The 220,839-nt window shown below is 53.7% G+C and overlaps 3 protein-coding genes across 10 annotated transcripts; 2 read left to right on the top strand and 1 right to left on the bottom strand.

The window, feature by feature from the left end:
* The first annotated feature begins 21,720 nt into the window (after nucleotides 1-21,720).
* On the top strand, nucleotides 21,721-147,612 carry AGRN (agrin). 6 transcript variants are annotated; one of them, XM_074848120.1, is made up of 38 exons: nucleotides 21,722-22,240; nucleotides 29,745-30,006; nucleotides 69,247-69,267; nucleotides 83,002-83,049; nucleotides 101,358-101,573; nucleotides 102,820-103,044; nucleotides 105,594-105,818; nucleotides 105,966-106,172; nucleotides 111,898-112,119; nucleotides 113,647-113,841; nucleotides 115,022-115,222; nucleotides 116,802-116,947; nucleotides 117,117-117,222; nucleotides 117,562-117,675; nucleotides 119,545-119,709; nucleotides 120,216-120,359; nucleotides 120,717-120,841; nucleotides 121,466-121,571; nucleotides 121,768-122,151; nucleotides 122,308-122,442; nucleotides 123,901-124,028; nucleotides 126,389-126,503; nucleotides 126,839-126,958; nucleotides 127,626-127,982; nucleotides 129,142-129,334; nucleotides 129,991-130,206; nucleotides 130,433-130,662; nucleotides 131,127-131,261; nucleotides 131,427-131,523; nucleotides 131,938-132,102; nucleotides 133,037-133,148; nucleotides 134,186-134,197; nucleotides 136,044-136,160; nucleotides 136,448-136,637; nucleotides 137,364-137,451; nucleotides 141,995-142,219; nucleotides 142,836-142,939; nucleotides 144,589-147,612. In XM_074848120.1, the coding sequence occupies exons 1-38, from the start codon at nucleotides 22,013-22,015 to the stop codon at nucleotides 144,744-144,746; spliced, it is 6,237 nt and encodes a 2,078-aa protein (XP_074704221.1). In that variant the 5' UTR covers nucleotides 21,722-22,012; the 3' UTR covers nucleotides 144,747-147,612. The 6 variants fall into 6 exon arrangements, with proteins under 6 accessions (XP_074704225.1, XP_074704221.1, XP_074704224.1 ...); XM_074848124.1 differs by lacking the exon at nucleotides 131,938-132,102 and having other exon boundaries at nucleotides 21,721-22,240; XM_074848123.1 differs by lacking the exon at nucleotides 69,247-69,267.
* A 5,068-nt stretch (nucleotides 147,613-152,680) lies between these two features.
* Nucleotides 152,681-210,399, top strand: LOC141933458 (tyrosine-protein phosphatase non-receptor type 11-like). 2 transcript variants are annotated; one of them, XM_074848148.1, is made up of 16 exons: nucleotides 152,681-152,764; nucleotides 185,928-186,050; nucleotides 196,186-196,380; nucleotides 199,220-199,412; nucleotides 199,506-199,625; nucleotides 199,903-200,016; nucleotides 200,445-200,541; nucleotides 201,108-201,187; nucleotides 201,891-202,046; nucleotides 203,039-203,170; nucleotides 203,395-203,549; nucleotides 204,207-204,274; nucleotides 204,935-205,086; nucleotides 205,299-205,399; nucleotides 207,068-207,187; nucleotides 207,621-210,399. In XM_074848148.1, exons 1-15 carry the CDS (start codon nucleotides 152,751-152,753, stop codon nucleotides 207,150-207,152), a joined length of 1,785 nt encoding a protein of 594 aa, XP_074704249.1. In that variant the 5' UTR covers nucleotides 152,681-152,750; the 3' UTR covers nucleotides 207,153-207,187; nucleotides 207,621-210,399. The 2 variants fall into 2 exon arrangements, with proteins under 2 accessions (XP_074704249.1, XP_074704250.1); XM_074848149.1 differs by lacking the exon at nucleotides 199,506-199,625.
* On the bottom strand, nucleotides 210,231-215,394 carry RNF223 (ring finger protein 223). 2 transcript variants are annotated; one of them, XM_074848150.1, is made up of 2 exons: nucleotides 215,317-215,394; nucleotides 210,231-212,137 (listed from the first exon to the last, which is right to left on the bottom strand). In XM_074848150.1, the coding sequence occupies exon 2, from the start codon at nucleotides 212,097-212,099 to the stop codon at nucleotides 211,290-211,292; it is 810 nt and encodes a 269-aa protein (XP_074704251.1). In that variant the 5' UTR covers nucleotides 212,100-212,137; nucleotides 215,317-215,394; the 3' UTR covers nucleotides 210,231-211,289. The 2 variants fall into 2 exon arrangements, with proteins under 2 accessions (XP_074704251.1, XP_074704252.1); XM_074848151.1 differs by having other exon boundaries at nucleotides 215,042-215,373.
* Between the last annotated feature and the right edge of the window lie 5,445 nt (nucleotides 215,395-220,839).

The raw sequence follows: 220,839 nt of genomic DNA, 5'->3' as shown, positions 1-220,839 counted from the left end.
AGGAGTGTCCCTCCCCTCCAACCCCTCTTTAATTCCTTCTTCATCTTTCTTTACAGCTGGGGGAGTGAAGAGCAGAGCGTCGGGGCAGGGTGTCCCCCTCAGCCCAGCCTATTGTGAGTTTATGACACCTAGCCTTAGAAAAGCACATTTTTTAACCCAGCTGCCGCTATAACTTATTGCAATGCCTTGTTATAGCTTGGGAGCAGAGGGGGAGGGACAAGCGAGGAGGTCATGCAAAGGGTGCTGTGTGTCCCAGAAGGCACCCTCAAAAAAAAGGGGGAAAAAGATGCGGGCTCCCATCTCTTTGCTCTTCCCACAAGCGTGGTGTCTGAACGATGCGCTGGAGCATCCCAAGGCACGCGGGGACGGAGCGGTGAGACAGACACATTCCTTCATGCTGCCTCAAAGCATGTAGGTTCTTACACTCCGAAGGCAGGTTCAAACGCAGGCGGAGGAGGGGTACAACAGCTCCATGGAGCCAAGGTCCCTGTGTCAGTGCTGCTGCTGTTGGCGGGGCACTCACCCTCGCAGCCTGCAGCTGCACCCTCACGTGCAGAAGCAGGTAGACACCCAGTGCAAGAATTGCTGAGGAAAGCAAGCTCCATCCCAGGCAGGAGGAGGCTCACTGGGCACATTTTCCCCAGGCTCTTGCTGCTCGTTCCCAAGCTGTGAAGTAAAGCACTGGTGGGGTGTGGGGTCCCCCCATGCACATCCCGACCCCAGGGCTAAACTCCCTCCTTGCCCTGACGCCCCGTTCTGTGCCACACGTTCTTGCGGCAGGTAGGATGGAGGAAGCTGCCTTTTAAATCCTGCTCCAGAGCTCTTAGAAGTTGAAGCAAAGGCTTCTGCTGCCTCCTCATGTGCATCAAAGCTTTAACCTCCTGCCCCTCGGGGGCAGCGTGCCCCGGCAGATGGGTTGGTTGGCTGCACAGACAGACTGGCGGTGCCCTTGGGTCCCTCTGCTTGGGGGAAAGATGCCTGTCCTGCCCTTTGGCTGTTGCTTTGGTTGCTCCCAGGTGCTGCACCATGCTGCAAAAAGGGGAACTGGACACTGCCTCTGGCAGCAATACCCCCATGCCTCCTGCAACACATCTCCCACCCCCCAGAAGTGCTGCCGGGGATGGGGCACAAAGGGAGAGCAACTGTGTGGGGCCAGGGATGGATGTTCTGCCTTGTGACACTCCTGGGGCTGCTGGTGCTCAAAGGAGACAGTGAAGAAGCTGCTGTGACAGCGAGGTCGGGGCTGGTGCTGATGTGGCCCCAATAAAAGGCTCGGCAGAGGCTGGGGTCCCTGGGTGATTGGGACCTTCTCTCCATCCCCTGCCTACACCCCTTCTGCCCAGCTGTGCAGGACAAACGTCAGCGCTGACCTCCGAGGCTGGAGAGCCACCTCCCTTAAGCCCAGACACGCTTCTCTCCTTTATGGCCCTGGGGAAGATGATCCTCGAGGTGCCCGGGCACTGGACTGGGGGGTGCTGGCAGGGAGCAGCCAGCCCTGAGCGGGGAGAGGGATTGCTCCCCAGGGAAGGGCATCTGGGGGTGTTTGGCCTTTTTCCCAGCAATGGAGCCGCCCCTGCAGGGCAGTGCTCCCCTGCCCAGCCCCATCCCTTGCCACCTCCCTTTTTGTCCTTCCTCCCTTTTTGTTATTTAAGAAATGAATTTTAAAAAATGGAATCAGTTTTCCCTTTGGGGGGATTAGAGCCCCCAGCATTCAAGCTCCCAGCGCAGGAAACAGTGGCTTTTCTTCTGGTGCAACTTGGAAAGACATGGCTCTCTGTTCTCCCTGAAAGCCCCTCACACTGAATGACCCACAGGCCCTGAATGAAGTGCCTCTCAATTAAAAGTTTCCCATTGATGCCGTCTGAATGAGACCTTGCTGCGGAATTCACCCTGGCTGAATGGTCCGAGCCTTCATCAAATATTAAGGGGCCAATAGATTTCCCACAATATTTGTACACCTTCCTTTGTGGGGATTTTTCCCTCCATTGAACCAGAAACCGTTAACACATCCGCTCCTGACATGCCCCCTTCTGCTGCTCATTAGGGGCCGTGGCAGGGACGGCCGCTGCTGTGTGCCACCCCCAGGACGGGCCCGGGGAGGGCCAGCCAGCGGGGCAAAGGACTAGCCACCTGCTTGTATTCATCCTCTGGAGAGGCCAAGCTGAGCTTGAAATCCCATAGAGAAACGCAGGATGGAGAGAGACAGGAGCGGGCAGCCCTTCTCACCAACTCTCACCTTTGCCTGTCCGGAGCCCTGGGCAAAATCCCCCCCACCAGCCAGGGGTCACCTGGCCCGAGAGGGGACTATGGTGGCATCTCTCCTGGTGGTCCCAGGGCTAGCACAGGGAAAGGAGAGCCTCCCCTCCCGCTCCCCCTTCCCAGCACAAAGGGAAAGTGGTCTTAAGTCCGGGGCTCCCTTCTGCCCAGGGACAAAAGCTCTGGGACACTTTAACAGCACCGAGGGCCTCGCTGACAGCTCTGATTGTTAAAGCACTGTGGCAGCAAGGCTGCCCCCACCCCTATTAATGATGCTAATTAGAAACCATGCAGGGCAGCCTCTTGGGGGTGGGGGTGAGGAGAGAGGGGTGGGCTCTGCATAATTTATTCTCACTTAATCTCATTAAGGGGAAAAAGAGAGAGAAATGAGTGTGGGAATGCAGGGTGTGGGAGAAGTAGTGGTCTGGCCTTTTACAGCACTTCTTTTTGCCACAGGACTCGACAGAGCCAAGTACAGAATCACAAAATCATCTCGGTTGGAAAAGACCTTGAAGCTCCTCCAGCCCAACCATGAACCTCACACTGACCGTTCTCAGCTCCACCAGATCCCTCAGCGCTGGGTCAACCCGACTCTTCAACCCCTCCAGGGATGGGGACTCCCCCCCTGCCCTGGGCAGCCCATTCCAACGCCCAACAACCCCTTCTGCAAAGAAATCCTTCCTAAGAGCCAGTCCAAGTACCATCACTCCTGCTTTCCAGGTGGGGAAAAGAGTCACAGAGGAGGATAGCTGAGGTCATGCAGCAGGTCTGAGAGAGCTGGGAACTAAACCCAGGGTATCCACACTTCCTTCCACCTTCTCCCACTGTTTTCTCTTCCCACGTCAATTTGGAGAGTGGGATTGCCAGAGGGCTGGAGAGGTAAAGGTGTCACAGCCCCATTGAGCCAGGCATCAGGCAGGGGAGAGATAGGCCATGACCTGGCATCATGATCAGCACTGTTTAAGCTCAGTTGCTTCAGAAAGTGCTTGAAGAAAGCAGTGCTGTGCTGTTATCAGGTTATATCAGGCAGAAATTGGGAAGTGCCTGTCCTTGCAGCACCCCCCCGGGATCCTGCCCACGTGCTGGCAGGTCCTGCAGAGAGGCTCCACGCATGTGGAGAAGGTTGCCCTCGCCCAGCCTTTGTGGCCTGCTGGCTTGCAGCCTCAGACTGACACAGATGGGAATAACTCCTTGATTTTCCCCTCCTTGGGCTAAGCACTGTGTGACTGCAGTCAGAGAGAGCTCCTGCCCCGCCGTGCCTGCAGGCTGAGCGAGGGATACAACTTGAAGCATATCTAGGGGAAGGATTTGTGGTGCCTGGGGTCACTTCTCAGCACCCTCAAACTGGATGGGCTCTCATTAGCCCTTCTCTGAGCCTCACTGCTTTATTGTAGCTGCTGAGGAGTATTACAAAGCTATTGCACAGCCAACAGCATAATAATGTTCATATGTGGCTGCCCAGAGGGATGGGACCCTCACGAATCCCAGCAAAAGTCAGGGTAAGAGTAAAGCAAAATGAGGAAATGCAGTAATGTTTATTTTTGTCTTTGTTTTTCACCTTCTCTAAGAAACTTCCTTCTGCTCCTCAGCTCTGCCTGCCCAGAAGAGCTCCTTCTAAAGAAGAAACCAGAAGGGGGGAGACATAATGATGAGGCTCAGCGCTGGCCTCGCCGCTGCTTGCCAGCTCAAGCATGAAGGGCTTGTGGAAATGAAAGAGCTTTTTACAAGGGCTCCATGGGAACGTGACCTGGAGAAATCCGTGAGGAACAGGGAATGTAGGCTGTGTCCTGGCAAGATACAGCACGACCAGGTACGTGTCAGAGGGGTCTCGGGAATAACACCAGCCGGTGTCTGGATGCCACCGAGGTGTCAGCCCCATGAGGTCTCCCAGAGGAAGGGGAAGTGGATTTTGGGCAGATGGGGTGTTCAGGAGCGTCTCTTTGCACTGCCCCTGCTCTAGACCAGGGGTAGCTGTGTGCAGGCAGCGTGGGGCCTTTCCCACCCTGGGACCAGAGTGCAGGGCTTGTGCTCGCGCTTGGGGACATGGAGGGGTCTGGTTCTCCTGGGGGTGAGGCTGAAGGAAGGCGAGGATCTCAGTAATGTTCCTTGAATCTGCCTTCTGGGCTGTGGTGGGGGCTGTGAAACCCATATCCTGTTATCCTCTGGAGCAGAAAAAATTGCCATTCCTTCCCTCCACTGACCTGGAAATTGTTAACATGTTCCTGTGGCCCGTGGGTCAGCAGCAGCATTGCCTGGGTCGCCACGCTGCATTGTGCGGGGGGGAATTAGCCACCTGTTCCCCAGCCCTAATCCTGCACCCAGGGCAAGGGCGGCCCCGCTCCGCTGGCCTCTCGCACCCTCTGCTCCACAGGCACAAAAAGACCAGTTAACCTGGGAACCACCCGGATTGAAGATCAAGGGGAAGGGGGTCCCTTTGGACAGGGGAGAGGGGAGGGGGAGCGTTGCCTCGGGCAGGAGGGCCAGACCCGTTCAGCAGCTCGGTTTCCACCCAGAACTCACAAGCCCTTTGGCCCCACACATCCCTGTGGTGGATGGTGGATGCTGGGTGCTGAAGCCTGCTCCTCAACTTGCTTTACACCCACCTTTTACATCGTTCAGGGCTGCAAATGAGCTTCATTTGTACCTATTAGCAGCAACAAAGCGTGGCCTGAAGCCAGCCGCTTCCAGGTGGGGTTTGCCAGCGGGCAGTGCTCAGCACCAGGCAGTCTGTGCAACAGGAGCAGGGCGAGAATTCTCAGCTCCACCGAGCCAACGGCCGGAGGAAAGAGAGGAAGAGCACCACGGTAACTTAGAGATGGAACCAGACTGCAGGCCCAGGCTGTGTGTGTCCTTCACCATCAGCTTTCTTGGGGAGACAGCTGTTCCCTAATGAATGAGCAGAGGGGTGGGTGCTCTTAGGAGCCCTCAAACCTTCAGCAGGGCTCTGAGGGTCCTTTTCCTGGGACACTCCTGACACAAGATACGGCCAAGGCATATCTTCTGGTTGCAGGAGGACTGTGTCCTGAGTTCTGAGCTTTGGAAGGAGCGTTTTGGTTTGGCTTTAGGCAGAAAGAAGGGACAACATTCACACACACAGATTTCTGCCTGGGGGATTTCAGTGGAGATAGGTGGTGAGATCCCTTCAGTGGGGCCAAATCCTTTATCTGTAACAAAAGGAGGACCTGCACACTGGCTACAGGTTCCAGTAAGGACATCTCTTATTTACCTGAGCTGCCTGCCTCCAGCCTGCAGTACATGTTTCCCTTCTGTGCGGGTCTCAGCAGCCAGCCTGCCCACACGGTCACCAGGAGAGGCTTTAAGCACCTTCTGAACCTGAACCTTGGCAGCCCAAAGGACAAAGTGCAAAGGAAGGCGGATGGCTGAGTGGAAAACGGGCAGGTCCTTCATGTAATAAAATGGGCTGTGAATTCCCCACAGCCTGCTGCTGAGCACAGACGAGTGCCCATAGCCCGGCTCAGTAAGTCAAACAGTAGCACTGGCAGCGCTCTCCGACTGTTCCTGGACTGCCCTCTGCTCCCTGGAGAGCTCTGGAGCCATCCATATGGGGAGCATGTGCAACTTCCCATGCAGTGTGCTCTGCATATGTCTCAAGCACAGGGAGGGAATGGTTCCAAAGCCAAGGGACCCGAAAAAAAAAAAAAAAAAAACGGCAAAAATGAACGCCTGCGTTGAAAAAGCTTTATTCAGACCTCGTACTTCCACACTTCGATGCGTTACTCAGCCTAATGTTGGGCTATTTGATGCAGATGGGCTGAAGCTTTGAGGGATCAGATTTACAGTGTCTCAGAAAGACCCAAGGCTTTATAGAATGGACTTCCAGACTCCCACTGCGGGTGGAAGTTGTGAAGAAGGATGTCAGAGACGTCTGGGTATCCCCATCCCAGTGCTCTGTGGCCCCCTCAGCTGGAGATCCACAGGTGGGACAGACTGGCCGGGATCTCTTGTGTGAAGTCACTGCATTTTGGAGGCTCCTAGAAGCATCTGCTCATTCCTCCCATGCTACCGCACAGGCAAGAACGGACACAGGGCAGCGAGAACAGCCACCGGGATACAGGGACAGCCAAGAGAAGAGAATACACGACAACATCTGTGTGCGAGGGGCTGCCACAGCTGCCGCAGGGCCCATGAAAGCGCCCCGTGGCTCCATCTGGTTTGGGGACAATCCCGGTTCTTATGGAAACACATGGCTGACATCTGGGGAAACAGGAAACGGCGGCAAGCGTTGCCCCAGCAACGGCGTGTCCCTCCGTCTGGTCCCCCACCGGGAGAGCCATGGGATCGGCAGCTCACACCGCTCGGGGAATTCAAAGTACAAGACCAAGGCGACTGATTGATGGGTCGGGTTCAATGGGGAGGGATATGATTAATAAGTGTTATGGCCCCATTGTTCCTGCTGTGCGGCTGTCAGTGCTGGTTAGCTCTGATGGGCGCTTTGATGACTCTATGCCCATGAGTGAGCCACTGACTTGATGAATCTCAGCCAGCAGAATAATATTTGCTACGAACCCCTTCTGCCTCCCATGGACAATAGCGGGGCCAGCCCGCATTGTGCGGGGTGTGGGATCCGAGTTGGGTACGGAGGCCTGATTTTTCTCCAGCACGGCAGTTCGGCAGCACCCGCCTCTTCCCATCACATTACCCCCTTTACGGGATCGCGGTCCCTCGTCCTCGCTGGCAGCTGGCTGTGCCAGGGAAGGAGAGAAGGAGAAGAAATTGCAGTGCTTTCTTAGAAATGCAAACACAGGGACTTTCAGGCTGGAACGTCACCATGCTCTGGAACTGACAGCAAAGTACTTCTTTGTGCCAAACATTTGTGTTTTGCAAACCAATGTGTTTTCTTTAGGTGCTGTGCACCCCAGCAAGGGGCAGGCACATGCTATGACAGCGTCTTGTGAGCTGTGCGTCAATGAGCTCTGCTCCTGGCTCGCTCTGGGGACGCAGGACAGAACCTGTCCTGTGCCTTGACCACCCGCTCGGAGGTACTGGGCGCTCTCTGGGAGAGGAGAATGCCGCGGGTATATCCTGTCTCCCTGCTGATGACTGCTGCAACCTGCATCATCCTTGCCAAAAATGCCCTGTTCCAGCAGGAACCTTCTTCCCAGACCGCTGTCCTGCTGTTCAGGACAAAATGATTTCTGAATGCAGACCTCAGCCGCCTTCTCCTTCCTCTTCGAGCAGCACAAAGCAAACCTCCTCCCTCCGCGAAGCAGCAAGCAGGGCTGGGAGTGCAGCGGGAGGGGATGCTCAGCCAGAGCTGCCCCACCACGCTCTGCCCAGTATGGCTCATTGACTCCACCAGTTTGTCTCCTGCTGGCTGGCTGTCCTTCTGATGTTTCAATAAGGATGCTGCCGCAGAGCGTGAGCTAACGCTGGAGCTTCCCCCATGCAAAAAGGCAGCGAAGTTTGGCTTAGAACTGATTTTATTCAGCTTGAGGGAAAAAGTATAAACCCCTGTGCAGGGTGGGCATCCCCCCGAGGGGTTCTTAGGGGTTTATTATGAGCCCAGCAAAGAGCAGCCCCCCCCCACCACCCCTCCAGCTCCGGGCTGCCCGCCCCGGGCGCTGCTGCCGGCACCGCGGGCCGCTCGTGCCCCCTGCCGGTACCTTCCCGGTGCAGGCAGCGGGCAGGCAGCGCTCGACCCTCCGGCCAGGAGGGCTGCCCCGCTGCCCGCCCCCCGGTGCACCAGCCCGGTGGAGCCAGCCCCAGCCGTGCCCTCCTCGCCCCCCGGGGTGCAGCTCGGCGCGATCACCCCGCAGTTTCTCCGCAGCACCCCGGTTTATTAAAAACAGACACTTGGCTTTGCCTTGACCGTGCGCCGGTGGGTGTCCGGGTGCTCCGCGGGAGCCCGCAGGGAGAGCGTCGAAGAGGTGATGCTGAAGAGCAGCATCTCTGTCCAGAGAGCAGGTTCACACCGATCTCAGGGAGTCACAGGAGGGTTTGGAATTTGGGTGGTTTGGAATTTGGGGTTGGAATTTGAGTTTGGAATTTGGGGTTGGAATTTGAGTTTGGAATTTGGGGTTGGAATTTGGGTCGGAAAGGACCTTAAAGACCATCTAGTTCCAACCCCCCCTGCCATAGGCAGGGACACCTTCCACTAGATCTCCTACCGCGGGAAAGCCCGATCTGCTCGAGCAGCACTGCCCGAAACTGTCCTTTCCCAAACCTGCTCCTCCTTCCCCACTGGCCGGGCAGCCAGCCTGGGCGATGCCCAGCGTGGGCCAGGCACTGCAGTGTGCCCAGGTTTCCCCCCTCACATCCCCCCTGGGGCCCCGATGGCAGGATGCCTGTCCCATCCGTTGACACCAGGGCAAGGTGCCAGCCCAGAGCCCTTTGGGCCCAGCTCCTGCGGGATGCAGAGGTGTGGGCTACCATCTGTGCAGTGCTGCTGGCCCGCGGTGCATCACAGCTTTCATCCACGAGAGGCCACTTTCCTCTAGCGTTTGCTGCTGCAGCAAAAAAACCTTCCCCAGCCAGGGAAAGGCTGGGAAGAAGAACATGCGTTCACTTGGGCTTATGAGGAGAGGACAGCCCTTCCCAGGCTTGGGGCTGGATGTCTCTTGCAGTATGTGGCTGGCTGCGCTGTTCTGCCTAAATTCAGCTGCTTCCCAGCTTTTCTCCACTGCTTCAAGCAAACCAGACAGCAATTGGTAAGAAACTGCACAGGTGGTTTTGTTGGGGCAGTACATCCTGCCCGGCTTGCTTAGGTAACACCTTAGGCCTGGCTTGCAGGGCGCTGGAGAGAGCCAGGTGGGACCAAAGACGCAGCCTCGGGGTTGCATCCCACCTCGGATGCAGGTGATGCCTCTCGTCTCGTCTGTAGTGCCCAGGCAGCAGCAAGTCACACTTCCCACCGCAGGGATGAACCCACGGGAGGGCAACTCGGTCATCCCACCACCTTCAAACCCATAAACAACGTGGCTTTGCGCTTAGGGGGTGCCAAAGGGCAGAGGAGGGCTTTCAGCAGAGGACCACAAGCTGGAGTGGGAACACTTCAAAGCCACGGGGCCACCCATGGCCATCGGCTGCCTGGCAGGCTGCAGGGTCAGCTCTTGGCGAGGAGACAGGCTGGTTAATTGGAAAGGCAAACAGCCCCGGGCGCTGTGAGCTTTAGCTCACTCACAAAGGGATGCTCTGCACTGTCTCTCTTCCAGCCACGCAGCTGGATGGCAGCCCAGAAAGGCTGGCCCTAGCACAGGGCACTAGAGCTGGAAAAGCCACCTCCTGTCTGCAGGAAGGGACTGGGTGCTACGTGAGGGGCTGCGCCCTTCTCGCCCTGCAGCCAGAGCCACAGAGCAGTACAACCCCAGCCTTACTCCAACGTCTGGGTCTCCTCAGCCCAAAGCAAGATCAGGACAAGAATCACTCTGTGCACCCCGAGAACCCCTGCCTGCGGTGCTGGAGAAAGATCTGAGCCCCTCGTGCTCGCCGTGGGCTCTGCTCTCAGATGATCCCGGGGGGGGGTGGTCTGTGTGGGAAATCCTGCTCGGGAGCAGAAGGAGGTCAGGCTGGTGCTCACGTTGTGGTAGAGAGCAACACTCCTGCCCTCCTGGCTCCTCCTGGCTCCTCTCCTGAGTGTCCCCCTGTGCCGGCATGTTAATCACTCAGGACCTGATTTCCTCCTTTCTGCCACTGAGGCTGCACTGCAATAGCCAGTCAATAACTCAATCAGTGTGAGTAATATCTAAGTACTGCATCTTGGCGCTGTTATTGTTCCCCACTTGGTAAAGGTTTATGGCATTTCATTTCATAGAAGCTTTCCCGCTGCCAAAGCCTCAAGCCAGCCTTTTACTTTAGCTATATTAATTCTCCTGGGTCAGCCCTGCTTATATTGTGTTTTTAATTGAACATTCTTTTCCCGTCTCACTTTTGCAAATTCAGCCTTGATTTTCTTCCAGTTTTGCAAGGAAGGAAAAGAATGAATATGGCATTGGCTGACCCAGGGATAGCACTTGTGAGAGGGACCCACCTTCGGCAGAACCAGCTCCCCGGCCAGGAGAGGAATGAAGGGGAAGGTCCTGATGAAAACAAGTGGGAGAGAAGTGAGGGGGACTTCACTTGGAGCGAACTTTGTCTCCTCTGGTCCTCAGATCCCAGGATGCTGGAGTTACATCTGCTTTTTGTTACAGCAACCTGTCCTGCCTGGCCACAGCAGTCAGCAACACGTGTTCCTTCCAATCCCGGATCCAGGACCAGCGCTGGGAGCGGCTTCATTTTGAAGCATCTCCCTTGGCTTTGGCAGTGTCAGGCCCCACACTGATGGAAGGAAAGGGGAGAGAGAGATGCTGCTTTCAGACCCCACAGCTCTTCTTGTTCTTCCCTGCTGGCATGACTGGAGGGGCTGACATCGCCCAGACCATCTGAGCTGGGAGAAAAACAGCTCAGGAGGAAAGATCAGCTTGACTTCAAACTAGTTGTGACTGGAATGGTGCTCTGGCTTGAGGTGAAGCAGGTCTGGTAATAGCAGGACATCCGAGTGATGTGAGAGGATTTCTAACCTGTGAGGCTGTTTCTATACAGGGGCTAGCACCAGCAAGCCTGATTTGGCCATGCTTGCTATAATAAGCCTAAATACAATTAATGATAGTGCCTTGCCAGGGAGAAGTGGATGGGTTATGCCAGCCTCTCCCAGACTGAGGTCAGCCCCGCTATTGCCTCTCTTGTAGCTATCAGCATCCGTGAGGGAGACATCCCCTGCTTGCTGTGGAGATATCCGGGGCACTAAGGGTTTCCAAAAGTGGGTTTGAGCGACTGAATTATAAAACCAAAATAGAGTAAGTCGCTTGCAACAAATCCTGCTTGACTAGACTATAAGTAAGCCCTGGGCAAATCTCTGGTCCCAGACCTGAACTTTGATTTGAAGTACTAAACCAAGAGCAACAAGGCTGATTAGCTTCCCTTACCTCCCCCCACCAAAGCCTTTGGGCTTAAAACTTCTGGCTCTGGTCCATTTCTGCACTATTTTGGCATGTTTTACTTTAGTTTTACCTTATTGACCATCCAGTAAATAAGATGGGGTCAACCCCAGTTCTGACAGCTCTGCAATACAGCGTCTTCTTCCTAATGCTCTTTACAGCTCTGGAAGGGGGCGAGAAGAGCCGGGAGCCCTTCTTTTAGTGGGGGCAGAACTCCGACGGCGGCAGTCAGCTCGTCCGGCCCCAGACACAGAGCGGGTCTGTTTACCAGGGCCTCTTTCCTGCCCAAATCTCCAGCCTTGCCATCTTGCAGCAGGGCCCAGCCATCCCTGGCAGAGGCTGCGGTGCCGGGTCAGGAGTGTCCCCGGGTCCCAGCTGCCTGCCAGGGACCTCACCGCTGCCTGGCCTCCCGGGGTGTGAATGCACACACTGTCCGGGCTGCCTCCACTTGGCAGCCGATAGCATGGGTGCATTGATAGAGCCAGGACACGAGGAGCTGCTCGGTTTTAAGATCCTAGCACAGAGCTGTTCACCCTTGTAAATGGTCTGGCTCCTTAGCGAGGATTACGTGTCTGAACAAGCCCTCAGCTTGGGAGCAGCTGTTTTCCAGCTATTGCCTAACAAAGAAAACTTTTATGACTACAGGAAAAGAACAGGACTTGGTTTTTTTTTGGACCAGCCATCTGATTTGAGAGCAGCGTGGCTTAGGAACAACACCTCAGCCCACCGAGGGGCTGAGTCGCTCCTCACGTGTGTGGTTCCTCCCACCCTGCCGCAAGCACGGGCCAGGACCTGCCTTTTCTGCATCACCCCACATCGGAGGAGCTGACAGTGCCCACGGCAGGGGGGAACCCACCCGCGTGAACACAGAGTGCCTTCTGCTTTGGCATCGCGTGTGTTTGTCTCCCTGCCTGTTCTACCTGACGGAAAACATCACCAGGTTTTCCCACTGACCTGAACGCTGCACCAGCCTGCCCCTGCTGTTAAAGAGCTAAAATCCCAGCCTGCCTGGGGCTGCAAGATTGGGTTTGTCATCCTAGGGTCATTTCTTTCCCCTTGCACAGACTTTATCCTTTCCTCTTCCTTTCTGCTTTTTTAAAGAAACCAATTTCCCAAATGAAGTGCAATGGGGAGCAGACAGTCTGCAAGTGCCTGAGTCAGATGAGCCTAATGGATGAGGCGGCAATTCACTGAAGCACTTTGTTTAATTGAAAGGCTCTGCCTATGGCTGCCAAAGGGAGGCAGAATGTGGTTCCCCTGACAGGCCCTAAGTAGATGACACAATATATGGAGGCTCAGTCCCCAACCCTGCTGTGTTGGGCTCCTTGGCTCGCCTCCTGCTCCCTGCAGCAAGCTGAGTTGCCTTGGCAGGAAGGCGGTACATTGCCTGGAGTTTTTTTGCTGCAGTCCCATGGCCATGCATCCTCTAGACAGGCTCTTGCCCTGCCAGCCAGAGGGAGTTAGGTTAATGGTTGGACTGGATGATCTTCAAGGTCTTTTCCAACCGCGATGATTCTGTGAGTTGGCTGCAGCCCCCCTGGGTGCAGCAGCTTTTGCGGTGTGAGGAGGGTCTCCCTGCTGGGTGCTCTCCTCACCTCAGACTGGGTTAACAAAGGAGGTTGGAGGGCAAAGGCATCTTTCTGGTTGATGTTGCACCTCAGACTTCCTCTGTCATTTCGGGCCAGTGCTGCCTAGGCTGGTAAGAGCACATACGACTGTGCAGAAGCTGCTTCACGGTGCAGTTGTGAAGAGAAAGATGTTGCAGGGAGTTCAGCTCTCAAATCCTGCGGTATTGTGGGAGCAGCAGTTGCTCTGGCTAGGCTGGGATGCAGGGGTCTGCCAAAGCCAGGCGTGCGGGGTGGCGAGTCTCTACGGGTGCTGGGAGAGGCAGGATCTCTGCTGGGAGTGCCGTGTCCATCTATCACTCTTGCTCCAACCTGGTACATCACATGATGCTGACTCTCCCGTTTTGCTCAGGCGTGTGCAGATAATTTTTCTCTCCCTCTCTTGTCACTTTTTGATGACAACAGGCCTTTTATTTGGATTCAGCTCTTTGCGGTGCATCCAGCAGATTCGGGGAAAGGCGAAATCTGTAGAGTCCGTTCAGCGCCAGCTGGGCAGGGGCAGTCGGCGGGCAGGTTGCCTTCCTTCATCCTCTTCGACTGGGTTGCTGGGTACAGCAGGACCTTTGGCTGGCAATAGCTTGGCAATGCACTCCAGGTGCAGCTGGTCTTTGCCTGAGGACTCAAAGCCTGGGCTGCTACATTCCTGGGGAGGGATTCCACCAACAGCCTGCTCATCCCCTGGCCAGGAGGCAGCCAGCAGCCTCAGATCTCCCGTCTCCTGCTCCCTCTCCCTACATGACCTGCATTAAGTCAGGAGGTGTTAAGCTGGGCATGGGTTCCCACGGCACAGGGCCTGCCCCAGCACGCTCAGCCCGTGACCTGCAGACACAAATAAATATTTGATGGAGAAGGATGTCAAGGGAAGTTCGGGATCTTGCTCGATTGGAAAGTCTAGTGCAAGGTGGACTGAAGGAGGATTGCCTGCAGCGATGGGAGGGGGGGGGCTGCTTGGCAGCTCTGTCTTGGGTGCCCCCCTGCCTGCCCTGCCCACACCAGCCTGATGGGCCATCAGGACTCACACAAAGCTGCAGCCTCACCTAGACCCTTGCTGGGACAAGGGTCCTCGATGTTATCTCCAATTTACAAAGGCAAGACAAAGAAGGGCAGTGACTTGCCCAAGGGCTGGGTGGCCCTGCTCTGTCTCAGCAGCATCCGTTCACTTTGCCATGGAAGAGCAGGCAGCAAGAGGTTAATTCAGACCGAGTCCCTGCTCCATGTGTGTGTGCAGAATAATGAACGCAGGGGAGAGCATTTGGGAGATTCAATGCGAGGCAGCATCGCCCCAGTGTTGGCTTCTCTCAGCTTGGCACAAAAAGGATGAAATATTTCCTGGTCATTCTATGTGTGTGCACTAAGAAATTGATTTTCAGATAGAAGAAATCTTTTAAGAGTTGATAGTTTCAACGTTTCTTTTTCTCTTTTTTTTTCCCCCCTCTTTTTTTTTTTTTTTTTTTTTTTTTTTGCCCACGCTAATGGTAACAGCAGCAGCTGCGTTAACTGCTTTGGATAAAATTCAACACAAAAGCCTCTATCTCCCTGAGAGTCTGGTCCAATAAATCCTGCCTTTAACTATGAAATGCATTTAGGGGACTGTGAAACCACAAGCTGGGAGGGCTCGGTCCCTCCCTGCCGGCCTGTGGGCATTCCAGCCCGGCAGCCTCGCTGGGCACCACGCAGACCTTTTGTCAGAGGAGCCCAGTGGAGAGGAGCTGGGCAGCAGCCCCGACCCGCCAGCAGCTTTGCAGGGGTTGCCAAGGGCCCTCTAACCGAGTGCTAAAACCTTGGCTCCTCGCCCCTCTAAAAAGGAGGGGGAAACGAAAAAGCCCGATCCCTGCATGCCCTGAATCTTAATCTCTTCTCTTTCAGCTCCTGCCTCCCAGCACCCTCGATGTTTTCCATTAAAGAAGGGCTCCCCAAAGCTGGGTGTCTTCGTGGCATCTGCCAGCGCTGGGGATGCTGCTCAAGCCTGCGACAGGGCACCCGCCACTCCTGCAGCCCTCGGCACCCCGGGTGTGCAGCTGGGACTTACGGGGACGCCGAGGGCAGCGTGTTCCACGGGCCAGGGGATGTGATCGCTGCGAACTGAGACTGTCCTGGCTGCGGGAGCTCCTGCGTTCTTGTTATTTTAGAGGGTTTGTTGCAGAAGGAAAATGGGATATTTGTCCCAGACAAAATTTTGTGAAAGAACGGGGCTGGATTGTGTATTTCTTACAATAAAGATTGGGGCAAATTTAGCAGGGAGAGAGGGCTGATCTCAGAGATATTAACATCCTTCCAGTCACGTCGACATGGGGTAGCCATCTGAGGAAACCAGGTCTTAGTGGTTTAGGAGATCTAAACCCAAATAGCTGCCCCGGCTCTTGAGGACACACTGCGGCAACCCAGGGAGGCCCGTGGCACTAAGTGGGCAAGGTGAGAGCAGCGGCTGGCTATGTCCTGTCTCAGCTGGGCAAAAACCCCAGCCTCCCTTGTGTAAGAACATGTGTCTCTGGCGTCAAAAATGACCTGGTCTTTAAACCAGGAAAGGCTTTTTTGCGTTTCGCTCAGAATATTCTTCATCTCCCTATCGCTGTATCCCTGCCCCCCAGGTCAAATCCTGCCCCATAGCTCCTGCCAGCGCTGCCCTGGGCACTGTGCTGGTGCCACAGGGCAGCCCCGTGTCCAGGAGCCCAGCTCCGGGCTGGGCGCTGCCTCTGCATCACCACTGGAGCATTGGAGAGCTGAAATTTTTGCTTTACGGTAATGAAAAAAATGCTTTGGTTGCACTTTCTTTCCAGCTAATCCAATTTGTCTCCTTACTGCTTTCAAATGCCTTTTAAAGATTCCTAGCAATGTATTATAGAAATCCATTTGCTGAGATGCAGCAAAGAGGGGCATTTTTATTTTACAGTTATTAGCGAGTGACAAGGTAAGTAACTCGGAGAAGATTGATCACCCAACTAAGCATTTTTACTTTCTCAATTAATCCTGGCATGATTGTAATAAATCCAGGAGTGGGAGTAATTAGATGTGAACGGACCTCACTTCCTTTTGCTGCTGCGTGTCAGGGGTAATGGATAGAGACATCTTTCTCTTGGAAGTGGCCTAGGGAGACGTCCAGTTAGATGGGATTTCTGGAAAGAAAGATAGATGTCAGGGGCCAGTGTTCACTTTTTCCTCAATGGAGAACAGATTTATGCTATCAATCCACATTAAGAAGACTTCATGGCTACATAGAAATCCAGCAAGAGTAATTCAATTAGCCCCATGCACTTTTTAAGATGGGATTTGATAATGGAGGATCATTTGCCCTGAAGTTCACGCTGAATTTTCTTTCTGCTTCCTTCTTTTTTTTTTTTTTTTTTGATTAAGAGAGTCATTGTGGTTCACTGGATGCTTTTGCCTCCAAGCTGAGAGGTTGCTAGGTTAAATCCTAAACCATGCTGGAGGTTCACGGCCACTGAAAACACAGCAAGATGGTACCTGTATGTGCGTGCTCAGTGCTGACACCCCGTCCCTCTCACAATGCTAAACCGAGCCCACCTTCGCGAGCTTTAAGCCTGCCCCTTGTGCCAAGCGAGGGCACAGGGACTTGCTGCTCACTCAGAGGGAAAAATACCCACCTGCATGAGATCCCAGGGCTGGTTCCAGCGCGAGGGAAGACCGTGGCAGTCAGTGCCACAGCCAGCACATCTCCCCCCCAGGTCCTGTGTCCCTCAGGTCTGGGGGCCCTGGAGACCAGCTGCTGCTCTGATCTGCTGCGTATGGGCACAAACCATGTGCAACCACAGCCCTTCATCTCGTTGCTGTCGTAAACCAGGGTGTGGGCGTTGGATGTGTCCGGGCTGAATTCCTCGTAGCCTGTTGTTATTATACCGCAGTGCTCATAATACTCAGTGGTTTGGGTTTTTATGCTCTGTCTCCTGGAGCTGTGCGAATATGTGCAAATCTCAGCATACTTTCCTGATTTTAAAGTTGAAGGCTTAGGATCATGTTGTTGAGAAAAGCTGGGATCCCAGTAGCTCCTAAATCTTGGGGCAAAACTGACAAAAGGCTAGTTCTGAGTTTTTAACTTAGTACTAAGGCTGCCATCCTGGTCTGGGGAGGAAGAGACCGACTTCCTGAATTCACCTCTTGAATCTTACCCAGAGCATGTGGCAGATCCCCATTTTGTTCCTCACTTTCCCCCCATAACTAAGGGGAAAGGGCTGAGCAGGTTGCTGCCACTCACCTCTGCTGATGCGAGTGGCTCGTGTTCCCCACGGCTGCGTGGGGACAGGAGCTCACTGTGACACCCCTCATGATGCTGCCAGTGCCCATCGCAGCCAAAGCCAACATGCCGAGGGCTGCTGTGGCACGAAGCCCCTCTTGTGTGTGTCCTCTGACAGGGAGCTGCTCCCCAGCCCTCAGCCCTGCTCCCACTGAGATCTCATTAATAGATTTACTTATTTGAAAATCATTATACAGGCAGACAGCCTCATAGATGTAGGATCCCAGGGGCAACTTGTTAGCAGCTGCTCTGTAGCTACATCAAGAGATTTTCTGACAGTACACAAAAGCCATTTGACAATGTCAGAAACCACCGAGAGGGATTAACTTAAAAGAGAAAAGGGGAAAAAAAACGCATTAAAACATGTCTTGGAGCTTATCAGAGATGGAGAGCCTCAGAGCAGAAAAACCAGCCAGTGGGGCGTAGAGGCAACCAGGGAAGAAACCAGGGGCCAGCCCAAGCAGGAATGGGGACACTTTCTCACCCCTGGGGAAGTATTTCTGATTAACACTGGGGCTCTGTTTTGCTTTGTCAGGGTATTCACACAGGTCTTTTATTTGCTTTGAAGGCTTGGCCTAAAATCTTACAGGTTTCTTGCTATGACATGCGTGCCGTACCAGTGTGAATGAAGAGCTCTGCCCTCAGCCCCTCGCTGTACTGAGAGGTACGCAGACGGAGTTATTTACCCCGTGGTTACCGATACTTCGGCTGCTGTGACTTTCGGATACCTAACCTGATACACCTGAAAGGCTCTGCTCCCAGCAAGCACTGAGCACGTGCCCACAGACACCAGGGCCTCACCAAGGGAAGCAGCCAGAGAATGAAGGTATGACACTTGTGATAGCCTTGGCTGAGAGCTGTGATAACAAATATCTTGAAAGGGAAGTGCTTCGGGGTCAAATGGCAGAGAGATGCTGGCATGAAACTGCTGAGTGCAGCAGGAGTGTCTGTACAGTCATTTTGAGGAGGCAATAACTCGCAATAAATGAGAGACCTTTACAGACTTACTCAGCCCAACCTTAAAGAAGCTCATTTGCCTGTTCCATGAGTTGTTAAAATTGGAAAAATCTTCAAAGGATGGGAAAAAAATTACAGTCCTGTCGAAAATGTGACAGCTGCTACTGCTGGAGGGAAAAGCCCTGATCAGGCAAAGCCTTACCCAGGCAGTTAACTTCAGATGTGTAAGAAATGCCGTGAACATCGCTGAAGTTTGCTGAGGGCTGGGAGATAAACAGGTGTCTAAAGGTCAGCGCTGCTCAGCCATCCAGTGCTAGCAATGGTCTCACAACACCAGAGGGGTTTACAAAACCGCTGGCCGCCAAAACTATCTGATTGGAAGTATCACAGCGCTTGCTCCTCTCCTCTCCTCTCCTCTCCTCTCCTCTCCTCTCCTCTCCTCTCCTCTCCTCTCCTCTCCTCTCCTCTCCTCTCCTCTCCTCTCCTCTCCTCTCCTCTCCTCTCCTCTCCTCTCCTCTCCTCTCCTCTCCTCTCCTCTCCTCTCCTCTCCTCTCCTCTCCTCTCCTCTCCTCTCTCCTCTCCTCTCCTCTCCTCTCCTCTCCTCTCCTCTCCTCTCCTCTCCTCTCCTCTCCTCTCCTCTCCTCTCCTCTCCTCTCCTCTCCTCTCTCCCCTCCCCTCCCCTCCCCTCCCCTCCCCTCCCCTCCCCTCCCCTCCCCTCCCCTCCCCTCCTCTCCTTCTCCTTCTCCTTCTCCTTCTCCTTCTCCTTCTCCTTCTCCTTCTCCTTCTCCTTCTCCTTCTCCTTCTCCTTCTCCTTCTCCTTCTCCTTCTCCTTCTCCTTCTCCTTCTCCTTCTCCTTCTCCTCTCCCTCAACATTTTAGGCCCTTCCTGAAAGCAAATCATGGAAATGCCACCCAAACACGTGCAGAGGTGTCAGAAAGCAAACATTGCCGAAGCCCTTGTCACTTTTCCAAGATCTCTGGATTTTTCAGAGGCTGCTACTTCACTCATAAGCTTAGCTCACGGAAGTTTTTGCGAGCCCCAGGTTTACAATAGCTGTCTTGTAAAGAGCCTGGACAAACCCCAGTGATTTATGTATTTTTGTCAGTCACACAGTTTATTTATTTTGTGCACCGATTTGCCAAATAGTTTGTTTCAGTTTTCCCACAATACCATCAGTTTCTTGGCCAGTTTCTCCTCTTGTCAGCGTGAGGTTTCAGCACGGCGGTGGCGGAGCAGAGCGATATTCCGTGCGGGAACACGCTGCTCTGTGCCACGTCCCAGCGCACGTTGTCCCTAAAAGGGTGCTCGGAGTGACCACGCTCCGTCTCTCGCCTTTTGGTGCTCTTTTGACAAAGCCAACTGCCTTCTCCTTATGAATTTTATTAAACCTGCACACGGAAAGGAAAGCCGAGATCCTGGGGGGCTTGTGTGGCACCTCCACCAGAAAGCCTACAAGGCTGAGTAAATCCGCTCAAAGAACTGACCATATAGGGGCAAATACATCAGAAAAGCCTGTGAAATCCATTTTTCTCTTCACAGCTTTGAAAGCAGATGGCAGGGTGGGGCTTGAAGGAGAGAACTAACAAACAGAAAATAGTACAAACACAGCGTAAATAATTCTTCCCTTCTCCTCTCTGTAAAGTGTGGGAGCAGAATGTTGCAGCTGGTTTCTTCCACCTTGAACTGAGGTTGTTTCTCTGATTTACAGTTGAGCAGCGCTCGAGGAATACAATAAAAATTAGTAATTAAAATAGCAAAAATAATCTGCCAGGCACTGAAATATTTTTAGCTGATTGCTGGAGTTTATAATAGGAGCAATGTAATAATGGAGTCCTTTGTGCTAAGCCTCCGCTGTGGAACAGTGATGACTGCGGAGCCTGGACTCCGCGCTGCTCCTGGCTTGTGATGGAGTCTTCCCACCGCAGCTGAACGCTGCTCTCATGCTCCTCATCCAGAAACCACACACTTCAGTGAAGTTTTTCGGTTGGCACAGGCTGAAAACCTGACATTTTGTTTCCTGCTTTGGGTCCCTTTGCCCTGTGGCACCTTCTTCTGGGCAGGGCAGAGCACAGGGACTCGTTCCTTCCTGGGGTTTTTACAGCAGTGGTCCAGAAGACTGGCAGGGTTTGAAGAGTTAAGCCCCACCAGGTGAAGCCAGGTTTCCTGCAGACCTGAGTATGCTGTGGGCCACTTTTTTCTGAAAATTGTATCTCCAAAGTCCTCGCTGAGGTGATGAAATATCGCATGCTTTTGAATAGGCATCCTTCCTTCGGCGTTGAACTGGGACCTCAGTTTTATGGGGCAGAAGCTGAAGCTTTGAGCAGAAGAGAGTGTGGGGTTTTAGAAGAACAGGCCCAGGGTTGAGACCAAAGTCACTGTGGAAATGCCAAGTTTAACGCAGAGTATGTACAGGAGGCCTTGCCTGTAAAACCCACAGCAGTTTGCTATAGCTCCAGCCAGATTTATGCAATCGCTGGTATTTCATCCTCTTCAGGACAGAAGGTAGGCTTGGGCAGCATTTTGAACAGTCAGTAAGATTCATTTATTCCTATCTTGTAGTTAATTCCTGTTTATGTTCCAGGGGAGAGAAAAAGGATTGGCACATACACAATTGCAGGGACAAACAGCGCAAATAGCACAAACAGCGCTGCCTGAAAGAGGACAAACAGGGATGGATGGGCATCTGCAGAGCCTTACAATGCAGGATGCTGCTGGGTATTGAACCACGCTCATCAGAGAACGACACGGGCACGTCATGTCCTCTGCTGGCATCGTGGCATCGGCGCGGTGAAACTTCACCTCCTTGGCCCTGGGTCACCAACATGACTTGTTTAGGGCCATCAAGTAAAACAGCCTTGTAAAATGCCTCTGGGGAAAGGCTAATTTATGGAGAGGAGAAACAATATCCCTCCCCTGGTGCCACTTAACTTTTCATTTTATATTTGCAGTAATTGCACATGACATCTGGAAAAGCTGCCGTCCAGTCCCCGGGGGAAGCCAGGGCAGGAGGTCGCGGAGGTCCAGGGGCAGCCACAGCCATTCCACGGGAGGGTGGCTTTGCCGTGGCAAGCCCTGCGTGTCACCCCCCACCCCCAGTAACCGAGGAGACGGTGGGGGTGACTCGGTTTGTCTCGGGCTGGGCCCCTCCTGGGAGCCCTGTGGGTCAGGGCCAGCCCGCCCGTGCCTCAGTTTCCCCACAGGTGTAAAACGAAGCAGCCCTGGTGGCAGCTCCCCCCCTTCCCGATGCCAAGGGCGAGCTGGGGGCGGCAGACGGAGAAGTGGGGCTCCCCCCGGCCGCCCCCAGGAGCTCGCCGGGCTGCGGGGTAGAGGCGGGGGGAGCCCCGCAGCCCTGCGCATCCCCGCGAGTGCGGGCTCCAGGGTGGGGGACCCCGGGGCAGAGCCGGGGGAGGGGGGGGCGGGTAGAGCATCATCTGCCGCGCAGGGGGGGCGGGCTGCGGAGCCGGCTGCCTCTCGGCAGCGGTCCCTACACCTTTAAAAGTCTCCTCACGTTGGCGCGCTGATTATCCATTAACCTGATGCGAGCTCCCTTTCCTGGGGGTGGCGTCCTCGGCAGCTCCGCAATAAGAGCCGGCAGCAGGGCTGGCTCGCTCGCTCGCTCCCTCCCCTACCCCCGCTCCCTTCCTTATCAGCAATTCAGATTGCATGCAAATCTGCGGGCTTTCTTACAGGGGCAAGGCAGAGGACCGAGCGCTTCTCCCCGGCCGCGGCTTCGGGGGAGAGATATCTCCTCCTCCTCCTCCTCCTCCTCCTCCTCTTGGGATTTTCTTCCTTCTCCCCTCCCCTGCTCTCCCCTCCCCTCCCTGCCTCCCTCCCTCTCTCTCTTTCTTTCCTCCTTTTCACCTCCTCGAACAAAAGTAGCCCTTCTCTTCGCCGCCAGCCCTGCCTGCGAGCGGGGCCGCTTTGTCTGCCCGCACCGTCGGGGTGCCCGGGGCAGGCAGCGGGCCGGGCCGGGCCGCCGCGGCCGCCGGGCCATGGCGGGGGGAGCGGCGGGTGCCCGGGTGCTGCTGGCGCTGCTGGGCTTGGGGTTGGCGCTGGGAGGAGGAGGAGGAGGAGGAGGTGGAGGAGGAGGTGGAGGAGCAGCAGCGACGTGCCCCGAGCGGGAGCTGGAGCGGCGAGAGGAGGAGGCCAACGTGGTGCTCACGGGCACGGTGGAGGAGATCATGAACGTGGACCCCGTGCACCACACCTACTCCTGCAAGGTAAAATTTGGGGGGGGTGGGGGGGGTGGTGGATGCGGGGGGTGGCCCCCCGGGAAACTTTCAGCCCCCCAACAGGCGCCTGCTCAGGCGGGCGCATGTGGTTTTTATTGTACGCCGCTGCTGGAGCTTTGGTGGGTAATTATGTATTTTTAGACTGCGGAGGCTCTCCCCGCTGGAGCTCCCGCAGCTGGGGCGAGGGGAATCTCTCAAGGTTGCTTTTTATGGGCATTTCCCTCCTTGCCGGGATGCGGAGCCTGACTCCCAACTTTCTCTCTGGCAGAGTTTAGGCTGCCGGGGAAGGTGCTTCGGAGCCGCTTGCTGGCTCTGCCCGTAGCTCCCTGTTTACTTTAGCAGCATCTTGAGTTCCTCTAGCTCAAGCTATTGTTTAACTATGAATCTGGCCTCTGGCTATGTATTTGTTTTTTGTTTTTTTTTTTTTTTTTTTTCTCCCCCCAAGCCGAGAGACTGTAAAGTACTCAGCAACCTGAAATACCATCCTCCCGGTTGTCAGAAAACGTGCTGTACGGCTTAACCCTTCCCGGGGCAGGAACCTCACTCGCGAGGACATGCTGCTCCGTTGCTTTTTCCTCCTCTCCCCGGCCCCTTTTCAGCCCATCCTTACAAAGTACTGCGGTTCTTGCCTGTGGTTACTGCTAAGCAGGGCCTGGGGTGATGCGCAGCAGAGTGTTGATGGGAGAGGAAGGTTAACTTTTATTCCATGGCGTTGCCCTCTGTTCTGGAGCATCTCTCAGCCCAGTAAAGTAGTTGAACAGCTTCTGTCTGTCCAGCTGGTGCCCGCTGCTTCACGCTTGCTCCCACCGCTCTGCCCCTTGCGCTGCCGCACGGTACAATCTGTACCCTGGCTCCTGTAAATTAGATCACAGACCCTCCAGGCTAGTGCACAGACCGTGTGTTTGCAAAGTGTCTGGCACATCCTGGGCGCTACGTCGAAAATTAATAAGCTGCTGCCAGCAGCCGGTGTCCTGCGGCAGCTTGGGGCACATATGGCTGAATGGATGTGGGCCACCTGATGCTGGGCAAGGGTTGCCAGGCAAGTAGGCAGGAGGTGGTCCAGGGAGGCTAGTGATGAGGCAGAAATGCTCATCGAAGAAACGGATCCGTCTCCTCGCGCTGCGGACACACAGCAAGGTGTCTGGCTGGTGTAATATCCAGGCTTCATCTCGCTGCATCAGAGCAAGACTCTGGGCCAGGAAAATTGTTTTGCCTGGGCTCCTGTAAACCTGCTTGCTCAGCAGCTCTGCCTTTGCAAGGGTGCAATCAAGTCGGAGTAAGAGCAGCTAGGGAGCAAAGTGTGGGGAGGAAGCTGGTCTGTTGGTGGTGGCTGTGTTGGAAACACAGTTTTCCTTGCTCAGCTTGGGAGGAGAGCCTTCACCCGCCGTTCCCTGAGCCATCCCGAGCGATGCTGTGAGGGTTTGTGCTCCTTACGCTGGAGGTAACTGTGGGATTTTGCTTCTGCCAATGACCAGGGTCATAACAGCACCTGAAGGCCAGAACGTGCTCCAAAAGTACTTTTCCCTAGTCCTGGAGTCTTGTAAAAGAAAGTGAAACGAGAAAAACCTCTCCTACCCTGGCTGGAAGTGCCCAGCCCATCTCCTTGTGGCAGTGCTGCCGGCTCTCCGGGTCGTGCTGTGACATTTAGCAATTTTCTTAGAGCAGTGGTTCCTCAGTCCCTTTACCCACACATCCATCTCTTCTAATTTTTAATGGTATGTTCGTTGTGTGTTTGCAGGGGGAAAAAAGCTTTGAAATGGGACTTGGGGTGTCTTCAGGACCTGAAAGCAGATAAATCTCTCCTACCTTTGACTTCGCAGGGCGTAGGGCTCATGACTTGTGAATCTGTAGCTTTGCAGCAGCTGTTGGCCTGTTTCACTCCAAGAAGTCTCAAAGTACTGAAATTGCTGTGGCTTCTGCTCTGATGCTGGGTTGCAGGGTTTGACATACTTGTGGTTTGGTTTGGGTTTTATTTTATTTTATTTTTTTACCAAGCACCTGGATTCCAAAAGGACAGTTTGGACTTTAAACCTGACCGCTGGCTCCTGCTGCCCTCGCACCGACCCTGGTGCCTGCGGAGCTGGATTGAGCCAAGGTGCAGAAGGGATCTTGCTGGTGAGAAAACTCATGTCCACTTCCTCACTGTCATGCTCCGGTAACCATTCCTTAGGCCCTGGGGTTACCTCCAAATACCGCAGTTATCTCTTGTCAGGTTCTTCTTTATCTGAAGAGGAAAGGCAAGGGCCAAGTGTGTGGTAAGAGTTCCCTAGAGCCCACACCCAAAATAGCGAGTGTGCTGGGTGGTCTGCGAGGGAGCAGGCATGTGAAAATCTGCGAGTGCTGCCTTAGTGTATTGTTCTTCCTAGTTAAACTCTAAACCCTCCCAGCTGAAGCCTTTGATAGATGAAGATAAGCACATTACAACTCAGAAGAAATGCGAAATTAGTGTTAGATAAACACCCTGAAATAGCTACCAGCCATTCATTTGCTACTAGAGGAGATGAATAATAAGGAGAAACAGCCTGACAGAACTCCCAAAGTTGAAACTGGCTGATGTGCCGCTTCACCGAGGGGTTTGACTCGGGAACCGGGGTGCTCTGCTTGCTCCTCTGCACACGCCTGCGGTGCTGCTGTTCATCCTGTTCACAGCCTGTGTGTTGGCATTGTCCCTTCCTGCTTTTGAGCCCTCTGATGTGCCTTGTTCTGGTCTGACCTGGTATTTATGAAGGGAGCTCCTATTTATAGGTCAAATACAGGTTCTATATGTGCTATAGGAAGTGTGGAAAAGGATGTGGATCCTGTTCTGAACAATAGAGCCTGTATTTTGGGGGGGTAATGGCGGCTGTTCTCCAGCCAGGGTTGGATGTGGGAATTGCTGGGGGAGGTGGGTTTGGTGCTCTGCTCGCTCCTAGGGAAGGGGCAGCTGCCTTCTGCCAGGGAAAGGGGGAGAGGGACGGTGTGCAGTCAGGAGGGAAGAGTTTGGCAAAGCTGTGTGTGAAGCTGCGAGCGGAGCTGATGCTCACCAGCACCCTTCGTCTCTGAGAACTGCTGAAATCTGATGGTGACCCTCTTTACTTCTGACCGGAGTGACAGCTCTCTTCCTGGGGGGACTATGCTCCAACTTCTCACCTTTCTTTACAAGACCAAGGCTGGCATTTCTCGAAGCATCTTCCTGGCAGGAATTCTCTAGCACTGCATGTGCCTGTGCAGGTGGTCCCATTCCCTACAGTGGGATGGACCCCCATGGCATACTGGAAAATCCTTTTACTTTCTGGTTTTGTACTGCACTTAAAATATACCCTTGCAAGGATCTGCTTAAATAAAGTTTTCACTGTTCTTACTCTGCCTCCCTGTAGCTGCCAGGAGTCTTGTAAAACAGTCTTAATCCAGTGTTTTATGTGCTCGCTGGCAAAAGAGTGAATGAGTCTGCTATAGGGAAGGGGACCTCTTGGAACTAGGTTCCAGCCCAGTTTTTTCTCGCTCTCCCTCTTCTTCCCCAATCCTAGATGTAGCCAGTGAGTCACCAGTGACAAAGTCTTAATTGTGTGTGATGATGAATGGGATGCCCTACAGGTAATTGCTTGGTCTTTGGTGCCTCCACATCCATTCATTATAGAGGATAAGGGTGGGGAGAAAGCTGGTGGACTCTGATGTTGCTTGTGAATGCTGTGGCCTGGCTCTGAGGTGTGTGACTAGAACAGCCATGCTAATTAAATTACCATCTGCTTCAGGAGAGGGGGGTAGGCTTTAGCCTTTCCTCCCCCTTAGACCTAGCTGTGGAAATGCCCGACTGCAACCTTTCAGCACAAGCCCCAGGCTGTGCTTTCTGCCTGCCTAGTGTGTGTGTATATATATATATATTTTTTTTTCTTTTTGTCTCCTTTGCGTTCCTGGGTTTTTGCCCTGGTTGCTCCTGCACCTCACCTTGCAGCGAGCGCCTGCCCTGCGGGCTGCAGGCTGCTGCCGAAGGAAGAGGAGGTGGGGCTGGAGGAAGGTGTCTTAACTTGACTGTGGGGAGAAGCACAACCACAGGGAGTTGTGCTGCTGCGAAATGCTGGAGAAACAGCTGGTCCCGGGTGGGGAAGCGGGAGGCTTGCGCTGAAGCTGTGCAAGCTGTGCTCCTTCACACCCTGCCTCCTCGGCTCACCTGAGGTGCCACGTTCGCAGGTGGCCCCAGACTGGCTCTTTGAAGGGGGCTGCATGTGGTGGAGCAGATGTCTGTGTCCATACCGGGATTCCTGTAAGAACAGAGGGGAGGAAAGCTGCCTGTCACAGCTACCCTTCCTTGCCATCTGAAGCTCCCTCTGTTTGCTGGTTAACTGCCATCTCTCTCCAGAAGAAAGCTCATGCTGACAGGGCTGCGTACAACCCAGCAGTCAGCTTTTCAAGCAGGTTTCCTGGGCAGAAATAGGCTGTGCAGATGGCTTTGAAGGCATTGCTTTCTCGGCCCCTCTTCTTACCCACGCCCAGCAGCTTGGACTTGGACTCTACAAAGAGGGAGGGTAGCCTGCGTATAAGTTATTGCTTGTCCTTTGGTTGCTGTGGCATTGCTTAGCACTGGCCCAAGGGGAGCTGGCTCCCTTCGTGCTGGAAGACAAATGAGTGTGAGAGCGTGTGGGTACAACATCTCCAGCTAACCTCTCCGCGTCTGGTAGCAGCTAAGGCATGTGCAGCTTCCAAAGAGGAGCTGTCACCGTGGTGTTTATACCTGGGATGGTTTTTCATCTCGGGTATGCAGGAGAACAGGGCTCACCTCAGTAATACACCGGACCTGCTGGGCTGGGTGAGAGCTGAGACCCGTCAAGTCCTTCTCCAAGGCAGGCAAATGTAACACCTTCAGTAGAAGGTGTGTGAAGTAGGAACATCTGAGAATAAAATACACTCCTGAAATTTGTTCTTAACCATCAGTTGCACCTGTAGAGTACAGCAACACTGAATTCACTCCCTTTTTCTGCTTGGCAGGTGAATTTTGTGCTGAGCAGGAGGGTCTTGCCCCAGCCTGCTTGCTCCTGTGGCAGAGGGAATGGCCCCGCTCCCTTGCCCCAGCACCTGTAGCTGCCCACTCTTAGTTGTAGCAGGGACAGTGTGGGAATTCAGTTCAAGATCATTGTGGATCTTGAAGCCTCTTGATCTGAGTTAGTGCTGAGCTCACACCCTTGAAGTCCTGGAGTGGGGGCCTCAAAAAAGTTACAAGATTGATTAAAGGTCATGAGACTTGCATTCCTCCTAGCACCCAACATGTTTTTACCCTTTTCTTTGAACTTTGCAGTGTCAGATCTTTGTGTGTGTCTTCTGTAGTCACTGCGTAATGGGATGGAGGTATTTGGCAAAGAGTAAGAGTCTCTGTCTGGATGGTTTCAAAGCCCAGAGGGGAACACAATGCACTTGAAGGGCTGTGCAGGGCAGAGGCCAGTGAGCTGCAGTTGCAGATAACTACAAAAATGGTTCATTCTAGAGTGGGATGTCTGCTCTGTGCTTTCCTCCTCAACTGTAACAAGTGCCCCCTGCCACAACCCCCGTGTCAAGCATAGAAGCTGTAGTGTGAACAACTATCTGCCTCCCTGCCGAGGGTGGGAGAGACCTGTCTGCCCCCGGGCGCGTGAGCATCCTTTCTCTGCCCCTCGTGTTCCCTTCAGAATTGCACTGTTAAAGTAGGGAATTGCACTCGTGAAGTATGGTCGTGCCTGTTTCAGAGATGGGATCAAGAGCCCCCTTATCTCTGAGCCTCCACCTCCCTGCTTTGGTGCCTGGCCCGGTGTGCTGAAGTGCTCTTTGGGCGGTGAAGACGGCTGGGGAATGCAGGTGACGGGGGCTCGGGCTGCGGAAGGAGGGGAGACGCTGACAGGGAGCGTGATAAAGCACACGGAGCATGCCAGGCCAGGGGTGCCTGTGGTCACAGAAATACCCGTGCACTACAGCAGCCGCCCTTGCTCCTTGCTCTGGTGTCCCGTGTACACTAAAGATTAATTTTAGGGCTGCTTCTTCCCCCCTGTTTCCTTTGGGTGGTTTGCTGTGGAGAGCGTGGCACTGGAGAGAGGTTGGCTTGCAGTTTTTTCACCTTTTTTGGGCAGGGGGATGAGCCAGCAGTGAGGTCCAGGGAGACTGCCCTAGAGCTGCTGGCAGTGGAAGCGGGGAGAGAGGGACTCACTCTTGTGGCCAGGACTTATTTTCCTTTCTGAAGTTTGGATGGGTAAAGGGGAAATGGGCTTCTACTGCCAAACCCTCCATGTATTTTAGCAAATCCAGTCTGTTAATGCAAACGTTTTCTTTAGTCATTTATGGGAACATAAGTTGCCTTTGACATTTCTACATGGAATGTTATCTGCTCTGCCTTTGTCTTCCCAAGGTACCAGTGCCTTGTCAGAGCCAGAAGACTCCCTTCTCATTTACCCAACCCTCCTGCCTCCTCCTGCCCCTGTTTTGGGGCTCCCGTGCCACTGTTCAGAGCCTCCTCTGTGGATGGGCAATGCTCCCTTTAGCTGTGCAGCCTTCTCCCACTGGGGACTTCCAGCGATTTAATGTTCCCTTCAAAGCTTTTTGTAATTATTCAGAAGTGTTTTCTTCTCCTTTGATACATTTCACCGCTGAGATTTTCTTGCAAGTCAGGGTATCTCTGGGACAACTTGTACCAGCTGGAGTCTGTCACCTCGAATGATGCTGCCTGGGAGCAGAAGGGGAATTCCTCTGGCAAGGCTGAGACTTATGTGCTGCCCTTGATAGGGCTTGAATCATGTCCCTGACCCTGTGGCCTGTGTCTGCAGATGATGGGGCAGAAGGAAAGGGGCATCGCTACCCTCCACCAGCCTGCTTTGTGCCAGGGGCTTGCTGGGTGTTTGCACTTGGGGTGGGGAAGGTGAGTCCTCCCTGGGGTTGGTGATGAGAGGAGAGGGTCGTTTTGGTTTCGTGGGCCTCTGGGGAGGTGAGTCAAGGCAGCTCGTGGTAGGGTTTGGTGTAGGGCAGCTCTTCATCAGGCTGTTTCGAGCCTCCAACAGCAGTGACTGGGCTGGCGGCACACTTGGTAGCCAGCTCTGGGCCCAGCCAAAGCTGAGGGAGGAGAGGTGGGAAGGGAAGGCAAATCCTGCGCTCAGCACCAAAGGCAGAGTCCCAGCACGGAGGGGAAGGATGGGGCACGGGGGTTTCTGTCCCTTGCTGGAGAGCTGGCCTGGCTCAGAGGCCCCTTGTGACGTGAGGTCTGGCCCCTTCGCTCCCCACGAGGCTGTGTGGGGAAGGGGCCAGGAGTGCCGCGTTCCTGGGCTAGAGAGTTGGGTGCAGCTTTGGCAGAAAGAGTAGAATGTGCTTTAGTCTTTGTTGCCCACGCATTTTGTGCTTTTAGAGGGATGGCTAATGAAATCAGCTCTGCTGGAAGGCTTTGCCAGCCTGAACCACTCCTGTGCATCTTGTGACAACATGATAAAAATTAACCGGGCCAGAAAGTGCCAACTGTCTGTGGCTGTGAAATGGTCTCACGTGCTCTTTCTCCCTCTCGTTCAAGGTGAGAGTCTGGCGTTATCTGAAAGGCAAAGACATCGTCACTCACGAGATCCTCTTGGATGGTGGGAACAAAGTGGTTATCGGTGGCTTCGGGGACCCGTTAATCTGCGACAACCAAGTCTCGACTGGAGACACACGGATTTTCTTCGTCAACCCCGCCCCGCAGTACATGTGGCCGGCCCACCGCAATGAGCTGATGCTGAACTCCAGCCTCATGCGGATAACGCTGCGCAACTTGGAGGAGGTGGAGCACTGTGTGGAAGGTGAGGCTGGAGCGTGGGTGCCTGCCTTTCCCTGGGGTGCCCAGAGCCTGCAGACACAGCAGTGGCCAAGCCCTGGCTCTGTTGGCCACGCTGTGCTCTTAGCTTGTATATGATTGATTGGCAAATGATCTTGGTGGTGATGAGGCAGATCAATGCTGCTGTTCTACATGTGTCTGGGGTAGTCATACTGCTCTGTGGGCTCACTTGTTGTGGGGACAGTGCCTAGCATTGACCTTGTTGTCAAAGGCGATGGTTGCAACCAAGATAGAGCCAAGCAAAGTTCTTTTATTTTTGCTCCAGACCTGATGCAGGTTCTCAGTCCCCTCCTCAATGAGCCCAATGTAGTTGGGAGCATCCCCACTGCAAGTCCTGTCCTAACACAAGTATGTGGTGGGCACTGACCAGGGAATTTAGATTCCTCACACCTGAGTTAGATTTACCTGTAGGTTTAGGCCTAATAAATTAATGGGTTAAGCCTGTGGTGAAGGCCTGTCCTTCATGGTACTCACTTGGAGCTTCCTTGCCTGTTAAGTCAGCCTCGTGGGCTCCTGCAGGAATCCAAGGAGCCAGCTTAGTTCTGCTTGGAGGTAAAGCTTGCTTCCCCGAGGTATAACTAAGTCAGAACCAAGCCAAGCAGCTAAGTGGTTTTGGGTGGGGGGTATGAGGTGTGCTTCTGTATTGTCATGGTGAAGCCCTGTATGAGTTGCATGCTAATGTCTGGAGCCTTTGTGTCTGCTCCCAAAAGAGCTTGGATGAGGAGGGTTGTAATGCTGTGCTGAGTTACTGGTGCTGCTGTGGGTGTAACAACATAGCTGTTGGGAAGAGCTGCAGGGACAACAGCCCATATGTGCTCTTCAGTAGGGTCTTAGACCTCGAGGTGTGGAGATGTGCCTCTATGGTGAGCAGACTTGGAGAGAATTGATCTTTCTTCTGCTTGTTGCCCAACTACCTTGAAAACATACTTCTGTAATAACCCATTTGCTGGCTTCTCTCTTCCCCCTTTATGCTTGTCCTGTGTTCCAGCAAGAGCTCCGAGCTCATGGGGGAAAGCAGTGCCCCAAAAGCTCTTTGCTGGGGTCTGAGTATGTCCTGAGAGCAGATGAGTAAATAAGGGAAGGAATGCAGGAATTCTGCACAGACAACAAATAAACATGCGGATTGGCTCCCTCCTCCCCTTGGATGTGCAGAGGAGAGGCCATAACCCCTTTTTCCAGCTGTGAATGCTGACAGAAGTAAATGACCGAACTCTTGGGCTGGGAGGCTGGGAGAGAGCTAGTTCAGCAAAGTGGCTCGCAGGAGGCAGCCGTCTCGAGGGGTGTTTGTAAGCGGGAGGGACACTGGAGGTTTTCCACCTATATATATGTGTGTGTGTGTATTCCATATTGCACTTGAAAGGTATCAGTCCTGCTCCTTCCTTGCACCTAGTGGAGAGGGAGGGAGGGAGGAGAAAAAGACCATATGTGTGGTGGTTTTTGTTAAACCTGAGCAAACATTTGGAAGAATTCTGTCTTCACTAGCCTGCTGTGTTCTTTGGCATGCTCATTTTGCACACACTGGGTGTGAGCAGGGGTGGATGAGCTAGGTGGTTCCCATTTGTGGTGAAGGATGTTGTCCCCTAAGGCCCCTGCGAGATGATGAGAGATCTAGGCTTCCTCCTAATACTATAGATACAGTGTAGAATTGGGACCCGTTCCTGCTTTTGCCTTGAGTGGGGGAAGATTCAAACTTGTGTTATGTTGACGTAGTGCTCGTTCCAGCTGCTTGGTTCCAGGGGCTGGCTGTGTTTGGTGAGCTGCGCTGGGACCTGCTGCAGTTGGAGACATGTCCTAGCTGTGGACAGCTTTTTTTGCAGAGGTGGTGATGGGACTGTCGTTCCCAGTGTGCTGTACCCTGCAGCTGTACCCGTGTCCTGCTCCCAGGAGGGGAGAGGTGTGAGGTGACTGTAGGTGGATGTGTCCATCTGTAAGCGTGCCCTCTGCAGTACCATAGAAAAGATTTCCTTGGTGCTGCTCCCGTGCTGTTGTGCAAGGGAGTTGAAGGTGCCAAAGCTGGGCATGTCTAAACTCTCTCTCCCCATCCTGTGTGCTTAAACTTCAGGTCCATGGAGTTATAGGTGGGTTTATCTTTCCTCGCTGCTGTATTAACCTTTCCTGATGCCAGGGAGCAGATGATTCTTTCTGGGACTCCTCTCTCCAAAGATGCTGCATAGCTTGCTTCCTTTAATTAATTGGGTCCCTCTCCAGGATGCTGTTGGCACGCAGAGATAGGCTCAGCCTGCCTGACTGGTGGCTCAGGGACAGCAGGCTGGTGTAGGGAGAGTGGGGACTGGGGAGGGCTGGAAAACAGCCTGCGGACAACTTGCCATGTGTGGTGGACCCGATTTCTCCAAACTGGAGACCTGTCCAGACTGTGTTGCCGAGAAATGACCAAAACAAGGCAACCTTGAGTTACTAATATCTCAGGTAGGTCAAACTGTTGCTTGGGGGAGATGCAGTGATTCTTATTTTGGCATCTGGCTGACTTAGCAGCTCTTTCACTTGCCTTGATAAATCCACCTTTTTTGCCATAGCCAGTGAACTTCCTTTTCTTCTTCCCACATCTTGGAAGCCTGGTTGTTGTGTTAGTACCCTACATGCTGGGTGCTAGTAGGTTTACTGGAGAGAGCATGGAACAAACTGACCCCCAAAACTCTGGTATACCTCGAGCCCCACCCAAAGCTCAGGCTCTCCTGAGGCCTTTGAAAGTCCCTTTCGGCTTGCCCAATGTGGTTGCCTTGGTGGCTTCTGGGAGGCCGTGCAAAACCAGCCATGAGAACCTGCTCCTGCCACCCTGGGAACCATTTCTGAGCTCCGAGTCTGAGAATTTAGCTCCAGGACTTGTTTCCTTCCCATCAGCTCCCCACAGAAGGGTTCAAAGCAAAGCTGCCCAGAACACTGCTCCTTGCTGCACTTTGAGTTTAAAAACAAACTTTTGAGTGCTTTCGCAGAAAGAATTGGAAGAATGGTGGCAGCTGAGTAGAAAAACATGAATGTTTTGAGTATCTTCGTCTCCTGTCGTTCCGGCTTGGAAAAATCCTAGACATCAAAAATCTTTCCTGTCTAAGAGGGGAGTTCAAACCAGGGCATCTCTGTGAAACAGCTCAGGTTAGAGTAAAACCGGTGTGTTTTGATTACACTTAATTGTAGTAAAAATGCTTTGACCAGCTGTAGTCAAAATACAAGACTTCAGCTAAGCTCTGCAAACTGGCTCAGCACTGAGGGTGCCTGGAGGGAAGTTTTTTTGGTGCTGAACGGCAGAGGAGCAGCTCTGGGGCTTGCGCAGGAGGCTGCGACACAGGCTTGGACTGGGTCCGGGGCGAAGGAGGATGTTTGCTCTGGAGGGGAAGGCATGGAAAGGGAGCTGGCCCTGAGCAGCACTGGGTAGCACTGGGAGTAGACTTCCTCTTGTTCTTCACGACATCTGGATGAGGCTTCTTGGGGAAAGAATTAGCCTGGTAAGCCCCAGCCTGGCTGTATTTGTGCTGTGAAGGCTGGTACTGCACGAGGAGGGCTGGAGTCACTGTGCAGGTGCTGGAGCTCCCCAAGGCTCTCTGCTAGGTGCAGTGCTTTCCTCTCCTGGCTCGCCCCTGACAACACCATCAAGCACGCTCTTCTGGAGTTCAACAGCTGACTAATCCCTGAGAGATCTTTCCCCTGTGTGTGTGTCTCATATTTCACTTTGATCACAACTGCACTTGAAGAAAATCAAGATTTTTTGTGTATGGTATGGGAGGGGCTGTGTGACTCCATACTGAGCTGTCTGGGTGGAAGGAAGTTCAGATTAAACCTTTGTTAGGGCCTTGCTTAATGAGAGCCCAGAGCTTCTCTTAAATAGTGCCTTGCTTGTGGCATGATTTGCATTAACGCCAGTGCAATTGCCCCAGCTGAGACTGTTTTGCCAGCTTTGTAGATGTGTGTGGACTTTGAACCTCCTGGGAAAAGCCACGTACGTTGGCTTTACAAGTACAGTGCCCAGTGAAACCTGGTAGGGTTGGGTACAGTCAGCACAGGCTGTTGTAGCAGAAGGTCCAGCTGGTGGCTTGAGACCCTCGTCCCAGAGCAGCGTGTCCAATGCACCTTCAAGAAACTTGCTCTGTGCTTTAACCAGGGTGGTGTCACCTCAAGTGACATGGAAAATAGGGCCCATGGGGTTGTTAAGCCTTTTGGTAAGGATGGATCTGCCTGGCTTGGGGGCAGTGCTGGGGGTACTCTGCCTCCCTGATGGGAATTATTCCAGCAGTGAGAGCAAGGCTGAGGACTGACCCTCTATGTGTGCATGTAGTAGCCATGCCAGACTCTCTCTGGACTACCCGCTGGCTTCCCAGGCTGCTGAGAGTGGTCGTGGCTAGCGCTGAGGTTGTGCTTCCAGGGCGCTCGGTAGCTCCTCTGCTGCCTCCTCCAGCCCCGGCGCGGCTGCGGGCCCGGGGCTGCTCCCTGGGGGTGGGCAGCGAGGCGGGTGCGGGTTGTGCTGGGATGCTCCCCTTTGGGTGCTCTACCTTACCCAGCCTGGGAACTGGAGGGGGCCAGCGTGGTGTCTGGGGGTGCTGCTGGGAGAACAGCGTGCAGGCTTTTGAAACTCTTTTTCCTGATAGATGCCCATAGTAAAGTTAGCTGCTCTGGCTTGTGTTCAACACGCAGTGTGCTGCAGATGCTCCATATGTTGAAAAATGTCACTTAGCTCCTATTGAAATTCTGATTCTAGCCAGTCCAGAGCTGCTCTCTGACTTTTCATCTCTGTGGCAACCCTATTAATTACTCCCATGGAAGAATTGCATCCAGTCCTGCAGCTTCAGTTCTCCCCTGTTTTCTCCCATGTCTACTTGGGAGCAGGACTGCTTTGAAAGTATCTCCCTTTAAGTTATAATGTCCATTCTGTTTTGTCTTCTGCCTGTTCACTTTTATTCTGCCCTCTCTTTCTTTTTAGGTCTCTGCCTCCATAGAACTGAGACGTTTTGTTCTTGTAAACCAGCCCATGCAAAATTTTCTTTTCAGGCTCCTTACAGAGACTGTAAGGCATGCACAGTAGGCTCCTCTCAGCAAGGAAATTGCTGGCATGGGTTTGTGTTAGGTGATTCGGGCTGTGGTCACTTCCCATGCTCTGGTCTCTCTGCAGCCCTTCTCCACCCCTGCAACTATTTCTTTTTAATCCATCCCTGGCATTTCATTGTGCTTCAGAACAGGCGAGGGAGGGGGCTGGAAGAGGGTTAGTGTGTGGGTTTCTTCTTAAAGAAGGTTTTTCTTTCCTTCCCTCCTCTTCTTGGCTCTGTTTCGAATTGAAGATAATAAGAACAGCATCAACACCTCTGTCTCGAGAGGGTGAGAGAGTTAGCCAGCAGCTGTAAAATGTAGTAAACTGAGAGGAGAGAATCCAGCACTGAACACTCGTGGGGGCCCCTTCCTGCCTCCCCATCCCCGGGCTGGGGCAGCGTGTCAGCGACTGGCCCTGGGGAGAGCAGGGGCTGATCTGTGGGTGAGGTGCTGGTGTTTTGGGGGCGGATGGAGCCAAGGTACTGTGGCCGATGCTGCAGAAGCTGCCCTGGCCCTGCCGTGCTGGCTGGACCAGCGTTTACAGGAGGTGCTCTTGCCTCTAGTGTGGGGAGCCCTGTGCTTGGGCCAAGCCTAAGGGTCCATTTCCTCCCTCCCTTGCGTGGTAGTGATGCAAAACATCCCACGGGTTTATGGCAGTAGCTAAGAGTCGATTTGTTTAGCAAATTCCTATGGAATTTTAATCTGGTGTGGGAGGCTACTGGTCTGGGAAGGCTCCTTTGGCCCCACTTCCCACTCTGGCACATCCTGCTGCATTTCTCCACGGGATGGGCTGGGGCTTCTTGGTCAGCAGCAGTTATGACAAGTGCTGGGCCCTGGCCATGTGCTCTGGGTTCTGCTTTTCCTTTGTTTGCTCAGCTAATAAGTTAGAGGGGGACCGTGGCTTGCTGTGCTGCAGAGGGGAGCTGCTGCTTGCAGGCTCTGGCAGGCTCTGTGCCTCCTTCTGCCGTGTTTCCCAGCAGAACTGCTGGGTGCTGATTCAGGCTGGTACATCACCTCCTGGCTGGTGGGAATGCACAGGGAAGCAGAATTCTCCCTGTTTCAACCTTTTTGGACAGATGCAAGGTGGAAGAGAAGGGAAGGGACATGGAAATAGGAAAAGTATTGTGAGTTCCCATAGGGGAGCGGTGTGAAACATTTCTGTGTCCCGCTCTCGGTCTCTGCAGTGTCCTTTTGGTGCTTCCCGCTGCAGGATGCTTGCACAGCATCAGCCTTGCTCAGGGGCCGTGGCAAGAGCTGTGTTGCAGTGCTCCCAGGCAGGGGGATTGCTGCAGGGAGCTCCTCCATGGGCGTGTGAAACCTTTGGCGGCGGTGCTGGGGGCTGCAAGCAGGAGAGGAAATCCTGCTGTGAGGGTGGCTGCTCCGCCGGGGCGGCGGGGAGTGGGTGCCAGTGGAGTGACACTTCCTACTGGCAGGCATCACTGTTGCTGTTGACAAGGCTGGCTCTGAATCTCTCCCTCTGAGCATCTCCTAAACTGGGACTCTGGCATCTCCTTCATCCTCTTCGCATCCCCTGGCTTTGCAGAACTGTTTTTCGGGCTCCTTGATAACCTGTTGCTAGGCAGGACTCGGGTGCAGCTTTTCTGTCTCATTACCTCTCTCTGACACCCTCTGCCCCCATCCTGCAGCCACCATGTAAAATGGGGAGCTGTGTCCCTCCCTCCTTCCCTCTTACAGCTGGAGGAGAGGTTGGGAGCCTGTCCTACACCTGGGCCCATCCTGCTGATGGTGCAGTCTGTGGGGCCAGGCTTTGCAGACAGCCTGTGCTGTGTGAGCCTTTATACACGGGTTGGTTTTACAGAGTCACCAGGCCACAGATCTGTACCTTTAACAAAAGGTGTTGCTGTGCTATAAGTGCTTCTGTCTGAACCTTCCCTGTCACTTGTTTCCCTGTCTGCTCCGTATCTCTTTGCACAGCATCAAACATGGGAGGGAGCAGTCAGCCCTGTCACCCTGTATATGCTGGAAGTGTAAATTAAATGTACAGGTGTGGCTGCTTGGAGAATGCAGCCAGACAGTCACATGGATGAGTTCAGATGGTTTTAATGCGGTAACCAGTTTGCAGCCACCTAAGGACTGAGTGGCTCTGCCTTTCTGGCAGGGGCAGAACTCAACTCTCTGTTTCTCTGCTGCAAATTGCCAGCTCCTGCTACTCGAGGGAGGCAGAGCTCTCCCTTCGGTACACCCAGGGCTCGATGCTTGTCTCAGCTGAGAGTTGGGGCGTACAGGCACACGGCTCAGCCTGGGTACCCACAGAAGCTGTCCGAGCAGAAGGGAGATGGCTCAGTACTCATCTGGTTTCCAAACGAAGTCCGGGAGCTGGGTTCTGCTGACTGGGAGGACCGAGCTGACTTGCCCCAGCCTTCGAGCTGTCCAGGGCCATGGCAGGGCGATGGGCAGCACCGGCCAGACCAGCCTTTGCCCGTGAGCCCTGCGGGGCTCTGCCTGTCAGAGCTGCCAGGCGCCTGTGGGAACTGCCGGCACCCGCCCAGGCTTGCGCCGTGCTAATCCTTACCCAGGAGTAGGACTTCGGTCTGTTTATCTTATTAAACGCTCTGTAAAGATTCTGCATTCCTTCGGGATGACTTCCAGGAGCAGGAGAGCTCTTTGATGTGCTGTGTGGCTGGGGTAGGGACAGGAGGGTGGCCCCGTGCCCCAGGATGGGATGGATAACCTCCTCTCCTAGATAGGCTTTGGGTTGGAGGTGAACGGCGCTCTGCAAGCTGCTCCCTCCTTACAAAAGCTATTCTGGCAGTTCCTTTTTCTTTTTTTCCTTGAAAAACTGCTTCTCTTCCTGCATTTTCAGCTCCCTAGAATCATTTTCTTTGATTAGCAAAGGAAATGGGACTCTAGTGCTTTCAATAATTCATACCCAATTTGGTTAATTTTGGTCTGGCTGCAGCACAGACTACAAAGTGAATAAGAATGTGTGAGGTTTCAAACTGCTCTTTTTTTTTTTTTCTTATTTGCTACTAATTTTTACTGCCCTGGCTCTTCCTGTGTCCAGCAGCCACGTCAGTCTCTGTTAATCTTCCTGCTAAACCGCAGCAAGCTGAGCAGTGTGGCCGGGTGTGTGGTGCAGGCTGGGCTCTGTCCCAGTCCTGCCTTAAGCCCCTGTGAATTGCTGGTCTTCCTAAGCTTGTGCTCTCCCACCCAGTGTCTCGCCTACTTTCTCTTGTTGTTTGTATGGATGACCTCCATCACCGTTGCAGCTGAGGCCTCGAACTGGCCGATACCTCTGTGTGAGCTCTTGTGCCTTGCCCAGATCCCAGCCCTGTTATTTCCTCTTGCCTCCTCAGGTCCATATTGCAGCCTCACCTGAAAACCACTTTCTCTGGTTGGTAAATGTGCTGCCTGTTTGCGTTGCCTCACGCTAACACACAGCTCCTTTGTCCCATCCCAGAGGTAGTGCCAGGCAGCAGAGATCTCGTGGATCATGCAGCAGCCTGCTGGTAAAAAGTCTTTTGCAACACAAACTGCTGTAGCAGTGCCCGTTACCTCTGTCTCTGAGCAGCTGGTGGAGTAGGAGCCGTGGCTGGTGTTTGCCTGGTGTGCTGCAGAGGGGAGTCTGTATGTGTCATTCTTAGAAAAACCACTGCCTAGTTACTCTCCTCAAGCTGAGGCCACGTGGATTTAGTTGTTTCTTGGATTTAGGGGATTTCTGCCCTGAAAGAGGACTGGCACTGCTACTCACTCTTTATAGACTAGAGATGCTCTAAACAGCTGGGTTTTGCTTGTAGCCTTGCCTTGTAGCTTGTTTATTCCATTATCTCATCCTGGGCTGCCTTTTTAGGAGAAGGATATCAGGTTAAAATGGCCCTGCTGCCACTCTCCAGATTCATGAGACAAACCTTAACATCATCCATGACTGACTGCCTCTTCCTATCCTGTTTTTTTTTTTTTTCCCTGCATAGCAGTGGATGTTGGAAGAGCACTGCACACTCCCAAAGGATGTTGTGTCATCTTGATGGGCTGGAAGTGCATCTTCTGTCTAATATTAGACCACTGTGCTCTCTCTGTCTTGCAGGGATGCTAATTAGCTTAAGTGAACTGGAGGACTTGGCTGTGCCTCAGCATCTTTGATTTGTGGGTGATACTCAATTAAAACAAGGGGAACAAAAAGGCTGAGGGAGCTTTTTGCTGATCTCTGCACTTCTAAGTGCATTACCTCTCTTTGGGTATTTAGTCCTCAGTTCTGTGTTTTGGGTGAGCAGGGTGAGACCCACATGGAGACCAGCTCACAACTCTCTTCAGACACGCAGGAGTGCTTTGGGTTGGAATTGGTCTCATCCAAACTGCTCCTCCTGGGGAGAGAGGGAAGCACGGAGCCTCAGAATTTGTTGGAGAACAGTGTGAAGCAGTTATCTTTCCTTTAAAGACTTCAAAGCAATTTGCCCATGTTAACAAGCTGTTTAACTCCCCAAGGTGCTGTCTGCGTTTCTGCAGGCTGAGACAGGTATGGTAAGCAGGCAGCAATACAGTCCCAGTTTGCAGAGCAAACTGGTGACCAAGCAAGGAATGGGAGTCCCAGCTGGGTGGGTTGCTCACGGCTGCCAGCAGTAGAAGGGGAAAGCTCAGGATAACCAGGATTAACCCGCATCTTGGCTGTGAATGGATGGGGCAGACACTCAACACAGCCAGAATACCAGAGCTTTACGGATAGATAGCCAGGCTGCTGGCACCTAAAATGGGAGGAGAGCTGGTGATGGGGGAGATTCCCCGTGAGGGGCTGTTCAGGACCCTCACTGCCATAGCCCCGAGGCTCTGTGGACTCTCTCATGGTGTCTGTAGATTCCCTGGGACTCTCCCTGTTGCGACACTCCCCTGGATGCAACGTCGATGTGCTTTGAGTTTCTTCCTGCTGGCTTTTCCTTTGGCCTTCCAGGCTGCCCACAAGGCTTCATCAGTCTGTTCCGGACTCTGCCTGCAGCAACAGGGAGCGCAGCTGATCACACGTGCATGGTGCCGAGATGGTCTGCCTTGGCCTTTATTATACCTTGGCTTGTTCTTTTCTCTGCCTGTCTAAAATCCTAGCATCCCTGCTGGTCTGCAGGAGTAAGCGAAGAGGCATTGAAATTGGACTTCCTCGGCTCTTTAGCTAAGGAGAGTATGGCTAAAGCTAGTTCCTGTCTTCCTTCTAGCATAAATGCCACCAATGCAATTTATCCATTCCTCTGAAATACAGCTGCAGACTGGAAGGATGGCTTGTGCTGCAGAACCCACAGGCCAGGAGGGATGCTCAGCGTTTATTCATGACCATTTGCCACCGTTGTGTGTGCGCTGTGTGGTGTTGACCTAAAGGCCCCTCCTGAAGCTAAGTTTGTGTTCTGAAGACTAGTCTCTAAACCTCTTCCCAGCCTCTTGTGCTGTGGCAGTGTTTGTTGCAGATGGAGGATTGTAGCCAAAGCCTTTAGGCTGGCTGGGTGCATGTTAACTCCTACCACAACAGAAACTGCCAGGTGCTCAGCTCTGGTAACCAAAGGGTTGAGTAAGTTGTGGCCTTCCAGCACTTGCAGTACTTCTAAACCCCCAACCTGCAGAAGAGAAGTCACTGGAGGGTGGAGAGGTGGGGGGGAGGGCATAAAAATCAACCAATACATCACATGCCAACTCTAATTCATCTGCCAAATTGTGATTGTCTTGGCTCTGAAGCTGTTCTCCTTGGCCAAGAAGCATCATATCTCGCTCTGTTTCTGGGAAAAAACCAATGCTCTGGGGCCTTAGGTCAGTTCAGGCCTTCAAGTACTTTTGTAAAATCAAGGAATAACTGCAGTACAAAGGAAGCATCAGCCTCAAAGACGTGGTGGTGAGGGTGTAAAAGTGATCTGAATGTATCCTCTGACTGCATAAGGCAAGGTGGTTCCTGGCTTCTCACCTCAGTGGGCCACCCTCCCCAAACAACCTTTCCTGACTTGCACAGCCTGGGAGGCAGCTGGCAGCGATGGGTGTGGGCACTGAGAATGGAACTGGCCGGTTGGAGCTGCAAGGTGTTTCCAGCTCTGCGTTCTCTGTTAATGTGGTGAGATTCCTGGTTCCCGTGGAAGGCAAAAATCATCTGAGCTTGGGAAGAAAGGAGTGAAAAAGAGGTTAGAGTGTGTTTTGGGGGCTGGCCCTGGCCTCATCCTTTGGGCAACGCTTCCCGTGGGTACCAGTGGAGGCTGAGCAAGAAACCTCCGGGGAGGGAGCAAAGTGCCTGTGTGAGACGCGTCTCGCACCCCGAGAGCAGAGGCAGGCGGTGGGCAGGGGTGGTTTGAACCCTTTCCTAGGGTTTCCCTGTCTTGGAGGCTATTTCCCCATCCTTCTGAGCAGCCAGCCCGCGGGAGAGAGGTGCTTGGCTGGGTGCTGCTTGCTGGCAGTACCAACCCTCTGCCTTGCACCTTTCTGCCGATTAAACCTTAATCCGTTCTTGTGTTAACGGGCAGCGAGCGGCCGGGCGGGCGGCCAGGGGCGGCATTCCAGTCATAGCTCAGCCAGGTAGGCTGGCAGGAGAAGCGGGATCTGGGGAGCGAGGTGTGGGAGGAGCAGCCTGCCCTCAGGAAAGGGCTGGCGTGGGGAGCAGGGCGTTCCCAGTCGTGCTGGGACCATGGCCCAGGAGCACTGGTGGCACTGTGACCGCCCAGGGGTGCAGGCAGGGGTGCCAGCCTTCCCCGGCGTGGGTCGGGTGGTCTCATCCTGCTGATCCTCTCCTCTCTGGGTCCCTGCTCCTGCAGCCTTCATTCTCTTGGTGGCTGTTGTGGGCATGCACAGATTTTTAGATGTTAAAACGCGACTTCTGGGGAAAACCCAGCGCCTGGCATTATGCAGCAGACCAGAAAGGTCCTTGCGTTGAATTTGGGACCGATCCTGTAACTGCCTGGCTGTGCTGACGGGATGCTGCAGGCTGGCTACAGACCAGGGCAAGCATCTGGGGAGTCTGCTCTCCCCTCTGTGCCCTCCCAGAGGGAACTGCTCCTTCGCTGTCATCTTTTATAGAACTGGGATCCTCTTCAGTGTTTTCAGTGGTGTTTTTATCATGGTGGCTGAGGATCATTTTTCTTCTACATGAGGTGCAGGACTGCAGTGTGGCTCCATCTCTTCTGCAGTGATATTTTTCCAGGGGATTCATTCAGGCTGACCCATTGTCTGCTGCTTACTTCTCATTCTGTTGGTACTCGAAAACTTTACTAACAAACAGATCTATCAAGGCTACGGGGTCAGAATTGAGTTCTCTTCCTCAGTTATTACCCAAGCAAATCCTTTTGACTGGGCTGGGGGAGCCGTTCGTGTGGCTTGGGACTGGCAGAGCTTGGCCTGGGATAGGCTGTAGCTTCATTTGGGACAGTTGTGCTCCTGAGGAGTCAGCCTTTGAGAAAACAGGTTCTTTGTCTGTTTTATTTGTCCATCTCCTGCTTACAGCCAGTTTTGCTCTCAGCTTTCCTTGTTACACTGGGCTGTCTGTTTATGTAGTGATAAAATCCCTGAGCAAATTGTTTTAACTGATGCTGTTTATCTAAGAGATAAACTAGGATCAGTGGAAGCTCCTGGCAGTTGCATGGGGAAACTCTGTCATGAGGAGCCATTTGAGCTCTGTCTAGGTGAGCTTCTACTTCTTTCAGCACTGTTGCCTTAAATTTGTCCCAGACTTGGACTCGGTGCTCCTCTGTGTGTAAACTTGCAGAAATTCCCTTTTTCTTGCTGCCTTTGTCTTGTGACTGGAATACTTGTGCAGCAGAAGCATCCTGATAGATGCAGCGTTTTGGGGAAGAGGTGTTTGCTGCCAGCCTGTGCTGGGGTCGACTCTGCCTGGGCTGGTGCCTGGGGGTGCAGTAACTATGGGCTGTGTTTCTCAAGTGGCCTGCAGCCCCATACCCACCTTAACCCAACCTGGCTTCTCTGCGGGGAACAACCTGTTCTTCAGTTTTAATGGGTCATGAAAGCCTGGGGGCTGCCTTCCTTGGTAGAGCCAAGTAAGCCATGAAACAGAGCTCAGGTAGTTCTTACAGGGCATCTCCGCAGCAAGCAGAGCTCGGTATTTGGAAGTCTTGGAGGATGTGTAGCCAAGTGCATTGGATAAAAGGTGGATTTGGGTACAGGGGGGCTTCAGGCGCAGGATGTGTGCGGATAAGGGTGTCTGTGTGCTTTGTGTGTGCTGGTGCTCTGATCGCGGGGTGCTGGAGCCGCTGCTGTCGAGCAGCCCTCCACTCCGGGGCGGCTGGCCTTTCCGCAGATAAGTAGCCAGGTCACTTGTAGCTTTGTTTAATAGATGTGCTGAGGAGTGAGCTCTTCTGTGCAGGAAGCGTTTCCCACCCTCGGCACGTCTCCCTGCCCCCACGGGCCGCTGCATTCCTGGGCAGTGAGGTTGCCTGCAAACAATGGCACCGAGATGCATGTCCCTATACGGTGGCGGGTGACGTAACCCCGCTGAGGGAGAGACCCCTTCTCCATAGGTTGCCCTTTGTCTCTGGGGACCATTTCCCTCGCATTTGGTTAAGTCTCCATCTTGGGTGCCCGATTTCTGGATCCCCACAACCTTGGGAAGGGGGAGGGAATTCTCTGGTCACGCTCTATGGCTTCTTGCCACCACTCCTGGGGACACCGAGTGCACGGGGCTATGGGCCAGGGGAGGAGGGAGCCATGGGGCTGGAGTTGGGCCACCCGCTCTGCTGTGTCACCAGCAGGCCCTGGGTTTGGTGGCTCTGGGCACGAGGGTGCAGGGAGAGGAAAGATCCTAACAGAGGTTGCTCACTGTGAGGGCTTTCAGCCTTGCCTTCAAAAAGTAACATCCCTGTCTCCTGAACACTGCACATCTCCACAGCCCCTGCGCATCACTGTTGGCACGTCTCGGCGGGACCCTTCCCGTCTGCATGCTGGGGCCTCTTGGCTCTGGGCAAGCTTTCACTTAGAAAGGCCAGTGTGGAGGTGTGTGATGCCGATCGGTGTATAGGAGGTGAATTTTCTCCTGTGAAAGACTGGAGGGGTGGAAGAACTAGGCAGCAGGCTCAGAGGAAGGCCACTCTTACACGGAGACAAGTTAAACTAAAGAATTTGTTGCCAATGGATGGTGTAAGAGCCAGAAATATTAAGGGGCTGAAAAGGATTAGGCAAAATCACAATGGGTGGATCAATTGGTTTATTTGGCAGTTGTGTGAGTTAAGCCAGTTCTGGCTGAGGAAGTCCCTGAAAAGCCCATTTCCAGGTCATGGGTCGGTGTAGGGTATCAGCAAGCTTGCTCAGCCCTTGCTTGGCTCTGGCACTGTTCCGTTCATCAGCTGTCAGCAGGATATGAACCAGGGGGATCGTTGGTCCTGCCACAGTGGCCTCTCTTGCTCTAGTCTCTCTTCCAGCATCGTCACCGTAAGGCTTGGAAGAAGGTGGTGAGCTGCAGTGGCTGTCACATGCTGTCCCCAGGCACAGGGAGGGGGACGCAAAGCCAGGCTCTCACATGGGAGCTGCTGAGGCTTCGGTCCCCCCAGTGCTGCAACCCCAGGGCTCCCTCCTGGGGTGTCCCAGTGTTCCCCAGCCTGCGAGGAGCCTGCATGCCTGCCTGTGTGTGCATGCTCGGGCCCTCTCCCTTTGCAGGGCGGGCACACGGCTTCCTCAGCACAAGGCTGGGCAGGTCCTCTGCTGCAAAAACTTGCTTAAGAACCTGCCTCTTCCTCCAGACCCCTCCTGGCCTGCTTTCCCTTCAGTTGTTCCTGTCCTCTCCTGCATCGGTGGCCCCGCAGGCTGTAGGTTTTGGGGTGGGTAATTGCTTGGCCGTGTGGGCTGTGGGTAGTGCTCCATCCTCGGCGTTACCTCTCCCTGCTCTGCTCTGCGCTGCAGGTCAGGAGGAAGGAAGGAGGGAAGGGGGATGCAGCAGCATCCCAGTGAGCCCTGTTTGGGCCTGTGTCCCAGCTTGTGGTCGCAGTGCCCAGACAAGGGTGGCAATGCTGGCAGAACAGCCCTGCTCTCTCCCTGCCCCTTGGGGCAACTGGGACAAGACAAGGAGAGGGGGTTGAATCTCTTCTTCCTCCCTCTACAGTGCACAGAAAGGACAAATGTGTCATACTGCCTTGCCAGTGGCGAGCTGGAAGGGTGAGAGTGCTCTGCACCCCAGCTGGGAGGATTTGGCTTGAGGACCCTTCAATGTGTAGGGAAGGTTCAGCTCCTTCTGCAGCCTTTTTCCCCTTTCCCTGCCCAAGACCGCTCTCCCTCACGGTGTGTGTGTGTGTGCTCAGTTTGCATAACCTGTTCTGGCATGTGCCCTGGTCAGGTGGATTATGTTCGGCAGAGATCTGCCAGCCTGGAATGCCAGCTATGCATCCCCTGAGTGCCCCTGTATGCAGAGGCAGACACCTCTTTTAACCATGCCAGGAGCTTTCCTGCAGCACTGGAGAGAATTTGGGCAATGCCAGAGCTTGTCAAAGGATGCGAGAGGGGAGGCAGCATCTCTGCTGAGCTGGGGAAGGCGCCCAGCTGAAGAGCAGTGCTGGGTCTTGGTGGTTAGGGTGTGAGGCTGCTGGAAAGCAGCTGGCATCCCTGCCTTGCCGGGGGCTTCTTGTGTGAACTTGCTCGGGTGCTTCGAGGCTGGGAGCTATTCCTTTCCCTCCACAGGAGGTGTGGGGAGCTGCAGAGAAGCTGGAGATGCAGAGTGCCTGTGGAGCTCCAGCAAGGAAGGGCAGCACTGCTCTGGAATGACTGGGGAAACTGGGGGCAGTCCCTGCTGGGGAAGAGCTGGGCTCTGCCCTCCCAGGCGGCTGCTGCCGCTGGCTTAGCAGCTCATACCTGGAAATGAGGAGTGTGATGTCCTGCGTGCGCGTGCTTCCCGCAGAGTTCCCCTTCCCTCCCTCATCGGTTGTTGTCCACGTTAAAAAGGTTTTAATCTCTTTATGGAGAGAACTGCTGGTTATTTTCCACTGACACCCAGGCGGGTCTGTGCCAGGCACAGCGCTGCACTGTTCTCTGCAGGAAGCCAAGGGTGAAACTTCTAATCCTGTACAAAAAGCAGTTTTCCATTTGAGGCAATGCTGAACTAGTCTGCAAATCCATGTGCTTTCAGTCCTGCCCCAGAGCAGTGGGTTCCTGGCTCCTGCGTGGTACCAGGGGTGTAGTGGGCAGGAGGGAGCTAATTCCTGTGATGTTCTCATAGGCAGTGCAGTTATTCTTAGAGGGCTGGGCAGGTCCTACAATATTACCAGGGTTCCTGCAGTCCTGTTGCCAGGGTTTGTCAGTAACCCTGAGGGACTGAGGCGTATATTTAGCTCTCGAAACAAGCCCTGTTTCGCTCCCCGGTGGAATAGCATGGCTGGAGTTAGTCTCCTTGGAGGATGCTGAGGGAGTACTGCGTGCCCTTTTTTTCCTCATGAAAAGCAGAATTCTGCTCTACTTGGTCAAATCTCCTGCTCACAGTCCTGGCTTGTTGGCTGGGGCTGTGCTCCACTGCTTGCACCAAATCTTTTGGGTTGGGCGGTTCAAGTGCTTGCCTTTGCCTCTGGACTGTGCTGTCACTCGAGGCAGAAGAATTGCAAGGCCCAGATCAGCTGGCTATCTTAAGCTGAGCTCAGGTGGTCACTTGCTCCCAGACTTCTTTGGGGGCTCCTCTTGGGGCTGAAGAGCTGAATTTAGGAGGGTATCCATAGGTGCTCAGCATGTGAGTGGAGAGCTGGGATGAGGTGGGTGCTGATGGTAGAGGTCCTGCTGCTTCTGGCAGTGGAGGTTTTTGTCTGTTCATAACACTTGGGAGAACTGTTGCCTCATGCTGAGCAGGTGCTGCAAGGCTGAGCCCCCCGGGTACGTCTTGTGTGGCCAGACACGATACCGGGGGGCACGGTGTTCCTTGGAGCAGCGCTGTGTAACGCCGGTGTCCAGGCTGTGTTCACCGAGGCAGGTGAACAGTGAAGAGCAGACGTGGGGGGCAGAGGGATCTATGTGCTTCCTGAGCGAGCCCTGATGTTCCCAGGGATGTGCTGTGCCAGCTGGTCCCTCTCTTGTGTCTCAGTCGAACAGAGCCCTGGGCCCACTGCGGCAGGGCTGGCGGTGGTTTGCACAAAGCTCCTCCATCGAGCCTTGCCACATGACAGCCCTTCTTTCAGCTTTGTAAAAACATCCTTTTCTGCCAGTTTTACGTGTTTTAAATTATTGCATAGATGTGGTGGCAGAGGGCTCTGGTTGTGGCTTAGAATAGAGGTGGCACTGCCAGACTGCAAATGAGGCTTGTCACTCATTATTCCTTTCTTCCCTCCCTGCTGCCTTAAGCTGGGCTTTGCAGCAGCAAAGCCCCATGTGCTGGGCTCATCTGTGCCACGATTGAACTCTGGGGCTCTTTTCAGGGGGAAGAGGATGGTGAGAGGAAGTGGGGAGGGGGGTGGCCGTGGGGCCTGCTGGATCTGGGAAGAAAAGCAGCTTTGTGAGGCTGCCCTGCCCCATCAACCCAGAAAATGCCTGGCTGGAGTGTGGTGTTGATTCAAGCACCTTCCTCCCTTCGCTGTGCTGCCTGGGAGGGTGTCATGGTCTGGGCTGCTGAAAGATGGAGCCAAGCTTGTTAAGCTTCTCAGTGCTCTGGCTACAAAGATCTTTAAAATGTGGGGAAAATGGTTACAGAAATATGATGGGAAGTTTCTTCCTGGCATGGCCTGTCTGAATCAATGGTAGTAACTTACACAGAGCATCCTCCCTGTCCACCCCGATATGGAGAACAGCCTGTTCCCTTTTTCTGCTTAAAGCTGCTTCTACACTTGAAAGCAGTTGGTCACCTCTCCCCTCCAATGCCTTTCCTCTAGCTTGAGCAGCCATGGCTCTTTTGGCCTGTGCTACTCTGTGGTCAATCCTGGTTCCCAGGACCAAAATCCACATTAGCAATGGGTTGCTACTGTCTTTCAAATTGCGTTTTTTAACCTGCTTGCTCGTGTCTGAGCCTGTTGTGTTGACCAAGTGAATGATGAGCTGGATAACATCCAGCTGCAGGTACCTGGGAGAGGCTCTTGCTCTCTGGGCAGGCTGAGATAAGGCTGAGGGGAAGCTGCCTTGCCCAGAACCGCTACCCCTGAGCGTGTGTGCAGGGCGCAGCTTTGCCAGGATGGTTTTTCCTGGAGCCCTAACACAGGTTTTGGGCAGCCTGTACCACCCAGTCTGTGCTCTGCTGGTGTGATGTCTGTAAAAGGCAGCGTGTGCTGGGAGTGGAAAACAGCTGCCATTTAGTTATTCCATGGACCACATGCAGTCTGCCTTCCATGGAAATGAAATTCTTTCCCACTTTATCTACCGGATATATCCTGTTGTGAAGTTTGTTTGGTGTTTTTATCTCCTGTAGTCCATCTTTGGTTTGGAGCCGTTCAGTGGAACATCAAAGGCTGGATTTTTCCCACCCACTTACTCGGGGAAGTACGCAGCTGGCTGGGCAGGGGCAGCGCTGCCTTATGGTAGAGCAAGAGCCTCCATCAGAGCTTCGCTTCTACACGTGCTGAGGGACCTTGAGCAATAACCCAGGCCAGCCTTAAAGGTACTGACAGAGTCCTGGGCAAGCCTTCAAACCTGGGAATATGAGAGAGAAACTTCCGCCTCTAGAAGTGGTTCTAGTAAATAGAAAAAGGATGTCTGAGTTCAGACCCCATATCAAAGGGATCTGATGCTTTCACTGGTTTGTGAAAACTGAGCCCTTGAACTTCCCTGAGAAATTCTTGGCCCCTAGATCAAATTGCATGTCCTGGTGTCAGATCACACACAGACCCTGGTGGGGCAGAGGGCTGAGAGCTGTGGATGCCCGGGCATCCCTCGGGACCTGAGGCCACTTTTACCTGTAAAAAAAGATTGGAGCAGGTTCTTCAGGCCCAGGGCCACGGGGGCTGGCACTGCCGAGCCTTGCAAGGGCCACTCACCAGCGTGGGGAGAAGCTGGGGCTGGCCCCAGCAGTTGTGCAGCACTGGGCTGGAGAGCCCACGCGTGGCGGGGGTCTGGCGTTGCGTGGCTTCTGAAGTGCCACCTGGCAAGACCTGAGAGGGTCACAGAATCATCTCAGTTGGAAAAGCCCTTGAAGATCCTCCAGTCCAACCATGAACCTCACACTGACCGTTCCCAACTCCACCAGATCCCTCAGCGCTGGGTCAACCCGACTCTTCAACCCCTCCAGGGATGGGGACTCCCCCCCTGCCCTGGGCAGCCCATTCCAACGCCCAACAACCCCTTCTGCAAAGAAATCCTTCCTAAGAGCCAGTCTGACCCTGCCCTGGCGCAGCTTGAGGCCATTCCCTCTTGTCCTGGCGCTTGTTCCTTGGCTCAAGAGACTCATCCCCCCTCTCTGCACCCTCCTTTCAGGGAGTTGCAGAGGGCCATGAGGTCTCCCCTCAGCCTCCTCTTCTCCAGACTAAACCCCCCCAGTTCCCTCAGCCGCTCCCCATCAGACCTGTGCTCCAGACCCTGCACCAGCTCCGTTGCCCTTCTCTGGACACGCTCGAGTCATTCAATGGCCTTTTTGGAGTGAGGGGCCCAAAACTGAACCCACTCATCGAGGGGCGGCCTCACCAGTGCCGAGTACAGGGGTAAGGTCCCTTCCCTGTCCCTGCTGGCCACGCTATTTCTGATACAGCCAGGATATCATTGGCCTCCTTGGCCACCTGGGCACACTGCTGGCTCATGTTTGGGTCTTGCAGACCCGGGCTGGTCTGTCAGCTGGCCTCACCCCAGCTGTAAGGCAGCAGCTTTCCTATTGCTGGAGAGATGATGGGACTCTCTGGACTGAGCTGTTTGGAGCCAGGAGGCTCTGGGGCAGCGAATTGTGGCTGGCAGCACTGATGGGCTTGGATCCTTGTCTCTCCCCACCTCACCTGCGGGGAGACATTCTTCTTGTATCTGCACATCAGCCCTGTGCTGGCTGAGGTTCACCTGCCACTTTCTTGGTCTTTTCTGGGGGCAGAGATGAGATGTGCTCCCTACAGCAGCCCGGGCGACGTGGCTGGAGTCGTGGTGTCCTCTCTGCTTCCCTGCTGCGAGCTGGCTGCCCGTGCGCCCCGTTTCCAGGGGCTGTTAGCTGAGGTCCTCTGAGCTGGAGAGCAGCTCGGAAGGTTTTCCAGCTAGCTAATGCTGATACTGCTATTGTTATAAGCTTGTGACTAGTTAAAAACCAAACACCCTGCTACTAATGGCTTCCCACAGAAGCGAGAAGGGTGCTCTGTAGGAGCTGGCTGATGTGGCGCAGGGTAAACATGGACTTCCCAATCCTGCACTGCGTGGTTTTTCATTTCAGATGAACTTGTTTTTTCTCTTCTCAAGCCTGCTGCATTCTCATCCCCTGGGAAAGGAGCTGTCTTGCTTCCTCATCCTTCCCTGCAGGGTCCTGCCCCAGGTTCTGCTCTCGCTGGGGCTTTGACAGCTCGCTGCTTTGCAGGGCGTTTCTCTCCTCAGCAGGGCAGCTCCCAGGCCAGCTCATGTTCCAGGCTTTATTTGCTAACAAACTGCAGGAGGGATTTCTGAGCTGCCTTGGTGGGATGAAGGGTATCTCTTGAGCTAGCCTGTTATTTTAAAGCTGCCATTCCTTTTGCTAGTCTCATCGCAAAGGGAGTCTGCCCTGGGCACGCTCCAAGGGGTGATGTGCTGCAGACAGGCCCAGGTACCTGCTCTGCTCTCCCCAGGGTAACACCTTTTTTGCTCAGCAAAGGGGAGAGAAACAGCAGCTTCCTTGGTGCTTGGCCGTGCTGCGGCTCTCGCAGCTGTGCTCGCCGGAGAGGGCTGCAGCGGAACGGTGGATGTGCAGGTCTCAAGTGCTCTTTGGAGTAAAGTGCTAGGAGTGAGTCTGTTTTCAGCAGGGTTTCATAGCAGCGTGGGCAAATTGGTTTGGACAGAACACGACCCTTCCATTTGCAGGTGAAAGGGAAGCTGGTGGTAGACAGAAATAGCTCAGAGATTTGTTAGTGGCTGAAACTTTGGTTGCCTGGGAGCATCTCTGCTTTGGATTCAAGCTGAGGGGGCATATCTGCCAAATTCCTCCTAAACTCTGCCTTCATCCCAAGCTTCCTACTGACACCAGCTGATCTACTTCATGCTCTTCTGGCTCATGAGAACCCTTGCCTGCTGAGCTCAGAGCTGCTGGCTGGGACCCAGTTCCCAGGCACTGAAGCAGGAGGGAATCTAAAGAAACCCAGGCTGGAATTGTTTTTCTAGACTGATAATTTCTCCCAGACAGCTCTGTTAGACTCCTAGCCAGCTGGACTTGCACTTTCTTTGCCCAAGGGAGTCTTTTCTAGACTGTGCGAAGGCCTTGCAGGCTGGCTCCCTTGAGGCTGCGAGTGATGCTTTCAGCAACATCCTCAGCTCTGCTTGTGGCATCTGGATTTAAATGCCATGGAGCCAGAAAGGAGCAGGGCAGGACTGGTGGGAGAAGCTGGCTGTGACTTGAGGGTGCGTGGATGGTGATGTATAGCTTTACAATAGCTGGAAGCATCCTCAGGGGTACAGTTCTGGGAGCAGTCTTGCCAGTGGGAGGATAGGGTGTGTGGTGTTGCCTTCTGCGTTAAGTGTAGCTCCTTTGAGCTCATCTGAACTTGACATCATGCCCACCCATGTGCTACTGTCATGCTGAGTCCAGTGCAGGAACTGCAGGTCCGTCTGGATTTAGCCAGTCCTCGTTAGCTCCGTGGAGCATTGCCTTTGTGCTTCAGGCTGGGCTTTTGCAACCCTGCCTCTAGGAGAGCGATCAGAAGAGCGGAGGAAACAAAAGGAAAGAGATGCTTTAAGATGGCAGCTGGACCACTCCTGCTGGTGCAGGCCTGTGGGCAAGCTGCCTCTGAAGGCAGGAGGCTGTGTTTATGTCCCTGTGCTGCCTGCCCTTGCACCCAGAGGGGTGGTGGCTGTGCCTGAGTTGGTGGCCGTCACCTTGGCGAGCGTGCTGGCATTATCCCCATCCCACAGAGCCCGAACCCGCTCTCCAGGAGCATCACACTTGGCAATGGTGGCACTGGGAGCACTGGGCTCTTGTGTACCCAAAGGGAGCTGCCTGCTCTCTGCCTGCCAGCGGCTGCGTGTGCCGTGTTATGTTGCCTCTGCAGAAAGAGGAGTGTGTGAGAAGTGCTTTCTTCTTCCCCAAAGCGAGGATGTCCCCCCCACCTCCGCCCAGCCGAAGCGTGGGAACCCTTTGGTGAAGTGCTGCCCCGGAAATCGGTCCCCGGGGTGAGTTGGTGTCTTTCTGCCGAAAGGATGAAGGGAAGCAGCAGTGTGGGCTGGAGCCCCTGCCCTGTGAACCCGGCCAGTGAGCTTCCAGCCCCTAGAGACCCTCTGGCCATTGCATCTGTCACGATAAGAGAAAATACAGCTCCAGGGTTTCTGTTTCCCGAGCAGAGTCTGGTGGCTGGCTGGCTCCTTCGCACATATTCGGTGCCTTTTTCTCCGCTTTCCAGCGGGGGCTTTTCCTCCCCCGCCGCAGAGGTCTGCACTCTGACCCTGTGCATGCAGATCTGCAAGGACTCAGCTGCAGAGGATGGGCCCTTCCCGCACCGCTGCGGGTTTGTCTGTGCAGAGGGCTCGTGGGGGTGTAGATTTGGCCACCTCTAGCCTGGCGAGGCGGTGGCTCCTGTCACGGGGCAGGAGGGGGAGCGCACCAAGGGGTTAAGCTGCTATTATTATGCTTTTATGCAGCAGACCCCACTTGCCTCTCGCAGCTCCAGGTGCAGGAAGGGGAGATTTGGGAGCTCCCAGCTGGGAGCAGGCACTGTAGGAGGAGGGAGGATGCTGCTGTGGGAGGGCACTGGGGATGTGCACAGTGGCACCTTGCAGAGGGGCCTTGGGCACAGCCTGGCACAGTCAGAGCTTTGTGCAGGGAACGCCGGCTTGTCAGAGGGAGTTTTTCTTCCTCCTCCTCCCAGCCACCCTGCTCTGTGGCTTCTGTGACATAATGGGGCTCAAGGGAGGTGGGACCATGCTCGCTGGTCTCTGTGTGGCCCGTTGCTCACAGAGCAGTCGTGGCTCACACAAACACACGTCCCAGAGCCCTTGGCAGAAGCAGCTCCACTGCGCCTGGCCCGCGCGTGGCTCGTGATGGCATGTGCCTGGCTCTCCACACACCACGGTACCCATGGCATGGGACGTGAGGTAGTGTCACATCTGAGCGTACGTATATGTACCCTCCTGACTCCAGCCTGTGTGGCTGCAGCCCCGCAGCAGTTGGTGGGGCTGGGGATCTGCGCTGCCGTGTCTCTCTAAGCGCTACCCTCGCCGCCACGCTCCTCCGGCGCGACAGCCGGTGCTCTACCAGTGTGGCAGCGCGTATGTGAGGATAGAGTTGAAAGGAGCTGGCACTTGCTTGAAGCCTGCCTCAGATTAAAGGCTTTCCCTTCACAGTAAATCTTGCATGTCTTACATCTTAATGTGTTACATTCTTCGCCCCGGAGCGGGGCTGGAAACCGGCCACTGTAACACTGACCTGTTACAGGAATCATGCCCGCGTACGACGTGGGAGATCTGGGTGTCGTGCTGGGTGCTGCTCCCGCCTGGGGTGGGAACCAGTTGGCCTCGCTGTGTGGGAGTCTTGGCCGACGGGACGGGCGAAGTCACAGCCTAGACTGTGGAAAGCGGCGTGGTGAGGCTGTGGGGTCTGCGTGGCACTTCAGTGCCTGTAGGGGACAGATAATTGGCTCTGCTGGTTCATTTCAACTGCGTCTTCACTTGTATGTGCGGTTCAGGGGGTTGGTGGTTGTTTTAAATCCTAGAGCTAGCTCTGCATCTGCAGCTAATGGCAGTTTAACACCAGTTAACAGCCTTGCAGTTCAGACAGATGGTCTGACTACGCTCTGGGGGTGTCAAAATACAGGAATAATTGTTTACAGGCAGAAAACTGCCTACGTGGGAATCAACACCCAAAATTTGTTGGAATTTGTTCGGAAGGAGCCCGTGGCCTCAATCAATAAAGGATGTGTGCGGTGGGCTCCCTCCCGCCGAAAAGGGGCTGTCAGAGGAGCTTAAAAACGGGAGAATTGTAGGACTGGAGATGGGGGAGCTTTCACCTGGTGTCACGGGGCAAGCAGTGTGACCTGGGCAGGCTGGTGGGTGCTGTCCTGCGGCTCCCAAGCGCCTTTCCCCAGGGCAGCAAGTGTTTAGAGGACAAGATGCTTTGGGGTCGCAGCTCGCTCGTTCTGGCTCACTGCCTAAAGGCAGGATGGAGCGTGGACCCCCACCCTGGCAGGGGTGGTCCTGGGCCAGGCGGCAGGTGAAGAGCAGAGAGGTGGCTGCCGGGGCACGGTCACTCCTGCCCTGCCTTGGCGGAGCGTAGCAGGGCACATTCCTCTGCCCTGACTTCAAAGGTTGTTGCTGCATATACAGAGCCCAGCAGCCTTGGCAACCCTTGCTGGCCAGAGCGTTGGCAGCAGCTGTCTGCTGCTGTTCCCCGGCTCCGTTGGGCTCTCGCTGCCCTTTTGGCCTTCCCGCTTTGGGAGAGATGCCCGCTGCCTCGCTCCGGGAGCCAGGGTATGTGCTATGGGTACGTGACTCTGCTTTCTGCTGGCCTGCTGCTCCCAAACCCCTGCCGGGTGGTTTACGTTGGTATCATTTCTACCTGTTCTCTGAGGCTGTACTGTCCACCATGGTGATCTTAAGGGAATTTCGGAGCGTCTTTAAGCTGTGTTTTAGTCTCAGCACCCTTTTGGAGGGGTATCTCCTCATTCACCGAGGAGGGAAGCTGCAAAAATGACACCCTCAGCTTAGGACTTTATGTTAAAATGGAGTGAGATTGACCCAGTCCCGAGGGCATGCCCACTGCCAGGATGGGACATGGCTCCTGATCTAGATCACCTTTATGCCACGCCATAGCCCAGAGGGACTGACTGGGCGAGTGGGTGGGCTAGTCTGTGGGGCAGAGCACTAGCCAGCTCCCTGCTGCAGCACAGCATTTCAAGCTCCACGCCTGGGCAGTTGGAGCTGTAAGGAGAGAACAGCCGGGTCACCTTGTGGCTTGGCCCTTCGGTTAAACATGGGGCAACGTCTACTGGGGTCTTGCTTCCTGGGCTGTCTGGGTCCCAGGTCTTGCCTTTCTTCCAGGGACGGTTAATCCAGGTCTGCCCCCCTTGCTTCTGCAGGGAGGGTGTCTGCGGGCATCTTCTCAGCCAAGCAAAGCAGGGACGTGCTGCATCTTTATGGGAGGAGCAGACAAATAAGTGGTCACCTGAAAGAGATAGGGCACTTACCGGGGTTCATAACTTTATCAGGGCTGGGGCAGGATCTGTTGTCACTTCTCTGCAGTTAACACAAGGACTGTGTGTGTTCCTGTTGCTTTATTCGCCAGCCCTAGATGGGGAGGGGGTACTGCGTATGTCGGCAGCAAGCCGCTCTCTTCAATCGGGAGCAAACCTTTCTCGTGCCTACCACTTACATCCTTAGGTTACCTGAGGTGAGTCCCCTGTTGTCCCATGGTTTCTCCCCTGATTTAAGCAGAACAATATCCCTTTGTCTCCAGGGGATGGTGAGTGAGAGGTGTCTTAAGTGCTAGTGGAAGTGTTGGGACTTTTCCAGCCCTGGCTCCTTGCCTAGCTTTTTCTGAGCCATCCAGGTGACTTTAGCTCCATAACCCTGTCCTGAGTCTGGGAGCATTGCTGCAGCCCAATTAGGAGATTAAAACCTGCATTAGGAAATGAGGCTGATGCAGTGTGGGCCAGCAGTACTTTCTTGCTTTCGGGTCCTCCAGCTGATTGTGGTTCATGGGCTCCTTCAAGTCTCCTGAACTTTGTCCACCTGATCCCAGCCCTCAGAGGGGACTGCAGAAAAAGGCTCTTGTAATAGTTGTGCGTTCCCCTCGTGGAGCATTTCAGGTATATCCCTTGCAACAGGGGAGAAAAGGGGTCTGACTGTACAGAACAGATGTTGCAGAGGACAAGGTGATAATGGAATTGCCAGCAACAACCTTTGGAGGTCCTGCTAACCTTTGCCATACGAGCTAGGTGTGTGGGGTGATGCAAGGCAGATGGACCTGGGACCTCCAGGGCAGGAGAGTCTGCTCACTTGCTCACCTTTGTCTCTCCTCTCTGCCAAGATCCTGTGTAATACCCTGGCTGCTGCCCTGCAGAGTGCATGCCTTCGCCACAGAGAGGTCTGAGGCTTTGTGGCATTCTAGTATGAGGGGAGTTGCCAGGAGAGAAAATAAACTTGGTTGCTGCTTTCTTCCTCCCCATGCTCACTGCGTGTGCATCCTTCAACTGCTCCGTGCCCTGGGCTGTACCCTTGGCAATACCCCTCCATCCTGGCAGGGCTTGGATGTTTCTTTGGCAGATGGACCCTTTCCCCTTGAGGTGTGTCGCCCATTTCACACCGCACTGATGGTACCCAGCTGAGCTCCTCACCACCCTGCTTCTTCCCTGCCACCAATTACAATCTTTATGTGGGTTTTAGCAGGTAAATCCATCCTTGTCTGGTTGGCTCAAGCACTGCTCAGGCATTTCTCCTTCCTGGGGAAAGGCAAGTCCTCTTCTGCCACATAATCTGTCTGCTTCCCCCTTACTGAGTTTTGTTGTAGCACACAGGAGGTGCAGATACCCCCGGGACTTGGGATGCTGCACAGCCTCATTCTGTGGGGGTCAGGCCTGTTCCCTGAGCTGCTTGTCAGCAGCGTGGCAGGAACCAGGGACTCCACTGTCCTCTGTGCCACTGATAAGGCTTATCTGCCGTCTGCTGGAGTCCCTGCAGATCCACAGGGGTCAGGGTTTCTCCCTTGCTTTTATCCAGGCTGTTCTTCATGGGCCTTTGATCCGTACCCTTTATCTGGCTCAGAGTCGGGGTGGGTGAGGGATGATGCTTTGCAGGTCCACTGAGCAGTTGGCTGCTCTTGAGGGGCTGTAGGCTTCTGGGGGTGAGTGAGAGTGGGGTGGCGGACTTCTCGTGCAGGGGGTGAGGAGTCCCCCCTCCTCGCCCTGATTCTGGTGAGCTTTTCTCTGTGGCCAGCAGAACCAGCCTGCGCTGCCTGGGGAGGAGCAGGGCAGAGCGACTCTGCTTGGCAAGTCTGGGGGCAGAGTTTACTCTGGTCTGACCAACTGGTTTTTTGCCTTTTTTTTTATTTTTTTGCATGTGCTGTCCTCTCCCACGTGGATTCTGGATTATTCATTACTAGGTAAGAACAGCATTTATCTCCTTTCTTGGACTGAAAGTGGGGCAGGGGAGGCCAGGACACATTTGGTCATGACACACAAGGATGCCTTGTGTGATGGGAACTTACAGCTTCAAGGGAGCAGAGTATGTGTGTGTGGGAGGCTGATTACTTGGATCAGCCTGTTCCTGGACAGTCTAGCCCAGCCAGCAGTGAGCATGTGTGGGTGCCTGGAGGGCTTCTCGTCGTGGAGGGAGCTCTCCTGTGCAGGTGGCAGGGGTGAGCAGAGCACAGAGGGAGAGGGGACAAAAAGAGTTTGTCCCCTCTGCCCACTGCCACAAAAAAAAAAAGCCTCTGCCCCTTTTTCCTCCTTAGAGAAGTGGGAATAAAACTTCCATTTTGCAGAAGTGGGGTGGGCTGTGCATGAGTATCAACTGGTTCCTTAGGCAGTAGGCATCAGTGGCTGGGGGGAGTGATCGTGAAGATGGAGATAAGGATACCTGGAACGCTTCAAACTCGGGGCTGTCTTTCTCTGGTGTCTCTGACAGAGTTGGTAGTGACATTTTCCATCCCAGGAAAGGTGGTGGCTGGCTTCTCTTGATGCTCCTGCATCCCATACCAGACATCCCTTGTAGATGGATTGAACCTTCTTTTCGGTTCAGTTTTAAATCTTCTATATAAAAAAAATATCTTGGCCATCTCAGCCTCATGCTAGGACCATTAATTCTCTGTGATCACAGACAAGACCCCAGCCTGTCTTCCTGGCCCTTCTGCAGGCAAAAATGATGCAGAGCCTTTTGAGTTCTGCAGAAGTTCTGCAGGAGAGCATGTTGGGGCAGGCAAGAGAAAATACTGAGAGTTGTAGGACTCTGAAGCAGAAGGGAGCTGGTGCTGTCGGATACTGTCAGGCTTTTGCTTTATATCACCGGCAGTATGTTGGCTTAGAGAAGTTAGGGAGGAGGCAGTTTTTGATGAGGTTTATTTTGGTTTTTTCCTTGTTTTACCCCTAATGCTCTGGAGTGGGCAGCTACCAGTCCTTCACTGAACCTCACTGCCAGCTCTACTGGCCTCTGTTGCTGGCCCCAAGCTTGTTTGCTTGGAGTGACTGGCTGCTGCCTCTAATCCTGCTTTACCTGGCTGTGGGCTTTTGTGCCGTGCTGTCTTCCAGCCTGTTTCCTTTTGTGCTAATGGTCCCTTATAATAGCCCTGTTTGCTCACAGCATTTTGCAGCTAGAGACTGTTCTGCATCCTGGCATCTGTCTCTTAGATTCTGCTGTACCCTTAAATACATAATGTACCTGGAAAGGGCTATAAATCTCTCATGGTTTGCTATTCCTAGTCCAGAAGATCTCATGGCAGTGAGAGATGTCCAGCTGGTGCTCTCCTCCCAGCTGCTTCTGTGCTGGACCTGGCCTGTCTTGGTGGATCAGGGCGGAACTGCCCTGGGAAGTGGAGCGCTGCATCCTTGCCTTGTGTTCTGTCTTTTCCTGGGCTCCTGAGCCTGGACTCCTGCCGTAATCCTCAGTCTTGGCACTAACCGCTGGGCACAACGGCTGTAGTTTGGTCCTCATTACATTCTTTTGGAAGAGGGAACGTACTAGCCCTGAGAGCAAAGACCTCCTCTGCCCTGGCTCTCCTTGCGGCTGGAAGGGCAGTGGTTTTCCCTGTAAGGGTTACACAAGGAATGAGCACGTGGAGAGGTGAACACTCAGTGCTAGGAATGCTCCAAAAAGCTCCCAGCAGCAAGCATCAGTGCTGAAGTGCCAGCTTATTCCTTTACCAAGAGGAGAAAAGGGCCAGCTTATGCTTAAAAGGAAAGTGTGAGGTTAACAGGCAGTGCAAGTGCAACATTCTCGCTCCCTGATGATTTCCCTTCTGGAAACAAAACCCACATGGGCTTGGCTTTGGTAAAGATCAATAGGATTTACAGAGGCTGTTCAAAATCTTCAGGGTCAGTTGGTCAAGTGGGGTAAATTGGGAGAGCTTCAACGAAGGTTATAACACTTAATTGGTAACAGTGCCTCCAGTCTGGTGCTATGATTTAATGGGAAACCTGACCCTCTCTGCAGCCTCTGGAGCCCAGCCCTGCTGGGAGAGCAGCAGCCTGGGAACGGCCGACAGCCGCCGAGGGTGCTACTAAACAGCTCTCACAGAAAAGCTGAGTTTGATAGCCTTGGCATCATTTTAAAGGCTAGAGCTGGTGTTAGAGCTCTTATTTTTTTACTGGTCCTCCCCTCTTTCCCTCATGTGCGTTAGGTTATATGATGGCCCAACCAAGGGCCACCCCTCCCTGCATTGCAGATGCTCGGGGGAAGTGTATTTTAACCTTTTAAAGACAGCTTGGAGTCTTGCAATTTTAAAAATACATATTTCTAAAAACGTGAGCTGCTATGTAGTGCCCCACAAATCCCCCTCTCCCCTGCCTGCTGCTCCAGGGGCTGGCTTTGCTTGGGCGCTCCCCCCATGCTTCCAGCTGTGTCTTCCCGCAAGAGCCGTGTCTTCTTGGAGCACGGGGTGCTGAGAAGGACCATGGCCACCAGCATCGACCGTCCTGGAAGGGGCTGTGGTGGTGGTGCTGCCCTTGAGGCACGTGGCTGCCTACTGCTCTCTGCTAGAGGCTGGCTGACGCCGGAGGGTTTATTTGGATTCCTCTGGCTGGGAGATGCAAGACCTCAATCATTTAAGAAGTGCCGTGCCCACCAGTGAATACGTGGAGCAGAAACAGCAGAAAACCACACCTCACTAGTATGAGGAAGGGGCCAAAGGGGCTTCCTTGCTGGCTCTGTGCAGGAGCCCGTTACCGTGCTGTGCTCCTGCCGCGGGATGCTGGGACGCGAGGAAATGATGGAGCTTAAATGGGTTGAAAGAGGTAGGGTAAATGCAGGATTTGTGCTCAGGTGGGAGGGGGATTAGTAGGCTGATGACAGGGGGTGGTGAAGGATGTTATTTCAGGGTCTCCATTAAACAATTAAGAGGGAATTTTCTCTAGCCAGAGAAAACCGAGTTAAATACTGTGAACGGAGGCAGCTGCTTGTGCTGTCTGCCCTACATGGGACTCTGGCAATGACAATTCTCCAAAGGGAAAGAGAATGAATTTTAATGGAATCTTGAAAGACTTTAAATTTTCATGTTAACGTCAATTATTCAGGACAGTCGAAAAGCAACTTTAAAGCTTCGTAAAAAGAAAGAAAAAGAAGAGGCCAGTTTGATTTTTTTTTTTTTAAGATTAATTGATTTGCATTTTGTTCCACTGCAGTGAAACACGGACATTTTAAAGACGCCGGTGTTGGTTATTGCATCTGACAGCAGTGCTGAGGAGGAAGGGTATCAGGAAATGACTTATGTACTGCCTGGGGCATGGGAGAGGTACCAAGAGAGCCCGGTGGGGCAAAAGCCTGTATAGTCAAGGACACAGGGGCAGTACCCGTAGTGGGCAGCTAATGGGATTGCAGGCTGACTGCTGCACTTGCTGCTCAACCCAGAAAATTGCCTGCGTGGGAAGGCCCCGTGTGCGGGGAACCTCAGCGGTTCCGTGCGATGCCTCTGTTGGTGGGGATGGCTGGTCTCGCGGTGCCGGACTGCGTGTCCCTGGCTGGAGGCAGGGGATGCAGTCCTGGCCTGAGAAATGCATTCCCACTTTCTGACTGAGGAAGAAGGGCAGGTGTGAGCCGAGCCATGGCTTGTACTGAGCATGATGCCTGCCTGTGGCTCTGGGCCCTTCCCCCAGGCGGGGTCCCAGCAGCTGGGGCTGAGCCTGTGGAGGTGGCTGTGACCGCGAAGAGGACAAGGGTGTGATTTCATCCCCTCCCAGCCAGCTACATGCAGGGTGTGAAAGCATCAGAGCCGTGTTCAGGCTCTCGGGTGGGTCTGGTGTGCCACTGCCAGGGCTTGGGTACCACTGGGACATCCCCAGTTGGGACCCTCTGCCTCTCCAAGGACTTGTAGAGGGAGCAACGGGCAATTCTTGTTATCCAGCCTGTGGTGCAGGCATTCAGAGGGCCACGCTGCGGAGAAGGAGATCCCCCAGGGACCGTGTGCTCAGGCTTGGCAGCAGCGAGCAGGAAGAAACGACTGGCAAAACACAGGGCTGCCTGCCTGCTGCCTGAGCCTGCTCCCCGCTGCGGGGCGGGGGGGCTGTGCTGCAGTGGGGATCCCTGTTTGTGCTCAGACAGGCACCGCTGCCACGCAGCTTGCTCTTGGTGGGGACTGTCCCTGTGTTGTGCCCTGTCCTTGCCTCCTGCTTCGAGCAGCTCCGGTGCTCAGAGCATCCTCAATTCCCAGCGATTTCAGCAGCCTGATGTGCCGCAGCCTTGGCTGGTGGAGGGGGGATGCTGCGCATCGGCCTGTGCCCAAGGGCTTTGCTTGCTGCTGGTTGCACAGCTCCCTCCCTTGAACAAGACGTTTTCTTCTGTCTTGGTCCCGTGGTCGTTCTCACTCCCCTCTCACTAAGCCCAGGGCATCTGTCTGCGTTTCTGTTTCGGGTCCCCAGCAGGCTGATGCCTTGCCTCCCTTTGAGGGTGCCCCACGGGTGCAGAGGGGCTCCGTAGCACAAACACGTCTTTTATTCCCTGCTGCTGAGAGCTGCCAGGCCTGGCTGTCTTCCCAGAAAGCAGCGCTAGTTTAGAACATAAGCAGCTATTGTCTTAGCCCTGGAGACTGCGATCTGAGCTCTGCAGGCGCTGGGGGGGGGGGCCGAGAGAGGGGATACAGCATGCTAAAGGGACTTGAGAAAGGAGCCCAAGGAATACGGGAGATTTGCAGGCTCTCAATTATGCTCGTCTCACCAAAAATAATGCGGGTGCCTACTCCTCCTTTGACATTCGAATCGCTCTTCCACCCTGTCCCTGGGGGTGGCTGTTACAGTTAGTTGATGTCTAGCAAAGACTGGGTCCTTTGTCTTGCATGAGCTGGAGAAGGAAATGGGGGGGAAGAGTGGTCCTGCAGTGAGGGTCCCCTCCTGGGAGTGCACACCAGCTGGGACTGGGGTCCCTCACGCTCCCCCGGCTGTAGGGACTGGCAAATTGCTCAGGGAACGGACTTGCCCTGGTGGTAAGGGTGGTGGGGGTGATTCTGGTGGGGGCTTAGAGCTTCCCAGGGTTTTCCGTCTCAGAATAATAAACCCCAGGTCCCTGCAGCAGGGGCTGCGGGTCTGTGTCCCAGCTGAGCACCCCGGGAAGGGATGAGGCCAGCAGTACGGCTCAGCGGGGTGTGCTGGCTGCTTAACCACTGTCCGCTTCCCTCTGGGTTTGAGGTGTGATCAAAGCTAGGGCTGTGTGGGGTGCAGGAAGGCAGGATTATGAAGGTAATCGGCTATAAATGGGAGATTCTGCCTGCGCTTTTATATGAAGAAGTTGAATTTCTGCACAAGAGCAAAGGGATGATTTAGTAAAATGAATAGGTGGTAAGTGACAACCTATTGTGGTCAGGTGTGAGAAATTTGTGCAGCATGGAGGAAATATTGGCTCTGGATGCCACAAGGACTCAGAGGGGCTGAGGGCTGGGCAGAGCGGGTCTCAGGTCTCCTCCAGTCCCTGGGGCAGCTCATGGCTATCCTGCTTTCTTTTGGGTCTCCCTGTTCTGGGGAACAGAAACAGCTCTGCAGTTCTGTTCAAGGACCTGATTGACCTGTTCTTATTCGTGTCTTTGGCTTTGATTTGTTCTGAGTTCAGCCCTGCAATCCAAGGAAAATCGCTCCACAGGTACAATTACAAGCGGGGATGGTTGAGTAAGGGAAGCATAGAGTCCCTGCCAGATCCTCTAATCAGCCTTGAGTTGTGGGGAAGGAGACGAGTCTTGTGCCTGTTTTCCCCCTTATGAAAGCAGGGAGGGTGCAAGGGAGCTAATCATGAGGCTATTTCACGAATCATTTGGCCGTGATGAGCTGCGCTCAAGAAAGAGGGTTGGAGATGCTGGGTTTTTTCAGCTTAATCTGCTGGAGCAGTGATCCTCTGCCACTCAGCAGGCTGATGCCTGCAGCCAGCCCAGTCTGAGTAAACTTTCCCTGGCTTCAATAAAAATGTTAGTGTAGTAGAGACTCTGCCCTGTGGGTTTTTTCCTCCCCCCCCCCCCCCCCCCAGCGCGTCCTGGTACCCAACCCACAGCAGCTTCTTAAAAGTGTGTTTGGTGGTGGCACAGAGGGGAAACCTCAAATCCTTGCAAAGCAATTACTGCTAATGAGACGCTTCCTACACATCTGGTTTCAATTCTGGCTGTGTTTTGGGGACTGTTCTTCAGAGCTTGGGATGGAGGAAGGTGGGAAAATCCCTGCCTCCTCTTCTCCCTTCAGCAGCACCCTCCTCCCAAGGTGGCAGTTGGGCTGCTCGTTAGCTCGCTTGCCAAACCTAAACAATTAACACAGAAAATTGCACCTCTCCAGGGAGGTTGAGTTTCAGCAGCAGCAATTATTGGATGCTGATCGCATGCCAATTGATTGATATGTTTTTGAGAGCGAGTGTAATGTGTTTAATTAGTGTGTAATTTACAAGAGCAGGGACGGCTGGATGCCCCAGACTTAAGAAAATTTCTGAATTAAGTGCCAGCTGCAAAGAAAACGGAGAAATTCTCTTTTTTTTTAGTGTGCGGTCGCTTGTGTTTCATTTCTTTGTCTAGGGATTTAATGTTAAATTGATGGAAACTGGCTATTCTGACCTTTTCCAGCCCCTTGTCTTGGGCACTGGGCGTGGAAGGTGCAGCAGATCTGCCCGTTTCTGCGGGCTGAGCCGTCACCCTGCCCGACTGCTGGCTCCCTCCCGGCACTGCCTGCCCGCTGCGGCTGGGAGGTGGGTGCCTGGGTGCCCCCAGCTTTCAGTGGGACCTTGCTACTCTTCCAGAGACCCCAACGCTGGCCTTGAGGTGGATTAAGTAAGCCCGAGCCACAGGGCTTCATCTCCAGCTTCTGACCATTCAGGTCTTTGTTTGAATGCAGATTTGTGAGGATCCTGGGCCCCTCTGGCTGCTGGTTTTGGCAGCAAGTGCCTTGTTATCTCAGTACAGAGTGTGGCCTTGGAGCAGGATGCAGAGAAACAGTAGGGAGGGTCACGGAGAGAGGGATTTCAGGAAGTCTGTGTTGCTTTTGTGCACTGAGCAGCGGGAAGGTGGCGTGGGAACCCTTGGCTTGTTTCCTTGGGAATGAGACCATCCAACCTGGAGCTCACTGGCAGGCTTATCGGTGTGAGGGCAAAGAAAACACCGTGCTGTCGGGTTCCTGGGATCCATCAGGAACCTCTTCTGGCTCTGCTGGCAGTCCAGCGTCCTCCCTTGGGTGCACTGTCGTCTGACTGAGAGGAGGGGTGCAGGTGGACAATATCCACCCCCCCGCCCTTCACTAGCACGCAGCAGGTTCCCACTTCGACGGGAGACTTGCAGAGGAAACCCCCTGCCCTGCTTAGAGCCCCGGGGTTGAGCCCGTGTTTGGTTAGCCATTGTCTTTCTGCAAGGCCAACGTACAGGGCCTCCTCTTCAGGTTGGGATCTCCAGGCAGGGTTTTCCCAGAGAACATCTTGTTCATCTGCCCTGAGCGGAGGGGAAATGGTCAGGGATAGGTGTCGGTCAAGTGTCTGATCTGAGCTGTTCGGCAGGAGATAGTTCAGGCCTTGCAACAGCTGTGTTGGGTGACTTGTCCAAGTCACACGTGGTTTCTCAGAAGTACAACTCTTCATGACGTAGCGGCTCAGCCCCTGGCAGGAGTAAGTCAAAAAGCATGTTCTGGGTGCTTCGGAAGGGTAAGTCTGCTTTGTTCCAGCCGTGGCTGCGTGCCTGGTCTGCAATCCCCTGGCATGGCGTGGCACGAGCACCAGCTTCCTGCTCTGCATTGCTTCTCTGCAAAGCTTGGGTGTATTCCCCTGCTCCGAGTGTGTTTCTGTCTGGGAAAACTTTCTGCAGTCAAGTGCTTGACCTTGGAACAGAGCCTCCCGCGCTCCCTTCTTTTTTGTTTTATTTAATATATAGTAAAATAAACTTATTTTCCCCTTCTTGCTGTTAACAGCTGCTTCATTGAGCCACAGCAAGATGAAGGGAAAATCAAAGCCCAGTGAAATTTGCTGGAGTTGAAAGGCAGGTCAGGCTCTGGGGTTACTCATCTCAATTGCACTTTTGTTCTAAAAACGAGAGGGACAACGTGTGCACCCTGCCGAGCGGCGTGATCTCCCAGGCTGCAGGAAGAAGGAGCAGGAGCTGTGGGGTGGAAGCTCCACGGCTGGGAGGGTGCTGGGGTGTCCGGGACTCCGGTAGCGTTGGCGCTGGAGCAGCGCTGCGTGGGTGAGTGGCTGTTGCTGAGCAGAAGAGCGGTCCGTGAGTCACAGGCGACTTCTGGCTTCACGGGGTCAAGTGTTCAGTCTTGCTGTGGCTGGGTGGATGTGTCTCAAGTCCTTTAACCTTTCTGGGATTCTGTTCCCCACCTGTAAACTAGAGCTAGCAGCATGCCCAGGGGACACTGACCCTTTTCTCCTCCTCATCCCATGTGCTCGTCCCATTGTTCTGCAGCCCAGGCAGCCCGGTGGGATTTGGGCCTGGAGCAGCACTTGTGTCTCTTGTCCTGGTGCTACAAAGCTGCAATTCCCGTTTCCTGGGGGCTGCAGCTCTACGGGGGTCTTGGCCAGGCAACTTCATCTTCTCTTTGTCACTGTCTTGCTTCCTTCTGATTTTCCCCTGACTCTCAAAAGCAGCGGTTGTTACAATCCCAGTGAACACCAGGTTTTGGTATCTGCATATGAAAGTTTTGGTTGGTGTCGAGCAGGCAGGCAGTGACACTTCGTTACCTAGCACAAAGCCCCAGCTGGACCTGAAGGGGCTCCACCCCCCAGTTGGACCCACCTGCAGGGATAAAAAGAAAAGAAGAGGTGCTTGGGAATGCCGTGCGTTGGCACGTGGAAAATGAGCTCTTCTGTCTCCAGTTTGACCTCTGTTCTGTGTGTGCTGTATACCTCTGCCACAGCTTCTTGCTCAGTGGCCTCGGGCATGTCACTTGTCCCGTGCGTGTTAGGTGACGTGGTCTGGACTGCCTTGCAGGAGCACGGCAGAGCAGCATAGTGCCCAGCCCGGGGGGCTCCCTGGGGTGCCAGGGCTGCACCGCTGGTGCCAGCGGCTGTGGGACCCCGGTGGGTGAGCAGTGCTGTGTGCCCAGTAACTGATGTGTGACCAGCGGTGTGTGGCTGCTGGCCCTCTGCCACCGTGCCTGGGCTGAGCTGTACCCACACAGCAAAGGTGGGGGACCCAAGACTTCCCCTGCTCAACGGGAATGTCCCCCAAAATACGCAACACCTAATGGTTTAGACTGGCTCTTAGGAAGTATTTCTTTGCAGAAGGGGTTGTTGGGCGTTGGAATGGGCTGCCCAGGGCAGGGGGGGAGTCCCCATCCCTGGAGGGGTTGAAGAGTCGGGTTGACCCAGCGCTGAGGGATCTGGTGGAGTTGGGAACGGTCAGGGTGAGGTTCATGGTTGGACTGGAGGAGCTTCAAGGTCTTTTCCAACCAAGATGATTCTGTAATGACTGCCCACGCTCAGTTCCCCGCAGTGACTGCCTGTCTCCCATGCTGCCGTTCGCGTCCTTTCCCTTGCCAAGGGATCAAGTCGAATCCCCTGGAATCACGGCGGGCAGGCAGCTTTGTAGAAACCCTGGCCCATGAGCACACCTTGTCCCCAGGGCTTCTGCATCTGAACGCCCCAGCAGAAGCCCCTGACCCCTTCCTGCACACTGTCAAAATCAAATTTATTCTGCTGTCCCAAACGTGTTGTGGCTGCTTCCTTTCACCTTGACAAGAGGTCTCTTCGGAGGTGCTGCCCTGGCAAGAAGGCGCTCTCCTGCTGCTCCCCAGGAGTAGCAGAGTAAGAGGAGGTGGGCCCCGTTCCCTCTGGCAGGCCCAGACTGTGCTGTACAGGGGCCCAGAAGAGCCATCTCTCCTGCCAGCTGATAATAGGATCTGATGGAGATAGCGCAGTCCACATAATTTTAATTTGGAGGCATCAGAGCGAAGGAAGGGAGGGAGTGCTGCAGCTCTGCAGCCAGACACTAACATTTCATCTGCACCAGAGCTGGCCATGGGGTCTTGGCTTTCATTTCTGTTTTTCTTCCACTTTTTATAAATTAAAATCCCAAAATAACTATGCTGCTCTGAGATATTTTTAAGCTGTTTTTCCCTTCTTTTCTTTCTTCCCTACATCTCCCAACAGGTTATAGCTGAGAGGGCTCCCGGTTGCCAATGGAGAAGGCTGTACGTCACTTCCTTGGCATAGGGCCGTCTCCAACCCTCAATGCTCACTTTGTTTTTCCCCTCATAGTCTCAGTGAGCTGTTGGGACTCTTCACAGTGTCACATTACCCATGTCCCACACCCCATTGTGGGAGCTGCTGCTAACGTGGCATGCAGAGCCTGGGGGAGGCCTCAGCACCCCTCAGCCCGGGTACCGGAGCAGTGGGTGAGGCTCTGTGGTCCAGCTGCATCCTTGCCTTCCTCCTCCTCCGTTTCCTCTGCTCTGTGGCCCAGCACGCTCCCTTTCCCTGGGAAGTTGCCCACCTCCGTCCTCTGCATCCCACCCGTCCGGCCATGCTTCCCCTGGGGCTCCTGTCTGTCCTCTCTCAGCAGCCTTTGAGAGTCCAGCCTGAGAAAAGCACACGAGAAGCACCATGTGCTCCAGGCTCCACCCTGCTCTTAACTGTGTGGTAGCTATTGTGTGGTCCTGTGAGGAGGCAGAGCGGTCTGGGTGGAATAGAAAAGAGGGGTTAAGAGTTGCATTTCACACTAGGAGACACCCATGTCCTGGTGGGACAAGGACCTGGCTTCGAGGACAGCTCCTATTTCCATAGGCATCTAGAATGGATGCTCTAATGGTGACAGGACATCTATACTGCCATAGATTACTTGCAGATAAATAAGCTGTGCTCAATAACAACTATTAAAATGCTCAGCTGTGTAACTGTTAACCTTCTCTTTCACCATGTGTGTTGAGGACCTTGTTTCACCTTGTGCTCTGGTTTCCTAGACTTCAAAAGTAGTTCCAGCCCAGGTGATTGATGCGTTTGGATAGGAGGTTTCAAGCTGCGGTGGTAGAGGATGTGCCCCTTTTTGTTGAGTGGGAAACATCTGATCCTTAGGAGCCTGTATTGGGAAGCTGATACGGCTGCGGATAGCTCCAGGCTTGGCTCCTGAACATTTCCAAATTGTGAGTTTGGTTTCAGAAAATCTTGTATTGACAAGGCAACCCATGAAGTTAATGCGTGTTGGGTTCTGAGTCTTTGGCTGCACGTGTTACCCTCTCCAGGACCGACTTTAGCCGTCCTTGCGAGGAAAGAGTGCAGGCTTCTCCATGGCTCAAACCAACGGTGGTGTCTAATCCAGGATGCTTGTGTTGTGTGGCTGATAGTGGTCAGCACTGACGTGTTCCTGGTGGGGTTTTTTTGTTGTTGTTTGCACATATTTAGTGTTCTGGGGCTCTGTTTCTCCCTTGTCTTGCTGTGCATGATTTAGGCTGTTGCAGTGTGCTGTATCATCAGTAACATCAGGATCCTGCTGTTTCCTGGCTACCTGCAGGTCTGGTAGCCCACTGTGCCATGAAAACATGTTTAAATCAATGGGCTTAGAAGGTGGGGATGGAAATAAACTCAGAGGAGACAAGTGATGCTCCTGAAATGAGGGTTACTGCTGGAAAAATTGGGGTTTTATGGGGGAAATGCCAGCACGTTCCTGCGTTGCAAGCGAAGGTGGCAGTGCCAGTCGTGCTGCCCGCTCTGTGCCTGGTCCTTCCCAGCCCCAGACCCTGTGTGGGTCTCCAGAGGCACAGTTTGGTGCCTGGGCCACCCCTCGGGGCCTGCCACATGTGGCAAAACCACCCACATCTGGTACATGTGAACTGTTGGTTTTCTCCTGCTTCCTCTGTGAGAGGTGTAGGATTGCTGGGCCGGGGATAAGGAATTCCTCCCCAGGATGCAGCAACCCAGCCACCATCTTCTGGGGTGATTTGGGAGCTAGTGCCTGATCCAGCCTGGGAAGGGCTGGAAGAAATGGATGGAAGCTGCCCCAGGTGGTGTCAGTAGTGGAGCACTGGAGGAGGGGGCTTGGGGGAGGGCAGGAAAGCTTTGGGATAGCTGTCTGTTTTCTTGTTTCTAACTGTTTTGTTCTCTCCTTTTTCTCCTCCCCCTCCCCTGCTTTCTAAAGAACATAGGAAGCTTCTTGCTGGTAAGTGGTGGTGTGTCATGCAAAAAAATACCATTTTTTCCATCCACCATCAGACTCGCTGGCTAGTCCGTGTCATTCTTCCATCCACCCAGGATGTGCTGGAGCAATAGAAACCTTCTGGAGGTGGGTACAGGCACACCCATCCCCACGGCCTCTTGGCTGCAGAGTGTGCACTCACCTCAAAGGGAGCTATTGCTTTTAGATCACAGTTTGAAGAGTTGGTTTCCCCTCTGCCTCCACGTTGCCCAGCCTGACACTGTTGCCTGGGCTCAATTGGATTGCAACTGTCCTTGCCCAAAGCGAGCGACGGCTGCTGCGGCACCAAGCCTCTGGAGTGCTGTGGGTGCGAAACTGTGATCTAAGGACACCTCTCACCTAGTGCTTGCCTCATTTCCAACTCCATCCTCAGCCTCTCACCTTCACCAGCTTCCTGGGGAGGGTGGGGGAGAGCAGTCCCAGCTCATACAGGAGGTAAAACCGACAGGCTTTGCCTCTTGACCTGGCCGGGGGGTTTTGTGTTGCACCTGATGTATTTAATGAAGGAGGTCAGATGAGGGCAGAGGCTGTGTGTGCCCTCCCCGTCCTGGCTGAGCTGTGAAGCTGCAGGTGGGGGGCAAATATGCCACAGACAATTCTTCTGGGCATCTTTCTAGCAAAAGCTAGTGAAGCGTGGGCATGGATTGAAGCCCCTAAGGTGTTCCTGTCCCTGCTCCTCTGGTCCCCTCGCCTCGCCTGCCCTGCACCGTGTGGGTGGTGGCTCATCCCTTCCCCAGCTGTCATCCTCATGGGCAGTTGTTTTAAACAGTGAATCCCAGTCATGAAACCAAACCGTGTGCGTGCCCTGGCTGAGAGCAGCCCTTAGCGGGCGAGGGACGGGTGTGCGGTGTACACGGCTGCAGCCTGGCTGGGCGCCCGCTTCCCTGTGATCCCTGGTGCTGGGAATCCTGGCATCCCGGCAGCCTCGTGGCCAGCTCCTTTGTTTGGTGGCTGTGGATACAGAGCGTATGTAAGGAAAGCGTTTGGCATGTGGATGGGGCTTGGCAGTTCATCTCACACCCTCCCCCTGCATGCACAAACCTTTGTGCACATCTGCGGGCTGCACGGCTGGCTCGGACTGGAGGTCCAGCGGGCCCAGGCTGTGGCTAAAGGTCCCAGGTCCGTGTTTGCCATGGGCAGGCCTGGGTGTAGAGATAACAAAACGCTTCTCTGCACCAGCTTTGATTTGGGGCTGCTCCTCTGCCTGCATCTTGAGACCTTTAGGGTCACTGCTGACCCGCAGATATAGTTGGATGAGCAGTTGGCTTTTTGGTGTGATGTGGGGTGGGACGGAGCTGTGGCAGCTCAGCCAGCCCTGGTCTGGGCACTGTGACTGGCTGTGTCAAACCCCACTGAACCAAGGAAAAGGGAGTTACACCAGGACTGGACCAGCTGTGGCTGGTGAGCGGTTTAAAGCTATGACTGCTGTGTTTCCTCCCTGTTTTGTGCCTCTCATTATGTATAATATATAGATTATACTGTGCAGCTTGGGAGGGGTAGGCTAAGGGTTTGCTTGGAAGTGTGCCCTTGCTGTAAAGGCGCTGGAAAGGGAACAGAAGGACATAAAAGTTTTATTGAAAACCGCCTGCTTCTGGCCTGGACCCTGGGCTTCTCTGGGTCCAGGAGGAGCGAGGAGAGCTGCTTTCCAAGCCGACAGCATCCCCTGCCGGCTACCGGCTCCTGTGCCTCAGCCCCGAGACGCACAAACCCAGTCCTGCGCCTTTCCTAGCAAGAAAGCCTTCTGCTCCCCTCCTGGGTGCCGGCCGCTGTGGCCAGTAGCCCCACCCAACTGGGTGCTGGTCACTGCTTGCGACGCCGGCACAAACGTTGGACTTTGAGCTGTGCAGGGCTGGCAGCGGGATAGCTGGGTGCTGCCTGCTTTTGGATCTGCCAGAGAGCAGGTGGGAATGAGAAGGGTCTGGGTTCTCGGGGCTGCCCGCACCCCCTTGCCGTGCCCCTATCCAACATTCAAGCCCCTCTGCAGTGCCTGCGAGCCACCTCCAAGCAGGGCTATAGCTGGTGCCTTCCCTTCTGCATCTTCCCGTTAAGTTTCTCCCTGCCTTTCCCATCCCTGAGGGCACGTGTAAGCACACGTTTTTGCTGGGTGTGTTTCCTTTCTAGTGATGTGCTTGAGCTCTCTTCACCTTACTGTGTAGCTCGGGGTGGGGCTTTGCTCTCCCCAGAGAAACAGCCTGCACTGGGTGTGTCTGAGCACCACCACTGCGGGGCTGGGCGATGGGCTGCGTGTCCTCCCCTGCTACCGCAGGAGGGGACGATGCTGCTCCTGGGAAGTCTGGCTCTGTGTTCCTAGGAGGCCTGTCTCACGCCGCTCCACAGCTCTTGTGGTTTCTCTGCTTTATGGGAAGCATTTAACAAAGCTCCGCTGCACCAGACGGCTTAGACCAGGGCCTGGGGTTGATGCTCTGGTCTGTGGTGGGTGCTGGACACAGCCATGACCTGTCTTGGAGCTGCTCCGTGGCAGGTGCTGGTGCTGACTGGCACAGAGCTGCGTCACTCGAGGGTGCAGGTCTAATTTCTAACCGTTGCAGGCTCTCTCGTGGCCGGACGACTCGTGGGAGAGGTGCAGTGAGACCACTTGGCTGGCGTCACTCGGCTCAGGGTGGGGAGCAGGGTGAGGCATCTGGCTGAACTGGGGGCAAACCCATTGCTCCTCTGGGGAGCCCTGGCAGGGAGGAGGTGGCGGAGAGCCCTGTGATTTGGCTTTTCAGCTTCTGCTCTCTAGAGCAGCTCGGGCTGAAGGCTGGTGAGCCCTTTCCTGAAGATTGCTCCCAGCACTCCCTCTGCCTGCAGCACTTAGTACAGCCGGCATGGCAAAAAGACACTTGTTCTCTCAGGATATCTCACCTTTGCTCAGGGTCCCGCGTCACCCCACTGCTGCTACTCAACTCCTGGAGTGCTGGGCAGAGTGGGTGGGAATTGAGGAGTTTTAGTGAGTTGTACCTCTGCTTTCATGCTCTCTGCACGCCTGGCTCTCGCTGGCATGTGTTTTCTCAGTAGTTGGGCTCTGCTGATGTGGTTTTAGGACTCTGAGCTCTGTATGAGGTTACTGGCAGTGCCCTAACTCCAGACAGAGCTGCTCTTTTGGGCAGACCCAGTATGAGGCGTACCCCCACCCTGGCTGCGGAGGGACAGCATTCATTGTCTGGAAGCACTCTGGTGACAGCTGCTTTTTTGATGGGAAGGTATCCAGAATGCCAGGGATATACGCTAATTTTAGCCTGCTGGGTGTTTGCTCCAGAAATGTGCTGTAGGTTTGTGTCATCATTTGTTTTCTACTGTTTTTTCCTATTTGCACACTCCCCCCGCTCCGTGTTGTTAGATCCTTGGGGAACTCTGCAACACCAGCTGATCCTCACGCCCTCTTGCAGAGGAACAAGTTTACATCAGCTTGCAAAGCAACTGGTGCATGTTTGGAAGAGGGTTGGCAGAAGTGATGTCTTTCGGCTCAGCCAGCTCATCACATAGAGAGGCTGAAGGCTTGGACGAGTCATCCTCGGCCACTCCAGTAGTCAAAGAAGGTTCAGGGCAGAGACGGGGGGGCGGGGGGGGAGTTGATGCTGTCTTGGGGAAATTAGCCACAGGACAATGTAGTTCAGGGCAAACTGAAGTGTTTAAAAGGTCTGTTTGCCTCCCACCAAGGAAGAGGCTGCCTTCCTCATCAGCCTGAGGTTGCTCTGACACCGTCCCCTCCACGCGGGGATGCTGCGGTGCTGAGCCCGGCATTCCTGCCGGCGGGAATTGGGCTGGTGGGAGCGGCAGGTGGCGGTGTGAGCCCGCCGGAGGAGCTGGCATGCAGCTCGGGATCCCCTGCAGCCCCAGGGCTGGGGCTCTACTGCTGCACCCCCCCCGTCCCGCGTACCCTCGGAGCACCGGGAGAGCGCAGGGGGACAGGCTTGAGGTCCCAGCATCGCCCTGGCTCGCCTCTCCCTGAGCCGGGTGCTGCTCTCGACATCCTGAACGTGCGAGTCCTGACAGCGCAGCGAGCAGCGTGGCTCTCCCAGGAGCCAGTGAGGAGGGAGGCGGTGGCCACTGAAGGCGTGAAATCCCCAGCTCTGGTCTGGAAAGTCCTCTTGGGCTGTGGGTTCAAGGCTGCCTCATGTGGAGCCCCCAAGCTGGGCTCGCAGGGGGCCAGGGGTGCGGGTGCCAGGGGAGCCCAGCAGTTCGTGTGAGCGGTTTGCCTTTGTGAAGGCAGAGGAGGGCAGGGCTGGGCAAAGAGTGCTCGGGCTCCTTGGCCGGAGCAGGGGGAGCTGTGTGGCTTAGCGCTGAGTTGCAATCACTTCCCTCCCCGGTGTTGCTTTTGCTTTGCTTTTGGGCAGCAGCCCCGTACTTTTCAATCTGGACACCAAGTTCTGCGTGCAAACCTTGGTTTATTTTTTAATTTTTTAAGGGAGGAGGCACAGACACCATAAAACCCGTTCACCATTGCATATGGGCGGCTAGGGGGACGAGGTGTGGGCTCTCTGCGGGGGCACATCTGTTAACGGAGGGGCTGTCTTGCAGTTGCAACGCAGCGTGCGCGCAGACCCAACAGCTTGGAGAAGGGCTTGTGGTGCTGGGAGAGGGTGACCTGTATTCCCCAGGGCACGTGCGTGTGGCCAGCTCCATGCTCCGGCATCCTTAAGCACATCTGGAAAACAGCTGCATGGCCCAGTGTCTCGTGGTAGGAGGGCAAAGTCATTAAGTGGGGAAACCCCCCTCTTCAGAAGAGGCAGCCAGGCACCCCTTGTCCAGCACCGCCTGGCACGGCTGTTTATTAGGAATGGTGTGAATTAACACCCCTTTCCACACCAGCCTGGCTGCAAGGCTGGCCACCCCAGCCCCATCTCCCACACCCACTCCCCTGTCTCCCATTGATAGGGTTTAAAAGCTCTTTATTTCCAAGCGCTGCTCAGCAGGAGTCAAGCTGGGTCCTGCCAAGTGTTAAATGAAATAATTAAAATCCCCACTTTCTCCCCCTCCTGCTCCTTTCTCTTTAATGCTGGTAATTAGCCTGTAAAACTGCAGGAGGGGATGGGGAAGGGAGAATGTGCAAACGCCTTCTGCAGGCTCCCTCCTCCTCCTCCTCTTCGCCCTCCCCAGAGGAAGCACAAAGTGGTTTTCTAGGCATTGGGTGCTGTCAGATAAATCCCAATTAGCTCCCTGCCAAACAGGATTAGTGAGAAGGGAGCCAGGTGGGGAATCAGCCTGGCAACAGCAGGAGCTGGGGGCTTCTGCAAGGCCTCTAGCTTGGTGAGGTGGGAGAGATTGACAGCTGTCAGTCAGTTCCCAAGGCAGCACTGATTTTTGGTGTTGAAGGCTGGTATCTGGCATCTGGTGGGCAGAAGTGGGGGGACGAAGGAAGTGAAACTGGTGTTATCTCTTCCCAAGTAACTGGTGGCTTGAGGGTGCGGGGTCCCGTGAGATGCCTGTGAGCCCCCCTCCATCGCGAGGTCAGGGCAGCGTGCTCAGGCCGTGCTGCTCCCAGCACCGATGCGCTGGAGCCTGCCCAGGCCCCGAGATGGAGTACGTGTCTCCTGCCAGCTCCGTGTTTCAGAAACAAGAGGCTAAAACCACTGTCCTGCCACGCTGAGCACAGCCAAGCGCACCCAGCCCAGCCCCTTCTGCCTGTCCGTTGCATTTTGGCAGCAGCTTTGACATCCTCGCTGTGAAAGCCCAGAAATAAACCCATTAATGGCACCAGGCTTTAAACTGGCTGGTGACCACACGGAGGCCTTAATGCATTGAACGCTCTCATTTAGAAAACTGGGCAGGGGGGAATATGGATGAGCTTAAAGATAATGTTTTCTTGCCTGTAGCAGAGGAATAGCAGCTGTGTCTGAGGGTGTTACAGCATCGCTCAGCGCGGGGATGATGAGCGGTGGATGGGCTGCTCTGGAGCCACAATGTGACCATGGGGTGAGTCCCCTCTGCCAGGCTGAGCTGTCCCAGGTCCAACTGAGCCAGACGTAGAGGTACTGGGGGGACCAAGCCATCCCTATAGCTCATGCACAGCCACCTCCTTCCACTTCAGGGTGGCCTGGAGCTGGCGGTGTGTGTTTGGTGCTGCTGGGCTCGCTGGTCAGCTCTTCCGAGTTGCTCACTTCTAAGCCAAAAGTGGCTTTTTTGTGCTCTTTCGCCTTGTCAACTCTTGCTGTATTTTCCTGCCTGGTCCTTCGTGCACTGGTGTCGGAATAAAGGGAAGGGCTGAGCGTGCGTGGTGGGCACAGTTGGCAGAGGGAGCGGGCGGGAGACTGGCTGTCCCCACGTGCTGTAGCTGGTGTAAAAGGATGGGGACATTTCTGAAATGCTGGAGCTGTGTGGGGGTGTCTACGTGCAGCCAGCTCTGGGGAGGAGAGGCAATAACAGACACAAATGACAACCCACGTGGATGGCCTGGGCAAGGTGATGTCCCCCCAGTGCAAATGGCTCTTCTGATTATAAAGTCTCATCTGAAAGACTCGCGAGGTGGAAGTATTTGTCTTTCCTAAGAGGGCGATGAGCCACTGGGCCCGTGCTGGAGTTCGAACCTGCCTCCTGCAGGACACAAAGGCTGGTCAGATCTGAGGCGGTGCTGCCCCTGCAAGCAGCCTGAAGTGACTGGAGGGGACAGAGCCCTTGCAGACCTGGGAAGAAAGGGAGGACCCTGCGGTGGCTGGTTTGCATGTGTAAACATGCAGGCAGGAGGATGCAAATGTCCTCGCTTCCCTTTTTTTCCTTTCTTTATTTGAAGCCTTAGCCCCATGTGCTGGGATTCCATGGGAGCATGGCTCTCAAGCTCTACCTGAGGATGGAACGGGCCAGGAGGGGAGAGGGCTGCTGCGGGGCCAGCGTCAGCATGGCAGTGCCCTGGGGAAGGCATCGGGCAGGAGTTGGGCACCCATGTCCCAGGGCAGAGCAAGGAGCATGCAGGACTGGGCCAAGCTGGCCACATGGTGACCAGGAGGAGGAGAGGGTCAGGGCACTCTTCTTGCTTTTTGGGAAGGTCTTGGCTGCTTGTGTGATTCTCCATAAATTCCCAGGGTGCTGTGGTAGCTGGGGAGGGTACTACAAATGAGGCAGCAGTGACAGGGACTTGAGCTTACCCTTTGAGGGAAAAATACTGGGTTGGAGGGCTCTGCCCACTTGCCAGAGTGCTCCAACTTGCTCAGCCAAGCCTTGTGCCTCATCCCTGGGGAGGGGTGTTGTGCCATGTCCCAGGAGGCAGCCCCTCTGGTGCTGGTTGAGGAGCCCATTTCCCCCGGCTCATCATTGCTCTCCCTGGGAGAAGGCTTTGCTTGTGAGGGGGCTTCTGAGATGGTGTCACGTTCCTAGCAGGGGTCTGCTTGGGAGAGATGGCTTGGAGGAGTGTTTCCCACTGAGCCCTTGTAGCGCTTGGGCTCTCAGGGGCTCCTCACAGCCCCTGTGTGTGTCGGGAGGAGAATGGCTCCCGACATGCATGCCAATCTGTCTTACTGCTTGGACGTGAGGCCGTCAGGCACCCTGCTCGTGCGGGCTCAACCCTGGCAGGGTGGTTAGGATGCAGCCTGTGCCTTGCGGCAAGCTGGGATCATGTTCTGCGAGTCCCTGGGGAGGGGGGGGAGAGATGCAGGTTTAAAGAGGAGCAATGTCTGGGACGTGACTTGGATTTCTTTACTCACTTCTCTGTTTTTCTTCCCTGTACTGCGCCTGCGGTGCTGGGACACCCAGGATGCTCCCAGCCCACGTTTCCAGCCGAGAGGAGCCGCGCAGCTCCGTGGTGCGGCTGTAGGGCAGCTTGTGCCAATCCCACAAGGAGACCCCGCAACCTGCTGGCTGGTGGTGCCTGAGATGCCCTGCTGAAGGACCACCCAGTCTCTTCCACATCTCCCCGCTGGAGGAGAGAGTGGGTGGATTCAGCTTTAGTGTGTGTGTGTGTGTGTGTGTGTGTGTATGTCCCTCCAGGGCTCCAGGCAGAGTGCCAAGGTGAGGGAAGGAGGGGCAGCACGGCAAGAGCGCGCTGGGGCTGGGAGAGGTACCTGCCGCCAGCGTGGGTTATTCTCCCACCTCAAGTTGTTGCTTTTTGGAGGAGTGGGCGGTGGGAATGCTGCTGCCCAGCCAGATGGGCATCTCCCCGGGGGGAGAGAGGCCTGTGCTGCTTTGCGTGATGCCACGGCACGCGGCTGTCCTGGTGGGAGAGGAGAGGAAGGAGCACTGCTGAGCCATGGGGCAGGGCCGTGGCCTAGGCTTGTGTGGTGGCTGCCAGCCGTGGCCGGGAGGAAGCCGTGTTTCCCTTCCTGTCTGTGGCAGCTGCCCGGGCAGTGCTGAGCAGGGCGAGACGGGAGGAACTTAAAGCAGCTTCTCTGCAATGAGCTTCCCAGTTTGGCCACAGTGGGGTTACCTGCTGCCACATCTCCACGGTGCTCATCTTGCCCTGCAAGCACTGGACGGGTGTTTGAGGATTCATTTCTTGCCATGGCAGAGTATGGACAGCCCCTCCACAGCACCTAGGGGATAGGGGAGGCCGCAAGAGTCCTCCTGTCCCATGGCTTGGATGATAAACCAGCCTCTGAACCTGCAGGGCTGTGTATCGTCAGCCCAGACGTGTGTTCAGGTGGCTCTGTAACCAGAGGGCCTTCCTCTCGCAGGGTTTTGTTCTAGTCTCCAGAGCTGCTTGCTTCCTCCGTGGTGAGGAAGAGCTCAGCCTGTTTGCTAAGGACCGTGATGGTACCTCAGAAACCAGGCGGCAGTCATGGTGCTCCAGATGCATGATACCATGGGCAGGGAAACAGCTTCCTGGGAGCTGTGTGTTTTGCCAGGGATGCCATGAGATGGGGCTTCAGCCTGGAAGGGTGCTGGGGAGAGCCGGTATGGTGTGGTGGAGGCCCTGGGAGCCCAAGCGTGTCTTGTGGGCACCAGGTATCACTGCTCGGGCTGTAGCAGGGCTGCCCTGCCCTGCTGTTTGCTCTTGCCCCATTGCTGGACCTTCACTCAAGAAATCTGGCTCTTGGCCCTGACCTCCCTCTGGCTTTCAGCCCAGCTTTCCTGTCCTTGCTGGCAGTGTCCTGCCCAAGGAGAGTGGCGACCAGAGGCGTCTGGCTTCCCGAGGGCAGGAGTACCCAGGTAGGCAAGGAGGGGAGCAGCATGCAGTAGGTTCCAGCTCCAGCTGGGTCCCTGCAGCCGCAGCCTGGTCCTGCTCTCCCGGGCACAGCAATGTGCCCTCACAGCCCAGAAAGCCACCTGTGTGCTGGGCTGCATCCAGAGCAGTGTGGGCAGCAGGGCGAGGGGGGGATTCTCCCCCTCTGCTCTGCTCTTGTGAGACCCCCCTGCAGCGCTGGGTCCAGCTCTGGGGGCACCAACATCAGAAGGACATGGACCTGCTGGAGCGGGGCCAGAGGAGGCCACGAAGATGCTCGGGGGGCTGGAGCACCCCCCTGTGAGGACAGGCTGAGAGAGTTGGGGGGGTTCAGCTGGAGAAGAGAAGGCTCCGGGGAGACCTTAGAGCAGCCTCCCAGGACTGAAAGGGGCTACAGGAAAGGTGGGAGGGACTCTTGATCAGGGGTGTAGGGATAGGACAAGGGGTCACGGTTTTAAACTGGGAGAGGGTAGATTTAGATTAGATGTAAGGAAGAAATTCCTCCCTGTGAGGGTGGTGAGGCCCTGGCACAGGTTGCCCAGAGAAGCTGTGGCTGCCCCCTCCCTGGAAGGGTTCAAGACCAGGTTGGACGGGGCTTTGGGCAACCTGGGCTAGTGGAAGGTGTCCCTGCCTGTGGCAGGGGGTTGGAACTGGATGGTCTTTAAGGTCCCTTCCAACCCAAACCAGTCTGTGATTTGGGGTGGGGTGTCCCCCAGCCGTGCAGGTGTGCCTCCCTCTATCTAGAAAAAATATCCTAGAAAATAGTAATTTAGGGGCTGCTCCTGCCCTTTGCGGGGCTCTGCTGCTGTCCCTGGGGGTCTCAGCCCCCCCCTCTCGCCACCCCACGTGGGGGCGATGCCGCCCTGAGCCGTTTCTCAGCATCTCGAGTGGGTGAAGGGGTGGGTGGGGAGAGGGGTTTCCCCCCCCACACCGCCCGGGGCTGCGCTGCGGTCCCGTCCCCCCCCCCGCTCTGCCTTCGCACATCTCCCGGGGGACCCGGGGCAGCACGACCCCCCCTCACCCCCCGCCTCCCGCTCTTTGTCTCCGCCGCGCCGCCCCCGTTCGCCTTCGCCTCCCCTTTGTTGGAGCGCTCGGGAGGGGCGAGCTCACCCCCCCCTACACTTGCCAGGGCTCGACCCGCGGCTCCGAGGAGGCGGGCGTAGAGCCCCGGTGCTGGCGGGGAGAGGGGGGACACAAAAATACACGCCGGCCCCCCCCCGGGGGGGGGCAGAGGAGCGGGCGGGGAAACTTCGGGGCGTGGGGCGGGCGCTCAGGCTCAGGGCTCCTTCCCTCGTTGCTCTGTTGTCTGATGCTGCGGGGCCCTTTCGCCACGCGTGGGGTGAACCTCGGGCGCTGGGATTAGGTCTCCGAGCTCCCTGCTGCACCCCCACGCCCCCCCCCCCAGCTCAACCCACCCAAGTGGGGTGGCCGCCGCTCCCCTCGCTGTCACCCGTGTCTGTGCCGCCTCTCCATGCCGGGCTCGGCGGGGAGGTGGGAGCTCTCCGGGAAGGACTGGCATGTCCCAGCGGCGTGAGGAGGGCAACTGGCCTGTCCCGGCCATCACCGTGGCAGTGACGGTGCCCACGCTGGGCAGCCTTGCTCTCCGCTGGCGAGGTCTGCGAGGCGGCAGCTCGCCGAGGGGGCTAAACCAGGCTACGGCCCCTTTATCCTCACCGGGGAGCTGCGAGGGGGCCGGAGAGCTGGCGCCCAGCTCGCTTGAGGAGAAGCGGCAGCGAGGGAGTGCTGCGCACCGGCTGCCCTGGAGGAGAGCGAAGCCGAGCGGCGATGGATGTGCAGCGGCAGTGAACGGAGCCTCGGCGTGGAACGGGGAGCGCTTGCCCTCGCCCGGGGCGTGGGCTGACTGAGCAGCAACCTTGGGCTGCTCCCGGGGTTCAGCTGCGGGGATCTGACCCGGACGGTGAGAAGCTGGTGAGCGTGGGGAGTTGCCAGCCCTGGAGGAGACGCGTGGACAACAGAGGAAACCGGGAGCGGAGAGGCAGCCTCACACCGCCGGGGCGGTGAGACACACCCCCCCCCCCCCCCCCCCACTTCCATCCCCGCCGAGAGGATCCGGATGCTGTGAGCCTCAGAGGGGTCCCATGCCAGTGCCCCTTGCGCCGTCTCTGTCCCAGCCCTGCTCTCGGGAGCCAGCGCCTGGCGGGGCTGCGGCAGCCCCCACCGTTCCCACGCCGGTAGCAGCTTGTCCCCGTCCCGGTGGGCTTGGCCGCGGAACTTGAGCTCTCGGCACTTTTTTTGCCTGGGGTTGTTTAGTTTGTTTTCTGCAGGCAGGTGTGGATTGACACCTTCTGAGCTGGAAGAGGGATTGCTGAGCACAGGACTGTGCACGTCCCTCCGGAGCGAGCTCGGACCCGACCCCTGGGCTGTCACCTCTGAGATGGCAGATGTGGGGACAAATTCTTGCTCCTGAGGGTGCCCGCGGCGTGCCCTGCCCTCCTGCGAGCGGAGGATGGGAACTGCTGGGAAAACTTAGGTCTTGCGGCTGCCGAAGACGACCGGGGAGTGGGGGAAGAGGGATCCATGTGAGATTTGTGGCTATTCTGCCTTGGATGGGTCGGCGGCAGGTCGAGCTTTGGCCCGCAGCGTGACGGCCAGAGCATGACGGCTTGCCAGTACCCCATGGCGCCGGGGGCCTTGGAGCGGGACCGGTTGTACCAGCACAAGGTCTCCTTGGTGGTGCGGTATTTCATGATCCCGTGCAACATCTGCCTCATCCTCCTGGCCACCTCGACGTTGGGATTTGCTGTGCTGCTCTTCCTCAACAACTGTAGGTGTTCCTGGGCGCGTGGGAGGAGCAGGGGAGGGAGAGGCAGGGGTTAGGTCAGCCGGCGTGCCCGGGCAGCCCTCCCAACGCTGCCAGTCGCCGGCTGGGCTTTGCCTTGTGCCTGGGTGCTCATCGCTTGCCTGCTGCTGTCTGGGGAGAAGGCGGGGAGGTGACAGCCCCGTTCCGCAGCTCTGCCCCACTTTTCCCGGAGATGATGTTGGCCCAGAACCGCGGAGCGGAGCTGCGAAGGCGGGCGTGCGTGGGCCAGCCCCAGCTCCCCACCGTGCATGGTGCGCTCGTGCTGTCAGCTGTGCCAGCACCCTGCGTGTCCCATGTCCCATTCCCACCCCCCCTTCCCCTGAAATACTGCGCCTCCTGATCTGCTGCTTGAGGTCTGAGTGGGGGTGATGCTCCTGGAGGGGGGGACACAGTCGGCCCCTTTGCGTGGCGGGGATCTCGGCAGGGCTGTGTGGGAGGTGAAGGGCGAAAGGTGGGCTCCTGTGAGTCCTGTCCTGGCCAGGGGTTTCTGCTGCTCCTGTGTTACCAACAAACTGCTGAACCTCGTGGCCCTGTCGCTGTATGCGATGGGTGGGAGATGTGTCTCCTCGACTGCTCCAGGATCCCCGCTCTCTATACACTCTCTTTCTCTGAAGAATCAGCAGAGGGTTGGGGCAAGAAGGAGGACTTCTCCCTGAGGTTAGGCTGTTGAGCTGATCCCGGGTGTGGCTGAGATTGCACACTTGGATGTGGGTACATCCACTTACTGCTCTAGGCACTGGGCTCTGTCACTTTATCCCTGCACAGGTTCTCACCCTCCCAAGGCCGGGCTTTGCTCTAGGCGCAGCCTGTGGAGGAAGACTATCGTGCAAGCACTGTCTTTGACCTCCTTGATGCTGGGAAGTGCCAAACACCTGCTGTGAGAAAAACCTTTAGAGGGCAGGCAAATCTTCCAGTCTAGCTTTGGGATGCACTGTTTCCCCTGGTGCGTGTGTGCGTGTGGTTAGGAAAAAAGCTGTGTAAAACTGTAGAACACACGAATGCATTTCAAAAGCACTGGCGGGAGCAGGCGATGGTGGGGAAAGAGCCTGGCCCGTAAGGAGTGGTGTGCCCTCTGCCACAGCCTGGCTTTGCCGCCCCAGGCACATCACTTAATAGAGAGCAAAGCCAAGTTTGACGCTGGCTTTAGGGTGTTTCCCACTCAGGATGGCAGGGTCTGTGGGGCCAACTGCCTGAGTGGAAGTCTCCTCATGCTGAATCAGGGGTTACCCAGATGGAGAGGGCTGGCTGGTGACGAAGCTGTGCCACCTTGTTCTGGGACCTGCGGGAGCTTCCACCTTCTGCTGCCCCGGGCTCCCCCTTTCTCCCCCCTTTGCCTTCTGGCCTCGGAGGCTGCTGTTCCCCACCGCTGTCCTGCTCAACCCAAATGACTCGGTGAGTCGGTGCCCAGACGGGTGCGTGTGTGAGAGGTGATGCGCAGCGCGATTCGCATCGCGGCCCTGGTGAAATGGCACACGACGGGCTGAGGCAAGCCCTGGCCCTGCCAGGCAGAGGAGGGCTGCTGGCAGATCCCAAGCCAGAGATGCTCCATCGATACAAGCGGGAGACCTGGGGCTCCTGGCTCCTGTTCCTGCTGCTCCCTTCTTGCTGTGGGACCTCCCGGGTGTTCCCTGGGAGTCGGTGCTTGCGTGGGCAGGGCCTGTGTGCTGAAGGAATGAAATGATGGCCCAAAAGCTACTGGGGAGCTGGGGACAGAGGTCTGGGGGGAGGAGGAGAGAGTGTGCAAAAGGGAACTGCTGATAGCCCTGTGTTTTTTGTTTCTTTGCAGACAAGCCCAATAGTTATTTCACTCAGACGCCGCCGACGCCGCGAGATGGTAAGTACACCGTCGCTTGCTGGAGCTCGGTTCCTGTGTTGAGGATGCACTTGAGAGCAAATTGCTTGAGCCTCTCATGCTTCCTGCAGCTAGTGGTGGAGCAGCGCATCCTGACCCAGTGATCTATTTTGCAGCTGACAGGCTGCTCTCCGTGCCCGGAGTGGTACCACAGCTCATTCGTGCCCCTGCCCCTGGGATGCAGGAGCATGGCCCTCCGGGGCAGGGAGGGAGGGCAGAACTTTGCTCCCGGGGAGGCACAGCAGCCCTTTTTCTGCAGAGGGTTTCCTGTGCTGCTGTGGTGGAATTGGAGAAGGGCTGGAAAGGGAGTCTGTGTGCTCCAGCAGTTTGCAGAGCTTTACTGGTTCATTTGTTGAAGCTGTGGAAGGGAAGGGACTGGGAAAAGGGGCCTTATCCTTAAAAGCAGCAGTGTTGAATCCAGTGGCTACTCTGTGTTTGTCCCCTAAGGGTCTTCCTGCTTCTTGGCTAAAGGAGGGGGGAAGCAGAAGGAGGTGCAGAAAAGCTTGCTGCTCTGCAAGCACAGAGGGGGAAAAGAAAAAGCAAGCAAATGGCACGTGTGCCCATAGTATGTGACAGAGTTGCAGGTGAGAGAAAGACCAGGAGAAGGTGATGGGCTGTTAGCATGAGGAAATAGCCAGAAAAAGTGTTCTGCTTCCCTTGGTCCTGCTGTTTTTTCTGGTATAGCAGCAGAGCAACCACGGGGAGGACAGTGAAGGAGGTGACTAGTTTCAGCTTGTGGGGCCTGGAGCCCGAAGCTGCATCTCACTGGGCATCCAGCGTCCTCCCTGCCCCCCCCAACCCTGCGCTGAGAGCGGGGAGGGACGCCTGTTCGGGGCAGCGATGGGGACACGGTGTCTCCCTGGGACTTGCCGCTGCCTTAGCAGGTCTTGGGCTTGCTGGGGAAGGGCTGGAGTGGGTTCTGGTGGCTCATGGCAGCAGGCTAGAGGGACACAAAGCAGGTAGGAATCTCCAGCGCAAGTACGTGGGATGTGGGCTGAGCAGCCCAGGGAGAGGTGATTTCTGAGGGTAGCAGAGGTTGCTGAGATGCTGTTGGCTGTTCATTAAATTGCTGCTTCTGCTGTGCAGCCAAAGTTGAATCATCCCAACCCATCCAGTCTTGGATCAGTCAGTTACTAATGCTGTATAAATGCTACCAAAAAAAATCTCTGTTGGTCTTGTGCTCCAGCTGGCAAAGGTTTCAGCTTTATCAGCATCAAGAGCAAAATGTGGAAGCTGGTGTTCAGCTGGGCATCAGGTACCTCCTCTGCCCTGGCCAGAAGGGGTTCTGGGGGACTGTAACACAGCCCTCCTTCCTTTCCCATATTTGCTGGGGTCCCACAGGTTTCTGCTTCTGGGCTCTCCTAACAATTCCCTCCCCATCTCCAGATTTCCACCTTGCCAGTCATGAGGCAGTATGGTGCTCTCCTCGTCCTCTTCCAGAGTTATTGGTCCTTCCTTGGCAGAGCAGGTGGGACAACACCTGGGTTTCCTATGGACTTGCATTTTCCCTGGATTTATGGCACTCCCCTATGGATTGTGTCTCACCTATGGATTCCTTGGTGTCTGACAAGCAGGGTACTCACCAGCACCTCATACCTTTTCTCTGGGTTTACTAAAGCCTTCTGGTTTCACAGACCTGTAGGAACTTTGGTTTTTGAGGCCATGCTGTTATCAGTTAATGGCTTTAAAAGCTGTTGGATGCAGGCAGGCAAGCATATGCTCAGATAATGTCATCATAGGAGCTTTATTTTCTCTGAAAATCAGGCTTAAAATGCCCTGCTTTCTGCTGGCAGGCTGTTCAGTCACCTTCCCCAGCCTCCCTAGTTTCACATGCACAGATAAGAACCCAGCAGAAAACAGCAGCCAATTAATAACACGTTTGTTTCTTTCTTTCTTTCCTTCTCTGATGGGGGTGGGGAGGGAGGCGGGGGAGAAACGGATGCTAGATAAAATGTGATTAATCTATAATTGGACCAGAGAAGACATCTAAAGCAAAAATAAAAACGAACGTAGGTGTAACTCCTAGCTTAGGGCTCCAAAATATTAGCAGCCCAGCCCATCCAGATGACATACTCCAAAAGAGCTCTGGTCCCCACAGGAGATGGAAAACTACCACCCTTGGTGGGTTGCCAAATGAGGCGCCTCCTTTTTTAAGTCTAATACAGTGCAAATGCCTCAAGTGGTCTTTGGGAAGTGATTGTGGGCAGAGGGTAGCAGGGGGCATGGGGGAGAGGTTCCCCCCAGGGGTGAAGGGGTTGGTCCCCGCTGCTGTGCTGGGGGGACTGGCAGTGTTCATCGCCTGGGCTGGCTTGGGGACGCGGCTCTCATCCTGCGTTTAGTCCGCTGGCTTACTTGTCCTTGTAAACTGCTGGGATTTGGCTGAGGTTTGAGCTAGGCTCTTCTGGCCTAGGCCTGCTCTCAGGGTGGCTTTGGTGGGACAAGGTGTTGGGCTGGTGAGGACTGTGCCCGGCTGCCGGACCGACAGACCTGGTTGGGAAGGGCTGGGAGGGGAGCCACCGAACCCTCCTCCCTTTCCCAAGCAGCCACATCTGAGAGGGACAGGCAGGGGAAGGCTCTTTCCCCATTTTCCTTTCCCCAGGCGGTACCTGGTGGGGTGACAAAGGCAGCAGGTGAGGATTCAGTGGGTGTCAGCAGCACTCTCTGGCGTGGGGTCTGTGTCCCAGCACGAGTGTGTGACAGCGCCAGCATCAAGCACAGCAGGACCCCTCGATTGCTTCTTCTCCAGCTGGGCTCCTTGAGGATTGTCACCTCTTCGGGCCCAGATCCTCATCTCCTACAAGTCTGCACAGCTCTGGTGAGCGGTGGGTTGCCACCAGCTGGCAGCCTGCGCCACGAGCCAACAGATCTCTGCCCACCGGTACCAGCTGAGGATCTGCAGCTTGGTGTTTCTGTCTGGAAACCCTGCGACTGGAAGGTTTGCTGTGGTCCTTTCCCCTTCCAAACAGAGCTAGACAGAAATTGTCATCTGCCCCGACAATGTCAGACCTCAGCTTTTGTCTGAAGAAAGTGGCTTCCCGCAGCTTGGGCATCTTTTCTGCAAAGACCTGTCCTGTGTACACGAAAGGTGCTGCAGCCACGGCCGCTCCCCTGGTGCTTCAGCGATGCTGGAGGTGGAAGACTTTGCCAGCTCGCAGGGAGGTGTCTCTAATGTCTCTAATTAGCACTCGTGTGCTATTTATCTCCTCCTCTTCCTCCAATACCAATTTCTACCCTAGAAAACTCTTCAACCACACATTGATTTATAGAGTGGTCTCTGCTTCATTTTGAAACAAGGCCATTAATGCTGTTAACTCGCTGCTTTCTCCCAAATCTCCCGTGCTGCTGGCATTCCCCCAGCTGGGCGGGGGATTGTTAGACTCTGTTAGAGTCTTAAGGCCTGGCTGGCTTAAAACATGGTGCTCCGTGAGGGCTGGTGCCTTTTCCCCAGCTGAGGGACTGGCCTGTGGCATCCAAGCTTGGCTAATTCTTCTCCTTTCTTGTTAGGGGTAGGCAGGAGCTGGGGAGTGTCTGTGGGGGGGGGATGGAGAGGGGGTGGATGTTGGCTCAGCTGCGGCCCCCCAGGGCACGAGCGCTTTGGAGGGGGGGTTTGGCAGGTGCAGTGCAGGGGGCAGGCAGGGTGGGCTGTGCCTTCCTGCATCCCCTGGGGTGAAAGAAACGGTGGGGGAGGATTTGGAGGATACCTCCCGCCCCCCCGCCTTCCTCTCATCTGTGATGAGAGGTTTGATTTCTGTTTGTTTGCAGCATCCCTTGGTGGAGTTGCGTGCAGGAGGCAAGATTGCTTTTGTTGTTTGCTCTGCGGAGGGCAGGGAGAACAATAAGCCCTCTCGGAGCTGTGAAGCCAGGCTGGCGAGGGCTGGGCTGGCTGCTCGGGTGGATCAATAGGGTGAGGCACCAGGCTCTGGGGTCAGCTCCCTGTCACCCCTCTCTTCCTGCCACCCTCCTCCCCAGGAAGCCCTCTTGGTGCAACACAGGCAGCCTGTTTGGCCCCTTCTGCTATCCCCAGCTCTTTGCTCTGGCAGGTTTGGGTTTCTCACTGGCCCCAGCAGCTTTTCTGGATCAAGCGCATCCTCATCTCAGAGCTACATCTTGCTCCAGCCTGTCTCGACCAAACATCCCTCACGGATGGGGAGAATCACGATAGCTCGCCAGGGTGGTGGCAGCCAGCCCTTTTGCTGGCGTCCGTGCACCTTTGCAGGTGTGTTAATGGCACCAACCAGCTGTGGGTCCTGTCTCTGCTGGGTTAGGAAACATCTGAGAGGGCTGGACACCCATTTCCTTTTGGCGAGCGTGGATAGAGTGATGCTGGCCCAACTCGTCGCACCAGGCCAAGGGAGCAGCACTAAGCACTTATTTGTGGATGCATAAAAGCAGCGGTGACGCATGAGATGAGGACATCTGAGAAATTAAATATTGGAAAAATGCTTTCTTGTGCCTGGCAGCCCCATAAATACAGGGTTTGCAGAACTGATCCAGGCGTGGGGTTAGGCAGAGAAAACGCTGGTGCCACTGGCTTTTCTAGTCTGCGAAGGAAATCGGTTAGTGGATTAATCCTACAATGCTCTCAGTCCTGGGTGTTGTCTTCCACCTGGCTGCTGGGTGCCCTCTCTTCAGCACCCTGTTATGGCTTTGCCTCGCCAGGTCCAGCTCCCATTGCCCTCCAGCCACTCCCAGTTAGCCACAAGGAGATGGCCACCAGCAGCGCTGCGGGGACTGGTTCCCCGTGTCCTTGCTGCCTTCGAGGGGGATGAACAGTGCCCTGTGTTATGGAGCATCTGCTCTGTGCCAGGGGGTGTTAGGAAATACTCCCCACCTGTAGATGGCTCGAGTTTGGACAGACTGGGTGTTACCTTGGCTGTGCGGAGGCAGCAGGAGAGCTGTGTGCTTTGCCACAGAAAGGGGACCTTTCTGCTAGGGACAGCCAAGTGGTGTTGGAAGTGGTGTTTCACCACCTCTCTGCTCTCTTCCAGCCCTGTGTCTGTGTGTGTTGGCAGCTGAGGTGATGCCCGGGCGTGGGGAGAGGCTTTACCTGCCTGTGCAGGGCTGGGGGGCTCCAGCACGGAGCACTGGCTGTGCCTGAGCAGCAGCCACGTACCGGAGATCCCAGTCTTGCTCCTCCTGTCTGATACTTCATCAGGAAAAGACGCTCCTTCCTTTTATTTGATCATTTTTAACTAATATCCCATAATCCTGATGATCAGCTTCCTCTGGCTGGTAACCTATTGGCACGGGTGTAGGGAGGGGGAAATAATTGCCTTGAGCTTAGAAGTCACGTAAGGCGGTTACCCCCCCTCACCAGCTCTGCCGAGGTCTGCGTGCTGCCCGCAGCCTGCCTGCAGCCCCAAAGTTAAACCTGACAGCACGCCGGCGGTGAGAAGGCCGGGGCTGGCCCCCGCCTCAGTGTGCTGTCCGTAACCTCCTCCCGCTGCCAAATTCCCCCTGAGCCCTTCCTTCTCCAGTCCCTGTCAGAGAGAATACAGGGAGGCAGCCTTGGAATTTTAGTTTCTCAGAGGAGCCTGCTGGCTCTCAGGGCAGCTCTGCGCCTGCTCAGGGGGACAGGGGAGGGGACACTTGGCTGCCCTGGGAAGAGAGCCGTGAAAATATAACTTAAAATAAAACACAAGCTCTTCAATTTTGTTCCTTTTGTGCATGGCAGCGTTGGAACACCCTGCTGGCTTTGGCTGCTAATCCCAGCCTTATTTCTCTTTTGACACAAGCCAATATAAGACTTGGATGCCACAAAACGAATTCACAGCGCAGGCTTCGTGGTGGGGCTGATCTCAGTTAGTCGAACGGGGAGATGCTGCAGACCCGTCTTTTTTCTGTCTGCCCACAGATGCATCTTGCAGCCCCCGGTCTTTTCTGACCACCCCACGCTCTCTTCCTTTCACAGCCGTGCTTTTCCCAGCCCCAGCCCCCTCCCACACGTGCGGTTTGATATGGTGGGAGCTGACTTGCAGGAGCGGGCAGATCCACTCCGGCAGTAAATCCTCAGGCTGTGGCGTCCCCCCCCCTCCGTGTCAGCTCCCCTCCTGACAAACACGGGGCTGATGTTAAGCCTCGCTGGTGCTTCTTCCAGGCCCACCGTGGCTGCTGGGCTGACGTGACCTCTCCTTTCTGTGTCGAGAAGCGGAGCAGGCGTGTGTTTGGGGCACAGGCTGCCACGGCAGCTCAGCGGAGATGCTCTCCTGCTTGATCTTGCTGACAGCATTCCCCTCGCAAGCCCCGTTACACTGAGGAACGACTCCTTTGCCGAGGCCACGTGAGGAGAAGCACGGTGAGGAGCAGGAAGAGGTTTGCACCCCCCACCCAAACACCTCACACCCCGCAGACGGACAGAGCCCAGCCCAGTGGTGTGATGGTGTTTCTGCACCTCTGGCCGTGTCGGGCGGCTGGACCCAGGCTGGTGTTGCTGAGCGAGGAGGGACCTGGAGCATCGGAGTGTGGCGGGAAGTCTTGTTACACATCACGGAACAGAAAAAAAAAAAAAAATCACTCTCTCTGCACAAGGTGAAATTTTCCTACCAGGCTTCTCAGCAGCTGCTCGCTTTTAATTACATAGTGCCTACTCCTCTAAGACTTTGCTGCAGCACAGACTGAAACACTGACCTCCTGCACTGCCACCACGGTGCTTGTACCCACCCCCTCGGGTGAGGGGGTGACCCGGGGTGCTCTTCTGTTCGCCCCATGATCCTGGGCAGTTCATGCTTCCAGCGTGAAGCTGTCCATCCTGGCTGGCCCAGGGGTTACAGCGTTGGCTTCCCCTTCCCTTTTTCTTGCTCGTATTTGCACCTGACAGCAGCGAGCTCGGGAGGCAGGACTGGGGTCTGCTTGCGGAGCTTTATCCCCAAGCCCTCGTCCCCCAGCCCTGCCTGCCTTTCTCACCTGCTGCCGCGGTGGCAGCGAATGTTTCCCTGCCTGAGTTTTGCACCCTGAGCCCCGCAGCGAAGTGTGCTTCAGCCGAACCAGCTCAGACTGCTTCAGGGTTGCTCTGGAGAGAGGAGAGATGCTAAACATAGTTCTTCAAAAGCTGAACGGTAGATAAGGTAGCAGCAGTTATTAGACACCACTTTTGATCTCTTGAGAGCATTTTCTTCTCCATTTACAGTGAAGTTTGAGCTTTCTCTTGGGGATCAATTTATGCACTTTCATGTTACGTGGCTTAAGCGTTAGAGGAGGAGTAGATGGTGCGAAGGTGTTCCTGTTTTTCCCTGTATCAGGCCCTTGCTCAGGTTGCAGATCCCCAAGCTTGCCTCTCTCTCCCCACATCTCTGCCTCACGTCTCCCAGGACTATCCTTCTGGCATTTCATCCTGGAGCGTTGTGACAAAGAAACAGCATTTGTGTTGCTTTGTCTTCTCTTCCCCTCGGCTGTGTCAGGCTGAAGTCAGTGTGTGATACCTTCCAGAGGGAGTTAGTGCAATACTTCCAGCTCCTGAGTTAGCCCCACTGTAAATATTGCCTGGCACTGTGCTGCGGTGGAGGATTTCTTGCCAGGTGAACATTGGAAGGAATTCCAAGGCTGAACATCTCCTCTCCTGGATGGGGAACTCTGCCCCACAGCCCCAGGATGGCCCAGGGGGGCTGGTGTTCGGTGGGAGTCTAGGCTGAGCCCAGACCCTGCGGCTTAGAGATGTGATCACTAAGTTTAACACTTGTATGAAGTGCAGAGGGAGAGCAAAGGACTGCAGGAGGCCTGAAGCTGGCTGAGGCCCCCAGGGCGTGAGCAGGCTCCTTGCTCCAGCATGAGTAGACCTTGCCGAGTGCCCGGCAGCCTGGGAAAGGCTGGCGAAGGTGTTGGCTTTGCCAACCGTGCAGCCAAGTGCTGGCTTTGGATCTGCTGTGTCTGGGAGGAGCCGGCTTTCCCTCGGGTGTCCAGAGCCTGCTGCCACCCTCCTTCCCTCGCTGAGCGCTCTAATCTCCCTGATTTGTAAACACTCTGTTTTGCAGAGCGTGGCCTCTGCAGGCAGGTGGGGGCAGGTTAAAACAATCCAAGTATTATTTTTTTTCTTGCCCTTGCCCCCCTCCCTCGCGTGGGCTGCGTACGGCTGCCATCCCATCTGGGTGCTGCCTTTGTGTGCGCTGAGCTTTGGGGGATTTGCTGCGGCGTGGCTCCTCGGGGGCAGATTCCTGCTCTTGGCCGAGGCTGGGGGGGGATCTGTGTGCCCTGGGGTGTGTGGGCAGTGCAGCGGGGGCTGGCTACAGAGGCTGGCTTCTCCCTCGCATCCCAAACTGCTCCTCACTCTGATGGAGGCTGATGAATTCTTCCAGTGATTAGGAGCCGTGACAGTCTGCTCAGAGCCGCTCTTGCAGGGGGCTTGTGACAGATTAATGAGAGAGTCTTTTAAGATGATGTTTGATTTGCAAGAGTGACTTTGATGTTTTAGACCCCAGAACACAATGCTTTCAACTCCTCCCTGCTCCACGCTGCCCTGCCCGCCCCCAGCACCGCCTTCACCTTGCTCACTACCATCTCTCTGCCTCCAGCACATGATTTTGCTTTTAGATCTTCCAACTGATCAACTTTTTTCCTTGCTACCCACCTCTCCTGACCCCCAATTACAGGCTGTGTAGTCAGCTCTCCTCCTGCTCCTCCTTTGTGCTGCCCACGTCGCCGGTGTCACCCCTGCCAGGGGACAGGCTGCAGCGCTGACTGCTCTGCTGATCACGGGTTACATTTCGGTTGTGGTGGCTTTTGAAAGTGAAGAGTTTTTTCCGGCAGTCGTGCTGTTAAAGGTAGTGGCTGGTGGTGATCACGTTTCTGGGCTTGCCCTCGCTGTCTCCCCGTGTGATGCAGGAGCGCAGGAGTGTGTTTGGGGGTGCTGAGCTACCACGCTGTGGTCTCAGGAGAGGAGATTTGGTTTCCCAGAGATCTCTGTCGTGGGTAGAGCTGTGCAAGGAAGATCCTTGGAGAGCTGAGAGCGTCACAGAGGCTCCCCAACTGGATGGTGGATGCCTGCTGTTCTCACAGCTTCTTAAGGACCTTCCATCCTTAGGACACGTCGGCTTGAAAACTTTTAAGTGGTTTGGGAACTTGTTCTAGAGAGGTTCTTGTGGCCTTGGGGACCACAGGTTTGCAGCTGCAGTGTAGCTCAGCTCCGTGGCCAAACTGGAAATAAAGATGAGCACAATCCTGGTGAGCGGGGAGGGGTGCTGCCATCCCCGTCCCCTTTGGTACGTGTCGGGCTGTACACAGGGGTGCTGGAATGCCTTTAGCCAGCATTTACCCCTGGCCTGCTGCTCGGTGAGGCTAACTGCAGCTTTCCCCATCCATGTCAGTGGCACTGCATGAAGTCACTGTCCCATGTTGTAGGCAGGGACGGGGCACAAACTGGGTGAAGATGGACAAAACCAGGGCTCGAGGATTCGGGGCTAGTGGGTCCCTAATGCTGCGCTGGCTGTGCCAGGGGTAGGGGCTCTAAGCAAAAGCGTCTGTGTTAAGCAGTGCGGTGTTAATGACACAATCTAACGGCTCTACGTTTCTTTCCTGGGAGAGCCGGTGCTGATCTCGGCGTGGTCTGGGGGGTGCCAAGCCGTGTTTAACCAGGGCTGTGGCGTGGCCACCCCGGCTCTGCTGCCGGTGCCTGCGTGTGGCTCTCCCAGGCGGCTCCTTCTCCCTCACCCAGCGAGCCCTGGCTGATGCAATTAATATTGATGGCAGGGAGGGTGGGCCCGGGAAGAGGAGTAAATGTGCACAGGCGAGAGTCTGGGCTGGAGCGCCAGCCTAACCGATCTCCATGGCAACGGGCACCTCGCGCTCATGCAGAATTAATGCCGGCCTTCGCTGTCCTGACACACGCGCACGGCTCCGTCCCCGGGGCCTCGTGTTTCCCTCTGCCCTTTTGGCACAAGGAAGCCCCAAAAGCAGCTCTGCCCTGCTCTGTGCTGGCTTCCCCCGCCTTTTGCACCAGCACACGGGGTGGCAGCAGGGCAGGCTTGCTTAGGCTGGTGTGGTGGGGTCTTGCCCCTTCTCCAGAAGGAAAGCTCAACCTCAGTCCCTGGGGTTTATTATTATTAGGCGTGTTTGCCTGCTACTACCTCACTTCTGCTTCTTGTCATCTGGCTGAGAAACCATGCAGCCTCCTCAACTGGTCCACTGGGCTCCAAGGATGCTTGTCCAGCGTTTTCAGTGGCTTCTGGCCTTCTCTGTGATGGTGGCTTTGACTCTCTAACATAGATATTTCACAGCAACTGCTCTGAGGCAGGAGTCAGGACAGGACGAGTCACTAGCGTGGTCCAGTAGTGACCTCCCCACCCTTGGGGACTAAGTGGGGATGGCAGTAGGTGGGACGCAGAGGGGCACGTCAGCTCAGTGCCCGTCAGCATGCATTAGGGATTGAAAAGATGGGTTTGAGTGTCACAGCTTTTTCCCTCTGCTGCCCAGCCTGGCTAGTTTGGGGCTGCTTTGTATTCCCCAGTCCAGTTTGCTCTAAATGGCTTTAGCAGGGGAGCACCCACCGCTTCCCAGAGAGGGAGAGTTTTTAATCCCGTAGCGTTAGATGAAAAGGCAGCCACCGGGCACGTTTGGCACGGACATCCTCATTCTCCAGTGTGGGGCTCTTCCGATGAACAAGAATACCCAGTGCCAGCGGTTCAGCTACCAGCAGGTCCCCAGGGGTGCAGGTTGCCCTCCCTTTCCTGGATCTGCTGTGGGAAGTGTCTTCCTCTCGGGGTCTGCTGCCCGCGGCCCTTGCTGCAGGGACTCGTGGCTGTTTGGAACGCGGCAGTGTGTTGTCAGCCTTGTCGCTGGAGACGCTTTAAGCCATGAAAGCAGGTACATCCCACCCTCCTATCTCCCACCTGCAAGCTGTAATCAAGTTTCCGGCTGTGCTTTTCTGATTGTTTTTCTTGTCCCGTTCGGAGAAGGGACGGACTCCCCTGAGATCTGGAGCAGGTCCAGGCTGGCAAATGCACGTTCTGCCTTCAGCAGGCAGGCCTGGCTGGGAGGGGGGAGCTGCCAGGAGTCGCCTGCGTGTTTTCCTGGTGTCCCCTTCCTCTGTGGGTGTTCAGGGCCCTGCTCCTCTCTTGGTAAGATTCGATCCTGGTGTCCAGGGGACTGTGTGCCCGCCGAGCCCCTCTGAGATGCTCCTCTCGGTGGCCCAGCTGCGTGGCCGGGTGCTGCCAGAGTGCGAGGCGGGCAGACACGTGCTGCAGAGGGCCTGGCAGGGTGAAATAAGCAATCAGCAAGCTGCTCCAGTTGCTTTTTTTCCTTTTCTGTGCAGTGGAAAAGAGCAATTTTGACGTTACATTTATGATTATTATTATTAAGCTGGAGAAACATTTTAATGTGAATGCTTGGGGCTTATTAGATAGAGCTCTTCACCTCAAGATCTCAAAGCACTTGATGAAACCACCTTGTTATTAATTCCTTCTACTTATATTGAGCTACTTACTAACATTGGGGGTTTGGTGATTATTATTACCTGCATTTTTTGTAAACGGGAGAACCCAGGCGCAGAACTGGATGGGGAATTGAAACTGGAAGCGGAAGCTGGTGTCCACCTTCCCTGCCTGCAGCCGGCTGCCATCTCCCTGCTGCTTGTCCTCACTGCTCTGGTCCAGGAGGCGCGGAAGAAGGCTGGGATGGATTGAGAAGCTGCCCCAAGAGTTTTACCTGGAGCACTTGGTGCAAATGGCCAGTACTGGCAGCTGGGAGAGAAGTGGAGGGGGCTGGCTCCAGGCTGGGGAGGGCAGCATGCACCTTGAAGCCTTGGCTGCTGCGTTTTTCTGGGATGCAGGGGCCTGAAGGAGGGCACAGTGGAAGCCTCTGTGTGTGTGTGTGTGTGGGGAGAGAGGGGGTTGCTGAGGCACGGAGTGAGCCCTTTGCATACGTGTGCTGTCATGGGCTCTCACTTGGCAGAACAGTCTTGCCAGCCCCGGCCCGGGAGTGCCCCAGGATGGGCCAGTATATGTGTGTGTGCCCTGCAGCACCTTCATTTTGCCCAGTCTCTTGGGCCCAGCTCAAGCAGAGCCTTCACTTCAATAGCAGTCTTCTCCCCAGCTGCCTGCAGCCTCGCACCGCTCACACATCCACACCGTGTGCGGCTCGTAGCCCTTCTCACGGCGGCTCTGGCCCTCCCAGTTGGCCACAGTGGAGCCACCCTATTCTCAGCTGTCCTTCCAGCCGTTTTGGGCATCTGCAGGCACTGTTGGATGCGAGGAGGTGGAGCTGGTGCCATCTGCCCTGGCAGCTACTCGTGGAGTACCAGCCACCTGCGCCCGCGCAGCCTGCTCGGGGAAATGCGGAGCTGAACCTTGGCAGCGGCTGAAGCATCTCGCTCCCTCCCTGCTGCTAATTAGGGGCTGCCCGAGGAAGTGTCACGGATGGGGTGGGGGAGGCTTGGAGCTGAACCGGTGCCGTTACACCTGGTGCCATGGGTAGTCTTCGTTTTTCCTGCAGGAGCAGCTCGGCTCTGATGCGTGCCAGCAGCTGGGCCCGGACCGCAGTAAGAAGCACTCCACAACCCTGACTTCTCTCTCTTCCCACCCCAGTTTCAGCTGCCAGTGTAGACAGGCTCCCAGCAGCTCCTCTCAGCTTGTCATCTCTCTCCTTTCCCCTTTTCTTTGCTCATGGTTTGTTGATGCAGGGAGAAGCGCTGGCAGGCTGGGGAAGGCGTTTCCATAGGTGCCTTGTGCCGCTTGGTTGCTGTGCCAGGCTGGTGCCCCTGCCCGCTGCCTGTTCGGAGGAGCCACCCCTCCCACCCCAGCGATTTCTGTGGACACCCCACGCTGCGAGCCCCCCCGGCCAGGCCAGGTCTGCCCTGCAGGCAGTTGTTTCGGTAAACAGACCCCAGTTCACTCCCCCATCTGCTCGGCTCTGGAGGCAGCAGGCAGGCAGCAGGCAGGCAGGCAGAGGCCAGGCATGGCTCCAGCTGTAGCGGGGTGGGAGCTGCCTGCACATTCCCCTTGCCCTTGGAAAATGCAGCTGCATGGCCTGTTCTCCAGGCTGTGGCAGTGCCCTGACCTTCCTCCGCTCTGGGCTGTTGGGAGGAGAGGCTAAAGCACTTCGGTGTGCCACTCACCTTCCCCAATTAGCCAGAAGAGAGGAAATCCTCATTAGCATCCCTTTGTGCTCTTTACCCTGAGCCGGGCGGTCACTGCAGGACACAAGGTAGAGCCTCAGAGCATGACGTATCTGAGCTGGAGCCGAGGCTCTGAAACCAGTCAGGTCTTTCCCCTGTCCTTGATCTCTTCTAAAAGCCTTTTTTGCTTTTGCAGGCTCAGCCTGGGGGTGCTGAGGGAGAGGAGACTGCTCTGTCCGCCCATGGAGTCATGCTGACTGAGTTGTGGCGGGGAGCATGGTACCATGATTTATTTGTAGCAACACCTTTTGCCTTTCCCCTCCTCTCCAGGAGGTGCACTTTTTTATTATTATTGTTGTTGTTGTTATTTATTATTCTGTTTCTGCTCCAGTGCTGCTAAGAGACATGGAGAGGCTTGGCTGGCATTCAGCATGGTTACAATAAGCCCAAGCCCTCCCTTTTGTTCTGTACAGCTTGCTCAAGTGTTGTATGGATACCTCACTTTAGCTGTTTCTCTCCCTCATCTTCAGTGGCTCAGGAGGTTTGGGAAAGGTCAGCTCCTAGCTGTAGCTTTTTTCGGCTCCAGACAAGTGCTGCTCTCATTGTTTGCCAAATGCCTTGCTGCGCCTCGTCTCTGCAGCACTCGGATGATTTAACCAGAGCCGTGCTTCGCTTTAGATCCAGTCTGCTCTCTGACCTTGCTGCACAGCTTTGCCGTGTGCTTTGCAGACAGTTTTGAAGCACAGGCTTGAAACAAGTGCTGAGATCCCACCTCCCCTCTGCAACCGGGGAACAGGCACAATAGGCTGCAGCCTCCAACACCCCGAGCAGGGGCTCCATGTGTTGCAAGCCCACGCTGATGCTGGTTCACCCCTGACTTCCAGAGGCGTCCATCAGAGCTGGCTCAAAAGCCTCCAGCTGCAGCGTTGCTGTGGATAAGACAGGCTTCAGGCTTGGTCTAAGCTGAGCCCTGCCCTGGCACGTCTGTTGGGTGATGTAGAAGGGAGGAAAATGCGTGGTCGCTATCCTGGTGAAGTATGGATGTCACTAGAGGCACAACAGGCGGGCAGAGCTCTGGTCCCTCTGCACACCCCGGGTCTCCGGTGCTTCTTCCAGCCGGGTGGGCAGGTAGATGATTTCCTTGCCATGCTGGTGAGAACCATCTCTGCGCTCCTGTCTGCCCCGTCTGGGCTCAAGCTTGGGAGCACGAAGGCAAAGCTGGTCCCTTTGTTATATTGTGGCCCAGTGCCTGAAATAACGGCGCTGGGAACAGAGAACAATCTGCAGCCCCTCGCCTGTGGGGTGCTTTGGGTAGCACGGTCCTCACCAGCACTGTCAGGAACCAGATTTAAGAGGTCCTTGCACTTCTGTACGCTTTATCTGCTGCCTGGAGTTTATTGGGGCTGTCGTGTACAAGCGTTAGGGCAAGAGCACTTTGTGCCTCACTTATTGCTGCCTCTGCCCACGCCCAGCAAAGCTTCTGCACGGGGAATGGGATGTGGAGGCTTGGTCAGTGCCCAGTACCCCGCAACTGGGCTGATAGCCTCTTCTTTTTGCTTCTGATTTCCCAACTTTTATTCCTTCTGCGTCAGCAATGGCTACATTTCTTGAATCCTCCCAGGTAAGAGAGAGAGGAGGAGAGATAGAGAGAGATGTTGGGGAAGAAGGAAGCTCCCTTTGAATTTAATCTTTTGCAGAGGTTGTTGGTTTGAATCATCTTAGCAGGCATAATAAACCTGTTTCATCTCCTGGGTCTGGCAGTGGAATTAAGGCATTTTGTTTTATTCTCCTTGGTGTTCTGAGCTTGCATCATCCAACTGCATCCCAGCATTGGATGGGTGAGTTTTCAAAATCATCTGCTGTGAACAAATAGGTTTCTTCACCAGGAGCACCAGCAGTGATTAAAAGTGAAGGAAACTTAAACAACCAATTTGCTTGTCACAATTTGTTTCTGGTTTTGAATATTTTTCTTCCTCGCTTTGTCTGCTCTTGGCCTGATCACCAAAACTCAATGGAGCTGTGTCCTCGTCCACAGGAAGGGCTGATTCTCGGTGTTTGGGGGTTGCACCCTGCCATACCCCCACTCCCCATCCTGCCCGGGCATCCCTGGAGCAGCCCGACCATCCCTTTGAGCCAGGATGAGCTCTGAGGCACCACGGTGTGCAAGCTTCTCTCCCGGGGATGGAGCTTGTTGGCAGGTAGTGGGAAGGTGTCTGTCAAACACCGGTGCTGGAAGAGCTCACTGTTACAACATTCGGTTGATGCAGAACAGGAGGTAAATAAATACCCTTTATATCATCCCTTTTGCTCACGTATTGGCCTGTTAGGTCCCTAATGTGTTTATGAAATAAGATTCTGGGGGCAAGGATAGACTGAAACTTTGATTCTGATAAAATACCAGTTTTCTGTATGTGGCTTGACCCAATTAACTTTATAATACTTCGTGGCCTTTTTGCATTTACCATTGCTTTTATCACTTTAGATTAAGATATTCTTAAATATATGTGGGCAAAACAATTACAGGGAGGATCACTTAAAAGATGACAAGACCCAATTTGGCTCCAAGTCTGAATGAACAGTTTTAAAAGTTTCTTTGAAGAAGAGTCAAAACCATGAGCAATGTTTTAATTTCTTCAGAAGTCCTGTCCAGTGCTGAAAGCTTTTTCCTGCCACGTTTGCAGGCTGGCTGCTGCGGGGGCTGAGAGGAGAAATGCGTGGCAGGGGACCGAAGACCGATGTGCTGTTGGTGCGTGAGCTGGGTGGGAAGGAAATGCACCTAAAAATAGCAACGAGGGTCTTAGGATGGGGTTTTTGAAGTGCTCGGTGCTGCCCTGAATTGGGCCCCACTGAAAACTTCCTCAGTTTGGGTGGGACCAGACCTGGGTCGGCTGTTTGCGTGGGAAGCCCTCGCCTTGGATGTGTGAGGCTCCTTTCCCATACTCTGAGGCAAAAGACAAGAACAGAAGAGCTCAAGAAGGGACAGAGCTGTCCCTGTTACCTACTTTGAAACCCTGGACCTGCTTCCCACCTTGGTGTCCCTATCTGTGAGCGTGCTGCTGAGCCTGGGCTGGCGTGTCCTGAAGGCAAGCTGGCTCTGCATCCTGCCTCTGCTGCGCACACCAGCTCCTCTCCCTTCCCTTCCCTTCCCATCGGTAGGTCTGATCTCTACGACAGCTCCATCTCTGCCTCCCCTGCGACCGGCAGCTGATTACGCACTACACAGTTACACCTCTGTTCCACAGACCTGTGCCTCGGGCTGGGGGGACGGGATGAATCCCCTCTTGTCCTGCATTTCACATTCCTCACTTGCACACCTCCCCTGCACCTTCTAATCTCAGAGCTCAACAGGCTCATCTGCATTTAAAAAAAAAAAAAAAAAGAAGAAAGAGCAGCAATGGAAAGAGTAGGAGAGACTATCCAGAGCACTTCATAAAGATGACGAATTGCTTTTAGATATTGGGCAGGAGAGAAAGAGAGTTCTTTTTTATTTGATATTAGTCTCTTAGTGGTGCATTGTTGCTGTGCATACGAGCTCAAAATCTCAAGGCAGTCAAAGGCAAATGCCCAGGAATTGAAGTGTAAATGAGCTGCTGTCGAGCATTTTATTTTGCCTTTTATGATTTCTCTTTCTCTCATTATGTAGGTCAGTCTCCATTTCTAACGTAAGCCGTGTGCGTAGGGGAGCGTGGGGCGCTGAGGTGTGGCCGGCGGTGGCACGGGCGCAGCAGCGGTGCGACGGGGGTCGGTGCAGGGGCTGTGCTCGGCATGGTGGGTGTGCAGTGCACGCCTGGGTGTATGTACCAGCCCGGTGGTGTGAGTGTAGGGCTGTGCCCGTGGCGGTGATCACCCAGCAAAAAGCTCTGGCATCTCTTGCTCTCGCTGTCTCACCTGCAGACTGCAGTGTGCGGAGATACCTGTCCTCTCCCTTCCTCCTGCCAACCCAAGAATTACATTTCCTACTACATTAGCAATTCAGATGCTGAACTGGTCTGTGCTGGCTGCTCTGATTAGTGGATGTGATAAAGAGATTTGTGCATCTCCTTTAGAGAGACACCAGCCACGTGATTCGGCCGCTTTGCATAAACAGCCATGAATAAAGCAGTGTGTGCTTGTGGGACGATCTGTCCCACACTGGGACAGGTGAGGATGTTTTCTTCTCCATTCCTTGACTTTCCTTTCTCTTACTGGTTAGCAGAAAACACGTTGTGCTGTGGAGGACTCACAAAGGCTTGAAGAAAGGGACCCTGGGCAGAGCAAGCGCTCTCCGGAGCGCTAGGGATGCTCGTCCGTGTCTGTAGTGGGGTGGGGGACACGTCCCTGCTCACGAGCTGGGCCTTGACCTCCCTGTTGTGGTGCAAGAGCTGGTGACAGACCCTTCCTGCTCCAGTTCATGCTGACAATAAGCAGAACGGGCAGCCTGGAGTGAGAAGGGGCACAGAGGAGACAAGAGGGCTGACCATGGGTTTTAGCTCCTTTTGGACCATGCTGTACCCCAGCCTCTTCCCTCCCTGGCCTTGTGTGGGATGAAGGTGCCTAGCAAATACCCTGCCTTACAAGGCCGCTCTCAAAGGGCAGAGCAGGGCTCAGTCACTCAGGAGAGACTGTGGTAGAGCCCACGTGGAAGGTAGTGTGGTGCCTGAGGGCAAAGGGGGTGCTGCCTTCCATGACAACCTCCCTTCCGAGGAAGCTTCCTCTGGGTCACAGGCTTTGCCGACCCTGCTGTCCATGCTGCCCTTCCCCGTGGCCTCTGGGCTGGCTTGCTCCGCACAGTCCCGGTGGGATGGAGCAGGCACTGAGGTTATTCTGCCTTTGCTTAACGCCTCTGCGCCGGGTGCAGGCAGGGGATGGGAGCTCGGGGTGCAGCAGCCCTGTTCCCTGGCTGGCCTGGGCAGACCCTTGTTCCCAGGCACGTGGCTTTGGGGTGGGTGGCTCTGGCAGGGTTGGCATTCCTGGAGAAGGACCCAACTGGTTCCTGGCAGGCAGCGAGAAGCAGCGTGCTGAGATGATGACATCCTCACCCTAAGCCAGGGAAGAACCTGTGCCTGGAGCATCCTCCTCTCACTGGCACTGCCCTTGTCCTGGTCCCCTGCAGGGCTGCAGCCCCTTCCTGAGCCTGGGTGGTGTGAGGAGCTCTGGGAGAGGAAAAAGGGGAGTCATGGGTGGGTGCCTGGGCCCAGGCGCTGGTCTGCACCCCTCCTGTTTGCACAGGAGCAGCCGTGGCTCACCTCCGTCTCTGTGTCTGTGCCCACAGCGTGCCGAGGGATGCTGTGCGGGTTTGGGGCGGTGTGCGAGAGGAGCCCCACCGACCCCTCCCAGGCCTCCTGCGTCTGCAAGAAGACAGCTTGCCCCGTCGTGGTGGCTCCTGTCTGCGGCTCTGATTATTCCACCTACAGCAACGAGTGCGAGCTGGAGAAAGCCCAGTGCAACCAACAGCGGCGGATCAAAGTCATCAGCAAGGGACCGTGCGGTGAGTGCAAGGGCAGGTTCTCCTGCTTCCCGGAGGCGACCGCACAAGGCCAGGGAGACTTGTCCTGAGCTCATGTCATCACTGTGGTGCTGGTGACATCCTGAGGGATGGGGACAGGGCTGATGGGAAGGGACACAGAAAATTTTAACAAGCGATAGGACAAGAGGGAATGGCCTCAAGCTGTGCCAGAGCAGGGTCAGACTGGCTCTTAGGAAGGATTTCTTTGCAGAAGGGGTTGTTGGGCGTTGGAATGGGCTGCCCAGGGCAGGGGGGCAGTCCCCATCCCTGGAGGGGTTGAAGACTCGAGTTGACCCAGCGCTGAGGGATCTGGTGGAGTTGAGAATGGTCAGTGTGAGGTTCATGGTTGGACTAGACGATCTTCAAGGTCTTTTCTAACCTTGATGATTCTGTGATTCTGTGAATCACCAGCTCTGCCTTGGTGACCAGCAGTTTAACAAGCAGGCAACCCGATGGCCAAAGGCTGTTCAAGAGGTGCACGGCAGCCCGGTGGGGAATAGTCCTCTGTCTCTGGCTAGATGTGGGAGTTGGAGGGACCAGGCGCATGCACAGGCTGGGTGGGCTGATGAAAGCCCTTCCCCAGCCTGGCATTCACCAGCTGTGAGCAAGGAGCTGTGTAAATGAGACCCCAGTCTCCTCGTCTCAGAGTAAATTAACTTGACCTTTCTCTCATGCGGCGCTCTGGCTTGCAATAAATCTGCACCCGGCACTCCTGCTGGGGCTCTTGTCAGAGGGGAGAGAGTGCCGAGTGATTTATTTAAAATAATAATCATAAAAAAGTGACAAATAAAGGGGGAAAAAAAGCAAAAAAAGCTGGCAAATAAATTTTGGCCCTTCCCTGCTAGTGAGGAAATTGCTCCTTGAACTCTTCCCCTAATTGCGGTTTGCAGGAGGTGTCGTAAGGACCCTTGTTTTCTCGTTTGCTGAAGCAAGAGGCTCTCGGAGAGCATGTGCAGGGAAGGGAGCTCGCAGCAGTGAGGCTGAGAGGTTTAGAAAGGAGGGGCTGTGCCTGAAGTGCCAGGTGGGGAGTGAGCTCCTTTCCTCGCGTGCCATGGGTCCGGGGCTGATCCTACAGCCTCACCATCCTGCCCGCTCAGGACCAGGTACACGGTGCTGGCTGGCTGGAAAGGCATCGTCACCATGGTGTAGGTTTCTGGGCACTCGGAGGGTGTCTAGGTAGATATGGTGCTGTGTCGGGATTATTTATGCCCCCTCCTCTCTCCTGCAGGCTCCAAGGACCCCTGCGCAGAGGTGACCTGCAGCTTCGGCAGCACCTGCGTCCGCTCCACTGACGGCCAGTCGGCCAAATGCGTCTGCCCCTCGTCCTGCAGCGGCGTGCCCGAGAGCACGGTGTGTGGCAGCGACGGCAAGGACTACCGCAGCGAGTGCGACCTCAACAAGCACGCCTGCGACAAGCAGGAGAATGTTTTCAAGAAGTTCGATGGCGCCTGTGGTGAGTCCCCCCCTGCCCCCCCGCCGCCCCGGGGGGGTATTGCTTTATAAACATTTCCCGCTGTGTCAGGAGTATCGAGGGCAGGCCAGCGGGAAATGGCAAGGGTTGGGGAAAAAAACTTGCCCGCCCGGCTGCTGTCATCAGCTCAAAACCACGGGCTGGGCAGAAAAAGGTCAGGCTGTGGGTGATGGCTTCTGAAAGTCAGACCAAGCCAGTGCTTCGCCCGCGGCGTTTGGCTGTGGGTGTTTCTGCTCGGGACCCACTGACCTAGAGAGTAGTTGCAACATCTGTGCTACCTCTTTTCCCTCCTGCTGTTTCCCCTGGCTGGAGTCCCCCCGGCTACTGTTTTTGGCCAGAAGCCCACTGCTAGCCGGCGTCCCGGGGCTCTCGAGCAGGCAGTTCCCTTTAATTAAAGGAGCCCGACAGGCACAGATCCCAGAGCACAAACACAGTCCTGCCACTCCGAGGATGGCTTCCTCTTTGGCTGACGATGGCTGGTGGATACTTGTAATTAAAAGCAACTGTATTCATTAGGAAAACCATGAGATCAGCCAGGACACGTGCCAGACCAGTGTTTGTCCCCGGGGGAAGGAGTGTTGGGAGTGTGTTTGGGCAGGCTGCAAACTTGGAAGAGCTTTAATTGCGCTTTCGCTGCTCAGTCCCAAGTAGGGCGAGATGGGTGCAGGTGGGAGGTGCGAAAGAGGGTGATGTCACGCTGGGCGCTCCAGGTTTCTAGGGCAGAGAATAGGTTTTGAGCCTCGCTGCTCCTTTGGGGTCCTCCTGATTTTAGCTGGGCATCAACAGAAACTCGGGCAGTCTGGGTTGAGCAGCTGGGCTATAGAATCTGAAAATTCTTGAAGGTATTTGGACCCTATGGGGTGTGCTTATAAGGCTTGAGGATGTACTGCAAGTTAAAGGAGAGAGTGGGGATGAGCAGTGCAGGCAAGGCATATCTCAAATATCCTCATCACGCAGTCCCTGAGATATGTCTGCGCCCCTGCCTCGTCCCCAGCCCCTCTGATGCGGGTCCCTGTCCCCTCAACTCTACCACATCCCTGCTCAGCTACAGCAGCCTTATTTACCCACAGCTCCCTGAGTCCAGGCAAGATGTTCTTGTGATTTTGTTGGGGTCTGTAGAGGTCTCTGAGGAGGTAACACATGCCTGGCTGTCTGCTGGGGTGACTGCAGGGCAGCAGCGAGCACGGGCAGCTCTTGCCCGAGGGGGAATGGGAGATGGATCTGGTAGGTCCTGTGGGAGCTCCTTCGCCTGCTGCGTTTCCATGATTACTGCACATACTAAAATGGACAGAGCAAAAGACTTCAGCTGTGACCCTGTCCTAGGGCAGCCTTCTCCAAGGGAGGGGGGGGGCAGCTGAAAGGGATGTCCCTCGCCTGCTTGTGAGAGGCTGGGGAAACAGGGTACTGTATTAATTCCTCCCCTTGTCAGCCTGGGACTGTGGTCAGTGCAGGGATTTTAGACAAGTAGGATTAAAGGGTGGAAACGTTCAGTCGTGTTTCTACTGTTGCAGACAATGAATCAGCACTCTCCAGGTACCGAGCTTGGCAAGGAAGAGAAAAACCGAGGGCTAGAGTAGGGATTAGTGAACAGTCAGCACCTGTTTTGCCCATGCCTTTGGTATGCTAATGTGAGCTCAGCTCATCAGAGAGGGTGATCCAGATAAGCCTAGATTAGAGCAGTGGGGTAAGGCAGCGTGTGGCCCTGGCTGCCTTCAGGGCTCTTTCAGTCTTGGGAAGACAGGGAGGGAGAGCGGGAGGAGTGGGATGGCAGTCCCAAGCATCTTGCAATGCCCAGCGGATGCCCCGTGGACTCGGGAGGTTCGTCTGGGTCGCAGGAGAGAGCCCTGTCCCCTAGACAGGGGAGCAAAGGCAGCACAGGATGGGGAAAAAGGCAGAGCTCATCCCATCCGGCGATCACTTTGGAAAGGGCACATGTCCTCAGTGTGTGCAGCTCTGTAAAAACCGAGTCCTTACGTGTGCAGAGCCCTACAGATGTCCAGTCTCGAGGAAGACTTGTTTAGTCTGGAGAAGAAGAGGCTGAGGGGAGACTCATGGCCCTCTACAACTCCCTGAAAGGAGGGTGCAGAGAGGGGGGATGAGTCTCTTGAGCCAAGGAACAAGCGCCAGGACAAGAGGGAATGGCCTCAAGCTGCGCCAGGGCAGGGTCAGACTGGCTCTTAGGAAGGATTTCTTTGCAGAAGGGGTTGTTGGGCGTTGGAATGGGCTGCCCAGGGCAGGGGGGGAGTCCCCATCCCTGGAGGGGTTGGAGAGTCGGGTTGACCCAGCGCTGAGGAATCTGGTGGAGTTGGGAACGGTCAGTGTGAGGTTCATGGTTGGACTGGAGGAGCTTCAAGGTCTTTTCCAACCAAGATGATTCTGGGATTCTGTGAAGAGCCCCAGCACACACTGAGTGACACTGGGGAGGGCATGGAGGCTCTCGGGCCAGCTGGGAGGGAGGAGGGCAGGCCGGGAAGCACCTCTCTGGGCAGGGGGTGAGGGTGCCTGACTATCTGCTCTGGCTCTGTGCACAGACCCATGTAAAGGTGTCCTCAACGACATGAATCGTGTTTGCCGGGTGAACCCCCGCACCCGAAGGGCGGACCTGCTCTCCCGCCCTGAGAACTGTCCCCCAAAGAGGGAGCTCGTGTGCGGTGACGATGGGGTGACTTACGACAACGAGTGCGTGATGGGGCGCTCGGGGGCCATCCGGGGGCTGGAGATTCAGAAAGTGCGTTCGGGGCAGTGCCAGCACCAGGGTAAGTAGCTCTCTGCTTCCCGGCGAACAGGAGTGTTCCAGTTCCTGACCTTCCCCGCTGCTCCATGCCGTGCTCTCGGCAATGGGAGTATACCCCCTCGCCTGTCCCTGTGCTGTGCGCGAGCGGTGCTGTCCTCTCTCCTCCCAGACAAATGCAAGGACGAGTGCAAGTTCAACGCCATCTGCCTGAACCGCCGCGGCACCACTCGCTGCTCCTGCGACCGCATCGCCTGCGACGGCGCCTACCGGCCGGTCTGTGCCCGGGACAGCCGGACCTACAGCAACGACTGCGAGCGCCAGAAGGCCGAGTGCCACCAGAAGGCTGCCATCCCAGTAAAGCACAGTGGACCCTGTGGTAAGCACTGGTGCCTCCGGGCTGGTTTGCCCACAGGAACACTGGTACCCCAAAACCTCTCACTTCCCAGCCCCAGCAGCCACTTTAAGCCCAGCCTGCGTCAGTCCCTTCCGTGCAGGCGACGGTGCTCGCGTTGATGCTGGAAAGCTGCAGGTAAGTTGTGAGCCCGCCGTCTGAGCAAGCCACAGGCTCTCTTCAGTCTTATGGCCGACAAGCCCTGAATATCTGTTCCTCCCTGTTCTTTTTCCTTCCAGCAGTCCTCATGTGTGTGTGTGTGCATGTGTTCCTCCTTGGTCTTGTCTCTGTCCGATGTGCTCCGTAACACGGGGAGGAATCATTTGTGTTTAAACAGTACCGAATTGTCTGTGATGTCCTGGTTTCTCTCATTCACCACCACGGCCAGGTGCACATTGGTCACCACGCAGTTCCCCGGCAGCCCACACCGTTCATTTTTCCTCCCAGGGTAGTGCCAGTCCCCAAGCTCCTTCCATGCTTCCCCCTCCATGCCTGCCTGCTTCTCTCAGCTCCAGGTACTCTCCATAAGGAACTCTCCCCAGCGCGCCCACTCTCTGGAGGTCTCGCCGTGTCTTTGTCTCGTCTCTGGGAGAAGCTTTTGACCTTTCCAATGGATGCTTTTTCAGGCGTATGTGATAGGAGGGGGCTTCGGGTCCCTAGGATGTTGGGAATGTCCAGTTTTTAAATTATTACGCAGAAAATGAAGGAGGTTAAACACGGTCACTGGATTGATTTGTATGAGTTGGAAGGACTGTTCATTTCAGCTCAAAATTGTTTTTTACTAGATCTCGAACTGTGTCCTATTATTTTAAGCTGATGTTTTATAAGGTATCAGCTGTATCAAACCTTCTGAAGTACTTAGAAATTAGGCCCCATGTTGCGGATCTGTTTTGTTGGCTTTGTGCTCCTGCGGTAGGTTTTTAGCGCTGCCAGGCCCAGCTGCTTGAAAACTGTTTGTCAAGCTCCCAAAATCACACTCAATATAATCACAACTGTTATTTTTAATTGTCTGTTTCACTGTGTTTCTGGTGGTTGAATGATTAGGAGGCAGTTCCCCAAGTTCTCCCTACAGGTTGGACAACAGAGGCACCTTTCAGTCCTCTTGTCTCCCTGGGCTGCGGGGAGCTGGTGCTGGACGACAACCAGAAGTTTGCAGCTGGGTGGCCAAGCCCTGGTGCCTTGTGCTCTCTACAAACCCTTCCCTGCACCTCCTTTAGAGTCAGGCCCTGGCTAAGGCTTCCCAAATCTCTAGGGCGAGCGGAGAGCTCATGCTGCCAGTCACCTCGCTGTCAGACGCGCATCGTTTCCACCGCGTCCAGTGGAACGAGGCCAGTGGGCAACAGGATACGGTCCCTACGCATCTCTCCATCTTACTGTCTTTTATTTTAGCTTGCCCCCAACTTCTCTTCCTCCAGGCGAGGACAGCAGAGGCGCACATCTGCTTTCGGGAGCTACATCCTTGTGGGGTAGGAGCAAACAAAGCTCGTAATCTGGGGGAAGTAAATCAAAGCTGGGGCTCTGTCTGCCAAAGCTTAGGATTTCAAAATCCACGTGACAGCTGCAGGCAGCCCTGTAGCAAACCACCACGAGGTGTGGGCGAGCCTTTGGCCTCCCGTTAGCTGAGGAAAAAGCCTCTTCTCTCCAAGCTCAGTGTTGGCCTTTGGAAAGAAAGCACCATCCTCCTGTGTGTCACCAGTTCAGGCTCAAGGCGAGATAGGAAGCAGGTTTAGAAACGGGGACGGGGTGGTGATGCTGCTTGCCAGCTTGTGTGTCAGGACAGGCCTTCTCAGCGTGAGCAGTGCTGGTGTGCTAACTTCTCTCCTGGCTGGCTTCCTGGGGTGCAGGGTGCAGTCCTTTGGGACAGGACTTGGGGGATGCTCGGCAGTGGGTGAGACCAGGGGCTGAAGGAGCTCCAGGCTCCATCTGCAGCCAGCACCCAGGGTGGGGAGCGTGACCAGTTCAGCCGTGCCTCTGCAGTGAGGATGAGGGAGGTGCATGGAGCCGGGGAAGGGAAGGGAGGCCAGACCGTTAGTACCTGTCTAATGAACTCTGAGCTTTGCTGCTGTCTTTTCCAGCAGCAAGGCAAAGGAGGCAAAGCCAAACAAAACAGTCCAGGCCTTGTTTTTAATCCTTCTCTACTATGACACTGCGATGGTGTAGCTGAGAAAGAAGGGATGGGATGAGACCGATGTGGACAGGAGGTGGAGGGAAGGTGTCTGTAGTTGCATCTGTCTTTTCCTCCTTGCCTCTCTCTGCTCTCTCTCCCCTCCCAGCTCTCTTTTTCCCTCCGCTCTCTCTCTCTCTCTTTCCTTTTTCGTCTGTGTCTTGTGTTTTACAGTGTTGCCTGTTTGGAGGAAGGAATTGTGTCCTCGCAGCACCCTTCTGCTCCCTACCCGGACATCTCTGCTAGGAGGTCGGCTTTCTCCCCTTCTCCGTAGCCAGTGACAGTCCTGGCCTCTTCTCACTGCTCCCCACCTCTCTAGTTTTGCTTGAGAGCCCCTGGGATGGAGAGATTGCCCTGGTTTTGCTCCCATCCCTCGCCCCAAACACTTCCTGCTGGATTGGAAATGCCTTGCAGTGCAGTGGGGTCTTGTCTGATGCTTGCTGCGGCTTGACCCTTCGAGGCGAATGAGAGTGGGAGCAGAGGTGGGTGCTGTGAGCCCCCCACGCCTTAGCAAGCCCCTCTTCGGCTGATACATCAGTCTGGACCGCTCCTGGTTGATCTTACCTCTCCTTTTGCCCCCGACTAACCCCCCTTTCTTCCCCCCCTCCTCCTTCCCAGAGACTTCTGCCTGCCTGGGACTGTGATGCTTGTCCCTTTGCTCTCCGTAATGTGTGTCACGCTTCTCTGTGCAAGTCCCGTGGGCAGGGGCTCTGCAGGGATTGCAGCTCCCCTCCCCAGTGTCCAGCAAAGCACCACGTGCCTTTTGGAACCACTGAGGAGCTGTCTGTGCTCAGATGTGGTTCTTCCCTAGGAATACTCCCCCTGTGTCCCTGTGGAGCTGGTGCCGGAGCCCGCTGGGTGTCACGGGTACAGATCGACGGGGTGTTATGGGTTACAAAGCAGCTTCAGAGCCTCTTCTCTGAAGCCATCCACAGGCAGGGCTGGCAGGAGAGCTCAGTGTCCCCAGGTCCCGGGGCTTGGTTAGGTTTCTGCAAAGCTTGGCAGCAGGTGAGGGATCATGCCCTTGAATCAATCAGGATGCAGAATGAGCATTTCACTTGTTCTGTGCCTCAGTTTCCCTGCCTACAAGATGGAGAAGGGCCAGGAATCAAAGCAGGTCTTGATTATAGCACAGCCTAAGGTCCTTGCTCAGTAGGTCCTCATTATATCCGCCCACATCAAAATTGGTGCCAAAAATCCCCAGTGACGTCTGCAGGTGCCCAAGGCTGTTTGTGAAATTTCACAGGCTGAGATTCAGGCTGTGAAGGAGCTACATGTGCTGCATCTCTGCAGGTTTGCCTGCTTAGGAAGGGCAAGGAGTGTCAGGGCAGTGTTCTCCATCAGGCCTGGCACCTCCCGGCGCTCTCACTCACTGCTCCCTTGCTCCCCGAGACAAGAGTGTGAATTTGGATTTCAAATGAGCGAATGTATTCGCTTCATGCCTAGCTCGTTGCAGCCTCACTGCCTAATTGTGTCCAGCAGAGGTGCTTCCTCATGCAAGCGTGTGTCTGTGTGTTTGGGGGACACGATTATGGTACAGGTGTTGTTTTAAAAAAGTGAAACACCGGCAGGAGGTGTGAGCAGTGTCACAGGGCTGAGCACAGCAGGGAACGGTTCCTGGTCCTTAGGAACTGCTCACAAACTCCTCAGCAGCAGGCAAGTTGGGGACAGTTGAAAAGCCTGGCTTGAAGTAGTGGCCATGTGCCTGAACTGTCTCCCTCTTACCTGTTCCTTTGCAGACCCTTGGCTCTAAGTTTCGACTTGGTAGGTGCTTCCCAAGGAGCTAAATCCAAAATTCAGACTTGCCTGTGCCATCGCTATGGGCCATTTTGTCACTGGTTGACAGCATGCAGCCAGCCTCCGGAGGGCTCAAGCCTTGCTCTTGCTCTGCAGATATTTTCACCCTGATCCAAGCAAGGGAGGAAAATGGACATGTTGCCCCGTGCCCTGTGCCATGCCAGCAGGCTCTGGAGGGCTTTGTCTTCGCCCCCTACACTCCGTCTCTGTGCCTGCCTCGCTGTATGGTGGTGGTGGGGCTGTGCTGTGTCTGCCTGTTGCATCCATCTCGTCTTGGCCGCATTGTCTGTTCCCCACATCTGTTTTGTCTCATGTGTCCTTGTCAGTGTTTAGCACGGATTAAATCTGTGTCCTTTCTTTGCCCCATGTCCTCAGGGCTTTTGTCTTGAGTCATAGGGAGGGGTCACTGGGCAGTGCTGGGTCTCTCCGTGGCAGTGCTGGGTTTCTCTCCAGCGGCACGGCCAGTCCTGCCTTTTAGCCACCTGGCTCGGCTTCTGGCTGGTGGAGGGTGTTCCTGGAGGGGCACAGCGGGCTGGGAAGTGGGTGGACCCACAGGGCTTTCCCTGCGAGCAGTTGCAGAGCTGTACCAGGCAGTGAGATGCAGCCTTTTCTCTTTGCTGTCACCATCAGGGCTGGCTGCTCACCTCATCGCTGCCGGGCATCTTGCAGGGAAGGTGCCACCGGCTCGGCTGACTTTGATGAAGCAGCTCCAGTTTGTGAGCAGAGGGGAGTGCTGCCTCTCCGCCTGCAACCCCTGCTGCGGAGCATTACCCATCCCCAGGGAGCCTCAGGGCTCTGCTGCTGGAGCCAGATGCCCAAGGACTGGGCTGAAGCAAGGACACCAGGTCCCTTCATCCTGCCGCCCAGCAGCTCCCTGGCCTTTCCAACACCAGCTTGCAAGGGGAGGGGAATGGAGCTGAGCTGCTAGGGAGGGGAGAGGAGAGAGACAGGCTGTGTGGTGAAGCCAGATGGAGGTGTCCTCTCCAGCCAGGTCTTCCAGGGTATTGCCACGGGGTATTAGCGTGAGCTGTTCATCCTCAGTGTGATTCTGAGGATGCGAGGCCTCAGTGGAGGGAACTGTGCCCGTGTGAGCTGCTACGGAGGGTTCAGCGGCCAGCGCCAGGTACTGCGCGGTGATGTAGCGAGTGTCCTGGAGGCACCGAGACTCATGCCGAGGAGGGCTTTCTGCTGCCTCCTGCCCTCCCTCTGCCACAGAGCTGGGTGTTCAGATCTGACTTCGCAGGCAGGGAAAAGAAGCGCTGGCTCCCCTCCTGGCAACGAGGGGCCTGAGTCTGTTGTTCTCCCGCAGCATGTGATGCTTGTTCTTGATGCTGGCTGTGAGCTGCTGGGGAGACCCAGACATCGGGGTTTGGGGCAAAAACCCGCAGGGCTGATCCCACGTCTGGCTGGCCCCTCGGGGCAGAATGTAGCTGGGATGGGGATGGGATGGAGGAGACGAGGCAGGAGTCCTGTTCGTGGCGTGCAGGGAGAAGATCTTGTGCCTGCTTCCCATCCCTAACCTCTGCCAAGCATGGGGAAGATGCTGAGCCAGGCATGTCGGGGTGGCATGGAGGGTGCAGGCGCTGGGCTGGTGCCAAGGCCAGGAGCTCTGTGCATTTGCCACGGCTTGAGGCGGGGGGAGGCAGGCGTGGGCCTGAGGCTGGGGGTGCTGGCATGCGTTGCTGTGCTCGGTGAGCCGGGGAAGCGGCGGATTGAGGCCGGTGCCTTTCTCTCCTGTCCCCCCTGCAGACCTGGGCACGCCGAGCCCGTGCCTGAGCGTGGAGTGCACCTTCGGGGCCACGTGCGTGGTGAAGAACCAGGAGGCCGTGTGCGAGTGCCAGCAGGTCTGCCAGGGCCGCTACGACCCCGTGTGCGGCACCGACAACCGCACCTACGGCAACCCCTGCGAGCTCGACTCCATGGCCTGTGTCCTCAAGAAAGACATCAAAGTGAAGCACAAGGGGCCCTGCGGTAAGAGCCGATCTCTGGGGGTTCCTCCTCCATAACTCGGGTTCACTTGCTGGGAGCAGGTGGTGTTTTAGGCACAAATGTGGCGCTGGCGACGGGGACAGAGGGCTTTTGGGTTGTATTTGCTCAGGTGGGGCTAGACTTACTGCTGCTTTGTCAAAATACAGTGTTTCTGCCCCTAACTTCCAGGCTGGGCATCAGGAGCTGGTGCCTGTCTTTCCACCTAAGGCTGGTGTGTGACATAGCCGTGCCCTGTCAAAGCTGGGCTTGATCCCTTACCGTCACTTCCCCACTGAGCTGCGCTTGGGGAACATGCTCCTGAGCCGTAAGGGCTTTGAGACAGCAGAGGAAAGGAAGACCCTTCCTTTAGAAAAGGAAGACCCCTTCCAACCTGTGGAGCTCCCTGCTTGCAGCGTCGCAGAGGGCCCAGAGAGATTCAGGTCAGAAGAAAATGCTGGTACCAGCTCCACGCAGTCACAGGAGAAACAATGAAGGATGCAAATACGGCTGTCAGGCACGTTTGAGCTGCCCTTGTCTGCCCGCAGGCTGCCTTGAGCAGCCCCTCTGCCAACCTGCAGAGCCCAGGCGTGGCTGCAAGCTTTGTGCTGTAGATAGAAACCTCCTGGCCAACAGTCTGCACAAACCAAGCAGGGGGTTGTTGCATCTTCCCTCCCCCATGCAAAGGCAGCAGCTGCCGTGTGAAAGAAAAATAAGAAAACCCATCTTTGAGCCAAATTCCTCATGAATTGAAATGGTGGGGAGGGGAGAGGGGTGTTTGTCTGAAGGAGAAAAGGAAGCTGTGAATCACTAAATACCCAGGAGTCAGGAGAGAGGAGATGGGCTGGCTGGAGTCCGGTCTCTCCTGCAACGAGTGACAGCTCCTTTGCAAGTGAGTTATTACGAAGATAAACGTCTTCTCTGCCCCGAGCCTGTGTGCGTGTGCTGTGCGTGTGTTTGCAGCAGCAGGCTGAGGATCCCGCTGCGGGGGGTGGCAGGGCGCTGGGAGCCGGTGCTGTGTTTTACGTGCGTCCAGCACTGCTGGCACCCCGATAAACGAGGGGAGGTGGTGTCCCCCTTCCCGGCTGACCACCTCCTCCCGCCCTGCTGTCTTGCCGTGTGTGAATCCGGCTGCTTTTCTCCCCCCCCGGGGGACTGGCCGCTGGCTGCCTGGGGTGCTGCGCTCCTCCTCCCAGGGCTGGGACTGATTTATCGCTCCTTGTAATTGCACTCAGCCCCCTGCTCTCTCTCTCCCACCTCCTGTTTAGCTCGAACAGCATACAGCTCTGGTGACATTTCATCGGGGTTACTCCTGGTCCTGATGGCTTTTACGAGTAGTTATTGCCTTTCTGCCTCTGAGCTGACTCTCCCTCCTCCTGCAGCCCTTGCCTCGGCTTCTGCTCCTGGGGTCTGCAGGGGCTCAACCTGGGGGAGGAGGTTGCAGTGGGGTTTTATTTCTGCTCTGGCACTTTATTTGACAGCGGTGCCTGCCTGCCGTGTTGTGTTAACCTCCAGGGTTTGTTCTTTGTGCAGACCGTTGTGGCAAGTGCCAGTTTGGGGCCATCTGCGAGGCGGAGACGGGAAGGTGCGTGTGCCCCACGGAGTGTGTTCCCTCCTCTCAGCCCGTGTGCGGCACAGATGGCAACACCTACGGCAGTGAGTGCGAGCTCCACGTCCGGGCCTGCACGCAGCAGACGAACATTTTGGTGGCTGCCCAAGGAGACTGCAGTGAGTCTGGCAAGGTCCCCTTCTGCCCTTGTCTCTGTCCCGCTGGTGGCATTTCAGAGAGCGGATGCTCAGCCCCGCTGGCCACCCGGGCCCCGCTGAGCTGCCTTCCCGTGGCCATCCAAGGCTCCCCAGTCATTTGTAGCACTCACAGCCCATGGGTTTGGCAGCCCTGGGAGGCACCAGAGAAACCCCAGAGTGGGGATGTGTGGAGAGTCTCCCTAGCACTCCTCCTGGTGCCTTTATTGGTTATTTTTAAGACTTCCCAGGAGGATATGAGCTCCGGAGTAACAGGGCTTACCCAGCAGCCCGGCCCTGGGCTGCAGTTTCTGGCTGGTCACTCAGGAGACCCTGCCTGAGGCTTTTCACCTTGTCTGGTGTGGTCTTCCCTTTCATCTTCACAAGATTTGGGCATATTGAGCCTCTCAAGCAGCTACACATCATAGGTGGTATCTGCCCTCTTTGTTACTTGTCAGAGCCAAGCAAAGAAATTGGGCTAATGTCCATTGAGCCAAGCAAAGAACTTGGGCTTAAACCCATGTTAATAGCCACCACCAGAACGGAAGGTGTCAAGAGTCTGTTTGATCACACAGCTCATCCCAGTAGCCTTCCCTTCCCTCCATCCCCTGGGGGTTAATTCATCTGTGCTCACATGTCTCCTCCCCACTCCCCAGCCCAGGGAACTGTCTGTGCTAATTTCTTAATGAATTAAAAGCCCTGCCTAGGTTCTTCATTAGGACAAATGCTACTTCAGTAAAAGCAATGCTTTGAGCCTCATAAAACCTGTCCAGCTGGGTCTGGTGTTCTAGGGCTGAACTGTGCAGGGAGATCCTCTCTAAATTTGGGAGCGAAAAACGACCGAGTGTGGCAGATGGCACTTAGTGCTCTGCGAGCAGGAGCTGAAGTCAGAATACACCATGAGAGTAAATGGGATTTCTTAGTGGTCTCCAAGAAAAAGCTGTTGGACACAACACCTGTGGGTGCTGGTGGGAATCGGAAACGCTCAGGACTGACACCTGTCCGTGTGCAGTTTAAATAAGCAATAACAAACCACTCTGGGGAAGGAGGACTTCTCTCCTTTCCTCTGAGGGCAAGTTAGTGGTCCCCAGCTCTGTGACACTGGGCAGTTGGCTGCAAAGGTCCCCCCGCTGTCTGACCGTGGTTGCTCCCTCTCGCCTCGCAGAGTCCTGCGGCAGCACGGTGTGCTCCTTCGGCAGCAGGTGTGTGGCTGGGCAGTGCGTGTGCCCGCGCTGCGAGAGGCAGCCCTTCGCCCAGCTCTGCGGCAGCGACGGCCTCACCTACGACAACCAATGCGAGCTGCAGGTGGCCTCCTGCCAGCAGCAGAAGAGCATCGAGGTTGCCAGGATGGGGCCGTGTGAGGACGGTAGGTTGCTGCCGTTCCTCCGGCCGGGTGGGTGTGAAAGGTGGGGAGGAGGGAGAGGGTGAGGGAGGGCTGAGGCTGCACACAGTGGGCTTTTCCCCTTGCTGCCTGCCCCGTGAGCCCTGTGACACCCCCAGCAGAGCAGTCCTGTACCAGTGACACTCCTTCCCGCCCGGCCGCTGTCACCCAGCACCCCACCTGCCACCTCCCTTTTCCCTTTGTCTTCCTGGATCCAGCAGTAATGAGAGATGATGCCGCCTAATCGGCTGGGCAAGGAGTTTATCACTGCTTTAATTTCACACTTGGGCAGGCCTCAGCTGGCGGGGGGAGAACGGAGCCATTCCTGGGGCAGGGAGCCTGGCCACTGCTTTGCTTCCCTCTGCCCCAGGAGCTGCTCCAGAGCCTGGTCTGGGGCCACTATTGACTCGGTACTAAGTGCCAGGCAAGGTCGTGGGGTTGGCTTGTACCTTGCTTGGCCAGGCTAGCAACTAAGAACCTGCTGAGTTTTCCCAGTGTAGGGGGGAAGCTGTAGGTTAACGCTGGCTGATTCCAAGTGCAGGAGGTGCCTAAACCTCACTGCTCTGATGTACTGACCCGGCGAGCTGAGATTCTCTGGCTCATTGTACATGTAGTCTAACTGGAAAGGACTTCAGTGCTATGGCAGAGCTTAGGGAGAGGGGAAGACATAACACGGTGTTTGATCACAGCCCTCCTTGGGGAATTTCAGGTTGATGTCCCTCTGGGAAAAGATCTTAAATAATTCTCTGTGTAATGCCAAATCCCAGCCTTTGATCACTCAATAAAAGGGCCCAGGTTTTCCTTCACCCCCCTTTCCCTTTAAGAAGCCTTTGAAATCAGCAACATCTCTCTCTTGCTGCTGGAGCTCTGAGCATCTATGGAGAGGCAGCCAGGCTAGGGACAGAGTTTATATATTGTTAAGAATATCTGCCTCACTGAACTGCAAACTAAACCCAAACCCCATCCCTTCCTCTGCTCTGGTTTCCATCTTTATATGAGCAGCAGCGATCTCCCTGCTGCACTGTGTGTTTGGGAGGGCAGGAGAAGGGGAAGGAGTCCGATCAAAGCATGGAGTTAAGCTGTCGCTAAGTCAAGTGGCAGCTCTTCCTCCTGTGCGTGGCTTTTAGTGGTCTGATCTCCAGCTAGCCTGCAGCGCGCTGGTAGCCACAGGATCCTTGCTTTTCCTCCTGCGGTGATAGGAAAAGAGGTAGAGAGGAAGACTTCAGGCCAGCTGCTGAAGCATCCCTTTGTGGTTTTCATTCTGTAGGCTTAGCCCAATCTTGAGACAGCGGTGGGAGAATCTTCTTTCTGTAAGGGAGAGGGATCTCTGAGGTCCAGGCATAAGCATCCTAATGTATGTGGGCCCAGCATTCTGGGGTTGCCTGTGCTGAAGAGGTTAAACCTGCTATGATTTGGACGGGCCTGTGTGGCTGTGGGCTGCTTCCCCTGCCCGGGGCACGGCCTCATGTCAGGGAAAGGGTTTTGGCCCCATCCCTGCTGCTCTCCCCTGACTCTGCCCTGCTGGGCACGAGCCCTTTCTCACCGTCGTCCTCCTTCACTCCAGAGTGCGGCTCAGGGGGCTCGGGCTCCGGCGACGGTAGTGAGTGTGAGCAGGACCGGTGCCGGCAGTACGGGGGCTGGTGGGACGAGGATGCTGAGGATGACCGCTGTGTGTGTGACTTCACCTGCCTGGCAGTGCCACGCAACCCGGTAAGCACGCCGAGCAGTCCTGGGCTGCCTGCTGCAGTCCTCGCTCCCCTCCTCTCTTCGTCCTGGTGGCTTTCCCGCATGCTTTCCTGGGCAGGAGAGGGCATCCCATGCATAGGGAACCTTCCTGCGCAGCCACTGCCCTGAGCCGTTCCCCTCCCTGTCCTGGCAGGTGTGTGGCTCTGATGGTGTGACCTACACCAACGAGTGTGAGCTGAAGAAGACACGGTGTGAAAAACGCCAGGATCTCTATGTCACTAGCCAAGGAGCCTGCCGCGGTGAGTCCCCCGAAGGCAGCCAGTCCCCCAGGCTGACCCAAGCTGTGAGCACTGGTCCCCAGCCTGGCACCCTGCACTAACACATGCCCTTGCCCCGGGGCCAAGCAAGAAAGTGCTCCCTAAGGACACAGCAGCGGCTGTGTTGGTTTGCTGATCCCCGCTGCATCATTCCTGTTCCATGCCCTGCGCTTTCCCCTGGCCAAGGTTAGGACCTCACCGCATCAGCCGTTCCCAGGATCCTGTGGTTTTGCAGGAATGCTGCTAGCTGCTCCATCCATATGTGCCCTGCCACAGCCCGCCTGCCAGAAATAACCTGTACCCCTCTGCCTTCCTCTGCAGCCCTCGCCACAACCCCGCCGCCTCTCCTGGTTGTGCACTGCAGCCAGACCATCTATGGGTGCTGCCCAGACAACATGACCTTGGCGCTCGGAGTGGGTGCAGCTGGATGCCCAAGTGAGTGAATATTGTGTTCCCACCTCGGGGGGCATGAAGGACCTTCAAGGAAGGCTGGAAGGCAGGAGAGATCAGGTGGAGGGGGGACTGGAGGTCCCATCCCAGGAGAAATGAAGAAGGGTGGACCCTCCCCATTCCTTAGCTAACCAGTGACCTCCCAGGCTCAAAAAGCCTCCATTTATCCCCAGGTCCAGGCTCACAGCATGCACACATGGAGATGGGCGCACATGCTTCGCCTTCTGTGTCTACTAGTGATGCTCTTGTCCTCTCAAAAGGGCAACTTCCAGGTCGAAATCCCTCTGAAATGCAGGAAGAGAGGATGGTGGCTCAGAACTTGTCTGGTGCTGAGTCTGTGCTGGACGCCGCAGAAGGTGCCCCTAGTCCCAGACTGTGCCCGCTGTGCCTCCAACCCATTGCTAGAAGCTTCGGGCTTTTCACTGGCCTGAGGGACAAAAATATTGCTTGTATCCTTGCACTGCAGGCTGAGGTGGAGCAGAGCTTTTGGGTTCGCCTGGGGACCTTCTGCAGGCCACCGCAGGACCAGTGGCTAGTGGGTGACTGCACTGTGCAGGAAGCTGAGCTGGCAATTGTTTCATTAATATTTATTAAATAATTATTGGAGTCAGCACTTTAGCAGAAGGCACATTTTGAAAAGCATTAGCAAACTCTTAACAGCTGAGGCTGTGACCGCTTGTTAGGGAAACACATTAGCCCACGGAGACACGGTTCACGCCGGGCTTGGGCCTGGCTAATGCCTGCCTGATGAGGATGTAGTGCTGTTTAATGTGCCGTATAATTTAAAAAGCAGCAGCATTCAGAGAATGTCCAGAGATCTCCTGGCAGGGGGTGCACGGGACGGGCTGCAGGCCGAAGTGGGCAGTGGAAGAGCAGACGCGTGGCCAGTGCTGGCCAAGGGGGGGCCAGCAGAGCTGGGAGGAGCTGGTCAGAGGGATGCTAGGGAGGACATGAGCATTTCGCTTTTAGCAGCGCCCTGCCAGTGACGTTCAGTGACTGGACATTAGGAAAAAATTTTTCACAGAAAGAGTGGTCAGAGAGTGGAATAGGCGACCCAGGGAGGGGGTGGAGTCACCATCCCTGGGTGTGTTTAAGGGTCGTTTAGATGAGATGTTGGGGGATGTGGCGTAGGGGAGAACTTTGTAGAGTAGGGCTGATGGTTGGACTCAATGATCCCAAGGGTCTTTTCCAACCGGAATGATTCTGGGATTCTGTTCCTGTGTCTCTGATGGAAGTCCTGTCCCCTGCCCTCCGCGCCATGGACACAGCTTCCCAGTTGACTGGGATTCAGCATCCCACCAGTTTCTGTCCCACCTGTGTCCCTGTGTTGGCAGCAGGCATACATCAGGAGGTAATTGCCACTTAACCAGCAGCTTGAGGTCCCCAGGGCAGATTTATCTGTGGCTGCCTGTTCTGGACATGCCGTTTCCCTGCCTCTGGCAGGCTGGGGATGTGCTCGTGCACCCTACTTGCTGCTCCCAAGGTCTCCCTTTCTCACCAGCTCTGCTCCCTGTGGATAAAGGAAGCGTCTCTCTGTCTATCTTTGGATCATTTCCCTCCATCAAGTTCCTAATTAATGAATTAATAATAAACTTCTAATAGCTTCCTCCCCCTTTGATGTTAATGAGAGAGGAGTTCTTGATGACAGCAAAGCGAGCGGGTTAATCCCTGAAGGTTTAGTTCCCCCTCGTAGCTGGGGCAGAGGAGAAACGTCGACAGCAGCTGGTGAAACCTCCCCGTGCCCAGTGTGAGGCCACGTCCCTGCCCTCGCTGAGCACCTCGGTGGCTCGGCAGTCGGTCCCTCCGCCCTGACGTTCTCTCCTCAGCCCCACGTTCTCTCTCTCCGGCTCACAGGCACCTGCCAGTGCAACCCCTATGGCTCCTATGGGGGAGCCTGCGACCCCGCCACGGGACAGTGCTCCTGCAAGCCCGGCGTGGGGGGCCTGAAGTGCGACCGCTGCGAGCCTGGCTTCTGGAACTTCCGCGGCATCGTCACCGACAGCAAGAGCGGCTGCACGCGTGAGTGCGGGCAGGGCAGGGCCCTCCCCCCTCATCCCACACAGCTCTCTGCGGGCACAGGCACCGCGGGGTATCGTGGTATTTAAACCAACGAGCCCTACTGTTGGTGCTACTCTAAGTCCCCTCCAGCGGCTGTTTTTGCAAAGTTTGATGACTTGCTCCGTGCACAAGGGGCAGGGTGGCCTAAAGCTTGGCTGCGAGGTGGTGTCTCCTTTCGTGGGCCTGCTCCCTGGCCAAATGTTCTGCAGGGCTGCTTGAGCCCAGCGTGAGGTGTCCCTGCACGTGTCTGTGGAGCAGACGTGGGATCACAAGCCGGAGGACAGTGGTCAGATGGCAGAGGGTGGAGGCAGGTTCCTGCAGCTCGTTTGGGGTCACTCAGCATTACAGTCCTCCCCTGGACCCTCCTCCTCACTCTTCTCTTGGATTGCGGGGGGTCCTGGATGAGTCTGCTGTTGGCTCCACAAATCCACCAGCAAAACAGTGTCTTTTTTTCCCTTCTTGCTCAGCCTGTAACTGCGACCCGGTGGGCTCAGTGCGTGATGACTGTGAGCAGATGACTGGATTGTGCTCCTGCAAGACTGGTATCACTGGCATGAAATGCAACCAGTGCCCCAATGGCAGCAAGCTGGGCATGACTGGCTGTGAGAAAGGTGAGGGAGCCACGTACCAGAGGGGTTGTGTGGGGCACCGGGAAACGGGGGCTTGAGTACTGCTGCAGGGCAACACATAAGCCCGTGAAAGAAACGCCTCCCTCCCACCCTGTGTGCTTGTGCTTGTGCTTGGGGGAAAGGGGCTCTGGGCTCCACTCCTGGCTGGGTTCCCGTTATCTGTGCACTCATGCACAGCCTGAGAGACTGTTTCTCTCTTTGGGGAAGGTCTGTCTTGTCTACTGGTCTGAACTGCGTTGGTGAGTGCCTGGGAGAGCTCAGACCCACTGGGAGGAGAGAGGGATTTTGATTCAGTACATGCTGGTTGATCATCTCCTCCCCCTTCTCTCCCTACCCCAGACCCATCAGCCCCAAAATCCTGCGAGGAAATGAGCTGCGAGTTTGGGGCCTCATGCGTGGAAGTCAACGGCTTTGCCCACTGCGAGTGCCCATCCCCGCTCTGCTCAGAGGTCAACATGACCAAGGTTTGCAGGGGAGGAAGCCATGGGGGGTGTGTCGGGGACGTGTGGCTACCTCAGCTGCCTCGGGCCAGCGCGGGCAGCGTGGGAGTCTGATGTCTCTTTCCCCACCATGAGAAGCGAGTGGGCAGGTTCGGACACTGTCTCTGGTGTGTGGGGAAGGGTGCCATGCGAGTCATAGATGTCTCCCAGCAGAGCTGGGTGCTCTGTGCCCCATCTGGCACCTCTGAGCTGCTCCACTCCTGGGCTTCCGCAGCCTGCCCCCGGGTCCCTCTGTGCAGGTCATCACCTCTTTGTGTCAGAGGGACTGCTTTTGGACTGGCTCTTAGGAAGTATTTCTTTGCAGAAGGGGTTGTTGGGCATTGGAATGGGCTGCCCAGGGCAGGGGGGGAGTCCCCATCCCTGGAGGGGTTGAAGAGTCGGGTTGAGCCAGCGCTGAGGGATCTGGTGGAGTTGGGAACGGTCAGTGTGAGGTTCATGGTTGGACTGGAGGATCTTCAAGGGCTTTTCCAACTGAGATGATTCTGGGATTCTGCAAAGTCTCTGCTCCCAGAATTTAGAGACTGGTTTATTTTGCCTGGGGCTTGGAGGGGGACAAAGGTGCAGCTCACATTTCCCCTCTGCTCCCAGGTGTGTGGCTCTGATGGTGTCACCTACGGGGACCAGTGCCAGCTGAAGACCATCGCCTGCCGGCAGGGCCAGGTCATCACAGTGAAGCATGTGGGGCAGTGCCACGGTGAGTGTCTGCTGCTCTCGGTGCTGGCCTGATGCTGGACCCGGGTCTGGCTGCCTCCTTCCTCTGCAGTTCCTCACTCAGAGGATGCATTGCCCAGGGCAGGCGCCTGAGGGTTTGCAACGTGCTTCCCAGCATCACGGCCAGCCTTTCCCAGACCTGTCTCTCCTTACCTACCCCGTCTCTCTGCTCCTTTCAGAGTCCATCACTCATACAAGCCACACCTCACCACCCACACCGCTGCCCACACTGCCTTTGGACAAGTTAATCCTTCCTCCGCCACTGCGGCTCACCACCCGGGCTCCAGAACCCACCGAGCTGGCTACCAGCTCCCTGCTGTTGGAAGCCAAGCCTACGGAAAGAGGTCACCCTACAACAAGGCGCATCGCGACTGCCAGACCAGCCACTACACCGTGGATGACCCACGGGGTGTATAAGACCACCGTGCGCCCTCTCTCCACTGCACCAGTGGTCCTGGCCACCACCCAGCCTGCCTACGTTGAATCAGGCAGCGCTGAAGGCAGTGGAGACCAAGAGATGGGCAGCAGTGGAGACCAGGAATCTAGCGGGGCAGGCTCTGCCGGTGAGTGTGAGCACTTCTTGGGTTTGGCAGGTCGGTTGTGGGCTCAACCATCCCCTGTCTCTCACGATGAATTGAAGCTGTGTCTCAGCCTTGTTCTCTGCCACAGAGGTGAGGTCTTACCTCCTGCTGGTGAATACTCCTCTTAATGCTCCGCAGGGGAAGAGGAGGTGGAGGAAAGCCAAGTAACTTCCACCCCAGCCATCGAGAGGGCCACGTGTTACAACACCCCGCTGGGATGCTGCTCCGATGGCAAGACGGCGGCTGCTGATGCGGAAGGCACCAACTGTCCGGGTGCGTTTGTCCTCGGGGTTGGGCTCTGGGCTCCCTTTTGGTGGTCAGGAGACAAACTGAGCTCTTGGAGGGTGCAGGAGAGGGAGAGATGCCACTGAGAGCAGCACGGTGCTGCGCTGGCCCGGCTGGCAGTGAGCACGGTTCCTCTGTCCAGTCTGGGGGCTGACGTGTCCCTAAGGGGGCATTCATGGGGACGTGCTGAGCCACGGTAGCTGCCAGACGTTGTGCCCACCTGCAGCCCCCTGCAGCCAGCCCCAGGGCTCGGGTGGGTGCTGCTGTTCACACGGGGAGCCAGGGCACTCAGCAGTTTTCTCCGCTTAGGTGACCACTTTCTTCCTTCACTGCTACAGCCTTAAAACTTTGACCAGTGTTTTGCCCAGGCTTCTGCAGAGCTCACGACTGGCCCTAGGAGGGGTGAGGGAATTTCTTGGATTCCCACTTTATCTACGCTGATGGCTGTAAGAGGACCTGGGCTGACCAGGACCAGTTGGGTGCCAGGGCAGCTGGGGAGAACCCCCTGTCCCTGCTGGGCTTCCGGGGGAGTCTGAGCTTCTCAACTCACACGGTGGCTCCCAGTGATGCGTGTTGCTCTCATGTCCTAGGTGGGATCTGTCTTGCCTACTTCCAGTCCCTTTCACACTGTCCACGTTGAGGAAATGCAGAGCCACATGTGCTCTGTCAAGAGTATTGGTTGCCCTGACATACGTCCCTATTTCCCTAAAAATTGTTGCTCTGGGGCTGTCTCCCAGATGTTTCCTTACTGCTCACTGAGGTCCTTCTTAGCTGTCCCTGTTCCTTGGGGTTTCCAGCAGGACAGCCCCTTTTCCTCTGGACACCACGTTCCCCTTTTAACCCATGAAAGGACACTGCTGGCCACCTCCCGTGTGGTTACCCGCAGCGGGAATCTTTCGATAGCTGCCTCTGCATTCCCACAGCTCCCCCAGAAGGGAACCACACCTTGAGTTCCTGCTGCAGTTTCGCTCTGGTTTTGCACGACTGGCCACAGCCTGGTAGCAGCCAGGTTCTCTGCTTCCCTCTCCCAGCACAGGTCTTCTCCTTGCCCAGAGTCCACATTTTGCCCTCCTCTGCCCCCTGTTTGCATGCACGTGTCTGATCCTGCCGTGTTGACTATGTGCTGCTCTGGCTAACGTCTTTCTCTTGTTACTCAGCCGGTGCAGGGGGGCTGCTATCCGGGCCGGAGCTCAGAGGAAACCGTATGGTAAAAGCTACCATCTCCAGCCTGGTCTTTGCCATCTGCTCCAGCACCCTCTGATACTAATCCTCCATGGCGCTCTCCCAGACCCATCCAGACTAACCCCAACACTGGCACTACCCGCACACTGCCATCACCCTTTCCCCCCAGGGACTCGAATGCTCCTCACGGCTCTCAGCCACACGCCTCTCTCCTGCCCACGAGCCGACTAAAGGCGTTTGTCTTGTTTCCCCTCCCTCCCGTAGCTACCAAAGTCTTCCAAGGAGTCCTCATCTTGGAGGAGGTGGAAGGCCAGGAGCTGTTCTACACACCTGAGATGGCTGACCCCAAGTCAGAGCTCTTTGGGGAGACAGCCAGGAGCATTGAGAGCGCGGTGAGTTCTTTGCGCTTGATCTGGGGTCTGGCTCGGGCTTTTTGGCAAAAAAAGAGAGGACCCTGCCCACCTCTGTCTTCTCATTCACGATGGCGTCTGGGCAGCCCGTGGCCTGTCATTGCTGTCTGTCAAATGGGAGCGCAGAGACCTCTCTGCACCGTGTGTCAAGAGCCTTGGAGGAGCATCGCTTTGTGTTGGGGTTTTTTTTGAGCTGGGCTTAACCTACAAAAGTTAGGAGTGAGCACGGCTTAACGCCAGGGCCAGTGCTTTTATGGGGTGGGCACTTGGGAGTGTAAGGAGATGATGCACCAGATCTGTCTGAGAGGTACCCTCTGAATTTGTCCAATCTCTCATCTACATGTGTTATTAGCCTCTACCACACGCTGTGTCAGCGGGTTCCATCCTTTGTTATGTGCTGGCTCAAAAATTACCCTTTTTCAGCTTGATCTTGGTGGTGGGGCTGTTCAGACAAGAGATATTCTGCCTTAACACCCTGGATTTCCCAAAGTGCCCTTATCTCCATGAAAAGCCCTTAGACAAAAACATGTCCAAAACCCCTCTGCCCCTCCAGTTTAGCTACACAACTTGGGAAGCTGCTTGTGTAAATCCAGTTTCCCACCTTTAAGGAGAACCCCCCTGCCCTGCCAGCTCCTGGAGCAGGCGGGCTTTGCGTGGCAATGTGTACATGTGGGTATGCCAAGGCAGCGCTGGGTGGGGTGGCAACATTATACTGTAGCCTGCAGTGTGGCACAGCAAATACAAAGCATCTTTGCAAGGAGATTAACATATTTAGAGCTGGTTCCAAGCTGCACTTAGAAGTTGGCAAGCCCTTTAGTACAGGCATATAAGCAGATGTGTGCCTGGCATATGGACCATATGGTTCATGCAGTTCTGTATCACAATAGCAATATTTCCCAATACAACAGTGGCTTCTATCTGAGGATGCAAACATGCACACAAAAGATTCATTCACTGGTTCATCTGTTCTCTTCCCCTGAATTTGCTGGTTTCTGGTTTCCCAGGCTGGAGGAAGTGGGGGCACGGCACAGGCCCTCTGTCCCCGAGGCCGTCTGGGGCTGGGCTGAGTGTTCCTGCCACAGCCCTGTGCTGCAGAGACCTGTTACAGAATCACAGAATCATCTCGTTTGGAAAAGCCCTTGAAGATCCTCCAGTCCAACCATGAACCTCACACTGACCGTTCTCAACTCCACCAGACCCCTCAGCACTGGGTCAACCCGACTCTTCAACCCCTCCAGGGATGGGGACTCCCCCCCTGCCCTGGGCAGCCCATTCCAACGCCCAACAGCCCCTTCTGCAAAGAAATCCTTCCTAAGAGCCAGTCTGACCCTGCCCTGGCACAGCTTGAGGCCATTCCCTCTTGTCCTGGCACTTGTTCCTTGGCTCAAGAGACTCATCCCCCCTCTCTGCACCCTCCTTTCAGGGAGTTGGAGAGGGCCATGAGTTCTCCCCTCAGCCTCCTCTTCTCCAGACTAAACCCCCCCAGTTCCCTCAGCCGCTCCCCATCAGACCTGTGCTCCAGACCCTGCACCAGCTTCGTTGCCCTCCTCTGGACACACTCAAATAACACGCTGTTGTCCCTGCGCAATCTACTTGCAAACTCCCGTGATGGGCTCCTTTACCCCTCTGAGATCACTGTGCCTGGATTTATAAGGGGAGACTATACCACAGCACCATTAGTTAATTACTTTTTTCTGCCTTTGCCTTGAAGCTGAGGGAAGGAAGCAGTGGCCACTAGCTGTGACAACTGCTGGTCCAGCCCAAGGCTGGACAGATAGCTAGCAGGGGTATTAAAGCCCTGACTTGCTGTAAGCCTTGGACTGTCACTGTCTCCTTCATGGGACTTCAGACAAATCCTGCAGTGTCTGAGACCAAGTTTTAAAAGGCAGTCAGGTACTTAAAGATGCAGAATGGTGCCTTACGGGATTTTCCAAAGTGCCTAAGCAGGTTTACACAGCTTTAGAAGAGATCAGTAAGACTTAGATGCAACACGATAGAAAATCCCTGTATGAACTGCAAGGTGTCTCTGGTCTGGCCCTGCTCCGCTCTTCTTCATGGGTACGATGGGAATAGATCACTTTCTCCACACTATCCCTGGACCCTGTTCTTACCTTGAGGTCATAAAGAATAGGGACCATCTGAAATTATCACCCTACACAACGGAGCGCTGTTCTCTGCACGTGTCAGTGGGATGTCTTGCGAAGGTTTGCATGCAAACCCCTGTGGGTTGAAACCCAGGAGACTCACCAAGACTCAAGCTCTTTTATGGAAGGGACCTATGTCCTAGGATCTCCCCATTAACCAGTTTGTTTATCTTTTCACCTTCACCTCCGACCAACTAGCTGGATGAGCTTTTCCGCAATTCTGACGTTAAGAAGGATTTCAAGAGCATCCGTGTCCGAGACCTGGGGCAGAGCAGCGCTGTCCGTGTCATTGTGGAGTCCCACTTTGACCCAGGTAAGAGCCTTCCTGGTGCTCGTTCACTGGGGCATCACCATCCGCCTGAGGAAGGAACAGGCTCTCCCAGTGGGGCTGCCGGCCTGAGACACGCGTGTGTGGCAAGGAGCATGAAAGAACCTGATTAAAATTTGCTGGGGCTGTGTCTTCTGTCCAGCAAAATCAACAGATGCTGGGAGGAGGTGCAGCTAAGCTGCTGCCTGGAAGGCTGGAAACATTTTCCTAGGGAAAGGAATGATGCGGATGCGTTGTGGGGAGGTCATGAGAGGGAAACTGCTAGGTGGGCCTGCATCATCACTCTTGCCTTTCTCCTTTCTCCTCCTGGCTGTGATCAGCCACTTCCTACACGGCAGCTGATGTCCAAGGGGCCCTGCTGAAGCAGATTAAAGCTTCCAAGAAGAAGACCATCCTGGTGAAGAAGCCCCAGCAGGAACACGTTAAATTCATGGACTTTGGTGAGCCCTTCCTGTCTGCGGTCAGTCCCCCGCTCTTGGTTTAGGCTTTCGAACGGGCAGGCTGGCTCTTCTGGTCTTGCCAGGGACTTTCATCTGTAGCAGTAACCTGTCAAAAGCTTCCTCCCCTTCAGAGCCAGGTCTCACGGGTTAGTCCATGTTCTCAACTCAGGAAGGGCATAAAGGGGGTAAAATTGCTCCCTTCTTCCACAGTACATGGCAAGCGGCAGCACTGCGATATGACACTGCCCACAGTCCTGGAAACTGAGCCCGTCCTGGTGCTCCTGAGGGAGTGGCCAGTCTAACCCGTGTGATTTCATGCTGATAAACCTGAAACACTGATTTTCCGGGAGAAAAGGCGCATGGCCACCTCTGCACCGGGCACGCAGCTCTGCCTGGGAGCGTGTCTACCCCCACGCCAGGGTGGAGGGAAGGGCGGGCAGCACTGTGGGGCTGTTGGACTTATAAACCAGGAGCTCTGGGGCCTGGAGAGCGGAGGGGAGTGGGCTCCTGGGCTTTGGGGCGCGTGGTAGCCTGGGAGAGCCACCCATCCAAGCCTCTCTGCTGCCATCCCACCCCAAAAACTCGAGCGAGTGCTTTTTTTTTTTTTTTTTATTTCCCAGAGAGGTTTGCACAGCACCAGCCTCCACTCGCTTTTTCTATGTTTCAGACTGGATCCCCAGGCTCTTCACCACCACCGTGACCACAACCACGGCCACCACCATGGCCCCCGCCACCACCCGCAGGTACACCACGGCTGCCGCCGCCACCACAGCCCACGTCCTGCGCCCAGACGCCGCGGGCCGACCCAGCGCCAAGACGGCAGGAGCTGTGAGCACCAAGAGACCCACGTCCACCCTCCCTGCCACCACGCGGCGGAAGCCCACGCGCCAGCCCCCCGCCACGAAAAAGCCTTCGCGGCCCTGTGACTCTCACCCCTGCCTGCACGGTGGCACCTGCGAGGACGATGGGAAGGAGTTCACCTGCAGCTGCCCGGCAGGCAAAGGGGGAGCCGTCTGTGAGAAACGTACGTGCTTCTGAGCTCTGTCCGTCCGTGGTGAGGGGGAGACGGGGGGGGGGGGGACATGTGCAAACCCAGCCCCAAAACTAGCGCTGGCACCGCATGCGCACCAGGCAGGGGTCAATTGAACCAGCTTTCTTAACTCTGCCAAGAACAGGTTGTAGGAGGCAAGCACAGCAAGGCTGCGGAGTAAGAAAGCGCCAGGAGCAATTTCTTCCTGGCTCCACTTCTGATATACCAGTGCCCCGAAGCGCGGGGATTGTGACCTTCTGCTTTTTTATCTCAGCTCACAGCACTGTTGCTCGCAGCTCCTGCGGCTAGTGACTGCTAGTTAGTGTAGCAGAGAGACAGGTACTAGCTGTCCTCTCAAACACCAGGAGATGTGTGCTGATAATTCAGGCTCTTATTTTCCGGCGCTCAGAGCTGCTTAGCAAACAGCTGCAGCCTGGCAGCATGCTTAACCAGAGCTGCTGTTATTTACTGTGAGCTCCCACTGCCAGTTTGGTGTCACGCTGGGGGCTCTGCGTGGTTGTGAGTGCTTGTTCCTGAAAAGCTTTGTCCCTAAAGCTATAAGCTGGAGCGCTCAAAGCTGCTACTGGATGTGTGTGTCCAGCCCTGTTAATTTTAATAGGGCTTGGCCTTCCAGGTCCCTTGGAAAGTCTCAGCTGCAATAAATAGAAGCCTGGAGTGATGAATGAAAATCTGTCATGTGGGATTCTGGGAGGACAGATAAAAATTATGTAAGGAGCAGGGAAATTGAGTTATGAGGAACTGTGTGTGCAGCAGAGCTCAGCTGACGGCACAGGGGATGTGGTAGCTGGGCATGGAAAGGACCAACAGCACTGGTCTTTACTGGGGGGAGCCGACTGGGAGCTAAAGACTGGAGGAGCGATACCACAGATCTCTGAAGCCTGGGAGCAATTTTTGGGGGGCATGCCATCACGAGAGGAGTTGGTTGCCACCAGCATGAGTGTCTGGGAGGAGGTGATGGGATAATTGCACAGGTGCATGGGCCCAGAGGAGAGAGCAAGCTTCTTTCTGCCATTTCACAAGAGCTCGCTGTTTGTACAGGTAGGAAAATGTTCACAGGCTCATGTCTGTTCCCTCCTCTACTTCATCCCCTCTTCCTTTCTCTCCTGCTGCTCCCTGGCCCTGGCTCTTGCAGCTATCAGGTACTTCATCCCCAGCTTTGGTGGCAAGTCCTACCTGGCCTTCAAGATGATGAAGGCATACCACACCGTGCGCATTGCCATGGAGTTCAGGACTGTGGAGCTCAGTGGGCTGCTGCTCTACAACGGGCAGAACCGCGGCAAAGACTTCATTTCCCTGGCACTGGTTGGCGGCTTTGTGGAGCTCAGGTGGGTGCCCTTCCCCTCAGCCCTGTGTGGTGTGGAGGAGGTGGAGCAGCTGCTCTCGCCAGAACGGTCCTTGCAGAACACCAGGAGGATGCTGGGCTTGAATTTGCAGGCTAAGAAACAGTAGCATCAGTTGAACAAGAAGAGGAGGAGTGTTTTTTCCAATGTAATGGGAATACTAAGGGTACTCATTCCCCGTGGCACTTTTCAACAAAGTCAATTCACTTATTTCAGTTTGAATTTTGAAAAGCTGAAAGGCGTGGGAGGTTGATTTTTTAAGCAAGTGAGAGGTCATCTTTTGGCGCTGTCTTATTCTGCTGGAAAAAGAAATGCAGGAGGAAAAAGAAAGGGAGAAAGGCCCCAGAAATCTGAGCTGAAATGACTTTTCTAGTTCTGAAAGCCAAAGGCACAGTTTAGGGATGAGATGAGGTGGAGAGCAGACCTCTGGAGGCTGCAACGTCCAGACAGGTTCTCAGGCAGTCGGTCCCGACACTCAGCAGGGGATGGCTGCGTGCTCCGACTGCAGCTTGGTCCAGAGGAAGGGGAGCTCCCGAGTGCCCCCAGCTTCTCCCTGGGGTGCAGCAGCCCCCGTGCCATGGCACAGATGCAAATTTTCTGCAGGGTGGCACAGACGCAGCCCTCCCCCTCTTCTGCTCCAGGTTTAACACTGGCTCCGGCACGGGCATCATCACCAGCAAGGTCCGCGTTGAGCCTGGCAAGTGGCACCAGTTAGTGGTGAACCGCAACCGCCGCAGCGGCTTGTTGTCTGTCGACGGGGAGCCCCACGTCAGCGGGGAGAGCCCGACGGGCACCGACGGCCTCAACCTCGACACAGACCTGTTCATCGGGGGAGCGCCGGAGGACCAGATGGCTGTGTGAGTGAGGGCGCTCGATGTCACAGCGTCTGCTGCTGCGGGCAGAGCATCCGCGGTGGCTGCAGCCGCCTTCTAGCAAGTTTTTGTGGAGCGGGGCTTCTCCAGGCCTGGAGGGGCCTTTTAATGTCGTTCTGGGGAGCACAGCATGACCCAGGTGCTTGGAGGGTCTCCGCATTTTAGTCCTCAGGGACAAAACCCCTACCCGCTTTGTCCTCTGTCCCCTCAGGGTGGCCGATCGCACGGCGGCTACAACCGGCCTGAAGGGCTGCATCCGCCTCCTGGACGTGAACAACCAGATGTACGACCTGCGGGAGAAAGGCAGTGATGTGCTGTATGGCAGCGGGGTGGGCGAGTGTGGCAACGACCCCTGTCACCCCAACCCCTGCCACCATGGTGGCATCTGCCACGTCAAGGAGGCAGAGATGTTCCACTGCGAGTGTCTCTACACCTACACTGGTACGGGGCTGCAGGCAGGGCATGGCTGAGGCTCTGGATCCCACTGGGTGGTCCTGAGGGGATCCCAGAGCCTCTGGGGCTCATGGTACGAGCTGCAACGGGGAGGGATGTGGTGTGGAGTGTCAGCAGGGGGTTAGAGGGAGAAGTGCAGAATGGAGCCGCATCCAGTGAAGTCAATAAATTTAGAATGTATTCATATGCACAGAAGACAAGGGCCAGGATCTGTTGTCATGCACAAAAAAATCTCCTCTTGCATTTTAGGGGTGTAGTCTGGCGAGGGTATCATCTGCCGTTTGCGGGGTCTGATGCGGGGAGCTTCTTGGGTCATGGGAACCCAACCTGAGACAGGAGAAAAAGGCTGTCAGGGAATCAGGAGACATCAGAGGCATTTGTCTCTGGCCAAACCGTGCCTGCTGGCTGTTGGTTTGAGATGCTGACGTGACAGGCTGCCTTTTCTGCTGCAGGCCCGACGTGTGCTGACGAGAGGAATCCCTGCGACCCTACGCCCTGCCACGTCTCTGCCACCTGCCTGGTGCTGCCGGAGGGAGGTGCCTTGTGCGCCTGTCCCATGGGCCGGGAAGGAGACTTCTGCGAGCTAGGTGGGACGGGAGCTGGCAGAGGAGCGGGTCTGGGGAAGGGGGTGGAACTGAAGGTGGTCATTTCCCCAGCTTGGGTGGCCAGGAGGCCTTGCCTGCTGTGGCTCTGGGGCACTGGCTGAAGCTGCTCTGCCTCCTCTTCCTCACCATTCCCTCGTTTGTGCCCAGTGACAGAGCAGGACCACACCATGCCCTTCCTCCCGGAGTTCAATGGCTTCTCCTACCTGGAGCTGAATGGGCTGCAGACCTTCGTTCCTGACCTGCAGTAAGTGCCAGGGACCGGGAGAGGGGCAGGCGAGCGCATCGCTTGCGTGGCCGATTCGGGGGAGAGAGCTCACGCTCTGAGCCTTGCCCATCACACACTGGCTCTCCCCAGAGATCTTCCCTTCTGCCTGCTGGAGGTTTTGTCCGCAGGGACTGGCATCACTAGAATCCCTGCAGCCAGACCGAGCCAGCCCCGTGCCCTGGGCGCTTGGCTTTGCAACAGGCTGGGTAAAAGAATAGGCAGTGCGGAGCAGCATCCTGAACGTGGGAGATGCATCTCTGACCTGGCAAGGTGCCTTCCAGGGGTGGCATCTCTCGGCCATACCTGTATTCCAGGGGCTCAGCACATGAGGGTGGAGGAAGAGAGTGTGTGGGCAGCTGGATTGGAGGGTATCCGTAATCCTTCTCTCCTCAGGGACAAAATGTCCATAGAAGTTGTGTTCCTGGCCAAGAACCCCAACGGCATGATCTTCTACAACGGCCAGAAGACAGATGGCAAAGGGGACTTTGTCTCTCTGGCCTTACACGATGGCTACCTGGAGTACAGATACGACCTGGGCAAAGGGGCAGCTGTGCTCAGGTAGAGCGGGCTGGGGAGCTGCTCGTCAGGGTGGTGGTGATGACAGAGGTATGAGGGACAGCGGTGGCTTTTGGTGTCCAGCACTGGCTTTGAGCTCCCCTTCCCAGAAAACCCTCAGGAAGCGGGGAAGAGCAGGCTCTATACTGGCCTCGGCTGTTTGTAGTAATGGCTCTTGGTCGGCTGTTCCTCTGTGGGACAGGGCAGGGCTGGGCCTGCCCCCGGCTAATGTCTGTGGCTGCGTGGCCAGCAGGGACTGGGAAGGGATCTTACCCCTGTACTCGGCACTGGTGAGGCCGCCCCTCAATGACTGGGTTCAGTTTTGGGCCCTTCACTCCAAAAAGGCCATTGAATGACTCGAGCGTGTCCAGAAGGGCAACGGAGCTGGTGCAGGGTCTGGAGCACAGGTCTGATGGGGAGCGGCTGAGGGAACTGGGGGGGTTTAGTCTGGAGAAGAGGAGGCTGAGGGGAGAACTCATGGCCCTCTCCAACTCCCTGAAAGGAGGGTGCAGAGAGGGGGGATGAGTCTCTTGAGCCAAGGAACAAGTGCCAGGACAAGAGGGAATGGCCTCAAGCTGCACCAGGGCAGGGTCAGACTGGCTCTTAGGAAGTATTTCTTTGCAGAAGGGGTTGTTGGGCGTTGGAATGGGCTGCCCAGGGCAGGGGGGGAGTCCCCATCCCTGGAGGGGTTGAAGAGTCAGGCTGACCCAGCGCTGAGGAATCTGGTGGAGTTGGGAACGGTCAGGGTGAGGTTCATGGTTGGACTGAAGGATCTTCAAGGTCTTTTCCAACTGAGATGATTCTGTGATTCTGCGAGCTGGGACCCAAGCTGCAGTGGCCCAGGCAGCCCAGGCTGGTCAGGGGAGGTTTACAGCTCTGTGTTTGCAGGTGGTGACAGCCAAGCTCTCACCCCATGTGTCTTCTCCCTTACTACCAGGAGCAAAGAGCCAGTTCCCCTCAACACCTGGATAAGTGTCTTGTTGGAGAGGAATGGGCGCAAAGGGGTAATGAGGATCAACAATGGCGAGAGGGTGATGGGAGAGTCTCCGGTAAGTTGATGGGCCAGGGAGAGCTCTCTGGGCTTCCAGCCCTGCTCCTCTCTTGTGTGAAATGAGAAGTTCTCAGGCTCATGGGCTTTTAATCCCTGTGGTGCGTGGCTTTAAGGGTGGAGGAGGAGCAGGCAAGACCTGGGGAAAAAAGGGTGCTGCAGGGCAGAGCTTGCCTGCCTGTCTTAACTATGTGGCCCGGTCCTGGTGCTGTAGAACAGCAAGGGCACCCTTCCTCCAGCTCTTCCTCCCTCCTCATCCTCCACCACATGCAGAGCTGCAGCACCTTTGCCAGTGACATGCCCTGATTCTTGGGGCCATGGTTTCAGGGCTGTGTTTGACTGAGCCCCCCCCTCACACACATGCACGTCCACACCCTGCCCATCCTGCCGCTGCGTTGGGCCCTTGGGGGTGGCAGCCTGTGCCCTTGGTGCTGGGCTCAGGAGCCCTGTGCAGAGAGCTCGGCCGGGAGGAAGTCACGGAGTAGTAAAAGCCGCGTTGCACTGTTGCTGCTCAATCCATTAGCGCCTTCTCTCTTCTTTTTCCAAGCTGGCAGCTCTCCTCTCTGACTTCTCCCTGTGCCCTGTCCCCTCTGCGCTTCCATCTCTGCTCAGACAGCAGTTCCCTGGGGTTTCATGGCAGGGCCACTGGCCTTCCTTTCATCCTCCTTTCCAGCGGGGAAGATGATAATGCAGGAGAAACCCCAGTTGCTGCCAAACTCATCCTTAAGATCCACCTAGAAGTGCAGCATCAAGATTACGCAGCATTCCCACAAAAGAAGGGCTTTCTTCCTCCCCCTCACTCATCTTTTCAAGCTTCTCTCCAAGCAAAGGTTACCCCTCTCTGGCAGGGTGTCAGTGGCCCCTCCTGTTGCCTTCTGCAGCTCCCCTTCCCCGGGCACTGGTTGCAGCGGTGGTCTTGCAGCCCTGCATGTTATGACGTTACCCACTGATCTCCCTTTTCTCTCTCTCTCTCTCTCTTTTTCTCTCTCCCTTTGATTTTCATTTGTATTTTTCCCTCCCCTGCTGTCTGGATCCCAGAAATCCCGTAAGGTAAAGATAAGTATGACCCACTGCACCTCCATCTCATCTGCCATTGGCACGTTGTTCTTTTTTGTTTTCCATTCAGATCTCAGTGTTTCACCCACTCCCCTTCCCATCTGACCAAGCAGCTTTAGGATCTCTGTAGATTAGAGACACTTGTTTCCTGTTCCATCATTAATTTCCAGCCAGTTTTTACATGTTTCAGAAGCATTTCAATTAATCCAGTCATGTTTCTCGTGTTCACTCCACAAAGCATTAGCTAGTGATTCATATAACTGCACCTTTGCCTCGCTGCTGTGTGCCTCTGGGTCTGTCCCAGGGGCTCGGGAAGGGACGTGGCTCCCCTTGGGTGCCCATGTGGCTGAAGACTCACCTGGGACTGGCCGTGCTGTTGGGCTGCAGGGTGACAGCAAGGAGGGAGTCTTTCTCCTCCAAACACACAGCCACGTGAGATGCAGGACAACCTCCTTTGCTGTAGGGGACCTGTAGCAACCAGCTGAACCCAAGCTGAATCCCTCTGGTATGCGTTTGGGTTTAAACATTAGCCCTGGCGAGACTGAGGCAATAGTTTTGGGCACCTCAATACGAGAGAGATCTTGAGGTGCTGGAGCGAGGGCAGAGGAGGGCAATGAAGCTGGTGAAGGGCCTGGAGAATAAATCCTGTGAGGAGAGATTGAAGGAGCTGGGACTGTTCAGTGTGAGGAGGAGAAGGCTGAGGGGAGACCTCATCACTCTCTACAGCTCCCTGAAAGGACGTTGTAGAGAGGTTGGTGCTGGTCTCTTCTCACAGGGAATTAGTGACAGAACAAGAGGGAACGGCTTTAAACTGCAACAGGGGAGGTTTAGACTGGACATTAGGAAAAAAATTTTCACAGAAAGAGTGGTCAGAGAGTGGAATAGGCTGCCCAGGGAGGGGGTGGAGTCACCATCCCTGGATGTGTTTAAGGGTCGTTTAGATGAGATGTTGGGGGATGTGGTGTAGGGGAGAACTTTGTAGAGTAGGGCTGAGGGTTGGACTGGATGATCCTGAGGGTCTTTTCCAACCGGAATGATTCTGTGATTCTGTAATATTTGTTCACTTGGTTTTGGGGGCTACACAAAACTAGAGGCCTCCACACCTGAGAGTGTTAGAACAGGATCTCCCCAAAATTAAATCCACAGGAAATCTTTTCCTTGTGTGCCTGCTGGCAGGCGAGACCTTGCAGCTTGGGGTGAGGAGGTTTGCTGGAGGCCCCTTTCTCCCAGCACCCTTCACAGAGCCCGGTTTGGTGCCAGATATGTGGAGCTCATCCGCTCCCTGTGCTTGGTGGTGGCTCGCTCCAGCAGCGCTGTGGCTGGTGGCCAGCTGCAGGTCCCGGTGGCCAGGCTGTGGGGCAGAGAGTGGCCAGGCTGGAGCAGGGTTGGGGAGGCAGGAGCAGTGCTGGGAACAGAGGAGAACGTGGGGAGCTGGTCCTGAGTGGGATGCTGATGGGCAGGCTGCCTTCCCCTGCCCATCCCACCTCCCGCCTGCCTGCCCTAGGGCAGGGCTCTTCTCTCTGGGCCGAGGCTCTGTGGGGCCCCGGGGTGCTTTCCAAGGGGCTCTCCTGCCCCAGCCCCCGCAGGGATGGCTAGTGGTGCCCCCCACCAGCCCTGCCCAGGCCGTGAGGAGGAAGGCAGGGAGCAGGCCAGCGTGGGGGACGGGCAGGTGTTGCTTTCTGTCCCACCAGCCTGGGTTCTAGTTGTGCACGGTGCCTGCAGTGCTGCCCTGCTCACAGCCTCCTTTAGTCCCCGCAGAGCTGGGCCAAGTGCCCAGCCTGCAGCTTAGGGATAGCCTGGCATCTTCTCCATCTCTCACCTTCTCCCTTCTCCTCCTCAGGTGCCTCACACCTTCCTGAACCTGAAGGAGCCATTTTATGTGGGGGGAGCCCCTGATTTCAGCAAACTAGCTCGAGCAGCCGCCATCTCCACCAGCTTCAATGGAGCTGTGCAGAGGGTAAGGCTCAACTGGGCAGCCTGGGGAAGGTAACTGGGAGACACACCATCTGCACTGGCATCGCCAGAGGAGAGTGAGGACCAGCCTGGGAGTCCCTGTGCACGGAGAGGGGGCACACCCCGTTGAAAAGTGGCAGACGGGGAGGCAGGGGTGTGTCACAGGAGCACGGGGGGCTTGGGGCTGGATTCCCATCTCCCCCTTCCCCCCAGGACACCGGCCTCTGTCCCCCACCGGCCCCGCAGAGCCGTGGGGGTGGTGAAGGTTGACCCTTGTGCTTCCTCTGCCAGATCTCTGTCAAGGGGGTGCCTGTGCTGAAGGAGCAGAACATCCGCAGCGCCATTGAGATCTCCCCCTTCCGAGGCCATCCCTGTACCCAGAAACCCAATCCTTGCCAGAATGGAGGCACTTGCAGCCCCCGGCTAGAGAGCTACGAGTGTGCCTGCCAGAGGGGCTTCTCCGGGGCTCACTGTGAGAAAGGTGAGAGTGCCAGGGCAGGGCTGGACGTGGACCCTCACCCGCTAGCCAGACACGGCAATGAAACTGCTTCGAAACTGCCAAGCCCGAGGTCTTGTCCTTGTTGTGGCTGCTGGGAGGGATCCAGGGGAAACAAGCCGTGGCTTTTGCAGGCTGGCACTGTTGTGCAGCTGTGAAGTCGGGGCTATGCCATCTCTCAGAAATGCAGGCATTATGCTGCATGCGCTAGGGCTGCTGCTGCCCGTGGGTAGGTCACCCAGCCCTGTCACCTCCTCCCATCAGTGCACTCTGATCCTGGTTGATGTGCTGACTTGAAGCAGCCTGGGGCAGGGAAACGTGGTTTGATGCTGTAGCAGATCCACCTGGAGGGCCTGAGCGATGCCTAGCTGCCTCCAGATCAGGGTTTCTTGCCCTGAATTTAGCACTTGAGCCATCACCAAGCCCAGGTTCCTCCCCACCTTCAGCCAAGAAACCAGCAAGGCTGCAGATTTTGTGACAGCTGGCTGCAAAACAGGGAGATGGTCCAAACTCACGGGTTCTAAAGCCACAGCAAACCTTCACAGGGGCTTGCTTAGAGTGCCACAGTGCTGACATGCCCCAGGGGAGGGCAGGTTTGTGCATGCCTTCGTCCTGTTACAAATGCTGAGTGTAAAGGGGGATTTTCCTAGTCTCCAAGGACGGGCAGGCCATGCTATGTTGCCTGACTGCTCTTCTTTTTCCCACCTCCAGTGATCATTGAGAAGGCTGCTGGAGATGCTGAGGCCATTGCTTTTGATGGTAGGACATATATGGAGTACCACAATGCCGTGACAAAGAGGTAACTTGGCTGCTGGGCTGAACCAAGGTCAAAACAAGGAGTTAGGGCTGTTAGCAGGAGGGAGAGCTAGAGTTGAAGAAGTCCAAGTGCTTCAGAGAGGGGCAAGCCAAACCGGGGCCATGAGCAGTCGCTTCCAGCCCTTACCTCTAAAGCTGCCTTGTTGGCAGAGGGCTTTCCCCACAATGGCAGTGCCCGGCCAGCTTCAGGGCTGGATGCTCTCATTCTGCAACCTGTGGGCCACGTTTTGGGTTAGCATGGTCTGGTTTGGGAGTGGGATGAACCACAAAGATGGTTAGTGTGGCCTGTGCCCTGCTCCTGGTTGGTGCCTGTCTGTGCCCACATGCTCAGGAATGGGCTGTGAGCTGGGTGAGCTGGGCTGAGGGGAGAAGTAGCTCTGCCTGTGCTTTAATTCACGCCTGTCTGCCAGCTCCTTTGTCTCCCTGGCTGTGCAGCAAGGGTCGGTTCTGCCCGTTGCTGCTGTGGGGCCTGTCGAGCCTTCTCCAGCGTCTGCTCAACCCTGACCCAAGGGCCAGGGGTGCGTGTTTGGACCCTGTGGTCTCTCTGGCTGTGCTGGTTGGTCCCTGGGGCTTCTCTCTCAAGATAAGCAGAGCCCGCTACACAGGTGACTGAGGTCCTCTTCAGCCTCTGGGCTGGAGATTTATCTTCAGAAGACTCCTGGTCCACTGCAGTCTGGCTCAGTACCCTTCCTCAGCACCGTGCTCCTGCAGTCCTCGTGGTTAATTCCCAGCTCCACGGCGCTGGGACAGGGTATTGGATTAAACTCCATCCATCTGCCTCGTAACCCTCGGATTCCCCGCTGCCCTAACACCCTGCCTGGGGAGGACGTCCATGTTGAGCTGTTGTTTGTCGGTGTCTGTCTGTTTGTCTCTTCTCAATGTCCTTGTTTCTTTGTTTTCAAGCCACCTGACCAATGAGATCCCCGCGTAAGTACAGTCCTCCCCGCTGCCCAGCTCCACCACATCTCCCATTGCCACCCCGACCGCCAGCCCCCCTGCAGGGGAGGTGTGGGAGGAGGAATACGGGCATTTCCCAGGGGTCTGCCGTGGGCAGGCGTTCCCATTCCAGGGTGAGGAGGAAGGACACAGCTGTACAGGGACCCAAACACAGCCGAGACTCAGCGGGAGCTACGCTGCCTGGCTCTGCTGCAGTCAGGCTTAGCCTTAGTTTAAGCAGATAAGCTGCAACTTAGCCTTAGTTTAAGCAGATGAGCATAGAGGAAGGAGGTTCTGTGACTTGCCTCTTCCATCAACAGCAAAGCACGAATGCGGCGTTGCTGCCGTAGCGAGGAGGCCGGGCTGGGCGCTAGCAGAATGTTCCCCAGTCAGGGGTGCGTGGCCTGGGCAACCCCTTAAAACGTGCAGTGCAGCCAGTTGGGCAGAAGAAAGGCCTGGGGAGGCAGATGGGTTGAAGGGTTTCGTCCCCAGAGCGGGCTTGACCGCTGTTGATTCGCTGTCTGTCTGTCTTGGCGAGCGGCAGGAGTGGAAGAGAACCACTGGTTCATGCAGCCGTTTTCTCCGCTGTGTGGGGGAGAGTTTGAGGGATACCTGCCCCTCACATCCCCATTTCACCTCATTTCCTGCGAGCTGGGGTCAGACGGAGGCTCGGGAGGCTGAGTTGCGTGCATGCATGCATGTCAACACCTGGGGAGCCGCAGAGCCTGTCAGCTGCACGTCCAGGAGAGTTTGGGAGTTGCTCTGGTGTTTTGGAAAGGGCTTCCTAGGAGCCAAGCACCCTCCTGAGCTAGACAGTGCCCTACAGCAGTGAGAGGATGTAGTTGCCTGCAAGACGACTGTGCCACGTGGCAGAGTGCCCAGCTGTCCCTCCGCACAGACATGAGCCACATCCCTGCAGACCAGCAGAAAGCTGCTACCTTCGTGTCCTGCCTCTCCCAGTGCTCTGCAAAGGGAAGGTCACCATTCCCAGCCTCCTCCCGGCCTGAGCCAGCCTATTTTGGCTGTGCATGCCCCATCCTGCAGGGAGCTTAGCACTTCTCCCCACATCCCTCTGCTGGGATTTGGCAGCAGCACTCACGAGCCCTGCCAGGGCTGAAGGACCCATTGGGCTGCCCATAAAAAGTAGTTTCTTTTGCCTCCAGGCAGGCATTGGGGTGTGCCTTGGGCAGGACTAACACTCCAATTGCTTCTCTGGGTTCTGCTGGCCATGACATGCCTGTACATTTTCTTTTTTGAACATATATTTTTATATATACATCTAGTTCGAGCTGATTATAATGCAGGGCCTGTAGCCCCCAACGCTTGCAGGCAGTGCCAGCAGGACAGCTGTAGTCCTGGGTTTCCCCTTCTCCATGCACACCCTGCTGCCCAAGTGCCCCGAGGCTGACTCGGAGGTCTGACGTGATAATTCAGCGATCTGCTTAGACTGGAGCCCATTCTGCAGCATCCCAAAGAACCAGACCCTGCAGGGCTGCCCAGGAAAGGGTCCTGGTACAGCACCGGGTACCAAAAACTCCTTTCCCCCAGCGGTGCTGCCTCTGTCCTGTCCTGGGAGGCTGCATACACATCCCAGTGGGGGTGAAAGCAGGAACACTGATAGTCCTGACCCTGGAGAGCATTGCAGAGTCCCTGCACCGCTGGGTTGTATTCACTCATTGGCATTATTCTGCTCACCCTGGCTAAGCAACAACTTGTAAACTTGTCTTGCTGGCTTGAAGAAACTCAGCCCCGAGGACAGTGGCTGAGACTTCCCGCTCAGGCCGGGTGGTTTTCTCAGCGTGGGTGTTGTGTCGGGTGAAGAGCTGTCGCTGCTGAGCGGGGCTGTTCCCTGTCTGTGAGCGGGGTGGGAGGGAAGGGTCTCCTCCGCTCTCCCGCGCTTATCGCATGCTCCCCTTTCTTCCTGCATCTAAGTCCTGAAGCGCTGGACTATCCTGCGGAGCCCAGGTGAGTCTGTGCCAGGCTTTCAGCTCTTGTGTCTCGTGCTCTGCTGTCGCTGCCTCAGCATGTCTCTGTCTCTCTGTGCGTGTTCTGTGTGTCCGTACCCTTGGCTTTTTATTTATAAGGGATACAGTTTTGCAGATGGTGAGAGCAAACACGAAGGAAGCCCTGTCCTTCCAGCTCCTATGCAGCTCCAGCTCTGGCCCTCGCTCCTGGGGGGCCTAGACAGCAAATAGCCACGAGTGAGGGGAGAGGCTGAGTTACCTTGACAGCACAGCCCTCATCTAGCCCTCTGGACGCAGTGTCCCTTGGGAATAAAAAGCTGTCTGTGTTGCCCGTGTTGTCTGGTTTACGTGTGCCCATGTGTCAGCGGTGTGTCTTGGAGCATCCCTGGAGAGTGGATGGGCAACTCCACTTGGCAACGTCAACCTGTTGCCAAGACCCTTTTGCCTGTTCCGAAAGGCACCGAGCAAAGATGGGGGTGCCAATGTGGGGGAAATCCTGTCCTGCCTTCATTCCCCCCTTGGGAAAAGACACTGTGTCTAGGAGAAAGGAGGCTTTGCTGCCTCTGTGGACAGTCTCCATCCCCGTCAAGCCGCAGGGTGCTCATCGTCTCACAGTCCCTGGCCTCGGTTTCCCGTTGGGCTTTGGGCAAGTGGAGGCAGTGGTAGAGCAAAGGCCTCTGAGGCTGACGGCTGTGGGGAGGGTGGTCCCCAAGTGCCCCAGCTCTGCCTGCACCTTGGGCGTCTGCCAGCAGGATGGTGAAATGGTGTCAACCACAGCTCAGCTGCTGCCAACAGACCCCTTTTTGTTCTGACCCTTCCCCAGTCAAAGGCAGTTCTGTGGGGAAAACCCTTCTGCTGGCCAGATCGGGGCCAGCCCAGTACTGTTGACCAGCCCTTGTAACAGACCTCTTCCTTCAGCACCTGCATATGAGGAGGGAAAACCAAGACTTGTGTGTCACAGCTTGCAGGGGTTGATGTGTCTGAACCTTGTGCTCCGTGGAGGGCAAAAGCAAGGGGCAGTAGGCCCAGACTGTGTCTTTGGAGGTTCAAGCTGGATGTTGGGGAAGACACTTAATCCCCAGGACTGTGCAGCCCCTGCTCCGGTCAGCAGGAAGGTGGAGGAGCTCCAGTCTTGGTGTGGCCAAGCTCAGCTGGGCAGAGCCACAGCTGCCCTCGCCTAACGCTGGCCAATGGTCCTGCTCCGAGTGGGAGCTGCATTAGAGACCTCCAGAGGACCATTTCTTTGATCCTGTGGCCTGGTTTAGAGCTTTCCATCTGCTCCCCCCACTATGCACCAGGCCTTCTTAGGGATATGGTGTAGTTGAGAACTGTCAATGTTAGGTTAATGGTTGGACTAGGTGATCTTCAAGGTCTTTCCCAACCGAGATGATTCTGTGATTCTGAGCTGTGAGGCAAAGGCTGTGACCCCTCAAGGGCAGTAGGGAGGGACGGAGACCTCCATGCATAGCCTGATGTCGAAGGTCAGTTGAAGGTTATCCTCAGCAGGTGAGCTACTTGGCTGGGAACAGGAGGCTGCTCCAAGGAGCTGACTGGCTGCCTGTTGCTTTTGTAACCATGTTTTTAACTCTGCTCTGTCTTCTCCCCTGCTCCCATCTCCCCGTGCAGCGAGAAGGCCTTGCAATCAAACCACTTCGAACTAAGCATCAAAACAGAAGCCACTCAAGGGCTGATCCTGTGGAGCGGGAAGGGGCTGGAGCGATCAGACTACATCGCCCTCGCCGTGGTGGATGGCTTCATACAAATGACCTACGACCTCGGCTCCAAGCCAGTCGTCCTGCGATCCACGGTGCCAGTCAACACCAACCAGTGGATTCATATCAAAGCATACAGGTGTGAAGGCTAGCGAGAGAGGGAGCGTGGCAGGTCGCTCCGGGATGGGCACGCTGTGATCTAGGGAGCCTGAGTCATGGCCGTGGCTCCGCGCCCTGTGATCCCCAAGGGTCACTCCTCTTCTTGGATAATAATAGAGGAGAGGCATGTGGGCAGTGCCGCGTTGGAGGGGTGCGTGTTGTGACACGCCTGGAAATGTCAAAGGGGCAGGCTCAAGGAGGTACGAAAGGTTCGTGCCTTTTATTTTAGCTGGCTGAGGGTTTGACATTCTGTTCGTGTTGAGCCCGAGCCGTCCCTTTTATTTTTATTGGTGGTGGGAGTGGTGAGCGGATCATGCGGCTGGCATGCCAGGGATTTCTGCCGATGGGTCTGGAGGGCGCGGGAGGAAGCTGCGGCCGCTGGCAGGGCCGGCGGCGGGGCTGCGGGATGCCCCGGGGGATGCTGGAGGGGAATGCTCGGCCGCTGGCCGTGTGGCAAAGCTCTGCTCCCTCTCCCGGTGGAGAAAGGCTGATGGTGCCCAGCATCTGGATTTAACATAAAGCAGAGGGCAGCTGTGGGTTTTTCCTCTAAGGTTGCTAATCACCTCCTGTTTCTTCTTCCCTCCCTCCGGGAGCAGGGTACAGAGAGAAGGTTCCCTTCAAGTCGGCAACGAAGCCCCCATTGCTGGCTCTTCGCCGCTTGGCGCAACACAGCTGGACACAGACGGGGCCCTGTGGCTGGGTGAGTCACTGTGGAAGGGGTGAACCTCCCCCACGCCCCTCGCTGAGGGGCTCAGAGCTGGAGCTGGGACGTTGATGCTCCCTCACGTGTTCCCATGTGACACGTTTGCCTCCCAGGTGGCTTTGACAAGTTTGATCTAAAAAGTCCCCGTGCTTGTTCTCTGCCTGCTAGGGCAGGCTGCTAGTGACAGCGGAGGCATGAAGGGTTGGCTTTACCAAATGCCTGTCCTTTCCATGTCCCCTTGTCCCCTGAAGAGAGCTGATAGCTGGCCTGTGGCTCTGGATCCCCTTCTGCCGATGGCACGGAGCACCCTGTCCCTCTTCAAACTGGGAGTGCGCCCACCCGCCCAGTTCCCTCACGTGTGGAAGCCTCCGTTAGTTCACGAGCCTCCCAAACGTTACTTGCTTGGGTAACTTGTTCCCAAAGGTGAAATGGCTCAATTGAGAAAAGGGTAATTCTGTCTGGAAATATGTAAACACCCAGATTTTAAATGTTGCTTTATTTGCATAACATAGAATAAGCTGACATGCCACAACGTGCCCATGTGTGCAGCAGAGTCGGTTCCATTTGTGTTGACGTAAGTATTTTGATCCTGCAAACAGTTTGGCCCATTGAGTCTCCCTCATGCTGCCTGTGGCAGATCTGTCAGCACAGACAAGCAGATTTGTCCTGTAACAGCCTAAATCGGCAAGAAATCCACCCACAAGTACAGGATAATTGTGCTTGAATACAACCAGTACTAATCTGAGCTAAGAGGATAGTCAAGTCCTTTTTGGAGCCTGAAGGGACGACAGAAGGGTGCCCAGCGATGGGGGATGCTGCAGGTCCTGGGCTTCCTTCATCTCTCGAGGAACTTGCACGACTCAACTCTCCATCTGTAAGTTAAGGACCGGGCTTTTCCTCAGGCAGGTGCTGTGGCAGTCCTAGTGTTCATGATTGCAAAAGGGGGCACAAGGGCCACAGAAATCAGTGGTCATAAATGTTCATCCGGGGACTTTGATCATCTGTAATGAAGAGACAGTGAATTAGATGCTCTTCACACTTTTTGGAAGAATCTGTTCTTATCTTCCCAGTCTAAGCCTGTAGTTTCAGGTCTAACCTGACTCACAAAGAGTTCATATTCAAAAATGTACCTCTGAAAAGACAGTATCCCAGATGCCATCTCTCATTCTGAAATCAGCCTAGAAGTTATGTGGAAAGCAGAATTTTTCTGTGAGAAATTTATGCTTGGGTTCCCCCACTGGCTCCTCCAAAGGTTTTGTTTGCAATCAGCCTTTCATAAATCCAGGGCCTGGAATGAGCTGTAGTTGATGTTTCACTAACTGAAACAAAATTCCGTTTGAATTTGGGACCGACCTCCAAGGAAACGAAGTCTTTTTAAGTTGAGTTGGTATTTTAGAACGCCAGTTACTGTTTTAAGTGTCTTCAGGCAACCTGTGTGTGTTGGTTGGAACTGGCATTTCTCTGATTAAAGTGAAAATAAATACTGGCCAGGAAAGAGGCTTTTCCCTGCTGTTGAGGAGGGTGTTCCCAGCCGTGCCTGCACGGTGTGTGTGAGTGTGTGACGCTGCCCGGGGCAGGCTGCTGCCCTGCACAGCAGTGTGTCCTTTGTCCTCCCCCCGCCCGACCTTCTGCGCTGTCTCTTGCAGGGGGAATGGAGAAGCTGAGCGTGGCTCACAAGCTGCCCAAGGCCTACAGCACTGGCTTTATTGGCTGCATAAGGGACGTGATTGTCGACCGCCAAGAACTGCATCTGGTGGAGGACGCTTTAAACAACCCCACGATATTACACTGCTCAGCCAAATAGACCCCCAGGGACCCTTCCTTCTCCTTCCCTCCCTCCTGCCTATTGCTGTAATTATTTTCTATTTTTGTAAACTTATTGCTTTTTATATTTTGGGGGGAGGGGGGAAAGGGAGGGGAGGAAACACCTTTTCTTTTGGGTTATTTGTTCGGTTGCAGTCTATCCAGATCAGTCAGACTCTAATCCAACAGCAGCAACAAAGAACAAACCTTGAACCAAGTCTCCAAGAAGTGACAGAAGAACTTCCCCATTGCACCTGCATTGTAAATCTTATTCATACTTGAAGCTTCTTTTTGGGTTATTTTTCCCCCTCCTTACTTGTGTTCTTGGGTTGTTGTTCATGCCCATGGGGGAAAGGATGCTGGTGCTGGCGAGACGCGTGGCCTTCGTGGATTCACTGCCTTCCCATCTCAGGCCTGGCCCCAAAGTCCCCTCTGCAGTCGGGCTGAGCAGGGAAGTGGCCGTCGGAGAAGCAGGAATTACCACCCTGCTTTGGGGCCTGGCTCTGCTAAGCCTTCTCCTGGGCCTGTGTTCACCCTATCTCCCTCCTCCCCCCCTTCCTCTCACTATAATTTATCTGTGTAAGAATCTCAAGTGCTTTTCTCCTTTATGCTCTGTTAAAATCAGGGATGCCATGCACTGGAAGAGAGACCAAGGTCTGCTCTGAGCAGGCAGAAAAGCATTGCTCTTTGGTTGTCTTATGACTGTTTGCTGGACTGAGAGGCGCTGTGGGGGAAATGTTGATTTCTCTGTTGGCTCTCCTCCTCCTCCTCTTGGACATGTGCAGAAGCAGCTGTGAAACCTCATTTCCACGCTTTGTGTTTATCCAGACATGTCCTAACCACCTGCTTGCCCTGGCCGCTCTTCCCAAGAGCTTCAGTGTACCCAGCGTTGCCCTCCCGTGCACCAGTGAGAACTTGCAGCACGTCTTCAAGAGCTGGAAGTGCTCTGCCTCTTCCAGCGCTGCCAAACGGGCCGCGAGGGCACGGAGACTGGGTCCCTTTTCACTTTAAAAAAAAAAGTCTGTTGGATGTGTCCTTCCATGACCCATGTCCATTTTCCAGCCTCCGGGCATGACTTGCCCTCTGTCTACCATGAGGATGCTTGCAGCTGGCCAGCATGTGAATCTCTAGAGCTGGTATTAGAGCCTCGCCCATGAAGAGTAATTGGAGTTTTACCTTTGACTTCAATTTTTTGCAATGCCCAGTGCAATGCAGGGTCTTCCACGCCATGATCAAAGCTCCTCTGGACACTGCCAGCCCAGCAGCGATGGCTTCAATGGAAACGGGAACGGGGCGTCAGTCAGCTGTCGAGGCAGTAGTGTTTGGGGGGAGGTTTTTTAAGTATTTTTCTTCCTCCGTGCAAATCTTGAAAGCAAATACTGTGGTGTCAATTACAAGCCAGTATGCATGTGAATGAATGAATGTGTGTGTGTTTGCGGGTGTCTGTCAACCAGCACACGTTTGCATGCAAACACTGAATCTCCTGTAAGCAGGAGAAGAACAAACTGGTTGCAGCTAGGAAAGAAATGACCCACTCCGTTCAGGTTCCTTCTCCATGGGAAAAATTTACTGATGCTGTGTAGCACCTATGTCCCTTTCCACCACTGGGACACAACTGTGTCCTTTTCCCACCCTGAGATGGCAGCTGGCACTGCTCTGTGCCAAACCAGCTTTGTGAAGCACACAGAACTCCTCTGAAGGATCCTGCCAGGGATCAAATGTGAATTAATATGTAAGGTGCCATCATTTTTCAGTTTTACCCTAAATTTCTAGCACACCTTCTAGTGTACCTTTACAAAGTAGGGCACCCTTTAAAAATGTTGTTTCTTGGCACTAAATTTTGAGCCATGAAAAGTCAAATTACGTTTCTCAGGGTGAGCTGTGAACACAGATGTATCAAAGCGGAAGAACGTAGTGTAAAACCACTTGGGTTTCTTTTTTCTTCTTTTTTTTTTTAATTAAAAGAAATCTATCCCTCCCCCCAGTCTACGCCTAGTCTATTGACATTCCTCTAAAAATCCAGTGGTTAAATATTTCATGGGGGGGCTGCACCCTCTGTGCATGGAGACTCTGCTCTGTGTGTGTGTGTATGTGCGTGTGGCAATACCACATTTTAAGTGGCTACTGTATATAAATTGTGGTTGCTGGTGGGGAGTACTGTGCCTGTGTCGTGAAAGGGATGGACTGCTGTATTTTGGTCCCAAGGTGTAGATAGACGGGGGCTAACTAGGACTGCAGGAGGGGGTGGGATGGGAGGGAAGTGTGAGACCCTCAATCTGTGTTTTGAGACCGTGGGCAACTGCGTTGGCTGAGACTGAGGGCTGGATGTGCCAGCTCCAGAGGGAGAGGGGCATGCACAGAGGAAGCTGCTAATTTTCTAAAATGCCACTGAAATGAAGCCAGGGTCACTGCAAAAAAAAAAAACAAAAACAAAAAACCAACAACTAAACAAAAAAACAAAAACTCTGTCTGCTTTTGCTGGGGCTTGGAAATGCCTTAAAACAGGACCTTGCGTCCTCGTTGTCAAGCATCTTGAACCAAGGTCAGATTCAGCAGTGCTCCCTAGGGGCTGTGCACTTAACTTCGGCTTTATTTTTAATAGCATTTATAACATGTATTTACAAAAAAAAAAAAAAAAAGACATTGAGGTTTGGGTTTTTTTTCTCGTTTTTTTTGTTGTTTTTACAAAAAAGATGTCCATGTGGCTTCATTTATAGGGTAAATTAATGACCATTGTGAACTGCTGTATGAATTCTGAAGGGCAATGCACAGTAGAGGAGCAGCATGATATAACCATTACTAACTTGTGTCTTTCGTCAATCACCATGAAATAAAGTTGGAAAACTATTAAAATATGTTTTTCAGGGGCCTATTGCTTTTTTGTTCTTGTACTGTGTGCCTCACGCTTGCTGGTGTGTGTCCATCTCCTGGGCAGATACTGTGTGAAGTCAAACCAGTATCTCCCCCTCTATTTCCCATAGAACCAGAGCGGATCATGCAGGTACCTGCTGTGTCTGCTCAACGCAGCCTCTGTGCACGCCACCCTCAATCCTATCCACCCAGTGTCTGCAGGAGGAAGACTCCTGGGTGGCTTTACCTGCCCTCTGTGGCCGTCTGATCGCACTCATGGTTTCACCTATTCAAGTATCCACGAGCTTTTCCTTCTTTGCCATGCACACTTTTATCCCCTCTTCTTAGGTAGCGTTTCCAAGAGGCTTCGTACCCCATTGACATCCCACCATGTCAACAAGGCTGAAGTGATGCCTCTGTGGCCTGCTTTTCACTGATGGCAGCAGTTTCCCCTGGGTTTTACCCTCTGTAAGCTGAGGAGCCATGGAAAGTCAGCCGCAAGCATGCAAGCAGGATGTGGTTTGAGATGTACCAGCATCTAAGTTCCTGCCCTAAACAGCTCTTCCTAATGGGGCCCTTCCACCTGGCCAGAGCCCTGGCGCTCTGATCCCTGCGGCTTCATCCTCCTGCAAGAAAAGAAGGTGGGAGGTGGAAAATTTTGTTCAGTCAAAAGCTCGTGTTCATCGAAGTGGTGTGAAGTGAGAAAAGAAAGTGGGTTTCCTGCCGTTTGGGAGGCAGCTAATGTAGCAAACGGAGTCATTTTGATACCCAGCGATGATGCACTTTCGATTGGTGTCTGCACCAGCTCCGTAGGAAACAGCTTTTCAATGGACAATGAGATGCCAAAGACCCACAACGGGAAACAACGAGGCCAGTGTTTGAACAGCCACAGGGGTTGCACAACTCACAACCGGGGCCATGTTTTGCTCCAGATCAGCCTCCTGGTGCAGCATCTTCTCCACAATGACCTTATTATGCCACAACAGGCATGGACTTGCAAAGTCGGTACCTCTTTCAGAGGCGTTTTGCCAGCTTGCTGCAAAGCAGTAGGAGAAAAAGCTATCGTTGTCTTGGCCAGGAGGAAAATCTGAGCTCTGGCAGCCGGATGGGGTTTTTTTACTACGGGCTAGAAGAAGCCGTTGTGAAGGGAAAGAGGAAGGAAAGAAGGACAGGAGCCACGCTGGGGGCACGCTTGGGCAGGCAGCAGGCGTGACTCAGGGGAAGGGCCTGGCCACGCTTTCTGGCAGCTCGGGCTTGGAGAGCTCAGTGCTCCCAGGAGCACACCAAGCCCAGCCAGAGCGAAGGCAAACAGGCGATACCTTCAAGAAGGAGAAGGCAGTTGGGGTTGGATGGACTTGCCCATCCTCAGCTTGCTCTGGCAGCCCTGGCCTCGGGGAATGGCCAACGCCAACAGCCAGTCGCGAGCCTCGCGGTGCCGAGGAGCTTCAGTCTGGGGCTAAAAGCAGCTTATTCCGTTTTTAAACCACTGAGCCATGGCTTCAGCGAGGTGGTGGGGAGGCCGACAGGAGACACAGGGAAGTGAATGGCGGGGGGGGTGTTGCTTTGGCAATGGTGTGAATGGTCTCACGGGGCTGTCCTTTGGGATTTCCATCCCGTGTCCCGCACAGTTGCCCACTTCCTGAGGGCTTAGCTGGTTACTGTGAAACGAGAGGCTGATTAGCTGGCTTGTTCCCAAGGCTCTCCTGCTAGCCAGGCTGGTGGGGGCTAGTCCTTCTGGAATGTGGCAGACCAGAGCTAAACCTCTGCTGGGTGCTGTTTGTGGCCCACATCCCTTTCTCCTGTAGCCTGGGGTAGTGGCTGTTAATAGATTTGGACTCCTCGGCTCCGTGGCTGCTTGGCCTCATTTTGCAGCACGTGTGATGGGGAGCAGGAGACGTGGATTTTTTTTCCCCAGCTCTGCTGCTGACGCAGCCTGTGCCTCAGGCTGGTCGCTTCCACTCCCTGCACTGCGCTCTCCTCGCCTGCCAAAGCAGCGTAATGATCCATTTTCCTGCTCTGTAATGTACCTTTGTGTCTCTGGCTGGGAAAACGTGATTATTCAGAGAGAAAAGGGGCTGCAATGTTTGTAAGTAGACAACTTGGCCCATGAATGTGGTCTTTCTGGCTCTCCATCAAGGGAGCCTGTCACGGTGTCTGCAGTTCAGGGCTATTTAGGTGCCCTGAATTTAAAGGTTTATGGAGCTCTTGCAGCTGTGGCTGGGAGCGTGAGCATCTTCCCGAAGCTGAGCACACGCAGTGCTGCTGGGCTGCCTGAACTGCCACCCCTCAGGTGGGTGTAACATGAGGGTCCTGGCTGTTTCGTGTCAAATACATCCTGGCCCCATGTGGACCGGAGAGAGTGGGACTAGTTCACAGTGTCTGGCCAAAGCGCACCTGGGGGAACTCCTTTCCGCCAGACTGGAATCCCAGTCGCTCCCCCGGTGTTCCCAGCACCAGCTGTTGGAGAGCTGCGTGATGTGGCTGTGTCCTGGTACCCAGCTGCCCCGCTCCAGCCCGCACATGGACGAGCAAGCGTGTGAATCTGTGCTTATATCAATGAACAGGTCAGGAGGGAATGACAAGTGACTCTGAGTAGCACTGGGCGCTCCTCTGACGCAGCTGAAGCGGGATCTTTGTAGCTGTCCTCAGGGCAGACATTAAAGCCACCTGGGTGCGTTGTTCCCAGAACTTAAGATTTTCAGAAACACTCTCTGCAGCGAGTCTGGTGTCTTAACCCAGAGATCAGCCTGCACGCAAAGGCTCCTGATGAGCTTTCTCCTGAGTCTCCTGTCCCGTGGGACGGCTTTTGGTGGCACATCAACCCTGTTCTCACCAGGGACCTTCTGCCCTGTCCCCTGGGAATTCTCCAGCCCAGGCACATGCTCTGTAATTGCAAGACAAACATTATGCCTCCCCCGACGTGTTCTCGCTTTTCTTCGCTCCTAGCCATGCTGCCAGCGTTGTCCTGGCTATTAGCATGTGGCATTGCCACCCGCTCTCCCATCCCTGGAGATATTCCCAGGAGAATGTATAGATCAGAGCTAAAAATACGCAGAGGAGACTCTGCCTGCAGCAGGAAATACCTCAGGGCTGGGGCAGCGGTACCAGACTCCAGAGCTGGGTGCCGAAACCCACCTTCTCCTGCTCTCCGGGCCAGCTGTGCCGGGCACACAGGAGCTGGGCTGCTCCCCCGTTCCTGGGCCACACAGCAGAGAAGTTGCCCCCAGCAACCACCTGGTAGCCAGAAAAATCTGTCCTTGCTGGGGCAAGCGTAGCAGGGCAGAGCCTGGCCTCCATTTAAGCCTCTCCCAGCCAGCCACCAGCTGAGACTGAGCAGGTTAGACGGGGTCACACAGACATCCTCCGCTATGGTCCTGGTGCATTTTTATTGCAGCAGGTTCCCCCGAGGGACCGGCACCATCCCAACACCCACAAAATGGGCTGTTCTGGCTGCAGAGAGCTCCCAGGCCAGAATCTGGGTTTCTCTGCTGGGTATTTCCAGGGGATCAAAGCATTCCAAAGGACAGGAGGGCTAAGATCTCACAGGAGGGGACCATTTTCACCAGTTATCTGCATCCCAGCTGCACAGTCTAGAAATCAGTATCTTCTAAGACGGGGGAGATCTGTTCCAGGGCTTTCCTTTTGATCTGTTTTTAACCAAGAAGCAGAACAACACTCTCTCCCCGACCATGTGCATTGTCCTGGGAAATGGTCTGGTCCCCCTCCAGCCATATGAGACAGGGCATAACCCAGAAGTCACAGTTTGGTCTCTCACAATGAAGTCTCTGTGATGACAGGAGGTCCCAGTAACTAGGAGCCTCGATGGGAGGGGAAATGAGGAAGGAGAGGACAGGGGTCATTGTTATCAGGGTTGCTATTTGGCCTCTGTGGTCCTTGTTGCCCCGTGAGCAATCCGGTGGCATGCAGGACAGCTATGCGACCCGCCAGTCCTCCTCGCTGAGAAATGAGCTGGCTCCGGCTGCCAGCTCTCTGGGTATTCCCCGAATAGACATGGAATTCGCTGAGTCTTATTATAGTTATAAAACTGCTATTTTTGACGCTACGGGTAGACTGGGGGGGTGCTCGCTGGCTGTACCCTGGCTTTTTCTCTCTCTTGGACAGCTGGCTTTGTTTTCTCACCCAGCATTCATGAAAGGTGCCAGATTCAGGGCATTTCTTTGGGTTAATTTCTGTCTTTTATGTGAAGCAACATGTATTTGACATGAGTTCGTTAAAGGCCTCTGAACTTACGCTTCCGATGGCAAAACGTGCTCTGTTTGTACCAAGCCTATAGCACACCTGACCCCAGCTTACCCCAGGGGCAGATTTGAGTGTCACCGTCTCACCATGGTCACTGGGTGAGATTTGGGTGTCCCTGTCTCACCCGTAGGCGTTGGGGTGAAAGCGGGGAACCCACTTTGGGGACACTGTGCCCTCCTGACTGCCCCTGAGCTGGGGGCGTTTAGGGATAACGTGGCTGAGCTTTGCCAGACTCCGGCACTGGGGCTTGCTTGGTTCTCTTGGCAGCACGACTCCCAAATCTTTGCGAACTCACCACCAAAATTTAGACCTTCGGTAGCGTTTGGGTGCTGGGTGCTGCCTGAAATCGCTGCTGGCGTCGGGTGCTCTCGAGACTCGGGTGCCATGGAGCGAGGAGAACACGTTTGCCAGCCCGGAGGGTGATGGAGCGCTGGCACCAGAAGGCGGATGGGGGGGACGGGGGGCTGCGAGATGCTTTCTGGGGTCCCCGCGCTGTGACTGCCAGGACCGGGACCCCCCCTTCTGGGGCTGGGGGTTCTGCGACCGGCTGTCGAGGGGATGCGCGTCCCGGCTGGCCGAGGGGGAGCGGCGGGGCCGGGGGGCGGCGGGGGCCGGTGGGAGCGGGACCGGGGGTGGGGGGGTGCGGCGGGGGGCGGCGGGAGCCGGGCGGGGAGCGGCGGGAGTCGGACCGGGGGTGGGGGGGTGCGGCGGGGTGCGGCGGGAGCCGGGCGGGGGGCGGCGGGGCTCTGCCTCCCGGTGCCGGTGGCCCGGGCGGGGCGGGGCGGAGGGCGGGGATGCCCCCACGTCACAGGGAGGGGTTTCCCCGCCGGGCCGGGGCCCAGCGCCCCGCCGGGGCGCGGCGGTGCGGGCAGTCGGCGCGGAGCTCCGCGGAGCCATGACCTCCCGCAGGTAAGGACGGGCCCAGCGCCCACCCGGCTCAGCCCACCCTGGCCACCGCCGGAGCCCCCGCGGCTACCGGACACCGCTTCCGCGGGGCCGCCCCCCCCCCCCCCCCCCCCAACCCATGCCCGTGTGTGGCGAGCTGGAGTAGCCGCCTGCTTGCCCTGCCCGGACCCCGGCTGCTTGCCCTCCCGCAGCCCCGACGGCTCTTTCGGGCCGCCCCGTACCCCCCTTCGGGGGCGAGCCCGCTGCCTGGAAGCATCTTGTCTCGGCGGGCTCTGTAAGCTGTGCTGGAGATGCTGAAGAGGAGACACCAAACCAGGACCGAGCTTTAAAACTTGCTTGAAATATCTCTGTGGGCTGTGAGCTGAAAAAAAAAATACACTTCGGCGCATCTGGTGTGGTGTTGGTGCCTCCCCCAGCTTCTCCCAACGAAGCTGTTTCAAAGCTTCGGTCTCCTTATCTCGGTGGCCACAGGAGCCTGTGTGACTTGGGGGCATCGTCCCTTCTCGGTTCCTCCTTCTCTGCTCTGGCTTCGGGAGGGGTCAGTGGCTCTCCAGTGGATGGACTCATTCCATGCCTGTTTGCCAGCCCAGGGCCCCCGATCGCTTGCCCACCTCCCCCGTGCCGCTGTGCAGAGGGGTTTCTTATAGCTGGTTTGGGGGTTCTTCGTTCTCGCCCACCCCTTCACAGAGACAGCCTTAGGGTGACCTGAAAAAAGCGTTTGTTGCTATTAGAAGTCAAGTGTGTTTTTAAAAATCCTGCGGAGGGTGGTGGCTGGGGAGCAGCCGTACAGCTGACGGTCACTTCAAGCTGAGAAATGGGATCGGTTACAGGACAGGGAGTGCTTGTTTGGTGTTGGTACATGCAGGTCATCAGTGGGGTTTCTGCATCTCTTGAACATGTAATAACTCCATATTCTCCTCACGCACGTTCCTGCAACGCCAGGATTCAGGGGCTTGTTTGGTTTATGGTTTTTTGGGTCTCTTTTTGCCATCCAGCGCTGGCTATCTCTCCCATACAAGTGCTGAGCCGTGTTCTGTGAGTGTCTGGTTCAAAGTGTGCAGAAGAAGTTTAGGAAGAGGCAGTGTTCATCGGGGCGGTGCCACGCTAAGTTACGAAATGTGCCTGCTGATGGGCGATGGAGTAAAAAGCAGAGGGCTGGGACTTCAGACCCCTGCATTTAATTCTGGGCTCTGGTAGTGCTCTCTGTGCCCACAGGCAAGTCAATATTTGTCTACACTGCCTATACCTTGCTAGCTCCACCCTGTCGGGCAGTTACCTAGGGCAGCAGACTGCTAGAGACAGCAAAATGGTTGTAATGCTGCTGCTGCCAGCTCAGCCCTTGCAGAAGTCCTGAGAAACCTGGCTAGCTCGTCATACTGCTGCTGAGAAGGACTGAGTGCGGGGCGGGCTGGCTTTTGTGCTGGGGGTTGATTGCTCCCAGCATCTGTTGCCCCCATCCTTTCTCCCTAGGGTGCTGGATTTGCTGCTCCTGGTTCTGTAACACTGCTCAGGTCGTTTCTGTGGCAAGACTGGCTTGGCCCCAGCCTTTCTTCTCTCGCCTAGCAACAGGTTGGGTGCCTGCAAGATTTGTACGGCATCCTTCTCTTCTGCCTGAGCCCTGGCTGATGCTGTTCTCCCTCTGGCTCAGAGCGTGGCCTGGTTCTCCCCAGGTGCATCTACTTGAGATCGTGATCTGTGCTGGTGGAGTGTTGAGGGGCTTGAGTGGTCCCTCGCCAGGGATGGTCACTGCAAGGCTTGACTGAGGTACTAAATAGCGGATCCTGTGCATACTGTCGGCATCGTACCTACATCTTTTCTTGCAGGTTGTTCAGGCTTGCATGGGAACCCTTGGAATTAAGGGCACTTTGGCATTAACAGGCTTACGGGCTGACTTTACAAAGACTGGCAGAGCAGAGCTGCTGAAAGCCAGCGTACAGTTGGCCTGTTGTGCTGAAAGAGGGTCCTGCGAAGCAGGTGCGTGACCTGCCTCCCGTGTGCTTGTTCTTTTCAAGGAAGGCACATGGAAGGCGAAATAAACCTCTTTCTGGGTGTTTGACCTGTTCAGTAAGCTCTCCCAGTGGCCATGCTGTGGGGAGAGGTATCAAGGACTGGGGGATGCTGGTCACGCTGCTCTCAGCCTTCTGAAAGGCCACGCTAGCAAGCGCAGGGGCCAGCCTGGAAAGCCGTGGCCGTGTGTCAGCGTGGGGGTGTGTGCATGTGTGTGACAGGAGGGAGAATCAAGCCCTGGTGTAGAAATAAAACAAGTTTGTTGCCGTCAGCCTAAACCACAAAGCTGTTGCAAATACTGAGCTCCAAGCTGCTGCCAGGGCCTTATTGCGTTATTTCTTAAAAACAGCTTGTTGAAAGAATGACCATTTCTTTGCCGCTCCCAGCTTTACTGGCATGTGACCTCTCAGCTGCAGGAAAGGTTTGGAGGTCAGGGACGTACCACCCCCCAGCAAGGACAGAGAAATCATGGTTCTTCTGGAACGGCGGGAGCCCTAAGAGTAACTGCTGCCCCTCCTCTTCTTTGTTGCTTACGTCTGCTTGGGCGCGATTAGAGGCGTTCTGCTGTGATGTAGAGATCTTGTGGATAGACCTCACATCCCCATTAGTGACCTGTAGCTTGCAGATCCCAAATGCCCAGTTTCTCTCCTAGAAAGGAGCTGCACAATGTCTGAAGCACTTGGTAGGTGGCCGCTGCCTTGTGCATTGCCCTTGTCTGCAGGTCAGGCTTTCCTGGGCTGCTGTGGCTGGGAGGAAGGGAAAGTCTGGAGGAAATGAGTAAATGCCAGCTTCTGGAGCATGATTGTCTCTCCAAGCGTTGCCCCAATTCTGCGGGAATCGCTTTTTGTACTGTGGTTCTGGTGCTTTGAGTATTGCTGCTGCCAGTGAAGCCGCTCCCGGTGCCGAGCAGAGTTACTCTTCTTTCCTGCCTGTGCGTGGATGAGAGAAATCTTCCTTCTTGGCTCCGTGGTAGGGGTGAAACTGCTGTCGGCTCCAGGGCCATCATGGGCCTCTGTGTGTTAGCCAGCTGCTGTCACTGGGCAAAACCCCCTTTGGCTACTGATGTCCCCCCACTCAAAGTGTCCCGGAGAGTTCATCGTGGCGTGGCAGGCGGCTTACAGCACCGAAAGGCTGAAACTGCCCCGGGAAGGGAACACTGAGACCAAAAGGACCAAGTTTCCAGTTTTCTGGGCGATGGGGGGATTGGTGCTCTGGTGAAATGCTTCTGTTTCTGTAGCAGACTTGACAAAGAGCTGCTAAGTGGTATCCCATATCCAGAGCTGAGTACATTTGTTTGACAACTTCTTCCCTGCATTCAGATGAACCTTTTTAAGATCGAGTTTACTGCTTAGCTGGATTACTTTGTCCGCACTGATTTTATGGCACGTTGTGGGTGGTTCCCTTTGAAGTCTCGGTAATTACGAGCATAAGCAGGGCTGCTGCAGCCACCGGGGTGGGAAGCAGTGGCTGCTCCAGCATGGCTGGTAAGTCGGGATTGGCCCAGGATTTCTCCAGGATGGTTTGCCATGCTTGTGCAGGCCACGCTGCAATCATCTGAGGCATCAAATGCATCCAGCTGTATCCTGAAACCTTGCTTGCTGTCCAACCTCCAGCATCTGCTGCAGTGACAGAAATATAATGTCAGTCCCCTGACCAGCTGAGCCGCCTGTGGTCCCAGCTCTCCCACTCCCTTTACCAGTAAGAAAACACATGCTTCCTGCGCTGAATCCAAATGTAAATATTAACCTTCAGTATTTGCAATAGCTGCTTACTTTGGCAGCTTGGGTGGTGGTGGGGAGGTGGTAATTTGTGGTCCAGGAAGCAAAACCAGGTCAGTGTTTTGGCATCTTGGATATTCATCAGGAACACATCATGGGCAGAGCTTAGGGCAACGGTGGCAGGAACCAGGATGACTGTGGATCTCGCTGGCTGGAGCATGCTCAAGCCCACGGCTGCTCTGTCTCTGAAGCGCACGCCCCGCGTGGTAAGCTCAGAACTGTCCTCTGGCAATTTTTTGCGAGCTGTTCGTTTCCATCTCTTCAGGCAGTACTTCAGCACTTGGCTTTGGAGCTGAGGTGTGCTCAGCTCCGGCACGAAAAGGGTCAGTCAGCGTGGGCAGCTGGAGACGGGTCACAGCAGCAGCGTGAATTCACACCCTGGCTGCCTTTGTGGTGGCTTGCTCACATAACCAGGCTTTGCGAGAGCTTCCCAGCAAGGCAGCTGGTGCCTTCTGTGCCCTCCTTTGCCATTGCTGCACCTGAATCTCAGCTCAGATTTTCCCTGGTTTTCTCGCTCTGGCCAGGCTGTATGAAGGTGTCTTTGGACACAGGCTCCCTTAGCAGCACCACGGGAGAATTAGAGCTCAAAGGCTTTTGTGCAGGGGACTTGCAGATGTGTGCTGAGACTGCCTATACGCTCTGCCTGGACAGGCGGGGAGGTGAGAGATGGGAAATGCACTGCAAGGAGCAGACGTGCTTTTTCAGCAGGCTTTCTACAGTAAAGGAGGACGAGAACATTGGCAGCAACTTAAATTACACTTCAATTCCGAGCCCCCAGCCTACTGTTTATTTCCAGATAGGGCGTGTTCCTTACTGCAGGTCATGAAATGCATAAATACACTGTTCTCTCCCCTTTTCCAGTGAGGGAATAAGAATGGTTAATGCCCTAGCTCAAAAAGAGAAAACTAGCCTTGCCTTGGAGAGGTTTTTTGGATCAGGCCCTCGGTGATTTTCCAGTATCCTATGGTTTCCCCCAAGGCAGAGTGAACTGCTCTCGTTATGGTCCCAAGACAAATGAAGTGCTCTCGGCCCTGGAACGCATTTCTCGGATGCAGCTGTATCTCTTTTGCGGGCTGCCAAGGAGAATTCCTCGCCGTCTGCAGCAGCAGGGTAAGGCAAAGCGCACCGAAGAGGAAGCCAGTCTTCCAGCTCGTACTGCCAAAGCTATATTGAGGGCAAGTTTCCTTTGTGGCTGGGTGGTACCAGAGCTGCTTGCTGCTGCTTCCAGAAGGGTTTAAATTAATCGGGTTTCTGGGAGATGATTCTTCTGGGGAGCCTCGGAGGCACCTCAATGAATGAATCGGAGCTTTGTGCTCCAGCGGAGGCTCTGCCAGCAGAGCAGCAGTAGCCAGCTGGACTCTCCCAGGTGTCCGGGTGCGGGTCTCGCTCGGCACGGAGCTGTGTGACCACTGCGAGCGAGCCAGCGGGCATGGGGAAGGCTGCTCCCAGTGCCCCCAGCACCTGAACTGCTCCCCCAGCAAGAGCTTTCTCCCCCAAGGATGGCTCAGCTGGCCAAGGCAGGTGGTGGGGGCCCAGCAGAAGCGTGCCTGTGGCTCTGCGGCGGGGAGCCGCTGCTCCTCGGAAAGGGGAACAGAGCTCAGTGCTGCTAGCACTGCCACAGAAAGGCTGGCTCGTGTGTCAGCCCCAGAACCCGGCTGGAGATGTTTCTTGGTGTGCAAAAAGGTGGGCATTGGCATTTCCCTCTGCTCAGCAAGGCAAATCCTGCTCTCCTGGAGCTGTTCTCAGGGGTGGCTTTTCACATTGACCATCACATGCTGGATCTGTCACTAATGCCATTTAAGGCTGTTGGAAGGTAATTTTTGTATTCTGTAACGGGGGCTTTGACTTTTTCCTCGGTTTGAAAAGGACTGGCCTAGCCAAAGGGCTCCTTTATCCCTGGTGCCAATCCCCTTTGTCACTCCATGAGCGAACCAGCAGCCTGGTCCCTCTGAAGAAGGGTCTTCCAAGTCAGGTACGCAGAGCTGAGAGCTTTCCTGTTCCCAGCTGGGTCACTGATCTAATACCGATCATCTATTCATCACCTATCTCCACAGTGTCTTTGTGGTGTTCACCCTCCCACCCTTGCAGTGTGGATGCCCTTTGATTCCCAAATGGCTCATTAAACACTTATTTCCCAAACGCCGACATTGGGTTTCTATCCCTGCCCTGAGGGATGAACAAAGCCAATACCTGTTTTCCAAGCTAAAAACAGGCCTACACCCTCTGGGGGGATGTGTGGGGGGAGAAGTCCTCCTAAGGTTGCAGTTCTTTAAGCATTGATTAATTCTTTTTCTGCATTTATTCTGTTGCTTTTTCACTGCCTTGACCAAAAGCAGTAGCTTGGGCAGGGCTGCACTTGCTACCTTATGATGTGAGTGGTGGGGAGGGATGGAAAGTGGCTTCTGCAGTCCAATTGCATGTTCCAGGAAACGTGCGTAGGATGGGGCCTAATCAGATTACGGGGCTGGTCTCTTTGCAGGCTTCCTGCATGAGTCTGAAGGGAAAAAGGAAATTCTTTGCATTAAACCAAGCTGGAAATCAGGAACCGTGCGCTTCCTGTATATGCATTTTTTTTCTGCAGATAGCTCACGCTGCTGCTTGTATCAATAGTGCTCTCCAAAGACCTCTGCCTGCTTGCAGTGGCTGAGGGATATCCTCGGAAGAGATGTACACTTCAGCATCTCCTCCTGGGCTTTCGGAGCTGCTGCTCTCCTGTAGCAGATTCTGTGGCTGTCCCAGGTGTCCCAGGCAGGTCCCATGTGGAAAGGATGTTGCTGTAATCCAGCTGCACTACAAACATATGTGAAGCGGTCTGGGAGTGCAGGACTGAGTATCAGGCTTTCGAGCCTTGGGATGACCAGGACCAGGGGGCTGTGTGCCTTGCAGCCCCCCCTTGGCTCTGTGTTGAAGATTTTCTGCATCAAGTCCCAGACGTTTCCACGTGGACAAGAGGAACAGATGAGTCTCACCCTCTGCTGCATCTTCTGTGAAATGCCCTGGTGGTTGTTAACGATGGGCTGATCTTGGTGTCTCTGTACTGCAGCCCCAGCCCTTCTGCTCTGCTCTGTCTGTCCCCTCCATCTACCCTGCAGAACGGGCTGAGGGGCCTCCACGGACCCGTCCGGGAGAGAGATGAGCTCTGTTGTGCCCCCATCGCCAGGGACAGTGAGCAGGCACCCTAAGAAGTGCCTCAAGGAGGAGGTCGCCTGGCACCCATGCCAGGGCTGCCAGGAAGAGCACGTGTGCCCAGGGAAAATCACAGCAGCGTTCCCTGCAGCCCTCCTGGCCAGGGCTTAGGGCCGGGGAACCCTCTCACAGCAAGGAGTGATTACGTTTATCTTGCTTATTGCAGCTTCTTGGTGTCGAAAGAAGCACTGGGGGAGGAGAGGGTGAGCTGAGTTTTCTAGCTTGGGCTGGGTTTGCTGCAACTGTCCTGATTACGTTATCAGGTGAAGAGCCTGTCTCTGAGCAAGTATCTACTCGAGGCTTCCTGTGTTTCCCAGCCTGTAGTTGCTGTGGCTGGTGTCTCTCGATTTTCCCAAGGAAAACGTGAGCGTGGATGTGGGACTGCTTGCTGACCTGGGAGAGAAGGCACCAAGAGCAGGGAACGGCAGATGCCAAGTGCCAGCAGTCCCAATGTGCATCTCCACACGGTCCCTCTCACATGCAGAGGTGGGGTTGCTGTGCAGGTTTCCAGCATCTGTGGTAGTAGCCTCAGCTGCTGTGCTGAGGCAGTCTCAGTTCTTGGTTTCTTCCTACAGTCCAGGCGATCTTCATGCCTTGGCATCACCTTTTGAATTATCCAGGGGAGAAGATATTTGTGCTGTTGATGCACAAGGGCTTTTCATGCAACCTGGTCCTTTCCTTTTTCCTACCCAGCTGAGCAAGAACCTGCCTGTGACCTTAGGGTAATAAGGTCTGGAAATTCCTCCCATTCCCAATATACAGTCATTAGATTTATCTGGACAGTGCCCTGACTCTGTTTAGGTGTCTGCTAATCTCCTGTGGGTGCTACAAAAGAGATTTTTTTTTTTCACTTAAACAAATTTCAGGCATGCAATGACCCACACCAGAACAGCTAGATAGGAAGAAGCTTCTCCTTTTGAGCAGATGCTAAACAAGAGATCTGCCACTCTGCTCTGGGGTGGAGGAGAGCTGTGTGAGAGTGGAGAGCCAGCTGTCTGGAGTCGGCCGGAGGAGAGAGGCTGTCCCCCATCTGCTGGGGGAGGCAGCTGGGCAGAGCCCCCTTCTCTGTACCCGGCCCTGCTCCCCCGTCCCACTGGGCTGCAGCTTGTTTCCACACTGGGCTGCTTCCTAGCTCTGTCCCTGGGGTGTCAAAACTGAGAATAAGGCTTCAAACTGCAGTTCACTTCTGCGGTGCTGAAGCGAATGTGGCTTTCCCCCTCCCCCTTCTCCAAAATGACGTGTTTTACAAGTTCCCTTTTTGGTCAGACAGAACATACCAGTTAGCTTTCAAGGGAACTGTCTCTCCCCGGCTATTTTAACCCAGCCAGGGGAGAGGGGAGCTGATGGAGGGCAGCCTCTGTAGGACCAAGAAGATGGTTCCCTTTCCCTATGTTGCCTCGTGCTCCCCCCAGGATCGTGCCAGCCAGGGTCTTTGGTCCCCTTTCCCACTCCGCTTTAAAAAAACTCATTTCCTTCTTTGTCAGCTTCTGGGGTGCAGCGTGCCTCTGTCAGAGCGCGAGCTGATAAGGGCAGCAGGATTGAGCAGCTCGGGCTCTCTGGCTTGACACAGAGATGGGTGCTGTGGGTGCCAAGAGGGTGTAAAAAGTCAGTGGCTGGGTTGACAAAACAATGGTGAAAGACCTTCCTTAAAAATATGAATAGGACACAGGCAGGAGATTGGAACATTTTCCCCCTCCCACTCCAACGCGTTTTCAAAGTATTTTTAAAAATTGAGTGATTCCAGTCAGAGACACCGAGGGAAGACCTGCTGGCAGTGACAGGAGGGTAAGCAGTTAGCACCAGCACCAGCCGTTGTGCTGGGGGGCTCTGCTAGCTGCTACCCCCAGGGTAACTCTGAGGTTACTCACAGGTGAGGACTGGTCAGCTCCTCCAGCCCTTGCCCTTGCCCTGCGCAGCCCCTCACGCTGGGCACATGTGACGGAGGGAAACGGGCAGCTTGAACAGCCTCAGGAGTTGGGGTAACTGTGAATACTTGACATAGGCAGGGGAGAGCCCATCCCTTGGGACGTGTTGTTTGGCCTTGGGGATTTCAGGAGGGTGGGAAGGTGGCAAAGATTTAATTTCAAAACAACAAAAAATCCCCTTTCACACCCTTGAGCAGCATCCCTACCATGTAAGGTAGTTGCCAGGGCTATATTTGTCCTTGGTTTGTTTTTTTGGGGGTAGCTTTTTTGTTTGTTTGTTCCCCCCTTGCTCCCACCCTCCTGAAATATTTCAATCAGTCTCCTCTCTAAGAAGTGTAACAAGCCCTGCCACTGATTAAATTCTAAATATAGCTGTGGTATTTTTTTTTCTCTCCAATTCTTCATGATGTATCTAGGTAAAAAATAGCCTTGGCAACTCTTCAAAGGGGATACGGGCCTGCTATGGGCTATATTTTTGTCTTGTCACCCTGCCCGGGTCCGAAATAAACCTCCTCATTTTTAATTAGCTCGTTGGGTTATATAATCCTGAAGGCTGAGGATTTCTGGGCTCAGCAAGAGCGCACGTGATGCCGTGGGCCCAGGCGGCTCATGGCGGGCAAAGGTGGTGTGTCAGGGTAGGGGCGACACGGCAGGAATCTCCTCTGCTCCTGCTGGCCCTGGTGCCAAGTGGGAGGGAGCCTGGGGAAGCCAAGATGCTGTAGCATAAGGCTCTGCTCTTGCCTTGCTTCCTTATAGCCTTATTTATTTATTTATTCCGTTGTGGTACTTGGAGAGGAACCTGCTGAATGAGGAAGGGCCTGGTGGATGGTGAAAGCTCTGGGCGCCTCGGCTGTGTTGCCCTGGGGGCTGGTTTTAGTTTTCCTCCATGCCTGGGAGAATGGGTCAGGGTTTTTCTGCCCTTGGCATCATCCCAACAATAAGTCGTTTTGCTCCTGCCTGAGTGGAGCACGTTTGTGTTCCCACAGCCCAGGTCTGCATGCTGAAGCACCGTCCTAGTCCCATCATCCCACGTGAAAGGTGGGAGCCGACTGATTCCCTCTCTGTGATGCTGTCAGGTGCTGGACTGTGCAGCCTCTGGCCCTACCGCTGCTGCTTTCCTTGCTCTCAGAACATTTCTCTGGAGTGCCTGCCCGGGGAACGCTGCTGTAGAGAGTCGCCATCCTTCTGGTTTGTGTGTGGGAGCCCGAAGGGCTCTTCAGGTCCTCGTGCTCACGGTGACCCTGGTCATCCAACATGTGTCCTTCTGCTCTTTCAAAGTGCTTCCCAGCGCTTACCAAAGCGGCTCATCCCAAGCTTCTCTTGGACCTCTCTGGCCAGATGAGCAGGCCATGCAAGGGAGCAGCGCGTGTTTGCTCTACACAGCTCTCAGAACCTTCTAACCACCAGATGGAGCAAAGGAACTTAAAACAACCATGGCTGACACTTTGGCCAGGGGCTGCCGTGGGGGAACGGAGGGGTGACCTCTGCCCTGTGGGCAGCTGCTGTACCTGGGCCTTGCCAGGCTTTGCCTTGGCTTCTTCTCTCTAGCTCTTCCCTAGAGGGCAGGGCTCAGGCTTGTCCTGGGGGCTGTTTTGGCAAGATGGCAGGTAAGCGCAGCTGCACGTGTGTTGCCAGCCTGTTCCTTGCCCTCTGATCATAACCTGCTGTACAGACTGCGCTTCCCACTCCCCGGCACATCTTTAGGCAGGGCTTATTCCAACCTGTGCGAGGGAAGGATGTGCTGCAATAGCCGTGCCCGTTTGCTCTCTGAGTTGAACCAGCCCACCGCCCTCTGTCATCTGTGTCTCAGACCAGAGTTTCAGTCCTGCTCCGAGGGGGGCGGGGGTGGCAGTATTTGTTGCTTTGAAGCAGTGGAAACTTTCAGTGTTGTCATCTCAGTGGTCAAAGCTAAGAGGAACTGGCGTGCTTCAAGAAGTGCAATTTAGTGAGGAAGGCACAGCTTTGAAGTGTTTGACTAGGTTGAAACTGGCCAGATTTGGTGTCCCTCCTCACCTCTGGAAGAAGAGGGATGCGATGCATCTCTGGGATTTGAACAGACTTCTCCAGACCTCCAGTTTGGTGTTTAGCAGAGCTGGGCGTAAGCCACAGAATTAAGGGTCTTCAGACTAGCGTAAGCAAAAATGGGCTAGAATTTCCCATGGCTGTTTTTCAGATGAGTGCCTCCAAAGCAGCCAGCTGGTGGTCTCGGGACCAGTAGCAGTACAGGCTGTTTGCACATGGTCCCTCTTGTGTGATGAGCCATCCCACCACCGAGCAGTGCCCGCTGCAGGCGCTGTGACATCGGCCAGGGCAGCCTTCCCACCTCCTGTCACTCGTACTTCATGCACGGGTGTTTGGGCAGCAACTCTGTCTCATGGAAAGGCAGACAGCCATTTCTTCTCTCCTCTTTGGCTTATACAAGTATTTATCCCAGAAGAAGGCTCTTGCTTCAGTTGCCACAGGTTTTCTTGGCTCATGGCAGAAGGTTCTGGCAGGTGTGCTGGGGGAGAAGGGAACACTGAACAGGTTTCTGTGTGAAGGGATGGCTAAAAAGCAGTGGAAAGCACAATACTGTCAGGTAGTGACTGCATGAGAAAGCTGAGATGTAGTTTGAAGTCTGTGAAGAATCCTCGCTGTGACAATGAAGCACGTTGACAAAGCGTAGAGGAAAGGGTTTGAGGAAAACAGCACGGGATCTCATGCAAACAGCTGGCTCTAGCAATCTGGTTTCAAACAAAAAGTGTCCTGGGGATTATATTTAAGCACAGCATCTTGAAGGCCCAGTTAGAGATTTTTCTCCAGTGCCGAGTAGACAGGAGACTTGACTTCAGTGAGCCTGGGTGATGCTGAAGAAAGCAGAGGTGTCCTTGCTCAGCGTCCCCCTCCCAGCCCTGCAATGGATATCTTGAGTGGCCACTAGCCATGTGCTGGTGGCAAGTTGGCTCATTCAGCCCAGGAGCGATAGAGCGCAGCATGGGAGCTGCGGGGAGCAGGGGCCGTGTAGCATTTCGCAGCAATAGCTCACAGCAGGCGTGGAAGGTGTATGTCTTCCACACAAAGGCTTTGCTATCGTGTACACCGTTCACAAAGGGAGGGAGCAAAAGTCTGGTCCCTGTACACGGGACTGACATGGTTTGGATGTTGCTGAATCTCACGAGACAAAAGTTTTAGTCCCGTGTGAATTTGCTTCTAGTGCTGAGATCCAAGGCCGGAATGACAGAAGAGGTCTGCGGGTGGTGTGTTGAAACACGTTAGGACGTACATACTGCAGAAAGGGAAGACACAGCTCCACAGAGAGCCAGCACCTACTTTTTTCCCCCCTTTTTGCTGTGTCACTCCAACTGTTATCTCTGATGTCCGACCACTGGCCCGTAGTGCTGTCTGCCTACATGAGCAGAGGAAGAGTGTATGAGTGTTAAGTAGGAAACTGGTGTATATTTTAAAGCACAGGTCTGCACGGAAGTGCTGGCAGTAAACAAAGGAAAGTCCTGTTCTAGTTGTGAAATTGCTGATGCCCTTGATTGTTAAATGCCAGTTCAGCTCTTCCTTGGCTTGTTTTTCAGTGTTGCTTTCAGCCTTGGAATGATGACACAGAGAGAGAGAGGATGCGTTCTTATTCCTTGGATATTTTGTTGAGTGTCCTTGGAAGAGTTTGCCTGTTGGCTGTTAGGGTAATCTCAGTGGAAGATCTGCTTGTATTCTAGGGATAAGAAGAGAGCTCAAATGCCTGTTCCAAGCAATGCCCTTCCCAGAGACAGAAAAGAAATTTCTGAGGCTTCATTGCTGCAAAGAGATGCAGAAATATCCCTGCAAAAGCAGCCACTGAGCCTTCCTGGATCTCTAAGTACTGTGCAGGGTTGGTTGTGAGCCATGGTTTAGGATTGCTTTTCCAGCACTTGCATATTACTAAAAACAATGTTGCTGGGCTTAGGGAATGACCTGGAGATATGGCAAAAGGATGAAAAAAGCCAAGCCAGGAGCTCAGAGCCAGCACAGCAGAATGGCTTTGTGCAGAATGGCCACACTAAGCCTCTCTGGTACTTTAAGGCCATCTAGGGTCCATGGGAGCTTAAAAGCCTTCAGTAGCGTATGAACCAGGGGCAGGGTTTGCCCAGGAGCAGCTGTTGCCCCAATGGCAGGACATTGCTCCTCTGGGGTGCCATGTGGTGGCTGCCCTACAGGATGGCATATGTTCAGGATGGTGGCATTGTCATGGATGCTACGACGCTGGCGTGAGAAAGTAAGGACGACAGGTTCTGGCTGAACAGATGCCTTATGGCAGTTAACCTAGAAAACACAGAAGCTCTGCCTCTAGTGTGGACACCTCTGTTTTGCCTATCGTAGCAGGAGCAGCAGGAACCGCAGAGCGTGCAGAGGGGGTACCGGCCCGAGCTGAGTGAAGGGAAGATGGGGTGCTGCTGTTGCCCTGCCGCTGATCCCTTTCATGTCTTGGCCAAACCCGTTGTCCTTAGCACCTCGCCGCTGTGTTCTGCGGCCCCCGAGGGAAGCGTTGTTCTGAGGGCTGTTCTCACCAGCTGCATCAAGCACCTGGGGAGCAAAAATGGGGAAGCTTGGCACTACTGGAGAGCTGCCTGGATCTTCTCCATTAGCAGGAATTACACCCCTGAGTTGCTCTTGAGTTCCCTCTGGGGTTGCCAGCTTTTCCTACTGACGTGGAAGTGAGCATCCTCCTTGAGTGTAAGAGCTGCTCTTCCTCCTTTAACAGGACAAGAAGCCCAGCTTTTGTTCTAGGAGGCACTCAGGTGGGGACGAACCCTAAACGCAGACCAAGCTCTGTGCTGTTCACCTCCCGCTCCCCCTCCTCAGGACCAGTGGCCCTGTGAGGACAGTCCCCAGTCCTGCCCAGCATTTCCGAGCTCACTGCAGCGGGACAGGGCTTCCAGAGTGCTCGGCTTTGCTCTGCGGTTGGGACTGTTGCTGATCTCTAATCTCCTCTGTGCCTCAGCTGCTCTGTTGGCACATTAAAGGCTAGCCGCAAAGCAACCATAATTGTGCTAAGTGTCTGTGGGATAATGGACTAAATACTCAGGATTGCAGAGGCAGCCGCATTCCCAGCTATTTAATACCTTGATTGATGTATATTTAGTTGTTTGCCAGCCCACAGGACAGCCTTCTGAGCTCTTGTTTCTCCTGCTCTATGAAGCTGATGACGCAAGGATGTTAAAGAACTAGGCAGGAGTGAGCTATCTGGCCAGTCATGAGGTCACAGGGCTGTAATGAGCCCAGGTTTTCTAGGACTGGGTGTTGTGGTCTTGCTCCCTCGCCTGCTGAGCCAAGAGAGGGAGATCGGTGGCGGTTTTAGGCTCTGTTTGGAAGAGTGGAGTTGTCCTCTGCCACCACAGCTTTTGGCTTCTTGCAGGACTGAGAACACAAGTTCTTTCTGCCTGAGGGTGGCCTGAGGAAAGGTCTGTGTGCCTGAAAGCTTGCTTGATTGCAGCACATTTCACATTCATGGATAACCTGTGCAATAGTGTCCATGGTCAAGTCCACCCCTCAATCACGAGCCCATCTATATGTTGCATCTCTTCCCTGGTGGCCTGAGGTGTCATGGGCCCACAGAGCCATAAATAATTCACCCTTATGTTGCAAATCCAGATCTACCTGAGCCACTTCAACCTTCGCAGCCTGATCCACCCGTTGGTGGTTTTGATGTGAAGAAGAGACCTTCCCTTTGAACATACAGCCCAGCACCAGCAGTCAGGGTGCTGACAGGAGCTGTGTTTCAGTACCAACCACTTCCGAGGCAGCTCAGACTCCTTCATATGCTGCTAATATCTCAGCAATATTTTCAGTTTCAGCATTTTCCAGTTATATCATCTGAGCTAATAAAAGATGTTACCTCTCCCTGTAAACGTCGCTGTCTCTCCACATTAAACCCCAGACCTGGATGTGCTGAGATGCTTGGGCTGTCTAACTTTAGGTACCTGTGCTGAGTGGCTGAGATGAGTGTCCCTGTCTAGTCAGGGCAGAGAACTGGGTTCTGTTCTGCATCACGCTCAGGAAGTGACTCTTTCTCTCCATGCCTGAATAAGGGGACTGGACTCTAACTTGGGTGCCTTACAGCTATGTGGTCTACATGCTCCTGTCAACTGTCCAGAAAAAAGCGAGCTTAGAAGGGCTGTGTAGAAACGCTTCTGCTCGAGGTAGAGCTGTCCTTGGGGCCCAGCAGTACGTGCTGTTTAACACGGAGAGCAGGGCAGTATGCTTCCCCAAAGAGCTCACAGAGCGCAGAGATAAGGTGCACAAGCGAAGGGTTACGAACCCTGCTTTGGAGGGCAGAGGAACCGAGTCAGAGCCAAATGATGAGATTAGGAAAGAGATTATGATGTTTCAGTGCATCTGAGTATCTCGAAGGTTCCTCCTGAAGGAGCACGGCGGTCCTGTTCCCAACAGGAGCAGAGCCCCGCTCCCAGAGCTGCTGCTCTCCCCTCGCAGCCGCGATGACGGCGATGACGGCTGTTTCAGCAGGTCGCTCTGCACTGAAGGTCTGGAGCCCAAATCTCTCCTGCTGCTTTCCGTGGAGGAGGAAGATTTCCTGGGAAGCGCTGTTCAGATACAGGAGCTCCATGGAATATAACTTTGCCCATTAGCCATTCTTTTTTCTTTTTCTTCAGCGTTGGCTGCCCATAAACTGACAGATGTCGTCACTCACCATGTGCACGTGGTGGTTACCCTCCCCAGTCCCCTTCTCAACACTCAATTCACAGCTGCCGGCTTTGTACCGATAAGAGAGCGAGATGACTTCCTTTTCTTCTCTCCACCCCTACTCCCTTCCAGAATAAGCTGGGCTGGTTTTTGGTAAATAACGAGCTGTCACTTCTTCACTTGAAACTTTCCAGGCTCCACCACCTTGGCCAACCCTCCTGAAGGATGCTGGAGGCTGGAACGCTCCTATCGGGCAGCAAACTGCCTTCCACATCCTAGAGCAAGCTCTCCCCATCTCCCATATCCTACGAATCTTACTGCGTTTTGAGCTGTCCTGTGGTTTCTGTGGACTAACGAATCTCTCTGCGTACTCTGCCGGGTCAGGAGCCTTGACCAGTTATGGTGAGGTAGGATATCTGTTCTGTGTATGTCTAGCTTCTATTTTTAACAAAGCTGATATTTCTGAGTGGGGACAAAGCAAAGGGGAGAAGGCATGGAGATCATCTTTGTAGTTTAGATTGCACAGAAAGGTTCCACTTATGCTCGGGAGGATGTGAGCTAATAACAGTCAGAGAGCACCTACGAAGGTGTGGGCGCTATTAGGGTGGGAATAGTGATTAACAGTGCTCGTTAGCCACAGACTAGCAAATTCTCTGGAGAAGTGCAAGATTCTCCAGTGGAAACTACCTTTCAGATGCCTCTGCAGCACATGGGTGATGGTAACTTTCGCCTTGTGCTGGCTTCAGCACTGGGAAACGGTGTGTTAGCAGTTTCGTTTACATGATTACTGTGATTACTGTTAATATGATTGCTGAAGAGGCTTTTGGTGCTGACTGCAGCCTGGGAGAGGTTATCCCTGCTGTGAGCAGTAGGTTATTTTGTGATGTTATTAGATTTTTATCTTGTATTACCTTGTTAGCAATGCTATGTTAGTAGTTACTTGCTTATCTCCTCGTTAGCCCTGCCATGTCTCGAGCTGAGCACGCTTTCATGTGCTGATAACTAGCTTGCCTGTGTGGGAGCATTGTCATTTCAAGGTGCTGGACACCTCAAGCTGAATTTTGCAGATAGGTACAAACTGCCTGAAGTGACAACATCTAGTCAGAAGGGCAGTGTGTAAAGTAGTGAAGGTTATTATACGGGGCATGAGCTGTAAAAGCAGCTGGATGTGAAAGGCTGTGCTGGAGCAGGGCAGGGAGCGTGTAGCCATCCCTTTGCCAGGCCGGGAGGCACAGCAGGCAAGTGCATGTGTGAGGAAAGCAATCCTGTCTGCTGGAAACGCAGGGAACAGATCCAGGGCAGGAACTGCGCTGTCTGAAGCCGTGTTTGAGGCTGTTAAATGCAATGGGATCGTTGTGCAAGTGGCTGTGGCTCTTTGCCATGGAGGGTAACGTGGAGCATGCCTTGGGTTTTCCTTCCTTCCTTCCTTCCTTCCTTGGGCGTGCAGAGGGTGTGGGCAGCTCCACAGCACTCTGCAGGGATTCAGATGATGAAAGTTGCTCCAGCCTATTGGTAGTTTACATCCCCTTGTATCTCAAGAGCATCCCAAGGCTTTTGCACTAACCTCATTTCAACGCAGTTCTCTCACATGGTGCAGAAGTGACTGGTTTCTCCGTTTCTGGTCTTTCTTTGGGTGTGTTCTGCTTCACTGGATCATAGCAAAGCAGCTAAACAAATACTTTTCTGCTCCAGGAGGAAGCCTGTCAGGCAGACAACAGCTGGGCGAGTTTCGGTGCTGGCTGGTGATATGTATTTTTAATGCTCCAACTGTCTGGCAGGTGGGCCTGCAATTTAATTTTAACTTGCTTTATGAGAACAAAACCATTTGCAATGTACAGGCCAGTAAACCTCCATGAATGGAGGGAGTTCAAAAGAGATTTCTCCTACTATTAGACCTTTAGAGTCTAGTAGGTAAGGCCTTCTCTGGCTGAGGTTAAAGTGTAGCTGGGTGTTTATGGTGGTCCTAACAGTGGAATACTCTTTCGGTAGAAAAGGCCATTTCAAATATAAGTTTGATTCAGAGAATTAAATCAGAAAATTTGAAAACTGCAGCTGAAAATAATAACCTTGCACACCTTTGGGGCTGGTGCGTTCAAAACAGCTTGAGGGACTTAGCTACACCTTTTTTTAATTAAGAGAACATGGGTGTAAATCCTCTGGGCAACTTGGAAGAGCCCCAGCTGCCAGTTTCCTGCTAGTGCAGGTGAGTATAACTGGGTGTTGAAATGCACGTTGGCCTGATAAAACCAGGTCTGCCTCTCCCATTCTGTGGAAACTGAGAATTGTCAGGCAAAATTTGTGTCTTCCCCCCCCCCCCCCCCCCCCCCCCCCCCCCAAGCAGTTTCGGTCTTGTGCTGTGCTTCCCGTCCTCTGCCTCAGTGTAACATGTGCCAAACCCACGCACTAAACTCACAGCTGCCTTCTTGCTAACAGAGTTCTGGCTGGGGATGCTGGGGTGGGGGGTCCCCAAAGCCTTGGGGGGCAGGTACACAGCTGACATGGGGCAGGGTCAGGACCTCAGGACCAGAGGGCAGGGGCATGCCTGGAAGCAGAGCTGAAATGGTAATGTTATTTCTGGAGCTGAGCAAATATTTGGAATCTGAATGGGGAAATTAATATGGTGCTGTCCTGTAAGAAATGTTTACACTTGTTTTGAAAACAAACCCAAACTGTCTCAGCAAGAGCCTCTGCCCTTGGGATATAGAGGTTGGTGCTGGCTGGTCTCTTCTCACAGGTAATTAGTGACAGAACAAGAGGGAACGGCTTTAAACTGCAACAGGGGAGGTTCAGACTGGACACGAGGAAAAAATTTTTCACAGAAAGAGTGGTCAGAGAGTGGAATAGGCTGCCCAGGGAGGGGGTGGAGTCCCCATCCCTGGGTGTGTTTAAGGGTCGTTTAGATGAGATGTTGGGGGATGTGGTGTAGGGGAGAACTTTGTAGAGTAGGGCTGATGGTTGGACTCGATGATCCCAAGGGTCTTTTCCAACCTGAATGATTCTGTGATTCTGTGATATCAGTGGACATGTACCAGCTGGGTACTGGGCAGGAGTAGGTTTTGCTCCTGAAAGCACCCGTTGGACATGCAGTTGCTCCTAGACCTGTGCAGGCAGTTGGGATAGCTGTGGAGCAGCCTTCTGCTGAGCTACCAAGAGGCCTTAGTTCCTGGCTGGAAATGTCTGTAAAGGCATCTGGTGTCTGAAGTCCTCTGCTGCCCATGGGAATATCCACCATTTCCCAGGGTAGCAGCTGGTGCCTATTCCAGCCCTTGTGGTCTTTTCTTCAAGACCCACTGGTTCTTCTCTGCAGGTGACAGAGAGGTGCTAATCCGTGGTCTTCCCTCCCCAGCTACTTCACACCTGGATTTTACCAGCTATAAATTTTAGTGGTAGGCTGAGAGCCAAATCCTTCACTGGTGTGAATGATTCAAAAGGAGAGGTGGCAGGTTTAGGATTTGTCCTTTATCAAAGACCATCCTCTGAGGAAAGGAGGATAGGTGGCTTACCCTCCAGTCTCTGCCCAAAGCCTTCACTACACTAGTCACAGAATTTGACTTCAAAGTTTACATTAACACCCCTCTGCCCAGATCACGTGGGTATCCCATAACTGACATGCATTCTTGGCAGTAAAGACAGGCTGTATTTGTGTGCATAGTTCATTTCCTGAGCAGCCAAACCAACTTCTGAGGTGGCCATGTGTTTAAATCAAATGTACAACGAGTGGAAATACTATGTCTAGTTTCAGTGTTCAAGAACAGGAAACTTCACTGACAGATTTACATGTAGAGGTAAGTGTTAACATGCCAGGTCTGCTGTATCCCAAGACGCTGAGATACTTTGGGTTAGGAATTTTGCATAGCCCTTTTGAGGAAGCACGGGGGATATGGTTTAATGGCACACTGCAGTGTCGTGGTAGCGCAGTCCATTCTGACCGAACCCCTTGAGGGAGAAAAGGGGCTTGTTTTGTTCTACTCCCTGAGTCAAACCTCCATGAAATACTCCCCATTGCTGCTTTCCGGTATCTGGCTTCAGGTGAAAGTGGAGAGACCAAGCTAGTCAGGCCAAGAGGAAAAGTTTACAAGATGCTACATCCTCCACCTCCAAACGCAAACAAGGGAAAGTATTGAGATGCAGAAGTGTGGGCTGAAAACCCACATGCTCAGACTTCACTTTCTGCAAAAAAAGCTACCTTGCAGTGTTGGTGGCCCGTGCTAGGAGGGCTCTGCTCTGCCCAGAGGAACCGAGCACAGGGGAAACCTTTTCACAAGGTGTGCTCTTCTCTTGGCTATTGCCTAGAACTAGCTGAGTCTACAGTAGTATCTTTGAGATTTGACTGGAGTTGGTCTGTAAAGTGGCCCATTTTCTTTGTCCGTTATGGCTCATATGCCAACGTTTCTACAGCCTTCTTTCTGCTGAGACTGTCCTCGGAGTGGTCTGACATGGGTCTGCTGATAACACGTGTAAACTGCTGGGGATGGGCCCTGTGGGATAGATAACTGTGATGCTCTAAAGAAGGAACTCTTGCATCCAAGCAAGAGCGTGTAATATCTTATTTTGGAAGTGAAAATGTAAGTTTGCACTTGTGGGAGGCCAAGCTCTCTAACAACTCCTTCCTTCCTTCCTGCTTTCAGTTTTTTAGTTTGAGGCATCTCATCCTGTGGCTAGAGAAGACCAGCTGGAGCCTGATCTTTGCCAGTGTCCTTCCATGGCTATAGTCAGGCACGCTGCATATGGTAGCCACAAGGCAACATGGGTGCAAGAATACCCGGGCATAAAGCCAAACGGGTACGCTCCATTTTGCACTGATCCACAGCAGAGTGGGAAGATCAGTTGGACTTTTCTCTGATGTGTAGTAATGTCCCCTGTATCACCCCTGTGTCCAACACCCTTTGGATAGACTCTCCTGGCCGCACAAGTTGGCCAAAGAGAAACACAGAGCTGCTGCTTGTGCAGCCAGCCTGAATGCCAGCAAGCACGTTGGGTATTAGGATGTTGTTGCAGGAAGTCTTTTCAGCAAGGAGCTTAAGCAATCAATGTACTCAAGTTTTTACAAGCTGTTGCTGTAAGAACCAGAGCTGCTAGACCAAGTGTTTGTGAAACGATGAACCGTGAGTGATGGCAGACCTTCAAAGTGACACAGACATAACCCCTCTCGTTTCTTGGACATGTGCACAAGCCCCTCGCCTACCGCAGCCTCCCGGGGGCCGCAGAGCTGGCCTCGGTGGGGGTGAAATGCCGCCATGGGCAGCAGCTGCTCGCTGAGGTGGGGTGAGGAGGAGACAGCAGTGCAGCAGGCGGGTCCCAGGTGCCCTCACATCCTTTATGTGCACCCATGCGAGCGTGTCACGCCACTCAGCTTCGCACTGCAGCTGAAGGCCAGGTCACACACTCGTGCTCTGCTGCCTTACTGTTTGCTCGAGTCTTTTTTTCTGCAAATGATGTAATTTTGTGTCCTGGATCTTAATTCTGTCTGTGGCTTCCTCTCCTTGTTGCTGCAGAGCCATTATCTGGGGAGCGCAAGCCATGATGGTGAAAGAGGTTTTCCATATCAGCGGTGTGGGATGGGCTGTGAGGAAGTCCCTACGATAGGCAGAGCCTACAAACGCTCTGGCTTAACGTGTGTGCAGGCGGGAGGGGGACCAGGCTCTCTGCAGCCACTTCAGCTTGGATATGGCCCAGACTAACCTTGACTGCTGGAAGGACCACCAAGACTGTGAAATCAGCATCTCCTGTGAGCTGTCCACCCCTTTAGACCTGCTGATCTTCCTCCACCGTCCCTGAAGCCAGGGTGAGCTGTGCCTCTAAGACTTGAGCTGAAAGATCCAGATAGAAATGCCACTGAAACAGGCGTGTGATTAAATGAGCGTCAGAAATGGGGCAGCTTGTGTGCCAAAGGCCCTTGCTGAACTGTCAGCAGGAAATCATCCCAGCTTTTCTCTGAGCAGCTGAACGTGGATGCAGAAGAGATGTGCTGACGGGCTGTTTGCCTGCAGCGGCCGAGCTGCCGCTGTCCCTGTCCGTGGCTGCTGTGTGCTGGCTGCGACAAAGAGCCTCCACGGAGCCACGAGAGTCCGTGGGAGGGTATTCAGCTGAGGCACTTTGTGTCACAGCCTCCTGCCTGGCAAGCACTTGTTTGGGTCAAAAGGAAAAATATGAATGTGTCAGTCTTTTATCTCTTTATTTTTTTTTTTTCCCCCCCGTAGCAAGGCTGTCATAGTGGGTATCTAGTGAAAAGGGTACGAACATGACCTTTTGTCTGTAAAGTTCACCCAGGCTTTAACAGAGAGAGTGAAAATCCTGTGCAGTGCGCTGTGAACAGAAATATTCTCCACAAATGGAAGGTCTGCATTTGCAGTTTCTGGCTTTTCTTCTGGAAATTGCTATTTTTGAGCTGATGACCTGATTAATAGTCTTGGGTTTCCCCAGAGAGCTAACAGGTGACCATGTGATTGCATTTTGACTCTTTGCATCTTAGATCATAGCCTTTTTAGAGAAGTGAACTTGTACTCACTGACTCTTCTTTTCCCCCAGTGCTCGTGCTCTGGCCTGCGTGGAGCCGAGCCCCTTTCACAGAGCAGGCAGCCAGCGATGGAGACCGGGGCTGAGGGAGCCATGGCAGGGCACAGAGGTCACTGCTAGATGCCACTGGCTGTCACTAGGTCAGCCTCCAAGCTTTGAGTCCTTTTCAGGTTCTTTGAACCATGTGTTGTCCTTCCAGGCTGGTCAGCCTTAATGGAAATTAGGCCCAGCTTGGAGGCCGCATTTAATAGGAGTATGAAGCACCAGTCCTAGTCCTGGTCTCACTGGGTAAACTTCAGCAAGCCACGCTATTTCTGGCCTTTCCTGAGCTCTTCTTTCCAGACTTCACGTTGTGAGACCCTGTTGCAGGGGCCACCCTTTGAGAGCTTGTCAAGGTGGGGCTTTGCTCCTGATGTTCGTGAAGATGTAGAAGTACCTTAACATGTTTGAATGAAGGGCTTCTGTGCCTGCGCTTGTCACGGCAGGCTTTGAACCTGAAGACAGACAGCTCAGAGAAGGACTTGGCTACACCTTTATCAGTCCAGACTGTGACACAGTAGCCAAGTCGGTGAAGGGGAATGTTGTTCCTGCGCACAGCTGGAGCGGCGCCGTCTTGGTTAGCGTGGCTGCTGCATCTCCATGGCCAGCCACTGGCTCCAGAGGTGACGAAAGGCATACTGCCACTGTGTGCTTTGCTTCGTATTGGTGAGATATGAGAAAAGAGCAGGGCCTACTTCTGAAGTGGAAAGAACATCAGTCAAAAAGCAAATTTTCACAGTTTCGCATTAAAGCAGAGAAGCAGAGTGAACCCTTGCAGACTTTGCAGAGCAGCGAGTCTGGGACCACAGAGCGATGCCAGGTCCTCTGGATGATGTGTTTGCCTGTGCATCCATCCCAGGCAGAGGAACTGATGTGTAGCCTTAACTGGCTGCTATTTACGTGACAGGAGTTTTTCGTGATACTTGTCCTTGGAGTGATTTCTCTCTGTTCTGATGTCAGCCAGATTTAACAAGCTATCTAGTTTCTAAGGTAAAATCATTGCTTTAGACACCTGACCAACTTGAAACCCTTTGCTAAGAGACTGTGACAGATCATGAATGTGTTGCTGTTTTTAGGAGGTGAGGGAGATGGGGTGGATGGCCCAGAAGGTGAATGAATGGGACAGCGCGTGAAAAGGGGAAGATGTGCCAATGGCAAGCATGGACTAGAATAATTTAGATAAAGGGACTGAATCATAGGGAGTAGATGAGTGCAGAATCTTGCATGTGTCAGGGAGATAGGACAGATGTGAATTTATATTAATTAACAATTAATGCCAGCTGAGGCTCCAGAGCCAGTAAATGGAAACTGTCTGCACCTGCCAGGAGGGTGTTGCCTGCTCCTATTTTTGTAAGGCCCGCACGCAAGAACTCCTGGAGTGCTTTCGCTGCTGTCTCTGGGTTTTGTATGTGTACCCTCCTCTTCCCAGTTCAGCAGGAGCCACCCTCTCCCCCAGGATGGCAGCTGTGGGTCTGTCCAACCACCTTCCTCCAGGTCTCCAGGGCCAGGACTGAAACTGGAATTGAATGACAAGGTCATAAAACTGATCTTACCCACGTAGTCAGAGGCCACTGCTAATCCCTAGCTAAAACTGGTTTCTTTGACTGAAACCTCTCTGCCCAGTGCACTGTCTTGCAAGAGACATTTATGGAAAAGCTCTTCTGAATAGCTGTACATGAAACCATTTCTGACTAGTATTGGTGTTTCAAACCAAAACGTGGGTGGTGAATTAAAACCCCTCTTTGAACGTGACACAGAGGAGCGTTAGGTACGCTGCTGCTCTGCAGGTCAAAGCAGCTCTGAAGGTCATCGTCTCGTGGGCAGAGATGTAGGCTGAGGTTTCCATCGCTGCAGCCAAGGCTGTTTCACACCCACTCTGCACAAGCAGCCGTGGCGTGTCCTGCAGACGGGCAGAGAGCTGGGGATGGGCTCAGGATGGTCCAAAGACTGATGAATGAAATGGAAAAGATGCCCTTGCCTTGTTACTGAGCTATGACGTGCTAGCTGGCTTGAAAAGCTGCCCAGAAGGGAGCGGGGTGCTAGGAAGGGAATGTGGGTCCCTGGGGTAGGAAAGGCTTCCCCATGGGTTTGGTCTTGAGGGGGTGTGAGCAGGTCCTGCAGCACAGTTTCAGCTCAGCGGTGCAGCGAGGCATGGAGGAGCAGCGCTGATCATCCTTCATGGCAGTGTTGGTAGATGTTGAAAACAGCACCAGGGGCTTCATTGGGGCTTGCCAGTGGGCTAGCAGCCTGGGCTCTGGTATGCAGGACCAGGGCTCCTGGTTTTGTGTCTCTGGCTCTCCTGCTGCTTTGCTGGGCTTGGGTGAGACCCTCTCTGACCTGAGCCTGGCAGAAGTGTTCTGCAGGACCTGGCCATGCATAATGCACCAAGTTAGGCAAATCAGCACCCCAAATCTGTCTGTGCCCGCTGCTGTCAGGTCACTGAGCCTCTGTTGGACTCCTCTGCCTCATCTCTCCGACATAGTGCTCTGCATTGTTCTGGTTGTGTTTTCTCTGGGGAAGTCCCTCTGTGCACACACATTCATTAACCATATGCCTCAAAATTGAACAAGGGGGAAAAAAACCGCTGAGCAAAACCCCGGCTCTTTTCACAGGGTCTCAGTGGAAACCTGGCCTTTCTGGAGGAGGTGGGGCTGGTGGGTGGAAACACGTGTGCATCCTCAGCTGAGGCTGGCCGCTGCACACAGAGGGGGTTGCCAGCATCTGCTCTTTCTTGTGGTATCGAAATCCAGTGGGGCACATCACCTGGTTAAAAGAGAAGTCTACAAAACCCTGTGAATGGCTACAAGGTTTGCCTGCAAAAACTACCAATCGGCCCCTCCTGAAATGAGAGCTCAACTTCTGCTTTGCAGCAAAGGAGGGTCTCTGGGCTCCTCCAACCCAGCACGCCGTTTCATCCTTGCTGTTTAATATTGCTCTCTCTTCCAACAGTTCAGCCATAGGGGTGGGGGCAGTTGGCTACTTGTGTCAAAAACATGGCAGGGTTTTATCCTGCTTATCTGCTCCTGTACAGCTACTCTGAGAGCCTGTGCTACTTTCATTGAAGGGTTTGTCAAGAACCAGGGGACCTCGGTGATACCACGTGAAATACGGGTTGTGCTGCGTGACCCAGGCTTTTGTGCCTCTCTGTCCCAGATTTATCACTGGAGTCTTTCTCTGGGTGTCAAAACCTGTTGGCTTGAAAGCACTCTGCCCGTGTGAGCGATCGGGGGAGGCCGCAGGATGGCTGCACCATCCTCCCTCAGACAATTTGAAAAGTGGGTGAAAACTGTGAATCTGCTTGTCGGGAGCAATCCCACCAACCTCTGGGCAGGGTCAGGGCCTCAGCAACCCCTCCATCCGCTCTTTGCTATTGCTTCGGCTGTTCCTGGTCTTTAAGTGTTGGAGTAAACAGCACTGATGTGGAAACAGGCCAGACTTTCTGCATAAACACCTTGTTTGCTTTGAGCTGGCTGTTTGTGCTAGTGGTGAGAACTTGGTTTGTGCGAAAATTGGGCTCTAAATGAGCCTAAGGATGTTAGACATCTCAATTCTACTGGAATTTGGTGAAGATAAGATGTGTACCTTCTCAGAGAAAGCAGTTAACTATTCTCACCGCAGTGTGGGACATTAAGAAAATGCTCTGTAAAATATATAGGGAAGGAAGCAAGCCAGTGTCTGTAGAAGTGACTGTTGCACCCCAGAGAACGCAGTGCAGCCTTCTGTACCTGCCATGGAAATGGGTATGCTGATTTAGAAAGGTAAGGAATTTTTTTTGTTTGTTTTAAAAGTTGTTTACAAAAGTCTTGAGGGACATTAGATGATGTGCACTGGCACGGTTAGCTGTCATGATGCTAATTGCTTTAGGAAAATGAAAATATTTACCTGTATGTAGAACTGAATAGATTTGCAGGGTATATTTATTTAACACACTCCCTTGAGGCGATGCTTGGTATAATGAGTCTTCTGATGGGATTTGGATTGAACCAGACCAGAACCAACAAAGGAGGCTGTTGCAGCTCTGTCAGGTTTGAGAAATGCTTTATGTGCAGCCATGCCTGTGTAGAACAACTTTCAGCGGAGGTGTGAACACTGATAATTCAGTATGGAAACATCTTGAAGCCAACAGCAGCCTTGCTGTATAGGAAATGCACAGCTAAATTAAGCCTTAATGTCGCAGGACAAGTATGACCTCTCCTCAACTAACAGGGAATGGCTTAGGAGCCTTGCTGTTCCCTGAGGCAGCAGGGTCTGAGTTGCAGTCTAAGTAAATCTCCCTCAGAACCAGAACTGCTGCTCTCTTCTCCAAGCCAGGATCCTGATTCGTGGGTGTTCCTCCTCCATACCAGAGGTGTCTCGCGGGAATAGGACAGCAGGGTTTGCTCAGCCCAGAAGTTTGCACCTACTAGTCCCTAATTCTAAGGATTAATGACCGTAAGAGAGTGAATTGCTTCTGTGACTGTCTCAGCCTCCCTTCTGCTTCAGCTGTGTTGGGAGGGCTCCGTTCGTATGTATCCTTTGCTGCTCAGCCTTGAAAGGAGTGTGCAAACACAACAAGCTGATGGATCTTTCTATTCTCTTTCAATGGATGATAAGTGTCTGGATCCTTTAAGCAGCTCTGAAGATTTCTTCCTATTTGCTGAATAATGGTTGGACTGGATGATCTTCAAGGTCTTTTCCAACCTAGATGATTGTGTGATTCTGAATAGGAAACTTAGTCTCGTAGAGCGCTGTGTTGCCCCACGTTACGCCTGCTCTCACAAGTCAACCTCCTTGTTTCTCTGCTGGAAGAAGCTTCAGTTGTTTATTTGCTTGGCTGCCTCCAAGGGTTGGATCCGCATCCTGCCCTTCCTTCACTGCGCTGGAAGAACAGGCTGGGGAACTGGGGGTCCGCCTGCCCTGTATGGACAGTGCCTGCTGTGAACACTGGCCCTTGCTCCTGGCTAGTGTGGAGAGGCTGTGGCATAGCAGAAGGGAGGTCTGGTGGCGGTTGGTCCTCTCCTCCCCCTTTTTTCCAGTTTCTTGCACCACCTCAGCTTGCTGGGTTGGAGTTTGTGTTGAACCAAACAGTGCTAACCACACACGAAGTGCATGTGTAGGCGTTGTCTCTTGAGCCACATTTGCTTTGATCCTCTCCAAGCCTAACAAAAAGAAGTTTTACCATGACAAATGCTCCAAATTCTCTTGCTGATGTTGGGCGAAATTGGCCTTCAAACCCAGGCACCAGGGGAGCTGTGATAGATGTGCACCTGGGGCTGGCCTCTCTGGGGATGTCCCAAAATAATTGCATTGAAACCCTGGGCACATGCTGTTCCCGAGCCCTGTGACAATTACTTTTAAGACTTCTGTGGTGACTCTGGCTTTCGTGTGTGCAGTATTCTGGGGTAGACATCCTGTGTCTGCTGACCCGTGAGTCTCAGCAGCTGGGGTGTTCACTTGGCAGCATTCTCTTCTGTGCAAGATGCACGTTGTACCTTCTCTGATCTGTGTCAGGGAAGGGAAAAAGAAAAGGTGGAGATCTGGAATAACTTGCTTCCATCTCCCCTGAGACCTCACTGTATTGTTTATCTATAGGTTAAAGGATCTTAGGCCCCAGCACAGCTCTGTAAGTCCTCTGTAAGAGCTGTATCCCTCTGTGATACCTCAGACAGTCTTCTCAAGAGTTCATGTGCTGGTGGATGCTGGCACCCTGCTTCCCTGATGCCACATTCAGTGGCCTCTGAATCATTTCAGAAGTATCAAGTATGGTGCATTTTATCCATGGGATGTTTGCTGGAGCTGTTCAGAATAGTGGGATTCCCAGCTAAGCTTTTCAAAATGCCTTGTTTTATAGATTTGTGAGGGTGTAACGGTGTTGCTCAACTATTTGTTCTGTTTTATCCCAAGACAGGGGCACAAGGATGCATTCCAGCAGAAGAAAGCATTCCTGCTCATGCTAGGGAGGAAATGAGTAATACTGTATGGAAACAACAGCTTTAGTAATTAAAGAGAATTTATTTTGTAATTTTTTAGCACAGATAAAGGTTTCTTTTTCCAGAGCTTCTGCTGGAATGTTTCTCCCACCCAAGGGCCTGTTTTGAAGCCAGAGGTCCCTGTACCTGAGTTAGCTGGCCCTGGGGAGCTGTGCCACCAGCATGGTTCATCTTGGTACCCACAGGGCCAGGATGGGTCTGTAGCTGTTGCATCCGTCAGAGTTTATCGCAGTAAAATCACGACGGGCTTTCTGGTGGTTTTGTGGCTACTGGACCTTTCTGCTTCTGAACGTGCTGTGCTGTGGTCAGCCTGGCCTTGAACCCTACACGGAGCCCTCTCCCACGGCTGTCCCTCCCAGCAGCCCAGGCACCATTGTTCTGTTAGTCTGTGGTGGGGACTTTGCGTGCAAGACTCTCCATTTTCTCTCTGTTTATTTTACTAAATTTCTTTGTGTACCTTTGGTTCCTGAAAGGCACTTGCGGGTGGCTTTTTAATTTAAGTTTGATTTTTTTAGATGGATTGAACGATGGAAGGCAAATGCGTTTCTCTGCAGGAAAGCAGTATTGCCTGCAGTAGACAGTGTATATTTACTTGTAGTGTTAGATATGAAAAGTTGTTAGATCCCCGCTCTTATTTAATTCTTCAGGGGTGACTCAGTTCTGCAAAAAGCACTAACAATTGAGCGGTTGCCTGAGTGACCTACTGCACAATAATGTCATTTGCTGACATCAAAACCATGGCGTGATATTAATAATGTGCTTTTTCCCCCCTGTGCTGGGGCTCTAGTTTGGATCCTCTTTATTTGCTTGCTTTCTCAGAATATCGCAGATCTTCCTATAAACAATCTGTGAGTCCAGAAGGTCTGAAGTGATGCCCAGGGTTCATCTGGGAGTGAGTGGAGCTTGCTCTTCTGACGCATGGCTAGATCTTGCAGTGTGTGGAACTGTTGAAGGCTGCTTTAGTATAGCCATTTGCAGGTTTTAGTATTGCCATTTAGCGAGAGATGTGTGGGTTGGTGCTTTCTTCTTGTCTGCTCTGTTGTGGGTTGGTTTTGCTTACCAACAAATGTACTCCAGTAAAAACCATAATGAAAAACAGCTCTAATGATGCTTTCTGCAAGCACAGCTTGCTCCGGGTCAAGAGAAAAACAAGTTGTATTGATTAAAAGCACCTTGGACTAGGCAGCGGCCGTGGCAGAGAGCTTTAGAGCAAGCAGGCTCTTGGTATACACCAAGTAGGATGGGGCAACCTTCACAAACCAGAGCCTTAAGTTCAGTTTTGGCTGGTTTTGCTATCAGTTTTTTTATTCCGCTGTGTGCAGCACGGGGAGTTTTCTGGGACCTGGAAATGGGTGTGTCAGAATATACCCTGTGAGTGGGAGAGGTGGGTTTGAAGCCATTTGCAGCTCTCTGAGGATGTGCGCTGCCACAAACCTCATGGTTTTTGCAAATTCCCACGTAGTCCAAGCAGAAAAGCCTCTGGGGAGCAAATGCTTAGTTTCAGAACTGGAATTCCCAAGCAGAGATGACCTTGAATTTGAAAATACCCCTTTCGTGCCACAGGCCTGGAGCATCTTCCCTGGCTCAAGAAGGCAGCCTGCGTGCGGTAGTGCCAAGCGATACGTTCCCATCCAGAGGCAGCCTCCAAAGATGAGCTGTGCAAGGAGGTTTTCTTTGTTCTGGAAATCTCCATGGGAGAGGTGCCTGTGCTCACAGAGGGCTTTTCCCCCTCTTTTTTTCTCTCTCTCCTTTTCTCTCTCTCCTGTTCTCTCTCCTGTTCTCTCTCCTGTTCTCTCTCCTGTTCTCTCTCCTGTTCTCTCTCCTGTTCTTTTTTCTTTTTTACTCCTGCATTCGGAAATTGCCTTTCCTCCCTCTTCTGTTTGTGAGCACTGCAGAGGTTTTCTCCTCAGCTCATTGTTTGTGCTTCTTGCAAGCTAAATAACAAGCTGTCTGTGTACGTGTGTATGAATTGGTTCCTGTCCAAGCAGTGGGGGTCATTAAGGGAAAAGGGCATTTAGCATTCAGGTTTCTGTTTAGTGACACGAAGACAACATCGAAGTTGACAGAGCCCCAAATTTGCCCCCAATATTTCCTTCCCTGTCTCTTGTTACCCAGCGCTGTCCCTTTTGTGTTTGCAGAGTTTGTAAGTGGCCCCTGCTATTCCCTCTCAGTATTTCACTGAGGAAAAGATGCTGAAAAGGGACTGATGCGAATTGATGTTGTAGCTGTGGTCAACAGCTGCTGCGGTGGAAAAGGAAGAGGGTTATGGTGCTCCCTTCCCAAGCACTCATCCTTCCACTTGGAGGGAGGTCGGACATAAGGTCCTTTTGTTCCTGTCACCTTCTTCCTTGTGGGAGCCCAGTGCCTCGGACGCTGGAAGATTTACAGCCCCAGCACGTCTGCTCTCTTCCTGACGCTGACAACCTGCACAGAGTTGTCCGTTCTCAGCATCACACAGGCCTGGCCCCAGCTGAGGTGTGGCATCCCAGGACAGCCAGTATTTACGTGGGATCCTTGAGGGACAGGGGGAGGTGTTGGGGTGTGTGGTTCCTGTTGTCAGGGCAGCCTTTGAGGAGCGTGCACCCCGGGGTGGACGCTGCTGTCGCACTGACCAGGGTATCCTCAGAACTGGCTCGTGGTGACGGGTATGTGCCTACACCAGCTCTCATCCCGTTTCACCGGAGATGTTTCCTTAGGTTTTTCCCACTATGTTCTGGCTAGCGATATTGCGTTGGTTTTATTGCCATTAGGCATTCAGTGGAAACATTATGTGTGGCCTCTGGCAGCCTTGTGTTGCCCCTGAGCTCCATTAAGCTCCATTAGAGGATTCGTTTCTATGCCAGTGGCAGTTTTGCGGCACGGTTAAGTGCTGGCCCTACAGACAGTGGATTTATGAAAGGGTGTCACTCCTGTGATGTCAGGAATACAAGGCTTGGAAACACTGGGATTCCTGTTTACCATCTGTTTCCATGGCCCTTCCCTAATAGTCCTCTCCTCCTCCAGAATTCAAGGATCTTTAATCAAAACTGTTTGGCTTGTGGTGAGAGGGAGGAAATCCCAAACTGTGGAGGAGATGGTGACATTTCTTGACCTTTTCTATGTGTATCTCATCGACAAACACACTCTAATGAGCGTGCGTGTGCTTATGTTTGTAGGTTTAGTCTTTGGGTGTATTTCCTAAGGCAGGCACTCGGCGAGATGCTAGGTTACGCATTGCTCTGCAACACTCGAGATAAACTTGCAAACCCTTTGGGGGGACAGTGTGTTAGCAAACCTGATCCAGAGACAGCTGTATGCAAGAAACTAGCTTACTAAATGTTTCCAGACATGCTCCTCTGGAGAACCCACGTTTTGCTTTGCTTGGAAAACTAAGTGTTGCAGTTTTGAGTGGTTTGGTTCAGAGCGGTGCTGCAGACCTGTGTGCCTATGCAGGAACTCTCACAACATCGTCCTTCCTCTGAAGGGAGTTTTGAGTGTGCAGCCTGTTCCCTTGCAGTTAGTGCTGCCCAGAAATACTCAATAATCTAGCTTTGTTATCATACAGTGTTAGCTGTGGCTCATCTTCTCTTTGCTCATTACAGCTGTCCCATGCAGAAATGTCTGCTGGAGCATGAGCTAAAACTGAGCAATGCTTTCAGAACTGAGTGACTCTCAGTTTGGGGTGCTCTTTGTGTGACTTGTGAGATTACTCAAAAGAGCCTGGCATTTAGAAAGTGGATTTTCAGTGGCTTCTGAAAAATCGAGCCTTAAAACTAGTGCCACATGGGAAATCATTAGGCTAGCATGCATATTTAGTACACATTAAAGCCTGGGGAAGCACCAGTTCTTGCGATTCCATCAAGAAAACTTGATCAAGACTGATAGCATCAGAAATGAGGTCAGTAGATGGCTTGATGACACTTAAAGTACAAAGATTACATTAAAGTAGCATATAATATGATGAAACATTTTTCCCCTTAGGGTGAGCTGTCTCTCCCTTTCCGACTATGTCCTGTTACACACGTACACCGACTGCACTGCTGCTTTCCAGCAGCGTGTCCTCTGCTGCTGCTTCCCTGGCTGTGCACTGGTCCCGTGCAGAGAACTTTGCTTTTGACCCAGCCGTTGTGTGGTTGGGGTCATTTTCCTCTGTGCTCTCAGGAAAGGTGGCTGTGGCACCACAGCTTGAGCTATGACTAATTAGAGTCAAAACGCAGCTGGTTCACCTTGTGTTGAAGAGTCAAAGCTGCCGTAGCTGGGGTTGGAGCAGATGACTTGTCTTCTGTGGACTGGGCAAAGAGGGAGATCCTGGAGCATGCACTTGCTGTTGTGGTTGCAGCAGTGCTTAAGAAATCCTCTCGTATCATTGCTGCTGCAGTGTGTTGCAGACCAGAACGTGCCTTTCCTTCCCGGACAGTCTCAAAGGAAAGCCTTTCTTCTCTCCAGCTCAGAGCATCCCCTCTTCGTAACAGCCTTTAAATGGGAGAGACTGCAGGCCTTTGGCTCTTGCTGGGGAGAACAAGAAGTTTAGTGCCCTTGATATTGGAGTTTTTTCTGGTTTTTTTCTGTCCTGAAGTGTGCCTGGAAACCCTTAAAGAAATGCCTTAAGTGCCCTCAGGGATGCAGGTCCTGTCTTGGGCCCGGTTCATTTGCCAGCAACATGACAGGGTGTGAGCCTGGTAGGTGCTGGGTGGGAAGGAGCCAGCCAGGATCAGACCTGGAGCCAGAAAGGTCAAAACTATTTTCTCAGCCAGTGGTTTCCTCCAGAGAGAGAATGTCCTATCTGTGCCGCAGAAAGGGTGTAGGGCTCTTGCTTTTGCCTGATCTGAGGGAGAGGAGGACAAAGTCCTTTGGGAAAGAGACCTTGATGCATGCCTGAGAAGATGTTCTCCATGGTAACATCTGAATGGAGGGGTTTTCTGAGTGGAAGCTGTTCCTGCGACGTGGTGGGGAGGAAGGTGGGTGAGCTGCCGGATGGCGCTGGGGCTCTGTGCCTGCCTGGCAGGTAGGATGCTAGCGTCTGCCCCTCGGGCAGCAGGGAAGGGAGGCAGGGCCGGCTCAGGCTAATTACTGTTTCACATGTCACATTTGCACTTTGCAGGTGGTTTCATCCCAACATCAGCGGAATTGAGGCGGAGAAGCTGCTCCTGACCAGGGGTGTCCATGGCAGCTTTCTGGCTCGACCCAGTAAAAGCAACCCAGGAGATTTCACTCTCTCTGTCAGGTAAGCAGGCAGCAGCAGACGAGGAGTGGAGGAAGGGGCTGTCTCGACCTCTCCAGCACACCCTGCTCCGATTAACGGATGTGCAAGGGGAGAGGTGCTGCACAGAGGTGACCTCTCTGTGGTACCACTTGAAGTAAAAAGGTCACTCACTGAACTCTCCCCATCGCTGCAGAGGCTGTGCTAAAGCCACACACTGCTTCCTGCCCCTCCCCGGGTTTGTTCATCCCTGTGGGTTGCACATGCTCCTGTTCCCAGAGCCATTGTTGCCAGAGGAGGGAAGATAACGAGCCCATTTATTTTCTGGGGAGAGTATGTTCAGTCCCAGCAGGAATGAATCATCTCACTCCAATTTTAAAGGAACTCAGTGTCGCTGCCTTTGGGAGAGACTTGTATTCTGTGACTCTAAGGGATCCCAGGAGCACCTCCATAGGAGAGTGAGCCTCACAGTGGCTGCATTCCCAGACAATATCATGCACATCACCTTTAAAGTGCTTTTTTGTTCCTTGGGACCAAGGCAATTGCAGAAAGGGAAGCTGCAGTGTCGCTGATGGTCTTTGTGAATGTAGCCCCTCACGATGCGGTGGAGCAGATGCGCTGGGTAGAACTCTCTGAAGGTGAGCTAAAGGGGAAAAGTAACATTGACCCAATGAATCACTGAGATAAAAGGAGCAAGTTGTAGGTTCAAGGCATGAACCTTCCATGAGCACCATCCAGCTGGTGCCTTGCAGGGAAACAGCTCAGCAGAGGTTTCTCCAGGCACTTATAACACAGACCTCTTTTTTTTTTTTTTTTTTTTTATGGTGGCTTCTGTTTAATTTAAACAACCTTCATTTTGTTTAGGAAACTCCAGTAAGTTTATAAATCCTTTTACCAACACTGTGTTTAGAGAAACGTTGTGCAAATGGCAGAATGGACAGCGCGTTCCTGTCTGGCAGGGCACAGACATCTGACAGGACGTGAGCAACACCAGCACGGTTTGAGCCTCGGCCCCTGCCCGTACTCTCTCCCCCCACAGCCGGGTGCTGAGGGAGCAGCGTGGCAAGGCTGACTGGCTCTGGTGAGACTTTACCCTCTCCTTGTTGCCTTAACCACTCCAATGAAACCTGTCTTGGCCTTATTTTTCCCCCCCCTTGCAGTTGTCACCAGCCTTGAACCTGCACTCCTCTCTGCCAAGCGCAGTCATTTCTTAGCTTGGCAAGAGGGAGGGTTTTGCAGCTGCCTTATTTTTTAAATGCTTCCTTTTGTGTTGGGAAATACATCCCAGCAGTCAGACAGACCCTTTGCCTCTTGGACGGCTCTTGACCGACCACAGCTTCTCACGCTATGGAGCAACCCAGCAGAAGGGAAAAAGTGCAGCTTCTCCCGTGCGTTGGCTGGGTGGGGAGTGTGTGGATCTGACTTCGCCAGCTCCCCAGTAATCTTGCAATCAGAAGTGGCTGTGAGTTAATGAGAGAGGCAGGAAGTGCTTCTAATTAGAGTGGAAAATAAACTCAGTCACAGCGAGCTGCCTTGAGCAAGCTATGACAGCAAGGGAATACGTGTAAAACGGGGGGTTATCTTCATGCGAGCTTAGTGTCTCTTTTCATGTGATTTTTGTGAGTCAGGGTGTTGTCTGATCATAAAGTGAAGTACTGACAGCACCTGCTTAGCCAGGCAGTGTGCAGACAGATGCAGATTATGGCTGTGCAACAGTGTCCTGATGTGGAAAGATACCCAGGTAGCAGCGTAATTACCCTGCAATAGCAGGGCAAATGGCTTTGCCAGGAGAGCCAGTTCCCACACCTGCGTTACTGCCCTCATGCCTAGCGCTGTGGAGTCAGTCCACTGGTTTCCATAGTTTTCTTCCCTTAGCTCTGTCCCTGTGCCTCAGCCAAAGGCCACGTTTCTGCTGTTAAATGGATTTAACATTTAACTTTTAACGCCGTTAAATGCTGTTTCTGCTGTCGTGGTTTGTTGTCTTCCACCTGTGCTGGTCCACTGCCTCCCCTCTCCCAGCTGCGGCACGTGTTGAGACTCAGTGGATAAAAACTTGGCCTCCTGTGGAACAGCTACTCTTGTGGAGTCCCAGAGCAGTTTTATTTATTGCTATTATTTCTTTACCCCTTTCTGCTTTCTCCATGCCTGAAAGCAGAGGGCGGGGGGAAGGGAGCATCAGATTATCAGAGGGGGTTTGGACCACTTCCTACTGCAGGGAGACCTTTGTGTTGCAGTAAATGCTTAATAACAGTATTCTTTTGGCCATAAGATCGAGCCAATTAATACTCTTAATGCATGAAAGGTGCCCTGCAGTGATGAGATGCAAGTTAAGAGCAGAGCAATGCAGCATGCCTTAATATCATAGTATTGAAGAATACCACCACAACCCACTGACAGATTGTAACTCAGTGGAAAGTCTGACCAACTCTCACAGTTCTGAGTAAACCAAAGCTGTGACACATAACCATGTTTCCAGGAAAGCACATTAAACATGACACACAAGCTTAGAGGCAATGTGTTGAGCTTTGAGGCATCACGAATTGAACACAAGGAAGGAATTCTTTCACTGACTACTTTTACCTGCAAGTCCTTGCTCCTTCCTGGCTTATCCCAGCTCTAGTCCATAACTTGAGTCTTGGGTATGGAAAATTTGCTTGGACATGGTCACTGGTTATACTTCATCTGAGCAATATGCTCTTTTCCCACTGATGATGGCCCCAAAACATGTGCATGGATGTTCTTGGGAATTAGAGCTGCAACACCTAATAGAGTATAGAATGAGTGGCTTTATGTGCTGTGAGAGCTGAAAACTTGGGCAGCTGTCTTCCCCCTGTGTTCTTCTCCTTTCCCTGTTCCATTACACACACACAGATGGAACAATGCGTTATTATTCTCACCTAGAATTGTATCCTGACAGAGCTTTTTGGTTGTTTTTTTTTTTTTTTTTTTTCCCTCTGAACTGGACAGGTCTGTGTATTTTTTTTTCTTCCTGAGAAATAAAAGGTTTTCAGCTTTTCAAAGGAAACAATACAGATATCTTTGAAAAAGTACCTAAAATAGAGGTGTCAGTAGGAGAAAGTACCTTTAGGAAAACAATCAAAACCTCTTCCTCCTCCTTTCAGCCCCCCTTTAGCTTCTTCAAGGGTTTTTGAAATCCAGTGAGGGGAAATGCAGCTCCTTTTAATTACAGAGAGGATGTGGGCTGAAAAATAAAGCAGGCGATGGAGTTTTGCCTGACCGGACCACACACCAAGTGACCATGTGCTGGTATGTATCCAGATATGTGTCCCTGAAGAGAGGCTAGGAAATAGTGTTGCAGAAGTTATGAGAAGGTTTCCATGAAACTCTGTGGCTGCTTTCCCTTTCTTTTTCTACCTCTGTGCACTCTTTCAGCCTTCACCATTACAGCAACAAGTCTTCACAGGGCTTTGTTTTTTCAGCTCTTAAGAGAAAGAGGCGAGCCACATGGAAAGGACATGATATGGTTAATGAACAGATGATGTTTGTCCTGGTCTTAAGATAATAGAAAAAAAGTCTTCAAAAAATCCTCAGCTTTGAGTCCAAATGGCTGGCAGCTTGGAACTGGTCAAGCGTGTCCAGAGAAGGAACAATGGAGCTGGTGCAGGGTCTGGAGCACAGGTCTGATGGGAGCGGCTGAGGGAACTGCGGGGGTTTAGTTTGGAGAAGAGGAGGCTGAGGGGAGACCTCATGGCCCTCTACAACTCCCTGAAAGGAGGGTGCAGAGAGGGGGGATGAATCTCTTGAGCCAAGTAATGAGCGATAGGACAAGAGGGAATGGCCTCAAGTTGCGCCAGGGAAGGTTTAGACTAGATATAAGGAAGTATTTCTTCACAGAACGGGTTGTTGGGTGTTGAAATGGGCTGCCCAGGGAGGTGGTGGAGTCCCCATCCCTGGAGGGGTTTAAGAGTAGGGTCGACATAGCGCTGAGGGATCTGGTGTAGTTGGGATCTGTCAGTGCTAGGTTAACGGTTGGACTAGATGATCTTCAAGGTCCTTTCCAACCTAGATGATTCTGTGATTCTGTGAAACCTGGCTCCTTTTATCAGCCTTTCCTCTTCTGAAACATGCCCCTTTTTGGGACGTCTCTGCAGATCAGTTCAAGAGCTTGTTCCACCCAGAGGATCAGACACTCCTGCCGTGGTCCGGCGCTGAGGGCTCTGTTTCTGAGGAGTCTTCGGTGTGCTGGTGGTACATCACTACTAGATACTGAATTTGGATTTATTGGCTCGTCTTATTCTTTGGGCACTTTGGAGCACATCAACAGGGAGGAAAGTAGTCTGGCAACTTCAGCTGAAGTGTAATGATGACAGAGAGTTGTTTTGAGTAAGGCTGTAGTAATATCCGCTGCGTCTATACGTGAGCTGTCTTGTTTTGTTCCATGGAGTTGCTGCAGCGCGGCTCCCTGCAGGTATTTCAGTGTTGGCTCAACCCAGACAGTACGACAGCTCTGGATCGGTGGGTCACTTCGTGTGGGTGATATTCCTCCTTGCAGGGGTTGGCTCCCGCGGGTCAGGAGCGCTGGTGTTTGCCAAAGGTAATGACAGCACTCCAACACTTCGTGCTTTCTTTAGTGGCTCACAAACCCTGCACTGGATGGGACCGTTTGGAGGAATGCTGAGCCTGGAAGGGGCTGTGAACTGGAGCTGGGCTTGCAGGAGAGCTGTGGGAGCTGTTTTGGATGCTGGGAGCAGAGCCTGCTAGTTGGGGGATTTTTGGAGGATGCAAGTAGAGTTTATTTGTGTGTTGCAGTTCTGATGAGGGGCTGTTAGAAAAGCTTCCTTGCCTTTCTTGTATGCCGTGTCACACCGCATTTCCTAGAAGGACCTGGTACTGGGATTGCTTTTGATATTGAGTCTTCCAAATTTTAATCGTGATTCTTAACAAAATAGACTTCTGATTCAAAGAGAGGGCTGTTGGGGGAGAAATATGGGAGGCCACACAGGAAATGGCCCATGTTTCCAGCTTTCAGTGCTTGCCTGGATCTGCCAGAGCATGTTTTCAGGAGACCAAGTATTTAGAATCGCTTCTGAAAAAAGTGAAGAGCTTCTCACAGATTTGGCCAGGTCTGGGTAAATAGCTTGAACAAAAGGAAAAGGCATGTTGAAAGTTTGCCTAAGTGGTGCTTGGCCTCTGGCCACAACAGTAATGTAAATGCAAAGACAGTTAAGAACCATCTGTCAGAGACCCTGTTAATTTGGTAATTGGGTCATGTTTGATGGGAACAGATCTTATCCTCGTTGGTGCTTCTGGGTAACAAACTGTTGTTAGGGCTACAGTCTCCCAGAGTGGTTTCCCCAGTAACACTTCCACTGAGCATTCCTGGATGTAACCAGACTTTTTTTTCCCCCCCAAAAGGCATGTACAATTACACTCTGGGTATGGGTTGAGACATGCAGTCAAGGAGGATTTGATGTGCTATAGAATACACACTCTGCAAAAAGGAGTAAATCAATACTGCAGGTGTGTTACATTGGTTGAGTTGCTGCAGCCAATGCAGTTGCAGCAGAGGAGGGAAGCTGGGTCTGAAGAAGAATGGAAGGAGGCTTGAAAGAGGCTCTTTTCTAAAACAGTTGTCCTTGTGTCTCATCATAATAGCACCTACCAGCCTTATTAAGGCTCTGTAATCCAGGCCTGTCTCTCACAAATATTCAGTGAGAGGTAGGCCTGATTCTGCTTCTGCTAAGGTAGGCCAGCCAACTAAGGGAAGGACTGTCTGTGTTACAGCTAGGAGACAGATGATGGGCCCAGAGTCACCTTGAGAGCCTCTGAGAAGGTGCTGAACATCAGATCATCGAATCTTGGCCGAGTGCTCTTATCACAAGACCCTTCTTCCCTTAAGAAAGCATGTTCTCCTCTGACAATTCTTTTGTCCTGGAGTGGCTTAAATTTATTTGGAAGCAGATCATTCTGTTAGAGACGTAATACTAGTGGATGGATACCTTTGGCTTACTTGTGCTCATATTTGCTGCTATTTACAAGTTTGGCAAGGCAGAGGAGTGTGTTGAAAGCCTCCTTTCAATGGCAGACGGTTGGCAAATGGTCTGTGCTTCACATCCCTTCCCAGGGCAAAAGGCTGGGTCTCCTTGGGGCAGGAAGCACCTTCAGGAATGCAAAAAGTATAAATGCCCTATAGGGAAATGGTGCCAATGTGTGAGTTCACCGAGTAGTTGGATGTCCTTTGTCCCTGTGCATCTTCTGGAGCTCCTAACACCTTAAGCGAGCAGTAGGGCTCAGGCAGGCAGCTGAATTGTCTCCCTAGGAATGGGGTATGAAGAATTCAAAGCCCATACCTAATCTCTAGGATTCGCTTGGCTGTGTCTCTGAAATTGCATGCAAATTGCAGTTGGTTCTATTGTGTTTTATTGGTGGATAGTGAGTTTTTTCTGAGAGCCCAAGCTCTTAGTTGAACTCAAACATTCAGCGAAGCTTCTAAGCCCCATGGGAGAATCGTCTTGGTTTTTCCATAGAGAGTGTTTGGGGTTTTTTGGGTTGATTTTTGCAGCTTGTCGGAGGAGTCATATACGCATCCTGTGAAGTTCTAGGCTTTCTCTGTCTGACACAGGCAGGAAAAGCACATGACCAAAAAAGATACTTGGCGATGCAACAGGTGAAGGTGTTTCTGACATTTACAGTGGTTCTTTTGCCATCAGTGACAAAAAAGGGTCTGTTTGGGTTTTTTGTGAGTCCTCTTCTTATTGGCTGTGCTGGATTGCGAAGAAGAGCAGACTGCATCTACACTGATGCAGTATGGACACAGGTTCACAAGTTGGAGTATTTTGGATCAAGAAACCCTCCTGGATATCTAGCTAAGGAGTTGTGCTGATAGCGTAAAGAAGCTTAGCTTGGAATGGAGGCAACTCTCACTTGGCTGCCGACTCCGAAGCTGGTAACTGCTATTAAACAGTGCTGCATCCCTGTGTGTATGAGCTGTGTGTCCGTTAGAAGTAGCCGTGCCCTCCAGCACAGGGCAGCTGAGTACTTTGGGCATCTCCTTTGTGCTTTATTTCACCAGTCAGCATGTCGAGGGCACAGTTTAATGGATGCTGCTACTGTGCAGTCCAGTTCTGCTGCCCAGTTTGGAGCTGCAGAGGTGACGCAAGCTTTAAGAGAAGAAAATGGGAAGGAAATGGGGATCGATCAATGCTCTTTCTGTCTAGCATGACCTTGAGGGCTCATGGGATAAATGACCCTGATTATCTCTCTGCTTTTCATCCCTGAAGTGCTCAGAGGCCTTGGGGGTGGGGGGTGGGTCTGTGAACCGAGCCTTTGTAGGTCTGTAACCGCGTTGGGATGTAGAGATGGAGCTGTGGAAAAAAGGGAGCTTTTGAGCCTCAGGCCAAGTGGCAAAAACGCAGTTTCATCTGCTGCCTTCTGTGCTGCACAAAGGCTCTTCACGTCCAGCTGCTGGCGTGAATGGCAGAAGGGCTTCGTGTGCCAGCTCCTCTCGGAGGAGAGGCATTGTTATCGGAGAGCTGGCTGGGATCTGGATTTCACAGCCAGTTTTCATTTCCATCTAGTCAGTTCTGCTCATACCCTAGATGCAAATATTGCCAAACTTTGAAGTCTCTGCCCATAGGACAGCTGGAGTTGGCGTGGCAGGCTAGGTCGGAACTATACTTACCAGCTGTACCAGGAAGAGTTAACTGTGTCTTTCTGAATACCCAGGAGTGCCACTCATCAGCTTCCTGCATTACAGACGGATGGGTTCTGTCTCCAAGACCTTGTTGTCAAGGTGTAGATCCAGATGCAGATTTTCACGCCTCAGGCCTGTTTGGCTGGTCTTTTGCTGGTTTTGTTCTGCTATTAATGTGGGGTGATGGTAATACTGCGGATGCTGTCCCTGTTCACAGTTGGTTGTTGCCTCTGAATTGGCACGACGCAGAAATCACCTCAGTGCCAGACAAAGCATCCAGGAAGGGCTGTGTGAGCACAAACTGGAATTGCTGATTCTACATTGACAAAGTCTTCTTTAGCAACTGGGATGGAGTAAGTGGGAATAGGGCCATCTGTCAGGGTAGTGTTTTAGGGAGAACTGCACGACATGTGGCTTGAATGTGGCCAAGAGTGTTGCTGTGTAATCATAAGTCATGCCTCTAATAAAGGCAGGTCTGGAGGAGGGGCACACAGTGGCTCTGCTAGCACACTGCTGTTAATGTTTCTGTGGGCTCTTCAAGGATTAGCACACAGAGATCTCATTGCCGACTTCCAGCTTGGCCTCGTCTGGTTGCCGAGGAGCTGCTGCTGCGTACTCCAGCAGAGCTTGTTGGACAGTCAGCATTTAATCTGCTCGTGCACATGACAAGCCCCTCACATGCCAAAAGTCGTGGCTGTTAAAATCCCCAAGCTACAGCAAAACCCATGGCAGGAGTTACATAAAGGCAGTCACACCATGGGCAACATGAGTGCATCCCAGGGGTGGTAGTGGCCATCCCGCCACTGTGAGAGGCTGCTGCATGTCTCTGTGCTCTGCGTGCCCTTCACCCGTCACCCCACAGTCCTGCAGGTACACAGCCCCGAGCTCACAGAATTTGATGTCCTCTGCTTTTGGGAGAGTGAGTTATGGCAAAGTCAGCAGAGTCCTCCCAGGTGGATTTCCACTAGACCCTGCAGCGCATCGGTCAAGGTGGTATCCAAGAGGAGGCACCGGGGAGGAGGAGGTCGTTTCTCCCCTCACCTGAGGAGCCAGGTGTCCGTCTTGCATGTGCGAGGCAGGATGGAAAAGCAGCCGGATCCCTTCTGCCAGAGGAGAACTCCTTGGTGCTGCTCCAAGTGCTTGTCTAGACTAGAGGAATTTGCATAAAGGTATCCAAATAAAACGACACCACTGTAAACCCTGTGCAGACTTAGCGTGATACCGGGAACCTTAGTGAGTGACAAGGAACGAGGCTAGCACACACCCTGGTGTGCACATCCCGCTGACACAGCCGGGCTGTGTTCCCGCAGCTCCCCTGGGGCAGACAGAGCCTTTTGTCGCCGCTTGCATTTGAGGGCCAGATCTTAACATCGCTCTGAAATCAAGAGGTAGGGTCCAGACGCTGAGGTAGCGGGACCTACAGCCCAGGAAAACTAAACAGGAGATGATTTTGTGGAGCTGGGGTTAGATACTCAATACCATCCAGATATTTGGTCTTTCACTGCGTTGATACAGGGGCTGTACCCTGCTGCAGAAAGACCAGAAATGGGGACAGTCCCCCCAGATCCCTTGCCATGGTCCAGCTCTTCCTTCCATTTCACCTCGTGCACAGACCACTGTGGCTTTTCTAATTCTTCACTCTGTGAAATGGCTTTTCTGTCCGACCTGGTACGCTGCTTATCCCACCTTGAGTCTCCTGCATCTCACTGTCACGGTTGCTTTGGCAACAAATGGAGAGAGCTGGGGAGCAGCTCCCCACTGTAAAGAACGAGAAGTTTGCCCAGATTTATGAATCTCTCTCTGACCCAGCCCGTCCATCAAGCAACGGGCTTCCAGCCACGTCTCCCCAGCTCGGGGGGCTGCTGCTAAGTGTGTTAAAATACAATTAACCTGTCTCTCAGAGGTTAGTGTGGCCTTCTGAGGAAGGCAACTGGGCTCTGCTGGGCTGAGGGTCTCTTGGAACAGGCTGATAAAGGCACCCAGCCCCTTGAGTCTGGAGGGCACCACTGCAGAGGGAAAAGCATTAACCCCTTCGGTACAGTTTATAGGCTTTGCAGATATCAGGCAATATATTGGCTTGGGTGGCTTTTTTCCTGTTTTGTTTTTTTTTTTAAAACTAATTAGATGACAGCATAGAAAACTGTTCATACCAGAGTGAGGTCAGAGCCTCATCCAGCTGAGAGGGTAAGTAGTGTAGGAAGTGGAAGGGATGGCAGAGGAGGAATTATTCCCCTCCTCTGTGTGAGGTGGTCTGGGAAGCAGAGCGGACTGGGAGCTTGCGAGGTGCAGAGTCAGTTCTTGGCTGAGTGACCTTGGCCAAGGAGCATCCATCCATCCCTTCCCTGCTGTAGAATCACGGCCAGTGTGAGCAGCAGCTGAGTGAACGGAGAGCGTGTGGTGCAGCTTAAAGAGGTAGGTGGTGTCCAGGAGGCATCTGGACTCTGAAGGCCGGTGGTGGGTTTCCATTCTCTCACGCTTGCAGTCTTGTTTGCCTTCCTTCCTCAGAAGAAACGACGAGGTGACACACATTAAGATCCAGAACACAGGGGATTACTATGACCTCTATGGAGGGGAGAAGTTTGCCACCCTTGCAGAGCTGGTGCAGTACTACACGGAGCAGCAGGGGCTGCTGCGGGAGAAGAACAGCAATGTCATCGAGCTGAAGTACCCCCTCAACTGCCAGGACCCCACCTCAGAGAGGTAAGCCACGCTCTCGAACAGCCTCTCCTGGTGGTGATGATGTTGCCTTCCCAGATGGCTCAGACCATCTGCAGGCCTGGGTTTGGAAAGGAGCCTGAAACAGAGTGTGTTTGGGTGTGATTTTTGCATTTGTGACCCAAAAGCTGCACACCTCTGGGATACGGTTCCTGAGCTGCTCTGCCTGCAGGCATGACCAGAGGCTGGCTAGGGAACATTAGCAAGGCACAGAAGCTGATATTTGCTCAGTGTCAGCGTGTGCTAATAAGCTTTCTGTAGCTTTTAAGCAACAGGGAACATAGAATTGTAGAATCATAGAATAGTTTGAGTTGCAAAAGACCTTTAAAGGTCATCTAGTCCAACCCCCCCACACACACACAATGAGCAGGGACATCTTCAACTAAATCAGGGTGCTCAGAGCCCCATCCAACATGAGCAGTACGAGTCCATCTGCAAAGGGTCCTGCAGGCGTATCCTAGGAGGCACGCAGCTTTGCTTTTAAAAGAAGCAAAACGTCTGCAAGTGACGTTTCTGCCTGCAGAACGCTGGGTAGAAATGCCCTGTAAAAAGTCTTCCCCCATTCCATCTCAGTCTGCAACCACTGTTCATCCCAGCAGCAGCACGCTGGCGGGGATGGGGATGGCTGACTTGCTTCAAGAAGCGACTTGCCTTGGGCTACTTCAGGATGTTTCCACCAGCCGATTAGTGACCTTCTTTCCTCCCCTTCATCTATGACACTCCAGTGACCCCTTTTTTTCCTTTCCTCCCCCTCAGTTTCCCCAGTGTCATAGGCAGCGGCTGACATGGTGGGTTGGAAAGGGGAATGCCTGCTCAGGCGGCTGGCGATGCCAAAGCAGGCCCCTCGTTACTCTAACTTTAGCAGCCGGGGTAAGGCGAAGCTGTGACTAGTCTCAGTTCCTGAAATGGAGCAGAGACGCTCCTCTCCACGCCGTCATGTGAGCCGGCTGGGCCGAGGCGCTGGGAAGTCCCTCCAGCTCATGTGCTCCCTTGTTGCCAGGGAGGTTTCTTTGCTCCTTCCAGATCGCGGTGTGAAAAGCAGCCGGGCAGCCGCTCGTGTTAGCAGAAGCTCTGGAAAAGTGGAAACCCCCTTTCAGCTGGGTTTCCCCCTTTTCTCCCGCCAAGGAGAGTCTGGCTTGGCAAGGAAGCTCCATAAAGATTTCTACTCCAGACCACACATCTGGTGGCATCAGGGAGAAGGGAGGGAAAAGGGTCCAAGTCCTCTAAATATATGAAACACGGTGGTGTCAGGATATAGTGGGATGTGTCGGGGTAGCAGCGTTTCTAAGACCTGGGCCTGAATAGCAGCAGTGCTTTAAGCAGGCGCCAAGGTACTTCACCAGAGTGGGCCATTCTGCCCTCCGCAGCAGTACGACTCGTGCAGCCCCGTGATCCTAATGCCTTCTCAAGCCTGCAGGAAGGAGTCTTCCTCTGTAGAGGTCTTCCCAGTCCAGCTTGAAATGGCTGCCTTTATAGCATGCTGAGTCGGGGCTCAAAAGGCCCAGCATCACTGGCTGCTGTTCTATAAACTTCGTCCTCCGGGACAAAGTTGCTGAGACATGACGTGATGCCATTGCATCGCCCCTGGAAGGTTATTTTGAGCCTCTCTGAATTCCTGGCAGCTTGGCTGGCAGGCCAGGAGCCAGCGTCTTCAAAGTGGGACCTGTGGCATCTGCCCAGAGCCACTGCTGAGTGTTGACGGAGTGTGAGGATTGAAGGCTCCGAGGCAAAAAGAAACTCTGCTTCGCTCCAAACTGTTATTTGTATCTATGGAAGGCTGTATGCTGGCCCATGGGGCATGACTGCCCCGGGTAGGTGAGACGTGCTGCCTTGGTGAGCTGCTGTGCAGCAAAGGCCGTGCGAGCCTGGTTTGTGTGCTTAACCCCAAGGCTTGTGGCAAGGCTGCTACAGACTTTGGACCGAGTCGGTTCAAAGATAGCCTGCACTTCACTGGGACTGCGGCGTAAGTATGTCAAGAGAAAGGATTATGAGAGATTAGATGGAGAAACAGGGGCACGTGCGTGCAAGATGTACGCAGACGGGGAGGTGGAGCAACTCGTGCCCACACAGTGAGGCTTGGGAAGAGCTGAGCACAAACCTCTGCACGTTGTAATCACAACTGGCCGGAGACATGGCTGTGGGCAGGGTTGGAGGGGGAGAAGCCTCCTGGGCACAGTGGGGAACCTGTTTTTGCCACTCTGGGTGAATGTGCAAGGGCGCTTCTGCTCTCCCTCAGCCAGACCTGTGCTGAGGTCACTGACCGGGGAGGGGAGCAGCAGTAACTACAGCGAGGAGGACCCTGCTGAAAATCCTTCCCAAACTGTCAAAGCATCTTGTTTCTGGTCAGTGTTGTCCATGCTCGTGTCTGATACTGACTACAGCCTGCTGACTCCAAACATTCTTTTTCTTCTGTATTAAAAAACAAAGGAAAATGTAACCACTTTCAAGTTAGAACTGCCAGAATCATGTTCTTACAGCTTCGTCAGAGCCCTGTCCCTAGCTGACAGTGCTTGTCATACATCACGTGGCAGTTTAATATACTGATGCCATTTCACGTTTGCCTGGAGGATTGAGCAAAGTCCTGAGACTTCCAGCCTCAGGCTAAGGTATTGATGTGACCCTGCAAAGTGTTGGAGGGAAGTCACTGGTGACTCTTTCTAAAATAACTCAAGCTGGTGTGATGCCAGTGGGTCGAGCAGTCGGAGTGGGAGCCTAGAAATGGGTTTCCTGCCAACACCATCCCCAGCAGTGAGTGTAGCTCTTGTCTAAAGGCAGTGCTCTGTAACGATTCTGAGCTGACCTTGCTCTCCACCGCTGCTCCTAGGTGGTACCATGGGCACCTCACTGGCAAGGAGGCAGAGAAGCTTCTGACAGAGAAGGGGAAACCGGGCAGCTTCCTGGTGCGAGAGAGCCAGAGCAAACCAGGAGATTTTGTATTGTCGGTGCTGACAAATGAGGATAAGATGGAGACTGGGGACCGGAAACCGCACGTGACCCACGTGATGATCCACTACCAGGTGGGAAACGTCTGGTCCCCTCTCGCCCTGCGGGTGGGTGACCCAGCTGGGAGCATTCGAGTCTCACCGTGGTTTTGTCACTCTCTCCTGCAGCCAGACGGGAAGTATGATGTGGGGGGAGGAGAGAGGTTTGACACGCTCACAGACCTGGTGGAGCACTATAAGAAAAACCCCATGGTGGAGAAATCTGGAGCTGTGGTTCATCTGAAGCAGGTAGTAGCTGCTCTAGCACATATTTGTTGGTTCTGGGCTCATCCAAACTCCTGGGGGAGTGCACAGATCTGGCCCTGCTCTTTGGATACTCCCTACCCCTAGAACATCCCGCTGGCTACTTGTGCTTGTCCAGGCTCACACTTGCTCAAGGCCTCAGGAATGGACCCAGCTCCTGCCAATAACCACAGGGATTCAGGAATTGGTTTTTTCAAGGGGAAAGTTATCTGTCTTTCTGTTACCAAAAGTGATTTCTATTCTGTCTTCATCTGTCTTTCAGCCGTTCAATGCCACGCGCATCAATGCAGCTAACATTGAAAACAGAGTGAAGGAGCTGAACAAAATGGCAGATCACAGTGAGAAGGCCAAGCAAGGGTTCTGGGAAGAGTTTGAGGTACAGAATGCTCCTGTGCACTGTCCCACTTGTGCCTGTGGGTGAAGAATGTCATATTTGCATGGCAGTGTCTTGATTTTCCAGCACTGAGGACCTCTTCTCAACACTGTTTCTCCTTTCCCTGTTTTCTGTGTTCAGCTGAGTTACTTCCTGGTCCTTTTTTTTCATTGCTTTTTCTCGTGTCTGAAGCAGTTTCTCCTTCCTCATCCTAGAACTGCGTGCCTTTTATTTCCTGCAGGGATTTGTGCCTTCTTCCCCCATTAACTCTCTCATTAAGCTGCTTCTTGGCTCCCTTTCCCTTCCTGCCAGCACTCCCTCTGCTCTTCTCAGCATTAGGAAGCTGAGCAGCTAGTCGAAAGAGCCCTTCCTTTGCCTCTTACTCCCTTTGTCTGCCCAGAACAGTTTGTTCTTTTGTACTCTCTCCACAGATGCTGCAGCAGCAAGAGTGCAAGCTCCTCTACCCCAGGAAGGAGGGACAGCGACCTGAGAACAAGGCTAAGAATCGCTACAAGAACATCCTTCCCTGTAAGGAGACGCTGAATACTGGTTTGGTGTTTTTCAGCACGATTTCTGCAGCCTTCTCCGGGGCTAGCTAACCCTGCAGACTTTTCTGAGTTGGGAAGAGGTGTACACTGTCCTGGTGGAATGGTCCAGTTAGTTCATGATGTTCTCCATCCCCTTTCTAACCTGGTCCTTCTCTTTTGCATGGGAAGCTGATAAATTGCTCTCCTCTCTTTGTGCTGTGAGTCCAAATATGCTTCAGAGCTCAGCTGTAGTTCAAAAGTCATATGGAGGCAGGGCTAGAGCCTCCAAAGGAAATGCTGGTAAACTTGAGCTCAGGTTAGTCTGCAACACTGCGTATCACTGATGTCCATCCAACATAGATTGGCAATGTAGCTGTGAGCAGGTAGTGTGGAGGACTGCGCAGTGTCATGAGAGCATTTTATACCCTCTTTTGCAGTAGTTACCCTTGTGACTTGATAGTAAGAGCCTTGCTGGGAGCCACTGTGTCTGCCCTGCAGCAAGGCCCACCCGTGCTCCTGCGTGTGTGACTCACTCCCGTGTTCATTCTGGACTCTCTTCTCCTTCAGTTGATACCACACGCGTGGCACTCCGAGACGTAGATGAGAGCGTGCCTGGGTCAGACTACATCAATGCCAACTATATCAAGGTACTTGGGGAAGGGAAGGCACCATGGGGTCAGCCCAGTGCCATGTTTCTGGTGGGTAGGTGCAGCAATGATGTAAGTCTTGAGGAAATGGCCTGTCAAGACCAGTATCTTTCACTGGGTCCAGGCTAAACACTGGATTTTTCTCCTGTATCCCAAGGGGTCTCCTCATTCTACAATGTCCTATTTGCCCCTATCTAAGAGTTTATCTCAATCCCCTCCTTTCCTTACCCGGTCAGGACGTCCTAGGGGACTGACCCAGACTCTGTCATCGAACATAATCTCTGAGGTCAAATTATAATTGTCACCTGTAAGCTAAGAGCTGCTTGAAGCTGTATTTCCAGCAATGCTGCTCTGGGACTTAAGCACCAGCCTTTGGGAAACCTTCAGGGTGGCTTCGTTCCAGCCACGTCCACCTGCAACTTCTGCAGCTGCCTGCTGGCAAGAGCCTGTTGTGCAGTAACACGCGTTACAGCAGCGTAAAGGTCCCTGGAGGCAGGCAGACCATTCTGCTGGCAACTGTTGAAGCTGGTGGTGAGAGCAGTTCATGTCCACAGGTCTGATGAATAGAGGAAAATCAGCTAGCTCAGGAATCCTGCATGCATGAAAGGTCTGCTGACTTTGCTGCTAAAGGTGCACTAAAACAATTCTCAGTTCCCCACTCCAGCGTCACTGGTGTGTTTTTCCCCTCTCCTTTGCTCCTCAGAGCATCCCTGAAGATGGAAGGAACTCGGAGCACTGCAAGATCTATATAGCCACCCAGGGCTGCCTGCAGACAACAGTGAATGACTTCTGGGCCATGGTGTATCAGGAGAACAGTCACGTTATTGTCATGACAACCAAGGAGGTGGAGCGGGGCAGGGTGAGCACTTGTAGGGTGCTGTCCCCAGGCCTGAAAGTTACCTGCTGCTAGTACTAATAGTGTTTAGTTAAGTTGTCTCTGGGTAGCTTTCATTTCATTTCTCCTCTGTCTTGTAACGTTGTTTTAGCTCTTCTTCATGAAAGAAACGTATCACTTCGCTCTGTGCAGCCAATCTCCCCAACCCCATAAATATTAATGGGGTGTCCCTCATGTGACTTGTCTGCAGGGTCTGGGGAATTGCAGGTGGCAGAAGGAGAGAAGAGCATCGTGCTTGTTACAGCAAGCTGGAAAGTGGCTGGCGGCGGGGGGGGAGTTGCAAATTGCAAGCTGTGTGAGGGACAAAAATAATTGCCCAGCCTATCTGCATACCACCTGCATGCATTTCACTAAGAGCAGGTTGGTAGGGGCCAAGGAGTACAGTGAAATTCCATGCAGAGCCATTTACCAGAAGAGCCTTCCCTAGTAAAAAGAGGAGCTAATTATGACTGGCACTAGCAGTTTTGCTTAGGAACGAGGGCAAGGCTGTGCTTGCAGCAGCCTAGTGCAGAGATGAGATTAAGGTAGCTCTACTCACAAGCCTTCTTTAGTATTGGCAAAGTCACTATAGCAAGGAGGGGATGGGCTGGAGGACAGGAGGGGTGCAGGCAGACTGTGCAGCCCTTTGGGATGGAGACTTGGCTCAGGAGTTAGGCAACGACCAGACCAACAGCTGAGGTGCTGTGTTGTCAAGACTGTGCCTTTGGCAAAGCAATGCCTACCTGAGGCTGGGACTGGCTGAGGAGGGAGATTCCCACATCTTTCCTTTAAGAATGGCCCTTTCTGGGACATCCCCAACCCAAAGGAAATGCTCTGTGGGTATGACTCTCCTTTAAACCTCTGCACCGGGGCTACACACCCTCTGAATGCAGCAGCACCCCTGAGCAAGGTGTTGAGGGCTTCATCCTCCAGCTCCCTAGTCTTGACTAACAAGCAGCTATCTGATGTTGCTGCAGAACAAATGCTTCCGTTACTGGCCAGACAAGAGCTGCACCAAGGAATACGGGTGCATCTGCGTGCGAAACGTGAGCGAGCGTGAGGCCCAGGGCTACTACCTTCGGGAGCTGGAGATCTTGCGGACTGACAGGGTGAGTCCTCTGCTGCTGTCTGCCCACTGTGCTGGGAGCAGGCTGGTGCTGGAAATGAGGATGAGGGAGCTGTGGCTATTTCGTTTTTTTTTTTTTTTTAATGGTCCCACTGCTTAAGTTCTGGGCCACTTTGCCCCAGCTTTGGAAAAAAAAAAAAAAAGGAAGGAGAAGCCTCCTAGTAGGAGGGGTTTTCTGACTGGGTGGTGGGTCTCTGCTCCCCGCAGGATGAGCGCCCGAGACTGGTGAAGCACTATCAGTATTTTAGCTGGCCAGACCACGGGGTGCCCAATGAGCCAGGAGGGGTTCTGAGCTTTCTGGACCAAGTGAATCGAGCACAGCGAAGCATTCCAGACACGGGGCCGATCATAGTGCACTGCAGGTAGGAACCAGTGGGCTGTCAGCGGGGCACTGCAGTGGGGATGGGTAATAAAAATGTGTCTCTTCTTTTTTTGTTACACCTGCAGCTGGGGCATCACGTGAGCTGATGGTGGGTAGGTGGGATATAAGTAAACACGGGGGAAATGAGCCGCACTGGTGATAGCACAGGGAAGAGCAGGCCTGATCTGGAGTGGTCACAGAATCACATGATCTGGAGAGATCACAGAATCACAGAATCATTCAGGTTGGAAAAGACCTTTGGGATCATCGAGTCCAACCATCAGCCCTACTCTACAAAGTTCTCCCCTACACCACATCCCCCAACATCTCATCTAAACGACCCTTAAACACACCCAGGGATGGTGACTCCACCCCCCTCTGGGCAGCCTATTCCACTCTCTGACCACTCTTTCTGTGAAAAATTTTTTCCTAATGTCCAGTCTAAACCTCCCCTGTTGCAGTTTAACAGTTTAGATGCAGCCTGAGAGATTCTGATCTGCTAAGGGTCAGCATTTGGCTGGGCTTACCTTGGAGCAGCTGCCCAGGCTGGACCAACTCTGCCCAGGCTGGACCAGGCATGCAGATGAGTGTGGGAGCTGAGCTGACTAACTCGGCAATGTTTCTTCCTGCAATGATTTTCTTTCTTTTCTCTTTCCAGTGCTGGAATAGGACGCACAGGCACCATCATAGTGATAGATATTCTGGTGGATATTATTCACAGGCAAGGTGTGTCTTCCTGTCTATCTCATGGCTTTCACCGTTTGTCTTGCTCTGACAAGTTATGGGATAACCCTGCTCTTGTACAAGCAAGTCTTCTCGTTGGCATTGATGGGGTCACGATTTGAAGGTCTCCTGGACAACCCTCTTTTATTGAGGGCAGGACGGAGAGGAAACAGCTTCAGTAAGGGTGTAATTCCAGTAGCCCTTTTAGAAATAAGTCCCCCAAACCCTTCTGTGTAGAAGGGCTGTCACCCTTACCTGACACTCTAGAGCTGTTTACAACTCTCTGTGGTATCTCTGGGGCTGGTCCGGGAGCCTTGAGGCAGGCAGACCCTCTTCAGCAACAGTGTATGTATTTTGTAAACTGTGCAAGGGTGGTAAGTCTGGATCTGTAGGAAGTTGCCACAGAGCAGACCTAATTCCCCTGCCCTCTCCTTGCTCCAAGCAAGTCAGCCCTGCCTCAGCCTTTCTTTAGTCCAAGGTGCTCTGGCAGGGATAAAAAAAAAATTAATCTCCTAGACACAGAGATGCACCAAATTCCACAATATTCTGGTGCTTCGCTGACGCTGTGCAGCGCGATACTGAAAGCTTTCAAAGTTGTCTTAAGAAAATAATTTTTCAACTTAATTTCCACTCCCTAAACCTAATTTTCTCGCTGTTGAGCAGGTTTGGACTGCGATATTGATATCCCCAAAACTATCCAGATGGTCCGCAGGCAGCGCTCGGGCATGGTGCAGACAGAGGCACAGTACAAGTTTGTTTACATGGCTGTTCAGCAGTACATTGAGGCTGAGCAGAAGAGGTTGGAAGAAGAACAGGTGAGTTCCGTTCAGCTTGGCTGGAAGAGCAGAGGCAGAGCTTGACCCGCACCAAACACCACTTCCACCTTCTCCCTGGAACTCAAACACTGCCCTGAATACACAGAAACAAACCCACCCCCACCGCTCCCCTGCTGGCATACGGGACCTTGTAAGGCTTTCTTCTGTATCTGCTTCGAGGGGGAATTTATTGTCTTTGCTTTCTCTTTCAGAGGAATAAAAGGAAAGAGCGAGACTACTTGAATATCGGCTACTCTCCTATGGAAAAAGGCAGAGCCAAAGGGCAGCCCCCGTCACCACGGACCCAGTCTGTGTAAGCGGAATGTCTGTCTGTCAGGGTGAAGAACTTCTGCATCTATAGAGAGAGCAGCTGGAGCAGAGGCCCCAGTATTTATCCTCTGCCAGCCTGCATCTCCCACCCCTGCAACCTTGCTGGCCATCGTATGGGAATGGCTAAAAATAAACAGGTGATCCCAGCACGCTGCCAGCAGTGGCGGTAGCAGCCCACCTTGCTTGTGTGCTGTGCTTTTGGAAAGGAGAGGGGGAGATAGATCCCAGCCTTTAGCAAGTAGTGCCCCACATCCTTGACTCTGGAGAATGTCTCTGGAGAATCGGCTAGAGAGGGAAACTGTGCTGCTGCCACTGACTTCTACAGCAAAATCTGAAGGAAGACGAGAAGAGAGCGGAGGGAGGTGGATTCGCACCCATGTGGAGAGGCAGCATGTGCCAAGTAGCATGAGTTCCTTACATAAGCAGAGATAAAATACCCCAAATTATGTTTTTCTCTCTTGCCCCAAGTAATGGGATACCAGTGAGAGATGGACAGGGAGTTCTAAGTTGAAGGTGAGTGGGTAGGGACATGTCAATTATAGAGTATCAGAGCTTTTGGGTACCCTCAACTGCAGGATCGATTTTGAAAGAAGAGATGGCTAGGCAGGAGCAGAGGAGTGGGTGTTAAAGTGGAGGCAGAAATGCTGTTGCCAGGCTCCTGCAGAATGAAAAATCCACCTGAAGAGGGCAAAAGGAGATGTCACACATTATTCTCTGGGCGTTTGGCCACCGCCGGAGTGCTGGTGGCTGTGGCCCACTGTGTCTGGCAGCACGCCGTGCCCAGAGCTGCCTCTGCGGGCAGAGCCAGAGCTGGGCCCGGCAGCTGGGATGCTCCGGGCTGGGGCTCAGGCAGCTGCTGCCCTGGGAGCCAGGAGAGGGCAGGAGGAGGCAGGGAAGGGCCCTGTTTGGCTCCCACAGCACCCCAAAGGCAGGTGCAGGCAGAGCCGCTCTGGTCCCGCGGCACCTCGCCAAGAGCTCGCTTTCATGCAGCGCTGAAGGGAAATCTGGGTCCTTCGCTGGTGTTATGAACCTTCCAATTCCTGCTGGATCTGGCCAGTTGGAACCTTCCCCGCTGGACTCTGGAAACGTTTGTGTCCTGTTTAAAATGCCCAACTTTGAAACTACAGCTTTGAATAAATGAGGGTGGGGAGGACTGTGTGGGACTGAGCCGAGCGAGGTGAGCTCTACGTGGGCGGTGCTGTGGGCCCCAGAGAGCTCCCATGAGTTCAGCTTTGGGTGTCAAACCTGCTTTAGTGGTACCTGGATCTGGCCTTTGGAGCAGCCCTCTCCTTCCATTAGATTTTGGAAAATCCAGAGAAATCGCGTGTGTAGAGAAAGTAAGAGTGGGAAATAGTAGGAACTGTATCCGCTGGTCCCACAGAAACTTTGCATCTGTGAGAGGCTGATCTGTGGAGGAAGGTTCAGAGCTCCATCCCCAAGTAATATTTGAGCCCCAGAGGGATGGCCCAGCCAGGAGGAGAGAAAAGAGGGATTGAGAACAGCAGGTAGCCCACTGTCATCCTATCTCCAAGGCTGGGGAGGGAAAAAAGGAGCCTGGCTGGGCCATTAGCCACTTCCCACTGGCCACCTGCCTCTGGGAGACGATCCAGAGCGGTGAGGCTGTTAATGACAAGGCTTTGTTTCTTGACAGGGCTGATGATGAGTCGGCTTCCGTCTACGAGAACCTGAACATCAAAAGCCCAAAGGTTTCAGGGATGAGTAATACAGGGCGATAAAGGAGCCGGAGGTGAGCTGTATGGAGGCTGTACAGGTAGGAATGCTTCCCTCGGTTAACTGAGAGTCACCACAGTCTGTTTACATGGCGTTTGACCCAGCTCCTCTTCAGCTCGGCTCGTGCAGATCTCTGTGGCTCTGCCAGCATCAGGGAAGTGCTTTAGTGAAATGGGATGGAGCCTGAAGATGTGGCTGTGGCCAGCTGCTGGTGGGAGAAAGGGGGAAATGGGGTAATGGGATCTCAACAGACAAACACATTATGATGTTACCGGGGGTGGGGGGGAGATCTGCTTTCTGGGCTGTTACGTCGGGAAGCTGTCAGACACAGACAACAAGCCTGTGCTGTGTATGTGAACAAGTAGGAGAGACTGAACACACTGGGAGCGTCTCTGCTCTTGTAACCTCATCAGTGCGCTTTTCTCCCGGTTCTAAACCTCGCCACCCTTCTTCCTTCTTGTTTTGGACTGCAGGATTTACAGTGTTTACGTCCACCCTTTCCAAGTTCTGCAATTGCGGACAATTTTTTTTGCCCGTCTTGCCTTCCCCAAGCACCTTGGATTCAGCCAGGAAGAAGCTGACTGTAAGAAGCAAGCAAAGTCTGCGCCTAAGAACATGCCTTGGCCTAACTTATTCATGAGAAGGATCTTCTCCCATTCTCCCCTGTATCAGTAGGATGATATTTATGTGGAAGTGCCTCTGGACATTCATTAGGGCATCAAGGCTCAGTTTTTAATTTTTGTTTTTTTAATTTAAGATTCTTATTTTTTACACATAAATTGTTAAAAGAAACGGAAAATGACTATTTGCTTAGGAGCTTCCCAGGGTTGCCCACTTAGGGTGTTAGTAAAATGTTAGTACAGTTTAATGTTTTCATTAGGTCAATCATTTCTAAGCTAGAAGTGTTTTTAGACTAAATCCTGGAGTAACTTTGCTGCCTGTGAGGGTGAGAAATTGAGAGCACTGCCTGGACCCAGGTATTTGCACCTCTATTGATTCTTCTTCTCACACTTCCTTTTGGCTGTACCAGCTCTAGATTTCTATGCAACCCTGCCAGAGCACACCGAGCAATCCCCGCTGCTGGAGCGCAGCAGATGGGTGGGTGTGTGTGTCTGGGCGCCTGCTGGCCGCTCTGCGCCGGGGGGTTTCGTAGCAGAATTGAGAGGTGAGCCTCTCCCTCTTCAGCCGTGTGGGTCTGAGCATTGAGCTAAGCGAGACCCCACCGAGCTGATGGGCGCTGAAGAGTAGGAAAGCAGCTTTGTGTGCTGTGCTTTTAGCCACCCCTAGCGTGTAACAGCCTAGGATACTAATCTGAGCTGAACTTTTTGAGCTGGGCCCCTCTAAGCTTGATGCAGCTCTGCCATTACCTTGCTGCGTGACTTTTTTTTTTTTTTTTTTTTCCCCCTGCGACTCTATGACAAGGCAAGTGTTGTGTCTGCTGAGTAGGGGTGTTGTAGGAGTGTTTGTGACTTGAGCAGTGCCACGAAGATGAGTGTGTCACTGCGTGGGGTATCCCAGCTCTGTTGATAAGTCTTGTGACTGCCAGCGCTTCCTGCTGTTCCAGCCTGCAAATAGTCCTGCCAGAGAAACCCTTTCTGTGGGATCCATGGGTGTCTGAAGGTGCGCTCTGTGGGGAGCCTTGGGTCTGAGTGCCAGTGCCTGAACCCCCAGAGCACGCGTGGGGCTGACGCTGGGAGTGCTCCTGGGTCTCTGGGACTGGATGGGCTGGCTGCATGGTTGGGCTGTTAGTGCCCAAGTGTTGAGCAGAAGGGCTTGAACAAAAGCACAATGACAAACCTTGGCTGTGTTTCCTGGCCGGTCTTTCTGGTCCCTTGTCACAGGGACAGGAGAACTGTTTATTTTTATTGCACTTTTAATAAATGTTGAATTTTCTCAAGGCTTTTTTTTTTCCCCCCCCCCCCTTTCTTTTTAAGTAGTTTGCTTTTTTGGTGTGACTGACGGTTGGTGTGGACAGTGGGGCATCCTGAATATCTCCCATTGCCAAATGCTGCAGTTCAGGGCCCTGTTTTCACTTGCTTTGGCTCTTCCTTTTGACTGTGCATGAGGGAGAGGTTCAACTGCGTGTTAGCTAAACCTTCAGCCTTTGTTTCCAAGGACATAGTGAGAAGGGGAAGTGCAAAGGGACAGCCCCCGCAAGGATGCTGTGACGGACTACTGGGAACAGTTGGAACCGTGAGAACGTTTCTGTGGCCCGTTTGCCACCGTAAGAATCAGTTTTATGAGGCTGAAGATGCTATTTCCCTCTGCCCTGCCCTTAGGTCTCATCAGTGGGAGTTGGAAGGGTAACAAAGATGTAATGACAAAGCACTTCATCTCTGCTAAGTGTCTACTTGCTGGGCTTGGTCCCAAATGCACCTTGGGTGAAATGGAAGTGCCTTCTCTGCCTTAAGTCTTGCTGAGTCACTTTTTCCAAGAACACACTTAAATTGGTGCTCTGAAGATATCCTTTCAGTGGCAAGCACGGGGAACGGACAGGATGATACAAGTGAGAATCCCTGTCAAGCCCAGTGACTTTGGCAGAAGTTGTTACAGTGCCTGGAGTCGTTTCTGCAGACATGTGGCTGGCACAGATAATACCAGCCTGCAGCTGAACAACAAAGGTGTTGCAGATACAGCACATGCAGCAGCTTTCCACAGAAGTTTTGCATAGCAACAGACTTGAGTTACTTCTGCCGTTGCTTTAGCCTTTTCTATTTCAAATTAGATTTTCTGGAAAGGGAGACTGGAAGCATCTTTCATCCAGCTAGGAAGAAGCAAAAGCTGAGCAGTCTTTGCAGCTTCTCATTTTTCAGGTCAAATCAGGTAAACACAGAGGAAAGGGACACCTGGGACGACACTGCTGAGGTGAGAGTAAGTGTGAATTTAAAGGATAAAGCTGTCCACGGGTGCAGGATTGTACAACAGTGGGGCAGCTGATGCACGGGCCAGAGCCCAGACATGGCACATGCTGTGTAGCTACCGTGATCAGGGAATGCAGCTGGACTCGGGACTGCTAAGTGAACACCTCCAACTGCAAGTGAGAAGGGAAATGTGGAGTAATTGCTACAAATTGACACCTTGCATTGTATAAAACATAATTTAATACATACATGTATGGTACTTGCATACAATACTGTCTTACATCCATGTGTTTGAATAGAAAACATTTAATTGTAAGCGCCTTAATCATGAAGACTTTTGTTAATCACTGTCAGAAGATCACTGCATTAAATAAAAATACAGTGTAAGTAACTGGCCTGTGTCTTAATACTGACACATTTTAAGATTAGGAGGGTAAAGCTGACAAAAGATGGAACTTCTGTCATTTTGGCAACAGTTTCCCTGTGAGAAGTAGGAGTGAAGTTCACTGATAAGTAACTTGAGGGGCAGGGTTATACCGCTGTGTCAGTGGGTCTAATAGAACTCACCCCCTGTGTTCAAAAAATCACTTTCCAGGTAGGGATGAGTGATTTTTAAGCATCTTCTTAGGAGAAACGAGTAGAGTGGCTACTCTCTTCTGTTCAAAAGCTCATCAGGAGGGTAATGTGACTCAGAAGGTGGGTAGCAGTGGTAGATCCATGTTTTGTCAGCAGGAGGCAGCATTTACACCTCCAACATTGAACAACACAACGGAAATGTTTCGATTTTCATCTGCTTATACGACTTTGACATGTCTTTACCCTCCCGATCCAAGCTCCTCTTAGGAATAATCATGTAGAACCTTCAGTTTGCAAAAATAGCCCTTTATTCCCTGAGGGAGTTAGAGGAACTGCACCCACTGTCACCTGTTACCCAGCCAAGACAACACACGGCTGTGCGCCGCTCGAGGCAAACAGTCCTAGAAAACCTGTCTGCTGCTTCCAAAGCTCTGGTTTCCATGGAGAGTTTGGCAGCAGGATGCTGAGGCAGCTGCTTGGAGCATTCCTGGGCTGGAGACAGCTTGGCAGGCAAGTATTTCAGCAGAGCTCCTGGAGGTGGATGCTTGTGTTCGAGGGCAGGCAGAAGAGTGTGGGGAGTGGGCCACGGGGTCTGCCATTAAACCAAGGAATGATGTCAGGGCAGTAGCCCCTGCTCCTGCCTCCCCGACGGGCCGTGGGGATGTGGGGAGGGAGCCAGCAGCCTCGTGAGGGGCTGCCTCGCTGCTACTGGAAAGGGAGTTGTGTCACAGGGGCTGCCACTGTGGTGTGTTTAGGGGGAAGGTACTCTGGCCTGCTCATTGCAACAGTCCTGGTGAAGCAGCGGAGGTTCCCCGTCTTCAGGGCACACTGGACTGGCCACAGGATGATGCAGAACAGGATGATGATCAGCGCAGAGAGGAGGACTATGCGTTTCCAGTCATCACACATGTCGCAGCGGGACAGCCTCCCAGCTAACCCCGTCGGGGGGGCCTCTGGACTTTCTGGCTTGCTCATGGCCACGTCAATGGAGATACACGAGTCTGGATTCTCCGGGTCGTCAGATGCCTGACGGCAGCAGAGCTTGGTCCCTTCCATCCAGAGCACCTTCTCCTGCTGGAGTTCAGGAGGCAGCGTGGCAAGGAGCTCCTTGCTGGTCTCGAGTGCTGGGGCACCTTCCAGAGGGATGCTGGTCAGCTGCCTGCAGAAGGGGCAGGGGAGCTGGTCCTCTGCTTGGTTTGGGGGCAGCCCTGTGCTCAGGCGGGCCACACACTCCAGGCAGAAAACGTGGGAGCACTGGAGCAGCTTGGGTGTCTTGAAGGTGTTGTCATAGGTGTTGAAGCAAATGGAACACTCAACGGGGGAGGTTGGCTTCGGAGACGTTGGGTTCGGAGAGCCTGGCTTGTCGGTTGGGGATCTTGCCTTCCTCTTGCCATCTCCTGGGGAGGTGACAACAATGGGGCTGATGGGGATGGGGATTTCACTTGGAGACGCAGGGACTGGGCTGGTGGGAGAGTCTGGCGTGTTGGAGTGCCACAGCTGCGTGAAGCACGACATGACGGTGCCCGGGGAAATAAATAGAGCCCTGGGAGACTCTAGAAGAGAAGAAAACCACAGCCTTCATTTTAAACAATGTGAAGACACCCATCACCAGACCTATGTTTAACCCCTTAAAAGGAACAAAGAGCAAGTTCATGACTTCCACTGCATCCTGAGCTTGGAATAGATCCCTGCTAGAGGGGAGAACGACACAAGTAGCCTGTTCGAAGCTGCATTCCGAAGGTAAAGTTAAACATCCTGCAAAGAAGCAAGCAACCAGCAGAGATCCACCGTCCAGCCAAAGCCTTTTCACCAGAACCACCACGGCATTATAGATGGGTGCAGTCTTTCCCCATTTATGCCTCCCTCTGGGCAGAAAATACACAACAAAAACCTACCCCAGCTGGTGCTCCCCGATACCTGAGCAGGGAGGAGAGCAGAAGACTCCATGAGGTCAAGTAGGGACCTCGCTATGGCAGTCTATTAGTCTGGGAGGCACTCAGATATTATGGTGGCAGCATGAGCAAGGCCTAAGAGACAGATAACACTGTTCAGTTGTGGAGGTAGCAGGGGGGTGAATCTCTTCTCTTTGGTGTGCTCAGACAAGAGCTTTGTGCCTTGAATCGTGGTTCTGCACACTGCCGAGCACGCAAGCGAGGCACCAGCCAGTGATGCTGCTGGTTTTGTCTCTCCACGGTGGGAGCTGAACTCCCTCGTGTCACAGGAGAACCCAAAGGGAGGTGAGGAAACATTGTCATCTCGCAGAGTTTATTCCATCCTTGGCCGCAAGCAGCACAAGAAGCATCTCTGTCTTGTCACCATGACACAGCAAGAAAAGCAATGTTGGAGGAAATGGCCGTGGTGCCAGCACCAGGGGAATTCTCCACTGTTTCCTTGTAGCTCTGATTTCCCTGGGGAAACACAGTTCTTCCCTGTCCTCAGCCCCCAAGGTGTGCCACCACGGCCCAAGCCTTGCTGTGTGCTGCCATGTGCTCTCTGTTGTGGTGTGCAGGCACGAGCCTGGAGTTGAACGGCTAATATGCCAATTTTAGCAAATTGGTTTATAACTTACTCCAGCCGTTTCAGCAACGTCAGTATTACCTTGAATTCGAGTTATCTAGGCTGGACCTGCAGCTTCACCTACACTCTTGATATTCAGACTTTTCAGCTACTGAGCACTTTTACCTGAAAGCAAGTGTTTAGCTGGAGGAAATTCCCAGCGACAGCCCTGATGCGGTATGCCTGGGGAGCATTTTTTTAGGATGTGTCACTGAACTAGCTAGGCTTGATTCTTTGTGTTGGGAGATTTACCGATGACAAGCCAGAAATGTTCAGATTGCTGCTGTAATTATAGGTCTCCAGTCAATCCAGCAATGGCTCACCAGCATGGGCTAGAGACTCCACGTCTCAACATAAAAGGCTAATTTAAGGTATCAGAAAGACCACGTATTCCTCACATCGCACAAAAAATTCTCCATTATTTAGGTATGAAGCATTCTCCCCTCTCCCATCACAGCTATTATTGCCAGAGCTGAAACCAACTTTAAGAGCCTTCCTTCTTTTTCTTCTCTCACTCTAAATAAATTTCGGTGAAGCCTCTCCTCAAGTTACATTTTCAGTCACAGACTATCTGCACTTTTCAGCAAGTTGTAATGTTGGGGGTTTTTTTAATGTATTTTTTTTTTTCTGGCTATAGATCACCATGCATGTGTTAGCACAATCTGGCAGATGCTGATGAATTACAAATCCAAGCCCAAATTGGCACAGAGATGAGGGAAACCCCTGGTGGGGTTTTTTGGTACTAAATCTTGTTTTGCAGAACTCCATCCTCTGTCCCCAGTTCTTTGCAGTCCCTCAGCTTGGAGTGTGTCAGAAATTACGAGCAGCAAAACCAATGGCAGAAGGTAACCTCAGAAAGAGAGAGCCTTTGCTTACGCAAACTGTAATTTCATAACCTGTGTGAAAAAGCTGTTCTGTTGGGGTTTTTACTGGTTTGTAATACGACAGCTATAGCAACAGCAGTATCTTGACAGTAAACGTGAGGAAGTTTACTCACAACAGTTGCTTTTAAATGAAGATACAAGCTTTTGCCCGCATTTTCCCTTTGCTAAAGATGACCGTGACGCTACAGATGCTTGGTAGTTTTAATAAATTCAGAGTCTACTTATTTTTATCAACATCTTGGTATTATGTGGCACCTTGATCAAACGTGACGCAGGTAGCTGACTTAAACTGGGAAGATATGAAGAGAAGGGCACAGAGCTGAGGCATGGGAAAGACAGTTTTAATTCCTACTCTGCCACGCTGGGCAGGTCAGCCTCTGCCTGCTTCTTGTGCCTTTTGGTGTGTTGCCATAGTGCTGATGCTCGGAAAGTTAAATTGGGTTTGGGCAGCAGCTAAAGCGGGGACTAAGACTTCTCCTGGGCGCTAAATGAGAGCCCGTCACTAAAGCAGGAGAGTCCCAGTGCAGCCATGCAGTGTGGAATCTCGGTAGAATTAGTTAGGGCTTGGGGGCTTTGTTTGTTTTTCTCATTTGTTTTTGTTTTTCACTACACAATCATAGGATTTTAATTTTTTTTTTTTAAATACAAGGTAATATCTTCAATTGTTCAGGCCTCCACGGTCACACTGCATTTCCTCAGACCCTGCAGCTCTTTACCTCGCTTTCCCAGCTGTTTTCCCTGGCTTTCCAGAAACCTTGGGAACATCAATAAATAACTAAACCATTCAGGAGAGACACATAAACTCAGATTTAAAACTAAGTAGTTAAGTACTTTTTACTTCCCAACAAGTTCTAGAAAACTTATTTCCATGCCATAAAACCAGACAAAAGAGAACACGCAGTTAAGACAGTGGCCAACACTGTTCTGTAATATGATTCCCTAATGGTATCTTTAACTCAGAGCAACTGAATACACAGCAAGTTAAGAGGTGTACAGCAGATTAAAGTCTATAAATACCTGTTCAGAGTGCTGTTTAGAAGGAGAAAAGCATGTTCTGGGCTCTTGATTTCTACCCCTGAAGAGTCTTCCCTCCAGAGGATAGTCTTAGGCTGACGGTCTTTTGTATTTATAAGCCGCCTCCTGGTATTCGAGCTCGCCAGTAGCTTCGCGAGTTCTTTCCAAGCACGGTAGGTTTGGCAAGACAAGTAACCTCTAACAGCTCCCTGTGTACAAGTGGCCCTGCCGCTGTAATGCAAGTATCTTTTATACCTTCCTGTCCAGAGGTGACTTACCTGCTCCACCTGCCTTTCCCCATCACCACTGAATCACTCCGTTGGCTGCGAGCGCGCTCCCGCTCCGGCCGGTTTCTGTGACAAACAGGGCAGGCTGGAATGCTCCTGATAAGGGGCAGCGCTGCGAGGACACCCGCCTGTGGCTGCTCGAGGGAAGTGATGGGAGAAATGTTTATTTCTTCTTCAGACTGGGGAAGGCCGCCTGCTTTCTGGTAAATTCTCGCCGTTCTTCAACTAGCTTTGAGGTTTTTTAATTACTCTTCCTAATCTGGTCCTGTTTGTGCAGATGTACCGGCCACGTTTTCACAGGGCAGCAAATCCTATTTCAGGACACCTAAAAGTGGCAGTTATTGTTCTCTTGTTTCTTCATGAAGGACAAATAATTTGAAAGTGCCTTAGATTAACAGCAGAAACAAGATTCTGACAGTCAAATTTCTTGTGGTTGGTTGAGAAACAAATGTTGCAATCCAGAATAAGTTTGAAAGCCTGAAAGCTGTTTATAAATTAATCTAACCACTCCACACAATTATATGTCTGCTTCAAGCACCTATACAATTGTACAAAATAATACTGTATGGATTGTCACGGAGAAGGAATTTCATTCTTCACAGCTTTTTGTGGTAGTTGACATAGAGAAATATTACTCAACCTGTAAACCTTCTGTGGTTCAAAGGACATCAGCCCATGATCCAGGAAAACACATTTACACTCCTGTGCAGATAAGGAAATAATTGGGTGGGGAAAGTAACAGACAAACATTCAAATTTTAGTCTAGTTCTTATTTGTTGCAAATACTACTTTTCTTTGTTCAGTTTCTCAAAAACAATACAAGATGGTCTGTAGATCTTTTTTGGATGGTATCAGGAAGCCCCTTCTTAAAAAATGGTTGACAAACTTCACTCTAAAAATGTATGAACTGTATTCATCTCTTGGGACAGGGAGGTGTCTGAATCCCGTAGAATTTAGTGACACTCAGATACAACTCGCTTTGGCTTCCACATTCCTCTACTTCAGGTCAAACTTAAGGTATCAGAAAGACCACGTATTCCTCACATCGCACAAAAAATTCTCCATTATTTAGGTAGAAAGCTCTAGCGAGCTGAAATCCAAAAGGAGGCTTTTAAGAGAAGCATGTTGAAATTACTACAATTTTAGGATTAAAACTAAGGTTAACTGATCCTTCCACAGCTAGAAGGATCTGGTCTAGAGTGTAGTTCCTCCAGTGGATTCACAATGAGCTCCGTGGGTGACTCTAGAAGACAAACCCCTCAGTGGAGAATGCAGGTTAAGGCTAAACTTTCCCAGTTCTGCATGTCGGTGGTATAACTCCCTCAGTGGAGGGCGCATATCCCATAGGAATAACGATCCACACGATACCAGCACGGGGTACTCCCCATCTATTTATGTTGCTGTTCAGCGATGAGTGAGGCTGGGAGCAAACCCTGTCTGCAGCTGACAAAGCAGGATGTTTGATGAATGGATGCAAATCAGATTTTTAAAAGTCTTGCTCACTTAGTCACTTGCATAAGCACTGTGGAAAACCGGGCTCAAAATTAACGATGTTTCAGTAACATCTCGGGGTATGATACGTTCGGTAACACACTGAGGAACAAAAGTGCTTGGTTTGGGTTTAGCTGAGACCCCCTCCCCTGACTAGTGGAGCAACACTGATTCACTTTTGGATCATGCTCTAAAGACAGACATAGGCGCATTTTAAGCCCTTTATCCACTGGCAGGACCGGGATTGCTGAGTTTCAGAGTTTCAGTGTTTCTGAGGCCGACTCCCCATCAGCCTCGAGGTGACCGCTTTGAGTCCAGCCCAGAAGCTGGGAGCCTGGGGCAAACTGGGCCGCCCCACATGTGCCCACACACTCCTCCCTCGGTAAGGGTATACTGGGAGGGCCAGGGAATGAGTGTGCCGAGCCTCAGCACCATACTGGGATGACGATCAGGGCTTGGCTTCCAAAAGTGAGTGGGAGGCTCGCTGTTATTTTTATCTTCTGCGTGGAGGAACAGACTGAGCATGTCAGGGCTGGGTGGATCCCAGAGGATTGGGAGCAATCAGTTGTGGGAGCACGTACTTTCGTGTTTGCACTTAAAGGAACAGTGGTACTAAGTAGAAACAGTTACTTTATTAATACTGTTATTTCCTTTAACTTGCATTACACGTGCACACCTCAGGTGCTTCTCAAAAGTATTCTCTGTGTACAGGTGTGGGGGCATGCGAACAGCAGTCTGAAAATACTGGTTCTAAATTGATTTTTGCTAAGTCATGCAGGAATGAAGATGATGTGACTGGAGCACTGGGCTGAGATGTAGAAGATGCATCTCTCTCGTATAAGCACTATGACCTTGAGCAAAACAATTTCCACAGACTTCTGTGGTTCATTTCCTAAATAAATAAATTAGATAAATGAAATAAAATTAAGAAAAGGAATTATAAACTTTCCTTTTTGGTCATAGCCTTTGTCTGGATTGTGTATTTAGATGGGAACCTGTGAGGGATGGGTGCTGCCTACTACCCAGGGCTGGTCAGAGTGGCTCCAGCCAGAGACCCAATGTTGGATCCCACCTGCAGCGAGTAACTGTGATTGAAACATTGAAGCTTTCAATTGTTGGATGCTCCCCACCCTCACCTCTCCCTATTTACCAGCACCAGTAACCATTGTCATCTCCTCCAGGACTGTGGGTGAAGTGATGAGATCTTCTAAAGGGTATGTATTCTTTTCAGGGGGCTTTAGGAAGGCTTGTAATGAAAAAGATTATTTTTAACAGCAACTATCAACTGGCTTAGGACTTCACCATTTAAAAACTTGCAAGACAGGCTCCTTAGTGTGAAGAGAAGCAAAGTATACTGCAGAGTAATAAAACCAGACTGCTCATTACAGCTTTAGGCTGTTTCCTTGGCTTGTGTTTACCTCCACCACTGCCCAAGTATATAACTCTTTCCATCCTCTGTGTAGTTCATCTCAGTAGATAAACTAAAGCTACCAAAAAAAGGTGGGTGGAAAGAAAAACCAAAAGCAATGAGCAATAAGCTTCCTCTGATCTTGTTCTCCCTTCATCCAAGGCTAGCTTGTTTCTCACTATTACGTACCACTTAGCACATCTGGGGGTGTTACCTTTTTGTTCATGTTTTGGGTGTTGTTCACGTCTCTGATATATTGTGCTACATCCTAAGGCCGCGTATAACGCCTGGAGGGGATTTAAAAGGCCTTTAGTGCTGAGAGAAACCCAAGGGAGCAGTTGCTACAGAAGCACAAAAGTGTCAAGAGCCAAACTGCTTTGGACTCAGCCTTTGCAGGACAAAACTCCAACGTATGTGGTGTTATTTCTGCCTACAAAAGACGTGTCTACCCAGCTGATGGAGCTGCACCTTACTTCCAAGGGAAAAACTAAGGGTATGGCTTAGGACAGGTGTGCTGGTTTTAACTGGGTGAGAACAAGCCTTGTCTAAATCAAACACCCTTGTGCAACATGAAACAGAAGTTTCTGGAGGGTTAAATGCTTACAGAAGGAGGATACTGCTTAGGCTATGTTTTCTATTAGCTCACACATTCATGTGCCTGCTCCCAGGCTACTGAAAGCCAGTGAAAATACACGTATGCACTCACACACCTCAGCTTCTGTGACTTGTGGCTCAGGTCCAGCTGAATAGCTGAGCTCTCCACCTTACGCTGTTATCATCTGTTAATCAGATGCAGAAAAAGTGGTGAGACCCAGTGCTGCCTGAGTTTTCCTGGCAAACACTTCTTTGGCCTCGACTTAGCATCACTTTTTGATCCTGCAGCGTTCCTCAGAGTCAGAAGGCCTGATGCTCTATGCAATTAATTCTCCAGGGTGGTAAACAGCACCATTAAGTGATGTTTCCCATGCTAACTCATGGAGCTCTTTTATTTGTCTGGGTTCACGTGCAGCTAGCTGCCTAACCAGGTGTTTGCTGTGAAGTTTTATCATTGTTGCAGTAGTCTGCACCTACGGCTAGACTGGGCTATTTAAATTCCAAAGTATGTATTATGTACTGTCAGGAAAGAGCCTTGGTGAGTCATCAGATAAGCTAGACAGGAACTCACTGTGGGATACTTCTAATATAATTATATTTTATCCATCTCTAACTGTTTCTATCAGACAATGTCAAGACACTTCACAGACATAGTGAACTGAGCCTTCCAAACACTATGTTTATCAAGGACGTTACCTCATTTTACAGCTGGGGAAGTTTTGTGGTGCATGAGAAGGCCAGAAAACATTGGGAAATGCTGCCGTGACCTCTGTGCAAGCAGCAATGCCTGGACAAGTTGTGCCCCTTAGCATGGCAGAGTGGCTTGCCAGAGGAGAGGGAGAAGAATTTAAACAGGCGGTGGAGTGGGAAACACCATGAGAGTTGTGTATTAGACGTCCACTAAGACAGCTTGATACAGATTTAGAGGAAAAACTGCTCATGTTAGAGCTACAGACTGTGCCCCTCAGGTGACTCCTGTCCTCTAAATGATGCCCATCTTTACTGACTAGTAAAGCCCAAGTTCTGGAACCGTGTGCCTCTGGAGTTTAATCTCTGGAACCACCTGGCACCTAACTTTGCCCTGTTCTTCACTTCCTGTAGTTACCAGGAAAGCACCATGATTAGATAATCATTACAAGGTGCAGATGCAACATAGCAATTTTCCTGATACTCATGTGACTATTACTCTTCAGCAGCTTGAGGCTGTATGATTCAGCCACTCGCGGCTAGATTCTCAAATAGCAAGAATAGCATCCATTCCCTGGGCATAAGGTCAGGTCTTTTTTTTTCTAGCCCATTATTTCTGAAGGAGTAAGTGTCTTGAACCAATGGCTAAACTGTGGTCCGTAAATCAGTGGTGATCCATGATACCATGCCTAGGAGATTGTTGGCTTTCCAAATGTCTATGCTGCTTCTATAGCGGCTTGCAAGGAACGTTTGATATCAACAGTCATAAACAGTGGCTCAAAGGACGAGTAAATCCCACCAGAATTAAGGTCCTTGGAAGTATTCAGTGAGTGTGGCAGTTCTTTCAGTTAAGATGATACCCACAATGCAGCCCATAAAATGAGTGGGCCTAGTTGAAGGTTGTTAGATGTTTCCAAGAACTGCAGCGCCAGCTCCTTTTGCTGCTGTAAGTGGCTCAAGTGCAGCTGGAGTTGTGATGTAGTGCACGTAAAGTGCATGGGAACCAACGTAATTACTCCTGGAACACAAACGGGATGCTCTTCCCACGGGCCAGTAAGGTAGCTGTTGTTGTTGTCAGCCCTAGAAGAGGTTACCCAGAGGCAGCTACAGTCATGGCGTGTTGCTGACGAGGGAGACTCAGCAGGACTAGAGGAGATGGCAATGGAAGCAGGGTGAAGGGCAATGTTAACAAGCTCTCACCGACACATCGTTAATTGCTCTCATGATTGTCCCTCGGAGGCCGTGTTCCGGCAGTGTTACTCACTTCCCGGCCTGGTGTGGTGACATAATGAACTTGGGAAATGAGCTGTGATGTCAGAGCTGAGGAGTTAATG

The sequence above is a fragment of the Strix aluco genome, chromosome 22, assembly GCF_031877795.1.
Source record: "Strix aluco isolate bStrAlu1 chromosome 22, bStrAlu1.hap1, whole genome shotgun sequence".
NCBI classification, from domain to species: Eukaryota; Metazoa; Chordata; class Aves; order Strigiformes; family Strigidae; genus Strix; species Strix aluco.
The sequence above is the reverse complement of the archived record's forward strand: the minus strand, read 5'-3'. Positions and strand labels throughout refer to the sequence as shown.

Bases quoted from the DNA above. Each gene is read 5' to 3' on its own strand.
- AGRN (XM_074848120.1), top strand. From the start codon at position 22,013: ATGGCGGGGGGAGCGGCGGGTGCCCGGGTGCTGCTGGCGCTGCTGGGC. The intron at 130,663-131,126 runs GTACGGGGCTGC...TTTCTGCTGCAG, and splicing joins GTGTCTCTACACCTACACTG to GCCCGACGTGTGCTGACGAG. The intron at 131,262-131,426 runs GTGGGACGGGAG...GTTTGTGCCCAG, and splicing joins AGGAGACTTCTGCGAGCTAG to TGACAGAGCAGGACCACACC.
- LOC141933458 (XM_074848148.1), top strand. The intron at 199,413-199,505 runs GTGGGAAACGTC...TCTCTCCTGCAG, and splicing joins ACGTGATGATCCACTACCAG to CCAGACGGGAAGTATGATGT. The intron at 204,275-204,934 runs GTGTGTCTTCCT...GCTGTTGAGCAG, and splicing joins GGATATTATTCACAGGCAAG to GTTTGGACTGCGATATTGAT.
- RNF223 (XM_074848150.1), bottom strand. From the start codon at position 212,099: ATGTCGTGCTTCACGCAGCTGTGGCACTCCAACACGCCAGACTCTCCC.